This window comes from Sus scrofa, chromosome X (genome assembly GCF_054392235.1).
Source record: "Sus scrofa isolate SSC_HxYL_T2T_F1_AM1 chromosome X, Sscrofa_HxYL_maternal_Yorkshire_Landrace_v2.0, whole genome shotgun sequence".
Classification (NCBI taxonomy): domain Eukaryota; kingdom Metazoa; phylum Chordata; class Mammalia; order Artiodactyla; family Suidae; genus Sus; species Sus scrofa.
In genome coordinates, this window is record NC_139401.1 from 37,037,739 (window position 1) to 37,297,367 (window position 259,629).

General features: G+C 45.4%; 4 protein-coding genes across 6 annotated transcripts; all 4 read left to right on the plus strand.

The window, feature by feature from the left end:
- The first annotated feature begins 4,531 nt into the window (after window positions 1-4,531).
- On the plus strand, window positions 4,532-119,609 carry LANCL3 (LanC like family member 3). Of its 2 annotated transcripts, XM_085007668.1 has the most exons (6): window positions 4,532-5,454; window positions 91,634-91,757; window positions 95,436-95,633; window positions 103,500-103,707; window positions 111,407-113,094; window positions 117,054-119,609. In XM_085007668.1, the coding sequence occupies exons 1-5, from the start codon at window positions 4,882-4,884 to the stop codon at window positions 111,564-111,566; spliced, it is 1,263 nt and encodes a 420-aa protein (XP_084863794.1). In that variant the 5' UTR covers window positions 4,532-4,881; the 3' UTR covers window positions 111,567-113,094; window positions 117,054-119,609. The 2 variants fall into 2 exon arrangements, with proteins under 2 accessions (XP_084863794.1, XP_084863795.1); XM_085007669.1 differs by lacking the exons at window positions 111,407-113,094; window positions 117,054-119,609 and adding an exon at window positions 106,755-107,822 and having other exon boundaries at window positions 103,500-104,071.
- Window positions 119,610-122,004: 2,395 nt separating this feature from the next.
- Window positions 122,005-179,959, plus strand: XK (X-linked Kx blood group antigen, Kell and VPS13A binding protein). The gene is made up of 3 exons (XM_003135014.5): window positions 122,005-122,400; window positions 132,046-132,308; window positions 176,162-179,959. The coding sequence occupies exons 1-3, from the start codon at window positions 122,156-122,158 to the stop codon at window positions 176,986-176,988; spliced, it is 1,335 nt and encodes a 444-aa protein (XP_003135062.1). The 5' UTR covers window positions 122,005-122,155; the 3' UTR covers window positions 176,989-179,959.
- On the plus strand, window positions 132,612-138,500 carry LOC146394543 (histone H2A-Bbd type 1-like). Its single transcript, XM_085008465.1, has 2 exons — window positions 132,612-132,710; window positions 138,152-138,500. Exons 1-2 carry the CDS (start codon window positions 132,612-132,614, stop codon window positions 138,446-138,448), a joined length of 396 nt encoding a protein of 131 aa, XP_084864591.1. The 3' UTR covers window positions 138,449-138,500.
- A 39,542-nt stretch (window positions 179,960-219,501) lies between the features above and the next one.
- Window positions 219,502-258,156, plus strand: CYBB (cytochrome b-245 beta chain). Of its 2 annotated transcripts, XM_085006310.1 has the most exons (13): window positions 219,502-219,621; window positions 222,022-222,117; window positions 223,595-223,705; window positions 232,144-232,228; window positions 235,067-235,212; window positions 238,181-238,371; window positions 242,075-242,204; window positions 244,592-244,684; window positions 248,204-248,457; window positions 249,451-249,613; window positions 250,770-250,916; window positions 254,060-254,184; window positions 255,704-258,156. In XM_085006310.1, exons 1-13 carry the CDS (start codon window positions 219,577-219,579, stop codon window positions 255,828-255,830), a joined length of 1,713 nt encoding a protein of 570 aa, XP_084862436.1. In that variant the 5' UTR covers window positions 219,502-219,576; the 3' UTR covers window positions 255,831-258,156.
- Window positions 258,157-259,629: the final 1,473 nt, after the last annotated feature.

Genomic DNA, 259,629 nt, shown 5'->3' on the forward strand with positions numbered 1-259,629 from the left:
CAACATGGATGGACCTAGAGATAACCATGCTAAGTGAAGTGAGACAGAGGAAGACAAATATCATATGGTAACACTCATATGAGGAGTCTAATTTTTAAGATGATACAAATCAGCTTATTTACAAAACGGAAACAGACTCACAGATTTCAAAATCAAACTAGGGTTACCAAAAGGGAAAGGTGGAGGGTGGGGGAGGGAAAAAGGAAGAGTTTAAGACTGACATATACACCCTACTATGTATAAAACAGAAAACCAACAAGGACCTACTGTATCGCACAGAGAACTCCACTCAATATTCTGTCAATAACCTATAAGGGAAAATAATCTGTAAAAGAATAAATTATGTATAACTCAATCACTCTGCCTGCCGTACACCTGAAACTAACAATTTTGTAAAGCAACTATACTCTAATAAAACAGAGCTGCATCTCAAAATGCGCTATAAGGACTAGAGAGTTATCAAACCCACTTCCAGGATACACCCTTTGAGCAAAACTTTGGAAAACTTTCTGAAAGTCTTTTTAAGATGGTTTATCCCCTAAAATGTACTAAACCTTAAGTGCTGAGGTTTGATAGTTATACAATTTTGGATTTTTTTTTTCATATTCACCCTTAGATAGCAATGATTTGCCTAAGAGGAACCCTTTAATTTTAATATGTTTTCCCTGGATAGTTTTGCATAAATGTTCTGATTTCCTTGATGAACCCACTAAAAGTATTTTCCATCCATAGTTTTGCATAATCTGCATAATAAGGAAATTGTGAGGAAGAACTAGGAGCTGGGCAAGTCAGCAAGATCCCAGAAACCATGTGTTGGGAGCTGCCTGTCAGCGAATGCTGCTAGAGATTCTGTAAATAGCAGGAAAAATCTTGCAGGTAAGGGCAAAATAAATGGCTTTGGCAAATTGTGTACAGGCTGCATGTTTCTCGTGGGGTCATTGCTACTTCAAAGAAGTCCAACTAGAATAATTATTTTGCAACCCAGCTCTCCGCGTGTCTGTATACTTGCTGTCTCCCTGCTCAGGTTTCTCCATAATAAGCCTCTTGAGTGCACTTATGGATTACAGGAACTTGATGGCATTGGATGCGCTGTTGAGTGGGCACTATTATTGATTATAGGGGCTTGATGGCATTGGATGATGGGAAGCTAGCAGGATAGTCTAGTTCCCATTGCTGCCTAACAAATCACCCTAAAACTCAGTAGCTTCAAACAATTATTTTATATTGTTCATGCTATTGTGGGTTCAGAATTCTGGAGGGGCTTGGGAGGTCATGGAGCTGCAGTCATCCGAAGGCTTAACTGGGCTCTATATCCCGGGTGGCTTGTTCACCTGTCAGTTGATGCTCAAAGCTGGACTACTGACCCAAGCACCTGTAAGTGGCCTTTTCCTGTTGTCTGCACTTCCTTGCAAAATGGCAGCATCACACAGCGTCTTACAAAAGGGCTCGATGCTCCAAGCATGAGGGCTCCAGCATCGCACATGGAAGCTGCGTCATTTCTTATGACCTACTCTTGCAGGCCATGCAGGGTCATTTTGATCACATTCTATTGGTTACAAGTCAGTCACGAGCCCACTCAGACTCAAGAGGCACATACCTCGCCTCTGGATAAAAGGACCATCGAGGCCACATCGTAGAGGAGCAGGTGGCAGAGCGGATACTGCTGGGGCCATAGTTGGAATATATAATTGGCTACACGGGGTTCGTTATGAAAAATAGAACGTGTGAAGTCACTGAATTCAAGGTAAAGAACAGAGGCCACCAGACTTGGTGCAGAAACAGTCAAAGGAAGGAGGCAACTGCTGCACAATGGGTACATTCTTGCCTTCACAAGAGCCCCAAGGATCCAAGACAATAGCGTGAGTGTCATCAGGTCAGGCTGAAAGTTTCCACAAAGGCTTCCCCCTGCATGCTACACTCCAGGTGACCTTGCTAATGGTGCCTGGATTCATTCATCATTTCACACACGTTTAAGGAGCGCCTCCCACAGCTGCCAGGGACGATGCCAGGCTCTTGGCGCACACGCGGCAATGAACGTAGCCAAAAGCCCTACCCTCATGGAGAGGGCGTTCTAGCGGCGTCAGCGATATTACACTCAACAACACGGCTTGAAAATTAAGTACATGGCAATGGGAGGTGAGGCCTCACGGGGTCTCGATGGCTGGCTCCACCCTGAAGAATGTTCTGCACCAAAGTTGTGCAACGGACAAGGCAGCGAGGTCTTTGGGAAAGAGGTTTATAGGTAAAGGGGTTCACCTGTCCTGAGTTTAAGAGGGCTTTTCTGAGTATGGCTCAGCTCTTGCTTCTCCCAAACCGGGCTGTTTCACATCCATCTTGTGACCATCACCGTCCAAAAGAAACCACTAGGAACTCTGATACCCCACCCTGTATGCACACCCTTCATCATGCAGCTTTGGCATTCCATAAAGGCACCCTGTATTTCCCCAGGTGGCCTGCCAAGAGAACACGGCAGGCAAGAGTGGGTCCGCTCTGAGATCAGGCCTGAAAAAGGCTTGCGTGTTCCCCCTTGTGCTCCTGCCCCCTCTGCCACTGCCACTCAGCCACGCTGGGGCTGAAGCGTTAGAGGCTAAGACCTGCGGCCTAGAGCCCAGGCGACCCAGTCTCTCGGAGCGACAGCCCCATCCCCGGGGCCCAGCCAGGATCCCAGCCGCGTGAGCAATACACTTACTGTTACCTGCTCTAAGATTTGGCTTGTTATGCAACATTTTTTTTGGCAAGAGGGAGGAGGGCACACAACTTGGGCGGGGGGGGGGGGGAATCAGAGCTCTTTCTCTCAGAGACCTGCTTCCAGTTTCATTTGGAAGCCCCTCAGCCTGAGCCCCTGCCAGTGGCTGCTACCACTTTGGGGCCAGGCTGTGTGGAAGGCTAACCAGCAACAGCTGCCTTATACTCATGACAAGGGTGAACTGGGGAGGAATAAAGCAGGATAAGGCTTCCTTTCTGCTTGTGAAGGTTGGCATTTAACGTCTTCTTGCCAAAAGGGGCAAAAATCACTCCTAACCCCTCCTTAGACTGGGGGATGAGCAAGAAGCCCCAATAAGAAACCAAACATGCCAGGTGATCCTTGGATAACTTTTAGGCCATCTCGCTCCCCGCCTAAATGGGGACTTAGCTTTTCATCCTTCGAATGAAAAAGCAGCCTGTTTTGGCACGCTATAGGAGGATGGAGGCCATTCCTATTCGCTCCGTGGATGTGTCACTTCTGGCACTAAGCAATCTTGCCAAACTGAATTCCTCCTCCAGAACACAACGCGCAAGGACAGAGGGGCAGGCTATTTAATCTTGGCTTCCACATCCTTGTGACAATGACCACTTTTGAGGAAAAAAAAAAAAAAGTTACCTCCAAGCAAAACGGGCCTTTCAAGTAAGTGGAGCAGTTGCTCTCCCCACCAAGTGTCAGAAACTTTTCCATGAGTCACTTAGTCTTTTGTGTCTTGTACCAAAGTCCCTATCAAAATGCAAATACCCCTGGGAAAGGTGACCTCTTTGGCCTTCCCTGGTCAACACTTTGGGAAAGGAAAAATTCTTTCAAAACGGCTGAGCAAAAAAAGAAAGGCAATCTGTTTGTGTAATAGTTGGTTTTCTGTCTCTCCCACTGGGCTGTAACCTCTAAGAGGTCTAGGACCAGGTCAATTTTGTTTATCCATCTATCTTCAGGGTCCAGGGCGTTTAGAAGACATTCAATACGCCTGCCTGCGGGGGTGGGGGTGGGGGTGGGGGTGGGGGAGCAGAAGGGAAGAAACAGGGGAAGGTAGGAGAAAAGAAGGAGGGAAGTAACTCAGGACACACAGAAAAGGGTCAAAACGCCTAATTAAAATTCTCAGCAGCGTTTACCCTATTAACTAGTTAATGATCTCAAGATATTTATGGGGGCCTCCCTATGCAAGAATGGGGTCGGGGCCGGCTGGAGGGTAGGCGAAAAACAGAACCCCGATTCCTTACCTTGTCCTGGTGTGGTTCTTTGAACTTTTGCTTCCGTTCGCTTCAAGAAAAGCAACACGACAGCCAGGTCCCGGGGTGGGGGGCGGGGGGAGAAGCTTCCCTATGGGGCATTTCAGCGTTTTACTGCATGAAACGTGGTGTATTCAAATCTCTCAGCCTTTGGGAGGAAACACTCAGAACGCGAACTCCGAACTGGCCAAGATGAAAGACAAGTTTCAGGAGCACGCTGAGCTTTTTCCCAGCACCCTCCCCTGGTTCAGCGGCTTCTCAACCTTTAAGGTGCATGCGAATCACCTGGGGATCTCGCTACTTAAGCTGATTTGAGGCACTAGGTCTGGGGCGAAGTCTGAGCTGCTGCATTTTCAAGCAAGCTCCCAGGTGATGCTGATGTGCTGGCTCAAGGAGGGCCACGCTAGGAGTACACGAGGGACGCGCCACCGCCAGGTGTGCCTATGCCCAGCCTCAGCGTTCCGGATCGGTGTCCCGCGCGTCCCTGGCCTTCCGCCGGGAGGGGAGGAGCCGGGGGCGGAGCGGGAGGAGTGGCGCGGTCCCCGCGTGGGTCCTGCCGGAGATCACCTCGGCCCCTTGGAGAGGCGGCCGAGCTGCTGCGGCGGCGCAGGAGGGGGCGGGTTCGGCGAGGGCGCGGCCTCTACGAGCGGGGCGCACGACACGCATCCCCGGCGCTCGCTCGGGCCGCTCGGGAGCCTCGCGGCAGTCCGCTGCCCCACTTGGCAATCCGCTCCGTGCTCCTTCCTCGCGCCCGCCTCCTCTTGTCACCTCCCGTCTCAGCCTCCTCACTCCATCCCGGCTGCATCCACCGCCAGCCGAGAGTCTCCAAGAGCGAGAGGTGGTGCGCCGGACTGCAGGGCGCGCCCTCCGGCGGACCCCAGCTCGGCATTGGGGGGCACGGGCAGCGGCATGGACACCAAGCGCTGCTTCGCCAACCGCTTCGATGACTACCAGGGCAGCCTGCTGGCGGGCCAGTGCGAGGAGGCGGTGGCGCCCTTGGTCACGGCCACCATCGAGCGCATCCTCCAGGAGCTGCCCCCGCTCGGGGGCGGTGCCGAAGGCCGGGGGGCGGCGGCCGCGGCCAGCAGCTGCCAGGGGGGACTGTACGGCGGCGTGGCTGGGGTGGCCTACATGCTCTACCACGTCTCGCAGAGCCCGCTCTTCGCCGGGGCCCGGGAGCGCTACCTGCGCTCGGCCAAGCGCCTCATCGACGCGTGCGCCCGCGCCGAGGAGTGGGGCGAACCGGACGCCGACACCCGGGCCGCCTTCCTGCTCGGGGGCGCGGGCGTGTACGCCGTGGCCACGCTCGTGTACCACGCCCTGGGCCGGTCCGACTACGTGCAGCCGCTGGGCAAGTTCCGGGCTCTGTGCGCCGTCTGCGCGCCTGTCTCCTTCCTGGAATGCGGCTCCGACGAGCTGTTCGTGGGCCGCGCGGGCTACCTGTGCGCGGCGCTTGTGCTCAAGCAGAAACTCGCCCAGGAGGTAAGAGGCAGCCCCGGCCGCGAGGGGGCGCTCGCCGCCCGCCTGCCCCGCCACCCTGCCCGGGACTCACGGCTCCGGGAGCAGAGCCCCTGGCTGTTGTCCATCTCTCTCTGTTACTCCTTGTGTGACACTGTTGTTTCTTCAGGTTTATCTCCTGCTTTTGTCCGTATCCCGACCCCCACCCCCCCCCCACCTTTTTCAGTTTCTCAGTTGGGTTTCTGCGCCTTTGTGCTTTGTTCGCGTCTTAAGGCGAACGTGGCATCTCCCCAGACAACTCTTTGCCCGGTAGCTTTCTGGAGGCCCTTTCAAGTGAGGTGTTTTTGTTTTTAAGTCTCAAATGAAAGAGATTTACCTTCCTTTGACCCTCCTGTCAAAAGCAGACTCACCCTTGAATATTAGAATACTATAAAATAACAGAAGTTTGGGAGAGCTGGTGATGCTAGTATTGTTTCCATCATTTAGGTAAAGGTAAGTTGCTTCTGCCACCCCTGGGCCTGTGACCCAGAATAACTGCCCAGCTGTAGGTCTGATGTGCTTACTCTGTTGCTGTCTATTCAGTTCATTTCAAGGCCCTTGTAAAATGCATATCTGATGGTGGTGTCCTCTCTTAAATACATAAATGGAGACAGAATTTTGCCTACAAAATTCTGTAATCAAATGTGATTTTTTTTTTTGAAATGCGTCGTTAGGATCGTTAAGACAACAGCACACTTGACAGGGCAGGTTTGCTTAATGAATTGCTTTCCAGTGGCCCCTTGAAGTGAATTGGATTTTGCAACTATATGTGGTTTGTTTGTTTTTTTTTTTTCTTTTTCTTTTCTGGATTCACTTTGAATACAACATGTGGACCTTAGCAGAGAATGTGCCAGTTCCTGTGGAGTAGGGAAAAAAAAATCCTCCAAAGGATCATAGCAACAAGAACTGAAAGAGAGGCACTTTCATTCATAACCGAGTGGAGCCAAATATTATGCTAGGGAGGAAGTGACACATTTAACTTGGCTCTATTTGGGTGAGAGAGGCGTTTGAAGAAAAAATTAAAGGTACACAGTGTTTTAATAAAAGTGTAATTAACCTCTGCAGAGGCAGGCTTGATTTTTTTTTTTTTATTTATAGCAGGTGAGGCTAAATCAAGTGAGAAAAAAAGATCACTAAAGACTGTGCACTGTACTAGCAGGGCAGCACAGAGCTGTGTGACAAAGTTGTCTTGAAATAGTTCACTCTGCTTCTGAGTCACTGTTACCTGCTAGCAGTTTCCCGAGGGCCCTTTCAGTTGTAGAAAACCTTTTGAGAAGGCCACGGGGCTATTTACATATCATTTGCATGATATTTGCATCTGCTCCCTCAGACCTTGCCCCGTCTGGCTGTAGGCAGTTTTCAAATTCCTGATTCCCCCCCCCCCCACCCCAGCGGTTTTCCTTAAACTTCTTTCTCCGCCTTTCGTAGGATTTTCTCCAGAAGGGAATGGCAGTGTGGGAGGCCCATCAGGCCATGCAGGTGGAAACAGATCCGAAGGACTCCTGGCCCCAAGGCTGGGGGCCTCTGGGCCAGTCTGCAGTGCTGACCCACAATGACATTTATCACGACCTCTCTTGTGCTCTGCTGCCAAACCAGATCTGTCTCTTTATACTAATCAAGTTGAGGTGCTTTGGCCCCTGCTCCCAGGAGACAGAACAAGCTCTGAAGGTTTAAAAAAAAAAAAAAAAAAAAAAAAAAACAACTCTTAACCTGAGCAAAACCAGTCTCAGTGCCTGTCTCCTCTGTGGCAGCTGGAGAAGTTCAGGCTTGAAAGGTGCAGGGTGGAGGCTAAGTATGTCCTGGCCACATGCCCTTTGAGGGGAAAATACACGTCTTGGGCACCATCCCCGCCCCCACATCCCAGCCTGCATGTGGCTTTGCGCTCGATAGATGATCCATAAACCTTGCTTCAATTGAATGCGAACTTCTGTCATTTCTCTATAAATAATCTGTCGTTATGTCCTGCCATTTGTTCCCTCCAATGTCATTTATATTCCCTTTCCTCCGACAGTGCCCTCACTTATCCCCCTAAGTCTAGCTCCTCCCCGCCCTACTTGGCACCTCTTTGCCACCTAACAAATAGCTGAATGAATGCACCACCCTTTACTGGGATTAGTGCAATATACATAGGTGCTCCGAGCTGGCTCCCCTTGCTGGGGCCATTCCACGTGCCTCTTGAGAAACCAGGCTTCTTAAAAGCGCTTGTCATTAGGTCATTACCCTGCTCCACATCCTGCCATGGCTCCCTATTACCTTTTCTTTAGTGGCTTCTCAGAGCTAAGATACTTAAAATGGCTGACAAGACCCCACGTGATCTAGCCCCTGCTTACCTGGTCTCCTTTGTGCTCCCTCTGCTTCAACCACTCCAGCCTTCTTGCTGTCTCAGGCGTTCATGGTCTCCAGGTGTTTGTACTCACTGTTCCCTCTGCTTGCAATACTCTTCCTCTAGCTATTTTTATAGCCAGCTCTCTGACCTTGTACAGGTTACCTGCTCCGTGAGGCCTTCCCTGTCCACCCTGTTTCAAACTGCCACCTGTCTCCTAGGAAGCCCCTTTCTGGCTTCATTTTACTTCTTGTATGTCTTCTTTCATTCGAATGTGAGCTCCGTAAGAGTAGAGAGTTTTTGTTTCATTGCTGTATTTGAGCATTAAGACAGTGCCTGGTACCTGTCTGGATACTCATCTTTGCTCAGTGGTGGTAGTGCAGATACTGCCTGCTCTATGGCTTGCTTTGTCACTCGGGTTTTTTTCCTATTCAGATATCCCGGATTCTGACAAGACGTTCTGGACACAAAACATGTGTTGTTAATCTAATGCCCTATTTCAGAAAAACACAAGCCCAAACTCCGTCCTAACAGTTAACATGTCTGCAAACTCAGTTAGATGAACGGAGAAGTTCCATGGGAAGCTGAGTACATTTTTTAGACAAAAGGAAGAAAGCGAGAGAGAGTGTGTATGTGTGAAAGGTATTCTTACGTCACTCAGTTTTAATAGCGTCCCGTGTATCAATATTTTCCTTTATGGCGGTGCTTTTGATGTTATGTTTTTAAAAAGCCTTTCCCACTGCCAAGGTGTCAGGAAATAGTTGTTGAATGTGTGAACAAATGAATACTCGTTTCTTACAAATCGTACCTCAAATCAAGCTTAACCAGTAAACCCGTGTGGGTTAAACGTTAACGTGATAGGCATCACCGGCAGATCTTGTTAAGCAAATACAGATTCGAATTGAGCAGGCCTGGGATTGGGCCTGAGAGTCTGCATTTCTGACAGATTTCCAGGTGAAGCTGATGCCACTGGTCCAGGGACCATGCTTTGAATAGCAAGGTGATACAGTGCTGCGTAGATTTTGGCGTTAAACCAGCCACGTCTATTAAGACAGTGTTTTGTGAAGCTTGATATATTTATTTATCAGGATGCAGTATAGAATACTGATTGCTCTCTCCAACCATGCTTCCCATACAAGGACCCACAGGAGGCATTTCCCTCAGGGCTCAGAAACAGGAAGAGTTGTGCTTCTCCTGGAAATGGATTGACATTTAAAAATTTTTAGGATAAACTGTGTTTCTCTCTTTGTGTTGGCTGCTGGGAATCACCTGGCTAGCACTATGGTCCACACAGCTTGTGGACAATACCTTATCAGCTGTATTTTTCTATGCCAAAGTCTGCCTGTTTTTATCTAGTTTTTTCCCCTGTTCCTTCATTTATCCTTTTCTGAATTTTCTTCCTTCTATTTGGTTTTAGTATTTGTGTTTATAAGATTTCGAGATGAAAAAAACATGTGCATATGTAGGGAGACAGACAAAGGAAGAACCGTTCTATCTGGTTAGTAGATTTTTGGTTAATTTGGCTCTCCTAGAAATACTCAAGGGAAATAGCTTAGAGAGTTTCTTAGGCAGGTAGCCTTGAGCAGTGGAGCACGAGAGTCTTCTTATCACACTCTCACAAGTTGCGTTGGGTCTCACTTTGCTTTCCAGACTGGTGGAAAAGTAGCAGGGAAAAGGAAGTCAGAATGCTGGAGGGGTTCCTGGGGAAGCCTGAGGACCCACCATTAAAATAATGCCTTTGCCACTCGGTGACCTTGGACAAAGGATTTCACGTCTTGAAGCTTTGATTATCTCCTTTGTCAAATGGGTTAATAATAGCTTCCTCCTTTGCTTCTATTCTGTCCTTTATTCATTCGGTGAATGCCAGCTTCCTACGTGTGCCAGGCACCTTGCTCGATGCCAGGATTGAGCAGTGAACAAAGATCAATAGAGTTATGTTGTCATAAAGGCTCAGAAGGAAGTAAACAGGAAATAAGCACGGGGGGGGGGGCAGGAGAGGGGCGAGGCGCTGCCTGGCATACATTAGCGGACAAGGATTCTCTGTGGATGTGATGCCCTAGCTTATCACTGGAGCATGAGAAGGAAGTGGCTGCTTTAAGAGCAGGCATTCCAGGCCGAGGGGACAGCAAGGACAAAGCCCCCACGAGGTGGGAAACTGCTTGGAGATTTCCAAGCAAAGGAAGGTGGTCGGCCTGGCTGGGGCAGAGTGAGCAGGGGGCCAGAGATGGGGAGGGGGGCATTTGAGGCCAGGTAGGAGCGAGCAGGTTAAAAGCAGATGCCGCCGGGCCAGAGCAAGTCCAAGTTAGGAGTTTGCATTTGTTTCCTGTTGCAAGCGGGGAATGTCGTCATCTTATTTACCTTTTAAAAAAGATGACCCCGGTTGTCTATACAGACAATGGATCGAACTGTATTAAGGATGGTCCCAAGGGGGAACTGGCTGGAGGGGGTCTACACCCCTTTCATGCCAAAGAAGACCCCGTGGTAAATGTCATAAAAACTCCAGTACCTCTTTTTAGAAGAACACTTCGAGCCACTTGGAATAAAACACCTAGGATTACGAAGGGAGCCAATTCTATTAGCATTCGGTTACCAAAACGTTTCAGAAATGGGTGCTGCCGCAGCCACGAGTGCTTCTTTATTAACACATTCGATAAGGTTTTGCAGCGGGCCGAAGGATTTCGGTACATTTGCAACAGAGATGAGGGTCGGTGATATTTCGAGAGATCTTCAACAACTGCAGTGTGACAGGACTATTTCTGGGATTTCTATAGGTGGCAAAGTCACAAGTACTACTGATGGTTCGTGGTCTGCATTCGTAATGAAAGGAAATGCCAAGTTGTTTAAATCGGATTGGAGAAAAGAGAGGTGGGAGTTTCTTTTCCCAGTCAAGGGGGACAGGTCTGGAAGTGGCTGTCATGACTCCCCCTAGATAACGTGCCTAGAATAGTGCCTTGGTACGAAGTCGTTGCTTAATGAAATGTATGGGATTCCCTTTGCGTCTGCGGACAGAAAGTCCAAAGTGATTCTGAACATCACAGAGAAAATAATACCCAATACAGGGAATCTACCTTCCTGCCGGGATTAAAGAGAGAGAGAGAAAAACCTTTTGCTAGACTGTTACCTGGGCCCTTAGCTCATTCCTAAGGCAGCTGGTTGACAGCTGTGTAAGTGGGGATGCTTTTAGCTGCGCTGCACGTAATAGAATGTCCAATGGAAAGTGATCTTGAATAATGGGAACACTTATCACCTCACTTAACAAGGAGTATAGAGCTAGGTCACTCTGGGATTGGCTCGGCAACTCAGGAAAATCATCAGAACCCAAGCCCTTTCAAACCTTTTTCTCTGCTCTTCTGAGGGTGTGAGCTGTCAATCACTCTTCAAAAGTGCAAGATGGCTGCTACCATTCCAAGCATCGTGTTCTCATAAACTGGGTCTGAGGGGTTTTTTTTCCCCCCCTTGAATTCTCTCTAATCACATGGAACATTGTATCCTTGAAGAATTTCCATTCTGCCTCATTGCCCAGCACTGGATCCCCTACGCGGCACAGGCCACTTCCGGTTTCTGGAGCGGCCAGAAAAGCTAGTATCCTTCAAGTGGCACCTGTGTCGGTGAGTGCAGATTCAGACAAGATGAAAGGAGAGGGGAATGGCTCTGGGGCAGGCACCAAAGTGTCTGCCCCTTGGCTCCCTCACCAAGGTCTGTCTCGTGACCCTCCCACTTCCCTGGCTATTGTTAATAACGCTGCAGTGAACATGAGGATGCAGTTATCTCTTCCAGATCCTGTTTTCATTTGTTTGGATAGATACCCAGAAGTGGGAATGCTGGGTCATATGGTAATTCTGTTTTTACTTTTGTGAGGAATGCCCATACTGTTTTCCATAGTTGTTGGATGGATTTACATTCCCACCAAGAGCGCACAAGCATTCTCTTTTCTCTGCATCCTCGCCAACACTTGTTTATCTCTTGCCTTTTTGATGATAGCTCTGGTGACAGGTGTGAGGTGGTACCTTGTGGTGGTTTTATTTTGCATTTCCCTGACCGTTAGTGATACTGAACACCTTTTCATCTAACTGTTGGCTATTCGTATGTCTTCTTTGTGGGGATGTCTATGCAGACCCTCTGCCCATGTTTAAATTGAGTTGTTTTGCTATTGAGCTGTAGTAAGTTCTTCATATATTATGAAATTAACCTCTTACCAGATTTCGGTTCACAAATATTTGCTCCTGTTATATAGATTGCCTTTTCTTTTTGTTAATTGTTTCTTTTGCTGTGCAGAAGCTTTTGAGTTTGACGCAGTTCCATTTACTGTTGCTTTTGCTGCTTTTGCTTCTGCTGTCAAATCCCGAAAACCATTGCCAAGACCAGTGTCCAGGAGCTTTTCCCCTATGTTTTCTTCCAGGAGTTTTGCATTTTCAGGTCTTATGCTTAAAGTCTCTAATCCATTTCAAGCTAATTTTTGTGAGTGCTATAAGATAAGGGTCCAGTTTCATTTTTCTGCATGTGATTATCCCGTTTTGTCAGTACCATTTATTTACGAGACTACCCTTTCCCCGTTGAGTAGTCTTGGCTCCCATGTCAAGTATTAGTTGACATATATGTAGGAGTTTACTTATGGGCTCTCGATTCTGTTCCATTGGTCTCTGTATCTGTTTTTTATGTCAGTACCACACTGTTTTCTCAAGATTACTTTGGCTATTCAGAGTCTTTTCTGGTTCCGTATGAATTTTTGGACTGTATTTCTATTTCTATGAAAATGCCATTAGAATTTTGATAGTGACTATATGAATCTAAAATGGCTTTGGGTAGTGTGGACATCTTAATATCTTTTTTTCTTGTTTTTTTTTTTTTCCCCCCACACTTGTGGCATGCCAGAGTTCCTGGGCCAGGGATCAAACCCACACCACAGCAGTGACAACACTGGATCCTTAAACTCTAGGCCACCAGGGCACTCCCAATAGCAATTTTTCTGATCCAGGAGCTCAAATTGTCTTTCCGTTTATTTGTCTTGAGTCTCTTTCATCAAAGTCTTCAAGATTTCAGTGTACAGATCTTACACTTCCTTGGTTAAATTTATTCTGAAGTATTGTTCTTGATGTTATTATAATGAATTTATCTTTTCAGGTAGTTTGCTAGTTTCATAGCCTATAGAAACACAACTAATTTTGGTATGTTGATATTGTAAACTGCAACTTTTATTAGTTCTAGCAGTTTTTTGGTAGCCTTAGGATTTTCTCTATATAAGATTGTGTCATCCGCAAACAGACAGTTTCGCTTCTTCCTTTCTGATCAGGATACCTTTTCTTTCTTTTTTTTTTCTTTTCTTTTTTTTTTTTTTTTGTCCATACCTCCAGCATATGGAAGATCTCAGGCCAGGGGTCAAATGCAAGTTGCAGCTGCAGCCTATGCCACAGCTGCAGTAATGCCAGGTCCTTAACTCACTGCACCACAACAGGAACTTGCCTTTTATTTCTTTTTATCCCCTTAGCGCTCTGGCTAAAACTTAAGTACTGTGTTGCATAAGAGTGAGAGTGTCTTATTCCTAATCATAGAGGAAAAGCTTTCAACCTTTCACCATTGAGTGCAATCTTAGCTGTGGGCCTGGCATAAGATATTTACTCCGTTAAGGTGTATCCCTTCCAAATCCATTTTGTTCGCTTTTTATTAGGAAAGGATATTGAACTTTGACCAGTTTTTCCTCTCTGTCTATTGAGATGATCATGATTTTTATCTTTCATTATGTTAATGTAATTGATCCCACGTTTAAAGAAAAAAATTACTTTTTAATTTACTCATTCAGTTCCTTACTAAACAGACTGTATGCTAGGCAGTGTCCTTTGTACTATGCATACATTTTTATTTTCTTTTTTTTCGGCTCTATTGAGGTATAATGGACAAAATTGTAAGATGTTTAAAGCATACATTATGGTGATCTGACATATGTATACATTGGGAAAGGATCCCCACCATATGGTTAATTAACATATCCATCAGCTCACATCTTGGCGTGTGTTGCACCACCTTTGTCTCTCAAGGATCACTCCTACTTGATGCTTGTGTATGATCCTGTTACTATGCCCTTGAACTCAGTTTGCTAGTATTTTATTAAGAATTTTTATATCTATATTGATCAGGAGTATTAGCCTGTGGGTTTCTTTTCTTGTACAGTCTGTGTCTGGCTTCGGTATGAGGATAATGCTGGCCTCATGAATCGAGGCTGGAAGTGTTCTCTCCCTCTTCAATTTTTGGGAAGGGTTTTAGAAGGATTGACATTACTTTTTCTTTAAATATTTGGTCATATTCACTAGGGAAACCATCTGGTCCTGGACTTTTCTTTGTTGGGGAGGTTTTGGTTACTTATTCAGTACCCTTACTCAATATTGGTCTGTTTAGACTTGTCCTTTTCAGGATTTGGTCTTGGTAAGTTGTATGTTTCTAGAAATCTATCCATTTATTCTAGGTCATCCGGTTTGTTGGAATATAATTGTTCATAGTAGTCTCTTATGGTATTTTGTATTTCTGTAGTATCAGTTTCAATATTTCCTCTTGAATTTTTGATTTTTGAATCTTCTCTCTTTTTGTCTTAATTTCATTGATTCTTTTCTGCTCCTATTCTCCATTTCATTTATTTTGGCTCCAGTGTTTGTTTATAATTTCTTTACTTCTGCTAACTTGGAGTTTTTTTCTTTTTTCCAGTTCCTGGAGGTGTAAATGTTAGGTTGTTTGAGAGTTTTTTCCCCCTTATTTTTCTTAAAAATTATTTTGTCGTACTCACAAGAGTAAACACAATTAGAGGATACATAAAGATATATAGCCATACTTCAATATGTTCTGCGTTCAGTTCCAAACTACTGCATAAATCAAATATCTCAATAAAGTGAGTCACATGATTTTTTTGGTTTCCCAATGCACGTAAGTTATGTTTATACTTATACTGTAGCCTGTAAAGTGTGTAATAGCATTATGTCTACAAGAATGTACACACTGGAGTTCCCATCATGGCTCAGCAGAAACGAATGTGACTTGCATCCATGAGGACCCAGGTTTGATCCCAGGCCTTGCTCAGTGGGTTAAGGATCCAGCGTTGCTGTGAGCTGTGGTGTAGGTCGCAGATGTGGCTTGGATCCCATGTTGCTGCGGTGTAGGCCAGCAGTTAGAGCTCTGATTTGACCTCTAGCCTGGGAACCTCCATATGCCATGGGTGCGGCCCTAAAGAGAGGAAGAAATAGAAATTAAAAAGAAATATTCTGGTTATATAAAATATCTGTATTTTTATCCATTTACATGTCATTTTAGTGTGTATATATATTCTACAGCTTATTTTCTTATGTGTCTTGTGCATCTTTGCACATTACTGCATGGAGTACTCATTTTTTATACTGGTTTGATTCGATGGGTATACCATAATTTAACCATTACCGATGGACATAAAGTTCATTCAAGTTTTTTTTTTGTTTGTTTTGTTTTATTGATTTTTTTATTACTCAAATGAATGTATCCCATCTGTAGTTGTATAATGATCATCACAATCTGATTTCACAGGATTCCCATCCCATAGCCCAGGCACATCCCCCCACCCCCCTAACTGTCTCCTCCGGAGACCCTAAGTTTTTCAATGTCTGTGAGTCAGCATCTGTGCTGCAAAAAAGTTCCGTCTCTCCTTTTTTCAGATTCCACATGTCAGTGAAAGCATTTGGTGTTGGTGTCTCATTGTATGGCTGACTTCACGATTCAAATTTGGTTTTGCTATCAAAATCAATGCCATTGGAGTTCCCGTCATGGTGCAGTGGTTAATGAATCCAACTAGGAACCATGAGGTTGCGGGTTCGGTCCCTGCCCTTGCTCAGTGGGTTGACGATCCGGCGTTGCCGTGAGCTGTGGTGTAGGTTGCAGACACGGCTCGGATCCCATGTTGCTGTGGCTCTGGTGTAGGCTGGGGGCTACAGCTCCGATTCAACCCCTAGCCTGGGAACCTCCATATGCCGTGGGAGCAGCCCAAAGAAATAGCAAAAAGACAAAAAAAAAAAAATCAATGCCATAAAGCATACACACTAATATATATAACATGCATATATACATACACAACATTTGCATGTAATATGTACATACATACACATCTTTCTGTATGTGTATCTCTGTCTTCTTTTCCAAGTATGTGTGTAGGGCAAAATTTTAAAACCCAATTTCGGAGTCAAGGTTTATAGATATTTTTCACTTGATAAAGAGGATCGAACTGCTTTCTCAAAATGTTCCATCCCTTTCCATTGCCAAGCGTTTGGGTGTGCCTGTATTCCCACATTATTTTCAATACTCGGTTTCAGCAGACTTTTTAATAGATGACAAACTGATGGGTAAAAAATGAGGGTGAAGATGGCTAGGATAGAAAATGCATCCTCTTACTGTTCCATTCAGCCCTCCCTGAACAAAATGCATATGGAAGATTTCACTCCGTCTGAATTTGAGTGGTGCCTGTTTTATAAGCAGCTGTGTGTTGTGCATTGCATAAGTAAACCCTGCAGATGGGCTGGAAATGACAGCAGGTTGGGGAAGTGGGATTTTTGTATGCTGAGTCCAGTTCCTCATTGCCTGATTATAGACCTCTCAGGAATTGGGGCACTTCTATACGCTGCAGCTTAGATCCTTTGTTGCTCGTGACCCAGAACCCTGCGATGGCTAGAAAGACATATGGACTAGTACTGCTTGAACACTTATTGTGACACTGTTGTAAGCACTTGACGTATATGATGTCATTTAATACGTAGGACCTAGGTACTATGATGCCATCCTCCCCAGGGAAGGAACCAAGGCACAGAGAGGGTGTGGAATTTATTCCAGGTTCCACAGCTAGTCTTTGGCAGAGGCGGGTGAGGTCCTTCCGCTATAGGCTGGCCACCAAATCTGGGCTTTTGGCGAGCGCTCTTCACCCTTCAACATGCGTGCAGACCTCCTGCGGAATCTTGTTGATAATCAGGTTTGGATTCAGCAGGTCTGGGGTGAGGCTGAAGGTACTGAACCTCGGGCAGTTTCCCAGGTGATGCTGCTTCTGGTTCGTTGAGCAGATTTGAGTAAAAAGCTCGACATCACTATTTTTTGTTTCAATTTTATGGAAATGGCCTCTCAACACATTTGACTGAGCCCTCCCCCTCCCCAGACTTCATGATTTTCATCACTTGTCCTTTGTCCTGATAGTGATTTCTTCCCCAAGTGCCGGGATATCAACCCCTCAATTCCTAGTTGATGCTGAAGGAGAGGTTCACTGCCTGGCACATCTTCTTTCAGGTTTAAGAACTCTCTTTAACATCTGAGTGAGGAGTTCCTGTCGTGGCGCAGTGGTTAACGAATCTGACTAGGAACCATGAGGTTGCAGGTTCAATCCCTGGCCTTGCTCATCGGGTTAATGATCCGGCGTCCCTGTGAGCTGTGGTGTAGGTCGCAGACGCGGCTCGGATCCCGTGCTGCTGTGGGTCTGGTGTAGGACGGTGACTACAGCTCTGAATTGACCCCTAGTCTGGGGACCTCCATATGCCTCGGGAGCGGCCCAAGAAATGGCAAAAAGACAAACAAAAACCCATCTGAGTGAATGCATGGATGTCTTTTTTCTGATAAATGTAATTTTGCACTATATACACAAGGGCTTTTTTTTTTTTTTAGAATTTCTTTAAAGGCCCAAATAGACCACACATTGCAGCAGTTTTAAATGATTTCATAAAAATAAAACCATTGCCAGGTGAGACTGAAAACATTTTGATGCTTATGGAGCCTTCCCCTATTTAGAATCATTCAATTAAACGTACCTGTGTGAAAAGGTACGTAGAGCTGCCCCAACTCTAACTTGAAGATGCTTAGATGTTTTTTTCTTTGTTTTTTTTTCCTGATATAATGATTTAGCACTGATAACAATCCAGATTTCCTTAGAGAACTTGCGTATACCTTTTAATTAATCTATTAATATATGTTCCACTGAAAGCTAAACTGATTATTCATATTGTAATTATTTGGAGAAATCATGGTTCATAATTTTCTTATTACTGAACAAGTTGTTGGGGGAATATGCATAGCAAAAAACCTTTTAAATGTCCTGAATTATTTGTTTTGCCAGTAACTTGACCTCCCAGTGTTCCGTAAGAAGGTGGTTTTCGTGGTTTTCATGGAATTTCATTATAGTTATTGACTTCTGAATGTGAAAATGATAGATCGTATTAATTTCTTGTTAAATCGGCTAATTTTCTTTTTGCTAGTTAATGAGAAATATTTGTCACTCGACTGGCACCTACACTGTACACAATACACAATGGATTTCCTCCATGTGGCAAGGGGTCCTTTCATATCCCCACGTGGTGATCGGCTCTTGGTAAACCAGCCAACAGTTCATGATGCATCCAAATAGGTGTTTCTCTTCATTATTCACTCATCTGATTGATCTCTGACCTACATTCACTAATTAAGTACAATGCCTTAGATGTAGAATGTTCGGTTTGTCTCAAAGAAAAACAGGTTGTTCTTACGTATTATTTATATATATCTAAATACCTCTTATCTTAATTATTTTCTTTTTGGATTTTGTTACTAAGGAAACTTACCCAGGTTAACAGACTCATTATTCTTGGGGTGCTAGCCACTTGGACAAATGGAAGTTTCAAGAAGTCATTTGATCCATTCTTTCTTTGAGCAAGCTGAACAAAGAAGTGTTTTGTCTAAGATCACATTTCCTTTTCTGAATAGCTTTACCCGTTCAACAACCCAGACAGATGAATGCCTTTGACACATTAACGTGTGAGCGTTGCTACCTGGGCCATGAAGAAGCTGTTTCCCAGATGAGAGGCAGTCTTAGAGACGTCAAGGGTGAGAACATCATCTAAATGAGAGGTGGCAAAGCAAATATTGGTCATAGCATTATGTGCAGTTAGCTGTTACTGTGCCCATCTACCGGTTCCATTGCTTTGCATGGAATGGATTCCCGTGCTCAGTCGTGTATTGAAGTCTGGTGACCATGGCAACCGAAGCATCACCAGTCTCAAAGCAAGTACTATGGGGACCAGCTGAATCTCCACTCATAGAGTGACTTTAGGAGGGAGCCATGTTCCTAACAGACTTGACAGCTCTCTGAGGCTGAAGAGATCCAGTGTTCAACCACAAAGGAAGTATTGCTCTGCTGCACATTTCGGTAACATAATTTTGTTATTTGAAATGTGTTCTTTCCTTGCAAGGCAAAGAGAATCGCACGTGCATCACCAGTTGCCACTGTTGAAATAGAGTCTCAGTGAAGGCATTGAAAGATCATGGTTAAGAACAGGGCTTTCAGAGTCAGATAGCCCTGGGACTGAATCGTGACGCCACCACAGTAGCTGGTTGACCTTAGCCAGGCTATTGAGCGTCTCGGAGGCTTAATTTCGTCATCTGCAAAATGTAACGCAAGCAATACCCGCCTCATGGGTGTGTTAGAAATATCCACTGAGAATGGACATAGAACGTGCTTAGCAGAGGGTCTGCTAGGCACAGAGTAAAGACTCTCTGCATAAGGCAGCCTTTGTCTTATTAGTATTTTGTGTGTTATTGTCATTAATGTGAAATGAGACCCTGTTGACTAAATAATACAGGTGTTTTTTGGTCATTCAGCTAGTCTCATATTCCCCGTGGTGGTGTTCAGAGCTGCTGTGCCCCTCATCACAACAGCAAAGCTTCGAGGTCTTCACACAGGCCAGGAAGGGCTGGAGGGAAATACTCTCTGCTCTGCCAGGCAGGAGATGAAGCTGAGCAGCTCAGAGAGAGTATGTGTCAAAGTAAATTGAATGGCTGGTCATCAGCCCTGAAACACAAACCTGAGCAAGTCCCCCCTCGGCACTTTGCCTCCTCCAGGAAAAGAATGTTCTTTTCTCATTTTCAAGTTTCAGGCTCTCTGCAGACTTAATCTAGGAATTGGCTTTCCTGTGTTTGATTTGTACTCCTCAGAGTAAATCACCTAAGTGGCTTTATCGGCAGTAAATTGCTATGCAGGTGATGTTGGAATGTTTGGGTTTTTTTGTTTTTGTTGTTGCTCTTTTCCCCCAGAATCTGAGTGGTAGATTCAAGGAGCTCTTTCTCACTCTTCAGTCCTCTTCTTTGCTTCTAAAGATCATTTGCTTTGCTTGCATGGCACTGATTCAGAATTCCAGATGAATTTCAGTGGTTATGTCTTTGACTAAGCAACGACCTCAAATGAGTTTTCCTCAGCAAATGTTCCAGCCCAAGGATAGTCAGTAGGAAAGGATTAATACAATTAAAGATTCTGTCAAGGGTTGCTTCAGCTTCTGGGCCCAGAAATTATGTTTTTCTTACATCCATGCACGTTTCTGTTTGCATTTCAAAGCTGTGTCATATAGACTCCCTGTCTCCTTTATAAACTTAAATCTACAGTTTACTCTGTAGCTCCTTTTCATATTCTTTTGTGACATGATGATTTTAATAACTACAGCTCTCTAATAATTAAAGTATCATTATGACTCCTTCTTATCCCTAATCATTGAGTCATTATGTGTATTCATTAGTTCTGCTTAGAATCTTCAATACAACACTAACGGGCTCTAGGTCCGGGCCCTTCATCTCCATCCAGGTCTCTTATATTTTCCTCTGATCTGTGGCCTCAGCTCAGTGCTTGTCACAGTTGAGTGGGTATTAGAATCCCCTGGAGCACTTGTTTCATCCCCAGTTTCTGATGCAGTAGGTCTGGAGTCGGGCCTAAGACTCGGCAGTATTGACAGTTTCCCAGTGAGGCTACTGCTCATCTGGAGATGACATTTTTGGAACCACTGCCTTAGACTATACCCTTGACCTTGACCAAACATCTCTGAAATGTGGAACTTGGGTGAAGGCATAGGGTGGTAGTACCACAAACCTACCACCACCACCAGAAAAGAACTCAAAGGATAGGACTTCCTATATGACAAGCACTGTGACTAACGTATTATATTCATTTCTGGGGAAGAAATTGGGACTTAGGTTTAGTAACTTGCCTGTCATCACACAGCTGGTCAAGTAGTTGAACCCACATTTGTCTGACTGTAGAGCTTCTTACTTTCTCAAGATTTAAGTCAGGTAAGACTTAAAAAGTTTTTCCTACTGAAGTCCACACCGCCAAGAGGAGAGTGGGTTGTACCCCCAACACATGTGAAAGGATAGCTTGAACTCAACTCCTGGAACCTCAGGGGGTTTCTGAACCTGAGCCTAAAATTGAACAAAAATGGCAATACAGGAGTTCCTGTCGTGGCGCAGTGGAAACGAGTCCAACTAGGAACCATGAGGTTGTTCCATCCCTGGCCTCGCTCAACGGGTTAAGGACCTGGTGAGCTGTGGTGTAGGTCGCAGAGGAGGCTCGGATCTGACATTACTGCAGCTGTGGTGTAGGCCAGCCGCCGTAGCTCCGATTAGACCCCTAGCCTGGGAACCTCCCTATGTCGAGGGTGTGGCCCTAAAAAAAAAAAAAAAAAAAAGACAAATAAATATAAAAGATTTTTTTAAACATCGGCAGTGCAGGAGAATGCTCTCCATTGGTTGCACAGTTCCGGAAGCTTGTGAGTTTCAGCTTCAACTTTGTCAGTTACAAGTTTGATCGAGTGGCCAGGCTCCCAGATCCTTTCCCAAGCCCGAGCCACTCGATGATAGTCTCAGGCCGGGTTCTCCCCATGCCGCCTCTGAGATTGGACATGCTTCCTTAAGGAAGAGTTCTCAGGAGAAACCAAGGTGCCAGAGGGGGACACAGTGTAGGGTAGGAAGCCAAGCAAAGGTGTGATTTTAGGCTAAGTCCCAGCTTCCGTCTCATCCTGTAGGGCAGCTCGGGAGTGTAAATTACACCTCTGAGTTTGTCCTCACTGGAGGCAGCTTTCCCTCCAGTGACTCGCCAGAGCTAGGTGGGGCTGTAACCTTCTGGGTAGGTGCAGCCCCGTTGTCCTGCTGCCAGAGTGGCTCCTCACCCCAAGAGCAGGACTCGGAAGAAGGCTGCAGGTGAGAGTGGTCAGAAGCAAAGCACATGGACACTGGAGGGTGGATCCATAGAATCAAAAGGAAGGATCTGAGGGGATCTGATAGGGACACCCACGGTTTCCATACATGGGCCCTCCAGACCTTCGGAGAAGCCTTGAAATGCATTGACTTAATAAACTGAATTAAAGAAGCACTGGGCTTTAAGGCTCAAGACACAGTCAAGAGCAGAGATGAGGTGCTTCACTGAAAACGGCGGTATTACATCCCGAGTGATAAGACGTGCGCCTTACCCCCCACCCCTAGCCCCCACCTCGCCCACACACATCCCTAGCCTCTGCCTCAGCTCCCAAAACACTGGCGGACACACTCATCCATCAAGTGGCAGATCGAAGGAGGGTCTGCGGTTGTCAGCTTCAACAGAAAAGAACCACAGATACTAACTTTTATAGGCGTGTTCCCTCCCAATGCAGTTACACTGCCTCGTTTGTTACCCTACAGCAAATCCCACCAGTTGGCTAACCCTCTTCCACAGCCAGAATTCCCAAGGAGCTTTTGAAGTGGAGACTCTTAAATAGGAACTGTCAGTCAAACGACATTTCAGGAAGGCATCTGACGTGAAAGACAGCGATCATAACAAAATAAATAGGAAAACCCAAATTTGGAGCATATAGTTAATACGGGGAGCAAAAGAAACCGCCCTAAGTGCTTAGGAAGGCAATCACAGTATGAAGTAAAAGCAGGGTGTTATTGAAGCGATATTCAGAAGAAGAAACTCTTAGAAACTAAAAATGATAGAAATAAAAGTAATTCAGGAGGATTGGAATATTAAGTTGAGGAAATGCGCCCGAAAGTTCAACCAAAAGATAATGAGGTTGCTGATGAGAGATAAGACCAATTAGCGAAAGCTGGTCGGTGTGGTGGTCGGTGTGGTGGTCGGTCGCAATGAACGAGGACAAGATAAATGAAAGGGAAACACTGTAAAAAAAAGAACTGGAGTTCCCGTCGTGGCGCAGTGGTTAACGAATCCGACTAGGAACCATGAGGTTGCGGGTTCGGTCCCTGCCCTTGCTCAGTGGGTTAACGATCCGGCGTTGCCGTGAGCTGTGGTGTAGGTTGCAGACGCGGCTCGGATCCCGCGTTGCTGTGGCTCTGGCGTAGGCCGGTGGCTACGGCTCCGATTCAACCCCTAGCCTGGGAACCTCCATATGCCGCGGGAGCGGCCCAAGAAATAGCAACAACAACAACAACAAAAGACAAAAGACAAAAAAAAAAAAAAAAAAAAAAAGAACTATCTTTCACATGTGAAGAAATGAGTTGCTAGATTTAAGGGATCCACCAGCATGTTGGATGGAGAAAGACTAAAGAAGAGATTCTGAAGGCTTCTAAGAAGAAAACACTGGTTCCATAAAAGGATTTACACTGGACTTTGAATGGCAACTTAAGAAGCTGCAAACAGGAGTTCCCTTCAGCCGATTAAGAATTGGCCAATACCTATGGTTCAATCCCTGGCCCAGCTCAGTAGGCTCAGGATATGGCATTGCCACAAGCTGTGGCATAGGTGGCAGACACGGCTCGAATCTGGCGTGTCTGTTGCTCTGGTGTAGGCAGCAGCTGCAGCTCCGATTTGACCTCTGGCCTGGGAATCTACATATGCCACAGGACCTAAAAAGGAAAAAAAAAAAAAAAAGCAAAATAATGGAGCAAGCCCTCCAAAATCCAGACAGAAAATTATTAACTAGACTTCCATAGCAGCCAAAATTATCAAATGTGGGAGTGTGGGAGTGGAAGGAAAATCTTTGCAAGTCCTCAAATTTTTTTAAATAGTTTTTTCTTGCAAAAGCGTAAGACAGGAGTTCCCTTGGTGGCTCAGTGGTTAACAGACCCAACTAGGATCCATGAGGATGCAAGTTCCATCCCTGGCCTCAATGAGTGGGGTTAAGGATCCGGCGTTGCCGTGAGCTGTGGTGTCAGTTGAAGACGTGGCTCGGATCCTGCATTGCTGCAGTGGTGGCCTAGGCCAGCAGCTGCAGCTCCAATCGGATCCCTGGCCTGGGAACTTAAATATGCCATGAGTGCGGCCCTTAAAAAAAAAAAAAAAAAAAAAAAAAAAGCATAAGATAGAGGTGATCTAGCCTCACAGAACATGTTAAAAAACACCTAGGGTCCAGATGCTCCAAATGAACCAGCCACCATCTGCAACATTGCAACAGCTGGTAAAACATTTTTGAGGGAAGTCCACTGCAATGGGAGAATGAACCAAGAAATAGGAAAATATGCGCTCTCCAAACCTGGAGCTCCAGTGCATGTGGAATCAGAAAACTTGCAGGGTGACAGTAAAGGGTAGCCCAGGATGACAGTGGGTATCAGGCCTCCAAGGTCTCTGGTAAGTACTCAAGCAGAGCTCCAGCTGGGCTGTGGCTAAGAGGGGAAAAAAAAAGTGAAAGCCTTACCTGATGGGTTTGGCTGTACCTAGGGGAGTTTTTTTGCAAGTCTGTCCAAAAGTTTGGGCATGAATTTGGCAGAGACAAATAGAAAATCACACAATATAAAAAGAAAAGGAGGCGTTCCCATCGTGGCTCAATGATTAACGAATCCGACTAGAAACCATGAGGTTGCAGGTTCGATCCCTGGCCTCACTCAGTGGGTTAAGGATCCGGCACTGTCGTGGGCTGTGGGGTAGGTCAAAGAGGCGGCTCGGATCCTGTGTTGCTGTGGCTGGGGTGTAGGCCCACAGCAACAGCTCCGATTCGACCCCTAGCCTGGGAACCTCCATAAGCCACGGGAGCAGCCCTAGAAAAGGCAAAAAGACCAAAAAAAAGGAAAAAGAAAAAAATGATTAACTTGTTGGGTGAGTAGAGGGAGAGAGGGAATGGTAATCATTGCACATGGTTTTGCTGAATGAATATTGATTTAACCTAATATTTTCATAAAAAAAAGTGATACAACTATTTGGGGTGTTGGGGAAAGGATATGTATGTGTGGAGAGATTATAAGAGAGCTAAATCTTCATCCTCTAATTCAGACATTAATAGATAACACCTAAAATGGAAAAGTCAAGCAATAGATGTACCACCAGCATGCCCTTTTGAAATATGCAGATAAGTAGGAAAAAAATGCGGCAAAAATGTTTTCAGTTTTTGCCTTAGAGTCAGAATGGATGGAGTGAGGTGGGCCAAGAGCCTAATATTATTTTAAGAAACTCTTCACTTTTAATATTATTTTAAGGAACTCTTCACTTTTTAACTTATGCACATGGATTTCGTTGAGAAGTAGAAATATCAAGAAAATAACTTTTCTTCATGGCACCTGTGTTTTTTAGCTGTGATTTCTCCATATTCAGTTCTCCACATGTATCTTATTCCTGTGCAATGGTTTTAAAAATGTTCTTAGAGAACATCTGTGGAATGTTAGCTAGTACGAAATTTCATCAACAATTATTTCCTCATCAAAAACATGGCTTGATGGAGTTCCTGTTGTGGCTCAGCGGGTTGAGGACCTGATATTGTCTCTGTGAGGATGCAGATTCCATCCCTGGCCTCACTCAGTGGGTTAAGGATCCAACATTGCCACAAGCTTCAGTGTAGGTCATAGATATGGCTTGGATCTCGTGTGGCTGTGGCTGTGGCATAGGCCCCAGCTGCAGCTCTGATTTGACCCCTGGCCCAGGGAACTTCATATGCTACAGGTACAGCCATAAAATATATATATATATATATATGTATGACTTGATAGGAGTTCACTTGTGGCACAATGAGTTAAGGACCTGGTATTGTCGCTGTAGTGGCTTGGGTTGCTGCTGTGGCAGCGGTTCAGTTCCTAGCCCAGGAACTTGCTCACGCCGCAAGCATGGCTGAAAAAAAAATATGGCTTGGAGTTCCCAGTGTGGCTCAGCGGTAACAAACCCGACTACTATCCATGAGGACGTGGGTGCAGTCCCTGCCCTCGCTCAGTGGGTTAAGGATCCGGCATTGCCATGAGCTGCGGTGTAGGTTGCAAATGTGTCTCAGATCCTGCATTGCTGTTGCTGTGGCTTAGACTGAAAGTGGAAGCTCCAATTGGACCCCTAGCCTGGGAACTTCCATATACTGCTGGCGCAGCCCTAAAAAGACAAAAAAAAAAAAAAAAAAAAAAAAAAAAGCTTGATATATTCCCTATATCCTTATAAGTAATACTAAATTAGGATTTAATGATGACATTTTATTTGAATGGTTGAATAGCTCTGTGTCAATTAAAATCTTCCTATGGTTTAATTTAAATAGTTGTGCCTTCCTTAATGAAGTAGTGAGTAAAATACCAGGGATCAGAGCTATATTAAGCTTCTACCCGGGAAGGAGGAGGAGAGAGCCCAGTTAAAATAAGTAAAAGTGGAAAGATAGATGGTTGGAATACAATGAAGTCTGGTTGAACCACTTATGGAAAGCAGAATAAGAATTTTTTTTTTCGTGGTAATGGCTCTAAGCTTCTCCAAGTTTCTAAAATGCTTCCAAGTCATTGCAACCAGTGGTAACTAATAATTATATGGAACATTAAGTTGGCTAAGTACTTTTTACATAAACTATCCCATTTAATTCTCACAATATCTCTTCAAGTTAGACATTCTTATTACTACCATTTTCAGATTAGAAAATAGAAAACATTGCAGAGAGTGACTTTCCCTAGGATGTAGGCTTGATAAGTAGGATCATGACAGCCTTTTTTGCTCAAACAGCATACTTTTGGTAGGAACCAACCAGCTCAGAATCTTAAGACGAGAGAGAACCAGGACTTCACCTGTGGGACTTGCGGTCCACACTTGATAAGAGATGGAATCTAGTCTAGAACTCAAGTTCTTCAGCAAACTTGTGATCTTTCTGCTGCCTTGGGCTGGTGGTACCATCAGTGTTAAAATCCCCCATCCCCTAAGTATGTATACCGGTGGATGGCCACGGGAGAACTCTCAGAGGGGTAGGTGGAGCTTCTGAATGGGTTCTGGGGCTTCAGGGCTCACTCTCACTCCAGCGTCCACACGGTAGCTTGACAACTCAGAAAGGAGGTGTCTGGAAGGCTTTCGGGTACAGGTGACAAGTTCCCAAATGGAACAATGGTAAAAGAACTGTGGTGTGATATTGGAGACAAGCCTGGATGATTAAGTGTGAGGTAGACGGCAAACTCTGCGAGGAAGAACCTTTAGCAGGAAGTTTCTAACACAGCACCTTTGTTCCCTGAGGTTCTTTTGTTATTTTTTCTCACACCCTTTTTTCTTGATCCATCCCTTTCCCGGGGCACCTCGGGCTGCCCTTTGGGGTGTACCTGTTAACTGCACTTAATTGTGTTTGTTTCCATCCTACACGTTTCCAAGGGAACCTTTCCTGCCGTGTGACTGGGGCTGCTCTGAGCTCTTCGTCTCCACTCCCTTTTTACGACTGAGCTGAATCATAGGCACACTCCTGGCAAATAGCAGATTCTTCATACAGATTTAGCGAAGAAAGTAATGCCAATGAAAGGTTTTTAATGTCCCAAAGCTCAATAACTCCCTTTATTTGAGACTCAAGAAGGGACACGTTTGTAAAGGCGCTCCTATCGAAATGTGTTTTGGCTTTTATGGGTCTGACAGCAGAGCCACTTAGGATTAAATATTTGATGGACGGGGATACTTGGTTGGTCATGAATACTGTCACATTTTCATTTGCCGTCAGCCTTGTGACCGCCCAAGGATGGCAAAATTCTACTGCTACCGCTTTTACGTTACATGATGAGAAATGTGCCCAGCTTGTGACAGGTCAGAATGATCCACTTATGCCTTTCTTTGCTGACACACACAACTCTCTGATCGTTAACATTAAGGATCCCCTTTAAGAAGTTCTAAGATGGGGCTTGTACAATACCTGACGTCTAAAAAGGTTTTCCTTTGGATTTTTAAAATAATCCGTTCCTGGAGTTCCCATCGTGGCGCAGTGGTTAACGAATCCGACTAGGAACCATGAGGTTGCGGGTTCGGTCCCTGCCCTTGCTCAGTGGGTTAACGATCCGGCGTTGCCGTGAGCTGTGGTGTAGGTTGCAGACGCGGCTTGGATCCCACGTTGCTGTGGCTCTGGCGTAGGCCAGTAGCTACAGCTCCGATTAGACCCCTAGCCTGGGAAACTCCATATGCCGCGGGAGCGGCCCAAGAAATAGCAAAAAGACCAAAAAAAAAAAAAAAAAAAAAAATCTTTTCCTTTTATATTCATGCAGGTGATAAAATCTTGTGTGTGTGTTGCAGCCTCTATGGTCCTCTGTTTAAAACTCACATTTACTCTTAATAAATGAACCCTTGACAGATGTAGACACTTCATCAACTATTATCATTTCTGTTTGTTTGGAAGGACAGGCTTTTCCTATGAAGGACAACTGTTTTGGTTTTTTTTTTTTTTTGGTTGCGCCCATGGCATGTGGAAATTCCCCTGGCCGGGAATCGAACCCAAGCCACAGCCGTGACAATGCTGAATCCTTAACCACCAGGCCACCAGGGAATTCCCTGTAAAGGAGAACTTAATATAGAAAACTGTTCCTTTGATTGCATATTAAAATACTGTTCCTCAAACATTTGTCAAGGTAAATATTTATGAATAACAATATGTACAGTAGAAGAATTAAAGCCAGTTTTCAGTACAGTATACTTTTACTGCTGCCAAGAAATGACGACCTCACCGTGTCCTTCCCATAGTGAATAAACAGATACCTGAAGGGATAATTAAATCAGAAACTTGAAGGAAGAATGTGCCCTCAGAATTTTTTACAACATACAATCACTTAATTTAATATTTCTCCATCTTAGATAGCATGAGCTGCCAATTAGCAAGGTGGTACCCTGTGTGGCACAGCTGTTGCTGATTTACGCTGCTGACTATTGACCCACATGTACTGTAACGACCTCTCCATCAGTATTTTTAGCAGTCAGAGAAAATCCCCAGTTCTTCTTGATGCAGATGACTTCTTAGAGATTCTGGATAAAAGTCCTGTGTAAAATGGCTTTTAACATTTAGCTTTCAGGCTTGAAGCACTCTGTTTTCCATCAGGCAAGCTGTGTTCCCATCCAAATGTGAATCCAAGTCAGAACAATACCGTTTTGATTTCTGTTACCGTCTAGTGTTTTGTGTTTTCTAGAGATGGCAGGCCAAAGTGGTACCTTCTGAGTAGACTGTTGTCCTAAGGTTCTGGCACTTAAGATGCTATGATGACTCAAAATGGCTTAAAGACTTAAATACAAGACACGACACCATAAAACTCCTAGAAGAGAACGTGGGCAAAACATTCTCTGACATAAACCATACCAGTGTTTTCGTAGGTCAGTCTCCCAAGGCAATAGAAATAAAAACAAAAATAAACACATGGGATCTCATCAAACTTACAAGCTTTTGCACAGCAAAGGAAACCGTAAACAAAATGAAAAAATAACCCACAGAATAGAAGAAAATATTTGCAAAGGTGACTGACAGGGGCTTAATATCCAGAATATACAAACAGCTCATACAGCTCAATAACATAAACAACAAAAAACCAGTCAAAAAACAAGCAGGAGTCCCTGTTGTGGCTCAATGATTAATGAACCGGATTAGTATCCACGATGACTCGGGTTTGATCCCTGGCCTCACTCAGTGGGTTAAGGATCTGGCGTTGCCGTGAGCGATGGTGTAGGTCACAGATGCAGCTCATCCTATGTTGCTGTGGCTGTAGTGAAGGCCAGCAGCGTTAGCTCTGATTTGATGCCTAACCTGGGAACCTCCAAATGCCATGAGTGTGGCCCTAAAAAGACAAAAACAAATAAACAAAAGCAACTAGAAGACCTAAATAGACAGTTCTCCAAAGAAGTCAGGCAGATGGCCAACAGGCACATGAAAAGATGCTCAACATTGCCAATTATTAGAGAAGGGCAAATCAAAACTACAAGGCAGTACCACCTCAAAGTGGTTAGGATGGCCATCCTTAAGAAGTCTACAAATGACAAGGGTAGAGAGGATGTGGAGAAAATGGAACCCTCCTACCCTGTCGGTGGGAATGTAAATCGGTACAACCACTATAGAGAACAATATGGAGATTCCCCTCGAAACAAAAAATAGAGTTGGCATATAGTCCAGTAATTCCACTCCTGAGCCTATATTCAGAGAAAACACTAATTTAAAAAGATACATGCACCTCAGTGCTCATAGAAGTGCTGTTTACAATAGCTAAGGTATGGAAGCAACCCAGGTCTCCATCAACAGATGAATGGATAAAGAAGATGTGGTACATATACACAGTGGAATACTACTCAGCCATAAAAAAGAAGGAAATAACGCCATTTGCAGCAACATGGATGGACCTAGAGCTTATCATACTTAGTCAGAAAGAGAAAGACAAATACCATATGATATCACTTATAAGTGGAATCTAAAATATGATACAAATGAACTTATCTATGAAACAAAAACAGACTTATAGAAAACAAATTTATGGTTACCAGAGTTGAAAGGGGGTGAGGGAGAGATAAATTAGGAGTTTGGGATTGGCAGACACAGACTACTACATATAAAATAAATAACCAACAAAGACCTACTGTTTAGCACAGGGAGCTATATTCAAGATTCTATAATAAACCACAGTGGAAAAGAAAAAATATATATATATATCTGAATCACTTTGCTGTACACCTGAAACAACATTGTAAATCAACTATAATTAAGTAAAAAGATGCTACAGTGCTTTCAGTATGTTCTCTGTGCCCTCTAAATTTTGATTGCCAGAGATTTCCTTGCTTTTGGCTATCTGCACTTTCACCACAATGTGAAAATTTGATAGTAGATTTCATATTAATAATCCTGCTTGTTTTATGTAGTGCTTATATTTGTGCATTTGTGTCTTTAATCATTTCTGGAAATTTTTCAGTCACTATCCCTTCAAATACTGCTTTTTCATTTTTTAACAATTTTGTTGAGATATAATTCACATACAATTCACACATCTGAAGTATACAATTCAGTGGTTTTACGGTGTTCAAAGGGTTGTGCAACCGTCAGCACAATCAGCCTTAGAAGATTTTCATCACCCCAAAGTAATTCCTGGAGCCATTAGCAGTCATTTCTCTATTCCACCACTGCTCTAGGCAACCATTAGTCTATTTTTTTGTCTTAATGGAGTTGCCCTATTCTGGGAAATAATAAATATACTCTGTGTCTTTTGTGATTCACTTCTTTCACTTAGTAAAATGTTTTAAAGATCCCTCCATGTTATAGCATGATGTGTCAGTACTTGATTCCTTCTTATTGTCAAATAACATTTCACTGTATGGATGCATCATATTTTTTTCTCTTAACATCTGTTTATTATCTTTCTCAGACTGGCTCTTTAGCTTCTTTTTTAAAAAATTTTATTGACATGTAGTAAATGGATGCATCACATTTTATTACTCCTATCATCTATTGAGTGACTTTGGGTTGTTAAAAATAACTGGCTACAATGAAAAATGCTTCTGTGAACATTCTTATATAGGTTTTGTTGTGGACAATTGTTTTCATTGTCTTCATTTCTCTTGGGTATATACCTAGGATCGGGATTGCTGGGTCATATGGTAATTTTATGTTGAACATTTGAGAAACTCTCAGACTGTTATCCAAATCAGGTGCACCATTTTCCTTCAGTACCAACAACATACAAGGATTATAGATTCTCCACACCCTCACCAACACTTAGCAGATTTTTGATTATAGCCAAGTTAAGTGACTGTGAAGTGGTATATAATTGTGGCTTTGATATGCACTTTCTTTGTGACTAATGATCTTGAGCATCTTTTCACGTGCTTGTTTGGCCACTTGCGCATCTTCAGAAAAATGACCTTTTCAGATCTTTTGCCAATTTTTAATTGCTATTTGTTTTTTATTATTGCACTGTAAAACTTCTTTATATATTCTGGATACAGGCCCCTTATCCTCTCTTTTATGCTTTCACTTTGCTTATTTGTCTCTGCTGCACTCTAGATAACTTCCTCAGAGCCATCTTCCAGTTCACCAATTCTCCCTTGAACAGTGTTTCACCTGCCATTTAACCCATCTCTTGAGTTTTTTATCTATCAATCTTATTTTTCTTTTCAGTAAGTTTCAGCTGAGCTTGTTAAATTTGGGATTTTTACCTTTTCTGGAGAAATTTAATGCATTTTAGGGGGTGATCCATATCTGATAAATGTTGAAAGTCTTTGATGGTGGAATTTCCTTGTTTGTTATTTCTGCATACTGTCACTTAACAAGGGCTTGTTTCCTTGGGTCTTTGATCTTCCACCATGCACACACATTTGGTTGATTTTACTATGTCATGTCTAAACCGAGTATGCTTTCTTACAGAGATTTGTCTTTGCTGCTTCTGGGATTCAGGGAAATTGCCAGCCTAGAACCATTTTAGCCTTTTTCCTGGATTTCCCCAGCTTGATGCAGGAGACACCAGCATTGGCCCTCAGGGCAACCTTGCCTTGCTTATCACATTTGCTTCAGCTCAAGATTTTTTTTTTTTTCCATTTCGCTTTTTTAGGGGGACTCGAGGCTTCCCCTTGTTGTATTTGAGCCTACCTGTATCTTGGTAAATAAGTCTTATAAAGACTGTGCGGTATTTAATCCATTATAGATTCTGCCAATTAAGATGCGTTTTTTTTGTGTGTGTGTGTTCCAGTAAGAAAGAGAAAAAACAGTCCATTAAATTGACATAATACTCTTATCGCTAGTGTTTTACACTCACTGCAAGCGCTCTGCAAGAGTTATTTAGGCAGTGATTTTTAGCATATACCACTCTGGTGTAGACCTCAACGAAAACTACAAGCAAAATAAAGTGGTTATGATATTCATATCACTCTCTCATATTCACACTCCAACAGGTTATCATTTAATTACTTTCTCCTTAGCGTCACTAATACCTGTTGGAGTGTGAATATGAGAGAGTGATATGAATATCATAACCACTTTATTTTGCTTGTAGTTTTCGTTGAGATCTACACCAGAGTGGTATATGCTAAAAATCACTGCCTAAATAACTCTTGCAGAGCTCTTGCGGTGAGTGTAAAACACTAGCGATAGGAGTCGCTAATCCCGTCCTAGTAACAGTCCATTAGTGCATTGGTGATGCAGCACTTCTTTAAAAAGTGTCTCGCTTTGTCTCTGGCATTGCTTGACAGCTGTTTTGGAGGTTTTGATGCACCGTGCACAGACCCGGGGAGCTAAGTCCTCTTGCCTCCAGGTGGATAGTGATTTGGAGATATATATATATATATATATATTTTTTTTTTGACCTGTGGTTGATTTACACTGTTGTGTTAATTTCTGCTGTATGGCACCGTGACTCCGTGATACATACATATACACACAGCACACAGTCTTTTTAAAATATTCTTTTCCATTATGCTTTCTCAGAGAGCGTTGACTATAGTTCCCTGTGCTCTGCCGTAGGACCTTGTTGATCCCCTCCCTGTATCCTAGCTCACGTCTGCTAACCACAGCCCCCCACTCCATCCCTCTCCCATTCCCCCTCCCCCTCGGCAACCACGAGTCTGTTCTTGTCCGTCTGAGACACAGTCTAATTACAGAGGTGTTAAAATGTAAAAAAAAAAAAAAAAAAAAAAAAAAAAAGTGCATCTTAGAATCAATAAAATCATGCCGTTCCTTGGTTATAAAGGGAAAGGCCTTTCTGGCCATCTAGGTGAGCGCTACTCAGAGTGTGGCCTGCAGGCCAGTGGCCTTCTGCAAATCAGTGCCTGGTCTAAAAGGGTGTCAGTACAGAAATGAAGGGTTAAGCATTTAGGAACTTCTTACGTAATTACACCAAGTAATTTTTGGTCAGTTGGCTCTAATAATAAAATTTGAATTTATATTTCATATGTCTTATTCAGTTCATTTTCTGGCCATGTATCCATATGGTATTTTACCAAAGCATTAATCAGTCCATGGTGGATTAGAAATAAACACAACAGGAGTTCCTGCTGTGGAGCAATGAGATCAACGATGTCTCTGGAGCACTGGGGTGCAACTTAGATCCCCGGCTGGCATGGTGGGTTAAGGATCCCTGGCTGGCATGGTGGGTTAAGGATCTGGCATTGCCACAGCTGCAGCATAGGTCGCAACTGCAGCTTAGATCTGATCCCTGGCCTGGGAACACCACATGCTGGGGGGCAGCCAAAACATAGAAGTTCTTTAAAAAACAAAACAAAACAATGTTTATCCTTTTACCAACGAGAGTTCAAGTAGCCTTGTTCTTCAAGGGTCTCAGAGTTTAGCTTCTGGCAGAATCACCTGGAGGGCTGATCACAACACAGGTCACTGTGCTTTAGGTGGGTCTGGGGGTAGAGTGTGAGAATTTGTATTTCTAACAAGGTCTCAGATGATGCTGATGCTGCTCTTCTAAGGAACCGCACTTCCAGAACCACTGCCCAGACCACCATACTGCTGGAAGCAGAAATCTTATTGCCCAGGATTGCCAGCTTGGTTTGTAGGACAAGAAATCCCGATGCCCTCTTGAGAAAGTTCCTGCTTCCAGGGGTCACACTTTCTTTTAATGAGTTTAGAATAACTTTTCTAAACTTTAGTTTGTTGACTCTCCATTCCTTGGGACCCTGTTCAGAACACCACTGACTTTCAGGGCTAACACAGTCCACGTAGGTGGCAGGATCTATGTGATCACCTTTGATGAGCTGTTCACACACTCCTTGGAAGAGCAAAATGTGCGCTTTATTTTTTAAGTGGATTGGTACTGTGATTTGGTGTAAATAAGCTCCCAGTGTTTTGTTTTTTAATTAAAAATTTTGGGGGGGGGGAGTTCCTGTCGTGGCGCAGTGGTTAACGAATCTGACTGGGAACCATGAGGTTGCAGGTTTGATCCCTGCCCTTGCTCAGTGGGTTAAGGATCTGGCGTTGCCGTGAGCTGTGGTGTAGGTTGCAAATGCGGCTCGGACCCAGCGTTGCTGTGGCTGTGGTGTAGGCCGGCGGCTACAGCTCCAATTCGACCCCTAGCCTTCGAACTTCCATGTGCCATGCGAGCGGCCCAAGAAATGGCAAAAAGACAAAAAAAAAAATTTTTTTTTTTGTTAAAGTGTAATTGATTTACAATGTCATACCAATTTCTGGGGTACAGCAATGTGACCCACTCATATATGTGTATGTATATATATACATACACATTCTTTTTTCTCATACTATCTTCCATCATGTTCTATCCCAAGAAATTGGATAGAGGGAGTTCCCGTCGTGGCGCAGTGGTTAACGAATCCGACTAGGAGGTTGCGGGTTCGATCCCTGCCCTTGCTCAGTGGGTTAACGATCCGGCGTTGCTGTGAGCTATGGTGTAGGTTGCAGACGTGGCTCAGATCCAGCGCTGCTGTGGCCCTGTTGTAGACCAGCGGCTTCAGCTCCCATTAGACCCCTAGCCTGGGAACTTCCATATGCCGCGGGAGCGGCCCAAGAAATGGCAAAAAGACAAAAAAAAAAATTTTTTTTTTGTTAAAGTGTAATTGATTTACAATGTTGTGACAATTTCTGCTGTACATCAAAGCGACCCAGTCATACATAGATATACATTCCCTTTCTTATATTGTCTTCCATCCTGGTCTCTCCCAAGAGACCACATATAGTTCCCTGTGTTGTACAGCAGGACCTCATTCCTTATTCATTCTAAATGTAATAGTTTGCATCTACTAAGCCCAAACTCCCCGTCCATCCCACTCCTTCCCCCTCCCCCTCCCCCTTTGACATCCACAAGTCTGTCCTCCATGTCTGTGAGTCTGTCTCTGTAGTTGATACGATCATCTGTGACGTATTTTAGATTCCGCTCTCAGCTCTCTTGATGATACCAGGGACAAGCTGCTGACAGCCTTGTAGGGTCTGATCCCATAACACCCGTGCCCAAGATAACCCTTCGCAGGGGGGTAAAGTGGACCACACACCAGACTTCTGAGATATCTGCGTTGCCTTGTTGAGGTGACAGGAGGAAGCGTCTTTATGAAAAATTGGTACCGCACCTCCACAGCATAATTCCCAGCAACAGCTGTCGTGATCAGTGTCATTTTGAAGAATATATATTAACCTCAGAGACCTTGATAAATGACCCTTTAGGGAAAAATAAATATCTTGAGGTGAGTCCAATATATTAATCATTGGTGCCACCGGCAGCATAAATATTCTCCTTACTGCCCGTGACAAATGCTCTAACTCCTTGCCGGGTCCACAGGCAATATTTACGGCCCTCTGAATATTAGGCAGTGCCTCCAGATTTCAGGTGCTGTAATATGTTGGGAACATAGCCTAAGTGTTTTTGAACCAGTGCTTCTCAAAGTTTAATGCATCTGAATCACCCGGAGCCTGTTAAAGATCTGGGGTGGAGCCTGAGTTTCTACATTTCTTAGAAGCTCCTAGGGGACACCAGCATTCCTGGGGTCCTCTGCTGAACACTTGTGAACAGCCTGCTTTCATAGAGGACTCCTTCTTGCAAACTCTCAAGTAGGGTACTGGCAGAGCTCATCACCCAGGACTGTAGCCCAGTCACCTAAAATCATTGCATGCCTTTTTTTTTTTTTTTTTTTCCTTTTCAGGGCTGCACTCGTGGCATATGGAAATTCCCAGGCTAGAGGTCCAATCGGAGCTTCAGCTGCCAGCCCCAGCCCCAGCCACATCAGATCTAAGCTGCATTAGCTACCGACGCCGCAGCTTGTAGCAACACCGGATCCTTAACCCACTGAGCGAGGCCAGGGATCAAACCCGCATCCTCACAGATAGTGGTAGCATTCTTAACCCACTAAGCCACAACAGGAACTCCCATTGTCTGCTTATGTTCATTCGGTGAAAACATTCTGCTGACTCTGTGGACAGTATTCATATTGGAAAACACTCCTTTTATGTCTGTGTCCTTGAACTTTTTCCCTTGGTCATTAAAAAGGTCAACTGTATTTTTTGTCAGAAAATGCTATTGGGGGAGGCGCTGTCACTAATGTCATATTGAAGGTAATGCTATAGCGTCATATCAGAGGAGAAAACCCAAATCCCAAGGAGAGGCATGCAAAGCCAACTCTGCTCTGTGCCTGCTGCTTAATGATGTCATCAGAAGGCCAGAGCTTTCGATTGTACACTTCAACTTGACCAGCGGTGCGAGAGGCTGAGGACTGCTTTAATGAAATGGTTTCATTGCTTGCTTTGGTCTTAGGTGAAACAGGAGTGATGAGAGAGATTATTAGAGCCTGTGTGTGGCCATCACTCACTGTGAAGCCCTCATATGCTTCTACTCCCAAGGAGCAGAGCAATTACTGCAACCTAACAGGGATTACTTTAAACAACAACATCTACTCGGATCTGGGCGGTGAAAGCTGGACTCCTTTCCTGGCTGAGCGGATCAGTCACCAAAGCTTTTAGCTGTGAAGACGTGACTTAGGGTGGCTTCAACAGCCTGGGGGGGATTCGAACATGTGGAGAAGTCTGGCATTAGATGGTTGCTGGTACTTGTTCAATGAGTAGGTGAGGTCAAGGTCTTTCTCAAGGTCATGGTTGCAGAAGCCATGTGGAAGCTCCAGATACCATGTCTGTGCTCCAGGCAGGAAGCAGAGGGCAGGCTGTGCTAAGTATGTCTCAACTGACCGGGGAAACCCAAGCTGTCCAAGACATTTCCAAATTTCTCCTTGTACCTGTTGACCAGGACTATTGCATGGTCACCCAAGGGGGACTAGGAAAGCTTGCAGTTAGTTATCTGGGCCGCCTTGAAAACCCCTGGGGTTCTGTTAGGAAGAAAGAAGGGATGAATGGATATTGGGTAGACGGCCAACTGTATGCCACACCGGAATTATTAACTCAAAGTAAAATTTCCCTGCCTGTGTGATTAAGCATTGTTCTTTTCTTAGCAGAACCCGATATTCACTACTAGGAAGTAGAGTGAGCACGTGCTGAGCGTGGGAGTGGGTTTGGCAGAGGGAAGAAACAGAGGTCAAACAGCCTTTCATCATCCGAACTCCATTTCCTCGGAGTGAGATACATGCACATCCTGGGTTTTAAAGGCACAAATTACACCTAAAATCGAAAGGTAAATGGACATCACATTTTGCACACAAAGTAGTCTGGACGTTCAACAATGGAATTTTCAAAGCCGTAAACATGGTGGTAGCAATTTCATTAGAAAGTTCAAGCATTAAACGGCTTGTGTTTTCAGCTTAATGAATCCCTAATGATTTTCAAAGAAAATCTGGTACTATTAATTATAATTAGAATGCCTCTTGGGACGCCTCAAGATTCAGTTCTTGAAAAGGAGCAATCAATAAGGTCTTTTGATAAAGAATGAAACAGCATGGAACATGAAAATCTTGGGGCTATTATAGTCCCTGTAAAATTGTTCCTTGGGCATTGATTCTTAAATAATGAATATCTTTCCAATGAAGCTACTCTGTACTTCCTGTTGATTTTTAGACAGCCTTTTGCATCAATTAGAGTTAATTAGACCTGCATTAAGATGAGGGTTTTGTCCACTGTTGAGCTAGGTAACCACTTTTTTTTTTTTCTTTTTCTTCTTCATTTAACCTTATTCATTTAGTTGCTAGGAGTTAACGCTTATTTTGAAGATGAAGGAAAATACAGTTTGGTGGGGGGTGGGGGAGGGGGGTGTATGTCTTTTGCTTGATGAAAAGCATCGAGTTGTATGGTCAAGAGCAGGCTTTGCAGCTTGGCTTTGTAACATTTTTGAAGGTGATTGCCTTGTTTAATCCTCTTTCTCTGTGCTTTCTGGCTCTGAATCAGCTCGTACATTTTTATCTGTTGCCTCGTCACTGGATGAAAGGCAATGACGATGTCTGCGTTGGAGGAGAAAAGCGAGATAAAAGACCACTCTTCTCTTTGTTTCATTCATCTCAAGGATATAGACGTGTTTCGCAGATTCCCATAGCAAGTCTGGCAGAAGATGGAGATTGGGAAGAGAGACGGGTGGGCTTCTTTTGATCTACCTTGAATCAGGAGATTAGTGCTTTCAGAGAATTCCCTTTCCCGCTGCTTTCCGAAGGGAGCGTGAAATAGTTTGTGGCAGGGTCTAAAGGACAGGCGGGGTCCTAGCAGGATCACGTGGCAGAGAGAAGACAAAGTCGCATTTCGGGCTTTTAGGTGTCTACCTCCAAGTGAGCCACCCGACCTCACACACCCTGAGAGGCGAACCACGGAGCATGCGCTCTAACTCCACATCAGTGCCTCCGCCCTGACTGACAGACTTGTGAGCACGACTCCCTCGTTGCACTGGCCTAGAACTCGGAACGCACATCCATCATAGCACATTGGCACTTTGTGTCCCCAGCTCCGCCAGGGCTGAGGGCTCTTCGAGGGCAGACCCGAGACCTCAGGCTCCAGAGGGCAAGGGATGTGTCCTGTGTTGCCCCTCGCCGTGCTCGCGGTGCTTGGTACCAAGCATCATGGATGCAGGATCGAAGCAGCCCGCTGAGGTGGAACCTCAGTTTGGCTCTCATTTTAGGGGCCCCATTTTCAAGGGGACCTGCCTTCACTGTACTCCTTCGACTTGTGTCGAGAGAGTTCTCGGTATGACTCTGAAAGGTACTTGAAATATCTTGACCTTTCCTTTTCAAAGCACAGTGATTAGAGGGGATGCCTTGTGGGGCAGAGCCAAAAAAAAGAAAAGAAAGAAAGAAAGAAAGAGAAGAGAGAGTTGAGGAGGATGAAAAAAAAAGTGTGGAGCTTGACAGGCACCGCTCCACTCGGGTTTTAAATTAGGTTTACACGTTGCTGTCTGAGAAGCATACGAGGAAATGGGCAGCTCTGTTGTTCTTGGGAGCTGAAAATATTCTCTCAGCCCTACCAAATGAGGCTGCGATATTGAAACGATGCCAGCCTCCCCGCTGGGCAGCCTGCCTGCCTTTCACCCAGTCGCTCTCTTTCTCTCTCAGCTGCCTGGGCATCTGTGCCCTTCCTGCTGTTTCCCGATTTGCCAAAGGCCAGCCTCCCAGAGCCCTGGGAGAATCTGCCCTTTGTTGTACTTGAGCAGAGAATGTTTCCAACATTTCAATTGCTCTTCTCCTGGGGAACGGGAGGGAGAGACAGAGAGAGAGAAGCCGTGTGACAAGTGTTGGGCTCTCGAGCCCAAACGTCCGGGTTTTCTGCAGTTAAACATCCCATCTTGGAAGGGAGTGGCCTCCCTCCAGGTCCTTCCGGCTTTGAAATGGTCATCAGACCTGCCTGGGCCCCCAGGGGTCCCGAGAGAGATTCTGCAGTGGCTTTAACTTGAGAGCCCCCATTAGGAGGCAGCTGGAGAACTTTTTCAGACACCCTCAAGCTTGGGCACGTGTGGCAGTTATCTGTTGCTGCCAAACAAACTGCCTTAAAATCTCCGGGCTCACGTTTTGGTTATGATTATTGCTCCCTGAGTCCATCTAGTGGTTCGGTTGAACTGGGCTGGGCTGGACCGACCTTGGCTGGGCTTGCTCATGTGTCTGCACGTAGCCGAAAGGTCCCCAGAACAGCCTGGTCTGGGGGTGGCCTCTGTTGGTCAGCTGTTGGCAGGGGCGATGGGGTGACCGAGTTCCAAGAGTGGGAACAGAAGCCGGCTGCCTCACCGTTTCTGCGGCACCGTGACTGAAGCAAAGCCACGTGGGTGGTGCAAGGGGTTGACAGCTGGATTCCACCTCTGGAGTTTACTCCCGAGTAAAATCTCACGGGCCTGGATGCTGAGCGGGAAAGCCTTTGTGGCCGGCTCTGCAGTCTTTCACGGCGGGTGATGGCAGAGGCCACTCAAAGTCGAGTGTCGGGTGTGACTGTGTGTTCTCAGGGTTCTAGGCTTTGGGGAGGGGTGGGAAGATGCTGAGACGATTTCCACACCTCCTCTCCATTCAGCCTCTCTCATCAGGCCTGCAGTAAATAATCGCAAATAGCATCCTTCTCCTCACAGCTATAACAGACCATTTATGCCCCCTGCCCTTCCGCAAGGTCGATGCTAGGTAGTAAATGCGTGTAACTACGGAGCGAGGCCAGAACTGTGTGGCGTGGGTCAGTAATGAGCTTTTGCTATTTGCTATTCACATGAAAAGGCAAAAACGGATAGTGATCATGTAACCTGATGTATTTACTTAATTTTTTTTTTTTTTTTTTTTTGCCACGCATGCAGCATATGCAAGTTTCTGGGCCAGGAGTAAAATCCAAGCTGCAGCAGGGACCTGCACCACAGCTCCGGCAATGCCGCGAGCGTTAACCCACTGTGCCAGGCTGGGGATCGAACCTGCTTCGTCCACAGCGACCTGAGCGGCTGCAGAGACAACACCGGATCCTTAACGCACTGCACTTGGGCGGGAACCCAGTTATTACACACTTACACTTGACCCTTGAACATGGTAGGGGTTGCCTCCGCACCGCCAGAGCTCTGCCTACAACTTGACAGCTAGTCCCCCATATTCATAGTTGCACAACCAGCTGCAGGTCCTGTCCTGTGGTTTATAATTATTGAACCAAATCTGTGTCTAAGTGGACCTGCCCAGCTCGGCCTCCGGTTGTTCAAGGGTCAACCGTATATTGGTTGCTTTCAACATAGGTCTTGCCTAAACATTGAAATGGCGGGGACTCAACACCTGAGATTTCTCCCTTTAGACCAAGGCAGATAGACTGCCTCCTTACCAACTGCAGAGGCCCACAGTGCACGTATTTTTGTGTATTTACTCCTCGACTGCATCTTAGTTGTCCTACTCATTTTTTTGTCTTTTTGCCTTTTCAGGGCCGCACCCATGGCATATGGAGGTTCCCAGGCTAGGGGTCTAATCAGAGCTCTAGCCGCCGGCCTACACCACAGCCACAGCAACACCAGATCCAAGCCTCGTCTGCGACCAACACCACAGCTCATGGGCAACACCAGATCCTTAACCCACGGAGCAAGGCCAGGGATCGAACCCGCAACCTCATGGTTCCTAGTTGGATTCGTTAACCACTGAGCCATGACGGGAGCTCCCATCCTACTCATTTTTATGTCTCGTTATCTTCATGGTGGCCTACAAGGCCTTATATGATGAGCATCCGCCCTTCCTGGCCTCACCTCTGCGCCCGCACCTCCCGTCTGTGTCCCCCTGGCTCTCACTGCTCCAGACACACTGGCCTCCTTACTCTCCTTAAACACTCGGGTACCGTCCCACGTTAGGGCCTTTGCATAAGTCGTGCCTTCTGCCTAGAAGGCTCTTCCCTCATGCATCACCTTGTCTTGATATTCTTACCTCCTTCGGGTCTTGGGTCGGATGGCACCTTTTCTACAGGACCTGCCCTGACCGTCCTATTTCATACAGAACACTGCACCCCTGCCCCGCAGCCTCCACCCCACCTTCCCTGCTCTGCATGTTCTCCATTCCTTAATGCTGATCTCCTTTCCCTGTACTAGATAATGGACTCATTTATAAGATTAATTGCCTATTGTCTGAACCTCTGCCTCCTGCATTGGGGGTCCCCACGACTGCCCCAAGATCGATGATGGACTCAGAGACCTCACAGGACTCAGCACAGAGTCATAACCATGGCTATGACTTATCATAGGGAAAGGACACAAAATCAGCAAAGGGCAAAGGCGCCTGGAGTGAAATCTGGGGGAAAACCAGGCACTGGCATCCAAGAGTCCTCTCCTCACAGAGTCCAAAAGGATGCGCTTGATTCCTCTGGCATCGTGTCTTGACAACACATGTGAGATGTTGTCTGCCAGGGAACCCATTAGAGACTCAGCATGCAGGGTGTTTACTGGGCTCTGGTCACACAGACACCCACAGCCCAGCACGTATCCAAAGTCCAGACTCCCAGAAGGGCAACAGCTCTTCAGAATAAACCATATTGTTTGCACAGTCAAGGCACACCCTGACTACTCCGGACATCCAGAAATGCAGGTTCTCAGATGCCAGCCGAGGCCAACCTTGCAAACGGGCCCCGCTAGGAATGGCAGCCTTGGATTATAACTCTTTGCTCCAAGCTTTGCAAGAATCTAAGCTCCTTGAGGCCAAAGATCTTTGTTTTGTTCTATGATGCACCCCCTGGAACAGTGTCTGTCTGACCCATGGTAAATGCTCAACAAATATTTGTCTTTTTCTTTTCTTTTTATGGCCCCATCCACAGCACATGGAGGTTCCCAGGCTAGGGGCCAAGTCGGAGCTGCCGCTGGGGCCTATGCCACAGCCACAGCATCACTAGATCCGAGCCGCATCCGCGACCTATTCCACAGCTCACAGTAATGCTGGATCCTTAACCCACTGAGTGGGGCCAGGGATCAGACCCACATCCTCATGGATACTAGTCGGGTTCTTAACCCGCTGAGCCACAATAGGAACTCCAACAAATATTTATTGAATGAAGAAGAGAAGCAACACAGACCCTTGGGTACCCATTTCTCTAGAGCAGAAATAGTACACAAAGGGAGTTCCTGCTGTGGCACAGCAGGTTAAGGATCCAGCGTTGTCTCTGCAGTGCCAGGGGTTCGATCCCTGGCCTGGCCCAGCGGGTTAAGAGCCACAGCATTGCTGCAGCTGTGGCAAAGGTTGCAGCTGCAGCTTGGATTTGATTCCTGGCCTGGGAACTTCCATGTGCTGCTGTGAGTGCAGCCAAAAAAAAAAAAAAAAAAAAAAAAACACACACACACACACACACAAAACACTATACAAAGGAGGAGCAGTCTTCTGATTTACCTTTACCAGGCTTTACCTGAAGCAGCAGACCCATATGCGACTTCCATCCAGACAAATGCCTGTCTAAGAGACTTGAAACAAGCCTGACTTCCGCACCCTCACAAGTTCATTTGTCCAGGACTCAGGTGTCCAGAGTAACCCGGTTGGTTGCTTGGTGAGGATCCGGCTCTCTCTCTTTTTAAGTTATAGTTGGCTTCCAGTGTTGTGAGCATTTCTGCTGGAGGATCCAGGTCTTTTGATCCTGGTTTTCCTCTACTGCGTTTGTTTTTCTCCATCCCACAGTGCCTCGTGTGGCGCTAAGTACACATCATGTCTTCAAACATTATTAACTGGGTTGGACTCAACACTAGCCTAGGCGGACCATTTGACTTTACCTGCATCTGGTCGTGGTCTTTAAGCAAGCGGTGTCTTAGCTTCTTCTTCCGGTGTTTATTTTGAAAGGCAAGGAGTTCCCGTCGTGGCGCAGTGGTTAACGAATCCGACTAGGAACCATGAGGTTGCGGGTTCGGTCCCTGCCCTTGCTCAGTGGGTTAACGATCCGGCGTTGCCGTGAGCTGTGGTGTAGGTTGCAGACGCGGCTCGGATCCCATGTTGCTGTGGCTCTGGCGTAGGCCGGTGGCTGCAGCTCCGATTCAACCCCTTGCCTGGGAACCTCCATATGCCGCGGGAGAGGCCCAAGAAATAGCAAAAAAGACAAAAAAAAAAAAAAAAAGGCAAAAATGCCGTGCGAGAGGACTTTGCCCTCGCACGAAATACATTTCCTTCTCTGTTTCTGGATCCGGAACCATTTTTCACCGTGACTCTGTAAGCGCTTTCGTTGCAGTGACTCTTCAGGTTAAAAACCTCATTTTTTTCATTCCCCACTCCCTCAGCAATAGAGAGACTAAGCTAATTTCAAAACTACTTGTGTCAGGATCTGGAAGGTCTGTCTGTTTCATCAGAGGCTTGCCTGTCACATTCTGAAGTTTGACAAATTGACGGGATGAATCATTTGTTGAAATTCAACAAAGAGCACCCAGCCCTTATTCTGTGTCTCCGCCGAAGATTGGTCTCAGCTCACAAATGCTAAATTGGATTTATCCGCAGGGGGAAAAAAAAAAATGAAAGGATTTAAAACGAATATCATAGTACCATCGGAGAATATAAATCTCATGTAACATTTGTCATCAAAATTAAGGGTTTTTTTTTTTTTTTTTTTTGGTCTTTTTGTCTTTTTAGGGCCACATCTGCAGCATATGGAGGTTCCCAGGCTAGAGGTCTGATCGGAGCTGTAGCCACCGGCCTACACCACAGCCACAGAAACACAGGATCCGAGCCGTGTCTGCGACCTATTCCACAGCTCACGGCAACCCCAGATCCTTAACCCCCTGAGTGAGGCCAGGGATCGAACCTGCAACCTCATGGTTCCTAGTCGGACTCGTTTCTGCTACGCCACGACGGGAACGCCTCAAAATTAAGTTGGAATGTTATGGCACGAATGTGTTAACCCATCCCTCCTACCAACGGAAGACACTAGGTTGGCATATTAATAACAATTCTAACTAATCCTGAGTCACTTTTGTACAGGGAGACTGTTCTTCTCAATGGAAGGGGAATTATGAATCTATTCTTAGTGCAAATAAAAAATAATTGCCCATCAAGATCCCTGGACTGATCAGATGAATTAACATTTCTGGCCGAGAAGTGATAAATTCTGAGGGAGAAAACTGTCAGGGAGCATTCAGCAGCAACTTCACCAAACGACTTGGTCTTGACAGAAGCGTTTTCAGTACAGCTTCTAGATGTTTAAAGTATTTAGTCATCTTGACAAGATTGGGTTAGCCTCTCCTGAAACGTAAAAATAAAAAAAAATGACATGTTAAAAAAAGCTGGAGGCGGGGCGCGGCAATCACACGGCAAGATATTACAGCCCTCGGCCAGTGCTCTTGAGGGCAGTGACTTTGCTACTTTCTAGAGCTGGTGAGGACCTAAAGAAATTTCTGGCCCACGTCCTTCATTTTATAGAGGACAAACCGAGGTCCAGCAGCTTGACAAAGGCCACACAGTCACGTAATAGCAACGCACAGGACAGGACTCGGGTTCTCTCTCTTGCAGGTCACTGTGCCCTGCTGATCCAGGGACATGGTGTGAGGCACTGGTTCCAGCAACCTAACAGGTGGTCGGGATCTCCTGGAGAGCTTGTTCATACCCAGCTTGCTGGGCCCGATTTCCGAGTTTGTCTCCATAGGTCTGGGATGGGAACAAGGAATTTGCATATCTGTCAGGTGCCCCGGGGATGCTCTTGGTCCTGGTTCAGGGGCCACACTTGGAAAACCACGGGGCTAAGGGTTGGAGGAGAGAGTAAAGTATATGAGTATGTGTAGAATTTTCTGCAGGGGAAGAGAGAATGACCGGCTGATTGACTTGAGGTAGTCCTGAGTATCTTTGTACTCCTAGAACCGAAGGTCTGGTAGTAATTTTACTTTTCTATTGTACTTGTCTTTTTTTAGGGCCACACCCACAGCACATGGCGGTTCCCAGGCTAGGGGTTGAATCAGATCCACAGCTGCTGGCCTCCACTACAGCCACAGCAATGCAGGATCTGAGCCACTTCTGCGACTGACACCACAGCTCACAGCAACGCCAGATCGTTAACCCACTGAGCGAGGCCAGGAATCGAACCCGAAACCTCATGGTTCCTAGTTGGATTCGTTTCCACTGCATCACGACGGGAACTCCTCCTTACTGTTAAATAAGGTTTCTACTGTTAGCCCAAGTACCTGGTAAATTTCTTTCCTGGCTCAGAATTATGACCCATCAGGGGCCTGGATAGTGGGTGAAGGGGATCATGGCCAATGAATGCCAAGGAAAGGAAAAATCCCTAAGAGCTATTTTAAAACATAGAATAATGGTTGATGGTAAATACTTCTGCAGAATCCAAGTCATTACTGGGAAATCATCGCCTTGGCTTTACTCATCTTAAATATTCCCATTCACAGAGGAAAAAAGAGAGCCAGCAATGGCAAGTATGAACAAGCGAATAAAAATTGCTTAATCGAGTTGACAGAGAATTGAACTTAAAGCAGGAATTGAATCCCACCCTCACCCCCAAATTTTATTTTTCTAGGCCAGTTAGCAAATTTGTTGCCAGAAACATGCTTTGCATTTTCCTTGGTGATACCAAATGACAAGCCTTCCTGGTGATCAGATTAAATCTCCAAACTAAGTTCTCGTGGTAGATTCCAGGTACATCTTGCATTAACATAAAGTGGATCACACATTTCTTATTTTCACCTTTTTGTCAGTATCCATTAGCTGGTTAGATTAAAGCAGATGCTTTTTTTTTTTTTCTTTGTCTTTTGTTATTTTTAGGGCCACACCCACGGCATGTGTAGGTTCCCAGGCCAGGGGTTGTATCAGAGCTACAGCCTCTGGCCTACACCACAGCCACAGCAACGCGGATCCTTAACCCACTGAGTGAGGCCAGGGATCGAACCCGCCACCTCATGGTTCCTAGTCAGATTCGTTTCTGCTGCGGCACGAAGGGAACTCCAAGGCAGATGCTTTATAATAGCCTGAGGACATAATTAAAACTGGTGGTCGCACCTTTCCCTCCCACCTCTTATCAGAAACCTCCTGCCTGCTAAAAAGAAACCTGCATTTACCGGCTCAGAATCCCTCTTAACTCTCCCTTTCACTTTCCTGGAGGAGGTCAAATGATTCCTTGCTGACCTAGAGACGAAATCAGGGTTTGGGGAGAAGGGGAGAGGAAAGAGAAAGTGGAGAAGAAGACCCCAGATGGATTCCAGGGCTCGAGAAATCGTTTGTTTCTTCTGAAGCAGCTGTGAGGGACCCAGGAACTGGTGCAGGGCGAAGGGGTCAAGGCAGTGTTGGGTGGGTTGCGGATGGACTGCCGTTGCCGCATTTGGAAAGACAAGGATGAGAGCTGTGGTTTTGATGGGCTGTGGCTGCTAAAAGAGACACTGCTCCAAGGTTGGACCACATGGGTCCTTGGATTTATTAAGTTTACTCAAAGTACCTACAATTCAATCTCTGCTCTAATAAAATTTGTTTGCAAGAGGGAATCAAGGGAATCCATGGAAAATTGGGTTTCCAAGGAAACCAGCCTGGATGGGATAAGAGGGACATTATGCCTGTCTATCCATTAACAAATATTTACAGTCACATGACGGCTCTTGCTGGGGGTGAGTAGGGAAGCATCCTGTACCACTCCCGCCCAAGTGGTGAAAGAGAGAGGGGCGTGGGGGTCCTGGGGAGAGCTTGAGACTACAGGCCTCAAAGGGGGAAACATATACTGGTGACCAAAAAAAAAGGTTCTGGTAAAAACTCCGAGTCAGCTTTCCATTCTGGAGAAACTGAATGTATCAGTTGCCTCTTGCTGCACAACAGACTGCCTCAAAACTCGGGAGTTCAGACTAACCACAGTCTTTTGTTTGGCCCCCCAAAATCTGCAATCTGGATAGGGTTCTCCAGAGACGGCTTGTTTTGTTTTTGTTTTTTCCCCTCCTTCTTTTCATTTGCTGGGAGGCCTCAACTTGGGGTTAGAGGGACTGTTTTCAAGATGGCTCACTCACGGAGTTCCCACTGTGGCTCGGTAGCTTAAGAACCCGATTAGTATCCATGAATGCGGGTTCGATCCCGGGCCTTGCTCAGTGGGTTAAGAATCTGGTGTTGCCCCTGAGCTGTGGTGTAGGTCGCAGATGCAGCTCAGATCCCACGTGGCTGGGGCTGTGGCGTAGGCCGGCAGCTGTAGCTCCGATTGCACCCCTAGCCTGGGAACCTCCATGTGCCTCCAGTGGGACACTAAAAAGAAAAAAGGCAGGAAAAGAAAGATGGCTCACTCCCACGGGTGGCAGGTTGGTGCCGGCGTTCTGCTGAGAGCTCATCTGGGGTTGGGAGCCTTGGTGTCTCTCTCCGCTGGTGACCTCCAGAAGCACAGCGAGGAAACAGAACGCGGGGGCGAGGAAGGGCGGAAAGCCAATAAAGGGTATGATAAGGAGCAGCGCCCCCCTGTGGGCATCTTGGGTAGCGTCCCATGACTTCCTGGTAGATGGTAGAGAACACAGCCCAGAGCTGTCCCGCAGGAGCAGTGAGGACAGTGTTGACCCACCAGGTCCTGTCTCTTGCTAGTTAACGCTGACACTTCTTGCCTGCCCTGTGCCCAGAGCGAGCACATTCACACAGCAGAACACCGAGTCGCTTTCTCTCTTCCCGTTTCCCCATAACACCCCTGCATCCCTTGTCCGGCTCCTCTGCTCCGTGGTTCTGGCAGTTTCTCTCTCTCTCTCTCTCTTTTTTTTTTTTTTTTTTTTTTTTTTTTGTCTCTCATCCCAAACCACAGTTAGACGTGTACCTTTGCTTACCTGTCTTACCACGATCGGTGTCATAGTCCATCCCGCCCGTGGAGGTAAGGCCTAGCCTTCCTCTCATTTAAAACAAGGAGGATCGGGCCTGTGGTCCCCTTCCGATGGGGGCAACGGAAGGGTTCCTTGAGTGGCCAGGATCAAGGTCATGGTAATCACAGATAGAGGATGCAGGAGGTGAAAGAAAAGACTGATAGAGGCCCACGCTTTTACTTTAATTTTTGTTATTAAAGTGTAGTTGATTTAGGGAGTTCCCATTGTGGCTCAGTGGAAATGAACCCAACGAGTGCCCATGAGGACGCAGGTTTGATCCCTGGCCTCGCTGAGCAGGTTAAGGATCCAGTGTTGCCATGAGCTGTGGTGTAGGTCACAGATGCAGCTTGGATCCCGTGTTGCTGTGGCTCTGGCATAGGCCTCAGTTTGACCCCTCCTAGCCTGGGAACGTCCATGTGCTATACCTGCAGCCCCCCCACCACCACCAAAAAAAATTTTTTTTATGTATAGTTGATTTACAATGTTGTGCCCATTCCTGCTGTACAGGCCTGTGTTTTTCAAGTGAAGCTTCTCGACCACCAACCTAACTGGCCCGCTTGATGTAAATATGGGTGGCAGGAGAAGGGGGCGCTTCAGAGCTTTGGGTCCGGCTGCCCGAGTTTGCATCCCAGAGCTACTCACGAGTCATCTGCCCCCCTGGGCAAGGGACCCGAGCCTTCTGTGCCTCATTTTCCTCATCTGTAAAGTGTGTCATGTGGCTCTTTTGCAGATTAGACAGGAGAAAACATGAAATGCAGAGAGAATGATGCCTGGCACTTACCGAGTGTCCGGTCATGTTTGCTGTTGTTTTTATCATCCTTTCTGTCCACGCCCCAGACCTAGCGAATCCCAGTCTCTGACGATGGAGCCTGAAACCCTTCCTTTCTAACCAGCCCCTCATGTGTGATTCATATGCATGCTGCAGTTTGAACACAACTGCTCTAGGCTGAGAGGCGAGAGTGAGCGAGACGAAGTAATGTCAAGACAAGATTGATTCGCTCAGGAGCGTCTCATTTCCCAGCAACTTTGGGAAGTGAGGAGTTTCCTATAAGTGAGCTCTCCAGATGGCTGACATTTTCGTCTTGTGTTAAACACCCAGTCATAAACGTTAGAACTCGATGCATTATTCATTCTGAAGTCGAAATTCTCGTACATGCTTGCTTGCACAGAGAATTCTGGAAACAGTCATGTGGCGATGTTTGCGGAGGTGACTCAAGGTCATCAAGACAGGCGGATAGGAAATATTTATTGACTGCCTCCATGTGTCCCCTTTTCGTGGTAACTGCTGAGGATACAATGACACACAGGACCAAAGCCTTGCCTTCACGATGCTCCCTGTCTAGTGAAGGAAAGGCCAGGAAATGGCGTGAAGAGGAGCGATGGGACAGAAGCCTGTTCTGAGCTTGTCCTGGGGATGTCCTAAAGGCCGAGGAAGTGGGGAGGTCTGTGGCCCTCCTGCTGAGCCCTCGGAGTGCTTGGGCCTGTTAGCTGATAGCTCCTGCCCCCCCCCACCCCCGCCCCGCTGACAATTGACATGCTTTGCTTCTGTCAATTTGCCTGCCTTCAGATGCCATTTCTTGTCCTCCTCTAATGCACTGCTTCTCATCTGCTGCGGGCTGGAAACCGGATACCCTGAACTTGCTGGAATGATGCCCTCTCCGAAAGGCCTCCTCTGACCTTGCCATCTAGAATAGCATGCCCTGGAGTGGCTATTGTGGCTCTGCAGTAAGGCACCTGACTAGGATCCATGAGGATGCGGGTTGGATCCCTGGGCCCGCTCAGTGGGTTAAGGATCTGGCGTGGCTGTGGCTGTGGCGTGGGCCGGTGGCTGCAGCTCCGATTCCATCCCTAGCCTGCGAACTTCCATATACCACGGGTGTGGCTGTAAAAAGAATAAATAAATTAAATAAATGAATAAAATAGCATGCCCCATTTCCCACACACACACACCCCCACCCCCGCCAGTCTGCAGCCGCTTACCTGCTTGATTTTTCTTCCAGGCACTTGTCACCAGCTGATGACATGTTACATGTGTGTATTTATGTTCAGTGATCTGCCTTCTTCACTAGAGTGTAAGTAGCAAGAGGCTCTGTGAACTTACTACCCCTCTGTAGAAGGCACCTGGAATGAGAAGAGGGTTGGTTGGTTGGTTCGTTTGTTTTAGCCTTCAGTGATTTATTTATTTGGCCTCACCTGCAGCACACAGGAGTTCCCAGGCCAGGAATCCAACCCGAGCCACAGCAGTGACCTCGCTGAATGCTCAAACTCGAGGCCATCAGGGAATTCCCAGAATAGATTTTTAATAAATATTGCGTGAGCAGTAATAATAGCAAATCAATTTCTTTATTTTTTTTTCACTGCGGTGCAACTTGCATGCAGTGAAATGCACCCATCTTATGTTTTCACCTCGAGACACGTGTACGTACGTGTGCCCACACAGTAACCCCACCCAGAGCAAGGTACAGAGCATTTTGGGCACCCACCCAGCAGGCTCCCTCAGACCCCGCCCAGGTGTGCCCCCTCCAGAAGGGTCCCGCTCTTCTGCCTTCTACCGCCATTGATTAGTCTGGCTCATTCTCGAATCTTGTTTCCATGTAATCCTGTAGTCTGTGCCCTTAGGTGTCAGCCTTCTGAACGTTATGCCCGGGGGCTTCATCTGTACTGTTGAGTGAAGCGGCAGTTCCTGCTTTAGTTCATCGTTTGTAATGTTCTGGGTGAATTTACTGTGATGTATTTAACCCGTTCTCCTCCCACACGGTGTGTTGCCAGGTTTGGCTGAAAAGGAAAATGAGTTTTGAGAATGGCCTGGCAAGTGTCTCCGGGGGCTGGTGCCCTTTCCAGATGATTCGAATGGGCAGGCAAGTTTAAGAACCATTGCCGGACACCCTCATGTCCTAACAAATGATGCAGATGTACAAAATCAACTCAGCCCCTTTCCCCGCATCAGGCAGAATCATCAGGGTCTGGAAGTTAGAGGGTATGACTGGTACGGCCGCTCTTGGGGATGGTTTACTCGTTACCCCATTGTCTCAATCCTACCTTTCTGGAACTCTCCTCCCCTTCCTGCTCCTTCCGGGTTCTGATTTCTGTCTGGACCTGCGAGGTCTGTCAGGAACGAGGTGAAATTTACAAAACCCCTAGGTGGCCTGGCGGAGCGCAGCCACTTTGCCGGTGGTTTGTTCCCAAGGCATAGAAGCAACATGTGATTATCGCTGCCTTCTGATTGCCTTCCCTTCTGTTCCTCTCTTGTCCTTGACTCTTGTTCACATTCTCTTAGTTCCCTCCACTAACGGGGGAGGGGGCACCCTTGCGCCTCCCATGTGTTACAGCAGGGCTTCTCCGCCACAGCTGCGCTTTACAGTCGCTTGGGGACCTTTGGTTGCCATCTAGCCCGAGCCCCGCTCCAAAACAAGTAGAGCAGAGTCTCTGGGGGCTGGTGCCCAGGGGTCAGTGTTATTGAAATCCTTTCGAGATGATTCTACTAGGCAGCCAAGTTTGAAAACCATCACAGGATGCTTTTTATCCTTGGAAATGGTGCCGATGTGTAGAATCAACTCAGCCCCCTTCCCCCCCCCCCCCCCCCCGCAATCTGGCGGAATCAGCTTGTTTTCACACGACTGACTGGCTAGGGCTCTTTCGTGTGCTGTCAACTTTATAAATTGCAGAGAGCTATTTGTATTAGCACTGCTTGAAAACGAGGAAGTCGAGGAATGTGGCTTTTTCTTTCACCATATTAGTCACTCTGTGGGTCTAGAGCAGCACTAATTCAAGTTTGGCTCATGTATTACAGTTGAGGTCCACGATTTAAACTCCAGGCTGTGGCAGAGACGTCTTGACTACCACTGGATGGGTGCTTCTGAAAGACTCTTAATTGTGATTCTTTATTTCTCAAGTGGGCACCCTGTAAAACAGAATGAGTACCAGCAGGTTACAGGTGTGTGTCATGAGGTCAGGGTCTATTTTTAAATCATTTCTTTCCTGACAATACCCAGCAGTATTTTGACCACTGCTGCTAGTATTTTTTTTTTTTTTCCCTTTCAGGATTGTATCTGTAACATATGGAAGTTCCCAGGCTAGGGGTCCAATCTGAGCTACAGCTGCCGGCCTCCACCGCAGCCACAGCAACACCAGATCCGAGCTGCGTCTGCAACCTACACCATAGTTCACGGCAATGCCGGATCCCCGACGCCCTAAGCAAGGCCAGGGATCGAATCCACGTCCTCATGGATACGAGTCGGATTTGTTTCCGCTGCGCTACAGTGGGAACTGCCACTGCTGCTAATATTTCTCCCGTTCTTTCTACTTGTTATGTACTGCACTTGGCGTTTGAAATTCAAGTAATCCTCACCCTAACTACCCATAACGCATAACCTTATCGAACGCTATGTACCATCCCCTTTGCTAAGCTCCTTTCGTGTATTCATCCTTTTACACTTCTCAACAGCCCTGTGAGTTTTTTATTATTTCCATTTTGTGGGTTCAGAAACCGACGCACAAATCGGTTCAGTGCTGGAGTAAGGACTCAAGCAGTTTGGGCTTTTGGAGACTGTCTCCTCCTCATCTATCCAGTGCTTCTCAAATGTTACTATGACACAACCCAACTTATGTAGGAAGCAGAGACAGACTCGTGGACATAGAAAACGAACTTCTGGTAACCAAAGGGGAAAGAAAGGGGGCGGGGGAGGGATGAATGAGAGGAGCCACACACACTGCTGTGAATAAAATACCGAGAACAGGGTCCTGCTGTACAGCCCAGGGAACTGTATTCAATATCCTATAATAAGCGGGAATGGAAAAGAATCTGAAAAAGAATAGGTATGTTAGGTATACCTGAATCACTTGGCTGTACACCAGAAACAGATACAATTTTGTAAATCAGTTGTATTTCAGTTTTTTAAAGATGCAGATTCTGGCTCCCTAGACCTGGGGTATGGCCTAAGATTCTGCATTTCTAACAAGCTCCCAGGCTACAGGTTCATGGTCCACATTTTGGGTAGCAAGGACATGCCCTGTGAGATAATATCTGTCACCGTCTCCATTTTCGGGTGAATCCTCTGCGGCTCAGAGAGGACAACAGTTTCACCAGCTTCTTGCAGAAACTATTACAGTGAAGCTGTAATTAGAATTCCTGCAGTGGGGTCTCCAAGGCGAGTGCTTAAGGGCAGTGCTTGAGTGCCTGGTTTGTGGCTATTGACTGACTAAGGAAGCTGAGATCGGGTGCTGAGTCTACCAGATCACCGGGGTGTAGCCAAAGGTTGGAATATAATGAATAGAACCGAGGTGACCATGTAGCTTTCATCAGGGCTTTTTTTCACTTCGGAAATGAATTTGCCATCAGCTTGTATCGTCACCACATTTTCTTCTCGTGGCCGGAACGGGTCACCCCCACCCCCGCTCTTGACAGGGGACATAAAGGAAACATCTCAGCAAGTGTTCCTTGGGGGTGTCCTATCGTGCATCCGTTCACCACTGCCCTTGCTTTGGGAAAAGTGCCACAGACCTGGCTCCCTGCTGACACTGAATATTTCTTATTAAACTGAGCAGCAGTATCAGAAGATGTAGTAGCAACTCTCGCTCAGAAACCATGCAACCGTTTAAGCTTTTGTCAGCAGCCAAGAGATTCTTTCCCACTTTGGGGAAGAAAGAAAATATTTGCGCCAATAGCCTCGCCCCCACAACCCCAACCCCAGGCTCAATACAGCTGTGCGCTGTGCGCTGGATTCCAGCTCTCATCCGCCGCTCTCTCCTGATAACAGATTTCCTCCACGAGGGGCCTCTTGAGAACGAGGCCATCGGAACAAAGTACGAATCAAAGCTCATGTTCCTTGCCACCGTTCAACAATTACAGGTCCCGGGAAGACCTCTTGACACACTGCCACCCCCGGGACCGTGTTTTCCAACTGGGTAATGCCTCCAGTCCGCCTGCATGTCGGCGGGCTCCGTGTCTGCTGATAAAGCGGGCTGACTGTAAGGGGCCTGAGCATCCTCGGATTTGAGGGTCCGTGGGAGGTCCCCGAATCAACGCCCCGTGAATAGCGAGGGATGACTGTCTATGTGACAAAGAGGAGAAAATTTACTGCCTTTATTCGATTATTTTAAGAGGAACTTCTTGGCTCAGAGAACTGGAGGGAACAAACTGTGTAATAGAAAATGTTGTGACTCATAAGAACATGTGACTTCGTGCAACAGAAATCAGGGGCGAAATGCTAGCATCTCTACATCGATGAGGGGGTTCAATGCCGAGCAGAAGACTCTCGGCTGTATTTGATTGACTAGGATTCTTGAGGCTGTTTCTCTCTCTGCAGACATGTCAGTTGCGGTACTAGCGTGTCTCCTATTTATCAAAATGATAAATGAAGAGTTCCCGTCGTGGCTCCGTGGTTAACGAATCTGACTAGGAACCATGAGGTTGCGGGTTCCATCCCTGGCCTTGCTCAGTGGGTTAAGGATCCGGCGTTGCCGTGAGCTGTGGTGTAGGTCGCAGATGCGGCTCAGATCTCGAATTTCTGTGGCTGTGGTGTAGGCCGGCGGCTACAGCTCTGATTCGACCCCTAGCCTGGGAACCTCCATATGCCATGGGAGCAGCCCTAGAAAAGGAAAAAGACAAAATAAATAAATAAATAAATAAAATGAGAAATGAGACCTGAAGATTAGCGGCTGGATTAGTTTCACGCATTCATTCATTTCATTCGGTTACTCAGTAGAAGCTGAGTGCCACCGTGTTAGGTACTCTGCAGGTACCAAGGAGCAGGAAGCAGGGTGCCTGCCCTCTAAGGAGTTCACAAAATCGCTGAGGATACGATACAAAAAGAAATGACGTTAACAATAAGAGCTGGCGTGTGACAAGGATGATACAAAAGCTGCGCGGTTTTATTGCGAAGTGTTTCCTCAGAGAGTGGCCCTGGGCTGTAGGGCAGCAGCAGCTGGGAGCTTGTTGGAGATGCAGGTTCTTGGGCCCTGACCCCACGGAATCAGAAGGTCAGCCTTCCGGTGATTTGCATGCACATGAAAACTTTAGAAGCCCTGTTTTAAAAGATCACTTCCCTGAGAGCAAGAACACGTTAAGGTCTGGCCCTCAAGGACCCGTCATTTCAAAGACAAGGTGAAATTTGAATATAATCAGGTGTGATAAGGAACATTAAGAGACATGACTGGGAGGACACAGAAGGAAGGGAGGTAGAGAAATTTTGCTGGACGGCAGGAATCTTTCTTTCCTGGGGGGGGGGGGCGGTTGGGGGGCTCAGAGGGTAGTGAATGCGTCGGTTAGGCATGCCCTCAGCTGTGAGTAACAAAACCCGTCTGAAAGAGATGTAAGGAAGAGGGGTGGGTCCTTCTTACATAAGAAGTAGCCCAGGGAGTTCCCATCGTGGCGCAGTGGTTAACGAACCCGACTAGGAACCATGAGGTTGCCGGTTCGGTCCCTGCCCTTGCTCAGTGGGTTAACGATCCGGCGTTGCTGTGAGCTGTGGTGTAATTTGCAGACATGGCTCGGACCTGGTGTTGCTGTGGCTCTGGTGTAGGCTGGTGGCTGCAGCTCCAATTCAACCCCTAGCCTGGGAATCTCCATATGCCGTGGGAGCGGCCCAAGAAATAGCAAAAAAAAAAAAAAAAAAAAAAAAAAAAAAGACAAAAAATAAAAAAATTAAAAAAATAAATAAATAAAAAATAGAAGTAGCCCGGAAGTAGATAGCCTCCGTTCCAGATTGCCAGCCCTCTTTCTTTTTTTACCCCTTAGCATCCTAAGAGGGCTGCGATCCTCTGAGAATCCCATCCTCTCCCCCAGAGGGGCCTGGGACAGAGAATTCTCCTTCTGCTCCATTAAGGAAGCAACTGTTTCCTAGAGGCCTCCTAGCAACCTGTGCCCCTTGCCTCATTGACTAGGCCTGGGGCCTCTGACCACTGGGACATCAGAGGGGAGGTGACCCTCCATGGCTACGAGGAATCCAAGGCCGATGGGTTTGTTTGTTTGTTTGTTGGGGGCTTTTTTAGTTAACTCATTTTTCATTTTGTGATTTACAAAATTTTATTCAAATATGGTTGGTTTAAAAAAAAATTATCGGAGTGTAGTTGACCTACAAAGCTATGTTAATTTCAGGTATATAGCAGAGTAAATCAGTAATACATATATCTGCTCCTTTTCAGATTCTTTCCTCATATAGGTTATTGCAGTAGATACAGTATTGAGTGGATTTCCCTGTGCCACATAGGAGGTCCTTATTATTTATCTATTTTATATATAGTAGTGTATATATGTTTTTGTTTGTTTGTTTGTTTGTTTTTGTCTTTTTGCTATTTCTTTCAGCTGCTCCCGCGGCATATGGAGATAGCTGCCAGCCTATGCCAGAGCCACAGCAATGGGGGATTCGAGCCGCGTCTGCGACCTACACCACAGCTCACGGCAACGCTGGATCCTTAACCCACTGAGCAAGGCTGGGGATCGAACCCGCAACCTCATGGTTCCTAGTCGGATTGGTTAACCACTGCGCCACGACGGGAACTCCTAATGTTTTTATTATAGTTGATTTACAGTGTTGTGTCCATTTCTGCTGCACAGCAAAGTGACCTAGTTATACATATATATATATGTATATATATATATTCTTTTTCTCACATTATGCTCCGTCGTGTGCCATCACAAGTGATAAGCTATAGTTGCATGAGCCCCCCCACCCTACCCTGGTAATGACCTCAGCGTAATCATCACTTGCTGAGGAAGGTCACGTCCACAGGTATGGGGCGTTAGGACCTCAGCCCCTCCTCTGGGAGCACTCTTATTTAATCCATAGCACATGCCAGATGTCAGACCTTCGCTTCTCTTTTTGACGGCCTTTCCCTCCCACTCTTGAGCCCCGTGGCCACAGGCTCGTCACTGAACTCTCACAGCCGTAGAGTTTATTGGGGAAGGTGGGTTATTTCAAGGAATGGTCCCCCCCCTCTGTTCTGTTTGAAGAGATAATGGTGTCAAATGCTGATGTGCAAAGAAACTCTAGCCCTAAATTATATACCTCTATTCTGTCTTGTGCATGAGACCCTACATTGGAGTAAAAAAGTGGAATGAAGAGACTGAGTAATAATTATTATAATTTTACCACTGTGATCAGGTGTACAGCACTTTCACACGGATTCTCATTTGGAAGCACATCCCTTTTCTGCCACGGATCAAGATCCCTTGTTCCCGTCCCCTTTTACCTCATAATAAATTCTCCTCGAGGATGCTTTCTGACAGGATGGTCTGCAGAAAACCCTTTACTTAGAGACGTAACCGGATCTTCCTAAAAGTAGCAGAGGTCACACAACACCGAGCCGAAACCCAAGCAAGGGAGGATGGAGGGAGAAGGGAAATGCAACGGAGGGGACCTGCAAAGGCATTTACAGGAAAACATCACTTTCTTTTTGGTCAGGGCACCGCCAAAGGTGCGCTCAAAAGGGGGTGGAGCCAAGTTATTTTTAGATTATCTGGTCCTCATCTGGTAACATGCTTTATTTTTTTAAACGTGTAAACTAGCTAATTAAGTACTAGTTATGAGGGGCAAAATCTGCCCTTGGTCGAGGAAGCAAAAGCAAAAAGAAAAAAAAAAAGAACTTGCTGCACTGGCTGCAGTCGCTCCACGTTGTTGTATTCAACCGTGTTATGAGACGGCACAATCATTTCTTCTTAACTCGGTGGAAATTCCTCTTTATCCCATTTTCCCCGGAAACGGAAAACGGCTGCCCAGACCCTCCACTCAGCCGTCCCTGTACTCAGAGATTCTTAGAAGCATCATCACGTTGTCTCCCTCCTTGATGCCCGTCCATCAGCAAGCGCGTGTCTCTGCTGCGCAGCCCTTGGAGCGCGCCCCCAAGTCGTGGCTTACGCTGCCACGCCTGCCTCGCAGGCTTTTCCCCTCTTAATTTTCTGCCGGAATATATCCCTTTCTTCTTGGAATACTTGGCTGAGGAGAGCGTCCTGGGGCCCATCGAGGAAGGCCTAAAACGAGGAAGCCCCCAGAGAGGCAGGTTGAACACATCCCGAGGGGACCCAGCCTGGCTTCCTCGTCTGTCCCTGCAGCCTCCTCATCAGCCACACTTCCTGCGCAGCGTTATTGACCAGCTGGGGTTGGCGGACCTCTCCTTTCCGAAGATGGGCCAGCTCACTTCCAGGATGAAATACAGAGTGGCGGGAGAGGGGGGGACGGGGGGTGTCTCCAGAGAAAGAAGACCCAAGGCACTAGAGCAGATGACTCTTGGGGGGTCTCAGACATGGGGAGACAACTACAAGCCACAGGGCACACAGGGAGCTTCGGGTACCACTTTGGCTGCTGAAGGATGAAACCCCTCCTAAAGAAGAAAAGAAGCCAGACCCTCAGACTTGTTACGGAGTCAGTGAACTCCATCTACCCGGTTCCCATCAGGTCTGGGGAGTCCAGGACCAGCTCCAGAGCCTATGTGGTCTGATAGAAGCTGGGGCAGGTTGCAGGCACGCTCCAAGGCTTTATGTCCAGTGTAGCCTGAATTGAGGGTACCGCTCCAACACAAACGCTTCCCTGCCCATGCAGTTCTTAATTGCCGGTGGCTCCACTTCCAGAACCAGAGATCCCAGCTTTCCTATGGCCATTTTGTCTCCCAGGGCCGCCGGGCACTTGCACGTGGGGCCGAGACCATGGCACTAACCGTGAGACCGTGGCCGAGACAGGGGTTCAGCCGTATTCCTCAACACGCTCAGGCCCTTGATAACGACTGTTGAGAGCTGATAATTGAGATTTCCTCTCCAGCACAATTGGATCCTCGGCTCTTCTTCAACACTGAGCCCCACGTGTCTGACTTAAACACGTGTCTTTGCCAAAGATGCTTGTGATGTCCTCGCCGTCGCATGGATTGTTCTAGTGCACTCCAGGAGTAACCTAGAGGGCTGGTGAAGTGGCACCAGACTCTTAGCGTATGACGTCTCGACATTGATCCCCGCAGACGACATCCTAGTTTCTGTCACATCTGTGGCTCCCCTGTCTCACTAAAGTCCAAATAAAGACAATCTTGATAAATAGATTATGTCATTTCCAGATCAGACCAGGCTGGCCTTGGATAACGCAGTAACAAGCACCTTTTTGTCCTTTTCAGGCCATTATTCTGCTGCTGAGGCCATTTCTGCAGCTTGGGCAGTTCGTGCAGTATGTGTGTACTTTGCCTTTCTGGTCCAGTGAGAGGTACTTTGAGGTCGTGCACCGTGTCTTTTAGTAGTTTTTCAGCTTCTACACAGAGCCTGACATAGCATCTGCAGAACTCAGAGATACTATTGCTTGACACGTAAATTCAAGGTGCATGGTTGATTCTGAAGATCGGTTGTGTAGTCTTTCTCTAGCTGTAGGTGGTAAGTTCCAGGACACTCAGAGGCTAAAGGAAATCCTAGTCGAAGGTCCCCTTTATGGCGGAGGTAGGTGACGGTGACGGTGGGTGGATCAATGGCAACCCATTACAGTTACTTTCACAGTCACTGAAATAAAACATTAAAAGCGACGTTCTAAGTAGAATACCACTACCATTTTATCACCTTAATATGTGGTAATTTTTTTAATTTTTTTATTTATATAATGATGTTTATTTTTTTCCATTAGAGCTGGTTTACAGTGTTCTGTCAATTTCCTACGGTACAGCATGGTGACCCAGTCACACATACAGGTATAGATTCTTCATATGTGGCGATTCTTTTTTCCTGTTTTCTTCAGCTCGCATGAGAAGTATGTCTTCTCTCCAATTTCAAGAAAATATGATTTGCTTTGTTTCAGAAAATAGTCACGTGTGCATCGCCCGTTTGGGCCTGCGTCTGGCCCTGTGTCCAGCGTGTCAGGCTTTCTGACTTTAGGACTTAAAATGGCTGACCTTGAACATCTGGGGGTCCACCTTCGTGAACCACCGCATCCCAGGGATGTGGAGGCACTCGGAGGTTGGATGCAGATAAAAACTCTGTTGGGGTGGATCCCCCTCGGCGCCTGCCCCCAACCCCCCCTTAGCTGGCGGGATCCCCTTGGCCCTGCCCTCGCAGGTCAAGCCAGGGCCCCTGCTGTCAGCTCCTCTGCTCCACAGGCATCTCCCAGGTGCCGCTGGGAAGAGCGTTCAGTTCCAAGGCCAAGGCCGATCACATCTTCCTTCATCTTCCCCAAGCCTTCATTGCCAGAGCCTCTGCTGCTCTTCAGCATCTGTTTTACCTCCTAATTCTCAGCTCCCTCTTTCTTCTAAGAGCCCCACCCCCACCCCCACCCCCACCGGATGGCCCTCTCCCCACTTCTTAGCGTGGGTGCAAACGTGTCAGGATCATGCAGATGCCAGAGGGGAACTCAAGTCGGAGAGAACTCAAGTTGCCGTGTTTCCACATCCGAGCTTTAACTCATCTCACAAGCCACGGTTCAGAGACCTTGTCCTCGTGCCCGTCTCGCTTCCTTTCTCGACAAGGGCTTCCCTGTGGCCTCCCTGGTTTTCTCCACAGCTGGGATCTCCTTGGAGGTGGTGCAGAAAGGGGCACTTAAGCCAAAGATTTTTCCTCGCAAACCCTAACGCTCTCTTGGAGACTCGTACTACACTGAGAAAGGCTATGTTGGGGAAAAAAAAACAAACTTTTTTTACACTTCCACTTCTTTTTTTTTTTTTGTCTTTTTGCTATTTTTTGGGCCGCTCCCGCGGCATATGGAGATTCCCAGGCTAGGGGTCTAATCGGAGCCGTAGCCACCAGCCTACACCAGAGCCACAGCAACGAGGGATCCGAGCCGAGTCTGCAACCTGCACCACAGCTCATGGCACTGCCGGATCGTTAACCCACTGAGCAAGGGCAGGGACCGAACCGGCAACCTCATGGTTCCTAGTCGGATTCGTTAACCACTGCGCCACGACGGGAACTCCTACACTTCCCACTTCTTAAATGTTTAACCAGAAGGACCAGGAATCCTCCCTTCCCCATCATTGTTATCCTCCGGTCGGGCAGAATTTTGTAAACACTTGGGTAGCATAGGAGGTGCGTGCTTCTGCGTGGTTCCCAAGCCTGCGGCGCACTGGACTGAGCTGCTCTGCTCAGCCGGAACGTTGTCTGTCTCTCTACCACCCGATGTGCGATTCCACTGGGGTCTTTTTCTCTCTTGGCTGGAGGTCTACCTTCTAGGCTGTCGCTCGTGCCTTTTACCCACCTGGATACTCACCTTGAGGCACAGCCTATGTTCCAAATCCCACAGGAAACCCCCTCCAGCTTCTCCACCTGCCCATCCGCCTTGTCTCCAGCACTGCATCAATTAGAACCTGATTCCATCCCTGCTGTACCTTCCCCTTAGGCATGAGCCCGTCACCTCCAGCTGCACTATTTCTCCTTAGCTGCTGCTTTTTTTTTTTTTTTTTGTCTTTTTAGGGCTGCACCCATGGCATCTGGAAATTCCCAGGCTAGGGGTCTGATTGGAGCTACAGCTGCCAGCCTGCGCCAGAGCCACAGCAACCCTAGATCCAAGCCACATCTTCGACCTACACCACAGCTCACAGCGACACCGGATCCTTAACCCGCTGAGTGAGGCCAGGGATCCAACCCGCATCCTCATGGATACAAGTTGGGTTCGTTAACCTATGAGCCCTGACCGGAACTCCATATGTCTCCTTAGCTTCTTTTGAGGATGTGACCAATGCACTGGCCTCCTCCTCATTGATCGATGGATAACAAAGCTGGTCATTCCATCATAGGAGCAGCACCTTTGAATTGGCAGTCGTTTGGGCCTTGGCTGTGGTTTCCTTAACCGGGGACAATTCAGTTCTTCCTAAGAACGCAGCCAGCTTGCATTTACCCCCATGAAAGCCCAGCACACTTACGTCTACTTTAAGGAGAGAATGAATGTTGTGGGTTTCGCGCCCCCCCCCCACCCAATCTAATAGAAAATATGCCATAGAAATTTCGTCATGGCTCCGTTGCCTCCCAACCACTTCATTTTCCCAGGCCAGGCTTTCCCTAGTGGTAGCTTGAGAGTCTGGTCCCTTCCGCCTCTCTGCAGTAGAAGATGAGCCGTGAAGATAATGCAGACATTATCTTTCCTGTGTCCTCAGAGTTATGTCAATAACGCTACCTTCCTTACTGACTGAAGAACTGTCATTCGTTTGCTTTTCAGGTCATTCTCTGTCTACTGGATGAAATTCAATAGTCCTTGGAAGTTCAACCTTCCGCAGTCTAATCGCTAGATCATGGGTTTAAAAAAACAACTTATCCTTTGAAATGCATCCATTTTTCTAGAGGAACAGAAAGGTAGTTAGGTTTTGGTTTTGTTTTTCCTGTACATCTTTAGGGACTGTTCAGTGTTTGTTCTGATTAACTAGATTTTTGTTTTAAAAAGTATTGCACGTACTTCGTAACACACACACATCCGAATGTGCTAAGGGTATATACATTCGGCCCTCCGTATCCACAGGTTTCACATCCATGGATTTGCAGGTCAGCGAGTTGTATCAGGGGATGGGAAACCCAGGGATACAGGGGGCCGGAGGTACTCAGTGTACTACACCGTTTTGTTAGGGGACCATTGACTGAAATCGCCCACCTGGGCCAGGCGGGACACTAGCCACCTGCAGGAGTTGTCTCACAGCAGGGGGCCCTGATAAGGAATACGCTGCTGCCCTGAAGACTCACTGGGAGCATTTGGGAGGGCCCAATAGGAGGGAGGAGACGACCAGCCTCCCCGGATCCTTCTTGGCCGAGAGCCGCAGGTGCCACCGGGAAGGACCCGGAGCCAGACCAAGGACAGGCCGAGCAAGACGATGGGCCAGAGACAACCTGGGAACTCACCCCACACCCATAAAACCGGAGACTGCGATCCACGGGGCAGAGCAGTTCTCCGGGGCTCCCTCACCCTGCTGCTCTCCGCCCGGGCGCCCCTGCCCAATAGAGTCTCTTGCTTTGTCAGCACCTATATACTGAGACAATTCATTTCCAAGTGTTCGACAAGAGCCCATCCTTGGGCCTTGGAAGGGGGCCCCTTCCTGCAATGGAGTCTTGAGCATCCAAGGATGTTGGTATCTGCAGGGACTCCTGCAACCAAGCCCCTGCGGGTACCAGGGGAGGACCACATCAAATGAAAAGTCAGTCTTCGTCTCGCCTCAGATGCCCAGTCTCTAGTCAGCCCCACCTCATTTCTTGTATGTCTTCCCAGGAATATTTTCACATATCCACCACACACATGCATGTGTGGGTGGAACGTGCTACGAACATTGTTACGCACTCAGTTTTCTAAAAATCCAAACAGATATGTTGGAGAACTGCCCACAACAGCCCACGTCGATCTACTTTATACCCTTCATTCCTGAACAATATTTCATCGTATGGATGATACACTTCATTTCACTAGTTCCCTGGTAACAGGCATTTGGGCTCTTCTAGTCTCTGGTCATTGCATATAACATTGCAGCGCACTATACATCTGTCTTTGTACACCTGGGAACAAATATTTCTTGAAATCACAAAGACAGTTTTTGATCGGTGTCGCAAAGTTCCTTCCCAAGAGGCAGCACCTGTTTACCTTCCCCCTTAAGAGTGTATGAGCGTGTTTCCCCGTAAGGTGCCTGTACAACAGATTTTATTTTACCCATTTCTGCTCTGATGCTAGATTAAACACGATATTTACTGTTTTTCTTTTTATGACCGCACCTGCGGCATATGGAAGTTCCCGTGCCAGGGGTCGAATGAGAGCCACAGCTGGGGCCTACACCACAGCTGCCAACAACTCCGGATCTGAGCTGAACCTGCGACCTATGTCACAACTCGTGGTAACGCGGGATCCTTAACCCACTGAGCGAGGCCAGGGATCAAACCTGCATACTCAGATTATGTTGGGTCCTTAACCTACTGAGCCAAAATGGGAACTCCTAATCTTATTACATTATTATTACTAGGCTGCCCTGGTGACGTGGAAGTTCCTGGGCCAAGGACTGAGCCCGAGTTGCAGCTGCAGCAACGCCAGATCCTTAGCCTGCTGCCCCACACGGGAACTTCCAAATAGTATCTAATTTTTTTTGTTTGTTGGTTTTTTAGGGCTGCACCTGCAGTATATGGAAGTTCCCAAACTAGGGATCCAGTCGGAGCTGCAGCTACTGGCTACAGCTACAGTCACAGCAACGCCAGATCTGAGCTGTGTCTGTGACCTTCACTTCAGCTCATGGCCACACCGAATCCTTAACCCACTAAGCCAGGGCAGATTGAACCCGCATCCTCATGGATACTAGTCAGGTTCATTAATGCTGAGCCACAGCAGGAACTCCTAGTATCTAGTTTTATTATTTTAAATTTTTATTTATTTGTATTTCTTTCCCAACACTCGCCTAAAGATTTCCCAGATTCAGAGGTTTTCAGATTCTCCGCAGACACCATGAGAGCTACGGTGAAGTCCTAGCATTTTTTGTTGACTTCCTGGAGTTGTACAACGCCAAGTTCCCTCTGAAGGGAGCTCTGCCTGGGATCGTCAGGACTCCCCCTTTTCACAGGGCTCTGGGAGGGGAGGGAAGGGCAGTGGTCGGGGTGGGGGATCCGGAAACCTCAGAGCTATGGCACAGCCCCGCCTCTGCCAGAGCTGTGACACAGTCCCCTCCACGTTCCCTAGTGATGGGGCCAGGGACTTCTGTCCCTTTTCTGGGTGCCTCTTCCCTCACCAGCCTTCCCCAGACCAAAAATACACCCCAGACAAGGAAAGGGGTAGGGATGTTTTTCTAATGGTGGGGTCAGGGGCAGTGCCCGGGGTTGGGGGGGAGCGTTTCACCCACTTCTGTGTCCCCTCTAGGGAGGACATCTCAGAGATGCAGGTCTGTAGGACAGTGTCCTGTGTGGACACTTCCTCTCTCCCAACCTCTACTGTGTCACTCTACTTAAAGGGTCTCCTGCCACACCCCTGCAGCCTGGTGTCCTAGCCCCTTCTCCTTTGTAGGGAGTGAACCCTCCGACCGCCACTAGCACCCCCATTCTCCATCCCCCAGCCCCAGAAGGTGTCCCATTTTGAGCCTACGCCTCTGGCAAAATCTAGCACCTCAGGCGTTGCTCACATGATCCTATGCACACAGAGCCTCTCCTCTGCCCAACCACGGCGATGCAGGAATGGTGAAAACGAAAAGCAAAAAGGAAGATTGCAAACTCAGGGCTCCAGGCCTGGCACCGGGGCAGTCAGCCTTAGGCACATCTTAGGACCAGGAACCCAAGGCTTCAGGACACGCCCTGCCTTCACTCTGTGTCTTTGTGGGTCTGCTGCTTCCTCTCCAAGGAAGCTGGGCTCTAGTGCAGGACCTATGGGGGGGAGGCGTGTTTTGCTCCAGTTCAGACTCCACAGCCATGAGGGCTGCCGCAGACGTTATTATCTAGGCAGTCACCCGGTCTAGTCTGACATGAAGAAAACACTTTCTTCCAGTTAACGTGGCTTTGTTCCTGGACATTGCAAAACAGTAATGCGGGCATCTTGGCCCTCGTTGTCCTTACCAACCTCGTGACCTGCCTTAGCAGCTGTTGCCAGTTAAACCGTATTTCCCCCCCCCCCCCCCCCCGCCACCTTCCACCAAAAAGATAGGTCCCGGTCCGTGGTGTCTAATTTTAATTTGCATTTCTCTAATAATGTATGAAGATGATCTTTGCATAAGTTTGAAGTCTTCTGCATATCATTATATGCAAATTCCTTGTTCGGGTCCTTTTCCTTTTTCCTCTGGAGTGTTACTCTTTCTCTGATTGGTTTTTAGGACGTTAAATGTTAATGTCGCCTTGTCATATGTTTTGCCAACACATGTAAAATCATTCCTATGTGTTTTCATCGAAAGTTTTTATGATTAAGTTTTAAATTCTATTTACATATGTTATCCATCTGGAAATTATTGTATTATACTCAATGATTTGTTGGACGTTCCATGGGAATAGAGGCTGGGTCTTTGATGAACTATTGTATACCTGCTATCCGACATATGTAGTACCAATTGCGGCCAAAAGATAATGGGCAGCACATTTCTGTCATTTTCTTTGCTCTTTCAATCCACTTTCTCTCAAAAGATTCTCTGACCTGATGTCTGGGAGGAGTAAGCCATAGCATACTTTACTGAAAGATCAGCAGTTAGGCAGCAGTGGTTAAGGAGTCAACCTCCACCCTGGCCTCTATCGCTTCCTCCTCATGAAGGGCCTCAGAGACCCCCCCCCAGTTGTGTCTCCCCACATTCAGCACTTTCCTGGCACTCCCAGGTGAGATTTAGTCACCTTTCAACTGCCTCTGAATGGAAGAAAACCCACAGTACTGTATACCAGCCAAACTAGGGCAGTGGGGAGAAGAGGATGCCTTAGAAGATGCTTTGGAATGCTCTTCGTCTACGGTAGCTACATGCAGACACCCCTGGGTGGTTATCAATCGAAGCTCACTTCTGCCATTAGTTTGGAGTCTAGAGTCAATAGCCAGGTGGGGCTAAGTGAACTTCAAAACACTTATCATTTTTAACTTTCTTATAGACACCCGTAAATCTCAGTGGGTTTAGAGCAACAGACGTTTCTATTTCCTCACCCCTGGGGCATCTCTGTATAGGTTCAGACTGGCTCTGTGCATGCCCTCATTCACCTTGGACCATCAGTTCCCTGGAGGATGTTCTTCTCAAGGCAAGTGTGGAAGTGCGAAAGGGCAGGCCAGTTCCCGTTTCCATGTTGAGTTCACCAAGATCGAGTTGAAGGGACTTTCAAGTGGCTGCTGCCTACCTCTGATAGAACGTAATATAGGGAACTAGTAAAGATAATGGACCCTGGAGCCTGACCAACCCTGGGGTGGCAGACACGGTTGCATGCTTACTCAAAACCCATTCATCTTCTCTTCCTTCCAAGATGGTGGACACCAGTCCCCCAGTGGGGGCTTGTAAGGCCAGATACTCTTCCAGCGTTTCTTGCAGCTATAGGTAACCATGTTACACAGTTCTGGCCAGCGAGACATCAGGAGAAGCCTGCTGGGTGCCCATGGGAAATTATTTTCCTATTTGAGCGATCCACTTCATTTCTCAACTCCTCAGAATTCTCACCTGCAAGTCGAAGCGAGATATATTTCACAGAGTTGTCATGTAAGTCAAGTGTACCTTGTAACAAACAATCGCCAATCTCAGTAACTTTTAATGAATGACATATATTGATTTTGCTTGCTAATGGTCTGCAGGTTATCTGGAGGGGGTGAGGTGGCTCTGCTTCAGGCTGTGGATAGGGTTTAGCACAGCCTTCGTGTGTTTCAGGACAAAACAAACTACGCGAGCATATTTAAAGCTTCTAGTTATGTCAGTGACATTTCTTGGACCAAAGCAGTTCACACGGCCAAGACCATCAATAAGTGAGGCAGCAAAATATGCTCTGCCCACAATGAGAAGTACTGCAGTTCCATGGCAAAGGTGTGGATATACAACCCTGGAAGAGTAGAAGGAAGATTTAGAGTAAGAATCCAGCCTTTCACATGTCCTAGATGCTTCCTAGAAACGAATCACTAGCTTCTTAGAACCGTAGTTTCCTCACCTTCCAGATGGCACTGGGCTCTTCTCTCTGGACTGCTGTGAAGATCGAACATAAACTATGTACCGTAGGTGGTCCTTAACCAAAGTTAGGCCTCCGTCCCCAAGCAAATTCTGATCATTTACTAATGAGTAAACAATTGTTTACTAATTGTGTCCTCCCCAAGGTCAGGTGTGGTGTGTGGTGTGTTGGCTTTCCATGAGGTTGATGAGTGGATAAGTTGCCAATTCCAAGGCTCCCTAAGGGAGAAGGCAAACCAATTATCCACTAAATAAGCATTCATTGAACACCTGAAATCATTATTTCAAGGTCAATGTCATGCTTTCCTGCTTCAATAAACTATAACCATCTCTCCCCCCGCCCCCCGCGCCCCTTTGGCAAATGACCCTTAATTCACTCTGCCAAGATCATACAAACACTGGTGTTTTAGGGTCGATTTTTTTGGCTGTTTCATAGGCTCCCTCTGCTGGAGTAAAATGGCATGTTTTGTCCTCAAGACTTGAAGATCCGTTCCCTTTAATTGAAAGCAAACGCAATCTACAATTTGCTGCATTGCTAGACTTGCTTTTCATATGGTGTTTCTGCGGCCGTGTCCTAAATTAACCTGTCACAGAGCTGTAATACCAACGGGTGCTTCTTGGCTTTTCAAAACAGAGCCTTACAAAAGAGGCTGGTTTTAAAGAATTGGCCAGAAATGTGAATTCTTAATAATAAGCAGGTTCTTGTTTCCCGTGAGAAATGCCCTTGCTACTTCCAATTCTAACCTTCTCAGTTTTAGAACATCTGGGAGTATTATGGGAAGGCTGTGACAGGCCTCTTTAGAGGTGCTTGCTAAAAGGAAATTAGCCTCAGTCACCAGGTTTGTGATGTTGTGGAGGTAGACTATCATTTTCTACAGAAAAAATGAGGGAAAAAAGCCAAGATGTCCCGTGCCAGGGGGAGCCACCCTTTCTCAGGACACACATGTTTTGAGGGCCATCAAAACAAGATTGTATGTGAATTTATTTCTTATAAAGCCATTGGTTCACTGCTTAATGTTTATGGAGCTTCATTTTATTTTAGGCTTGGCAGTGTGCCCAACATGTTGGCTTCTCCTTTGTTCACCCCTTCATCTTTTTGGAGTCCCTTTTGGGAACTAAATGTCATGGTCATGTCTTGAGTGAATTCTGAATCGATAGACTCAAAGACACTTCTAGGTGATGGTATTTAGAGGAGAGAGGACTCTCGTAGGAATGCCGCCTCCAAAGTACGTGTGGTTGTGTTGGCACTTCCCTTTCTGCCACAGCCAAAACCAGTGTTCTCCCCCAGCACCACCAGTGTCTACCGTTTGTGTTAGAAATGCACAAATTCAGGCCTCACTCCAGACCTATTGAATCTGACTCTGCCCGTTCCTAAGATCTGCAGGGAATTCAGACGCGTGTTAAAATTTGAGAAGCGTTGGTCTAGAGTCAGGGGAAATGGCACGGTGATGGCAAGGCCGAGTTATGTGAGAGAGTGCTGGCATCTCAGAATCTGCCCTAGCCAGGAACAGCTTACTCCTGCCCTCCACTGAGGTCTGTGACTAATACCCATGGGCCCCAGGCCAGCTCCACCCATCAGCGCTATAATGCCAGGCACTGAGCCTATAACCCCTGCCCTGCCACCAGTGTTTACTATTCTCGTTGACTGGTGCGTGTTGACTTTGACCTCGTGGACTCTGACTTCCTGGACTCACTTGTCTACTCTTCACTAACTTAACTGACTCAGCCGACTCCCACAGTCTAATGAACAGGTGTTCTTCTTTGGCCCAAACTACTAAGTTCTGGTCCTTTCTAGCTGGGATGTAACCAGTCTTAAGTGATGACACACCTTACTGTTGAGACTGTATTAGAAGAGCCTGTGGGTATTCAGCACCTAAAGCCTTAAATTAGTCATAACTTAAAAAAAAAAATCTCATGATATTCTTGCCTCCTTTGTTGTAGATTAATTGACCATATGTGTGTGAGTTTATTTCTGGGCTTTCTGTTCTGTTCCATTGATCTCTATGTTGTCTGTTTTTATGCCCGTAGCATACTCTTTTGATGATTGTAGCTTTGTAATAGTCTTAAGTCAGGGAATGTGATTCATCCAACTCTTTTTTCTCAAGATTGTTTTGGCTAAAGGGGGTCTTTTGTGTTTCCACACAAATTTTAAAATTTATTTTTCTAGATCTGTGAAAAATGTCATTGATTTGATAGGGATTGCATTGATTCTGTAGAGTTGTAGTATAGTCATTTTGACAATGTTGAGTCTTCCAATTCAAGAACATGGGATACTGTTCCATTTGTTTGTGGCATCTTCAATTTCTTTCATCAGCATCTTAGAGTTTTTGGAGTACAGGTCTTTTGCCTCCTTAGGTAAGTTTATTCCTAGGTATTTTATTCTTTTTGAAGCAGTGGTAAATGGAACTGTTTCCTTAATTTCTCTTTCTGAGCTTTTCTGGTTAGTGTATATAAATATAATAGATTTATGTGTATTAATTTTGTATCCTACAACTCTGCTGAATTCATTACTGAGCTCTATAGTTTTCTGGTGGCATCTTTAGGTTTTCTATGTATAGTATCATGTCATCTGCAAACAATGACAGTTTTATTTCTTTACCAATTTGGATTCCTTTTTTTTTTTTTTTATTCTTTTTAGGGCCACACTCACAGCATATGGAGGTTCCTAGACTAGGGGTCTAATCGGAGCTACAGCTGCTGGCCTATGCCACAGCCGCAGCAGCACAGGATCTAAGCCATGTCTGAGACCTACACCACAGCTCAGGGCAATGCTGGATCCTCAACCCACTGAGCGAGGCCAGGGATGGAACCGGCAACCTCATGGTTCTGAATCGGATTCGTATCCACTGCACCACACTGGGAACTCCTGGATTCCTTTTATGTCTTTTTCCTGTCTGATTGCCATGGCTAGGACTTCCAAAACTATGCTGAATAAAAGTGGTGAGAGTGGACCTCCTTGTCATGTTCCTGATCTTAGCAGAAATGCTTTACACTTTTCAACATTGACAGTCATGTTAGCTGTGGGTTTGTCATACATGGCCTTTACTATGTTGAGGTAGGTTCATTCTGTGTCCACTTTCTGAAGACACTTTCATAAATGGATATTGAATTTTATCAAAAGATTTTTTTGCATCTATTGAGATGTTAAAAATGGTTTTTATTATTCAGTTTGTTAATGTGGTGTATCAGACTGATTGATTTGCAGATATTGAAAAATCTTTGTATACCTGGGATAAGTCCCACTTAATCATGGAATGTAATCCTTTTAATATTTTGTTGGAGTCAGTTTGTTAATATTTTGTGGAGGATTTTTCCCTCTGTGTTCATCAGTGATATTGGCCTGTAATTTTCCTTTGTTTTGGGGGGGTATCTTTGTCTGGTTTTGGTATCATTCAGAATGAATTTGGAAGTATTCCTTTCTCTGTAATTTCTTTTGGAATAGTTTCAGAAGGATAGGTGTTGGTTCTTCTCTAAATGGTTGATAGAATTCATCTGTGAAGCCATCTGGTCCTGGACTTTTGTTTGTTGGGAGTTTGTAAATCACAGATTCAATTTCGGTACTTGTAATCGATCTGTTCATATTTTCTATTTCTTCTTGGCTCAATCTTGGGAGAAAAGACCGTCTCTTCAATGAGTTGTGCTGGGGAAAATGGACAGCTACAGATAAAAGAATGAAATGAGAATGCTCTCTAACACAGTACACAAAAATAAACTCAAAATGAATTAAAGACCTAAATGTAAGACCGGATACTATCAAACTGCTAGAGGAAAACATAGGCAGAACATTCTCTGACATAAATTGCAGCAATATCCTTTTGGATCTGTCTCCGAGAGTAATGGAAATAAGAACAAAAATTTAAAAAACGGAACCTCATTAAACGTAAAAGCTTTGGCACAGCAAAGGAAACCATAAACAAAAACCCAAAAGCAACCTCCAGAATGGGAGAAAATACTTGCAAATGATGTGGCAGACAAGAGATTGCTCGCTAAAATATACAAACAGCTCAGACAGCTTAATATCAAAAAAATAAACAACAAAATAAAAAAATAAATGACCCAATCAAAAGACAGCCAGAAGCTCTAAAAAGCCATTTCTCCAAAGAAGACAAACAGATGGCCAAAAGGCAAATGAAAAGATGCCCAGCATCAATAATTACTAGAGACTTGTAAATCGAAACCACAATGGGGTTTTGCCTCACATCTGTCAGAATGGCCATCATCAAAATGTCTGCAAACGACAAAGGCTGGAGAGGGTGTGGAAAAAAGGGCGCCCTCCTCCACTGGTGGTGGGAATGTAACTTGGTGCAGCCACTATGGAGAAGAGTATGGAGGTTCCCTCAAAAACTAAAAAATGGAGCTAACATGTGGTCCTGCAGTTCCACCCCTAGGCAGATATCCAGAGAAAACATAATTTGAAAAAAATACAGGCACCCCATTGGTCATAGCAGCACTGTTTACAATAGCCAAGACATGGAAGCAACCTACATGTCCACTGAAGAGGAATAGGTACAGAAGATGTGGTACATATATGCAATAGAAAAGTACTCAACCCTAAAAAAATGATGAAATAAGGAGTTCTCATTGTGGCTCAGCAGGTTAAGAACCTAGCATCCATGAGGATGCCGGTTTGATCCCTGGCCTCGCTCAGTGGGTTAAGGATCTAGTGTGGCTGTGAGCTGTGGTGTAGGTTGCAGACGAGGCTCAGATCCAGTGTTACTGTGGCTGTGGTGTAGGCCGGCAGCTGCAGCTCCGATTTAACCCCTAGCCTGGGAACTGGCACCATATGCCACAGGCGTGGCCCTAAAAAGACAAAAATAAATAAATAATAATGAAATAGTGCCATTTGCAGCAACATGGATGGATAGACCTAGAGATTATCATACTAAGTGAGGTAAGCCAGACAGAGAGAGACAAATAGTATGTTGCTTATATATGGAGTCTAAAAAATGATAAAAGTAAACTTATTTACAAAGCAGAAATAGACTCACAGACCTAGAAAACAAACTTACAGTTGTGAAAGGGGATAGCATGGGGTGGGGAGAGATAAATTAGGAGTTTGGGATTAATATATACACACTACTGTATATAAAATAGATAAACAACAAGGACCTACTGTGTAGCATAAGGAACTCTACTCAATATCTTGTAATAACCTATAATGGAAGAGAATATTTTAAAAAGAAAAGAATAGGGGTTCCCATAGCAGCTCAGCGATAACAAACCTGACTGGAATCCATGAGGGACACGGGTTTGATCCCTGGCCTCGCTCAGTGGGTTAAAGGATCCAGTGTTGCCATGAGCTGTGGTGTAGGTTGCAGATGTGGTTCAAATCTGGCATTTCTGTCGCTGTGGCGCAGGCCGGTAGCTGCAGCTCCAATTCAGCCCCTAGCCTGGGAACCTCCATATGCCATGGGGGCAGCCCTAAAAAGACACACACACACACACACACGCAAGAAAAGAATATATGTGTAATTGAATCACTTTGCTATATACCTGAAACTAATACAACATTGTAAATCAACTATATTTCAATAAAAACATTTTAAAGTCTCAGACTATAGAAATTCAACTTGAAGTAACTTGATTTTTAAGAGGGGGAAGGTGGAAATTCTCTTGTGGCACAGCAGGTTAAGGATCCAGTGTTGCCACTGCAGTGGCTTGGGTCGCTGCTTTGGCGCCAGGTCGATGCCTGGTCTGGGAACTTCCGCCTGCCATGGGTGTGGCCAAAAATAAAAAATAAATACATTAAAGGAGGAAGGTGGACACCATTGGTTCAGATATCATGATGTCACTTCCGGGCTCTTTCTGCCCCCAAATGCATGATTTGAATTGACCACGAGGAACACTGCACACATCCAAACGGAGGGGCATCCTATAAAATAAATTGCCCGTACTCTTTTTAAAACGTCAAAGGCAAGAACGACAAAGAAAGGCTGAGGATCTGTTCCGGATTAATGATGTCTAAAGGGCATGACAACTACATGCCATGTGTTATTCCGGATGGAATCCTGTAACAGAAAACACACCCACACATTGCTAAGGGGCATCATTGGAATTATTGGAGAAAATGTAAATATGGACTATAGGAGTTCCCATCAGGGCTCAGCGGTGAACTAACCTGACTAGGCTCCATGAGGATGCGGGTTGAATCCCTGGCCTCGCTCAGTGGGTTCAGGATCCGGCGTTGCCGTGAGCTGAGGTGTAGGTGGCAGACGCTTCGGATTCTGCGTTGCTGCGGCTCTGGTGTTGGCCGGCGACTGTAACTGCTCCCACCTGGGAACCTCCCTCTGCTGCAGGTCTGGCCCTAAAAAGCAAATAAATAAATAAGGGCTATAGGTTACATAATCATAGGGGATCGATGTGAAATGTCCTGGGTTTTGATAATTACACTTAGGTAAGGAAGTGTCCTTGTTGATAAGTAACAGGCACTGACGTGTTTCGAGGTAAAGAGGCATCATGTCTGCAACTCACTCTAAAAATTCCTCCTCCCAAAATAAGCCATGACAAAGCAAATGTGACACATTGTTAACTAAAGGCGACTACAGTAAATGATACAGGGGACATTTTGTAGCATTCTCATGACCCTTTGGAAATCTATGCTACGCATTTACAAAAATAAAATGAAGAGAGGGGCTTATTCACAGAATACGGGGGCACCTCCGAAGTAAATGAAGAGATGTAAGACTCAGGGCAGTGTGGGGACCACGGGAGCTCCAAGTGAAGACTTGTAGCCAACAGAGCAACCTCTGACCTTGGTAATAGACATCTGGAAAGCTGGAGCAAGCAAGGGTTTTTAAGGTCCTTTATTTTTTAGATTTTTTTAAAATTAAAGTTTAGTTGATTTACAACGTTGTGCTAATTTCTGCTATACAGCGCAGTCATTCAGCCACACACATATATATACACACATATATACATATATATACACACTAGTTGTGTTCGTTAACTGCTGAGCCATGAAGGGAGCTCCTATACACATTTTTTTGTTTTGTTTTGTTTTTTGTCTTTTTAGGGCTGCGCCCATGGCATGTGGAGGTTCCCAGGCTAGGGGTCGAATCAGAGCTGTAGCCGCCGGCCTACACCACAGCTCACTGCAAGATCCTTAACCCACTGAGCGAGGCCAGGGATTGAACCCGCATCCTCATGGATGCTAGTTGGGTTTGTTAACCACTGAGCCATGACAGGAACTCCCCTATATACATTTTTAATATTCTTTTCCATCATGGTCTGTCCTAGGAGATTGGATATAGTCCCTGGTGCTATACTTAAGGTCCTTTAATATCTCCATTTCTTGGATGAAAACACTGAGATCCAGACAGCAAAATGACTTGTCCAGGGCATCACAGATGATTCACTCAGTTTCCAACTATAGACTTTTAGAATTCCTTTTCAAGAGTTCCCGTTGTGGCTCAGCAGGTAAAGAACCCAACATAGTGTCCGGGAGGATGCGGGTTCCGGGTTCCATGAATGGCCTCGATCAGTGGGTTAAGGATCCTGCATTGCCGTGAGCTGCAGTGTAGGTCGCAGACTCGGCTCGGATCCGGTGTGGCTGTGGCTGTGGTGTAGGCCAGCGGCTACAGCTCTGATTTGACCCTTAGCCTGGGAACCTCCATATCCTGGGGGTGTGGCCCAAACAAACAAACAAACAAGCCTTCCTTTTCATATTGGTTTATAAATGGATCCCCAGAGTTTGTTCTTTTGCTGACGCTTTGAAGTTAGGATATGAGTTGAAGTAAGAAGATTAACATAAGCATATGCAGTCACAGGAATCTGTGTTCTATGAACAATTATCTAAACAAGATCCCCCCATGATTAACATGGTTCTTCCCCAATCTCGTCATTAAATGTATACATGATCGACTATTTCCACATAAAAAGCAGTGTAGATGGTCTTTGAATGCAATTTTATTTATATGTGAAAATCAACCAGAAGATTTTAATTTACCTCGTGGGTAGGTACATCCTGTCCATTACGGTGGCCTTTTTATCACCTCATGGAATACCTCGCCTGTCAGTCGAAAGGTAACGCTAATCTACACGTGATGCTGAGCAATACCGCTCGTGATTGGGAGAGACGGATTGCTGACCATTTAGAAAACATAGGAGTTCCCGTCGTGGCGCAGTGGTTAACGAATCCGACTAGGAACCATGAGGTGGCGGGTTCGGTCCCTGCGCTTGCTCAGTGGGTTAAGGATCCGGCGTTGCCGTGAGCTGTGGTGTAGGTTGCAGATGCGGCTCGGATCCCGCGTTGCTGTGGCTCTGGCTTAGGCTGGTGGCTACAGCTCCGATTCGACCCCTAGCCTGGGAACCTCCATATGCCGCAGGTGCAGCCCAAGAAATAGCAACAACAACAACAACAAAAAAAGACAAAAAAAAAAAAATAGAAAACATAATATGAGGCACGTAGGGATGCTGAGGAACCGTCTAGTCCTGCCCATTCCTTTGAAATGTGAGCCTGCCTGCAATTGGCTCCTCACTCTCCCCTCCACTCCTGCACCTGTTTCACACTAAGGAACAGATTTAAAATGGAGCCGTATCTATTTGCGTATATTGAAATAAGTATCTTTGCGATCACTTCTGAAATGGAAGTATAATTAGGGAAAGTGGAGGTCCTTTAATCATGCTTCCTGTAATCCTCTGTGGTCTGTTGGTGTGGAAGGACATTTGTGTAGCGCTTGAACTGGGAGCCAACAAACCCGCCTTGACCAGTTACCTCCAAGACAGCCTTGGAGAGAGCATGCAAATCCTAGCCAAAGGCTCCTGGGTGGTGGAGTGCAGAATTGAATCTATAATGGCTTAGAGTGTGGGGAGAAGCAAGGGATTAAAAAAGAAGAATGAAGTGTTCAGATATGATCCTGAATGGCTAACCTAAGTTTTTCAGAGAATGTGGATTCCCGTAGTTCTTGCAGTGCCAGACACGTGTCTGTTGCCCACCAGATGGCCATTTTCCACGTTGTCCTTACGAACAGAAGCCTAATCTTGTTTGGCATAACAGTGTTCTCGGATAATTACTGGGTGTTCTAACCTCTCTGTCAGGGTGGCTGTGTCAAACAGCCCCAGCTAATGACATGTCACTAGACGTCTGCTTGGGAGCTTGGGGAAACCTTTCGCTTTCCTGATAAAAGAAAGAAAACGGACAAGACTGGTGCTGCCCTTCCCGTTTCTTCCTGCCTTGAATATAAATATGGCCCTTGGCAATACAGCAGCCATTTTGTGCCACCATGAGGGAGGGAAAGGAGCGAGAATCGTGACATCCTGGCTCTGACATCATAAGCCAGTAAGCAGTATGGACAGTCAGCCACTTCTCGACTTTTTGTTAGGTGAGGAAAAAAAAACCTTTTATTTGATTAAGCCACTGGAAGTCAGACTTTCTAGTAGTTTGCAGGTGCAGTAGACCCTTTGGGGGAAGTCTGCCTAGCTCAGAGTAGCCCTGGTTCTTTGTAAACACCATCCCGCTCGCTCTCTTGGTGGATTTTTGCACACTGATTGATGCATTGGGGGTAAATGCACCTGCCTTATGATGAGCCTCTCAGATTCTCTCTCAGGAATTCAAAATTAGGCTTCACTGGTTTCAGTTGATCTTGAAGTGTGACTAAACCTGAGGGACCTTATGAAACTTGAGAGCTGGTGTGTATTATGGTGTGACACAGGTCACCTTCAGTCATAGAGAAGCAGAGAAAATGGGTCTATAGAAAGTGAATGAGAGAGGCAGGGACCAGGGTCACCAGGCGAGAGAACACTGCCTGTGGTCTGGCAGCTCACCGGGTTCAAGTGTGAGTCCCTTCTCAGGCCTGGCTGCCCTCAGATCCCAGGAGCTGCTCTTAGCTTCCTTCCACAGAACCAGGCAGCCCCGCGTGATGAGCAGGGTTGTGCCCTGCACAAGGACACCTGGCCGAAAGGGCAAGGGACGTGAAGGCAGCCTCGGCATTTTGATCGCTAGGCCTTGGCCTGGGGCTGCAGCAGCCCGGAGATGACGTGCAGGTGTATGCAGTTCATCTTCTCAGAAAGGGGCCCACCTTTTTTATTGTTATTATTATTATTATTATTATTATTTCACACAAGACTTGGGAAGGCCCTTCTGCAAGAAACCTAGTAAAGTTGGTCTCTTCCAACCAAAGGACCTTGACATTCAAACAAAATTTATTAATGAGCAGCTAGACCATTGTCCTTTCATTTGAGAGAGACGCTGTTGAATAACTTGACTTATTTTGCTACTGAAAACTGAAGTGTAGTTTACTGATAGCAAAATGTACGGACTTTAAGTGCATAGTTCAATGATGTCACTGTGTGACTCATATATTCATTACCCAGATTAAGAAAAAGAACACTTCCATCATCCCACGCAGTCCCTTTGTCCCAGTTAGTACCACCTGCTACACACACACACACACACACACACACACGCGCGCGCACGCGCGCACAGGATACAGGAGGTAACCACTCATGTGACCTCTGTCGCTGTAGTTCGATTTTGCCTCTTCTTGAACTTCATCTAAATGGGATCATATAACAAGCAGTGTTTTGTGGCCAGGTCCTTAGCTTGACGTGTTCGTGAGATCCATCCCTGTTGTCGTATGTATCAGTGATTTGTTCTCCATATGGTCCATTGTGTGAATATTCCAGATTTATTCATCCATTCTCCTGTCATTGAACATTTAAGATGTTTCCAGGTTATATATATAAAAAAAAGCTTATGAATAAACTCTGAGGATTGAAGCTGCTGTGGATATTCTTATACAAGTGGACCCTAGGCACTTCTCTGCCTTGGACGCCGATATTCTGTCATACAAATCCAAATGATTCGCCTTTCACAGTAGATCTCTCTTATCTCACAGGCATTTATCACTTGGGTAAATTTTGTCTGGAGTTGTTCCCTCATCATGTAATTAGGAGACCTTATTTTGTAAGTACCTCTTCATAACTAATGATATATTTATTTTTATAGTCGATTATAAAAAATTATATATCTAGGAGTTCCCGTCGTGGCGCAGTGGTTAACGAATCCGACTAGGAACCACGAGGTTGTGGGTTCGATCCCTGGCCTTGCTCCGTGGGTTAAGGATCCGGCGTTGCTGTGGCTGTGGTGTAGGCCAGCAGCTGCAGCTCCGATTCGACCCCTAGCCTCGGAACCTCCATATACTGCGGAAACGGCCCAAGAAATGGCAAAAAGACAAAAAAAATTTATATATATATATATTTATTTATATTGATTTACAGTGTTCTGTCATTTTCTGCTGTATAGCATAGTGACCCTGCCATACACATATATACATTCTTTGTCTCACCTTATCCTCCATCCTGTGCCATCACAAGTGACTAGATATAGTTCCCTGGGCTGTCCAGCAGGATCTCATTGCTTCTCCACCCCAAATGCAATAGTTTGCATCGACTCACCCCAAACCCCCAGTCCATCCCCCTCCCCCCCTCCTTGGCCACCACCAGTCTGTTCTCTATGTTCATGAGTTTGTTTCTTTTCTGTGGAAAGGTTCATTTGTGCCATATATTAGTTTCCAGATATAAGTGATATCATATGGTATTTGTCTTTCTCTTTCTGACTTACTAATTATGTATTTAATGTATCTCCGCCTTTACATATTAAACACGGGGCTACTCTCTCAGTATCACAGGGATACACACTTTTGAAAAACTGGTAAATGGTCAGTAGTATTTTGTGTCACAGCCAATGAAGCATATTTACAGAGGCAGTACCCGGCACTAAGTTATAATTAAGAGTTGACTCTGTGACCAGCAATAAAAACAGCAAAACTTACGTGAACCGCATAAGAATAAGCTGAGTTCCTTGTTCCAACCACCTGTGCTATTTGCAATACTAAATTGTGCTGGATTTGCAATGCAAAGCCCTATACAGCAAGGTCTGTGTCCCAGTATCATGAGTGGAGCTTTTTTAAAAAGACGAATGCCCAGGCGTGCCCCCTCTAAAATCTTGGTCTAGAGTGGGACCTCTGTTTTTAAACCTTTCCAGGTAATTATCCGCTGTGGCAACTGGCCAGTCGGCCATTTCCTTCCTATGTCCATCCTAATAATTCTGGTGATGACCCCCAGTTGAGCACTGGCGCCTGTGAATGGATTTCATCTCCTGCTAAAATTTCCCCAGGCAACATGAGACGAGGCACACAATTTACTTAACATTGATTTCTTTGGGAAGACAGCGCCATTAAAATAATAACGAATTATGGACGGTGGCTGAAATAGACATATTGGGCATCATAAAATATGGAGCACAGCAGGCATCGATTCAGGCCAGCGTGTCATCCCCACAGTGGCAGGGATCTTCCTCTCTTTTGTGGACCGACGTTCTCCTGGTGAGCATAGTAGGGCTCGAGATTTACAGATAAGCCTGGTATAAGACAAGGACCTTCGTTACTCACTTACGGGCTATGAATCCTGCTTCGTGTAGCACTGGTTGTATATCCCCGTGGCTCAGCCCAGGCTTTGTAAGGACCAGGACGAAGCCTCCCCAGCCGCGCTCATTCCACGGCAACCACTTGGAACTTGCAGAAGCTGGAACCTAAGGAAGCGGCTTTGGGGAGCTTCTGGTGTTCAACGGAGTAAAGGTGTCCCCTCACTGTGCGCTTCTCTTCCTCTGCAGCCACAGACGAACCGGCTCCTCCTGAGATTCTCTGCTCCTCCTCCTCCTTCCCCTAGGCTGGAAATGAACATTGAAAGCCGCCACAGTGATGCTTTTGTTCATCGCGGCTGCCTGGTCCCCAGTCAAGGGGGCGGGCTGGCAATGCCCTTCAGCCCTCCCGCATGCCCAGGTCACCCCAAATCTCCTTTTTTGATGTGTTGGTTAGATAGAAAGTGATTCCCTCAGAATCGCATAACCTAGCTCTCCTAAAGATCGCTGGCTCGGACTGTTCCCAAAAGACACCAGAAAACCACAAACCAGAATCCTTATGAGTACCTGAAAGCCCAGCGTCATCCTACCAAAGCGACTTTGGACACGATCACACAGTGGATTCCCTACAGTACCCCAGGGATTCCAAGGGGAGGAAGGAAAGTTAGAGACATGTATTTATTTATTTCATTTCATTTTTCGTGGCCACGCCCACAGCCTGTGGAAGTTGCCCAGCCAGGAATCGAACCCAGGCCACAGCCATGACAACGCCAGATCCTTAACTGCAAGGCCACCAGGGAACTCCCTAGACACATATTTATAAACCATCATGAACCAGAAAGGTCTTGGGAAGTCATGTGGTCAGCTACCAATTTTTTTTTTTTTTTTTTTTTTTTTGTCTTTTTGCCATTTCTTGGGCCGCTCTCATGGCATATGGAAGTTCCCAGGCTAGGGGTCAAATAGGAACTGTAGCCGCCAGCCTACACCAGAGCCACAGCAACACGAGATCCGAGCCACATCTGCGACCTACACCACAGCTCACGGCAATGCTGGATCCTTAACCCACTGAGCAAGGCCAGGGATTGAACCCACAACCTCATGGTTCCTAGTCGGATTCGTTAACCACTGCGCCACGATGGGAACTCCGAGCTACCTCATTTTATAGAAGACTGTGAAGGCAGAGAGGTTGAATCACTTGCTCAGGGTCGTATAATGACACAGCCAGAAATTCCAAATTTCCCAACCGTGGTCACCCAACCCGCCCCGTCCCCCTGCCCCAGCTTTAGGTTTTCTTTTGCAGGCAGCAAAGGTACTGTTCGTGGCTTTAGCATCCCTTGGGCCCAAGGAACACATTTATTCCAATGCATTTTAAGGTATTGGAGAAGAGAAGAAGACAAAAACATCTATGCCGTTGGAAAGAATCTCTGCCTTCTTGCCCCCATTTCTGACCTTCAGGGCACCCATCGTCCCCAGAGGCGCTTGGGAAAGCACATGGCAAAGAAACCTTTTCAGCTTACTCTGTCAAAACGATCTAGGTGAAAGAGGTATTGAGCCTTAAAATGTCACAGATGGCTCGGATATTGTTCTTCTAAGACCATTTTCGTGAATAGCTCTCTCAAGTGACAGGGTAGATAGTACATAATACAGTCACTTAAGGTGAGGTGACAGCGGTTCCTGGTAAAGAAGGTGATTGCTTCACAGCACTTGTTGCTGAGGCTCCCACAAGTCTCCTCTCTGTCTTCGCAAATCGACCTGGAGGATCTGAGGATCTGTTCTTCTGATGGCAGATTGGAGCATGTCCCTTGTCCCTGCCCTGGAATAGGGTAAGTGGAAGGAGTAGGGAGGTCACTCAGGACAGTGGCAGCTAGGTGATAGTGGGGTTGCCAGGCTTTGTCTCTGGGCTCTAGGATAGCACTTAACAAGAAAAATGAATCACAGCCTTGTGAGTACAGCCGGAACTGCAAATTGCATTTGAATTCGTCCACGCAGGCAGACAGCCTCACTTTAAAGAGCTCCGGAGCTAGAGGTTTCTGTGGAAACAGAGGAAGATGTGGGCAAAAATTGCTTTCCCCGGAAACGAATGCTTACAGTGCTATTAGGTTGGCACTTTATGGCTGCCCAGTTGGTGTGAATTTGTAACTTAATGAACAGTGACTTTAAAAAAGGAAATAACTGGAGTTCCCGTCGTGGCGCAGTGGTTAACGAATCCGACTAGGAACCATGCATGAGGTTGCGGGTTCCATCCCTGGTCTTGCTCAGTGGGTTAAGGATCTGGCGTTGCCGTGAGCTGTGGTGTAGGTTGCAGACGCGGCTCAGATCCCACATTGCTGTGGCTGTGGTGTAGGCCATCAGCTACGGCTCTGATTCGACCCCTAGCCTGGGAACCTCCATATGCCGCAGGAGCGGCCCGAGAAAAGGCAAAAAAAAAAGACAAATAAATAAATAAGGAAATAACTTATCTCTTTATAACAAGAGTCTAGAGATAGGTGGTCCTGGTGGTGGTACAGATGCCCAATGATATCCACAAGGATATTTCTCTTCTGTCATTCTTTGCATGTTAACGTTTTCATCCCTCATACTCATTGCCTCAGGATGCAAAATGGCTGCTGCAGCTCCCGGCCTCACATAAACACGCAAGGTGCCAAAAAGAGGAAAGGCAGGTAACAGCCAAGTCTGTCCATTTTATTTCCATTTATCATGAAACCAAAAGCTTTCCGAGAAGCTCTCGCCTCGGCAGGTTCCCTATTGATCAAAATGAGGTCACATAGCCAACTCTAGCTGCCAGGAAGGCTGAGAATGGAGTATCTGGCCAGAAACAATAGATTAACATGATGGGCCGAGGCTGATAATCACTCTCACCTAGCGCTAACCACAATTGTCAGCCTAATACAATTGAGATCCAGTTAGCAAGGACTAAGGGGAGAATGGATGCTGACTGGCTAACTCATAGCGTAAGCCATAGATGTGTAATCAGAATTGACCTTTCCACATCGGAAAGGTGTTTACAGCTGATTCTACTCGACGGCTCATCTCTACATTCCTATGATTCCTAGCAGTGCCTTGCACCCAGAAAGCACTTGAAAAATGTCTGTTGAACCGTGGCTTGAGAAGACTGCAATGACCTGGTCCCTCAACAGGGGCCTAGGAGAGGGTCTGAGGTGAAACGGTCAGTTACGCATTGGGCCTTAATAACGCAGTCATTCACTCTGGAAGCCTCAGGAGCCAGAGATGGTGGAGAGTCAAATGCCAAGAGGCTAAGAGAACTTCGGGTTCCCTAAGCTTCCTACTAGGAAGAAGGTACACAAGGGAATACGCATCTGGATAAAATAAAATGCCTAGAATAGAGGACAAGTTAAACAGGCACTATAATCTCATTGCGAAGGACTTTTTGCCAGGCCTGTAAGAAACGAAACCACCCAAACATACCACCCCGTCCAGATCCCAGAATCAGTGCCTAGATAAATATATATAGATTTGCAAAGGGTGGCCATAAAGTGCTTTTTTTTTTTTTTTTTTTTGTCTTTTGTTGTTGTTGTTGTTGCTATTTCTTGGGCCACTCCCGCGGCATATGGAGGTTCCCAGGCTAGGGGTTGAATCGGAGCTGTAGCCACCGGCCTACGCCAGAGCCACAGCAACGCGGGATCCGAGCCGCGTCTGCAACCTACACCACAGCTCACGGCAACGCCGGATCCTTAACCCACTGAGCAAGACCAGGGACCGAACCCGCAACCTCATGGTTCCTAGTCGGATTCGTTAACCACTGCGCCACAACAGGAACTCCCATAAAGTGTTGAATCACAAAATGGCAAAATCCTATGGCTGAAAGGCCCAATAAAGACCCCCTCCAGGGGATGTGCTTGGGCTGTGGGATGGAAATCCTGTGAAATCAGATTGTTATGATCATTATACAACTACAGATGTGATAAATTCATTTGAGTAATAAAAAAAAATTAAAAAAAAAAAAGACCCCCTCCACCTAATTCCTTGTTTTTTTTTTTTCAGGTGAGGGCCAGAGAGGTTACATGATAGTTACATAGCTAGTGACAGAGACTTGTCTAGAAACCACATAAACTTGAGAGGTATTTTTGAAAGACCAAAGCAATGCGATGTAGGGCTAGTCAGACAGTGCAAGGTCCAAAGTGGAGTGATGAGCAAAGAACAGTAAATAAGCAGACAGGAAGAGCCATCCGTTACTAGTTTATGAATCCTGAGTTACTGCAACTTAGGGATGCAAGCTGGTCCTTGGGTCGAGGATGGGGGCGGGAGGTGAGCAACAGCAGGGTTATTTTATGAGCAAGATTCGGAGCACAGACCTGCAAGGCCTGTGGTGCTGAAGGGAGGGACTGAGTCACCACTGGACTTGGGATGTCTATTTCAACCGTGGCTTACATGCTGGGCGCCTGTGCCTTACAGCAGGAATTGTGCTCCGTGTCTTACATGGAATCCTCGCAGCATGGGGTAAAACCAGTGAGGTAGGCAGGTTTATAATTGATACTTTTTACAAATGAGTTAACTGAGGCTTAGAGAGGAACAGTAACTCACCCAAGTCCACACTGCTAGAAAGTGGGGAAGCGAATTCTCAAACTGGACCACACTCTGGAATCACCTGGAGCGTATGCATAAATACTGACGCCTGGGTCGCACCCCCAGCGAGGCTGATATCATTGATTTGGGGTGTGGTCAGGGCACTGGGAATTTTGAAATCTCCCTAGGTGATGGCAGTGTGCAAGTGGGCAGCCAGACGTTGGAAACTGCTTTTTTTTTTTTTTTTTTTTTAAATGTCTCATCATCACCTGAGGAGGTAGGTGGGGCCAATTACTGTGATCCCCATTTTGTAAGAAAGCAAGCTCCGGCTCTGAGACATTCATTGTCTTGCAGGAAACAGAATGAAATCATCTAGTGACACTTGGTGCAGCCCGGGTTACCAGCTACTTGTAGTAAATCCTGAAAGCCAACAGTCAGTCTGCAAGAATGGGGTAAAACCTGTTTTCCTTTTCTGGTTTCTAGCGTTTTCTTGGCTTGGGTTTCTGGACACGAGATGGGAAAAGAAGCAAGTTCTCTCAAAGTGCCTGGGACCACATGTTTTATAACTGAAATTCCCTGCTGAATCCCTTTAATGATTGGAAGATAATCATGAACTAGAGCAACGCGCCTGCCATTCCTCCAGCATAATCATGGTTCAGGGGCATCAGGAAATCCCGATGGAAGGGACTTGCTCATTCTGTACCAGCCCTCGTGCCACTTTTGGAGCCTAATTAAGAAAATAACCAACCTGGCCACACTGGCTACGAGAGCTCCCTACGGGGGTTTGCACATGTGGCCACGTTCTTCCTACACACAGCAAACACACTGGAAGAGAATTTCCCATTGTCGCCACTTCTCTTTTCTTGGTAACCTGGTCATTGAAATTACGGTGTACAGTATTCCTGCCAGGTGCTCCCTCTTGCTGCCTTGCACACCTACAGTTCCTTGAGTCTAAGATCTCACCCTTCCCAGGAGAAACTCTCTGCAGCAACCAGCCTCTCTGCCCCCGGAATCCTTTGCCATTTCAGGTGTGGTCCAGGGACCAGCAGCAGCAGCAGCAGCAGCAGCAGCACCTGGGGGGAGCTTGTTAGACGTGTAGAATCCTGGTCCCATCAAAGCTCTACTGAATCAGAATCTGTATTTTTAACAAGAGCACCAGGTGACTTGTGTGCACATGGCAGTTGGAGGAGCATTGTCTTAATACCCAGGGTTTCTGTCACCATCCCACCGTTAAAATGCCCTCTCGTCCCCCCCACACACCACTACTTTCCTTTATCCACTTTCAAATTGTCCTTTTTTTTTTTTCCCAAATTATCCTTCAAAGCTTAGCTTGGAGTTCTGACATAGTTGGGACTATCCTGACGTAGTCTCTGTGAGGACACGGGTTCGATGCCTGGCCTCGCTCAGTGGGTAAAGGATCCAGTGTTGCCACAAGCTATGGTGTGGGTTGTAGATGCGGCTCAGATCTGGCCTTGCTGTGGCTGTGGCGTAGGCTCCGATTCGACCCCTAGCCCAGGAACTTCCTTCTATATGTCGCAAGGGAGGCTGCTAAAAGGAAAGAAAAAAAAAAAAAGCTTAGCTCCTGTCCCTCTCCCTCTGCGAAGCCCTTAATATCTACTCCCTCCACCTGACCCCTATAAGTCATGACTTAGAATTTAAACAAATGCTAAACAGTTCATTATTTAAATGATTCAGATGTTAACTTAAGTCTGTTTATTAAGATTATAGCTTCTCTCAAAGTGCCTGGCACAGGCTCTGCCCATAATATGACTTGACTGATTCATCAAGGTCTGTCTCCTATTTGAAAACGTTCCCTTAGCAAAGCAGCTCCCATGAGTTTTTGCCTTCGCAGCACCTGAAGAACATCTCCACAGCTCCAGAGATGTCCCGGAGGCCTGGCTCTTGCCTGTAACCTAGGGGGTTCCCACCGAATCAAAGCCCCCCAAGAGGCAGCAAAAGTAAAAATTGAAAATATTTGTTTCGATTGACTTTGTACCCCCAAATGTTCCTCAATTTAAATTTGGACTGGGAATTCAGTAGAAAAATTTACTTTGGGGTGTGGGATGCTCATCTGCTCCACCGTGGTGCCCCCAGGAAACTTGGGATTGTCTCTGGCTGTCTTGATGTCAACAGCATCTCTTACTGGCCCCGGATCCTAAGGCAAGAGCTGCCTCTTTGAGGCTACCATCTCCCCAAATTCCAGGTGGGAGGGGGGCACACATCCTAACTATCTATATAGGTCCCCAAAGCTTTCCACGGCATTACAGGATCTCCCCAAATGCTTAGCGCAAGGGGGTGTAGCTAGGAAAGCAGGAACTCCACCCTGACCTTCAACTTCCTGGTGTCCGTTCCATGTCACCTCTTTCCACCTTCAGCAGCTCTGTCTCCCTTCTGACTCCACCTCTCCTCCAAGTCTGTTGTTTAGATTATCAACTTTAGGTGCTAAATACTCAGGTTCTAACAATCCCAAAGCCTTTTTTCCTCAAAGCTGTTATCCCCATGGTCATCAGAAGTCATTTTGATGGGCGTTGGTCATCAAATGGCTTCTTTCTTTCTCCCAGCAGAAGCTTCTGCTACCCCTGGAATGGTGGGGCAGAGGAGAGGGGTGAAATAAATTGCTGGAGGAAAACACCTAAGTTCATGTCAGATTCTGGCTCTGTTGCATGTATGTCTGGCACAATCTTGGAGCTGCATTCTTTCTAGATAGGCAGTCACATACGCAGGGCTTTTTTTGGATTCTCACTTGCTACTGTTGGCTGGCCTTGATATTAAGCTAGCAAAGACCGTCACTTCAGAGGGCCTGTGGGCGGAAGGCTAACCCTGGAGAGGGGTCGGTGAAGGAGGCGAGCTTTCTGCAGCCTGGCCCATTTTACTCATTTCTGTAACAAAGGTCACCTCTCCTTGGCAGGGAGGTGGTTCCATCAGAGCGTGACCTTTAGGTGGGGCCAAGAGACAAAGCGCGGGCTTTATTGCTTTTTCATCTCTTCACAGTCAGAGCCCAGCCCCATGGGAACGTTTCACAACAAACACTTCAGTTCGAGGAGCAGCAAAGGGAATCAGTTAAACTAATGAAACTCTTTACACCAAACCACCATCGATGGGCTGGGTTTGTATTTCTGAGATATCTGTTTACTTCAATTCAGTGTCAAAAAAAAAAAAAAAGGCAAAGAACCAAATCCATCCATGATACCCCCACATGCATAACTTTATGTGTTACAACTACAGGAGAGGGGAATTTTTTTTTTTTTTTTTTTACTTTTTATTGAAGTATAGTTGATTTACAATGTTCTGTTAATTTCTACTGTTCAGCAAAGTGACTCAGTTATACACGTATACATTCTTTTTCTTGTTCTTTTTCCATCACGGTCTATTACCGGATATTGACTGTAGTTCCCTGTGCTCTGCCGTCGGACCTTGCTGTTTATCTGGGTTTCTTTTGATCAAGGCCGAGTGGGCAGGAAGCCCCTCCCTCCCATCCCCCAGCCACTCTCCGCCCCCCAGTGGAAATGCCATTTTCTCATTCACCAGGCCTCACTCAGAGTGTTTCAGAAGCACGGAGGCCAGCCTCCTGGAGGTGCTTGTGCGCATGCGCCGGTTCCCCGGGTACCCGGAGCCATCAGCCAAATGACAGCGCGTGCAGCAGCCCTTCCCCCACGCCTCCTCGCCTTTCTTCCTCTCCTCCTGTTTGTTGGTGGGGGCGGTGAGACCAGCACCCTCTCCCTCGGTGCCCCCCTCCACACCCTTTAAGTGGGCACTGTTTTCGCTTTTTCTTCGCCGATCAATAAGCCAAGGGTAGGTCTTGTCTGTTCCCAGAGATAAAGAACTGCACGCATAACTGGTCTTTATCCAGCCCAGCAAGCGCCGTTTCTCTTTGTTTTTCACAGTGTTGCTGCTTGATAAGAGGAACCCACCCAGACATGATGCATGGCTGGGGAGGTTTTGAAATAGTTTATAAACTCATTCTGTATTCTGAGCTGTGGCCTAGGGATGGAAAGAGAGCGAGGACACGAATAAATGGGCCCCCGAGGAAAGAATAATCCAGTTTTCAAGTATGGGGCACACAAGGCGAATAGGGAGAATTTTAGTTAATGGAAATGATGAGTACGTACCCTGAAAATTCAATCGCCTTTTCCTGGCACAAAAACTGCCTCTGTCATATGGGTTCAAGACCAGTAGCGGCAGACAGGACCTCTCAGGGAATTATGAGATGGGAGGAGGTGAGATCTCTGTTAAGTTCATGCCATTTGAGGCTCTTGGCAGGTTTCTGAGAACGGGCCAGGGGGGAGGAGGGGTTGAAACGACACTGATGATGCGAGGTATGAAGTACAGTAAGGCTAAATGTACGATTTCGTTGGTACTGATAAAGGCACAGAGACAGTAAGGTGTTTTTAAGAGCAACTGAAATTTGGGTAGCAATTTGAATGCTCACAGAGGAGGACGTCCTTTAGGAGAATAGTGCTGCTCAGCTAAGGAGCGACCCAAGGCTGAGCCCTGCAATGACAGTGACAGCGGGCAGGCGTGGAAAGACGGGGTCTTCAGGAATTTGAAGCCGAAAGGAGGAGGCAACCCAAGAGGCAAAGACAGGTGGCTAGTAAAAGGGACATTTAAGTTGAAAGCCAGGACATAATTGTTGCTGAGCAACCAGACAGAAAACGAGGAGATGGTGGTGAAGCTGATGTGTTGCATACTCTGCGTTACTGTATCTTTCCACCCCCTGGGCTCATGAACGTCAGTTCCTCTATTGTAGACTTTTGTCCATGTCTGTCTCCAGCACTGGGCAGTAAGTTTCCTGCAGGGAGAAAATGTGTTCCGGGCTTTCTAGAATTTTCCCTACAATGCCTAATGCAGGGCCTCCCTGGAATACCAGCTCAGTAATGTTAATGGGCAGAATTAGTTAACGACTTCCTTTTCCTCTTCACGTAATTATTTTTCCAAATCCAATGCTGGATTTGAAGAGGCCAAACCCTGGACTATATCTTGTCATTCTAATGTTGGGGAAATCAGAGGGGCGAGTTCTGACTTAAGAAGTCATCAGTTATTTCAAAAGGAATTGGCGAGTCTAATAACAGATATCAGGTAGGAACATTTGATGTATGAGTCTTCAAAGAAAGGCCAACCCCCCAGAGATTGTTCCTTGATCCCAGATTCATTCAGTCAGGCCAAGGCTGAACTTTAGGTGAGGTTTTGTTTGTTGGTTGGTTGGTTGGTTTTTTTGTTTTGTTTTGTTTTTTTGGTTACTCTGACTAGTACTTGTCTTATGGAGATCTGCCATTTTGGAAAGTTGGCTTCATGAGAATAGAGGTCTTGTCATCTTGTTCACTGTCACATCTCCAGCGTCTAGAACAGGCTTTCCTGGTGTATAGGAAGGGCTTCAGAAATAATTGCAGAAGGAAGGAGAAGAGGGAGGGAGGGGTGAGGAAGGGAAAGGTGGGGGGGGGCTCTGCTTTTCACGCCAGTCAGTACACCTGGCATTTACTCTTCAGTTCCCGAAGGCGCCCTCAGGCTCGGTGTTAGGAACCAAGGATCCCAAAATGATGAAATGCCACCGTCTTTCCATCTTATTAGGTAGCAGAGAGAGAGAACACACTAGGTGGCACATACTGTGCCAGTCACGGTTATTTGAGGAGCGTGTCAAAGGCAGCATGTAATCTGCCTTGAGGAAGAGCGGGAAGCAGAGAACGTGGCAGACCTGAACCGAATTCGCATAAATGCAATGATGCTTTTGTAGGCTTGAGACCATTTTCATCTCTGGGGTCCTAAAACTGCCTGTGGGTTGATTGAATAAAATATGGGAGACGGCAAGTCATTGCCATTGCGCCATTCTCTATTCAGGGTCATTTTGATGGTGAGAGTTATTTGGCCCTGGAACTTACTGGACTTTGGTTTCCTTCAGGGACTGCAGAAGGCTCCGGCTAGTCTGTCATGCAGCTGCTTGTCACAGAATTGTGGCTTTATAGGCACAGTCTAAATGACACAAATTAAAGACCCATTGTCTGGGCGAGACCCGTGCCTTACAGCAGGACTAACAGCTCTGTTAAGCACGATCATTGCTTAGGAGCAGCCTTTGTTCTTTTCTGAGCCATTTCTTGTTCCTGTGACAAGGGTGAAAAACAGCTGTAAGGTGGTCTTTGCCTGGTATAAAAGCCTGTATCGATAAAGATGTGTATTTCCCATCAAAACAGCACGTTTTCTGAAGAGGGGAGAAAAACTTGACAACAAAGAATCAGTGGTTTTAAAAAAAAAAAAAGATATTGAGAGGCTCCAGCACCACCCCAGGTTGGGGATGGAAGGGGGGAGGGGGCGGAGGAGGGGACATTTTTAAAAACGAAGGGAAACAAGTTACGGCGGGCTAAGGTTATTTACAAATCGGAAAGGGGTTTGGGAGAATATGCTGATGGACTTTTTCAGCAAGAAAATCCAGTGTCTGAGGAATAATGAGGATCCTGGCTTGACTTGTGCTTCTTGACTTCCTCACTCAGGTGTTGACGCCAGCACAGATCAAATCAATTTGCCAGGCGATTCTGGACTCCGGGAAGCAGTATGCCATGAAAAAGAGGAAACCATTCCCTCTGATGTATTCTTACTATGGAACCGAATACTTGGGTGAGTGAACGCCTTGGCAGAGGCCTGGGGGATGAAGGGAGTCTCTGGTATCAGTGGCGGCTAAAGATTGGGAGATTTTGCTTTTGACGTCAGTCGTCACTATTGCTTTCTCTGGGAGCACTTTAAAAGGCCATTTAAAACCAAATGTTGATAGATACTACAAATCACAATTCCATATGTCTTCAGAGTCTCCCTTTCAGAAATGGAGCTATTTTAACAATGAGTTTCACTAAAGACTAAAATCCGTATTCTAAGAGTTCCCACTGTGGCACAGTGGGTTAAGAATCCAATTGCAGCAGCTTGGGTCACTGCCGAGGTGCGGGTTCGGTCCCCAGCACAGTGGGTTAAAGGATCAGGCATTGCCGCAGCTGTGACCTATGCCACAGCTGTGGCTTGGATTCAACCCCTGGTCCGAGAATTTACATACGCCACGGGTGTGGCCATAAAAAAATAAATAAAAAATAAAATCCTTATTCTAGATTGTGAATTCATTGGCTTCATTTTGCTGAAAGTTTGTGAGCTGCTTCTGCACTCACTGCCAGTATAACTCTCCTTATAACTCTGCACAGGGAAACGGGGAAACAGGCTTCAGCCAGCGACATTTTCAGATTTTGAATATCAGTGGCTTAATAACAGAATCTAAATCACAATGGCTACTTTTCTTTTTTTTTTCTTTTTTTTTTTGGCCATGCCCAAGGCATGCAGAAGTTCCCAGGCCAGTGATCAAACCTGCACCACAGCCGTGACCCGAGCCATAGTAGTACCTGTGCCAGATCCTTAACCACTAGGCCACCAGGGAACTCCCACAAGGGCTACTTTTGAGACACAAGGCATGTGACGGGAAAGTTAGTTACTCCCCTTTGGAATCCCTCCATGGCGCCCCATCACTCCGTGCAAGCATGACTTGCAAGGCCCTTTGTTGCTCGCCTGCCTCCTTCTCCAAACTCAGGCTTTCTCTCTACCTTCCCTGGTTCTGTCCGGCTTAGTGCCCAGCAAGCAAAGTGTTCTCATGCTTTTGCAACCTTTGTGCCTGTTCCTTTTGCCTAGCTTGCCTGGCTTCCCCCCACCCCTTCATCAATTGGGAATACTTACAGCCAGTCTTCGAGGCTGCTCAAATATCATTAGATCTGTTTAAGAAACTTTGTGTTTAGGGAGAAACGATTTCTTGAACTCTCTGGAAAACATTCAGGTTTCCCCGGAAGCAAAACAGATGAGGGTCAGGTGACCCCGCCACACTTCTACTGGAACCCTTATCACCTCACACTGTAATGAGTGGCTTACCTGTCCAATCACCTTAGCAGGCCCCATGCACCTTCAGGATAAGGAGTTTCTCTCATCTATTTTTATGATCCCTGGACCTTTACCAAGAGCCTGTACATAATGAGGGTACCCGAGTGAATGAATGAATGAATGGCTGATGAACAAGTTCAGCAATGAGCTTATAGACTAGCAGTTCTCCGAGAGTTTTCTCCAAGAACCTTTAAGCTCCTGTCCACGTGTCCCTAGAGTCAGGTCTCATGACAAGGGTTTACGTGTAAGTGGTTTATTTGGGAGGTGATCCCAGAAAGTGCTGAGAGAGGAATGAGGACGGGAGACAGGATAGAGAAAGAAGTTAATAGAGAGTTAATAAAGAGCAGCTGTAGATAACTGAGGCTCAGGTCCACCCGGGACTCTTCAAGTCTGTATAGGACATGCTTCAGAACTGTCCCGCCCAAGGGAGGAGAAAGTGGGATCATTCATCCACCAGCTCCCTGCTTCATGGATTGAAGGCTCCTCCCAGAGCTGGTACTTGCCTAGGATTTCAGCCCGGCCCTTGTGGGCTGAGCACACACACCCCTGTGGCCAGAGAAAGCTTCAGGATGACGGTGTCTGCTGGAGTTCCCTAATAGACCGTCTTCCTTTCATTTTCTCATTTTTCTTAGAGAAATGAACATTCTAGCCATTTACGTACACCTATAGCATCAACCAGATTTCTATCTCCCATCTAAATATTTTTCTGGAAAGCAAAACATTTTTCGGAGTGCCCGTCGTGGCTCAGTGGTTAACGAAACCAACTAGTATCCATGAGGATGTGGGTTCTATCCCTGGCCGCGCTCCGTGAGTGAAGGATCCGGCGTTGCCGTGAGCTGGGGTGTAGGTCACAGACGTGGTTCAGATCCCGAGTTGCTGTGGCTGTGGTGTAAGCTGGCAGCTACAGCTCCGATTTGGCCCCTAGCCTGGGAACCTCCATGTGCCACGGGCCCAGCCCTAAAAAAGACAAAAGTTTTTTTTTTTAATTTTTTTTCTAATAATTTAAAATCCAGCAGAAGAAAGGTACCTACAAGTTTCCTGGGCAAATTTCAGGAATAGAATTTTTGACTAGATACAACTAGAAGGCTAGTTCCGTGGAGTCAAGAGTTCCGAATGCAAGGAGAAGGCTTCACAATTACAGAAATCGAGTTTAAAAGGAAGCCCTCAGAATATCTGGACCCCAGCACCACCCACCAATCAGCATTCTACTCATAGAGAGGAACGAAGATTAAGGAGCCAAGACTCCTCCAGGGGCCAAGCTGGTCTTTAACTTTGTGGAGCTAACGCCTTCTCCAAAGGCAGGCAAGGCCTTTGCTAGTGCAGTAGCCCTTGCCAGAACTCCTAGGAATTCTCCAAGACTTTCTTCAGATGATTCTACCTGTGTGGAACCTTGGGCGCCCCTCCGCCCTGAGGCCCTCTTGAGCTCACCTTCCTGAGTTTTCTTTTACCTTCCAGTATGTATCTCTGATACAGCGTTTTTCACTTCATGTTCGAATTATTTATGAACAAGCCTGGCTTTCTCACTGGACCGGATGGGGAGGTCCTCCAAGGTATGGACCAAGCCATAGTCACCTCTGTATCTACAAAGCTTGGAGAATGTTCACTACACAGCGCTACATGTGAAGGCGTATGTAAATTAATGCCATTGACCAGCGTTTAGCTTTAGAGGAGAAGGCATTTAATCTATTTGGCTCACTCACCTGTCTTCAGTACCCCAACCAGTTATCTGGGACAAGGCAGGTGCTAACTCTCAAATGTTAATGAATGAATGTGTAGGATACTAAAAAAAATTATTTTCAAGCACTTTAGGAACATGTTCATAAAAGCTACTGATTTTTTTTTTTTGCCCCCAAAGTTTAAAAAATATATGTGTATATATATATTTTTTTCTCTAAAATGGCAATCAGATATGTAACTGGGTCACCATGCTGTACAGTAGAAAAAAAAATTGTATTGGGGAAAGAATTAAAAAAATAAATAAAATAAAATAGCGGTCAGTCACTCAACTCTCTAATTTAAAAGGATAAGTAGTCCATATTTTAGGCTTTGTGGGCCACCTGTCACAAATACAACTCTGCCATTGTAGCACAAAAGCAGTCCTTAGACAATACACAAGCACATGAGCATGCTTGTGTTTCAATAAAACTTTATTTACCAAAACAGGCAGTGGGCAGGATTTGGCCTGCAGGCTGTAGTTTGCCGACCCCTGCTCTGAGGTATGTTCCCCAGAAGCCTAGTTCCTAGGCAACTCAATTATCCTATTACTATGCGTACTTTCAGGTAATATTGCCATTCTTTTTTTTTTTAAACTGTGATTGTCTTTTCACTAAATTAAACTGGTTCTCCTTCCAATTGTGTGAATTAATGATGCTTTGCTTGTCTCTACAGGAGCAGCTCATGGCCTGTCGTCCATTCTCCAGATGCTTCTTTCTTACCATGAGCACCTCAAGCCCTCAGATCAGGAGCTGGTGTGGCAGAGTGTGGACTACCTGATGGAGCAGGAACAGAACTGCAACTGGCCGCCTGAGCTCGGCGAGGCCATCGAGAGGGAGAACGAGCTGGTACACTGGTGCCACGGCGCCCCAGGTCTCACTCACATTATTATCTGAAGCCATTGCCTTTCATCGGCCTTAGCCAAAGACAGGTGCCCTTTCCGAGCAGTGCCGGTATTTCCCACCTTATGCCATTACCAGGGGAGATAAGGTCAAGATGAAACTTTTTGAAGCCCCCGAAGTCTCCATCTGTAAAGCATCCCTAACAATGATCCTGTGTTATGACAAAATATGTATATCCACAGTGTGTTAAGCATCTGACTGCAATGGCTCAGGTTGCTGCAGAGGCACAGGTTCGATCCCGGCTTGGCTTAGTGGGTTAAAGGATCCAGCATTGCTGCAGCCATATATATATATATATGTATATATATATATGTATGTATATATGAGATCTGCATCTATTTAGATACAAATTAAATTGACACTGTCCCATAAAATATATGAGCCACATAGGAAATTAAATTTTTAGTAGCCCTCTTCAAAACATAGAAAGAAACAGAGGAAGGTAATTGCCATAACAGATCTAACCCAATCTATCCCAAATATTATTTCAACATGCATCCAATTTAAAAATTGAGTGATTTCACATGTTTTCAATATTAAGTCTCTGAACCCCCTTGTATGTGTTACACCTGCGTCCCATCTCAGTGCAGACTAGCCACTTTGCAGGTGCTCGGTAGCTGCACTGGACAGTGCAGCTCTGGAGGCTGGCAGTTCCGAATGTGGTCCCTGGACCAGTGGTAGGGGCAGCCTGGGAACGTGTTAGAAATGCAGACGCTCGGGCCCCACCCCGCCCCACTGAATAAATCTGCCTTGTGACCCCTATGTGATTCGTATGCACATCAAGGTTGAAGTTGGACTGTTGTATAATTCTTCTTCAAATGAGGGTTTCCATCACTAGCTCATAAAAAGTCTAAAGAAATGAGAAGCCATCTGTAGTGAACTCTCTGGAATTGAGCCTAGAAGCTTATCAGACCCCATCTTTTCCTTAAAAAAAAAATCCCATTATATTTCTAATTAGGCCTTAGAGAAGGGGCAATTCAAAAGAAGTTAAACTCAAACAATTGACGTTGGTCGATGGGGCAAGTGAGAGACTTTAAATACCAAAATAGCATGCGAATTTTTGATTAGGAGTGTGTTTAATTTTCAAAGCTGTGCTTCAATGCTGTGAGTACAGCTCTACAATATATTTGATCTCCCTTTGGTTTGTTACCTGATTTTTATTACTTCCTTTTCCCTCCGTGCCTAATTAATGTTCTTTAATCCACCTGTAATTTGATTTTTTTTTTCTTAGTACAGTTTGAGGTGATGCATAATATAAGTCTTAGTCCACTGGCCATTTCTGCTCTGCCTGCTACCTTTACTTAAGAAAGGACATCAAAGGCTCCTGTGTGTACTTGTACCAGCTCCAGACATTGTGCATTATATCCAGGCTAATTCCCGCCAGCAATCATTTCAGCCCTTTTTTTTTTTTTCTTGCTTTGAACTTTTTGAAGAAAAACAACAGTTATTTACCTTCTGGAAATGCTCTGTCTTCATGTTATGCCCCACCCTCTCATTTCCCACTCCCTTTAATCATTTTCAGTGATGGTCTTTGCATATCTTCCAAACACCCCAGGATCCTTGAATTTTGGAGATGTCCCAACTTAAATACAGAACATTTTAAGAGGATTTAATGTACAGTAAAAGCCCTGTAAAGAATGGGAAGATAATCCACTCAAACGAATGGCTGGGTCAGTTAATTGATGTGGGTGTCTTGAAGAGCAGTTTTTCCATTCTTTTTGTATATCACATCCCTATATCTGTCTTTGTAAATCAGGTACCATAATAGTACAGCGTTGGATACATCGCCTTGGGGGCTTTATTTATCCTCATATTTCATGCGTGTTTGGTATCTTGGTAAGATGAAACATATGGCGCAAAGCAAAATCATTCAACTCACGTATTCACTGGCCTACCAAAAATAAACCAATTCACAAATGGATGCAGAACCAAATGGAGCCCATTATGTCTGCCAACCTGCACTTCCATCTCAAGGGTATTGGTCTTCCTTTTAAGAGAAAGGCTAAAAATAGCATCGAGAGGGATTATAAATCTGATAAGTGCAGGTCAAAGACCATCCAGATTCCTCTGAGGTTGGCAACAGGCAGCTCTCCCCAAATTCTAAAATGGGAGTTGACCTAGAAAAATAATTTTCCCTGGTTTAAGGAAAATGGTTTTTGTTTTTTGGTTTTTTGTTTTGTTTTGTTTTGAGAGTAGATTTATGAACAGTGCAGATGGTTTGGGAAAGCAGACCGATTCCGTGATTAAAAACCTGCCAGAGATAATCCACAATGTGGAACTTCATCAATGATGCCTTTCCTCCCTCTGTAATTGTTTCCTATTGACTTTCCTTCAGCCCACCTCTCCAGGTGACAGGCTTCGTTATCACTTATACAGTGTGGACATGCTTCTGGACTCGAATAGCTCCGGGTTCTAATTGTAGTTCCAACACTAACCAGCGAAGTGACCTTGAGAAAGCCACTGTTCTCATGTGCCTTTGTTTCTTCACCTGTGAAGTGAGACACTGAGATGGAGCAGTGAACCTCCGTCGTTTTATCACCACAGACCCCTTTTAACTCGGGAGCCCTTGCCCTTCCTAAGGGATGTGTTCCAAAAGATGTGCAGACACCTGCATGTATAAATACCCAGTGCGGCCTGGAGTTTTCCTCACTAGATGCAAGGAGGTGGAGCAGGCAGAGTCACCTGATCCGTCCCTAGCCTTAATGATTCTGAAATACCGGATGAAAGTCATTTACAAAATCATTCAAACAAGTGCGGTGGCTAAAATAAACTCTAGGTCGCCTTATGTTACATCATTACTGCGGTCACACTGACAGTACATTTCCTTTACTCGGTGTGAAACACAGGTGCGGCTGTGTTTGTTTTGTTTTGTTTTTTTAAAATCATTTCCCAAGGGCTCCTGGGTAGGTGATTTTGAATAGAGAACAGCAAGGGCTCATGCAGCGCAGGTGTCCTCGGTCGCTAAGGCTTGTAGCACACACCCTAGAGCGCGTGCTTCGGTGAAATCACCCAGAATGGACCTGCATGCAGATTGTCCGGGTGTTGAAACCATACGTGCCGGGTCTGGCTGTCACGAGGCTCAGCTGCGTGGCATGCTTTCAAAGATTTAGCCTCCCGAACCATGTTTAAGGAATCATTTCTTTTCCCAGTTGTTTTTGGCAAAGGCATATATCGTTGCTGCCTCGGCATTTCCTATCAGTGCACAAGAATCAGTGTTTCCATGACGAAATGACACCATTCCTATCAAAAAGCAAAGAAATCCAGCATTCTTTCCTTTTCGATTAAGCTGCCTTGCTGTAGATTTCATTAGGTCGGGCGAGGAGACCAAAGGTTTAGGAGTTTTTCAGGGTCCCTTCCGTGTATCCTTCTGTGACCCACCCAGGCTGCAGGAAGAGGCACTTTCTCTCTGGCCGGAACCAGAGAATCAATACCTATTGAGCCGCCTGAGGCTAATGGCCTCATTTAGCAGTTGGACCATATCAGCCCGTCTTCCTTCCACGTCTCTCATCTCTGCCTCAGCATCAGCCTGTGCCAGGGTGAGAAATGGGACATAGAGGGTCAGCAGACATTTGTGGAGGCCTCGCCATGTGTCACATGCCGTGCCATAGATAGGGGAGAAAAAATGAACAAGACGGTACCTCCCTTGGGTAGTTGGCACTGTGCAAGGTGCAGCAGACATGGCAACAGGTAATCTTAACAGCCTCACAGATTTAGAGAACAAACTAGTGGTTGCCAGTGGGGAGACGGAAGGGAGAAAGGACAACCGACGGGCATGGGGTTAAGAGATGCAAACTAGTATGTGTAAGGTGGGTAGACCGTAAGGATATATTGTACAGCACAGGAAATTATAGTCATTATAATAATGTTGAATGGAGTTGAGTCTGTACAAATCCTAAATCACTATGCCATGCCCTTGAACATAATATCGTAAATCAAATATACTTGAGTTAAACATTATTTATATCCCAAAATGGATCATTTTAATACGATACTGTTTAAGTGCTAAGGTTTGTATAAGGAATCATGGGAGGTCAGAGGAGGGATTTCTGGTCCTCCTCCGGGTTCCGGGAAGGCCCCCTGGAGGAGGTGATGCCTTCTAAGTTGTTGGCCAGACTAAGAAGGGTGGCAGGTTTGTTCCAAGGCAAGTCAGAGGCACGGAACCACATGGGGACGGAGGGCGAAGCACAGGGTGGTTTGGTTTTACTGAAGCGGGAAGCTTCACGTAGGGAATGGGGGAGAAGTGGCACTTGGACAGCGTAGGAGCTGGGTTGCAAAGGGCTCTCTGTCTCTCCTGGAGGCTCGTCTCACCCAGATTCCGGAGGTGAAGGGACGGGGAGGGAGGCTAAGAAGCACAGCTGACACCCCCGAGTTGGTCTGTCTTGAGGCAGAGGGCGCTGACCCTTCGTACGTCTGTGTTAGTCCGTCATTGGCTGAAATCTGCTGGGGGGGGGGTGGGGGGGCGGGTGCTGAGCCTCCCCTTTGGTTGAGGGCAAAGCTCCCAAGAAGAGGGCAGCTGTGAACTTTGTGAGCATCCAACTCACAGCACCTGGGAAGTGGGGCGCCTGCCTGTAAAGTCAAAGGGATCCAGCAGAACACCCCGCACTTCGGGTTCACCTGGCCCCTTCCTCCTCCTCCTTGTCGGTACCCAGGTTGGATGGTGTCACTCCCCTCGTAGGCCTTTCCTACTTCCAGGCGTGGGTTGGAACCTTCCTGTGTGCTTCCAAAAACTCTCTCTTTCCCCTCACGTAACCTAATGAATGCCCCAGGTTAGATTGTACATGCTGTGAAGTCAGGGGCCTTTTAAAACCTTAGCATGTATTACTGTTCTAGCATATAGTAGGTGCTCAGTTAATATCTCAACAGCCACTAATCCTGGGAGCTATCTCTTTCATCTGCTTCTTTACCAGCCTTCTGCCAACAGGATCAGCTAATGGCTACCCCATTGCTCTTCTTTAGGTCTTGGTTGACCCCACAGTGGGACATATTGCCTATGATACTAACTGCATCATTAAAATGAAAACCAGGAGTTCCCTGGTGGCTCCATGGGTTAAGGATCCAGTGTTGTCACTCCTGTGGCTCTGGTTACTGCTATGGCACAGGTTCGATCCCGGGCCTGAGAATATCTGTAGGCCTCAGGCATGGCCAAACCCCCCGCCCCCGAATAAATAAATGAATAACAATTCACAATAAAACACTCCCACTGGTTCCCTGCCGTCCACGAATACAGTCCAAGTTGCCCAACTGCCCTTGTAAAACTATCCAAGCCATCCGAAATGTGAACCCATCCAGCCCATCGTCCTGTTGGTTAGAACCCTGCCCCACTGGTCTTCACAAGGCTTGATTGTCATGGCTTAGAATCTTTGCCCTGCTGATTCTGATTTCTGGAATTCCCTCTCCGTCTCTCCTTGGGCCTGAGTTTCCTAGGCATCCTACACAGTCCTGAAGAAAGCCCTCTTTCGCCCAAGGCTCCCCCTCATGGATCTCCCTCAGGGATCTTCCACTTTTCTGATTCCCCTGGTATTACTGACAGTACCCTTCGTTTTATGCCCCCACAGCATCACGAACTACATGTCCTGTTGTGTGTCGGTCACATGGACATAGTTTGCTCTCCCTTTCTAGACAGTGCCTTCCTGAAGGGCAGGAAGCGTGTTTAGCATTTGTCTTATTTCACCCAGAGCCAGAACTGGCTACATAATTTAGGGGACCTCGTACAAATGAAAAATGCAGACCCCTCGTTAAAAAATGATTGAGAATTTCAAGAGGGAGTTCCCATCGTGCCTCAGCAGAAAGGAATCCGACTAGTATCCATGAGGATTCAGGTTCAATCCCTGGCCTCGCTCAGTTTGGGTCAGGGATCCGGCTTTGCTGTGAGCTGTGCTGTAGGTTGCAGATGCAGCTTAGGTCTGGTGTTGCTGTGGCTCTGACCTAGGCCGGCACCTGTAGTTCTAATTCGGCCTCTAACTTGGGAACTTCCATATGCTGTGGGTGCAGCCCTAAAAAAAGGCAAAAAAAAAAAAAAAATTTCAAGAGGGAAGGAGCAAAGCGTTCAAATCCAGCGTGGGAGCCTTCTAGAGACCCTTGTGAGACCACACAGTTCATATGCCCGTGAAGCTGGTCCTGCCTAGTGCTTTGCATATAGTAGATCATTAGCGAATGCATTCAAGTACATGGATACAATGAATGAACAAATGTATAATTAAATTAAATAAGTCCAGTCCTTTTAAAATCATTCATTAGTTTGCGGGACAAACTTTGTTCCTAAAACTACAGGAGGGCAGTACCATAGTGTCCAGGTCAGTGGTACCAGCTGAGGAGAGCCCGTTGTTATGTGTTCATGGGGGGGGAGGTTAAAGGATAAATTTTAAAAGAGAATCAAATCATGACTCTCATACAAATCCAAAGCAAACCTATGTCAGCTATTTCATTTAGCTCATAAATGAATGAGGGAACCAGAAATGTATCACAACTGGTTCAAAGGAAAATCCAAAGAGCAGACATATTTATAGACCATGAAGAACACTGACATGGGAGTTCCCATCGTGGCGCAGTGGTTAACGAGTCCGACTAGGAACCATGAGGTTGTGGGTTCGATCTCTGGCCTCGCTCAGTGGATTAAGGATCGGGCGTTGCCGTGAGCTGTGGGGTAGGTCGCAGATGAGGCTTGCATCTGGCATTGCTGTGGCTCTGGTGCAGGCCGGCAGCTACAGCTCCGATTCAACCCCTAGCCTGGGAACCTCCATGTGCCACGGGTGTGGCCCTAAGAAAAAAAGACAAAAGACAAAAGACAAAAAAAAAAAAAAAAAAAAAAACTAACATGACTTGCTTAATAGATGCAAAACTAGCTCCTTCCACGAAGGCTGAGGGAAGTCAATTCAGCGTCTGCCAGACAGTGTGTGAGTGTCCAGAGACAGGGGTTATTGACATTACTGTCACTTTTCTACCCGGTAATTTCTGTCTCTGCAGAGCTGTAAAACAGCCTCGGCAAAGGCAAATGCAGAGATAACCCTCCTGAATGAGCTAGTCCGAATATCTCCTCCATTCCAGTCTCGCCCACTTTCGGTCGGAGAAGCGTAGGCCATGCGAGGAGCGAGACGGACCGGGTTGTTGCTAACCTCCTTTCGGAACAGGAGCACCTGGAGCTTGGGGACATCGTTTCTATTAATAGCTGTCACTTCTCTTGTTTTGGTTCCTGCCTGTGTAATTGCGACTGCCTCTGTTGCGGGGTTTTGAAGGAACTGTTCTTTCCTTGGAACAGTCGAGGTGGGAAGGACTCCCTTGACAGCTGAAGCAGGAGTCCTGAAGCGGGTGGTTTAGGATCATTGTTGTTTCTGGAAGGACTCCCGGTTTAGCTCCTAAGAAAAGGTGTAGCGTTATAAGCACTTCGACGTTGCAAATTCTGCACACCTGTGGGGGGAATGGGCCAACTGGATAAACATTCAGCCATTCCAAATAGCCAGATATGCATAATGTCTAACAGGGTCTGTACCATTAAATATTAACCAATTTGTGAATTATGGATCTCATCAAGCTATTTCCTTAGGGCTCTTTGTCTCAGGGCCCATATCACGATACAGTTCAAACAACTGAAACTAAGTCTCACAGGTAACATAAGACTCCCTTGGAGAAGGTTCTATAGCCTTGCTACTCAGAATGTGGTCCCCGGAAGGGCAGTTGTTAGACACGCAGTATTTCTGGCCCTCCCTCAGACCCATTAGCTTAGAAAGGATCTTTGATCAATAAACTGGTGATTTGTGAGCCTTTTCCAGTTTGAGAAGGTGTTCTGTTCTGTGGTATGAAGACCTGAAAATCACCTGTAATATCTTTGATGTTTTCACAGGAATTGCCTACCTGTTTGCCAAAGCTTATCTGGTTTCCAAGAAACCGCAGTACCTGGACACATGTATCCGGTGTGGGGAACTCACGTGGCAGAAGGGCCTGCTAAAGAAGGGGCCAGGGATTTGCCATGGGGTAGCTGGCAGTGCCTACGTCTTCCTGCTGCTGTACCGGCTCACAGGAAACTCTAAATACATCTACCGAGCCCAAAGGTCAGCCCTTCTTTATATGTTGTTGTTGTTTTTTTCCCCTAAATGTTACTCTGATTAATGTTCTGAATAGGTAATAGACTCACAAAGTTTAAAAAGTGTCAAAATAAGTATATCCATGGTACAGTGTAGCAATATAGTTCACCTCCCGGGAGACAACCAGTGTGACCAGTTTCTTAGTTATCTTCTCAGATATACATGTATATCAGAATATATGTATATATATAATTTTGCCCCTCTTTTTATACAAATGGTAGCACTTTGCTATCTTAGGGATCACGCTAAATCAGTACACTAAAATGAAAATGTTTTCATTGTTGTCTAATATTCATTTTTTTAACCCTTTTTTTTTATGGCCACACCCATGGCATATGGATGTTCCCAGGCCAGGGACTGAATCTGAGCTACGGCTGCAACCTACGCCACAACTGCAGCAATGCTGGATCCTTTAACCCACTGCTCTGGGCTGGGGAATCCCCTGAGCCGCTGCAGTCGGATTCTTAACCCACTGTGCCACAGTGGGACCTCTGTAATAGTCATTTTTCTTGCTGCACAGTATTACATCTTATGAATGAGCCATAATTTCTTGAACCAGCCCCATATGGAGGGCCATTTGGATTCTTTCCAATATTTTGCATCACCAGCGGTGCTATGGTGAATAACCTTGTACATATATCATTCTGCACATGGACGGGTATGTCTGAAAGGAAATCCCTAGACGTGGAATTGCTGGGCCAACGGGTATGTATTTTTGTGATTTTTTTTTTTTTAATCGTGGTAAGAACATAATATGAGATCTTTGGCCATATTTTAAAGTGTACAGTAACATATTGTTAGCTCTAGGCACAGTGTTGTACAGCAGATCTGGAGAACGTATTCACCTCGCATAGCAGAAACTTTACACCCATCAGCAAAGACTCCCCATCCCCTGCCCCCCACTAACCCCTGGCAACCGTCATTCTGTTCTCTGCTTCTTTGAGTCTGACTGTTGTCGATTCCTCATGTAAGGGTTATCATGGAGTATTTGTCTTTTTGTGACTGGCTTATTTCACTTAGCATAACGTTCTCGTTTATCATTTAGAAGAGTGCCTGGCACACAGTAACTGTAACGGAAGGGTTCGTTTTTATTATTACTAAAAATTTGCGTTATATCATTCCAGACATTTCTCTTTGCATAAATGTATGTTCATATATCTATGTGTGTATATATGTATCGTATGTATACATTAATAAGATCCTCCGATTGCATATCTATAACAGTACTTTACATACTGTTTGCAGCTTTTAATTTTTAATGAACAATTGTTAAGGGACATCGTTTCGGTTTGTGTAGATCTAGTTCATTGTTTTAATGACTATATAGTTATTTACTATGGTTGTGCTTAACCAGCCTTTAAGTGATGGACTCTTGGTACATGTGTGGTCTTTACTAATACAAAGAGAATTTTTCCACATATCCAACACATAGCTTTCTTTGCACTGATAAATTGAAGTCTTTAAATCCAGAAGTGGAGTTCCCATAGTGGCTCAGTGGTTAACGAATCCGACTAGGAACCATGAGGTTGCGGGTTCGCTCCCTGGGTTAAGGATCCGGCGTTGCCGTGAGCTGTGGTGTAGGTTGCAGACACGGCTCGGATCCCGTGTTGCTGTGGCTCTGGTGTAGGCTTGGCAGCCACAGGTCCAATTAGACCCCTAGCCTGGGAACCTCCATATGCCGCAGGTGCGGCCCTAGGAAAAGGCAAAAAGACAAAAAAACAAAACAAAACAAAACAAAAACCCAGAGGGATTTCTAAACTATCTTTATCTTTCACCCATTTATTCCTATTGTGATGCTCATTTTGAGGACTGTAGTGTTTGGCAATATATACTGTAAATATTTTCCTACTTTGCCATTTCTCTTTCACCTTAGTTCATGGTCTCTTGCCAGACCAAAATGTTAAGTATTTGTCTTGACGAAGTTGGCAAACTTCCAAGATTTACAGATTTTTGTGTTATACTTTCGAAGACCTTTCCTACTCTGAGATTATAAAAATATTAACTTACCTTGTTTTTTAGTATTTTATGATTTTTTTAAGTTTTAAAATAAATATATCCCCTTTTGCCCAATGCTCCCACCCATGTAAAAGTTATCTTAACTTTTATTTATGTATTTATTTATTTAATTTAGTTTTTTGTCTTTTTAAGCCCACACTGGTGGCATATGAAGGTTCCCAGGCTAGGGGTCAAATCGGAGCTGTAGCTGCCAGCCTGTGCCACAGCCACAGCAATGCGGGATCCGAGCCGCGTCTGTAGCCGTCACCACAGCTCACAGCACCGCTGGATCCTTAACCCACTGATCGAGGCCAGGGATGGAATCTACATCCTCATAGATATTAATCGGATTTGTTTCCACTGTGCCACGACAGGAACTCCTATCTTTGTGCTTTTTAACGAAAAAATATTACTTTACCATAACGTCTGTTGACCATTTACCCCCAATGATTTGAAATTCCAATTTTATCACAAACTGAATTTATATAAATGTATGGGTTTGTTTCTGGTCTGTCTATATCTCATCATTCATTTATTTCTAATTTTTCTTAGCTGGTCTCTTTCATTTATTCTTCCAGTTGTATTTTAGAAGCAATTTTTCAAAAATTAAAAAAGAATTTTATGGAGGAGTTCCCCGGTGGCCTAGTGGTTAAGGATTTGGCATTGTCGCTGCTGTTGTGCAGGTTCTATCCCTGGCCCAGGAACTTCTGCATGCCACGGGCATGGCCAAAAAAACAAATTCTATAGCCATTTGACTGGAATTTCCATGAATTTATATGTTACTTAGTGACAATTAACATTTTTAGGATATTAAGTTTTTCCATCCAAGCATGGTATGTTTTCCGTTTATTTAAGTTTTTATTTATTTTTTATTTTTTATTTTTGTTGTCTTTTTAAGGACACACCCATGGCATATGGAGGTTCCTCAGGTTAGGGGTCTAATCAGAGCTATAGCTGCCGGCCTACGCCACAGCCACAGCAACGCGGGATCCGAGCTGCATCTGCGACCTACACCACAGCTCATGGCAACGCCAGATCCTCAACCCACTGAGCAAGGCCAGGGATCGAACCCACAACCTCATGATTCCTAGTTGGATTTGTTTCCACTGCGCCAGGACAGGAACTTCAAGTTTTTAGAAATGTCATCAGGTAAATTTTGATCTTGTGAAGAAGGACTTGTATGTTCCTTGTTAATTTTTTCCCTGTGTATTTTACATTTCCAGGTTCGTTAGTGGAATCTTTTCCTCCATACAGTTTCAGGTCATTTATCACTGGCACCTAGGAAGGCTTTTAAAAACATACATATTGTTGCAGTTTAGCAAAATCTAGACACACTTCTCTCATATAGAATTATAATTTCGGTACTTCCTTTCTCAACTATATACTCTTGTTTTTGCTTGTTTCCTTATTGCATGGGTCAGAATCCCCATAACAATGTTCCGTAATAAGGGTGCCAGCAGTCATCCTCGCCTTTATGGTGATTTTATTGAGGAATGCTTCTATGATTCACCGTGATCTTTTAAATCTGCTTCTTATAATATGTATCATGTCAGATTATGACACTCCTCTGCCCAGAATAATCTGATGACTTCCTATATGACTCAGGGTAAAAGCCAAAGCCTGTTCTCCAAACAAAAGGCACAACAGGCTCTTCCCTGTCTGACATCTTGCCCTACTTGTCTTCCTCCTGGTTCTTTGCACCACAGTGGCTTCTTTGTGATTGGGTTAAGGTGCCGGGGTACGATCTACCTCAAGGCCAATGATGTCCACTTTCTCCCAACTCTCTCACTTCATTCATTCCGTCCAGCACTCAAATGTCATTTTCTCAAGAGTTGTGGCACAGTCAAGAATCTGACTGCAGCAGCTCAGAGGTACAGGTTCGATCCCCAACTAGCACAGTGAGTTAAAGGATCCAGCGTTGCCGCAGCTGCAGCATAGGTCGCAGCTGCAGCTTGGATTCTGTCCCTGGCCCAAGAACTTCCATATGCTGTAGGTCAGGTCATTTAGGAAAAAAAAAGTCACTTTCTCAGAGAGGCCTTCCCAAGCCAATGTATCTAATCTTCAATCTTTAAAAAAAAAAAAAAAAACTGTAAAATACCCTTTATGATCATTGCATGCATGCACTGAAGGAAAAATACTGAGTCCCGTATTTGTTGCTCTATTGTTTAGGGATTCTGAAAACATATTTTGATTCATGGTTCCCTAATCTATTTAGGTTGCAGCCTGACACTTTATTTCCCAAATATAGAAAAGAAAGTCATTTTGGATCTTATTTAGGCTTATGGGATATCACCTTTGGGATAAATTTTATCAGAGGTTGTCATGCTCTAGAAAGCCTATTAAAAAGAATCAGAGCAACCTCTCTATTTTTCTGGCAGACCAGTCCTAGTTTGCAGAGTCTTAGTTTTAAGGTCTGGGATTACCAGGCCCTTCAGACTAATTTCTCACTTACAGGTAAAGACAGCAAATGTTCGGGTAACATCTGAACATTGTTTGGGCATTGCGCTAAAGTGTTGACTGTGCTGAAATTTCCGTTTCATCATAACTCAGAGTTAAATATGGTGTGGCCCAGATTAGGGAGACTTCCCTAATTTTGACAGTTCCTAGAAGAGTAAAGTCAAACAATATGTACCTTCCTGGAATTACTTGGTCCTGGTCTATTGCTCTTTTAACATAGAGATGGAATTTATGGTTCCAGAACAATATTTGACAACCTTTTCAGTTCCTTCTATGATTCTTTCATTCCAGTTTTCTATCTCTTTTTGGATTAATTTTGGTAGTTAATGTAATTCATCTGAAAGCATCTAGTTCATAGGGATTTTCGAATGTTTGATGTAAAGATGTAACAGAATAGTTCTATAATATTTGAAATTTCCCATGTCCGCGATTACACGCCCTCCTTTCACATTCCTAATGCTTTTCCTTTTTGGCCAGACACACCAGCATCTTGTCTATGTAGTCTCTCCTTTTGAGGAGCTGGCTTTCGGGGGAAGGGGGGTTGTCTTTTATCTTTTTAGGGCCGCACTCACAGCATATGGAGGTTCCCAGGCTAGGGGTCGAATCGGAGCTGTAGCCACTGGCCTACACCACAGCCACAGCAACACCGGATCCGAGCTGCATCTGCGACCTATGCCACAGCTCATGGCAACACCAGATCCTTCACCCACTGAGCGAGGCCAGGGATCGAACCCACAACCTCATGGTTCCTAGTTGGGTTCGTTAACCACTGAGCCACGACGGAACTCCGTTGTTGTTGTTGTTGTGGTTTATTCTTTTGTTTTCCTCTTTTGCTTCCTAATTTATGATTTTCTGCCTTTATTTTGATTTCACGGTGTTCCTTTCCCTTATTTTGTTCTTTTCTACAGTTTTTAGAAGTGCGTAATTAAAATACCTTTCATCTTAATAATCATAACAACTCAGATCAATGAATTTTCCTCTGAGTTCAGAGTAGGTCGTAATTAATAGGTTTTGATACGTAATGTTCTCGGGGTCTGTAATTCTTTTTAGTTCCATAATTGCCATTCTGACTTCTGTTTGACAGAGTTTTTTAGAAAAACGAATTTGCTACTTTTGATTTTGCCCTACTGGGTAGATTTTGGAAGCAATTATTTTCACTTTAATGTGATAACACACTCCATAGGTCACAATACAATGAAACTGTTGCCCTCACACATTGCTAGTACTCTTGTAAATTGCTATATGTCATTTAGAGGTTATTTTGAAAAGCACAATAATGTTTATCATATTTATTTTTAAGTAAATAAAATGTAAGGTACTAAATATTATACAGACCATCATTTCAATAGTATAACAAACAAATCAAGCTCTAGGAGGAAAAAAAGGTCAGAAGAGGGAGCAGAGTTAACTGCGGATTTCTCTGAAAGTGTGGGGAAACGGTTGTCTCTTGGACAAATATTCTGCTGTACTGCATCTGTGTGACAAAATTATATTTACCATGTATCAAATGCTTGCTATTTGCTCAGAGCCTACCATATGGTATCTTTACAGATCTTTAATCTTTTGATCTTTACAGATAATCTTATGCAATTCTGCAACTTCACCATTTTAAAGTCCGGTTAAGAAATTTTCCAAAGGTCATCTAACATGAAATTATCAGAGCCGGGTATAGCAACCCCAAAGCCCTTCCTCTTTTTACTGTACCAGGGCTTCTTCATCTAGGGTTTGTGAACCTACTTGAGAAAAGCATTACATTTCAAGCTGAAATGTACCATTTCTTCCGATTCTGAATTAGCAGTAGCTGTGACTCTGTCACCAGTAGAAGTCATAGCTTTTCTCATGTCGTATTACTCTTGTTGCAGGTGAAATGTTTGACTCCCATCACTAATTAGAAATGTCGGCGGTTATCAGACGCACTACTAGATCTTGTTATTTAATGTGTTAATAAAGGATCCATGTATCATTGTATCGCAAATTTAGTGTAAAAAGGTTGCTACCCATGCTTTAATAGAATTAATTTCCTTGGGAAGCCTGTGTGTTTTACTTTATGTATTATGTATTTGTATGTATTTTTCCTGAGGAATCCAGACTGCCAAATGATCCATAGCACTAAAAAGGTTGACTCCTTGAGGCTATACCAAGAAGTTTCAGTGTGTAATTACAAATTTCGAATGAACTCTTAAGATGCGTCATTAGTCTCCTGCTTACATTTTTAATTTCCATTTAAAAATGGTTGCGTATTCAGGAGAACAGTTGATAAAAAAAAACTGTCCCAAACAGAATGGCAATATGTTTCCTGCTGATTTAAGTTGGTAATAATTCCAAGAGCCCTGAAAAGATCAAATACGTAATTACTCTTCATAGCACCGCCTATGTAGTAGCAGTAATCTAAATTTATGGTAGAACCAGCTGTCAGGCCTTTTCAACCTGTGAGCTCTAGCCTCTGAATTGGTGATTATTTCTGTTGTTTGTTGTTGATGGGGACGAGTAGCGCAAGTCAGTAAAGAGACGACACGGTTGACAGCACTTTAAAAGCTGTAACCTACTAAAAGTGTTACCCATTGTAAATAATTTGAATAGCATTTGAGGCAAATACAGGTAAAAGAAAAAAGATCTTTCATAGAGAATTCAGATGGCGGTGATTTATTTTTAAGGCAGACGTCCTGAAAATACTCTATTTTGTAGCTGAGTTTGCCATTTGATGTCATGATTATAAAATGTTGCTTGCCTTTTCCCATTCATCTTATCCTTTTGTTTGCCCAGAGCACAGATTGTATAAACGCTTGCCCATTTATTTTCACAGTCTCTGCTCTCTGCCACATAGAAACACAGCATATTTATTCTTTTAAAGGAACAGGCATGTATATCGGCTCGCTTCTCTTCGAGACAAATACAAGTATGGCTATTTCTGTATTTATTTTTTTACCTTTAATTATCGAATGGCACAAGGAATGAAATCCTCAGAAATGGCTTTGCTTTGTGAACGCTGAAACTAGTTGAATTTGCTTGCTCACGTGATTTGTCGTGAGACAGGCACAATGACATAAGAACTTGCTTCTCCCTTTTTTAACAAAGAAAAAGGCTTTCCTGAAATGTTAGAGATTCTGGAAAAGGAATGATGCGAACACTTGAACTTGAGAGGAGAAGAAGCCACCCAAGGCCAAAAATATGGAACTGCTCATGTTAAAACTGTATTTTCTTCTTTTTCTCTTAGGTTTGCTGAATTTTTATTTACCGAGGAATTCAAGGCTGGTTCCCGGGTCCTTGAAAGCATATACAGCTTGTACGAAGGCTTCTCCGGGACCGTGTGCTTCCTGATCGATCTGCTGCAGCCCAACCAGGCTGAGTTCCCGCTCTTCAGCGTCTTTGTTTAGAAGGCTCCGTGTCCCCCCCACCCCTCCCGTGGCTCCGCAGAAGGTCCCTGAGATTTCCTGAGCCTACTACCCAAGGCAGTTTGCACATAAGCCACATTCAATGGTATCACAGCCAGGAGCCTTAACATTGCCGTCGGAAGGAAGGAAAGGAGCAGGCAGGTGAAAGCAACATGATGCCAGATTCCATAGAGATGGAGTGTTTCAGGGGATAGGTGTGAGGCCAGAGAGCAGAGGGAAAAGGGAAAGAGAAAGCACCTGTCTTTCACTTATGGCGTGGAAAACCAAGTTGAAATGCGGGCTCTGGCAATGAAAGGCCCCAAATACCTTTGCCCTTGGAGGGAGAATGTGGCCATTTGTGGGTGCCCCGCACCCCCAAATTCAGAAGCAAAGACAATCAGAAACCGAAAGTAATTGCCCAGCTGAAAATTGCTAGGAGGGCTAAGGGTCAGGTTGCCCAAGGACAAAAAGGGAAACGCTTGGTTGTCCTTTGCCTTTGCGTATTGAAATTCGTGATTTTTAATGAGTGGAGAAATTTGCATATGAATCTCTATTTTTTACCATTACCCTGGGCACGTTAAGGAAGCATCTCATAACTTAGTTGAAACCCTCAGTTTCCAGCTTTCCTTAGGCATTAGAGCATCTCTTCTCCTGGTTCCTTTTTCTTTCCGAAACCTCAATTAGAATCGTAAAATTCCTAGGCTAACAAATACTGCAGCAAGTGTTGCTGTCGACTTTTTTCTCAATCTGAAGCTTCAGCTGTGTATTGTCGATTGTTAGTAATTTTTAAAATGCTTATGTAATCCCTACGAGGCTATTAGCTGAACTGTACAATATACTTGTGGTAAAAATCACTCGTCTCAAAGATCAGGGTAACTACTACGAAGGTGGGTCGTTTCTGCCTTTGATGGAACACTGTGTCCCCTGGAACAGGCACATACTGGCCTAGAAAAGGACCCATGATGGTGAAAAAAAGAACCTCGCTCAGTTTTATTCTCTGAGATTAAGAGATCCGTGAACTCCCTGGCTGATCCCTTACCTTCTAAGACACAGGCTCCACTAGAATTTGTCTGTAATACTCGCTGAGCCAGGTTGCCATATTAAATTCAGCCCTGCTGTAAACACACAGAAGTTGTAAAACTGCTTCGAGTACGTAGTGATTTGCAGAATACGGTAGAAACATCTGTCACTTCAATACTCAGAAGACGAATTTACCCGTTTCCTAGAATTGGGTCACCGGCCATTTCACATATCAGAGTGAAGAGGAAATTGCATACTGTATTAATTTAACAGTTATTTAAATAGTCATTAAGTATTTGGATATATTTGATAGATGTAGAATATATACGTATACAATCAGTGCTTAAGTTTACATGGGGAGAGAGAGATATATATATTCATTCTGCATCTATCTCCATGTAAACCTAAGCCCTTATCTAGTTCAGAAGTTCCCGACTTCTCAATTCATAGATGAACTTTGGGAGGAGTTGGGGGATACCCTGTTGCCTACAAATGGCGTGTGTTTGTGTGTGTGTGTGTTTGTGTGTGTGTGTGTGTGCACGCGCGCGTGCGTGCTTTTTTCTGGCAGCAGGATCTCTGGCATTCATTAAGATTCTCAAAGAACCTGTGGCTAAAGAAAGGTAGGAAGCGTCTTTGTGTATGTTGTGACTCTGTTTACATGTGCACTCATCAGAACCGACGAGGACAAAATGCTTCTGAAAAGCACGTACCCTTTGAGCTCCTTGTTTCATCTTCACATGCTCGGACAATTGGCCTCCATTGTTCATCTTTGAACACGCTCAGGTTGGGGCAGAACCACATAAAGAGCAGCTTTCAGGTGACTCCCAGAGTTGGGTTCTGGAAGTTCTTTCATGAATGGACCTCTCGGAAAGCCTTAAGACAAAATGCCTTCTACAAAGCAGCCTCCTTTTGAGATGATGGTGTGTGTACCTGGTCTTCACCATTGGGTTTCAGATTCATTTCATCTGACTCCTCTAGGCTGAAGGTCATAAGCATTCAATAGACAGGGCCTCATAGAACGCGCGCGCCTTTCTCTTCGTCCAGCAACACTTCAAGGTCATTTACGTGATTGATCCAAAGTCTCACAGTTAGGAAGGGGAAGAATGAGGATTCGGACCCAGGGTGTCCCTTCCCAAGTGCATTTGTTCAGAAGTCTAGACTAGAACCTGGGGATAGAGCAGTAACCAGAATACACCTAGAAGTTAGCTTAGCCGCTGTTCCTGTCTGCTGACCCTTCCACCGTTCACCGCTAAGACCTAACACCTAATCCTAGAGCCCTCTGAAGTGATCCTCTGGCTCACCATACCAGGTGCACGTCTAGGAACGTCAGAAAAACTGGCCTCCTTCCTGCTCGCCCGCACTTTTAAGGTCCGGTAGGGCAATTGTGGTGCCGTTGTGCTGACCCTTGTGAAGAGGCCAGCGTTTTCATGTGTCAGCTCCAAGAAAAGACCGTGTTTGTGTCTTTAGGAACTGACATCTCCGTAAACGAGAAACCAGGGTACGCTCGTTTAGCACTTAGACGTGTTGAAAGTGTTCATTTTCCTGAGAGGCGAATTAAAGGGAAGGTCCTTATCGATCTTATTTCCCAAGAAGGAAGAAAGAGACCCTTGAGGGTTGCTGTTGAAAAGCGTCGCCTGTCGCTTCTTATTGAATTAACCAGCTCGTTCCCTTCTGTGTATCAACAACGTTCTTTTGTGAATAGCGCTGAAGCGTGTTGCCTCTGGGAGGCTGTGAGAATATTTTCACCACCGCTAGTATGACTTTAATATTATGTATGGTATGTGACAGGAACAATTAAAATCCCTGAAGGTGGCCGTGGAAAAATTTGATGGGAGATCGAAAGACTCAGCAATGGGGGACACTGCCTCATGCCTAGAGAACGGGACGTTTTGGCAAATCTTACAACCCTGTGTATTTTGTTTCATTAACACAATTATGTATCTTCTCTTTCACACACACACACACACACACACCCTCCAAATATTATATATCTTTATTTCGCCTAATCCCGTTTTAGTCATCAGATTTTACTTCTTTCATTTCTTCCTTTTTTTTTTTTTTTTTTTTTAAGTCTTTTTGCCTTTTCTAGGGCCGCTCCCACGGCACATGGAGGGTCCCAGGCTAGGGGTCGAATCGGAGCTGTAGCCACCGGCCTACGCCACAGCCATAGCGACGCGGGATCCGAGCCACATCTGCAGCCTACACCACAGTTCATGACGACGCCGGATCCTTAACCCACTGAGCGAGGCCAGGGATCGAACCTGCAACTTCATGGTTCCTAGTCGGATTCGTTAACCACTGCGCCACGACGGGAACTCCTCTTTCGTTTCCTTTGTGACTGAGAACAGAGGTTTGACCACATACATTCCCCTGTGCTTCTTCAGGGAATGGGCTACATTATGAAGATAATATTCACTTTCCGATACCTCGAGAAACAGAGTCATTTTCTGGGTCTGTGCTAAATGGGAGCTCTTCCCTGACAATTCGTTCCCTTAACTTTCTTTGACACACTCGAGATTTTCATCAAGGCAGTGCTCAAATGGTTTCCATTTCTGCAGAGAGCAAATCTCAGTAATTTCCATGCAGCGACTGGAAGTGTGTGACTTATAACCATGTTCAGGGAACACAATTAAAAGAAAAAAACCTTCGTAACGCAAAGAGCCTCGTTTTGGAAATCTCAAAGCCTTGCTCGTCCTCCACGGCCCACTGCAATTGCCATCACCATCACCTTCCCCACCCCACAGGGTGGTCACTGATAAAATGGATAGAAAAGAGTTTTGTAATATGCAGGTCCTTTATGTGTCTAAAAGGGAAAGCTATATTTTAAGTCCCTACTACACACAGAAAATCGTGCTCACTTATGACCTCGAATAAGCATTTCAGCCAAATGCAGGGCTTGGAGTCTGGATCACTTGATGGGTAAAAACAAAGTAGGGTTTTTTTTGTTTTGTTTTGTTTTGTTTTTTTTTTAATATTCTAGAACCAAATTTGACTGTACCTTTGTGCCTGAGAAAGTTCTGACTCACCGGGGCTGAATACATAGAAATAGGCTGGTTTACTCGGAGCGCCTTTTAATGCAAATATTTATTTGGCTCGCTGGAAACAGGATTACAATACCAGTCACTGGAGAAAAGGAGCTGTGCGGGCTGGGTGGGCAGAGCAAAAAATGAACTGGGCAATACCGTCACTTGGGGTGGAGTTTGGCCTGCCTGACCTATGGCGACAGAAACAATACTCTCAATTGCATTATAAGGCCTTCCTTTGGGGACCTGGGTTATTTATTCAACACGGTGCCAAATTAATAGCAAAATGACTAAGCCTCATATTCACCAAGGCCGGGTGATTGGGGCATAAACCTGGCAAGGAAAGCAGATGAGAAGGCAGGCAAAGGGGTGGGTGGGGAAAGCTGGCTGCCTCGCAGCTCAGCATCTCAGCCTGAGTTGTGGAGGCACGTTGAAGGCTGCTCAAGACCAGTCATCTTCTTCATGGGTTGTATTGCTTCCTGGGACCACTAATCCCAAACCACCCCTGATTCAGCAACTTCTTGTCCTCCTCCTCTTTAAAGAGTACTTTCTGACTGGTCCCCATCCCACCCCCCCCCATCCCTGCCCCGCGTCTGCTTAATCATGTGACCCCCTTTCCGCCCGGGAGGGCAGGCTCTCTCCTTATCTCGGCCATCCATGTCAGTTGGTGGCTAAGAGCTCCAGGCTCAGGAAGGCTGGACTCCCCTCCGGATGGAAAGGGCGACCTCAAGGTCAGCAGCAGAAGGAGTGGGGCCCATTCTGCCGTCAGCCCACTCCAGGGTGCAGCTGTTCACGAGAGGAGAGCAGCAGCTGCATGCAACCCGCTTTTCCTCTACAAAGAACCCTGGTCATTTTATGTGTACTGTTGGGGGAGGGAAAAAAAAAAAACCAAGCCCCAAACCCAAGTTCATGCTACATGAACTATCTGGGCCTCCTGCATTATCATAAATCTCACAGAGGGGGTGCCCTCTCTCTCCTTGGGTCGTTCGTTCATTGAAAGTGCTAAGGAATTGAGGCCTGCCGGATGATGCCTCTGGGGGTGCAAATATATTTGTTTTTGTTTGCTCAAAGGACTGAACCTTGTCATTTCCGGGTGGACGTTTCCACAAACAGCCAAGTCCCCTCTCTGCAGAATTTCCTGCAGCTGCTTTTGCTTTGTGTACCTGTTAAACGCCTCTGAACTGAATTTGAAGCAATTCTTTAAAATGAAAACCAGATCATCCATATTTTGATGCTCGGGTAGTGGGGAGAGGGCTGGGGAGGAGCATGGTTCAAAGAGCAGGTGACCTTTTCTTTGTCTTCTTGCCTTTCTCCTCCGCACGACATCCAGGAAGGAGAGGGAGGGAGGGAGAAAAGATAGAGGAGGCTTGACTGTTGCAGACGGTGAAAACAAGGTTTGCAAGGACTTCCTGTTTGCTTCCTGTTTGGTTTTTGTTAGTCCCTGTAGGAAACTGTGTGTGTGTGTGTGTGTGTGTGTGTGTGTAAGAGAGACGGAGTTAAAGTCAGCATCACAGATGAAACGAAACCCAGCATTTAACTCTTAAATATATCTGAGTGAACAGGTATATGCAGGCCTAAAGTGATGAATGAAGGGCTCTTCATTGTGTGTTAACTGCTCTCTAATAAACTAGCACATCATTACTGAGGGTCCTAAGTTACACTTCTAGTTGTCTGTCTGAAGCATTCATTTTCATTAAAACTTCTTCTCCCAGGTTAAAGCCATTAATAGCCATCTGTAGACAATAATAAGAGATGTGAGTTTCACAAATAGAGTCGCACATGTGAGCCGCATATGTCACTTGAAAATTTTCTAGTAACCACATTGCAGAAGTTTCCAAAACGTGAAAATCATTTTAATAATGTCGTGGAGTTACCTCAGTCTAGCCAAAATATCATTTCAGCCTGTCATCGCGAGACAGTTATTGAGATACTGGACATTTGGGGGGACCGACTCTTCCCACTCTGGTGTGTCTTTTGCACGTCCTGCACATCTCAGATCACACTAGCCACACTGCACGTGCCCAAGAGCCACCCGTGGGGTGGCTACCGCACTGGACAGCAGGGCTGGCATCCCTCTGCTGTCCCACAGTATCGGAAGGTTCGCCTTCAGCACATGCATGTTTGCGTGGTTGCATGAGATGATGGAAACCAAACATCGCTTGCTGTTTGAGTCCTGCAGGGTTTCCCCAAATGCAGAACACCGGGACCCAAAGAGCTGCCTTGTGGAGAAACAGATGCAGTGAGAAATAAGTTAGGAAGGCTCTATTCCTGTACCCCCTTTTGGAGGGGTCCATGGCGCGCTGATGTATCACACACCCTGAGCAAATCCTTCTGGGTCAAGGAACCTGCTTGACGTTGTTGAGCTCTGTGTCTCTAAGACTCAACTCCCAATCCTGGCTGTTACCTGGATACCACTATAAACCCACGCTTGGTCCGGCATGGTACATTTATGGTATGCTTAGAATAGTATTTTTTTTTTTTTCCTACAGAGGTGTTTTAACACCCCTTGCCCCCGCCCCAGGCCCGTGAAAGATACCAGAACAATGGTTCTGTTCCCAAGTATCAAGTCCTATGAATGATCGTGGCCTCACAAAGACCCCAGGTCATGTTTTAGGACACTCTGGGGGACAAGACGTCTGGAAATTGCCACAAGTATCTCTCCCTAAGAGAAACTTTGTATCTTCGCCCTCCTTCTCCACTCTTGTTGGAGCTTCTCTCTTCTCATTCTTTGTATCCAGAATCCCCTGAGAGCCAAGATAATGTGTTCTTGTTCTCCAACCAGTGCTAAACTGAAACCAGCAGATAGATGGCTGTGATATCTTGCAAGCGGGCCCAGAGCCACACACCTTCCTCTCATTGTCTCAGTAATGGTGAGCACCCTACCAACAGCAGGGGAGAAACGTCTGAATGTGGATATGTGTGAACACAGAATCCAGTTTCCTGAGTAGAGTAAATACCGTTCCTGCTAATGCTCTTTAAAAAAAAAAAAAAAATCTTGTGCGTGGTGTTCATTTCCATGCTTTAATGTGTCCTCTGATTGTAAACCGCGTAAAGTAGCTATCTATGACTTAGCAATCAGCTTAGAGAAGATACACACTCTGCTTACTGACTCTTGATCTTCAGCGAATGATCTTTTTGCCTTTGTTTTCGTGAGACCTCTGATGCTGCCCCATAAGTTTTGTCTTACGATCTGCGCTTAAGTGGCAATTACCAATTAAATACCTGCTGTCGCTGAACTTGGTCCCCGTTAACCCTCCTATGTGGATGTGTTCAAATAAGAAGAGTGATTTAAATGATCAGTTCTGTCTGTTTTTTAGGACTTTCGTATTTCAATATTAGAGATGTCTTCTGAAAACTATAGCAGCGGTAGAATCCCTTAGCTCTTGAAAATGCAAAGTATGCCATGAGTTTTATGTAGACTTTCCAGAAGTAGGAGCCGAACAGTCTAAGTGCAAAAGTTAGGGTGTAGAATCTATCTGATTAGGAAGGGCAGTCCGTTCTCTAAAAAGGTTACAGCCTTCCCGACTTTGAACATCTGGGGGAGCTCTACTAAGAAAGAAAGTCTGAATTTGAATCTTACGGAGTCAATGGCGCTAAATTAACACAAAATTTTTAAATGGATTTAGTAGAATCCCATTATTAGGGGAAATCACTTTGCAGAGCCATATACTGGGGAATAGTCAAGCACCACATGTTGGTTTTGGAATGTGCATTTCGCAAGGGTAATAGAATTTACTTCATCAAAAAAGATTTTTTTGCACAATTCACAATACTTACAGAAATATGACTGTATCATTGGAGGGAAAAAACTCACCTCCCTAATGATACATTTCACATACACTGGTAAACTAGTGCAATTCCTTATTTATTTGGGGTGGATACAAAACAATAATCTGTCCATAGACTATAACTGCTTATTCCTAACTGTATTTAGAAATGAATACATACTATGAATGTACTATTGAATGTTGAAGAACTGCTCAATAAATTAGTATTAATAAAATTGTACTCTTGGCAATTCATTCGCCTCAGCACAAATGCAGAGTTAAAAACCTGTTTATTATAAAAGACTCCAAATCATAGATTACTATGACTTTAAAATTCTAATTTCCAATAGCACTGAATCCAACCCAAGTTATGTGTTGTATATAACTAAAATTTTGAAAGTCTTGCACCCAAGAGGCTTCTTCAGAAATGCCCCCCCCTTTTGCCCACAACAGATTCTATGACATACTGCTAATTATTATATTTCTTTAGGGGTACTTTGAGGCACTTTCAAAGACACATCTGTAGCAGTTAGGTCTAAATTTAGGGCAGAACATTCTGTCAGATATTTTACTATATCACAAAATGTTAAGACTACTGTATTTTATAATAAAACCAAATTCTCAAATACTCTGGTAATATGACATATTATTATACCAAAAAAACCACTTTCTAGAAGCCTATTATCGTGTCCTTAATCTTTTAAGAAAATAATGGGTATTTCAGTCCTAGCAAGAAAGTCAAATGCAGTACATGTCATTAAATCGATCTTTAGTCAAAATCCATCTAGGCATTTGACAGGGAAACTAGCAAACATAAGCTCGAATGTATCCATTGTTCTCAAGGACACAATGGCAAACGATAATACACAAAGACATGGTCACTGAGGCAAGTCAGGCGGTGTGCAGACCGAGAAGGATCAACTTGCCAATGCTCATCAGATTGTAGCTTTTGCTTTTGGTGGTTCCTGGCAGGGGAAGTGCTACAGACCGTGGGTGTTGTCTTCCCTTCATGTGGGAAATTTCTTTGCTCACAGCCAGTGCAGGGTATAATGAAATCTCTTTGGAAGCAGGGTTGAGTCAGAAGCTTAGAGATGCACCTTACTGTCTTTAAAACGGCTGTTCCAATGTTCAAAACACTGTGATCCTTCCAAATGTGTTTTCTGTATTCGTTTTGTACTGCAGGAAATAAACTGGACTCTATAGCGTTTGAAGCAATGTTATTTATTGGCTTATCACCCCCCCCCCGCATATTTATGTACAATCTCCTCAATAAGATAAAACCTGTGCTACTCCTTTGCCTTAAAAATGAAATCCAATGCTAAATAGTGTGTGCTCCAATTAATAATTTTTAAGCTACAAGTTCTTTTTCCTCTAAAGCGTAAGACAGTGTCAAATAAAATATTACACAAATACTCTGTGGAGTGTTGCTGCCTATTCTGTGCTTGTGACTGTGTGTATCTTGATCCAGGACATGTGACCTGCCGGGTTCTATAAATAGATATTAGTAATCCTTTTAGAGAATGGGCCTGGCACTTCTCAGCTGTGGGCTGAATCCTCCCCTTAACCCTCATAAATAGATTTTCGCATGCCACACAAGAATGAAAAAAAACAGCCCTTCATGTCCTCTCGCTGTGCAGCGTTCGTCTTGATCCCTCACTGAATCGTCACATTCTACTCGTGTTGCCATCGTATTCCGAAATAGAAAAATGCCAGGGATGTCTGGGGATGGACGAAATCATCTCATTTCCGCAGGGCAAAGGATCTTGCAATTACTGAAGTCCAATCTCTTACTGGAACAGGTTAGAACCCGAGCTGTAGAGAGACTGAGTGCCTTGCTTGAGCTCTGAGAGACAAGAGTGGGCTGAGCCCATCCTGCCGTCCAGAAGGTCGTCGCAGGTCCGATGGGTGAACCATCAATTGTCTTAGTCTTGAGGCTGGCACACACACAGCAGCAAGGAGAGGGAGGTACGGCGGTGGCGTGGGCTGGAAAACAGTTTCCTTATTAGGTCCTGGTCTTCGTTCAGCCCCGTCTGAGTGAGTTAGAGAGCAGCACATTTTGATGGCAGTTCTTCTGGGAAAGGAAGCGTTGATTCTTAAGGATTATCAATGATGCTCTGTCACCTTGAAAGCAAAGCTTCAGACTTTCAGTGAAATGGTACACTCTGGGTGCGTGAAATACACTTGTACTTTGCAAAGCGTCTGTGTGGCCTGGTTATTTTTAGGTAACCGAAGACGCTGGCCCTTTGAGGAATGGGGCGTTCTCTAGGCCCGGGAAATAGACACTGGGCTGGAAAGGCATCCTGACCCCAACTCCGACCCCCGTGGGCGGCGGGTTTTCCAAGGGATGTGACGGTTTCGAACGCGAGCGCCGGCCAATGGGCTCTAGGACCCAGCGGCCGCGCGCGGGGCCGGCGAGGCCGGCGGGGCCGGCGGGGCCTGCCGCCTGCCGTGGGGCTCGGCGCGGGCTGTCGCCGGGCGCGGGTTCGCGGCCCGCCCGCGGATCGTCGCCGCACAGACGCGACGGGCCGTGAGGCGCGCGGGCGGCGCACGGTGCGCGTGGGCGTGTCCCGCCTGGGCCGCGCGCCCCGCCCCAGCCCCGCCGGGTCGCTCGCCCCCAGGCCCAGCTCCAGCGGCCGGGCCCCGCGCCCTCGGCGGGCAGCGCAGAGCGCGGGAGCAGTTGGGGCCGGGCATGCCGGGAGCCCCTGGGGCAGCCGCTGCCGCCACCGCCGCCGCCACCGCCGCCACCGCGTCCGCCGCCGGTGCGCGCCGCTGACGCGCGGAGATGAAATTCCCGGGCTCCGTGCTGGCGTCCGTGTTCCTGTTCGTGGCCGAGACGACGACGGCGCTGTACCTGAGCAGCACCTACCGCTCGCGCGGGGACGGCATGTGGCAGGCACTGACGCTGCTCTTCTCGCTGCTGCCCTGCGCACTTGTGCAGCTCACGCTCCTCTTCGTGCACCGTGACTTCAGCCGCGACCGGCCGCTCGTGCTGCTGCTGCACCTGCTGCAGCTCGGGCCCCTCTTCAGGTGCGTGTGGGACCCCCGGCGCCGCGGGGGGCGGCCCTCCGGAGCGAGGGGACGGATGGCTGGAGCCGGGGACCAGGCCCAGGCCGGCCCGGCCGGCTGCTCAGTCCCACCGTCCCTGTCACAGGAATGCGACAGGATCCTGGGAGAGTGGGAATCAGGCCCGGGCGTACCGCCTTCCTGTTAGGGTCTAACGTCAGAAATGGCCAATAGTTAACTGAATTTAACCAACAGAAAGGTCAGTTTCACGCGCTTCGACCTCGTCAAAGACAGGCTTTCCCTGTGATCAGGTGGTCTGTCTCTGGCAGGATGGGCTGGTGTCGTGACGGACCCTTAGGAAGTGCGTTCCAAATGGCTGTCAGAGCAGAAGCGTGTACAGATGACTGAATTTAATTTAAATTGATCAAACACGTGGAGATGTCTGCGTGCCTGGCCGTGTTCAGAGCGCGTTCGTTAAATATTAACTTATTTAATTTTAATACACGACTCTAGAAATCCACACATCAGTCTTTTTCTCTCAGATGCAGAAACGTAGGGGTTTGTAGAAATGTTCGGGGCCCTGCGTAGCTGCTAAACACAGTGAAGCTGGAACACGGAGCCATGAGGGCCAACACTTGTTGGGTGTTAAGAGGAAAAACTAGTAGTGACATCTCTGGAAATTAAACTTTATTACTACCAAGCAAGTGGAAAGAGAAACTCCTGGTAACGAAGGAGAGTTTGGCATATCTAAGGACCAGGAAGAGTGTTTAAAATGTGTTTTGGTACCTCATCTCCGTAGTAAAAGCAAAATAAAGGGTGTCTGTCCTGATTAGAAACAAATGTATAATACTGAACTTTAGACATAGGCGATAAGAGGAATGCAAAGAGATAGAAAGGCCAGCACTCAGCTGCCAGAAAATTCAGCTAGCTAGGAACCTTTCCGATCAGGAAACACACCGCACAGACACGCACACAGTCGAGGAGCGAGATGTATTTTACAGAGCCCTATTAGAAAACTTCGCATTTTTTTATGAAAGGCGTTTGTCCCAGCTGATCATCAGAATACTGACTTGTAATTTACACATAGTCAGGACAAGCTTGGTGAACCAGATTCCCCGTCTCCAAAAGCAGCAGAATCTTAAAAAGGAAGAGAAACAGGTGCGCTGGCAGGAGTACGAAGTTGCTCCTGACATCCTGAGAGCGAGGGAGGAGTTAGGGGGAGAAAGAAAGAGAGAGGGAGAGGAATTTTAAAAGTCTCTCCACCTGGGCCCATGGAGTGAGGAGAGAGTTAGTCCTTCCTGGCCAAGTAGGCCACGGCATCCTGATTGTATTCCGGCTCAGTGAAATCGATGTGCTCTGACTTTGGACCAGGCACTCATCCTTTCACAAGTTCATGTCATGAAAAGAAAACCTCATTGCCCAGGATGTTTGAGTCAAGTGACAGAGAAAGAGGAACTGACATTTCTCAAGTGCTTCTTGTGCTGGATGGTTTGATAGGTAGCTGCTTATATCCTTCAGTTCATTGAATCCTAATCATGTAGTTGATATAATTGTCCCCATTTTATTGATGAGGACGATGAGGCTCTAGAGCACATTCACAAGGCTTCTTAGAAATGGGATGGGCTTAATTGGGTGAAAGAAGGCAGGGGAGTGTGGGATATGTTTTATCAATCGTTCCATCTTAAATGAAGAAAATTTGGTCATCTGGGCAAAACTAAAAAAAAAACCCAAGACAAACAAACAAACAAAAAAACCCACCAAAAAACAGAGCCTAAATAAGCCATCTAGATAAATGAGAATACCCTATCAGTAGGGCCATTTAAAGTGTGGCTAAATACTAAGAGTGACCCAAGACAAAGCTAATGACACAATAGTATGTATAAAAACAACATGACACACCTAAACCTCAGCTCAAGGAGAGAGTGGTAATTTCTAGATGATGGAGTTATGGGTGATTTTCATTTTCTCCTGAAAATTATAGTAAAGTGCCATCATTTCTCCTTTATATTACAAATATTTTAACTTTATTAAAGAAAGAGAAAGTTTGGTGCTTTGGAGACACCTCAGGTATATATAAGGTGTCAACACCATAAAGAGACCTAGTCCCAGAAAATTCTGCATGGGTCATTGTCCTTTAGTGGAAAAAAACCCCGAAATAAAACATAAGAAACAAAGGAACAAACAACCCACTTCCGGCAACAAGGGCGCTCTCATTCTAATGCAGCTGATTTATTTCAAGATGATGTTGGACCCATGCTGAGAAACACAAAAGGTGGTTCCAAGCCCCTTAGCTTCCAGATGAAAAGAAAAGCAATTTGAGGTTGTGTTGTATTAGCATGACTTACTGTCTTCTTGGAAATTCTTCCTGCTGACTCTTTGATTCGATTTTAACTCTTAAGACATCAGCTTTACCTAAAGATCAAAATTATTTCTCCTGAACAAGGAGAGTCTCTTTTCCCTTCTTATCGATTGAACTTAACATAAGGTCCCTCAGTTCAGCTGTAGCGATTATGGCCTAAACACTACAAACTAGGCCTCATTCCCTTTTTTTCTTTTAGGGAAGCATTGGGAGAGCACCATATTTCATATAGATCAGTCTCATATTTAAAACTTGTAGTTGCACCCTGAAGGGTTGTTTCCCCATTAAGGCTAGGTTGGAATAATGCGAACATCGAGTAATGAAATTTTTTTTTTTTTTTTCTATTTTAAGGACTTTATTGTGAATGACAGTAGATATTCTAGAAAACCAGAGGGGGGAAAAGCATCTCTGAATGACAACAAAAGTTGTTTATCATTCTTTTACATTATGTTAATTTATAGATTAATTGGGAGAAGGAGTAAATATAAATGAGTTACAGGTTCAAGGAATTTTCCTCCACTCTTATTCACTGGTATAATGAGGGAAAAATGGTACATAAAAATCTGGCTTTATAAAATAAAAGCCAAGACGTTCTAGTAATTTTTTTTTTTTATTGAAGTACAGTTGATGTACAGTATCACATAGGTTACAGGTGTAAAATAGAGTAATTCGTGATTTTTTAAAGTTACACTCCATTTGTAGTTATTATAAAATATTGGCTATATTCCCTGTGTTGTACAATGCATCCTTTCAGCTTATTTTATCCCTCATATTTGTACCTCTTAATTCCCTCCCCCTGTATAGCCCCTCCCCCTTCCCTCTCCCCACCTCTGACCCCTAGTTGGTCTTCTCTATCTGTGAGTCTAGTCTCTTTTTTATAGAACACTGCAAAGTGATTCACCATAGTATTTCTTTTCTTTTTTGTTTTGATTTTTAAAGTCAAAATGAAAAGTAGAGTTGACTTCCAATGTTGTGTTAGTGTCAGGTGTACAGCAAAGTGAATCCGTTATACATACATTCATTCCTTTTCAAATTCTTTTCCCATATGAGATCACAGAATATTGAGTAATTTCCCTGTGCCAAACAGCAGGTCCTTGTTAGTTATCTGTTTTATATATGGTAGTGTGTACATGTTAATTGCAAACGCCTATCCATAGTGTTTCTTTCTATGGGACACTTTCAAAAGACTTTAAAAACGGCAGCCTGAATTTGAAGAGCTTTTCTGTTGTTGCTTGCAAAGTGCTTTTACAGACCGTATTTAATTCTGTCCACTGTAAAACCTTGTGAGCTAACTGTCATTATCTTTTTTTTACAGTTGAAAATTGAGGCTCAGGGAGATTATGCAAGTGGCTTTTCAGAGGTCACGTGGCGCTTTCTATTTAACCAGTTTGGTTCTTGTGTCGCTTCGCAGAGCATGTGTGTCATATGAAGATAACGTGGCGTATAGGAAATCATACTCAGTATTTCTTTTGAAAACGTGTTTTTATTAACTACCTCAGAGGGTCTCTGGTACCACAGATGGTTTGTGCTGACGCCAACACACATGGTTTCAGCTGAGGCGTAAACTCCTTCCACTGTGGTGCTCGACCATGGGATAAAAGGAAAAAAAAGGATCAGCCTGCCGATTACCTACCTTAGGGAGCAGCAAACCATGCCCCACAGGTGAAATCCCCCCACTGCCTGTTTTTGTAAATAAAGTTTTATTGGAATACAGCCGGGCACATTCTTTCCCATAGTGTCCGCAGTTGCTTTTGCGTTACAGTGGCAGAGCTGAGTAGTTACAGTAAAGACCTGCAAAGCCTAAAATATTTACTCTCTTTATAAACCCGTTACAGAAAATGTTTGCAAACCCTTGAGCTACACAGTACTGAAAAACTACCTTGAATGAGTTTGATGAAAATACTTAATTTATGGCTGTATGTAGCAACTTCTCAAGTACAAAAATAAACCAAAAAAAAAAAAAACCAAAAAAAATGTCTGGAGTAATTGGGTGAATCTTGCAGAATTCGAAGAAGACTAGTAGAGTGTGCTTCTTTTCAAAATTTTGGAGTTCCCGTCGTGGCGCAGTGGTTAACGAATCCGACTAGGAACCATGAGGTCGAGGGTTTGGTCCCTGCCCTTGCTCAGTGGGTTAACGATCCAGCGGTGCCGTGAGCTGTGGTGTAGGTCGCAGACGCGGCTCGGATCCCGCGTTGCTGTGGCTCTGGCGTAGGCCGGTGGCTACAGCTCCGATTCAACCCCTAGCCTGGGAACCTCCATATGCCGCGGGAGCGGCCCAAGAGATAGCAACAACAACAACAACAACAACAAAAGACAAAAGACAAAAAGACAAAAAAGAAAAAAAAAAATTAAAAAAAAAAAAATTTTTAAAAAATAAATTGTATTGGAGCATAGTTGACTTAGGAAGTTGTGTTAGTTTCAGGTGTACAGCACAATAAATCGGTTTATATATATATGTATATATACACACACACATATCCATTTCTTTTCAGATTCTTTTCCCATATAGGTTATTACATAGTAGTGTGTAGATGACCCTGTGCTATACAGTAGGTCCTTGTTGCCTGTTTTCTGTATAGTAGTGTGTATATGTCAATCTCAGCCCCCTAATTTATCCCTCCCCCCACATTTCCCCTTTGGTAACCATGAATTTGGTTTCAGAATCTTTTGAGTCTGTTTCTGTTTTGTAAGTTTTTTTGTATCATTTTTTTTGCTAGATTCCACATATTAGTAATCATGTATGATATTGGTCTTTCTCCATCTGACTTATCCATGATGCTCTAAATGGCATTGTTTCTTTTTCTTTCTTTTTTTTTTTTTTTACAGCTGAGTACTATTCCTTTGTATATGTGTACCACATCTTCTTTATCCAATCCTCTGTCAATGGACATTTAGGTTGCTTCCATGTCTTGGCTATTTGTAAATAGTGCCACAGTGAACTTTGGGGTGCGTGAATCTTTTTGAATTATGGTTTTGTCTGGATAGATGCCGGGGAGTGGGATTGCTGGATCATATGGCAGTTCTATTTTTGGTTTTTGAAGGCACCCCCATACTGTTCTCCATAGTGGTTTCACCAGCTTACATTCCCACAGACTCGCCAGCATTTATTGTTTGTAGATTTTTTTCTTGTCTTTTGTCTTTTTAGGGCCGCACCCACAGCATATGGAGGTTCCCAGGTGAGAGGTTGAATCCGAGCTGTGGCTGCCGGCCTACACCACAGCAATGCCAGATCTGACCCCCATCTGTAACCTACACCACAGCTCACGGCAACACCATATCCTTAACCCACTGAGCAGGGCCAGGGATCAAACCCGCATCCTCCTGGGTACTAGTCGAGTTCCTTAACCACTGAGCCACAGCGGGAACTCTGTATTGTTTGTAGATTTTTTTTTGATGATGGCCATTCTGACTGTGTGAGGTGATACCTCATTGCAGTTTTGATTTGCATTTCTCTAATAATTAGCAACGTTGAAAAAAGAGGAGGGGGTTTCTTAGTTTTCTTAACCAGTAGTGGCAAATGGCAGAAGTCTCAGGGGCTTTCACAAATTTATTAAATATCTACTATGTGTGAAATTCTGTGCTAAGATTTTTATCAGTTGGGAAAAACAGTGAATTTCAAGGGCGTCCACCGGGGTTTCAGGGCCACCTCTGTGGTTACCTCATTAGGGGACCTTTTTTTGTTTCCATTGATAGACAGTAAGGGCTCATTTTGTCTGCAGTCATGCGCATGCTTTTCATGTAACACAGGCCCCTCTTCAGCGTCAAGAGAATTGCTTTCTCCTCTGAACTTTCATTTTGTTTCAGCTCTTAACATGCGCTGGCGTCTTGTTTGTTTGAGTGTGTAAGAATTCTCAGCTTGATTTTATTCTTCAAGTAAAACATATTTGTTGTTGAAACGACAGGAGGGCGGAAAGCAGATAAGCACAACTAAAAAAATGTTAATGTTCTACTTTGACTAACTAAAGAGAACAATTCTTAATGTTTTGTTGTATGCCCTCACAAATATTTTTACAGCGATAAGCTGGTAAACTGTAAACTGCCTCTGGGGCAGGGGGACCTCTGATTAGTAGTGTTTGCTGAGTTCTATGATTTAAATATTTCTATCATGGCCCATTTCAAGCTCCTAAATTGTCTAACAACAGGCTTGCAAAATCCCTGTTTCTTGAGTCAGTCTGAGTCCGTGTAAGCACTCAACTATTTATATGTATATATATATATATATATATATGTATGTGTGTATATATAATTCTCTTTTTATAAAATATGGAACTTCCTGCATGCTATATACTATTGTAATTTACTCTTTTTGCTTACCAAATACAGTAAACATTTTTATATATCAGCACACGTATGTGTATACTGTCTTTTTGTTTTTTGGGTTTTTTTTTTGGCCATGCCCACAGCATACAGAAGTTCCTGGGCCAGGGTTCAAATATGTGCAACAGCAGTGACAAAGCTGGATCTTTAACCACCAGACCACCAGGGAACTCCCCAGATGTATGTGCATACTGTCAGTTCTAAGAACTGGATGCTCTTTCATTGAATTCCTATATTCGGGTTTATTTAATCATCATTTTATTTTGTGACCTTTAGAGTATTCCTAGAATTTTGCTATTACAAATAATGCTATGATTCAAATGTTTGCAGTAGGCTTTTTTTTTTTTTTTTTTTTTTTTTTGGTCTTTCCTAGGGCCGCTCTTGTGGCACATGGAGGTTCCCAGGCTAGGGGTCTAATTGGAGCTGTAGCTGCCGGCCTACACCAGAGCCACAGCAACACGGGATCCAAGCCGCGTCTGCGACCTACACCACAGCTCACAGCCATGCCGGATCCTTAACCCACTGAGCGAGGCCAGGGATTGAACCCACAACCTCATGGTTCCTAGTGGGATTCATTAACCCCTGAGCCACGACGGGAACTCCTGCAGTAGGCTTTCTAAGTGAGTTAATACATAGGAAATATGGACTGAAGGTGCTATGTAAATATTAGTTGTATTAATTATTTATTATCCTTATTATGTATAGGTCCCATTTTCTCACTTAGATCGTGGGCACCTCTGAATGAACCAGGGGTATCCAGCTATCTTCGCATTACCCACAGCACTTAGTTAGCAAAGCAAGTCTGCATTCATTACATATTTGAAAATAAAGGTGATGGTCCCTTGAGTTTGTCCTCTAGCCTTTGTTTTGATCTGTAGTCCAACCGGGTAAAGTTGTTAGGCCTCTAACAGTCCTCAGTCATAGACTTGCATTTTCCCTCAGAGCAAATTCAGTTGGATCAGCTGACTTGAACTTAAAACCTTGAATGTCATTGTTTTCCTCTAAACAAGTTGGTCTGTGCTGTTTTACATATTTTCATGCAATAAATTAAAGTATCCACAACCCCCGGGAGTTCCCGTCATGGCTCAGTGGTTAACGAATCCGACTAAGAACCATGAGGTTGCAGGTTCGATCCCTGCCCTTGCTCAGTGGGTTAAGGATCCGGCATTGCTGTGAGCTGTGGTGTGGGTCACAGATGCAGCTCAGCTCCCTTGTTGCTGTGGCTGTGGTGTAGGCCGTTGGCTACAGCTCCGATTCGACCCCTAGCCTGGGAACCTCCATATGCTGTGGGTGTGGCCCTAAAAAGACAAAAAAAAAGTATCCATGACCCCTGTGGACAAATTGTAGCCGACAACTGCCTCTCCCTCTCCCTCCCTCCCACCTCACACAGACACACAGACACACGCACACACACTGCTGTGTACCTTGTTTCTCCCAGGGATAGATGAACAAAGATAATAATCACAAAATATGTCAACTTTGTACTCGCCAACCAAGGTCCTGCATTTCCGTTCTTACATCAGCTTTTATTTTATTATTTCAAATTATGCATGTATTCTTGTTGCCATAGTTTCCTCAAGGTGAGAGTACAAAGTTAACACTCAATAAAATAAATGAAGCCATAAAATCTTCTGGCAGCATTACAAGGTTGTTATGAAAATGCATGTTTGGGGGGAAAAAATGTCCTTTAACAATTTTAAACCTTAGGCTATGAGCATTTTTTGTATTTTTTAGGAAAAACCCATTTTCCCCAGCATTGTGTTATGAAAAATCTTCCAACACACAGAAGACACCTTGAATTATACGGGGAACACCCAAGTATCCACCACCTAGATGCTACAATTGACGTTTTATTTCACACATCCATCCATCCCTCAACCCATTTGCGTGTGCGTGTGCGCATGCGCCTGCGTGCTTTAAAGTAAATCATATGCATTAGTACGCGCCCTTTCTTGGGTATCTCTATCCTTACCTAGAGAGGAAAATCCAGTTTTAAAAGCCAGGTACTCTATCAGTCTAGAAAGATGACGGATTAAGACTCCAACCCTGGGGCAGGCTTGAAATTCCATCGCTGAGACAGAGCTGGCAGGCATGACTGACTTTCCTCATGTCCCCAAAAGCCTTAAGAGAGCAGAGACCGGTAGAGTGGTCTTCTGGGGGAGCAATACATGAGAAGGGGCTCTGTGCTAGGGGCTCTCACAACCATCGCTGCTCTTTAACTGAGGTGATTTGGAGCATCTATTGGATGTGGGGGAAAAAAGCAGATGTTCATATATGTGTGTATATATGTGTGTGTATATACATACGTACACATGCACACCCATATATTGTTTCCATCACAATGTGGCAAAGTAAGTTCTGTTGCTGCCTTTTTTTTTTGGTCTTTTTAGGGCCACACCCTCAGCACATGGAAGTTCCCAGGCTAGGGGTCGAATCAGAGCTGTAGCCTCCGGCCTATGCCACAGCCATGCCCGATCTGAGCCGCATCTGTGACGGACACCACAGCTCACGGCAGTGCTGGATCCTTAACCCACTCAGTGAGGCCAGGGGTCGAACCTGCGTCCTCATGGTGACGAGAGAGAATTGTTTCCACGGAGCTACAACAGGAACTCCTACCTCTATAATTGAAGGAAAGGGCTTGGGTTAATTGACTTCTCCAGGGCTGCACAGCTAATAAGTGTCAGGAAGGGAAATGGAACGTTTTGGAGCTTGAACCCGTTCCTGCCCATTCCAGTCTCTACTCGGTTTCTTGCCCTCAGTGGCCTCCAGTGTCATTCCTCAGTTTGGCTCACACTCAGTTCCAGCTGGCCTGCTGGAGGGCCTTAGGAGAATCGTGTGCTCAGAAACGTTCCTCCGGGTGGATGATTTTAGAGGAGGGGCCACAGTCCAGAGTAACCAAGTCAGGTTGTGAGAATAAGACCATGGGTAAGCAGGATCCCGTAAGCAGAATCCCGTTTGCCTCCGATCATCAGGACTTTATGATTTGTTTCCAGGTGTTTCGAAGTCTTTTGCATCTATTGTCAGTCAGGCCGCATTGAAGAGCCTTATGTCAGCATCACCAGGAAGCGACAGATGCCAAAAAATGGCCTCTCAGAGGAGATCGAAAAGGAAGTGGGCCAGGCAGAGGGCAAGCTCTTCACCCACCGATCTGCGTTCAGCCGCGCGTCGGTGATCCAGGCTTTCCTAGGCTCAGCCCCCCAGCTGACCCTGCAGCTGTACATAAGCACCCTGCAGCAGCATGTCACTGTCTCAAGAGGTATGTCTATGTTTTTATTTCCATGTGCATTTGGGACTCCAAACGGAGAGCAGAACATAAGGTTTATTTTGTTTCCAGGGAAATTCGTTTCTATGGGCATTTACTCCTGGGTCTGTGTTCCAGTTACTAAGTCCAAAACTTAATGAGTTAAAATAATAGTGATGTTTATGTTGCTTATGAATCTGCAGTTTAGGCTGGGCTCAGAAGGGCTCACCTACGTTCCACTGTGCATGAGCCAGGGCGGCTCAGAGATGAGGGGCTAAAAACCATTGAGGGCTCATTTAGGTGCATTTCTTATGGCGGATGCGGGCTCTTGCTGGGGGCCTCAGATCTTCGTCTCTCTATAGGCGAGCTGGGGCTTCCGCACAGCGTGGTGGCTGCTTTCAAGGGCAAGTCCTAAGCGTGAGAGAGGGCCAGGTGGAAGAGTGTCCCTTTCGTGGTCCAGCTTTGGAAGCATGCAACATCACTTCTACTGCATTTTCTTTTCTGAAGCAGTCAGGAGTCCTGCAGAGGTTCAAGGGAAGGGAGAGAGAGGAAAGGAAACTCTGTAACTTTCGTTGGAGGATGGTGGGGTTCTGCAAGTTCACTGCTGTGATCATTTTGGAAAATACACCTTGGTGCACATACAGCTGCCAACAGCTGGGCCTTCTTGGATTTAGCCTCTGTGGTTCAGGGATAGTTCTAAGCCGGCTAAGACAGTTGGTTGTTAACAGCTTCTTTGTAATGAGCGAGGGAATCAAGAGCCCTCTCTCCTGGAGTTCCCTTGTGGCACAGCTGGTTAGGGATTAGGCCTTGTCACTGCAGCAGCTCATTGCCGTGACATGGGTTTGATTCCTGGCCTGGGAACTTCTGCATGCCTCAGGCATGGACAAAAAAAAAAAAAAAACAAAAACAACAAAAAAAAAAAAAACAAAAAAAAGAAAGAAAAAGCACTCTATCTTCTTGAAATTGTAATAGGTATCTCAGCTATAAAATGAATGTAATTCTCTAACCTTTGGGCTATTTTCACATTATGAAAGTGAAAGCAGGTTTTGATTAAGCCAGATATCCCCCCCCCAAAAAAAATTTGTACATGCATTGGATAGAAGTGAAAAACCTTCACATGAGAAGAGGAAATAATCTCACACAAATATTAATAAAATTATAAGTAAATGAAAACCAGTTATTCCGGTAAGTTTGCCATATAGATAAGCAACTTAAAGCCTTAAGTTGAAAAAATACATATTTAAGATAACACTGAAATTGGAATCTGTTAAAATAAATCACTCTTATGAATTTCACTTCCCTCAATTTTATCCTCTTTCTGCCTATAATCAAGGCTGGATGGTACAGTTATCTTAATATATGGCTGAGTCATAGGGTATTTGCATGTCACAACTGTCTCCTTTATCCAGGTTACCTCCGAGTGACTCTGATTCTTAAAATATATCAGGACTTTAAGTTGAGAATTTTGAACCTTGTTGGATTAACATTTGTGCAAAAATGCCTCCCACAGCCCAGGTAGACAATAGGTGCCCAGTAAATATGGCAGCATCCTTGTACCCTAAGGACTTAGAACTAGAATGAGCATTGGCCAAGGCATGTCCTCTGCATGCACTGTACCCTCTTCCCAGTTCATTGTTTTTCTATGTGGCAGGGACACAGCGAGAGACCAGATGTTATGACAGCCTTTTTGGGTTTCACGAGTAGATTCATTTTTTTTCTCAAGTTATTGAAAATTAAGATTGTCGTTTAGTTCAGAGGTTGGCAAATAGCAGTCCATGGGCCCAAACAAGCGTGTTTGTTTTTGCAAATAAAATTTTACTGGGATGCAGCCACATCCTTTCATTTAGCTGTTGTCTATGTCTGCTGCTTTTTTTTTTTTTTTTTTTTTTTCCTAGCAGTGTTGAGTATTTGCTTAGTTGCAACAGAGAACATGTGGTCCACAATATCTAAAGTATTTACCCTCTGGAGTTCCCATTGTGGCTCAGTGGCTAACGAATCTGACTAGGAACCATGAGGTTGCAGGTTCAATCCCTGGCCTCGCTCAGTGGGTTGAAGATCTGGCATTGCCATGAGCTGTGGTGTAGGTTGAAGATGTGGCTCGGATCTGACATTGCTGTGGCTCTGGCGAAGGCCGGTGGCTACAGCTCCAATTAGACCCCTAGCCTGGGAACCTCCATATGCCGTGGGTGCGGCCCTAGAAATGGCAAAAAGCCAAAAAAAAAATAATAATAATAATAAATAAAAAATAAAGTATTTATCCTCTGGTTCTTTACAGAAAGTTTGCCAACCCTTGTTTTAGTTTTCAGACAGAATTCTATTCAGGAAAATGAAACCTATTTTGTGAAATTTCAGTGTCACAAAGAGTATCTGTGACCTGCCCCCCCCCCCCGCCGCCAAGGAATAATGTAATGCTTCATTGGATTAAACAGTGAATCAAATTAGGTATAGAAAAAGGAAGTGGGTACAATCCTCTTAAAAATACAGATGGCTGCCACTTATATAGGTTTGACTAGTCCTAAGTCCTGCCTTAACATATCGGAGGAAGGAACCCCTCACCCAGGAGGGGCGAGGCGGTTATAATTGGAGCACAGGTTGAGGTGTATCACAGAGGCGAACATTGGTAGTATCAGTCATATGATTAGGAATGCATTTGGTGCAAGGGACACACATTTGACTACAATGTAAACAACCTTGTTTGTTCCCCTAACAAGAAATTGGAGTCAGGCAGTTGTTCGCATTCTATCAGCTGCTCACAGTGGTCCCGTCGATGTCTCTGTATTTCCATTGGCCTTTTTCTTGGGTTGCTGCTACGTAGCATCCATCATAGCCACATTCAAGGTAGGAGGAAGGCGTGAAGGCAGAGGGCTGGTATCTTTTTTCTTTTAGTAGTAAGTGAGAGCTTTCCCAGAAACCTCCCTAAAAGGCTTTGTTTAGGTCTCATCGACCAGAACTGGTTACAGGGTCAGTTTGGTACAAGAAGTGCTAGGAAAGCCAGGCGTAGGAATGATTATTGCCACCAGTGGGCTTAGAACCGCATCCCTTCAACGCCTCCGATGATGATGAGAGTCACAGGAGGTAGGACCAGGGGAGCTTGTTAAAACTCTACAGATCATCAGGCTTCATTCCTGGAAATTGTGATTTGCTGGGTATGGGATAGGAGCCTAAGATATGTCTCTTGATTTTCTTTCTTTCTCTCTCTCTCTCTCTCTCTTTAGCAAATGCTTCTGGCAATTTTTATTTTCAGCAAAGTTTGGGAACCCTGGGATAGCCTAGTCCCAGCCTGCCTAGGGTTGGGTCCATTGCCACGCACAACAAAAGATCCTTAACCCACTGATCGAGGCCAAGGATCGAACTTGCATCCTCATGGATGCTAATCCGATTCGTTTCCACTGAGCCATGACTGGCGCTCCGAAATGTCCATCCTTGACAGGAGAGGGACATGAAGTCCATCAGAACCTGACCCCATTTAACATTCAAAGTCTGTAACCTCTTCTTTCTGATCCTGTGCCCGGTGAGCAAATATCGAGGAATTTGGCCCTGGCAGAATTTGGAGGGGAAATGGAGCCGGCCCCATGGTCCACTGGAAAGGTTTTTTTAAATTGCAATATAATTCATAAAATGTGAACTTCACAAGAAACCCCCTACGTATTAGCAGTCACTCCTCATTTCCCTTCTCCCCAGGCCCTGCCAATCACTGACAGACTTTGTGTCTCTGTGGATCTGCCTCTCGTACATGTTTCATATAAATGGAATCGTACCTTATTGGAGAGGAATGTCCCCGTAGTCTGTGGATAATAGACCCTGCCTGTGAGCTTCAGTCGTTGAGTGCGACCAGTCAGCTCTCAGGGGCTTGATCAAGTCTCTGGACCCTGGAGGACGGTTGGTCTGAGGCCCGGGTGGGCACACCAAGGTTACCGTGTTCTCCGAAGGCTCCCGCAGCCTGCCATCTGGCCTGCCTGGATCTCAGAGTGCCCTTCTCTCTTGCTCACCCAAACTGGTAGTGTTGGGAGTAACGATCACTGTTTTCAGATCCTTGTTTTGTGCCAGGCACTGAGACTGGCATGATGGTGGTTCGTGGTCACAGCATCCCTGTAAGATAGACGTGATGACCTCCCTCTTATTATTCAAGTTGGAAAGTGGATTGTCTGCCAGAGGAGGCAGGAATTGGGGGTAGATTTATGTGAATTCATTCACGAGTTCAGTGACTATGTATTGAATATGTGTCGTGTTCCGACACTGCGCTGGGCTCTGAGGATACAGTGGCGAATGAGGTGGACAGGCTCGGATCCTTTTGGCGTGAAACAACTCATTAGTCCCATGTTTATTCTCTGTGAGATAAATCCTGCCAAGTGAAAGTCCTGCGTGAGGGTCTATTAGGGGACATCTAACCAAGTCTGGGAGATGAGGGGAAAATTCCCAGAGGCACTTAAGCTGAAACCAACATCTGATAGCTGAGGAGGAGTCAAGTAAAGGAAACGCAGAAAAGGGCATCCCAGGATTTCAGACTTTATCCCAGAGGCGGTAGGAACTCATCGATGTGGTTTAAACAACACAGCGTCAAGATCAGGTGGACTTTTAGAAGCTGATGACCCTGGAAAATGGATTGGAAGGAAGGTAGGGGAGAAACACGGAGGCCAGGAAGTGGCTGCTACAGCTGTCAAGTGGAGAATGGTGATGGCTTTGGGCTGGAATAGTAGAAATGGGTTATTGGAGTATCAATATTAATGATACGGAAGTGGAACAAGGTGATAATTGACTGACTGGGAAAGTGAGGCAGAGGGAGATGTCAAAAACAGTTCCCCCCGGGGAGTTCCTGTGGTGGCTCAGTGGTGAACGAATCTGACTAGGAACCACGAGGTTGCGGGTTCCATCCTTGGCCTTGCTCAGTGGGTTAAGGATCTGGCATTGCCGTGAGCTGTGGTGTAGGTTGCAGACTCGGCTCGGATCCCACGTTGCTGTGGCTTTGGTGTAGGCCGGCAGCTGCAGCTCCGATTCGACCCCTAGCCTGGGAATCTTCATATGCCACGGGAGCGGCCCAAGAAATGGCAAAAAGACAAAAACAAACAAACAAAACGGTTCCCCAGTTCCTGCCATGGGCAGTTGTAGCCATGGATCCCCATTTATGTTTGTAGAGCAGCCAGGAGAAGAGCAGGTTGGTGGGGTGTGGTTTTGCTTTCAGTTTCAGACTTTTTTTTTTTTTTTAATGAACACATTTAAAAAATTTAACTCATAAGAGGACTGGCAGATGTTAGAAGCAGCTTAAAAGAGAATCCAAAGTATGTACACAGGGATATTGACTAGGGATATTGAAATGAGTGTGTAAATGGAGGTAAAACTGGTTTTTATCGCAACGTAAGAAAGAGGCAGTTGAACCCCTGCTCTGCAAGGCTTTATGCATGTCAGTCAGTGACCTGCAGCTTACACAGGGATGTAGATGAGCTCAAAGGCAATGCAAGGCTGGAATCAGACAACCTGGAGTGGTGTCCTAAAGACAAGGCTGTATTTCCACCAAAACATTCATATTTCTAGCTACGCTTTCAGAATCTAGTAGGAGGTTAAGAGTTTCCTGAAAAAGAGGATCCAGTCAACAGAGACCGGGTTCCTGGCATAGGCATTTTTAGGCCAGTCCTGATCAGGGCCCAGAGGACACCAGTGGCGCCACAGAATCTAAGTTGTCACAAAGGCAGCTCCCTGACCAATGAGAGGCAGGAGCACAAAGAAACAGCGGGCAGAAAGATGCACCAGAATCTCAAGAGGCCCAGGCCAGTGGGACAGTCAAGCTGGATCAAGCTGAGCAAAAGCAATCAAGACCATATCAACCTTAAGAAGTAGGTCGATTTTCTCCTGCTCTGTAAAAGCCGAGCTGCGGAGTTCCTTGCCTCCTGGGAGAGGGTCGCTATGCGCAGCGCTTGAGCTCGCACACCCCTGTGTTCCTGGCCGGCGTCCTCGGGTACCTGACGGCCAACATTCTGGAGCTGGCGGCCGGAGAGGCCCACAGCAGCCGCAAGATGCGCATCGCCCCCGAGCACGTGCAGAGGGCCAGGAGCCACAACGAGACCCTCAGCAGCCTCTTCCAGGCCAGCAGCGTCTCCCGGGGGGCTGAGGGGGGGGCTGAGGAGGGGGCCGAGGAGCCCCTGCCCGAGGCCGGGCGGTGAGACCTGGGTCCCGCCCGACACTGCGTGTGGCTGAGGAAGGTCTGGTCCCCTTTAAGGTCTCGCAGCCATTAAAGTCCACGGCGGTACCTCGGACGCCTGTCCATTTCTGTCACGTGTCGTTGTCCGCGGGACCCCCAGGAGGGGCTCGGGGTGCGGGTGGGGGGCCGGGAGGTGTGGTGAGTGCGGGATGCCGGGATCCGCGATCTCGGGGAGCCGTTTCCCAGGGCGACGGGGCGGGGCGTGGTCCTGGTGGGCGGGGCTGGCCGAGGCTGTGGGGGGCGAGGCCCTCCTTCCTCCGTGGCTCTGAGGGCGCCCGGGCCTGTGAGGCCGGGGTGGGCAGGGCCCCCGGGGATGCTGAGTTCCCAGAATGGCGGTGGTGACGGGGGAGGGGCTGCAAAGCAGGACTGAGGACCTGAAAACTTCATTCCTGCTGGAGCAGGTCTACAAGTAGGAGGCGATGGCAGTGGGCTGGGTGGAGAGGGTGGCAGAGTGCGTGGCGTGGACTTAATGGGACAGGGCCTTTCCATGGAAATTGTGAAGATGGAGAATCCATAAGGAAATACACATAAAAGGAATTTCGGCCATGCTGATTTCATGTTATTGATTTTACCCTGCTTCATTCCAAAATAGGACTTGAGACAGGTAATATTAATGCTGTATTTTCTGCAGAATTTATCCTGTCTTGTGGGCACTAGTAAGTTAGACTGGTCCTTCTTCTCACGTGACTGCTAGATGCTTGGGCCTCTGGCTGTGAAATCCACGTCCCGCTGAGCCTTGTGGGGAGACAGAGAGTGTCCTGCAGAGGAGGAAGCCACGGCTACACCCGCGAACCACACAGTCCTCATCGGAGCTGGCTTACCCTTTGCCAACTTCTCAGATGTATCCTCAGAGTAACAGTGTTGGTTGTGCTTAGAGCTCATTGAAGCAGATGCTTGTGTGAATCCAAGAAACCTTTCTTGACACCTGGTGCTCATTCAGCCACATGTTCGCAGAATCCTCATTGTCAAGATGTCCAGCCCACAACTTAGTGATGAGTCATCAGAGCCACGAAGCCCCCAAGCCTTAGCCACGTTCCGCTCTTACTCGTCTCTTCATTTGAGCAGCAAGCAGGCCTCTCCTGCAGAAGGTCACCTCAGCTGGTCACGTGATGACACCAGTCGTGCCACCCCACCCCTCAGGTGGAGCATCTTTGCGTTTCCAGTGTCCTTCAGCCACCAGGGAGTGTGCCCAGGGTGGGTAGTGCCAGGCCATCCGTCATTGTTCTCAAATCTTGCCCCGTTTGTTCAATAGCGGTCTGTTACTAAAAGCAGCTTATGTGGCTTAGGGCTGTGGCTTGGTTGAACACAAAGCACAGTGTCCTGGGTTCCTCAGCAGACGTCACAGCAGGGGAGGTCATTCAGGGCCAGAGGAGTCGTGGGAGGTGGACAAACCGTGTCGGGTAGCAGGGCCGCGTGCTCAGGTGGTCTCCTCACAGTCCAGGCCGTAGTCAGCAGAGTGTCCCGGTGACACCTGCAGGGAGCCAGGCTTCCTGGGCTCCTTCAGCCTCTCTGTCTGGTGTCCGAGTTTGGAGGTTGAACTTTCCTGACCTCTGCAGAGTCACCTGGACGTCGTGCGTGGATCAGGCAGAGCGGTGCCGCCGTCCCTGTAGGAATCGTGCTGCAGCCGTGCCTGTGGGTTCACAGGAGACGTGGGGGCCACGGCCCTCATGTTACCACCCTGAATGCGGCACCCCGCCAAGTGCCCTCTTGCGTGTGACTAGGCATCATCCCCTCGGAGGAGGGAGGCTAAGAATCACTGCCCTTGGGAAGGCAAGTGCATGTTGAAAAGGCGGGAAGGGGCGGTGAGGAAGGATTCATTCTAACTCGAGCCCTGCAGAGGGAGCACCAGTGTCCTGTTGGGAGGGGCAGGTGAAACCCGAGGGAGCAGGGACAGGGGCCGGCGAGGGCGCGGCTGCCAAACCAGGTCTCTGATCAGAAGCAGTGTCACGGCCGTCCAGGGTCAAACACCCGACACAGGGCAAGACAGGTGAAAACATCACGTGTGAGGTGACATGAGCCCAAGGGTCCAGCCTGAGGGGAACTTCCGGGGTAGTGGTGGTTTGCTGTCGCATGAACACAAGGCCTGGGCACTAGGCTGGCCTCCCACGGAGGACGGGCTCTGAGCAGAAAGGTGTTCTGAAGGCTCAGGCTCCTCTGGTCCCTGAGTCTAACAGGTTCTGCGGTCACGTGGCCAGGACTCTTTACAAAGGGGCCTTTGGGGCCCTAAATTGGTATTTTAAAATGAGGGACCTTCTAGGAACCGCTAATACGTTATTTCCCAAAGCCTACATTGTAAGTGGCAGCTTCCACACCTAATCTGGGTAGCACATGGGTGTGTTAGTCCTACACAGACGTCTTAAAAGAACATAGTAAGCTGCTGATATTTTAAAGAGAATTTTATTGGAGTATAGTTGACTTACAGTTTATTAGCTTCAGGTGTTCAGCTAAGTGAATCAGTTCTACCTATACGTGTCTCTATTCTTTTTCAGATTCTTTTCCCATAGAGGCCATCACAGAGTAGTGGATAGATTTCCCTGTGCTATACAGTAGGTCCTGGTTCCGTAGCAGTTTTGTATATAGCAATGTGCATTGCCCATCTCAACCTCCAAATTTATCCCTCTCCCCAGCCTTTCTCCTGTGGTAACCATAACCTTGGTTTCAAAATCTTTGAGTCTGTTTCTGTCTTGGGATTAAATTCTTTTGTATCATTTTTACATTAGATTCCACATACTGGGGATCTCATATGATATTTGTTTTTCTCTGATGTACTTAGTATGATAATCTCTAGGTCCATCCATGTTGCTGCACATGGCATTATTTCATTGTCTTTTAATAGCCCAGTAGTATTCCATTGTGTATATGTACCATATCTTCTTTTTTTTTTTTTTTGGTCTTTTTGCCTTTTCTAGGGCTGCTCTTGTGGCATATGGAGGTTCCCAGGCTCAGGGTCTAATCGGAGCTGTTGCTGCCGGCCTACGCCGGAGCTACAGCAATGCGGGATCTGAGCCGTGTCTGTAACCTACACCCCAGCTCATGGCAATGCCGGATCCTTAACCTACTGAGCAAGGCCAGGGATCGAACCTGCAACCTCATGGTTCCTAGTCAGATTCGTTAACCACTGCGCCATGACGGGAACTCCTTTTTTTTTTTTTTTTTTTCATATCTTCCTTATACAAGCCTCTGTCGATGGACATTTCCATTGTTTCCATGTCTTGGCTATTGTGAATAGTGCTGCTGTGAACATAAGAGTGAATATCTTTTGGAATTACAGTTTTGTCCAGATATGTGCCCAGGAGTGGGATTGCTGGATCATATGATGGTTCTATATTCAGTTTTCAGAGGAACCTCCAAGCTGTTCTCCATAGTAGTTGTACCAATTTACACTCACACCAACAGTAGGGGGTGAGTTCCCTTTTGTCCACATCCTCTCCAGCATTTGTTATTTGTAGACTTTTTTTTTTTTTTTTTTTGGTCTTTTTGTCTTTTTAGGGCCACGTCCTCAGCATATGGAGGTTCCCAGGCTAGGGGTCAAGTCGGAGCCATAGCCGCCGGCCTACACCACAGCCACAGCCACGCCAGATCTGAGCCGAATCTGCAACCTACGCCACAGCTCACAGCAATGCCGGATCCTTAAGCCACTGAGCGAGACCAGGGATGGAACCCGCAACCTCATGGTTCCTAGCTGGATTAGTTTCCACTGCACTAGGATGAAAACTCCTGTTATTTGTAGACTTTTTAATGATGGCCATTCTGACTGTGTGAGGTAGTATCTCATTGTAGTTTTGATTTGCATTTCTCTAATAATTAGTGATGCTGAGCATCTTTTCATGTGCCTTTTGGCTATCTTTCTTTGGAGAAATATCTATTTAAATTTCCCCCCCACTTTTTTTGATTGGGTTGTTTGGATTTTTTTTATATAAAGCTGTATGAGATTTTTGTATATTTTGGAAATTAATCCCATGTTGGTTGCTTAGTTTGCAAAGATTTTCTCCCATTCCTTGGGTTGTCTTTTAGTTTTTATTTTTTAATTTTTTTATTTTTCCCTGTGCAAAAGCTTTTAAGTTTAATTAGATCTCACTTATTTATTTTTGTTTTTATTTTCATTACTCTAGGAGGTGGATCCAAACCAATATTGCTGCAATTTATGTTAGCGTTCTGCCTGTATTTTCCTATATCTGGCCTTATATTTAGGTCTTTAATCCAATTTGCAGAATTATTTTTGTGCATAGTGTAAGAAAATGTCCAATTTTATTCTCTTTTTTAATGGCTGCACCAAAAGTGTATGGAAGTTCCTGGGCCAGGGATTGAATCCAAGCTACAGCTGTGGCCTATGCTGCAGCTAAGGTAACACCAGATCCTTAACCCACTGCACCAGACCAGGGACTGAACCTGGGTTCCTGCTGCTGCAGAGATACCATCGGTCCTGTTTCGCCACAGCAGGAACGCCTGCAGTTGGATTGTAACCCACTGAACCACAGCAAGACGTCCCTAATTTCATTCTTTTACATGCAGCTATCTGGTTTTCCCAGCACCAGTTCTTGAAGAGACTCTCTGTTCTCCATTGAATACCCTTGCCTCCTTTGTTGTAGATTAATTGACCACACATGCGTGGGTTTATTTCTAGGCTTTCTATGCTGTTCCACTGACCTGTATTTTTCTTATTGTACTGGCACCATACTGTTTTGGCTTCTGTAGCTTTGCAGTGTATTCTGAAATTGGGGATCCTGATTTTTCCAGCTCCATTTTTCTTTCTCAGTATTGCTTCGGCTATTCAGGGTCTTTTGTGTTTCCATACAAATTTCAAAATTTTTTGTTCTAGTTCTGTGAAAAATGCCATTGGTAATTTGATAGGGATTGCATTGAATCTGTAGATTGTCTTGGGTGGTATAGTCATTTTGACATTATTGATTCTTCCAATCCAAGAATGTGGTTTATCTTTCCGTTTGTTTGTGTCATCTTTGATTTCCTTCATCAGTGTCTTAGAGTTTTCAGAGTACAGGTCTTTTGCCTCTTTAGTTAGGTTTATTCCTAGATATTTTATTCTCTTTGATGTGATGGTAAGTGGGATTGTTTCCTTAATTTTTTTTTTCTTTTTGCCAATTCCTGGGCTGCTTCCATGGCATATGGAGGTTCCCAGGCTAGGGGTCTAATCAGAGCTGTAACCGTCGGCCTACACCAGAGCCACAGCAACTCGGGATCCGAGCCGCGCCTGCAACCTACACCACAGCTCATGGCAACGCCGGATCCTTAACCCACTGAGCAAGGCCAGGGATCGAACCCGCAACCTCATGGTTCCTAGTCAGATTCGTTAACCACTGAGCCGTGACGGGAGCTCCCTTAATTTCTCTTTCTGATCTTTCATCATTAGTATATAGGAATGCAAGAGATTTCTGTGTATTAATTTTGTATCCTGCAACTTTACCAAATTCATTGATGAACTCTAGTGGTTTTCTGGTAGCTGCTAGATTTTCTAGGTATGGTATCATTTTATCTGAAAATAGTGACAATCTTACTTCTTATTTTCCAATTTGGATTCCTTTTATTTCTTTTTCTTCTCTGATTTTCATGTCTAGGATTCCAAGACTATGTTGAATAAAAGTGGTGAGAGTGGACATCCTTGTGATGTTCCTGATCTTAGCAGAAATGCTTTCAGCTTTTCGCCATTGAGAATGAGGTTAGCTGTGGATTTGTCATATATGAGGCTGGTTGAGGTTGATTCCTTTCATGTCTACATTCTGGAGAATTTTTATCATAAATGGATGTTGAAATTTTTTGTTGTTGTTGTCTTTTTGCCATTTCTTGGGCCACTCCCATGGCATATAGAGGTTCCTAGACTAGGGGTCCAATCGGAGCTGTAGCCACCGGCCTACACCACAGCCACAGCAACGTGGGGATCCGAGCCCCATCTGCAGCCTACACCACGGATCATGGCAACACCAGATCCCTAACCCACTGAGCAAGGCTAGGGATCGAACCCACAACCTCATGGTTCCTAATCAGATTCGTTAACCACTGAGCCACGACAGGAACTCCTGGATGTTGAATTTTATCAAAAGCTTTTTCTGCATCTATTGAGACGATCAAATGGTTTTTATTCTTCAGTTTGTTAATGTGGTGTATCACGTTAATTCATTTGTGGATATTGAAGAATCCTTGCATTCCTGGAATTAAATCCCACTTGATCATGTTGTATGATCCTTTTAATGTATTGTTGGATTTGGTTTGCTAACATTTTTGGAGGATTTTTGTGTCCATATTCATCAAAGATATTGATTTGTAGTTTCCTTTTTTTGTGGTGTCTTTTTCTGGTTTTGGTATCAGGGTGATGGTGGCTTCCTAGAATGAGCTTGGGAGTGTTCCTTCCTTTGCAGTTTTTTGGAAGAGTTTCAGAAGGATAGGTGTTAGTTGTTCTCCAAATGTTTGATAGAATTCACCTGTGAAGCCTTTTGATCTTGGATTTTTATTTTTGGAAGTTTTCTTTCTTTTTTAAAATTTATTTATTTTTATTATAGTTGCTTTACAGTGTTCTGTCAATTTCTGCTGTACAGCAAAGTGACCCAGTTATACATATATATGATAACAATATGGGAGAAAATCTCTGTGAGCTTGAGTTAGACAAGGCTTTCTTTATTTTATTTTATTTTATTTTTTTAATTTTTTAAGATTTTTATGTTTTTTTAAAATGATTTTTATTTTTTCCATTATAGTCGGTTTATGGTGTTCTGTCAATTTCTACTGTACAGCAAAGTGACCCAGTTACACATATATATGCATTTTTCTCACATTATCCTCCATCATGTTCCATCATAAGTGACTAGATATAGTTCCCTGTGCTGTACAGCAGGATCTCATTGTTTATCTACTCCAAATGCAGTAGTTTGCATCTACTAACCCCAGACTCCCAGTCCATCCCCCTCCCTCCCATTGACAACCACAAATCTGTTCTCCATGTCCATGAGTTTGTTTCTATTCTGTAGAGAGGTTCATTTGTGCCATACATTAGATTGCAGATATAAGTAATATGGTATTTGTCTTTCTCTTTCTAACTTACTTCACTTAGTATGAGCATCTCTAGTTCCATCCATGTTCCTTCAAATGACATTGTTTTGTTCTTTTTTATGGCTGAGTAGTATTCCATTGTGTATATGTACTACATCTTCTTAATCCATTCTCTGTTGATGGACATTTAGGTTGTTTCCATGTCTTGGCTATTGTGAATAGTGCTGCAGTGAACATAGAGGTGCGTGTATCTTTTTTTTTTTAATGATTTTTTTTCCATCATAGCTGGTTTACAACATGTATCTTTTTGAATGAAAGTTTTGTTTTGATATATGCCCAGGAGTGGGATTGCTGGATCATATGGTAGTTCTATATTGAGCTTTCTGAGGTACCTCCATACTGTTTTCACAGTGATTGTACCAATTTACATTCCCACCAGCAGTGTAGGAGGGTCCCTTTTCTCCACAACCTCTCCAGCTTTTATTTGTAGACTTAGTAATGATAGCCATTGTGACTGGTGTGTGTTTCAAAAGTTTTCAAATCACAGATTCAACTTCAGTACTTGTGCTTGGTCTGTTCTTATTTTCTATTTTTTCCTGGTTTAGTCTTGGAAGATTGTACCTTTCTAAGAATTTGCCCATTTCTTCTAGGTTGTCCATTTTATTGGCATATAGTTGCTTATAGTAGTCTCTTATTATCCTCGTATTTCTGTAGTGTCGGTTGTAAATTTTGCTTTTTCACTTCTAATTTTATTGATTTGAGCCATGTCCCCTTTTTTCCTAAGGAGTCAGGCTAAAGGCCTATCACTTTTGCTATCTTTTCCAAGAACCAGCTTTGAGTTTCATTGATCTTTTCTATTGTTTTCTTTGTCTCTATCTCATTTATTTCTACTGTAATCTGTGTGATTTCTTTCCTTCTACTAACTTCAGGTTTTGTTTGTTCTTCTTTCTCTGGTTGCTTTAGGTATAAGGTTAGGTTGTTGATTTGGGCTGCTGACATTTAAAATCAGTAACTTTCTGGAATATCTATATTTCTGGCTTCTCTCATGAAATCGGAATGTCTGGGTGTCCATGTGGTTGCAGTCAGCTGGAGATACAAGGTGCCATCCCATTAAGGTTGGACCTCTGGCTTGCCACTTCTCTCTTAGATTTCGTGTCTAACTCCCTTTGTTTACTTAGAGTAAATGAATGGCCACCATAGACTAGAACTTGGTTACTCATACCGCAAGTTAATTCTAAGTTTACAGTGTTCAAGGGATCACCTTTCTCATTTGATGATGAATTTTAGTGTAATGCTTCTTAAACTCTTTGCTGTAGTGCCAGTATTATCTGTTCTTCTTGTTCTGATTCCTTATGAACTGAGAAGAGGTCCTGTCATGCATAACGAATGTACTGCTCACATTTGACTCAACACTGGAGTACTGCTCCACCAGGACTGGTGTAGACCCTGTGCACTGGATGATCCGACTGACTTAAATTTGGGAGCAAAGCCAGATTGCAGAGTTCTTAAATGCTGACTCTTAACTTCCATTCTTGGAGCTGACCAGTTACAAACGTTCCTTGACCAGTACCAGCCCACACACCACAGTTCAAATAGATTGGGGGTAGTGAATGTATTTTATTATATTCTTTTAAGATTATGATTCTAAATCTAAGGATTTGCATTTGGTATCATTTCAGTGTTTGTCCTTTACAGTTCATCACAAGCACAGACTATTGGTCTTTTACATTTTGGGTTCTCGAATCACCGAGGGCAAAATATCTCTAAACTTCTGTTAATGCAACATCTACTAAAGGAAACGAGTTTGCAGCAGGGAAGCAGATTAGATACTGTGGTTTGAGATATTTCGGTTCTGAGATGTAGAATGAGAATAACTTGCCAACTTGACCATGAGAGAGAGAGTCTTCACGACACAAAGGAGCAAAACAGCGAAAGAAGAGGGAGGGAGACTGGGTTCTGGTATCCTGTAAGTGTCGTTTACTTGGGACACGTCAGCTTCCATGGCTAGAAAATGACGCTGTTGGACTAAATTACTGCAAAGTTCTGTTCGAGGTGTACAGTTACCAGTCTATGACTTTTCCCTAAGAACAATTTTCTATTAAAATGGGGTGAGTGGGGCACAGAGGCCAGGGATTCTTGTCTAGGGTCTCCATTTTGTAGCAGAGGCCACTTGGGCCCAGAGATGCCAGTCCACTCTCCCAGGGTCCCATGGCAAGTGGGTGGCACGGTAGGGAGGCGGGCCCAGCCCTGCACCCTGTTGTCGAGGCTCCTCCTCTGCTCTGACCAGAGAATTGTGTGGTCTCAAGACAGACAGGGATTGCTGGTCCTGTCTGGGAAAAAGACAACCTCTTCAGTATAGAGATGTCAGGGTCTCTTGGATTTCTAGGAAAGCATTCTCAACAACTTACTCTCAGAATTCCTGCTGTGCCACAGTGGGTTAAGAACCTGACTGCAGCAGCTCAGGTAACTGTGGAGGTTCGGGTTCAATTACAGCCTGGCACAGTGGGTTAAAGGGTCCAGCATTGCCACAGCTGCAGCATAGCCACAGCTGCAGCTGGGATTCCTCCCTGGCCTGGGAACTTCCATATGCCACGGGTGCAGCCCTAAAAAGACAAAAGACAAAAAAAAAAAAAAAAAAAAAAAAAGCAGTGGTCTAGAACTTGCTAGTAAAATTTAAAAAGAAAGGTGTGCCAAACTATTTTTTTTTTAATTTGCTGAAATATATCTGAAAACACTGTAGTTTTGTTACTGTCATCCAGGAGAGCACCAGCAGGACTCTGATAGTTAGAAACACATAATGAACAGTAACAGTGCTGACGAATATCCAAGAACTTCACATATAACATATGACTTCTGAAATAGTGATATTAATAATATTTTCCTATTCATAGTTGAGAAGGCTAATAACTTCTTTTGATTTGACCTTTTCTCATGCAACTAATGAATAATAACATAGCAAATAGAGTGAGGTTTTTTTTCCTAACCCTTCCCTTTTTATAAGGTTAAAACAAATCTTTTTTACTTCCTAGGGGCCTCTGGGGAATCTCAAACAGTTTCAAGTACAAAGACTATTGGGAGGTTTTATGCCATTTTGCATTTTGAATTCAACATTGGAAGGCAAAATTGAAAATTTTCCAGGAGATTTGAGAATTAGGAGTAAGATCGTGGGTGTCTGAGAACGTGAATGATCATAGCTTGGTTATTTGTTAAATAAGATGACAGTACACTATTTAAGTAATCAGAAAAACCGTTAACAGAATTATCGATGCAGAACTTCTGTTGTTTCTTTGACTTTAAAGAGAATAATCAAGGGCACAATAAAGTCATAGCAAAGCATTCTTGTGGTGAGATAAGGCATCTTTGCTGTTTGGACAATTACCCAGAAGGTGAGGTGGGAGGCTGAATAATGACCTCAAAGATACTCAGTTTCTAATCCCTAGAACCTGTGAACTTTATGTGGCAAAAGGATTTTGCAGATGAAGAGACTGGGATGGGAGAGGCCTGTGGACCAGCCAGGTGGGCCCCGAATGTAATTACAAGGGTCCTTATGAGAGAGAGGCAGGAGAAGATCTGATTACAGAGCGAGATGGTAGGTGAGGACTAAAGCAAGATGCTACCCTGCAGGGCTTTGAAGATGGAGGAGGGGGCCACCAGCCAAGGGGTGCAAGGTATCCAGCTCTAGAAGCTGGAAAGTCAAGGAAATGAATTCTTGCCGAAGGCCTCTGGAGGGAGCATGGCCCTGTGGACACCCCGATTTTAACCCAGAGAACCTAGTTTGCGACCTCGCACCTCCAGAACTTTACGAGAATGAACATGTGTTGTTTGAAGCCACCAAGTTTGTGGTACTTGGTGACCGCAGCCGTAGCACATTAAGACAGGTGCAGAGTAACCTTTGGCACCGCCTTACTGGGAAGAGAGCAATACTCCAAGCAAAGGTTTTCATTTTCACAGAGAGCAAATCCACTCTAGGTTTACTTCAATGTAATATCTGATTCTACAGTTCGCACCACCTCTTGAGGACAGTCTTACAAGTAAACTCATCCAAATGGAGCCAGATTTGGCCAAGTTTTAGCACAGATTTGTGTTTCTTTTCAGCTTCTCTTTCCACAAACTTACAGCTTTCTATATCCATTCAGGTTTTTTCCTTTGTCATTTTACTTCAGGACAAAAATAGTCCCTTTTTTTTTTGCCCTTAATTTAAAAAAATATATCTCATTATCTTCAGACTCCTGGCAGAGACTCATTCATGTAGTCTCATTTACATCCATTAATTATAACTTTTAAGCACTCACTTATATTTCAAGGAGAAAACTAGGGGGTGGCTGATTGTAAATTTCTGTCCTTTTAGCAGAGCTCATGAATCACTCAGCCCAGTGTTATTCAGCCACTCCGTTCCTTTAGATTGTTTCACAACATGGAAGGAGTGAATATACTCAGTTACCAACGCAGAGATAGAGCCTCTTTGTAGCATATGCGAGTAAGAGACAAAAGTATATAGACTCAGATGTTATGCTTAGTAGTCAATGTTTTAGTCGCCTATCTTAGAAATTTTCTAGGCCTCCGATGATTGTATGTTCATTATCTCATAGTATCAGTCCAAAGTCTTCAGTTATCTACAGATTTTGGAAATGCTCTTCAGGGTGACATACTATAAAACCGCATTATTTGAAAAGTACAAGTGTGTCAGGACAGTGACTCTATTTGCTTAAACATAAATTGATTTTTTTCATCTTTTTTTTTTGTTTTTTTTTGCTTTTTAGGGCCACACTCAAGGCATATGGAGGTTCCCAGGCTAGGGGTCTAATCGGAGCTGTAGCCTCCGGCCTACAGGGCAGCCATAGCAACGCTAGATCTGAGCCGCGTCTGCAACCAACTCACGGCAACGCCAGATCCTCAACCCACTGAGCGAGGCCAGGGATCGAACCCGCAACCTCATGGTTCCTAGTCAGATTGTTTCTGCCGTGCCAAGATGGGAACTCTGATTTCTTTCATAATCTTAAATCTTCAATAGGAGTAATCCTAGCTCATTTGATCATAAGCCTGTATAAATTTAGAAAAAATATACCTAAGAGGCATTAAAATGTATGCTTAACACTGATAAATCAAAGAAGACCTAGTTGTCATTAAACCTAAAATATTATACTAGTTATCATTGTCAAAGATTTATATAATTATGTAAAATTGAATTATTAAATTTTTTTTGGCCACCCCTGTCACACACGGAAGTTCCCTGGTCAGGGATTGAATCTGAGCCATAGCTGCTACCTATACTGCACGCAGCTGCAGCAATGCCAGATCCTTTAACCCACTATGCTGGCCAGGGATCGAACCTGAGCCTCTACAGTGACCCAAGATACTGCAGTTGGATTCTTAACCCTCTGCACCACAGCAGGAACTTCCTGTTAAAATATTTTCGGTTTCCGACATGGCGCAGTGGAAACGAATCCGACTAAGAACCATAAGGTTGCAGGTTCAATCCCTGGCCTCGCTCAGGGGTTAAGGATCTGGCGTTGCCATGAGCTATGGTGTAGGTCACAGATGCACCACGGATCGTGCGTTGCTGTGCCCGTGGCATAGGCCACCAGCTACAATTCCGATTAGACCCCTAGCCTGGGAACCTCCATATGCCACGGGTGCAGCACTAAAAAAAAATTTCAAATCTAGCCTATTTAAAGTATTAGTAGTTCAATTTTTATATTTTTGGAAATTTTACTTATGTTCAGGTTATCGAAGCAATTATTTATTTAGGTATGCCAATCCCAACAGAGGTCCTTTAAGTTAAGAGACTTAATAACCTAATATATTAATACCATTCAAAGGTAGGAAAATGTTACACACTCACACAGAGATGAAGGCATTTCTGAATTTCAGACACAGAGACATACAGCCACAGAGAAATAGCTTCACTTCTACAATTTCAGCTATAGATCAAGTGTAAACACAAACAGAAGTTCTCCCCAATCCAGATTTCAAATAGCTGTTTTCTTCCCCAAGGGCATGAAATTTCAAATCGATTTGAGCTAAAAAATGGACTAACAAATAAAAAGACTGACAAACCAGATTCTCTGTTGCCTCACTCCCAGCAGGGATCTAAATCCTGTAGACCTGAATATCCAGAAACCATGAACCCATTTAGAGAGCTCTCCAGATGGTCAGCGCCTCCCAACAAAATCCCCATCCATTCCTGCCAACATTGGGGAATAACTTAATGGCCATAGATGAACCAAAACAAAACAGAAACACAACCATAGTAGAAACGCAATTTAAAGTTAGAAAAAGTCAATAGTTCTGTTGACACTCTGGCTTCACCCAGGAGAGCCGAGAAAAGACACACCTGGGCTTTAACTGCCCACAAGGGGCACTTCTCTGTGTACAGTGTTTACCTGGCTCTGACAGGTGGATCTCAAGCATCTCCTTGTGAGTTCCAAAGTGGTTGAAAGATATTTTTCTTTTCTTCTTCTTTTTTTTTTTTTTTTTTTTTTTTTTTGTCTTTTTAGGGCCGCTCTGGCAGCATATAGAGGTCAAATTGGGGCTAAAGCTGCCAGCCTACGCCACAGCAACGCAATATCCAGGCCACTTCTGTGACCTATACCACAGCAATGCCAGATCCTTAACCCACGGAGCAAGGCCAGGGATCGAACCTGCATCCTCATGGATACTAGTCAGAATCATTTCTGCTGAGCCACGATGGGAACTCCTGAAGGATATTTTTCAGAAAGGATGAAATCTTGTCAGTCATACAGATATGGATGCATTAAAAGATTTTGATTACTCGCGAGGGAATGGACAGATGTTAAAACCAGTTCAAAAGACAACAAAGGAATATTGGGAAAAGTATATAATTGGAAACAAAACTGATTTTATTAGGTTGTAGGAGGGAAGGCAGTTGAACCTCTACTGGACAATGCATTTTGCATGTGTGTCTGTGACCTGACAGTCAGGATTTTGGAACTGGCAAGCGACAAGGCCCCCAACCACCACAGGAGGTACATTGCTCCACAGCGTGTAGGGAGTGCCCAACCCTGAGTACCACCTCTTTTTTAGGGATGGGACAGTCTGTCTAATTGATGACATGTCCCAATTCAGGAAGAATTGCTAATGTGATTCCTGGTTTTCAGAGCCTGGCCGGGGCCTTCATAGTCTCATGCACTAGCACACCCACTCATAGCTGAGGGAGCCCCATGCTGCTGCCACCAGCAGTTGCTTTTAAAGAGTTTGGGGAGTTGCCTTGCAGCACAGTGGAAATGAATCCGACTAGGAGTCACGAGGTTGCAGGTTCAATCCCTGGCCTCGCTCAGTGGGTTAAGGATCCAGCGTTGCGGTGAGCTATGGTTGTAGGTCACAGACACGGCTCAGATCTGGCGTTGCTGTGGCTGTGGTGTAGGCCGGAGGCTACAGCTCCAATTAGACCCCTAGCCTGGGAACCTCCATATGCCATGGGTGAGGCCCTAAAAAGCAAAATAATAATAATGAAAAAGAGTTTGGATCCATGGGTATGCTTCTTACTCCTCTCAGTTCCTGTCATTTTAAGTTGGAAATATCTTTGGGATATCTAAAAGGAGAGAGCCCATAGAGTTTGAGGATTTAATCCAGAGACAAGTATGTTTGTTTTTGTTTGTTTGTTTTCTGTTTTTTAAGGTCACACCTGTGGCATATGGAGGTTCCCAGGCTAGGGGTCAAATTGGAGCTGTAGCTGCCGGCCTACACCACAGCCACAGCAATGAGGGATCTGACCTACACCACAGCTCACGGCCACGTGGGATCCTTAACCCCCTGAGTGAGGCCAGGGATTGAACCTGCGTCCTCATGGGTGCTAGTCAGATTCATTTCCGCTGAGTCATGCTGGGAATTTCCCGAGACAAGTACGGACGTATAGCTTGAAGAGCAAAATTTGGGGCCCATAGCAGGCTCGTGGATATTCTGAGCCACTGGTCCTTGGCCCTTTTGATTCAAGTGCAGCTGTGGCGGAAAGTTCTGTCTGACTGGCTAGCATCCTACATTAAGCACGTGTCCCAGCACACCCTGTGCCGTTTTCTTCTCTGCCTCAGGGTTTTCTCCTGTGCCAGGGAACACAGCGCAGGCACAGATGAGAAGTGTGGGCAAGGTAACGTCCATAGGGCCCCATGGATAAAGCCTCAGCCACTGTCCTTAAGATGGATATTTTGGGTCCAGTGTATACAGTCCTTTGTGGATTCCCAGTGGGAATGAGCCCCATCCGCCACAGTGGTCAGCAGCTTAGTAGTGCGTGCGAGTTTGATCCCTGGCCTTACTCAGTGGGTTAAGGATCCATTGTTGCCCTAAACTGCGGTGTGGGTCGCAGATGTACTTCTGATTAGACCCCTAGCCTGGGAACCTCCATATGCCGCGGGCGCAGCCCTAAAAGGACAAACGACAAAAAAAAAAAAAAAAAAAAAAAAAAAAAAAAGAAGAAGAAAGTGGTGGTCAGCACAGGGTGTTTCAATTCGAGATTTCAGTGGTGTCTCATGTGTCTAGGATTTCTAGGAAAGCACTCTTAACAACGCACCCTGTTTCATCTCTGCTGTGTTTGGGGGAAGGCTGAATAGGCTAGGACTCAGGTCTAAATTTATAATACAGCTCTTTGAACGTTGGTAACCTGACACAGTTGCCTTCTTTTACTCTGTTTATTGCCCAGAGATGTACCTTGGCCAGGCACATTCTTTAGCTTCAGAACAAAACTTACCGGTGTTGCCTGTTTCTAGGACTGGTTGTGATTTATGCACTAATCTAAGGATAATAGCTTTAATTCATACATTCTTAGAGGCACATTGAGGGAGACGTCGTAGTGGGTGTGTAGTGCTTTACGTGATCTAAGCTTATGAATTTCTGCCATGACATCTGTTTTTTGCATGTGTGTGTACATACACACGTACATGCTCATATGTGCAAAGACATAGACAAAATATAAAACTTCAAAAAGAGCCTGAAATGCAGTTTGCTAGAATGTCAGTTAGTTGTTGTCTTGGGATCGTGAGGTTATGAGTTATTTTTTTCTGTAATCCATTTGTCTGTGTTTTTCATGTCTCCACAACAAATGTTTCTTAGTTTTTGTTGGGGCCGGGGAGAGTGGTCAAGCAATGAGCTATGGGGCTCGCCATGGGTCTTTGTCTTACTCTTTTGCACATGCTCAGTTTGGCACATATGGGTTGTCAATATATGGTCAGCGAATGGTAAAAAATAAAAAAAAGCAGGGCAGTTATGTCCTTTTCCTTTTTAAAGATGAAAAAAACAGAGTATCATTTAAGATATTACAGTTGCCAGTGATAGAAGAGCCAACTAAAAGTAATTTAAATTTTTTTATCACCTCAGATAATAAATTCAGAGGCAGAGCGAACCCATGATTGGCTAATGTATCAGCACAACAGCATCAGGGATCTAGCCATTTTCTGCCTTTGTGTCTTTCTTCCCTCGTGATTGCAAGGAGACTGCGTATCCGTTACATATTGCTGCATAACAGACCACAAACCTTGGTGCTTTAAAATAAAAACAGTCCTTTCTGTTGCCCACAGATTTGTAATTTGGGCAAGTCTTAGCAGGGCCAGCTTATCCCTGCTCCATGGGCATCAGCTAGAGTGAAGGTTGACTCGGGGCTGGAGAATTGACCTCCGAGATGGCTTATTCCTGTGGCTGACACGTTGGCACTGTGTTTCCTAGAGGTTGCTTAGCTGGCGCTGAGGGCTGCAAGCCTTGGTTCTTTTCTATGCAGACCTCATAGCGTGGCAGCTAGGTCTTAAGAGCTATGTTCCAAGAGATATGCAGTGGAAGTTTTCTGTTTCTTAACTCTTCGTCCAAGAAACTGGCAGTCATTTTTGCCATATTTTATTATGCAAGCAGCCAGTAGATCTCAGATTCAAGAAGAGGAGACATAACTTGACTTCTCGGTGGGAGGAATAGTAAAGAATCTGGGGGGGGGGCATATTTTAAAATACCTACGGGTTTTTATAACTCTAAATATCATAGGCAGGCATGACTAATTCAGGAAGAAGGAACGTTTCTTCCTGTATGCTTCTTTTGATTGGGAAGGGATGCCTTTTCCTGCAGCATAATTCTACTCCGGTTCATCCAGTGAACCCAGTGAATATACCATGCAAACATCATCGTTTATATTTGTGACTCAAGAAGAATTGGGAGACAGATCTTACACAAATCTTGATTTGCTCCAGAGTCCGAACCTGGTGTCGTCTTTCTTGAACAGGTGGGCAGTTAGCGTGTCCTCACGATTAGAGTTCTGCCTTCAAGGAAGAATGGAAGGATACCAGTTAAGTGGAAGGCCCGTAGTATCTGCAGTATCAAGGTTCCGGAAGTTTAAGGACCCAACTTAAAACCAAGACCAAAGCCCAGCCCCAAATCCAGGTTTTTAGATGCTTGACTCATATCTAGCCCACAGAGCTTCTCAGAGAGTTGTAGAATGTGAAGAGGTGGGAGGGATCTAAGGTGATCACGTCTCACTTTGCAGTCGGTGTAGAAATCCCCTCTTTGGTGTCCCTCAAAGTTGGACCAGCAGCCTCCGCTTGATTATGTTCAGCAGCGGAGCTCCCAGTACTCAGAAGGCACTGTTCCATTGGTAAAACACTGTAGTTAAAATGTTCTTCCTTCTACTGTAGTTAAGTGAGACTTTTCCTTTTCCACCGGAAATGATATCCGTCCCAAGTACTAGATATACCACGTTCAGAAAAAAAAAAAGCTACTAAGAATCAGCCAAATTCCTTTTTTTCAGGATTTTCCATGAGTGACAAACTAGCCCTACCATGGTCAACCCCCCATGTCCCCATCTTCAGATTCTATAAGGAGGTACCTGGGGAGAAAGGACAAGAGTAAGAGTGGCTTCTGTAATATCCTGTTTATGGTAGAGGCCACTCACCTCCCCTTCCAGAAGCCACTTCCAGTGGGATTTCAAAGAGGAAGGATGCTCACAACACGGAGGGCCAAGCTCCTGACTGCCTGCCTTCTAAGCTGGGAGCCCTCAGGCCCACCCCCCTGCCTGTTCCCTCAGATATCTGGCTGCGTGTGCCCTGGAGTTTAGGGGCATTCGTGAGCATGGAGACTGAGGCCAGCTTCTCATTTGTAGGTTCCCGAAGGAGGGACCCTGAAGGAATAGCCTGGGGTGAGGAGAGACCACCCCATGGGCTTGGAAAGGGGATAAAATGTCCCCTCTGTATCAGCTAGCTATTGTAAGTGGTCAACTACCCAAGACTTAATGTTCAAACCATAAGTATTTATTGTTGCTCTGCAGTCTGACGCGCTCACCTGGGCAGTTCTGATCTGGGCCTGGCTCGGCTACTCTGGGCCCAGCTTGCTCGTGAGTACACAGCCTGTGGGTTATTTGGGAATAACGCGACTAGGATGGCTGCAGGAGGAATGGCTCTCTTCCATGTGGCCTCTACTTCCTGAGCAGGCTGGCCCGGTGCGGGCAGGACTCTGAGAGCCGAAGCGTCCAGAGCTGCAGAGCCTCTGGCGGTCTAGGCTCAGAACTGGAACGCTGTCACTTCTTCCATATTCTGTTTCCACAAAGCACAGTTGAGAGGAGGTCGGGGGAGCAAATTAAATCCCTTTCATGATAATAGTCCAGCAAGTTGACACCACTAAGTAGAGCATTTTTACTTGTATAGTATGGACATTAGCCTCCTTTAGTCTTCAGCCTGATGGTTAGACCTGATTTTTTCCCCATAAAGTCACACTAACACAACTCCTTCCCCTTGCCACCTGGCAGATCTCCAAATAGTCACATATTCACAACTATCCTGTCTCCTTTTTCTTTTCCACGCTCCAGCCCCTCCCGTTGTTTCTCTAATGGCCTGCTAGGTAGTTCACTGTACTTGAGATACAATCTGAGATACACTTTTTTCTTAAAACATGGCATTTCATAATTGCAGGTGATATTTCAGACTTACTTTGATGAGCCGAGAGCAGTGGGACTATGTTTTCTTTTATTATATTATATTTTTGCTTTAATCGGAACTTGGTGATTTTATTTATGTGCCCACATGTAGCTTTAGGAAGAACTGAATCACACAGTGGGTTTATATTGATGGGTGATTTGGTAAATTCTCTCAGTTCTTTTTTTCATACTGAGATCAAGATTTACCCATCCTGAACCTGCACAGTATATTTTTAAATATATAAAGGTAGGGCTTGATATTTCTTCTAGTTATATTTCCTTTTCTTGGATTCAGGCCCAGGATATCAGCCTGTTGAGATAATTTCGAGTCATGATTCTCTTGTCTTCCCAGTTGTATCCCCGCTATAAATTTATGTCTTCATGCAATAGTTGACAAGAAAGTGTGGCTAGGACAGACCCAAAGCCACAGCCCTGCGCCCTTCTTAGCAGTTGCCCTTTAGCCTGAAAGGAGGTAGTGACAGCCAAAAAAAGAACAAAATCATGCCATTTGCAGCAACATGGATGGAACTAGAGACTCATACTGAGTGAAATAAGTCAGGAAGAGAAAGACAAATACCATATGATGTCACTTAGATCTGGAATCTAATATACGGCACAAATGAACCTTTCCACAGAAAAGAAACTCATGGACTTGGAGAGCAGACTTGTGGTTGCCAAGGGGGAGGGAGGGGGTGGATTGGGGGCTTGGGGTTAATAGATGCAGACTCTTGCCTTTGGAATGGATAGGCAATGCGATCCTGCTGTGTAGCACTGGGAACTATATCTAGTCACTTGTGATGGAGCATGGTAATGTGAGAAAAAAGAATGTATGTATGTATGTGTGACTAGGTCACCTTGCTGTACAGTAGAAAATTGACAGGACACTGTAAACCATCTATGATGGAAAAAATAAAAATCATTTTTAAAAAACGAAAGTCGTGAAGCATATGAGTCCAGATCACATATCCAGTTGCACATCCATCTGCACTGCACTCACATCAGCATATGCATTTTCTCTGACGTGTCCACAAGGGCATCGCGAGAAGGCTGGTTTTGTTTTGGGGAGGGGGTTTCTAGAGCTGAAAAACCACACACGATATCTACAATGTCCCCTCAGTTATTAACGACAGATGTGTTTCCTTGTACATCAATGAAATATTAAAGCATATAGACAAGAATAAAGAATAATAGAACAAGCACCCATGTACCTCCTTGCCTGCTTTATCAAATAGTCACATGACATGTTCGCTTCAGAATTATTTTTTTTTCTCTTTAAGAAATACAGCATAACTAGTACAGCTGGAGCACCCTGTCACCCTTCCCTGTCATGATTTCAGAGTTATCATTCTCATGCCTGATACATAACTTAACTACATATGAAACATCTCTGTGAGTATTCTGTATTGGTTTTGTAGGTCTTTAAATGTTGTAATACTGCAAATGCCATTGTGTGATTTGCATTTTTTGCTCCACATAATGTCTCGAGCGCTATACCTGCCGATGAATGGAGTGCTGGCTCATTCTTTTCTGTGGCTAAGTGTTCTCTTGCCGGCAACAGCTTTCTCAAAGGGACGGATAGTAAATGATTTTGATTTTGCAGGCCTTCTGTGGTCTGTGTCGCATATTCTTCTTCGTTTTTATAACCCGCTACCGATGTACAAAAACCCTGTTACTCTTGAGCTGTACAAAGGACTTGGTTTGCCAACCTCTGTTCTACTCTATGACTCTGACACTATTTTTCAATCCTCCTTTTGGCTGATATGGCTTCTTGAGCCTCCAGGTCTCCTTTTATAAAGCAGAAGTGATGGTGATTGTTTGGCCTACCTTCTTGGGAGGGTAGGAGGATAAGGCAGGTGGTGGATATGGAAGTGCTTTGAATTTTTTTTTTTTTTTTTTTTTTTTTTTTTAGGCCTGCACCTGTGGCATATGGAGGTTCCCAGGCTAGGGGTCTAATCGGAGCTGTAGCTGCCAGCCTACACCACAGCCATAGCCATGCCAGATCCGAGCCGTGTCCAGGGCGGACACCACAGCTCACAGCCACGCCAGATCCTTGACCCACTGAGCAAGGCCAGGGATTGAACTCACAACCTCGTGGTTCCTAGTTGGATTCGTTTCTGCTGCAGCACAATGGGAATTCCTGAAAACAAATTTTTTTAAGGCTGTTTTTTTTTTTTTTTTTCCTTCCCTCTCTGCTCAATTCCCTTTTCTTTCTTTTTCCTCCCTCCTCCTTCCTTTTTGCCGGCCTAAGTGGACGGGCTCTGCTATTTCCATGAGGAAATATAGGTGCTCATTGAGAACTCTAGGTGGCCGAGACACACAGGAAGACACTGTTGGGCAACTGGGGATTGGGGAGGCCTGAGCCCAAAGAGTGTAATACTGTATTCTTGCTGGAGGTTTCTCTGCAGTTCTGGGGCATGGTAGGCTGGGAAATTCAGGAGGCATTCTCATTCCAGACAGCCTGTTAGCTGGAACACAGCTGTTACTTTGTCTGAATGTTCTGGAACTGAGGTCTAGGCTGATGGCCTGTTCTGCCACCACATAGCTGTGTGACTAGTCTCACCTCACATACCTTTTGCCTCTTTATCTAAACGACATCTGTCAACATAGGTGTCACAGGATCTTTATGAAAATTAAACGAGATAATCTAAAAACGTTGGTATATAGTGCAGGCCCTTGGCGAAATGCTCCTTAGAGGTTAATTTACTATATTATGACTGCTGGAGGTAATGACTGTAATTTATTATTTACTTACGGAGGGTCCCTTTTAGGATCACTGCACTAGATAGCAAGTCCACAAGGGGTATATACCTACTTTTCTCTTTTTTTTTAATATAGTATTGGTAACTTTAACAGATTTTAATGCAATTTGTGATCTTACAAAAGGTGAGTAAGGTCAGTTTGGATTAGATGTTTCAGCTCCTTCTCTGGTCTTGATGCAAAGCAGTGATTAAATTAATTTTTCTTTGTGGGAAGATTTTGCTAATAATTTCTTTTTTTTTTTTTTTTTTTGCTATTTCTTTGGCCGCTCCTGCGGCATATGGAGGTTCCCAGGCTAGGGGTCGAATCGGAGCTGTGGCCACCAGCCTACGCCAGAGCCACAGCAATGTAGGATCCGAGCCGCGTCTGCAATCTACACCACAGCTCACAGCAACGCCGGATCGTTAACCCACTGAGCAAGGGCAGGGATCGAACCCGCAACCTCATGGTTCCTAGTCGGATTCGTTAACCACTGCGCCATGACGGGAACTCCTTTTATTTATTTATTTATTTATTTTATTTTTTTTTTAATAATTTCTTTATTTCTTTCTTTCTTTATTTTTTTTTTTGTCTTTTTGTCTTTTTAGGGCTGCACCTGCGGCATCTGGAGGTTCCCAGGCTAGGGGTCTAATCGGAGCTGTAGCCGCTGGCCTACACTACAGCCACAGCAATGCCAGATCTGAGCCACGTCTTCGACCTACACCACAGCTCACGGCAATGCCAGACCCTTAACCCACTGAGCGAGGCCAGGGATTGAACCTGCAACCTCATGGTTCCTAGTCAGATTCATTTCCGTTGCGCCACGACGGGAACTCTGCTAATAATTTAATTTCTTTAATGGCTAGATGGTATTCAGATTTAGTCTGTTTTTGTGTCACTTTTAGTAAGCTGTATTTTTCTAGCAATGTGTCCATTTCACCTAAGTTACTGAATATATTGGCAACTGTTAGTAACAATATTCCCTTGCGCAACTTAATGTTTGTAGGACTATAACGATATTCCCTCATTTCTGATACTGGTAATTCATTTTCTGTCTTTTGTTTCTTGATCGGTTCTGCTAGGAGTTTATTAATTTGTTGATCTTTTCAAGGAACCAACTTTTGTATGTCTACTTTTTTTTTTTTTTTTTGGCATTTTTTTAGGCCTGCACCTGCAGCATATGGAGGTTCCCAGGCTAGGGGTCTAATCAGAGCTGTAGCCGCCGGCCTACACCACAGCCACAACAACGCCAGATTCGAGCTGCACCTGCGACCTACACCATAGCTCATGGCAACGCTGGATCCTTAACCCACTGAGCGAGGCCAGGGATTGAACCTGCAACCTCATGGATCCTAGCTGGGTTTAGTAACCGCTGAGCCATGACGAGAACTCCCTTGTATGTCTACTTCGAAAACTAACCCAGAATAGGAACTTTAGCTTGAGAAAAATATGCATAAATACTAGCATCCCTCATCATTGCTACACACACCTTCTTTTAATGCCATAACCACATGGCTAATAGTTACCTAGCCTGGTGACAGGCACATGGACATACTAAAGAGTTTTTAAAAAACTTGAACTGAGAGTTCCTATCATGGCGCAATGGAAACGAATCTGACTAGGAACCCTGAGGTTGTGGGTTCGATCCCTGGCCGCGCTCAGTAGGTTAAGGATCTGGCGTTTCTGTGAGCCGTGGTGGAGGTCGCAGATGCAGCTCGGATCCCGTGTTGCTGTGGCTCTGGCATAGACCGGCAGCTACAGCTCCGATTCGACCTCTAGCCGGGGAACCTCCCTATGCCTTGGATGCGGCCCTAAAAAGCAAAAAAGAAAAAATTAAAATTAAAAAAAAATAAAAAGTCGAACTGAATTCACTTTTGTCTTTCTGGTGTGTGACATATTCAATCCTTCCACTTCCTCGGCACTGAAAGTTCACCTTACCCTGGGGCTGGCTAAGGGCTGGAAATTTGCAGAGAGGAGAAGGGAACATGTGGAAAGGCTGGAACTGGCTCTCAGAGCTTTATTATGATATGGATAATAGTCATTAGTGTTCTTGGCCTTTCCTTATTAAGGCTGATTCTGCACTTTTTCTGCATGTAGGAGACTGAGAAAGAAGATTTAGTTAGCCAACCTTTATATTTCCAGAGATAAGTAGTTTTTAATGCTTGCCTCAGATTGGAAGCTATTTCTGGTATTGCTAATTGTGCCCCAAGAGACCAAAAAGTAATTTGGACTCAGTGGATAGAATAAAATTGAGTTTTCTCTAGGGAAGATAGTATTAAACATAAATTCGAAGCATCTCATAACAAGGTTATTACAATGGCATATGTTCACTATGTTCAGGAAAAAGTAAGATGATCCATTACTTTAGAACTTCTGAGATTTGTCCACCCAAGGATACGCAGTTGTTATCGTCTGCTTCTGGAAACATTTTCTGATTTCTCCTTTTGTATGAGGACCAGGATCCAAATGCCAAGGTTAATTCAAGGGGGGGGGGTGCGTGTGTGAAGTGAATAGAAGGAATCTAGAAAGCAAGCTTGCTGATTCGTCTTTGATGTCAGCGTTTTCTTATTCATTTTTGAACCTTTTAGAAGTATATTTGAATTACTTTAGTTAACACTAGTGACAAAGGACACTAAAAAAATAGGTCGAGCAGAGAGTCGGCTAACCAAGTTCTTCTCTTTCAAAGTAAAAGTGACTGGCAGAACAAACGCGTCAAATGTTCCATGATACTTAGTTAAACAGTCCAAAGAGAATAGAGATTTGTGGGCATTTGATTTTCTGGTAGACATGGGCCATCCAGAAATATATTTTGCTTGTGTATCTTTTAGCCTTGCATTTGTTATCTTTATGCTGTTCTTTGGAGAAGAGCCCAAAACCATTAGAAACATTCTTCAAGGATGAAGGTGTACCCTTTGGAACATGTTTGTAGCATATGTTTTGGTAAATGAAGAAGTCATATAACACTGGCCTGAATACAGTGGTTTTTAAAAATTTAGTAATAAATCCTTGTTGTCAATTAACTTATTCAACAATTATCTATTAAACACCTACTCTGTGCCGGGTACTATACTTGAAGCCAGGCATCAGTAAATAAAACAAAATCTCTGTTTTTATTGAGCTTGTATTCTATTAGGGACATGAATTTGACATATTTGTCAATTACATGTACACTTTGTGTGTAAATTATGGCTTAATACAGCAGTAACAGATTTTATTTTAATGTAGCTTGTGATCTTCTTCCCCTAAGGTTGATTTGAGATGTATTATGTTGACTGCTCCACCATGGAAGTTTCTCAAATTTCTGCTCCATGTTAGATGTCTGTGATTTGGAGCCCACACTGCTCTGATCTGCCTTTACCCAGATGAATTTATTTAATTATTGCAAATCTAAGATATATGTGTATTTATTCAATATTCAATATGAATTTAATATTTTATTTAATTAAATATGAATTTAATATTTAATTAAATATGAATTTAATATTTAATTAAATATGAATTTAATATTTTATTTAATAAAACCTTAAATGTTTATTTAATATTTTGCTGCACCAAAGAGCATTTTCAGCCATACTCAGTATGATCGTGTAATGGTATGTCAAAATAGAAGACAGTATGAAGTGTGTAAGCCTTGAAAGTGAGTTCATATCCATTTCTCCAAAATGGAACTCATCCCCAAATGCACTGGGGGAAAATGCTTCTCTGTACCACCAAGGCTTTTCATTCAGACTTGGCTTTTGCCTGAGTATAGGCTCTGATTTTCTTCTCTGGAGTCTGTGATCACAGGCCAGGAGAAATTACTTAATGCTACTCAGTGGGAAGACACGCACTCCTCCCGAGCCCCATATAAGCACATTGTCAAGGCTGTGCTCTGGTTCACTGGAGCCTGGCAGTGAAAGCTCCTTATGTAGCTTCTCATGTTTCCTTCTAGAGCCTATGTTTGAAGAATCTGGAAAAGGGCCTTCTGATTCCTCACACATATCTCTGTTAAAGCCAGTGGGTCTTGGTGGTGCAGCTTAGAGTCAGGCATGTTGGAGGTCTCTGGTAGCTTAGTGGTTAAGGATCCGTCATTGTCATTGCTGTGGCACAGGTTCAGTCCCTAGCCTGGGAACTTCTGCATGCCATGGGTGCAGCCAAAAAAAAAAAAAAAAAAAAAAGCAATTGGGGAATTAGGCATGTTGAACAGGTACAATCATATACAGGAAAACTGAGGTCTTTTTTGCAAGGCCCAGGTTGTTTATCTATTTTTAAAGTTATTGGAGTTCCTATTGTGGCTCAGTGGGTTAAGAACCTGACCTAGTGTGCGTGAGGATGCGAGTTCAATCCCTGGCCTCGATCAGTGGGCTGAGGACCTGGCATTGCCACAAGCTGCAGCATAGGTCGCAGATGTGGCTCAGATCCAGGGTTGCTTGCTGCGACGTAGGCAGGCAACTGCAGCTCTGCTTCGACCCCTACCTAGCCTGGGAACTTCCACATGCCACAGGTAGAGCCTTAAAAAGAAAAGAAAGAAATTCTTTCCTACACTACGTATTTCTAAAAGCTTTTCATGTTGTTTGTAGCCATAAACACGTATCAAACAAGACCATTACATAAGAAGAACAGAATAAAGCATTTGAAAAGAGGGAAGGGAGGATGGATTTGGGGGAAAATGATGCCGAGAATTATTACGAAGAGTTGAAAAGACTAGTGGAGAGAAGGATGTGTGTGCAGTTCATCGCGAGTGTCTACAAGTGTCGGCGAAGGCAGAAAACGTAAGAGAGTATTTCAGGTGCGGAGGGTCAAGTGGCCGTGCCTGACCGTTGACAAAGCTCGCTGGACGTGAGTAACGGTGTGGGACGCAGGTTCGCCGTGCCTGGCCGTAGGCGAGACTCTGCAGCCGAACGTGGAGCTTTGGTCTCGCAGTTCTGCTTCGCGGTTAGCACACCTGGTGGACGGCCCCACACGTGGGTCAGGTACTGACTTCCTTTGTCTGGCTGTGGAGGGCAAGGCTCTTCCCTTCAGTAGCTCAGCTCACTGATGCCTCTTCTCCGTGCCTGAGGCAGGATGATAAGAAAGTTGGCAGGGCAGATAGAGGAGCCTGCCCCTCTGCTTTCTGATCATTGGTTGTGCCTTGGGAGGCGATTCCCAGAAACCAGCGGAGTGCAGTGAGGCTCACCCACTCTTAGATGCCTAGACAGCATGACTTCAGAAAGTCTTTATAGAGCGAATACGCATGTGATAGAAAAGAAATACGACATTCGGGCCCAGTAGAAGTGTAGAAGAATTGGACAGCTCCCCCAGAATACTCCTGGTGGGTGGCGGGGTGGGGTGGGGGTCTGGGGCTGGGCAGAGGAGTCTCTAGACGCCTTGAGGCCCTGGACAATTTCAAGGGTAGCAGACTTCTGCTTCTTGCCTCGCATTGATAAAACAGATAAAAAGTAGAGCTAAGACCACTGCGAGGGAAAGAGACATCCTAATATTTAATATTTCTTTAGGCAGAATTGCCTGCTGGTTAAGACCAGGACTCTAGAGCAAGACTGCTTAGGTGTGAATTCTAGCTCTGCTCGCTGAGTGATTTCTGGAAGGTTATTTAGCATCTTTGCGTCTCTCTCTACGCCTCTGTATCATGAGGATAATAACAGTATCTACTCTATAGAATTGTTATGAAGATTAAGTGATCAGTACCTGCAAAGTGCTTGCACCAGTCCCCCGCATGAGTGAAGAGTGCAGGAAACTTTTTGAGCCGAACAGAGATGAGCCGGAAGAAATGTTATCATCTAGGTTCCCTAGGTAAGAAATCGAAACACGTCTGGGAGAAAAACAGCCCAATCATCCAGGATCTCTGGAGATGGTAGATAATAATCACATCCCATGTGGTGTGAATGATGTGCCATAATATCTGTTCTGACACTTCTGAGTACTAAACAGGATGTAAATATGTATTAAAAGGAAAGTCCTCAGTTTCTAACTAAACATCTGGTACCCTGGCAGATGTTCAAGAGACATTTTGGTAACAGTAAGAGTTGAGCCACTAGACCTTTCAGGTGCATTTTACAGTTAGGATGTCACTCTGGTGCCATCTGGGGAAGCCGTTTTGCTGCAGTGAGTCACGGAGGGCTTTATACTATGTTTCCTCCTTGGCACTTTGCCAGAGTAGGGAAGGCAACTGTTCCTGAAATAACTTCATTGCAGTAATGAAAGAGCAGTGTTTTGCCTGTAAACAATGCAGTTTAGTAAACATTTATTGAGTTGCCTATTAAGTGTAACAGTAACGCATCTAGACGTTTTTAAAATAAACGTTTTTATTCAGGCATAAAACGTAGACAGAAAATTACACTCATCACATGGGTGCAGTTTGATGAATTATCACAGAGTAAACACACCCATGTAGCCTAGCCTTCTTTTTTTTTTTTTTTTTTTTTGCCTTTTTTTGTCTTTTCAGAGCCACACCTGTGAAACATGGAAGTTTCCGGGCTAGGGGTCGAATTGGAGCTGGAGCTGCTGGCTTATACCACAGCCACAGCAACATGAGACCTGAGCTGCTGACCTACACCTCCGCTCACAGCAACGCCGGATCCTTAACCCACTGAGCGAGGCCAGGGATCGAACCCGTGTCCTCATGGATACTAGTCGGGTTTGTTAACTGCTAAGCCTCAGCAGGAACTCCCATGTAGCCTTCTATGCAGGTCAAGACACAGGGGAGCTCTTGCATGCCCAGAAGCCTCCCTTGTGCCCCTTCTCAATCACTTCCCCAACCCTTCTTCCCAAAGGGTAACCACTAAGCAGACAGCAGGCTTCTCACATCACAGATACATTTTTCCTATTTTTTTTTTAATTTTATATAAACGGAATCAGTTCTAGCTTATTTCATTCAACATTATGTTTATGCGTTATCCATGGTGTGGCCTATAGCAGAAGTTTTCTCTTTAGCATTGCTGTGTATGAATGTACCACAATAAATTGGAACATTCTTCTCTAGATTCACATTTCACTTATTTCCAGGTTGGAATTATTAAAAAATAATGCTGCTGAAGATATCCTCATACATGCCTTTTCGTGTACACATCTTTGCAGGTCTGTTTCATCTATACTCAGGGCTAGAATTGCTGAGCCACAGGAAACGCCTATGTTAAGCTTTGATAGAAACTGCAAAAGTGGTTATGCCACCTTACACTCCCACAGGCAGTGTATTGCAGTTCCAGTTGCCCCCACATCCTTACCGACACTTGCTTTTACTTTCAGTAACGCAGTGAGTGTGTCATAGTGTCTTGTTTTAATTTGAATTTGCATTTCCTGATGACTAATGAGCTTGACTTCCTTTTCATGTCTTTAGTGACCATTTGGAGCATATGTGTGGTGTGTGTGTGTGTGTGTGAAATAACTGTTCAAGTCTTTTTTTTTTTTCAAGTCTTTTTGCTCATTATAAAAAAGTTGTATTTATCCTTTTGTTCCCTGTTCATATCTGTCTGTATCTCCATGCTTCCCTGTGGGATCGTTTTCACTGGTTCTGAAATACTACCTTGAGTATTTTCTTTAGAACAGATTTACTAGTGGAGTTCCCCTCGTGGCTCAGAGTGGTTAACGAATCCGACTGGGAACCATGAGGTTGCAGGTTCGATCCCTGGCCTCGCTCAGTGGGTTAAGGATCCGGCGTGGCCGTGAGCTGTGGTGTAGGTCTGTAGGTCGCAGACGTGGCTCGGATCTGGCGTTGCTGTGGCTCTGGCGTAGGCCGGCAGCCGTAGCTTGGATTGGACCCCTAGCCTGGAAACCTCCATATGCCACGGGTGTGGCTCTAGAAAAGACAAAAAGACCCCCCCCCAAAAAAAAAGGAAGAAAGAAAGAAAGAACAGGTTTACTAGTAACACATACTCTCATCTTTGTTTTGTTATAGTTTTTCTTTTACCTTTTTTGTGTATGAAAGTCTAGGTTAGTGGTGATTTTCTTCCCACTTTGAGGTCATCATTCCTTTGTCCATCCTTCCATTATTTCTGTTGAGGTGCCAGCTGTCCCTGTTGTTGCTCCTTTGAAGTTCATCTGATTTTTGTTTGTTTGTTTCTAATTGCTTTTAAAGGTTTTCACTTTGACGTTTCAGCATTTATGACATACTTAGTTGTGGTTTTCTTTGTTTTACTTGGGGTTTAGTTTGATATTTTAGCAGTTTGGGAAAATTCTTAGACTTTAAATATTGCTTCTGACCCATTCTTTTTCTTCTCTCTCTCTCTTTTTTAAAATCTCTTGCCAACATTTTCACTTTCCTGTGAGTTATTCATGCTTTCTGTTTCTCTCCATTTTCTTCTGACTGCCTTCTACTTAGTACCATTTTTTTTCTTTTGTTTTTTTACAGCCACACCTGTGGCATATGCAAGTTCCCAGGCTAGGGGTAGAATTGGAGCTACAGCTGCCAGCCTACACCACAGCCACAGCAATGCCATGTCCAAGCCACATCGGTGGCCTACACTGCAGCTCAGGGTAATACCACATCCTTAACTCACTGAGCGAGGCCAGGGATCAAACATGCATCTTCACGGAGACTAGTCAGGTTCTTAACCCACTGAGCCACATGGGAACTCCAGTACTAACTGTCTTTCTAGGTATTTTTAATCTGTTAAACCCTTCTGTTGATTTCGTAATTACATTTATTGAATTTTTCAGTTCTAGAACTTTCATTTGTGTTTTCAGACTAGTTTCCAGTCTCTGAAAAATTCTTTATCTTGTCAGAACTTCTTGACATAATTAATTGAATTGAATATCAATTATGGATATTTTAAATCCATGTCACATAATTTCAATGTGTGTATTTCCTATGGGTATATTTTAATTCCTGGATTTTGATCATTTTTGGGTTTTGTTCTTGGCATGCCATGGTATTTTTCAGTAAATGTCAGATATTTGTACCTTATAAAGAGAGATAATTTGAGGCTCTGGATGTATTCTCTTTCTCCAGGATGATTTTGCTTTTGTTTATGGCGGGTAATTGGACCAGATACAGATCCAGTTGATTCAGTCCTGACTTGAGTTGGTTAAAATCTGTACCTCACCTTTATGAGGGCTTATCTAGTTCTTACTCTTAGCATCTAGTCTTCGGGGTTCTCTCCAGAGAGCTTTGGGTGAATCCGGGACCATTATATCAACGGCAGAATGTCCACATTTACTCCCACACCCTCCAGCTTTGAGAGACTGCTAAAAGCTGTGTTCAGATTCCGTGATAGTATCTCTCATATGCGCAACAATCTCCAGAGGAAAAGCAGCTTCCGAATTGCCTCGTAGGACTTTTCTTCTCTTTAAGATATTGGCCCCAAAGTACCAACTGCTTTGGCAGCTCTCTGATGCCTTTGAACAGATGTTTGTCCAGTTGTTCTTGGCAGAAATATTGCACCAAAACAAGTTAATCTGCCATTTCCAGCGTGGAAATCCTCTTTTTGCTTTTTAATGCCTTTTTAAAGAGAATTTTAAAAGCATGAAAAGATAGAACTGTACTTTTATGTTTTCATTTAAATGCTCATTGATGGCTGTGGGTAAAGCTCGTGTACCTTTATGAAACTAGTCTATGCACATCTGGCCTTCGAATTCTGGCAAAGTTTCGGGATACCTATGGGACACTGTGAAATCTATTATGAGGTTGTTCCATAGTTAAGAACCAGCGCAACGAAGGAAGATGTATGCATTGCCAATAAGCGCATAAAAAGATGCTCTACGTCATTAGTCATCAGGAAAATGCAAATCAAAATCTCAGTGGGATACCTCTTCACACCCACTGAGATGGCTAGAACCAACAAGTTCATAATAATAAAAATCCAAGTTAATAATAAGAACAAACCCTGGTGAGAGTGTGGAGAAATCAGAACCCCGCCGTCGGGAATGTAAAATGGTGCAAATGCTTTGGCACGCAGTCTGGCGAACAATCAAACATAAACTTATCATATGACCCAGCAATTCTACTGCTATAGATCCAGGAGAACAACATTCTTATACACGGATGTTTGTAGCTGCCACAGCCACAGTAGCCAGAAGGCGGAAACATCCCAAATTTTCATCAGCTGCTGAGTGGAGAAACAAAATGTGTCACAGTGGAATGTTCTTTGACCATGAAATGGAATGAAGAACTGATTCACGCTGCAGGGTAGATGAGTGTTGAAAACTGTTGCTCTGAGTGGAAGAAACAAGTCACAAAAGACCACACATTCTATGATTTCCTTCATATGGAAGTCCAGGATCGGGACATCTAGAGACAGCAAGTAATGAGCAGTTGCTTAGGGCTGGGGTGGGAGGGGCTGGAGGAATGCGGGTTAAAGAGCACGGCATTTCTTTTTAAAGTGATGAAAATGTACTAAAACTGACTCTAGTGATGATTGCCCTTATCCGTGAATCTGCTTTTAAAGAACAATGGAATTGTACCCTTTAAATTGTGAAGTGTATGGTATGTGAATTCTGGCTCAATAAAGCTGTTACCATAAAGGACCAAAGCAGTTCTTTCTGATAGAATCTGGGGAAGGGAGGCAGCAGAGGCGGGTCCCAGCTCATGGCGATGACGAGCTCTCTCATCTTCAATGTGTTCATTAACAGGTTGCTGACCAGTCGTCAGGGCCTGGGGTGGCATTAAAGCAGAACACTCTGTCCCGTCGTAATAAGTGGTCAGGGATGACTTAAGTAACGGTAAGCCATGGAATCCAGCAGGAATAGTGATCTGGATAACTGACCAGGAAGACAACACTGCAGGGCTCATCCACACTTGTCTTAACCCTGGTTGGGGCCCCACATCCTGAAGCAGTACTTGGCTTCCTTAGTTACTTCTGGGGTCAGAAAGTATCGCACTGTTCCTCCGTCTCCCCGTTTGGCAAGCCTCTCGTGTACCTAAAGGAGGTTTTTTAGACCGTAAACTTAAATCTGAAAAATCTTCTCCAATTTGGACCCTACTTCTCTGGCAGTGTTGCAAACAGGTGCAACCTCTTGATTGCAGAAGTCACATAAAGCAGATGTATTTGCGTAGGAAGCCCATAACCCCAAAATCACCCTCTGGTAAGGGGCTTCGAGAGTTCTCATTGCTCACTTCAGTTATGTCCGTGAGAGATTTGGAGCTTCACTTCCTCACTCAGTGGTGAAAACAGGGCAGTTCACAGATTGTGCAGTTTTTAATTCATGTATTCCTTCATTTATTCAACATTTACGTATCAGTTGCCCATTTTGTGCCAGTCACTGTGCTGGGTGCTAATAGAAATCTATAGGAAACAGTAGCTACGTCTAGGAGATTGCACCAAACCACAGGTACCAAGTGATGTGATAAAGGTATGTGTAGGTGGCTGTGAGTTCCCAGCAGAGTGGCAGTTAACTGAGCTTCGAAGAGTCCTGGAAGCATTTAGCACAACTGAATAAATGCAGTTGCATAAACAAAGGCTGGGGAAAGGCATCCTTGATGAGGTAACATTTTAACTGAGCCTCGAAGAACAAGTAGGGTTTATCCAGGCCAACAGAGAGAGGAGGAAGGCTGGTGGCAGAAAAACAGATGACTTAGGACCTTAAGGCAAGAGCCGTATGAGAGTTAATAAGAGGCAGAGCCAGAAAGGGAGGAAGAGAAGAGCTTAGAGCAGTACTTTATTTATTTATTTTTATTTTTGTCTTTTCTAGGGCCGCTCCCGCGGCATATGGAGGTTCCCAGGCTAGGGGTCTAATCGGAGCTGTAGCCGCCAGCCTACGCCAGAGCCACAGCAACGCGGGATCCGAGCCGCGCCTGCAACCTACACCACAGCTCACGGCAACGCCGGATCGTTAACCCACTGAGCAAGGCCAGGGATCGAACCCACACCCTCATGGTTCCTAGTCGGATTGGTTAACCACTGAGCCACGACGGGAACTCCCTAGAGCAGTACTTTAAAGGCGAGACTTTAAAAGTCACACAAAGGATGTGGAAACTCATGTTAAAATGCAGATTCTGACTCGGTGGGACTAAGGTGCGACACTTCTAACAAACTCCCAGTCGGTGTCAGTGCTTCTGGTCGGTGAGCCACACTGAATAGCAAGAACTGAGAGATCTCTTTGACCGTGATGGGAGAGGAGGGTCCAAAGTCCTAGTTTACATGTGAACTTCTGGATAGGATGGTTTGGGGTGACGGTGTCATGCGATGCTAGAGGAAATGTAAGTGATTTTTCAAGGAAATCTACGTTTTGTTCTGTCTGCATTTTGTTTCGTTTCGAGGCACCTAGAAGATGTCTAGGAAGAGAAATCTGATAGACCCTTGGACAGAAGGAGAAACTAAAGCCCTGGCTCCTGAGTGGACCAGAAGGGTGTGCCTGTGCATGACATTGAGAAGGGGCTGTGAGGAAAGTGAGAGGATGATTAGGGGAAATGATGTGCTCACTTGAACAGAAAAATGTCAAGAAGGTGGGACTGAATGACGTCAAATGTTCCAGAGAGGTCAGGAAGGAGCAACACCCGAATCCAGAGAGCAAGGAATGGAGGATTGGAAAACGAGTGCTTTGTGAGTGTGTGTGTGCGCGCGCGCGCGCGCGTGTGTCTTTTTTGTCTTTTTTTCTGCGACCTACACCACAGCTCACGGCCATGCCGGATCCTTAACCCACTGAGCGAGGCCAGGGATCGAACCTGCAACCTCATGGTTCCTAGTCAGATTCGTTAACCACTGTGCCACGACGGGAACTCCCACTCATTTTTTCTTTATTTTTTTGAAAACTCTATTCCACCGAAATGTTTCATGAGTTCAGTTATTTTATTGAAGATCCGGTGTCCGCGGGGCATAGTCACGTTACAGAGAACAAGCACTGACCATTCTGCAGCGTGGAAGCAGCCTCTGTTCTCTTTCCAAAGCCACAGAGAAACAGCTCCCTTTGTCCTGCAAAGAGAATTCCATTCCTAACGAGGATCCTGAGGAATAAAATGTTCTCCATCACTTAAGAGCGAGCTTAAAGTTTTGGAGTTAAGTCAGGAAATGAGCAAATACATTCCTAATAGTTGTTCTGTGAAAGAGGAAGAGCGTTCATTTGGAAGGAGGTCACTTGGCTGGAATTGAGTGGGGAGAAGCTTTGTAAGTGGGGCAAGGCTTTGGAATATTGCCACAGCTTTCCTTTTATCTTTACCTAGTGTGATATCTTGCCTCTAGTGAACGATAAAAACAGCAAAATGCACCCCCACCCCCTCCACCACCACACACACTCATAGGAAATGAGAATAGGATTCTTAGGGACGTTTGTTAGACTTAATGAAGTGCCACTGAAATGGGCGGGGCTGCCGACTGATCCCCTTTTGTGTCAACTGTGGGAAGAGGAGTTTGGGAAATGATGTCAGGAACATGTCTCCATTTAAATCTGAATAAGGAGGTATTTGCATGAGCCTCCTCCTAGCCGTTCATTGGATAACAGCTTAATTCTAGAGGTGGAAATGTACATCCAAGCATATTTTGTACAAGCTGCTTCTCTCCCAGGTATACCTGGCAACATTTGGCAGAGAGCACCCCACAGTGGGCATGAGGCTTGAAGTCAGTGATTTTAAGATAATTTCTTTGCATTCTCAGAAGGACAGCTTCAGCCGTTGGTTGCTACTAAGCACCAATTGGGTCATCATTGGCTAACTCTCTTGATAGAGAAAAAGATGTAAATTGACCTAACAAGAGAAAAATGGATAGATGCTTTAAAAATTGGTGGGGTCATGGGAGTTCCCATCGTGGTGCAGCGCAAACGAATCCGACTAGGAACCATGAGGTTGCGGGTTCCATCCCTGGCCTTGCTCAGTGGGTTAAGGATCCGGCGTTGCCGTGAGCTGTGGTATAGGTCGCAGATGTGGCTCGGATCCCGAGTTGCTATGGCTCTGGTGTGGTCTAGCAGCTGTAGCTCCGATTTGACCCCTAGCCTGGGAACCTCCATATGCCACAGGAGTGGCCCTAAAAAAAAAAAATCGTTTGGGTCATTGCATTGTTAAACATAATAATAAGCAATTTGGAGTTCAAGTACCGGAAATGTAACAATGTGAATGCTGTATGTGTATGAATGCATAATTCACATGATGCATAATTTATACTTGGCTCCTCTTCTGCATTTGAAGTTATTTTTCTTAGAGTGGACAAAACATAAGGACTGAAAAAAAAGGATCCCATGCTAGATTTTCAAGGTCTATAGAAATTTCCAACCACATGTATAAAAGTATATCCAGTAGTATGTACTGCTTTATCACACTCCATTGCATTAGCCTCTCAGGAAAAATAACTCAGTCCAATTACTTCCCAGTCTACTCCTGTAGTGATATTTCTGTCTTTTAAATTTGATTAGTCGATGACAGTCTTTCCAGTGAATGATATCGATGCATTAAATCAGTGCCAAAAGACCATGAGAAAAGTTGATACTCTGAGTAAAATTGAGCTTCTCCCAGGCAAATAACTACCAAAGCTTTGGAGTTGTTATGCCCATCAAATATGGATGTTTTCCATTGACTCAGAACTTAAATAAGAAAAACAGCCCTTTATTCCCATGCATTTTAAATTATAAATTTAAGTAAAGACAACTGTCATATGGACATTGCATTTTAAGAGGCAGGAATTGGAAGCTCAATTTTATGGGCGAGAAAACAGAACCCAGAGAAATTGCCATTTCCCTAGCGTAGCCTGGAGCGACAAGAGTAAAACCAGAGCCAGACTTCTCAGCTCCTGACTCCCAGCCCCACCTCTCCTCCCTCTCTGCTGCAATATTTGGAGGTGCTGGCAGCCTGTAGTAAGTGACTGTGTTTCAGTTTTGAGCATACAGTCTGTGCTCATGGCTTGGCAGTACATCTTTTAAATGACAGACCTCACAGCCAGCAGTGTGGTGCTCTCAAACGCGGTGCCACGCTTCATTCAAATGCACCACATCTTGTCCCCCTACACTGCTGCTTTGTATCAACTGGGTAAACCCATTAGCCATATGCCATTTTAAGAAATAAACAGCTAGATAAGTTCCCATCGCGGTGCAGCGGAAACGAATCCGACTAGGAGCCATGAGGTTTCAGGTTCGATCCCTGGCCTTGCTCAGTGGGTTAAGGATCCGGCGTTGCCATGAGCTGGGGTGTAAGTCGCAGATGTGGTTTGGATCTGGCATTGCTCTGGCTCTGGCATAAGCTCGTGGCTACAGCTCTTGATTCGACCCCTAGCCTGGGAACCTCCATATGCCAGGAGGACAAAAAACAAAAAAAAAAACAAAAAAAAAAAAAAAAAGAAAGAAAGAAACAGCTGGAGTTGAGACTTCTTGAAACATGAAGGCCTTTTAGCCCAAGACAGATTGGTTCTCAGTAACAGTGAGGTTCTCATTTCTTCGGCAAGGTACAGAATTTAAGAAAACAGCTGAAGAGCAAAGAAAAGTGAGCAATCTCTAGTCAATATATAAAGTTCAGAGGTCCTGCAGCTAGCGAGGAACTCACGAGCAATTTCTTACAGAGTGCTCTCTAAGTTTCCACCACAGCTATATTGAAGAAGAAGAAATAGCAGGGGCAGAGACGCTAATTGAGAAAATGAAACACACCATGTAAGGGACGCTGCATCTTCTGACAGAGCCCGTTGGGGTCACAAAGGTGTTTTTAGTGTGAGTTGACCCCGAAACAGACCCTGAGACCAGGACCTGGGTGCACGTGCTTCGGCAGGAGGGTGGAAGAAGCGCAGGAGAAGGGAACTGAGACAGGGAAGGGAAAGCGGCCAATAAAGGGAGCATTCTCCGACCGCAGTCCCTGTGGGCGACTAGAAAGTAACCCTCGGAGGAAGCCCTGGTAAAGAGTATGGGGAACACGCCTCCGAGTCATTCAACCCAAAGCGCAGGGGCGGCCAGGTCCTTCCAGACCAGCTCTTGGCAGGGCTAGAATTGGGGTGTCGAAGGGCTCTCCCGGGAGGATTATTCCCCGGGGGGCCTGAGCACAGCAGGCTTGTGCAGCCCTGCAACCAGCCCTGGGGTGCAGGGAGCAGACACCGACCGCTAGACGTCAGCCTGTGCGCCGGACACAGAGGAGTCCAAGGCATGTGGGTAGGGCCCGCCAGCAGCTGCCCACCGTAGGATTCTTGCCCGAGGTGACACTTGAGAGCGCTCTTTCTCTTTTCTCCCCAGGTGTCTTCATGGGCCTCTCCCTGTTGTCCATTGTGTACGGAGCCCTGCGCTGCAATATCCTGGCCATCAAGATCAAATACGATGAATACGAGGTCAAAGTGAAGCCGCTGGCCTACGTGTGCATCTTCCTCTGGAGGAGCTTTGAGATCGCCACTCGCGTCATTGTCCTGGTCCTCTTCACCTCCGTCCTGAAGGCCTGGGTGGTGATAGACATCCTCATCAACTTCCTCAGCTTCTTCTTCTACCCCTGGATCCTCTTCTGGTGCAGCGGCTCCCCTTTCCCCGAGAACATCGAGAAGGCCCTCAGTCGGGTGGGCACCACCATCGTGCTGGGCTTCCTCACCTTACTCTACGCCGGCATCAACATGTTCTGCTGGTCAGCCGTGCAGCTGAAAATCAACAGCCCCGACCTCATCAGCAAGTCCCAGAACTGGTACCGGCTCCTGGTGTACTACATGCTGAGGTTCATTGAGAACGCCTTCCTCCTCCTCCTGTGGTATCTTTACAAGACAGACATCTACATGTACGTGTGCGCGCCTCTGCTGATCCTGCAGCTGCTCGTCGGCTACTGCACAGCCATCCTGTTCATGGTCGTGTTCTACCAGTTCTTCCACCCTTGCAAAAAGCTCTTTTCCTCTAGCGTTTCTGAAAGCGTTCAGAAGTGGTTCGAGTGCGCTTGCTCCGACTGCCGGCCGCAGCGGTCCTGCGAGTCTGCAGAAAAGTCCGATCTGAGGTCCCCCGCGGACAGAGAGGAGACACCTTCCAGCAGTAAAATAAGTTCAGTGCCCAGCCAGATCTTGAACGCCGATGAGTTCAGTTCTGCTTAAGAGGACCTGAGTCTCTTGGGGGCACAGACGCATGGTTGGTCTAGGTTGGTCCCTGTCCTTCATTCAGGCGATGGGCCCTGCGCAGTGAACAAAGCAGGACGTTAGCTCTCAACTCCCTGTGAGTCACTCCCCTTTCGAGAGCTCTTGGGCGGGCATGTGGGAGCCGTGGAGAGGAGCCAGGGAAGCCCCCGAGTGTGGAAGGGGCGGCCTAAGGCACCACCATTCGTAGCTGACCATGTGCTCCCAGCAGTTCCTGGCCTTTTCATTGACAAAGTACCCGTGGCAGCTGAGTTGGCTGCTTAGATCCATCAGGTAGAATGAGGGCAGGGGCTTCTTGTCTTCTAGTTTTCCGGACTGCTGGTCCAGGTAGCCTACTGTTTTATTAGCTTAGTTTTCACCTAGGAGCTGTCTGATGATCAGAGATGGGCACTGGGGTTTTGCCGTCAGTCCCATCACTCCTGTCAAGAGTTTTCAGAGAGGGCTGTTGAAGTTTGGTTTTGGCACCGACAGATGTTCCATTTTCATCTCCCTCGGGCTCTTTGTACATAACCAGCTGTCGCAGCCTTGTTACCTCTAATGGACTCAAAAGTCTGGATTGGGAGAGTTTATTCTCAAGGATCCGTGGATGTAAAATTGATTTCTCCATGTGATTAGGAAAGCCCTAGAGTTTGGGGGAGATTGTGTTCCTTCGGTATGTTGAAGAAACGCTTGATCAGGAGGGCCGTTAAAGCATCAAAGTGATTTAGGCTTTGCTAAGCAGAATTCTTACCTTCTTGTGGTGGTTGAAGGTGTGAATCTGCTAGAAGGTAGGCTTAAGTATCAGTTCAGGGAAATTTTCAGTAGATTTTATTAGGATTTGCCTTCTTAAGAAAGAAGAAAATCAAACTCATAGTCTTTACTCCACTTCTTCCTTGCCTGCGGGAGAGTTTTAGACAAGAGTTACCTTGGTTAACTTTGTTTGTTTGTCTAAGAAAACTCCACACCTGGCCCAGGTTACACAGAGATTTTAATTTTCATAATTTGAAGGGAACAGGTTCCACCTGTCAGACACTGACTCAGAAACTTTGAAATTTTAGAAAGAGATGACATGACCAGAAGCTTTTTATCTTTAACTACATGCACTTTGATTTAGCAGGATTATGAGTTAACTTGAACAAGAACTCCAGTTTCATCTTCCTCCACTCTCCTGTCTTCAGTAGAAGTTCTCCTCTAATCTGGAACCCTGTTTCTTTCATAAGATTATGTGACATGTCCTCAGTTGTCCTGGGAAAATGCCTGGATCTAGTGCCATTATTTCTACCAAGAAAAACCTTGATCATGAAATACCTGGGAGCAGGTGACTTGTCACTGGTCTGGCTGGACATTGCAGCTCGATTAGGGTTGACAGTCTTAAGACCCCTAATGGCTGAACTTTCTGCCCCATCCAGTTTCTGACAGCTGGTCTAGGAGGGGACAGGTTAAGATGGTGAGTTTGAGCAGGAGTTGTAGTCAGAATTAGACAAGGATGGAGAGACTGGTATTTCCCCAGCCTGAGTTTTAGAAGCCTTTTCAAGAACCACTGTAAAATCTGAGCCTTCAAATACATTTAAAGTCATTTTAATAGAGGATATAGGTAAGCATCTTGAGTGACCCCAAACCAAACTAACAGCGATGGTCTTTCAGACTCCCAAAGCCCTGTTCTAAACCAAGTTCATAGGGATAAAGAGGTTTAGTAACAGAAACGGCTGTTTTTCCCTCTTTAACTCTTGATATGCAGATAGCCCAGCTTTGGGGCCATACATGTCTAATCACTTTGAGGAAGAAAAACCACTGGTTTTTTTTTTCCTTCATGGTGAAAGTTTAAGACATTTTGAGACACGAACTGAGAAATTTTGTTTTAAAATTACCCCCCGAAATGGTAAGAACTTGGTTACCCTAAAGACAGACCAACCAGCAAATTTCCTCACCTCTTGAGAGTTAAAAATGTATTTTTCAGTCATAATTCCAACTTTCAGAACTCACTGCTTTGTCTAATTAATTCCACGCCGTAGCATGCCAGATGCTCCACCCGAGTCCGTGTCCCTTGGCCGGGCGGAGGTGACGCATTCCCTCCCAGTGTATGGACACGAGATCAGCAAACACATTGAGCCTTTGTTCATTACTGGAGACAGTGCAGCACAGAGGTGGGCATCTCCCTGTCCGACCCGACAAGTTACATCATTGCTCTCTGTATGCCTCAGTTTCCTCACCCACCAAATTTGCATGATATACTTGCCCAGCCTACCTCACAAGCTTGTCAGGAAGAACAAATTAAATAATAGGTGTGAAAATGCTTTGAAAATATTTTTGAAGTGCCATACATGCTTAAAGAAGATGTTATTATAGTCATTCAAATCCATAGACAGGTTATTGTTATTTTTTTACTGTTAGAAAAGAAGCAAGTAGGATCATTCACGTGAGCGGAGGGACCCCCGTCGGCCTTTGGCCTCATGGAAGGGCGAGTTGAAATGGTCTTTATTTTCGGAGAGAACTCAGCAGTCGCCCTTTCCCTTACCATCAGTTGCTGACAAAAATTAGCGCCCCAGCATATGGTCCTGGGAAGGAAGAGACCCACTGAAATCTGAGAAATTGCTTTTGATAGCAAACGAGCTTCTCATTTTGGTAGCCGTCACCTTTCGCGAAGGACATAGCAGCATCTTTTGTTAATTACGCTTTACAATTGGAATGCCTGATCCGGAAGACTTTAATTGAATGTGGGCATAATCTTTTCAGCCTTGTAAATGGGGAAATGAAAATCACAATTGATTGTCAAATACAGCATTTCCTTGGAAACCACCTTAGAACATGAGTGCCATGGTTATGAGTGTACGTGTCAGTACTTCTCAGCCAGTACATTGCGGATGTGTGCGATTGCAGGCTGCTTCTCTGCAGCCACTCACTCTAAGGAATATTGCTTCTGTTTCTTCATATAATAAATTAATTTTTCAATTTCTCCTTGCTTTTCAGTCCTTTCATGTGGCTTTGACTTCAGGGACTATTTTGGACACAAATTCGAAAATTGTTTTGTTGTGGTTCATTATGATTGCGTAACCTCACCTGGAAATTTTGTCTGTGGGCTGAGAAATTTGAAAGTGCTAGGACTCTGCTTCGCTAGACACCAACCTCCTCTGATTGTTTTGTAAGCATTTACTCCATTTGTTAAAGCTCCACTGCTCGACACTAAGATCCTGCTGAAACATAAGTGTTATACTGATCCAGAAATAGAAAATACCAGCAGTTCCTGCTGTGGCGCAGTGGGATCGCAGAGTCTCTGGAGCTCTGGGATGCAGGTTTGATCCCCAGCCTAGCACAGTGGGTTAAGTAAGGATCCAGCATTGCCGAAGCTGCAACATGTTAAGTCACAACCGTGACTCGGATCTGATCCCTGGCCTGAGAATTCCTTATGCTATGGGGCGGCTGGAAAAACCAAAAAAAAAAAAAAAAAAAAAAAGGAGCTACTTGAAATTAACATAGGCAAGTAGTCAAATATAAATGACAATCCATGGTTGGAAAAAAGTATGGAAATTTTTTTTGCCTGTCCAAATGCGTTATTTTATTTGGTTTTTTAAATTGAAGAGTCATCGACACATTAGTTTTAGGTGTACAGCAGGATTCAGTATTTGCGAACACTGCAAAATGATAACTGCAATAATTCTAATCACCATCCATCACCATACAAAGTTTCAAAAAATGTTCTTCTTATGATGAGAAGTTTCAAGACTACTCTCTTGGCGGCTTTGAAATATATAACACAGTATTATTGACTGTAGTCACCATGCCGTATATTACATCCCATGACTTATTTATTTTTTAACTGGAAGTTTGTGCCTCTTGATTCCCTCCACCGGTTTCACCCACTCCCTTCCCTCTAGCAACCACCAATTTGTTCTCTGTATCTATGAGGGTTTGGGAGTTGGGGTTTGGGTTTTGGTTTTGGTTTTTTGGTTGTTTTTTTTTTTTTTTTTTTTTGTCTTTTTAGGGCCACACCTGCGACATATGGAAATTCCCAGGCTAGGGGTCCAATCGGAGCTGTAGCTGCTGGCCACAGCCACAGCCACACCAGATCCTTAACCCACTGAGCAAGGCCGAGGATCGAACCTGCGTCCTCATGGATATTAGTCGGGTTCATTACTGCTGAGCCACATCAGGAACTCTTTAAGAAAGATAAATACCATGTTATTTCACTTACAGTGGAATAAAAAAACAGTTATTAAAGGGGTCATTTCAAAGCACAAGATAGACATGGATGGTTGCAATAATTCCTTTTCTAACGAAGGTGGCCTTACAATTTGGAAAGACTTAGTGTAGCTCTACGATGAGTCTTTTGAAAGCGATCTCTTGGTGTTAAATCAACCCCTGGAGAAAACTGAATGTCAACAAGTGTAGTGTTTAAGTAGGTCAGTCTAAAATTACTTCACTTGGTGTTTATAAATGTTTTATTTTCAAATAATTTCAAGCTACAAGAAGCGCCTTAAGAATAGTGCAAGGAGGAGTTCCTATTGTGGCTCAACGAGTGGAGAAGCCAACTAGTATCCATGAGGAGGCAGGTTCAATCCCTGGCCCCACTCCGTGGGTCAAGGATCCAGCGTTGCCGTGAGCTGTGGTGTAGGTCGCAGATGTGGTTCAGATCCCGTGTGGCTGTGGCTGTGGCGTAGGCTGGCAGCTACAGCTCTGATTTGACTCCTAGCCTGGAAACCTCCATATGCCACGGGTGCAGCCCTAAATTAAAAAAAAAAAAATAGCGCAAGGAATTCCTTTATCTTTCACCCAGTTTCACCTATTAATATTTTGTCGTGTTGGCTTCATAATTCTTACTTTGTCTCTTTTGCCCCTTTATTCCTAGAAACTTCAGTGTGTATTCTCTTATGCACTGAACAAAGGCATTCTCTTACATAGCCACAGAATGATGAGCAAATTCTGGAAATTAAACACCGATCCAATACTAGTGTCTCGTCTGGAGTTCACATTCCATTTAACAGTTGTACCAGTTACTTCACTGGTTTTTACAAAGCCTCCTTACCAATGTGGCTCTACTCAGTTCTCGTCTGTGGGTTCTCTTTATTTAAGGTTATGAGTCAATTTTAACTTTCCTGTGCCTGCCGGGAAAACGGCAGCAGACTCTGAAAGTCTCTTTGAAGAAAACATGCATATTACCAGTACTAATAACTGAAAAGCATAAATTTGGGATGTTTACTGGCAAACTGGGGGTAATTCTTTTTCGTAGGTATCCATTTCCACCATCAAACGTTTGCTGCTTAATATGTGAACCTGGGAAGTTCCCGTCGTGGCGCAGTGGTTAATGAATCCGACTAGGAACCATGAGGTTGCGGGTTCGATCCCTGGCCTTGCTCCGTGGGTTAAGGATCCAGCGTTGCCGTGAGCTGTGGTGTAGGTGGCAGACGCGGCTCGGATCCCACGTTGCTGTGGCTCTGGCGTAGGTCAGTGGCTACAGCTCCGATTCAACCCCTAGCCTGGGAATCTCCATATGCCTCGGGAGCGGCCCTAGAAAAGGCTAAAAGACAACAACAACAAAATACATGCGAACCTGTCGTTCATGCCCCCACTGTGGTAGTTCACTTTACAACGTTTAGGCCCAAGATTCTAAAGATTTGAAGAGGGTGTGGGAAGTACAGTGTGTGTCAATCTGCCATGACCCTCTGTCCCAGGTGCCCCCTTCCAGGAGACTCATTCACTGTGACCCTCTTTCCAACTGGCCAAGAGCTCAGAAAAACCTCCTATACACTGTAAGGGGTGATGCTTTCAGCCTTCTCTCTTTTTCTCTGTCATAGCAGCAGAGATGTGTACAGAGCTGGGAATTCAGAAACATCCCCGATCCCGTCTTTCCCAGCTCACAAGAAAACCTATCAGACTAGGCCCCCAACCTGCCAAGAAGGTGTGTCCATGGCAGAAGCCTGCCCGAGGAGATGCCTCCCTCCTCCCTGTCACCCCCTCTGTGTGGTTGTTTCTCTGGGAATTATCGGGCCAAGGGCGTCTCAAACGGCACTGCTTTAAGCAGGGTTTGGTCCCCAGAGCATCTTTGAGGAGGGTCCAGCAGGATGCAGCAGCAGCGGCATCTCTTTGCAGCAGGTCAGCCAAAACCTCGCCACCTAGACTCCACTGTGTGAGGTCGCAGCATTTGCCTCCCCCCAAGGTGGGATTTATCCAGAGAGATTGGAGATTCTGCCTGTGTGTCTGCTCCCTCCCTGCCTCCCATTCTGAATTCATTCTCTCTCTCCGAATGATGAGTTCCTGATTGAAGCCTGATTAGCCTGCTTCCTAGAGCCCTGGGAATATCATCCTTCGTCGACATCTGCATTATGCATACTGGTTTAATTTCTTATCAGTCGGCTTCCTATTTTAATTACCTAAACTCGACAGTTAATGAGTCGGGTTCTCAGGAGCGATCACACTCCAGAAACAAAACAGGATGTTAGAAATTCTATTTTGGAGTGGTGCTGCAGGACCATCCCTACCGCCACCCAAGTGGAACAGAGGCCGCAGCTCTGGTGTCGCCCACAAGGTGACCTTCTTCCGTGGCGTGCTAGGAGTTTCTAGAACAACGGTGCCCAGCTGCAGAGCTCCAGACTTTCAAGAATGGCAGAGGCGGTGTGCTCCTCTCCACGGGCTGGAGATGTTTGACCCTATCCAGAGATGTCTGGCACACGTTTGTACAATTGTTTTTCACACCCATGGGGATGCTGTTGAGAGTGGTAGAACAAGACTGATGCAAAGTGTCACTGTATTTAAAGTAACTTCATCATTCACCGCACCCCCCCCCCCCCGACCCTGTTCCTACCACGAACGGGTGGTAAAAATTCAACCATTATCACGTGGGAGGTGACCTCAAAAGACCTCTGTTGTAACTGAAAACCTTAGGAACTATGACCCTCAAAGGTTTTTTGTTTTTTGTTTTTTTCACTGATGGAATACTTTCTCGTGTGCTTGCAGTATACTCTTTTCCTTTGAAAAGGAGGTTTTGGAGTTCCCGTTGTCGCTCAGCAGGCTGAGAATCCGACAGAGTGTCTGTGTGGATGCGAGTTCAATCTCTGGCCTTGCTCAGTGGGTTAAGGATCCGGCATCGCCACAAGCTGCTGTGTGCTCCCATCCCGCGTGGCTGTGGCTGTGGTGTCGGCCGGCAGCTGCAGCTCCAACTCGACCCCTAGCCTGGGAACCTCCATGTGCCGCAGGTGCAGCCCTAAAAAGCCAAAAATAAAATAAAATGAACGTTGTTCACACGCAAATCACTTGGCTCCTCTCATTTCCAGCTTGATTCAAGAGATGGAAACATATTTTTAATTTTGAAAGTGCCATGTGAAGGTGCTACCTTCAAAAAGTAAAGTATCTCCATAAAGTGTGTCGAGGGGAAGTGCTTTTACACTTTCAAAGTACTAATAAATGTCTGTTACTATTGTAATAACCGTCAAAATAATGAAATGATTTCTACACATTCTTCAATTCACCTCCCTGGCCTTATCAGAAATTCTCTCAAGTTGCTTCCAGCAACGATTTGCAGAACATCTGATTAGAGAGGGCTTACACAAACGGATTTTGTTATCTGACCCACAAGAAGTTATGTTGCTTCATCTTCGCGTTTGTTGCTTCATGACTGCAAGATGACAGCCTAGGCCCCGGGCATCACATTTACACAACTGAATCCAAAGTGAGAGGAAGGGATTTCCCTTCGGGTACCTCTCTTCTTCCAGGAGGAAAATCTTTCCTAGGAGCCACCAATACCTGCAGCAGAATTCTCCTTTTTTTTTTTTTTTTTTCTTTTGCTTTTGCTTTTTAGGGCTGCTCCCGCAGCATATGGAGGTTCCCAGGCTAGGGGTCGAATCGGAGCTGTAGCCACCAGCCTACACCATAGCCACAGCAACACGAGATCTGAGGTGCGTCTGCGACCTACAGCTCAGCTCATGGCAACACCGGATCCTTAACCCACTGAGTGAGGCCAGGGATGGAACCCGAATCCTCATGGATCCTAGTCGAGTTCGTTTGCTCTGCACCACAATGGGAACTCCTTTTTTTTTTTTTTTTTTCTTCAAATTTTTTATTGGCTGCAGTTGAGTCACATCCCCATCTCTAAAGCTGTCTCTGGCAAGGAGAGTGACATTACATGGTTTCCTTTGACTACACAGCATTCACCCCTTGAGCCTGGCAAAGGGGCCACCATCCTGTAGCTTATAGGTGGAAGAATACCCACAAAAATAGGGTTCTGCAAACAATAACGAGTTGGAGAAATAGCCATTTGCTGGGCAAGCTGACATTTCAATGTCATTTTTTTTTTAATTGCAATGATTTTTAATCAATTAATTAATTTTGCTTTTTAGGGCCACGTCCTCGGCATATGGAGGTTCCCAGGCTAGGGGTTCAATCAGAGCTACAGCCGCCGGCCTACACCACAGCCACAGCAATGCAGGATCCAAGCCACGTCTGCGACCTACACCACAGCTCACAGCAATGCCAGATCCTTAACCCACTGAGCAAGGCCAGGGATCGAACCCACAACCTAATGGTTCCTAGTTGGATTCATTTACGCTGCTCCACGACAGGAACTCCCAATGTCATTTTTTTAAAAATAAAGATTCAGGAGTCCCTGGTGGCTCAGCAGGTTCAGGATCTGTTGTCAGTACTGTGGCTCCACTTACTGCAGTCCCTAGGTTCAGTCCCTGGCCCATGAACTTCCACACACCGTGGGCACAGCCAAAATAATTAATTAAAAAAAAAAAGATTCAGAAGTTTCCATCATGGCTCAGGGGAAACGAATCTGACTAGTATCCATGAGGACGCAGGTTTGATCCCTGGCCTCGCTCGGTGGGTTAAAGGATCTGGCATTGCTGTAGCTGTGGCGTAGGCCGGGGCCACAGCTCCAATTGGACCCCTAGCCTGGGAACCTCCATATGCCACGGGTACGGCCCTAAAAAAAGACAAAAAAAAAAAAAAAAAAAAAAAAAAGATTCAGCTATGGTGATGGATTGGGGAAGAATATGAAAGCTTCCTATCCCCTCTTCCCAAAAGATTAAAATCCTATACGTACCTCTTCTCCTCTTGTGTTATATATATGTCCCTGGTTAAGAGGCTCTCAGGAAGAAGTCATATATTGAATAAATAGTGGCAATCACATCCAATCATCTTGTGAGAACACCCACTAGTGGGATTGTCTTTGTGTCACTGGAGTGAAATTGTGGGTCTGTGGGCATCGAAGAGGAGCAGGGAGGTGAATTCTCAGCTCTGGTGAATCAGGAACCCTAGAGGTTGGAGGGGGAAACCAGATATTCATTCATTAGTTCAACAGACACTTCAAGAGTGCCCCCATGTGCTGGCTGCTAGACTAGGCCCTGAGAATAAACTGGCAAGTAAGATACCAGCCCTGGCTTCCAGAACGCACAGGCCTCTTGAAGAGTCAGATACTCCACTGGTGATGTCAGGGCGCTGAGGTTAGAGCTGTGATGGGCCTATAACGCAAGAGTTCCCAGGGACAGAGATAAGGAACCCAGATCTGGTCTTGGAGATCCAGAGAGTATTCACAGAGAAAGTGACAGAAAATCCAAAACCAGAGATGAATTTACCCTCAACTTTATAAAGCTTAAGCCCCAGGCCCCCCAGTGAATGCTGGGAGTTGTAGCACATTCAAGCAAGAAGGAGAAATCAGGATGCAATTAGAAAGCACATTTACTGAGCATTTCTGCCGCACTGTCCAGAGATCATGGAAAGAAGGGAGTGGAATCGCTAAGGCACCAGAAATTTATTGTGATTTCCTTTCCATTCTGAATATTCTTTCCTTGGGCACCTAATTTGGAATTCATATTTTTCATCTTTTTTTTTTTCAAAGCTCCTCCCCAGACCTAGATTATAAGTTTCAGGCCCCATAATACTTAGATCTGCCCCTGCTTGAGATCTGAAGCTTGATTAAGTGTCTGCCTGTTGAAGGCAGTGGAAAGAATATTCCTGGAGAAGGGGACACCATGTGCAAAAGCCTGCAGTAAGTTCCGAGGACACGTATAATCAGGGAACTGCTCGGAGATCAGTGTTGCTGAAACACGGGAGAGAGGTGAGGTTGGATCAGGGGCCACGTCGTGAGAGAAAGAACAAATGATAATGCTGACACAGGCCAGGTACTCCGCTAAGCGTTGTATACACCTGATCACTTTCATTCCTCGAAACGATCTACGTGGCCATCGCTGCCGTTATTTCCATTTTACAGAAAGGAAAGCTGAGACTGGTGAGATAAAGGAACTTTCCTGTGGTTGCACAGTAAGTGGTAGGCTTGGGATTTAAGCCCGATACTGGCTGGTGCCCAAGCTCAAGCATTTCATCTCTAGGCTCTCCCAACTCCTAAACGTTGCTCAAATCGCAGACGTGATTAAGCCCGGCTGATGCCAGAGACTGAGGGAAGAAGCAAGTCTGGTGGCATTTCCCCACGTGCCCGGGGCTGAAGGGGCAGGAGCACATACAGGGGGCCTCCCTTCCTTGGGAGGGAGGGGTTTTTTTCAGCTGGGGCCCCAGGCAGGGTGCCCGCCACAGAGGTCAGCCCCGCAGCCCTGCTCTGAAGGGCCATACGGGGGCCACTGGGCTAAAACCATGAGGGTCCCAGAGGAGAGCCCTCTGGGTTGAAGTCTTATTCTTTTCCAACAGTATTTCTGCTCAGGGCCACGCTCCTCTTTTCCTGGAAAAACTGATAGGACTTATCAAGGCCACCTAGTGCGAGAGAGAGAGCACATGCGAACCTAGAACCTGGTTTATCAAGTCTTAATTTTTGCTCTTTGGAACCGAAACTATTCCCACTGCTAAGTAGATAAATCAGAAGAAAAAAAAAAAACACTTTTTTTTTCAAACTGATTTTTAGGAGGGAGACTATTGAGTGCCCACATTGTGGAGGAAAATAATTTGGTTAAGGGGTCAGAGTGGCGTGACCTTTGCTGGTGTCAGGCCAGGGCCCAAGGAAGACTCTCGTCCCCACCCAGACCATCTCCCTCTTTCTTTGAAGTCCCCAAGGACCGCGCTTCTGGAGAGAAAGAAGCAAGATATTTGACTGTCTCCCGCAACCCAGAGGCAGAACTCTAGTTAGCTGGTCTGACATCTGAAGGAACCCTCTTCTCCACGTTAGAAAGGTTTGAGTAACATATGTTTTACCAGCAGACTGTTGAGACCTGCCCTGTGTATTTTGTGCTCCTGCCAATACTCAAGGCCTGGAATTCCCGGACCCACGGGAGGCGAATCTCCACCATCTGCTCCAGCGGGCACATCTTTCACCTGTAAAGGACTTCATCGAGTGGACCAATCCCAGCCCCGAAATCTGCCCCATTGGCTCCGGACATCCTGAAATCTAAAGAGGGTCCCGAGAGTAGGAGAGGAGGCAGAGGGCTCTTCCTCAGCCGCCAGGGTCCTACATCCCTCCCAGGACCGTGGCTTACAGAAAAAGAGAGAAAGACCCCCCTGCCTGAATGTCAACCACCCATTTTGCATCTTAGGCCTTCTTGGAATTGCTTTACGTTCCCCTCCTCGGCTGAATTCATTCTCTCCTTTCTCTGCAGAACCGATGATGAAGGAAGGAGATGGGCAAAGTTTCTGTCACGTCCCAAAGAACTGCTCAGGTAAGGCAGGACGCCTTGTTACCTGACAGGGCTACCGGGGATGCTAGGAAGAAACAAATAGTACATTTTTAGGGCCCTGATGTCATCAGTATATTTCCAAAGGGAAATAAACGTTTGGCTAAGAGGTCATCTCCTTAGCCAGCCCTCTGATTCAGCCTCTAATGCTATCGACGGCCGTGACGTCTGGACCTGCACTGTCCAGTGTGGCAGCCATTTGTCACATGTGATTACCAAGCACTTGAAATTCTGCCAGTCTGAGTTGAGAGGTGTCGCAAATATAAAACACACGTCAGATTTCCAAGATATAGTACCCCTCCCCCCCAAAAAAGAATAGAAAATATTAATAATGTTTGTGTTTGGTGACATGTGGCAATGATATTTTGTCTATATTGGGATTTGGGCTAAATGTGAGACGTATTCAAATTAATTTCACCCCATCTAGTTACTTTTTAGGTGTCGCTATTAGGAAATTTAACATATCATGTGTGGCTGGCATTTGTGGTTTGTCTTATACTGGCCACCCGGGGCTGCTCTAGATATTTAGAGAGCTGGCTACTTGGAAGGTCTGCTTTTCTATGATGTGCGCTGCAAAAATGTCATCAGCTGGGTCTCATTCTTGGATATCATTTTCCTCCCCTCGTGTCAAAAAAATCGTATTTGCAGTAAGAACAGGTAGTCCTCACTCTGTTATTTCGGCATTCCAAGAGAGCGTCCTGAGCCAGAGGACAATGTTTTCCTATAGAGGGGTTCTTAACCTTGGCTGCCCATTAGAACCACCTACGGGCTTTAGAAAATTCTGAAGCCAACAATTATCACTTCCCTCCCACCCCCCAACCTGTCTCCTTTGGAAACCATACGTTTTTCAAAGTCTGTGAATCAGGATCTGTTCTGCAAAGAAGTTCATGCTATCCTCTTTTCAGATTCCACATATCAGTGATAGCATTCGAGGTTGGTGTCTCATTGTCTGGCTGACTTCACTTAGCATGATCATTTCTAGGTCCCTCCATGTTGCTGCAAATGCCGGTATTTCTTTCCTTTTAATGGCTGAGTAATATTCCATTGTGTGTATGTACCACATCTTCTTTAGCCACTCCTCTATCGATGGACATTTAGGTTGTTTCCATGTTTTGGCTATTGTATAGAATGCTGCAATGAACATTGGAGAACGTGTGTCTTTGTGCGTCATGATTTTCTCTGGATAGATGCCCAGGAGTGGGATTGCTGGATCAATGTAGTTCTATGTTTAGTTTCGTTTTTTTTTGTTTTTGTTTTTGTTTTTTTGTCTTTTCTAGGGCCGCACCTGCAGCATATGGAGGTTCCCAGGCTAGGGGTCGAATCGGAGCTGTAGCCACCGGCCTATGCCAGAGCCACAGCAACGCGGGATCCGAGCCGCGTCTGCAACCTACACCACAGCTCACGGCAACACCGGATCCTTAACCCACTGAGCAAGGGCAGGGACCGAACCCGCAACCTCATGGTTCCTAGTCGGATTCATTTCTGCTGCACCATGATGGGAACTCCTTCTTTTTCATATTCTTTTCCGTCATCGTTTATCACAGAGGGCTGAATATCAGAATATAGTTCCCTGTGCTATACAGTAAGACCTTGTTATTAGCCATTCTATATGTAATAGTTGGCCTTTGCTAACCCCAAACTCCCGGCACATCCCTCCCCCACCTGCCTTCCCCTTAGCAACCATAAGTCTGTTCTCCACTGTCTATGAGTCTGTTTCTAGGTGCATCTGTGCCATAGTTTAAATTCCACATGTAAGTGTTATCCTGTGATGCTTGTCTTTCTCTTTCTGACTGACTTAATATGGTAATTTCTAGGTCCATCCATCCATGTTGCTTTCATTATTTTTATGGCTGAGTAATATTCCATCGCGTGTGTGTGTCTGTATATGTATCTCATATCTTCGTTATTCATGAAATGCTCTGTCTTTCGGGATGCCTTCCCTCCCCTTCTTCTTTACCAACGCGGCAGCATGCCCATATGTGAGAGACACACTGTGTGTGACCTCATGGCAGAGGGGGGCAGCCAGACCTTCTGGTGTGAGGCCGGTCCTAGGGTCAGGTCAGACCAGTCTTAGCTCAAGGCTGGACCCTCCACCTTCTGCTGGAGTCTGCTGCTGTCGCTGGTGGGTCCCACCCTCTGCTTCCTTCCTCAGCCTTCCTCCACGAGCTACGAGCTACAGACCCTGGAGCTCACACCTTTCCCTCCTCCTGGGCCTGCAACTTGGCTGCGCCACAGAGGGCACGTTGAAGGCTTTCAGCCTCAGCCTCACGTCCCCCCTCCCCAGGCAAGGCCGGGCCTCTGGGTGGCCACACAGAGGGCTAGACCCTGCCCTCTCTCTGTCTGACCCCTCCTCCTCCTTGGGAACTCGTGATTAAGTTGCGCTAGGGACAAGTATCCCTCAGAGAGTCACCGATGAGAATAGAAGCACCAGCCCCTAAACTTTTGCTCTCCTTTCAACTGATTCCCTCTGTCCCTTCCCAGACTGAGGTCTGAGGGAGGGCCTTGAGCATGCAGGCGACTCTCTCTTCCCACCACCTCCCCCCAGGGCCCATCGCCCACTTCCGCTCCCTCACAGCCCACCTTTCTCTGGGGCCGCAGGTGTGGTCCGGTCGGCCCGGGCTGAAAGAGTGTCCTCCCCGCTTTGCCAGAGCAGTGTGGCCTCAGCCCTCTAGGATCTGCTTTTGACACGCTCAGTGAGAAGAACCAAAGAACTTAGAGAATGGTTCTCTCTCCCGGCCAAGCCTGGCTCTCAAGATCATGGCTTCAACGCAAAAAAAATCTTCTTTCTGCCGACCTCAAACGGTGGGAACACGCCCTTCCTCTCTTAGATGCTAGCCTCAATCACATCCCTCCGCTCCCCCATCCCAGGCCCATGCTGCCTTGGGGGGACTCGTGGAAATGCACAAGAGAAAAGCCCACTAATGTGCATTTTAAGATGTGATTATTGAGTGCTGTTATAATCACGTCAGAGCGGTATACAGAGGGCCAGGCCCTGTTCTGTGTGCTTCACACGACTTAAGTCACCTTAATCCCGATCCCAGCCTAATGCGCAAACAGGCAGAGAGAGGTTGAGTAACTTGCCCAAGGCCACCCAGCTGTCAAGACCAACCAGGTATTTGAATCTAGGGGGGCTCCGGAGTCTATGTTCTTAACCTCTTCTCTCCCTCCGTGGGGCCCCTTCCCTTTGGCACGCCCCCCCCCCCAACGTCTCTTCTTGGGAGACACAAAGATGAAGAGCTCCGAGAAAACATTCTTTTGACATGGGAAGCCCGGGATAGCTCACTCCCAAAATGCTTTTTGGAAGGAGTTGGGGTGCGATATGGAGAGAGTAAATGTATGTGCAGGAAGCCGATTCAGGTGGGTTTCTTATCCGTCACTTAAAGCTCCCCCTCCCAACAGTGCCTGATCTGTCTCTGCGGAGTCCAAGTCCTTGCTTCAGGCGCTTTTGAATTCCCAACCCCTCCGTTAACCTAGTTCGGCTTGGTGTAAAATTCTCCCACCCTCACTCCCTAGCCTCGCTCATTCCTGCCTCCTGGCCTTCTGTCCATCACCTACACTAGGCTCTGCACAATTTACAAGACGTTCTGATGCAATTATATAGTGCTTGCTGGTTGCATCCTGCATGTGTATCTTATTTTCCCAACTTGACTGTGAACTCCTGGAGGGCGAGGACCGTATCCCACCTGACTCGCAGCCCCCACAGGGCTAACACTGTAGGGAGCGCAGAGGAGGGGGTCAGTAAATATTTGTGGTTTGATCCACTTGGGACAAAAAACTTAACTATGTTTTCATTATTCATTCAGCTCTGACTTGCTTACTCTTCAAATCGTTGAAACAAATTCAGTTTCTGGCTTCCTTTACATTTCAAATATGTGCATGGAGCTCTGTGCTAAACTGCCCTGCTGGTTCCTTGCTGAGTGGCTTTGGGCTAGGTGCATTCACCCTCCGTGCCTCAGTTTCCACTACTGTAAAATGGGCATTTAATTGAACTATCCCATAAGGTTGGTGTGAGGAGTAAATGAGAGAATACACATTGAACAACCAGACTAGTGCCTGGCACGTGGTAAACATTCAGTAAATGTCAAGAATGGATGCAGGAGTTCCCTGGTGGCTCAGCAGATTAAGGATCCGGCGTTGTCACTGCCGCGGCTGGCCGGAAACATCTGCATCCGGGGACATAGCCAAAAAAAAAAAAAAGGATGCATGTTCCTCAGTTGCCTTATAATCTCATATAATGTCTGCTACCCTTTAGTTTCTATACCCTTACATGCACATGACAAAACATAATATTTTAAGTATTTAAACATGTCTATCCATTCACCCATTTCCTCACGTTTTTCCAATACCCTATGTGATTTTCAAATGAACCCCTTGACGGGGCCACTGTCCTGGCCGCCAGGTGGCGGTGTTCATTCAGTCAGGCGCAGACTCAGCAGCTGCTTTACACTGGGGCTGGCACGCGCTTAGGACGCGATTTCAGAAGTTCCACATATTCTCCCTCCTGTTCATTTTTCTTATCCTGTAACTGGATGTTTCTTCAGCTTTTTTTTTTTCTTTCTACTGCTTGACCCACCTCCATGATACATCCGACTACCTCCTCGAATATGCACCTTGTAGAAAGTGGCCTCGCAAAAATATGGTTAAGGCTTCCTTACCACCCAGCAAGGTGCTGGCTAGAAATAATGTGTTTGTTTTTTTATTTAAGCCACCTTAGGGAGTTCCCCTTGTGGCGCAGGGGAAACGAATCCAACTAGGAACCATGAGGTTGTGGGTTCGATCCCTGGCCTCGCTCCGTGGGTTATGGATCTGGTGTTGCCCGTGAGCTGTGGTGTAGGTCGCAGACGCAGCTCATATCCCTGCGTTGCTGTGGCTGTGGCGCAGGCCGGCAGCTGTAGCTCCGATTCGACCCCTAGCCTGGGAACCGCCATATGCTGCGGGTGCAGCCCTAAAAAAAAAGCAACAAATAAACAAATAAATAAATAAAAGCCATCTTGGAAGTTCCCTGGTGGCTCAGCAGGTTCAGGATTCGGCATTATCACTGCTGTGATGCAGGTTTGATCCATGGCCTGGGAACCACTGTGTCTGTGGTGTAGGTCGGCAGCTGTAGCTCCGATTGGACCCCTAGCCTGGGAGCCTTCATGTGCCACGGATGCGGCCCTAAAACGCAAAAAACAAAAAACAAACAAACAAAAAAAAACCAAAAAAAAACCCCACTTTCAACATCCTGAAACTATTTACATCACTAAATGTCAATCACTAAAGTGGCGGGAAAGGGAAATGCCCCGCTGGCCTCCTCACTCCAATCTCTCTACTCCCCTGCACTCCAAGCCCAGGGCAGAGCCATGGTGACCAATCATGACACGCTGCTGCCACTCTGCCACTCGCCATGGCCTCAGGGGCCTTCCCAGCACAGCTATCCTCGAAGATGAGGGTAACCAACAGGCTTGCAAGCCAAACCCCTGTTTACCTTCCCGGGTAGAGCAAGCTTCTGGGTTCAAATGTAGTTTATGTGCAGTTCCCAGAAACCACACCTGCATTGAGCTGCTTCCCAGAGCCACTGCTGAGGCCTCTGCACCATTTTCTCCTCCCTGGTATGATGACAACAGCAAGGCATGAATGACAGCAGCCATCTCCAGTGAGCCCGCCCTGTGTGCTAACTTTGGGGATTCACAGCCATCATCCTGTGTCCTCTTCGAAACAGGGCTGAGCAGTAGCAGGGTGACACTTGTGGAAGCTGCGGCTGAGGTTAAACAATCAGTCCAAGTCACGCAGCCCGGAGGTGGAAGAGCCGCGGCCCCCTGACTTGAAAACCCTCACTCTTCCCCTCCTACTCCCTCGAGGTCCCCCGGGATATCACATGTTCTTGCCTCAGCAGCTAAAAGTGGAATGAGGCCACCACCCGACACCCACAATCCCCAGATGTCCCTCCCCCTCCCCACCCACCGTTCACAACTCTGCAGGAGAATCAGACTTGGCAACTTGACCTGCTGCTCTGGAAAGGCTGTGGTCCTCCACTCTGGTGTCCCAGGGCCCCTGTATCATCCAGATGGGCAGGGCAACCCCATGGCAACAGTGCTGGGGCACATGGTGAGGGAGTTTCCACCATCTGCAGCGAGGAAGGAAGCTGAGAACTCGGCAATGCGGGGAACGCCAAGGAAAGCCGATGAGGTGGCCTGTCCTCTGATTCAGAGCTCAGGTTTGGCTTCTCCAGGTCATGAGTGATTCCTCCTCACCGTGCAGAGGGGCAGCTCCTAAACTGGGAAATTCTCCTCGGGGGTGAGGGGTCAGGGTCACGGCCTTCATGGCCTGGGTGGATGCATGGACAAACCACTTCTGACCCATGAGACTTCCTCCAAGGACCGGCCTAGATCCCTTCTGACAGGGCTGGGGACAGACCACATTCCTGCTGCTGGGCTGTGCGCCGCGTTCACATCCCCGTCCTGGGGAAGAGAGGAAGGAGCAGGCTGCCGTGATGGTTTTGGTTCACTGCATGGTTGATTTCGTTGGCTTGAAAAATGGGTTGTCATGGAAACCAGGAAAGGCTCGTTCTGGAAGGGCCCTGCTAGCCTCGTGTCCATGTTCTTGTCTTATGTAATGAGGTTTCCAGAATTTTTCCACCTGTGGGTATCAACCATTAATGGATCCCAAGACAAGTTTAGTGGGTCACGACCAGAATTTTAAAAAGAAAGAAATAGGCCAGAATTGAATACAAGGGAATAGATCAGAGTGCCTTGCACATATCCAGTCAATTATTCTCTGAGGGCATTTTGGTTCAGTTCTATTATAAAATGGATCCTTATTAAAGCGGGCATCCAAAGTGTTTGTAAACGGCTGCTAACCTGAGTCTAACCTTGACAGAAGGGAAAAGCCTGCTTTTTTTTCCCCCAGATGAGCAAAAGATTTTTTTCTAGTGGTCACAAACTGGACACAACCCAAATGGTCATCAAAGGTAGAAGAGATAAATAAATGGGTTTTTTTAAATTATTAAAGTATAAATAAATTGTTGTAGAAGAGATCAATAAGTATCCAATGGCAATATTATGTACACAGCAAAGAAAGTGAAATGACTAATAGCCATATGTAGTAACATGGATGAAATGTATGAACACCATGTAGAACGTAAGAAACAAGATGAGGCGCTCCCGTCATGGCTCAGTGGTTAACGAACCCCACTGGTATCCATGAGGACACGAGTTTGATCCCTGGCTTCGCTCAGTGGGTTAAGGATCTGGCGTTGCTGTGGCTGTGGTGTAGGCCAGCGGCTGCAGTTCCGATTCAACCCCTGGCCTGGGAACCTCCATATGTGCAGGTGTTTTTAGGGTGCAGCCCCAAAAAGCAAAAAAAAAAAAAAAAAATCATGATGAACCATGATGGAGGATAATATGAGAAAAAGAATGTATATATGTATGTGTGATTGGGTCACTTTGCTGTACAGTAGAAAATTGACAGAACACTGTAAACCAGCCAAAATGGAAAAAATAAAAATCATTTGAAAAAAGACAAAAAAGAGACAAGATGATAAAGAATACATACTTTATGATTCAGCTTATATAAAATTTTAAAAGCAAAACTAGGAGTTTCCACTGTGGCGCAGGTGGTCGAGAATCTGACTGCAATGGCTCAGGCCACTGTGGAGGTGCAGGTTTGATGGTGGTGCAGTGGGTTAAAGATCCAGTGTTGCTGCAGCTGCAGCTTGGATTCAGTCCCTGGCCTTGGAACTTCCTTCCGTAGGCTGCAGGTGCAGCCATGGGGGAAAAAAAAAAAAAAAAAACTAAACTCTGTGGTTTAGGTGTACATCCATAGCGGGTACAATTAAAAAGGAGAGTGATCATTACATAATATCAGGGAAATGGTTACCCCAGGAGGGAAGGCTGTTGATAATGATCAAGAAGGGACACCAGCTGGGGGAACCAGAGGACTGGCCATGTTCTGTTTCTTAACCCTGCTGGTGCTTACGTGCAAATTCGCTTTAATAGTAGTAGTTAAAGTATATGATTATGTGATATGCACATCTAGGTATTCATCTTTCATAATTTTATTTTATTTTTTTTTCATTTTTTTATTACTCGAATGTATCACATCTGTATTGTATAATGATCATAACAATCTGATTTCACAGGATTTCCATCCCACAGCCCAAGCACATCCCCCCACCCCCCAAACTGTCTCCTCCGGAGACCCTAAGTTTTTCAATGTCTGTGAGTCAGCATCTGTTCTGCAAAGAAGTTCCATCAGTCCTTTTTTCAGATTCCACATGTCAGTGAAAGCATTGGATGTTGGTGTCTCATTGTATGGCTGACTTCACTTAGCATGATAGTTTCTAGGTCCATCCGTGTTGCTAAAAATGCTGGTATTTCGTTCTTTTTAATGGCTGAGTAATATTTCATTGTGTATATGTACCACATCTTCTGGATCCACTCCTCTGTCGATGGACAGTTAGGTTGTTTCCATGTCTGGGCTATTGAAAAGAGTGCTGCAATGAACATTGGAGAACGTGTGTCTGTGCGAGTCGTGGTTTTCTCTGGATGGATGCCCAGGAGTGGGACTGCTGGGTCAAATGTAGTTCTATTTTTAGTTTTCTGAGGAATCTCCATACTGCTTTCCACAGTGGTTGCACCAATTCACAATCCCACCAACAGTGTAACAGGGTTCCTTTTTCTCCACACCCTCTCCAGCACTTCTTGTTTGTAGACTTTTGGATGATGGCCATTCTGGCTGGTGGAAGGTGGTACCTCAGAGTGGTTTTGATTTGCATTTCTCTAATAATGAGTGATGTTGAACATCTTTTCATGTGTTTCTCGGCCATCTGTATGTCTTCTTTGGAGAACTGTCTGTTTAGATCTTCTGCCCATTTTTGGATGGAGTTGTTTGTTTTTTTGGTATGGAGCGGTAGGAGGTGTTTATAAATTTTGGAGATTGATCCCTTGTCAGTTGATTCATTTGCAAATATGTTCTCCTGTTCTGTGGGTTGTCTTTTTGTGTTGTTTAGGGTTTCCTTTGCTGTGCAGAAACTTTTAAGTTTATTAAATCCCATTTGTTTATTTTTGTTTTTAGTGTCATTACTCTGAGGGGTGGATCTGAGAAGATGTTGCTGTCGTTTATGTCAGAGAGTGTTTGGCCTCTGTTCTCCTCTAAGAGTTTGATAGTGTCTGGTCTTATATCTAGGTCTTTAATCCATTTGGAGTTTATTTTTGTGTATGGTGTTAGGGAGTGTTCTCATTTCATTCTTTTCCATGTGGCTGTCCAGTTTTCCCAGCACCACTTATTGAACAAGCTGTCTTTTCTCCATTGTATAGTCTTGCTTCCTTTGTCATAGATTAGTTGGCTGTAAGTGCATGGGTTGAATTCTGGGCTTTCTACCCTGTTCCATGGATCTATAGTTCTGTCTTTGTGCCAGTACCATGTGGTTTAGATGATTGTTGCTTTGTAGTATAGTCTGAAGTCCGGGAGCCTGATTCCTCCAGCTCCATGTTTCTTTTTCAGGATGTCTTTGGCTATTCTGGGTCTGTTGTACTTCCAAACAAACTTGAAAATATTTTGTTTGAGTTCTGTGAAAAATGTCCTTGGTAATTTGATAGGGATTGCATTGAATCTGTAGATTGCCTTGGGTAGTATAGTCATTTTGATAATATTAACTCTTCCAATCCACAAGTATGGTATGTCTTTCCATCTATTTGTGTCATCTTTGATTTCTTTCATCAGTGGCTTGTAGTTTTCAGAGTACAGGTCTTTTGTTTCTTTAGGTAGGTTTACTCCTAGGTATTTTATGCTTTTGGATGCGATGGTAAGTGGGATTGCTTCCCTAATTTCCTTTTCTGCTTTTTCATTGTTAGTATATAGAAACGCTATCGATTTCTGTGTATTGATTTTGTATCCTGCAACTTTGCCATATTCGTGGATAAGCTCTAACAGTTTTCTGGTAGAGTCTTTCAGATTCTCTAGGTATAGCATCATGTCATCTGCAAATAGCGATAGTTTTACTTCTTCCTTTCCAATTTGGATTCCTTTTATGTCTTTTACTTCTCTGATTGCTGTGGCTAGGACTTCCAGAACTATGTTGAAGAGTAGTGGTGAGAGAAGACATCCTTGTCTTGTTCCTGATCTCAGTGGGAATTCTTTCAGCTTTTCACCATTGAGAATGATGTTCGCTGTGGGTTTGTCGTATATGGCCTTTTTCATGTTGAGGTAGGTTCCCTCCGTGCCCACTTTCTGAAGGGTTCTTATCAGAAATGGGTGTTTAATTTTGTCAAAGGCTTTTTCCGTGTCTATGGAGAGGATCGTATGGTTTTTATTCTTCAGTTTGTTAATGTGGTGTATCATACTGATGGATTTGTGGATATTGAAGAACCCTTGCATCCCTGGGATAAATCCCACTTGGTCATGATGTACAATCCTTTTAATGTATTGTTGGATGCGGTTTGCTAGTATTTTGTTGAGGATTTTTGCATCGATGTTCATCAGTGATATTGGCCTATAGTTTTCTTTTTTTGTGGAGTCTTTGTCTGGTTTTGGTACCAGGGTGATGGTGGCCTCATAGAATGAGTTTGGGAGTATCCCTTCTTCTGCAATTTTTTGAAATTGTTTCAGAAGGAGAGGTGTTAGCTCTTCTCTAAATGTTTGATAGACTTCGCCTGGGAAGCCATCTGGTCCTGGACTTTTGTTTGTTGGAAGTTTTTTAATCACAGTTTCAATTTCAGTTCTTGTGATGGGTCCATTCATCTTTTCTATTTCATCTTGGTTTAGTCTTGGAAGATTGTACTTTTCTAAGAATTTGTCCATTTCTTCTAGGTTTTCCATTTTATTGGCATATAGTTGCATATAGTAGTCCCTTATGATCCTTTGTATTTCTGTGGTGTCCGTTGTTACTTCTCCTTTTTCATTTCTCCTTTTTTATTGATTTGAGTCCTCTCTCTTTTTTGCTTGATAAGTCTGGCTAGGGGTTTATCAATTTTGTTGATCTTTTCAAAGAACCAGCTTTTCGTTTCATTGATCTTTTCTATGGTTTTCTTTGTTTCTATTTCATTGATTTCTGCTCTGATCTTTATGATTTCTTTCCTTCTACTAACTTTGGGTCTTGTCTGTTCTTCTCTCTCAAGCTGCTTTAGATGTAAAGTTAGCTTGTTTATTTGGGCTTTTTCTTGTTTCCTGAGGTGGGCTTGTATTGCTATAAACTTTCCTCTTAGAACGGCTTTTGCTGCATCCCATAGGTTTTGGAGTGTCGTATCTTCATTGTCATTTGCTGCTAGGTATTCATCTTTCATAATTTTAAAAAAGATTGTAATGGCCAACAAGCACATGAAACAATGCTCCACATCCCTGATTATTAGAGAAATCCAAATCAAAACTACCATGAGATACCACCTCACACCAGTCAGAATGGCCATCATTCATAAGTCCACAAATAACAAATGCTGGAGGGGGTGTGGAGAAAAGGGAACCCTCTTGCACTGTTGGTGGGAATGTAAGTTGGTACAACCACTATGGAAAACAGTATGGAGGTATCTTAGAAAACTATACATAGAATTATCATATGACCCAGCAATCCCACTCCTGGGGATATATCCAGACAAAACTCTCCTTGAAAAAGACACATGCACCCGCATGTTCATTGCAGCACTATTCACAATAGCCAAGACATGGAAACAACCTAAATATCCATCAAGAGATGAATGAATTAAGAAGATGTGGTGTATATATACACAATGGAATACTACTCAGCCATAAAAAAGAACAAAATAATGCCACCTGCAGCAACATGGATGGAACTAGAGACTCATCCTAAGTGAAGTCAGAAAGAGAAAGACAAATACCATATGATATTACTTAGATCTGGAATCTAATATACACCACAAATGAACCTTTCCACAGAAAAGAAAATCATGGACTTGGAGAATAGACTTGTGGTTGCCAAGGGGGAGGGGGAGGGAGTGGGATAGATTGGGAGCTTGGGGTCAATAGATACAAGCTATTGCCTTTGGAATGGATAGGCAATGAGATCCTGCTGTGTAGCACTGGGAACTGTATCTAGTCACTTATGATGGAGCATGATAATGTGAGAAAATAGAATGTGTACGTGTATGTATAACTGGGTCACCATGCCGTACAGTAGAAAACTGACAGGACACTGTAAACCAGGTATAATGAAAAAATAAAAATCATTATATATATATTAAAAAAGCTCTAACACAGGCCAAAAAAAAAAAAAAAAGATTGTGACGGTACAGTGATCAAGTGTGTACCTTTCAATCTCTATTTTTGTGAGTTGCTGGTTTTATTACTTGCTGTAAAACATCTTGTCAATGAAACATTCACAGAAATAATTATAAATTAAATTATATCAGGGCCAGTTAGTCCTAGCCCCCCACTGGACAATAGAAATTTCTGTGGAAATGGAAATGTACATCTCTCCAGTGTGGAATCTACTAGCTCCATGTGGCTCTTGAGCTCTTGAGTTACAGCTAGTATAACCGAGAAATTAAATTTTAAATTTCATTTAAATGTAATTACTTAGGGAGTTCCCATTGTGGCTCATCAGGTTAAGAACCTGACATAATTTCTGTAAAGATGCAGGTTTGATCCCTGGCCTTGCTCTGTGGATTAAGGATCCAGCATTGCTGCAAGCTACAGGGTAGGTCGTAGATGCAGCTTGGATCTAGTGTGGCTGTGGCTGTGGTGTGGGCCAGCAGCTGCAGCCCCAATTTGACCCCTAGCCTGGGAACTTCCATATGCCACAGGTGTGGCCCTAAAAAGACAAAAAAGTGATTATTTAAATCTAAAATGCCACACATGGCTAGTAGCCACCATATTGGACCATACTGGGCTAGACTCACTTGCCTGATATAACCAAAAGTACTAATGAATGCTTACAGCCTCCAGGACTGCGAGACGATAAATTCCTGTTGTTTAAGCCACCCAATTTGTAGTATTTTGTTATGGGAGCCAGAGCAAATTTATACAACTTCCCTGCCATGAGGCTTCTCAATTCATATACCCCCCACCTCCCACCAGATTTTTTTTTAGCAGCTATCCCGACTCAGTTGCTGCAGCTTATATTAAAATGTTCTGGTGGTTAAAGTTGATTGCACAGTTCTGTGTGAGCCAATAACGTGAGGCAAGTCTTTGAAGGGGTAGCACAATCAGTCTGAGATTTCACCATAGACATGCTATCTCCAAACCACCAGAAGTCAGGGTCCCCCCCCCAACTCTTTTTTTTTTTTTTTTTTTTTTTAGGGCCGCACCTGCAGCATGTGCAAGTTCCCAGGATAGGGGTCAAATCAGAGCTGCAGCTGCCAGGCCTACACCACAGCCACAGCAACATTGGATCCGAGCCATGTCAGTGGCCTACACCACAGCTCATGGCAATGTCGGATCTTTAATCCACTGAGCGAGGCCAGGGATCAAACCTGCGTTCTCATGGGTACTAGTCAGCTTCATTACCACTGAGACACCACGGGAACTTCAGGGTCCCCCTTCACTCCTGACCAGTCCAACTACACCTAGAACATTTTCCTCTTCTTTGTACCACATTTTGAAAGGGGGGTGGAACTCAGGCATCACGCACCTTTCCACACAGTCAGGTGCTGGGCTGTGTGCGTCGTGTACCGTTCATCTTCCCACCAACCCAGTGAGACGGGTATTCATACCTCTCTTCCATTATACAGATAAGGACCCCGAGACTGAGAGAGGTTAAGCAGATTGCCTAAGGTCATGCATCTGGTACGTGGAGGGTCAGGATTCAAACAAATTCTATATAATTTCATGAAACCCCTTTGCAATGAGAGGAGGGCTTTCATTGTGGGTAACATCAGTGGATCCAGAACCTCGCCTCACTCTTCCTTTGCCTGCCCCTTCAGAAATCTCCCCCCCGACCCCACCTCCGTTTCAGCCACCCACCCCCATAGCCACATGCTGGACCCGGTCATCTCTCAGAAGTGCATTGTGTTTAAAATCTCCCTCTCAGATGAGCCCCCTGGGAGCACCACTTCCCCTCTCTCTCCCATTCATTCACACCCAGGGTGACTGCCCTTCAGCCTCATCGAGACCTTTGGTTTCCTTTTGACCCTTTGGTTTTGCTTCCTTCTTGTGTTCACTTCACGGTGGCATGCCCGTCTTAGATGCCACCATCCATCACGTCCACCATTTTCTTGCTCTTGATCTGAACTCCCTCCCGCACTGTCCTTCTGTGGCCCCTGCCAGCAGAACCTAACCTGGATCCCCTCAATTGCCTTCTTCCTCGACACTGGCACATGGGTTGATAAGGAGACTTACGACAGTTACCCACAGATTCATCCTGCTGTTGATGTCTCATCTTGGACTCAGCTGGGTTCTTGACACTCTCTGGAAATACTTTGGGCATCTGCCATCAAGCCCCGCCACTGATCAGCAGACACAGAACCTGAAAACTTTCTTCATTTTCCCCCCACATCCACCTATCACTTGGTTTTCAACATAAGACCTTTCCTGCTCTTTCACAAAGAAAGTGGAAACCACAAAGAGGAAGTCCCTCAGCCTCCGGGCCCCAGCCCTGCAGCCCTCCTGCATCTGCTCTCCGTCCTCCCTTCAACAGAGACGAGCCCCTCCTCCTGTCTGGGGACCCCTTCCATTCATTCCCTTCATTGCACACACTCAAGAGCCTTGCTCTGTCCAGGCCTCCACGCTTAGCTTCTCCCTTTGCCCTCGCTCCTTCTGCACAATATTTACAAGCTGTCATTTAAAAACAACACGCAGCCGAATCCACCTGGTGTCCACGTGTCTTCTCAATTCCAGCGGTTCTCTCTTCCCCATCCCAGGCAGCGTTTGGAGGCAACCCCGCTCCCTCATCCCAACCCTTTAACATCTAGCTCCCCTCCTCTCTGTGCACCGAGACCTCTTACACAGGCCACTCATACCCCCCTTATTGCTGAATCCAGGCTCACTCGTTCGTCTGTGTGGTACTTCAACTCTCGGGGTCTGATGACTGGTACCCGAGACTCCAGTGGCTGCCGAGTCCCGTCGTGGCAGGTGCGGCCTCTCTTCTCTGACTGCCTTTGCTCTTCCCCACTTTAGACTCCTCCTCTCCTGCTGTCCTTCGAACCGGGCTCCCCGAGAGGCATCTGCTGGGGGGCTGCCTCCTTTCTTTCCTCATTATCTTTCGTTGACTTTCTACTTTAACGTCCACCGATGACACCCACGCCAGTGTCTCCGGCCCGACCGAGTCCCCCCTTCTCCTCGGACGTCCTGTCTCCCCTTCGACCCGCCTAAGCTCGGACCCGCGCACAACTGAATTCCTTACCTTCTGCACACAATGATTGCTCTTCCTGTGCCTGGTCCTCCAGGAGATGGTCTTTCCATCATCCCAGCTGCCCAAGCCCGAAACCCGAGGTCACCCTTGACTCCTCCCTGCCTCTCAGTCTCATCCAGCTCATTTCTCAGTCGACACATCCTGGCCGTGACCCCTGAATCCTTCCTGTTTCTCCCCTTGCTGCCCTTAGTCTAGTCTAGTCTAATTCACATCACCGCCGTCTCTCACAGGGGTGGTTATAGGGTATAGTTGCTGTATTGTTGAAGAATATTTAATTCTGCCGGAAAAGACAAGGAAAAACACATAAGAGGCATGGAACTCTTAGGATGTCTTAGGCCTAGAAAAGTAATTGATTGACCTGGAAGACGTGTGAAATAAGCCAAGTCAGAAGAGCACATATGCGTCAGCATGGAAAAGGGTGGAAGGACCAAGGAAGCACTAATAATACTCTTGATATCTGTGATTAAATAAACAGGAGGTCATCTTCTATCAGGATTATGCACTGCTACAAAGTTAGGAAGTCTTAATTCAGTCACCCGTTGGTGACACCCAGCCTGATCCCATAAGTCCTCTTCTAAGCAATACAAATAAACCCTTAGAGTTGTTTGGTGTTCCCATCGTGGCTCAGCGGTTAACGAACCCAACTAGTATCCATAAGGATGCGGGTGCCATCCCTGGCCTTGCTCAGTGGGTTGAGAATCTGGTGTTGCCCTGAGCTGTGGTGTAGGTTGCAGACGTGGCTCGGATCCCACGTTGCTGTGGCTGTGGTGTAGGCTGGTGGCTACAGCTCTGATTGGACCCCTAGCCTGGGAACCTCCACATGCCAAGGGTGCAGCCCTAAAAATACCAAAAACAAACAAACAAACAAACCCTAGTTGTTGAGCAGACTTTTTGACCAGGTACAGCTGTGGCCAGGTATACTTGTCTCTGCCTTTCGCAGCCAGTGTATGTGCCACTGGTCACAGACACCGCCTGTCTGTAGACCCCTGGCTCAAATCTCCACCCTAGTGTGTGTGACCACGTCATCAGTGAAGGCTGATGCGGCAGAGATGGAGAGAGACAAGATATCTGCCCACTACACGTTCCGGGATTCAGGAAGTGTAGTGCTTGTGCTTGTTGGGACCCTGTACCCTTGCCATTTGCTGTGTGTTCTAAGGTTTATTGATAACCCCTGTGATTCAAGCTTATGGTCAGCAGGTCTTTCTTGTCTATGACCTCTTACATAGCTGGCCTGGTAGCAGTCCTTTGGGGCCACCATTGCACCAAATGACAGGTGGGTTGCACTCATGGACTCAATTCTTCACTCCTCCCTATGTGCACACCCTTCGTTATGTAATTTTACAGCTCTTCCCATCCAGAGCAACATGTGTTTTCCTGCCCTTTGAAATTGAGCTCAGCCATGTGGTGTGTTCTGGGCAATGAGATATTAGCAGACATGATGCTGGCAGAGACTTGAAAGAGAGCCTGTCTGTTTAGGCTTGCTCTCTGCAACCCTCCCATCTTGATGAGAAGGATGTGCCCAGGTTTGCCCACTATACCCAGGAGAAGGATTAAAAAAAACCACAGGCTGTAGAGCCAATGGCCAGCCAAACCCAGTCTAGATCAGCAGACTCCTAACTTGCCCAGCCTAGATCAGTCATCTAGCAACTGATCCTTAGACTCGCTGAAACAATATTGGGTGTTCTTTTAAGCCATTAGGTTTGGGGTATTTTCTTAGACGGTAGTAGCCAATTTATATACTCACCTAGACAAATTCTGTAGCCTCCAAACTTTTTTTTGTGTGTGTCTTTTTAGGGCTGCACCCATGGCTTATGGGGGTTCCCAGGCTAGGGGTCAAATCCGATTTACAGCTGCCAGCCTACTCCACTGCCACAGCAATGTGGGATCCGAGCCGCATCTGTGACCTACACCACAGCTCATGGCAATGTCGGATCCTTAACCCACTGAGCGAGGCCAGGGATTGATGCTGCATCCTCATGGATGCTAGTCAGATTCATTTCCACTGAGCCACAAGAGGAACTCCAAGCCTCCTAACTTTTATTCCTGCCTACAGTTTCCCTTCCCTTCCATTTCCTACTGAAGTCATAATAATCTCTCTCTCTTTTTGTCTTTTTGGCCATACCTGTGGCATGCGGATGTTCCTGGGCCAGAGACCGAAGCCACATCACAGCAGTGACAATACTGGATCCTTAACCTACTGCACCACCAGGGAACTCGCGAAGTCATAGTACTCTTATAACACACAAATCTGATCATCTTATCCCCCTTCTCAAACCGTTCAATGAATCTTTTCTTATCTTTCGGGCAAATGACAAACTCCTGCATAATCTGTTCCCAGATTGTTTATCCAGCCAGCTTCATTTCTTGGCATTACCCTCCTCTCTCTCTCCAAAGTTTAAATACACTGAACTATTTGCAGATCCCTGACCGAGTCATTCTCTCTCTTGCCTCCAAGCCTTGGAACACGTTGTTTTCACTACAGGGGGCATGTGTTAGTTTGCTAGGACTGCCTTAACAAAGTGGCAACACAGGCTGAGCAACTTAAAACAACAAAAATGTATTTTCTCACAGTTCTGATGGCCAGAATTCCTAAATTAAGTTATCAGCAGGACTCAGGCTCCCTCTGAGGTCAGGAAGGGAGACTCCTTCCTTGCCTCCTCCTAGTTTTGGGTAGTTGCCAATCATTCTTGGCCTCCCTTGGCTGGCAGCTGCTACACTTGCATCTCTGCCTCTATCATCATGTGATCTTCTCCCCTTTCGTCTTCACATCCTTTTTTCTCTTATTTCTTTTTGGCCGCACCTGAGGCATTCGAAAATTCCCAGGGTCAGGGATCAAAGCTGCGTCACAGCAGCAACCCGAGCCACAGCAGTGACAACACCAGATCCTTAACCCACTGAGCCGCCAGGGAACTCCTCACATCCTTTTCTTACAAAGACACCAGCCATGTTGGATTAAGGGCCCATTCTACCCCAGGATGACTGTATCTTTTTATCACCTGAGGTTTATTGGGATTTAACTGACAGATAATGTTGTGTGCGGTTAAGGTGTACGACACGATGATTTGACAATAAGATGAGTTATCACCTCCATCACCAGACATTATTAACGTTTCTTTTTTGTGTCGAGAACATTTAAGATCTACTCTGTTAGCAACTTTGAAGCGCATGCGCTAGCATTATTGACTCTAGTCCCCATGCTGTACGTTAGCTCCTCAGAACTGAGTCATCTTAGAGCTGAAAGTTTGTTCCTTTACCCACCATCTCATATACGTAGCTCACATTTTCTTTATCCAGTCCTCTGAGCCGCACTTTCTTATTTCTTTGCCTGCCTTGTATTATTTTGTTGAAAACTGGACATTTTGGATATTATTATATAGTAACTTAGAGTCTCTGCCCCACTTCCAGGATTTGGTGGTGTTTGCCTTGGGTTGTAGTCATTTGTTCAGTGACTTTCCTTTCTTTCTTTCTTCCTTTTTTTTTTTTTTTTGTCTTTTTGTCTTTTTGCCATTTCTTGGGCCACTCCTGTGGCATATGGAGGTTCCCAGGCTAGGGGTCTAATTGGAGCTGTAGCCACTGGCCTACGCCAGAGCCACAGCAACGTGGGATCCGAGCCGTGTCTTCGACCTGCACCACAGCTCACGGGCAACACCAGATCCTTAACCCACTGAGCAAGGCCAGGGATCGAACCCGCAACCTCATGGTTCCTAGTGGGATTCGTTAACCACTGCACCACGACGGGAACTCCTCCCTGGTTTTTTGAGATGCCTCCTGCCCTGGACATGTGTGTGGCTTTCTGGTTTCCCTGGTCTACAAGGCAGCTTGTCAAAACCTTTAAGTCCCCCAAAGCATCCCACCCCGGCTTGTCCTGCCAGGCTGACAGGTGTTTCTATTGTTTGCCCCAATTGTTACGTTTTGCCCCAGGCAGTAGTGGCTTTCCTTCTCAAGTTTTTGAGGAAGGAACTTTGCACGGCCCCTTCTCTCCCCTGAGAGAGCTCTGATTTAGGGGAAACAAAGTCAAACACCTTGTGTCAGTTCTTCAGGGAACCCCCAGACTAGTCAAAACAAACACGGTTCCTTGAGATTCAAGTCTGTTCTGGTCCTTCTACAACCAGGTACTCACAGTGGGAATGTAGACTGCTGTCTTCAAAATCACTGCCACGCCCGGAGTTCCCGCTGTGGTACAGTGGGTTAAGAAGCCAGCTGGAGTGGTTCAGGTCATTGCAGAGGTGCGGGTTTGATCCCCGGCCTAGTGCAGTGGGTTAAGTATCTCACTCAGAGAACTTCCATATGCCACGAGTGTGGCCATAAAAAAAAAAAAAAATCACTGCCACCCTGCAGAGGGGGATGGGATTAGGGTGGGTTAAAATGGCACAAAGCCCTCCAGCTGGGTTCTCGTGGTCTTTCTCTTAGTGAAGCACTTGCTTGGTTGCTGTAAACCTTTCATTATCATCCAGCGTTCTGATAAGGATTCTCCTGACAGTTTTCCCCAGGTTTTTCAATGATTCTGGGGATGGACAGCAACCCCCCACGCCGACCCCACCCCACCCTACCGGGAAAAGTGTTTTTCCGCAGTTTGGGAGCCTAGACGCCTAAGGTCAGGGCACCATCAGCGCTGGTTTCTGGTGCAGCCCCGCTTCCTGCTTTCTCACTTCTCACGGGGCCTCCTCTGTGCCCACATGGAGAGAGAGCTCCCTGGTGTCTCTTCCTCTTCTTACGAAGACACCAGCCCCGTCAGATTAGGAGCCCACTTCTTATAACCTCATTAAACTTATCTACCTCCTAGCTCTGTGTCCAAATAAAGGTCACATTTGGGCATCAACAAATGGATTTTAGAGGGACGCAGTCCAGTCCATAACACGGCCATTTTCGGTGACATCATCCCAGACTTGATTTTTATGATGATTCTTTTTCACTAAAAGAAAAGGCTTTCCCTGTAATGCTTTCTCTTCCATCCTCCTGGAGGATTTTCCGAAAAAGGCTACTTGCAAAGAAGTTTGGGACGTTTGGGAGACCGAGTATTTGTTTTTTCATTTTCTCTTTGGAGTAAGGAAAAACGGTGCCTGCCCTGCTGGTATTCATCAGGCTGAACTATCCTGCGGAGTGTGGCGTGGGTAGAGCTAGAGAACACCTCATTTTGACTCCGGGCTTGCATTGTTCATGGTGCCTCTGATTTCAAGCTGTTTCATTAGTCACAGCAATTTTATTTTTATTTATTTATTTTTTTTACAAAGAAGGAAACCTGGTTTTATTTATTTATTTATTTTTTATTTTCCCACTGTACAGCAAGGGGGTCAGGTTATCCTTACATGTATACATTACAATTACATTTTTTCCCCCACCCTTTGTTCTGTTGCAACATGAGTATCTAGACAAAGTTCTCAATGCTATTCAGCAGGATCTCCTTGTAAATCTATTCTAAGTTGTGTCTGATGAGCCCAAGCTCCCGATCCCTCCCACTCCCTCCCCCTCCCATCAGGCAGCCACAAGTCTTTTCTCCAAGTCCATGATTTTCTTTTCTGAGGAGATGTTCATTTGTGCTGGATATTAGATTCCAGTTATATCATATGGTATTTGTCTTTGTCTTTCTGGCTCATTTCACTCAGTATGCGATTCTCTAGTTCCATCCATGTTGCTGCAAATGGCATTATGTCATTCTTTTTTATGGCTGAGTAGTATTCCATTGTAATCACAGCAATTTCATACAGTCACCTAAGACCCCAGCATTATTCATCATTGAACCATATTGCTAGATATTTTATGAGAATTTCAGCATTTATAGTCACATGTTTCCATGGTCACTATCAGTGTTGATGGTTTTTTTTTTTTTTGTCTTTTTGCCTTTTTTCTAGGGCCACTCCCATGGCATATGGAGTTCCCAGGCTAGGGATCTAATCGGAGCTATTGCCGCTGCCCTACGCCAGAGGCACAGCAACGTGGGATCCAAGCCACGTCTGTGACCTACACCACAGCTCACGGCAACGCCGGATCCTTAACCCACTGAGCAAGGCCAGGGATCAAACCCCCAACCTCATGGTTCCTAGTCGGATTCGTTAACCACTGAGCCACGATGAGAACTCCGGGCATGTTTTATTTTTAAGTCCAATCAGTACTTTTAAAACTGAACCACACTGACAGGACTGATATTTATCCATTAAATGGGTATAGATATTTAAATTTCCAAGGCAACTGAATACATTTTCAATGTCATGCATAGTCATCAAATCTTTTTTTTTTTAATTGTGGTTTCATTTCCACCAACATGTGTGCCTTTGTTCACAATCGTGAATACTTTGAGTCCAGGAAAGTTTAGCAAGGGATGCATATGTGGTCTCTGAATTATATAACAGTTCAGTTTGAGCCCGAATATTTTCACTTCCTCAAACTGACAGCAGTATTCACAGGCTTAGCCTGTAGTTTCAAGTTCAGTGTGTGCAGATGTCTTCTCACATTAGTGAGAAAACAAAACCTTCTGATGCATTTGAACTCTTCTTGGTTGAGATTCTTAGCCTTTTTAAATGCCTGAGATCTCAGTCTCGAGAAAGCAGTTCAGTAAATCTCACAAATGGCCACAAATTAATCATCTCACTGCATTAAAATAAAATAAATACTTATTATCTGCCTCCTTTTTTTTGGGCACATGGTCCACACGTAGGAAAAGTTTCATTTTTTTTTTCTTTTTTTCTTTTTAGGGCCGCACCTGCAGCGTATGGAAGTTCCCAGGTTAAATCAGAGCTGCAGCTGCCGGCCTACGCTACAGCCACACCAGATCCAAGCTGCACCTGCTACCTATGCCACAGCTCATGGCAACGCCAGATCCTTAACGCACTGAGTGAGGCCAGGAAGTGAACCCACATCTTCATGGATACTATGACAGGTTCTTAACCCACTGAGCCACAACAGGACCTCCAGAAAATTCTCATTCTTGATCCACCTCGTCTGCAATGGATAACTTTGCCTAACAAAATCATTCTCCTGATGATAGCTGCAGTGGAAAGTAGGCACACCAGCCTTCTCCTCTGCACTGAAATAAACCATTGAAACATATTTTTAAACCATTTATTGTATGTGACCCTTACATAGCAAATGAACTCTGGTTTCCTAGATATGATCAAGTTCTCTAGAGTTCTACAGTCTTCATTCCTTTAATATCCAAATCACTGTAATTCAAACACCTGAAACGCCCAAGTCTAAAGTATTTTCCGAAATACTTCCAGGGGCTTTCAGATTGTTAATATCCTCCTGGGGGGGGGGCGGAGAAAGAAAGAAAGAAGAAAAGGAAAAAGAAAAAAGGGAGTTCCTGTCGTGGCTCAGCAGTTAACGAATCTAACTGGCATCCATGAGGACGCAGGTTTGATCCCTGGCCTTGCTCCGTGGGTTAAGGATCCGGCGGTTGCTGTGAGCTGTGCTATAGATCGAAGATGCAACTCAGATCCTGCGTTGCTGTGGCTGTGATGCAGGCCAGCAGCTACAGCTCCGATTCGACTCCCAGTCTGGGAGTCTCCATATGCTGTGGATGCGGCCCTAAAAAGCAAAAAAAAAAAAAAAAAAAAAAGAAAGAAAAAGTTCTTCCTGATTGTCTCTGCCTGTTCCCCTGGGTCAGCTCTGATCATCTCATCATTTTCCCTCCTTGCTGCTTGAGCCCCTCTAGTCTATTTTACCCCATGACCAGCTTCCACCTTATCCCCAAGATGACCATGAAGTCAAAGCTTATGCTGGGCTGGGCCGGCTACTCAATTTTAGTGAAGACATGGAAACACAAAGGAATTAGAGCAAAGAGCACACCACCAGTCAGGACTGTCTGCCCCTGTTCTCTCAGCTCATCCCCATGAACAGCAAGATCCCTGCTAGCCACGTCCTCTCTTGGGCCAGACATTCTGTCCCCTTCTGGGGCCTGTTTCTCATCGCTGGAAGAACCGTTTCTATCTATCATGACACTTTCTTTCCCAGCCTCCAGCACAAGCCTCCTCTCAGGTAAAACCGTCCGTTTCTCCAGCCAAGGCCATCGCCCTTTGATTTTATTGTTCTGGGCAGGTTAGCTTTTCGCCGACTTGACCTCTAACCCCTAGACCAGGCAGTGCCTTTGAATCGCCAAAAAAAAAAAACAACCCACACCCCGTCACAGTGCTTTCCCTAACCAAGGAGGAGCATCACCCAAAAGCTAACTCTGTCCCCAGCTGCCAAAGCAATCTGTACACACTGAAGACAGCTTCTAATATGTGAGATTTGTTTAAAAACAATGTGAAGCATGCACGAGAGTTATCAGGATAGGACAAAGAAATCCAGTGTGCTCTAGACCCAGATCTATCAACCGTTTCCACTTTGTCAGATCTATCGGATCATTCTCTCTCCGTATTATTTTTTGAACCCCTTCAGAACAAGCTGCCTGCATTTACTCTCAAACATTTCTGTGTGTATTTCCTAAGAGCAAGGTCACCGCCAGCCATGTGACCAGCTGACATCATGTGCTTCCTAATGTGATGTCCTGAGGACACACACCACTTCTAGCATGTTCCCACCCAAAAGGCACAACCCGAATCTAGTCACGAACAAAGACAACACACGCGGCTGTCCAGGTTTCCCAGCAATGCTTGCTGAATAGACTGTCTTTTTCCCGTTTTATGTACTTGCGTCGTTTGTCAAAGATGAATTGACCCTAGGTGTCAGGGTTTATTTCTGGGTTCTCTATTCTGTTCCATTGGTCTGTCTGTCTGTTTTGGTACCAGTACCGCACTGTCTTGATGACTGTGGCTTTGAGCTTGGAGTTAACGGATGCAAACTGTCGCCTTTGGAATGGATTAACAATGAGATCCTGCTGTGTAGCCCTGAGAATTATGTCTAGATACTTACAACGGAGCAGGACAATGGGAGAAAAAAGTATGTAGACATGTATGCGTAACTGGGTCCCCAGGCTGTACAGTGGGAAAACAAAAATTGTGTCGGGGAAATAACAACAACAACAACAAAGACAACACACACTTCAAATGAGGGGCATCCTATAAAATAACCAGTCTCTATTCTTCAGACATGCCACAATCAGGAAAGAAAATAAGGGCTGAGGAACTGGTCCAGGTTAAAGGAACCCCAGATACATGGCCATTGGATTCCATACATGACCTTCGATGCGATTCTAGGGCAGAAGAAACAAGCCCCCAAATCACCAAAAGAGCATTATTAGGATTGTTGGTAAACTCTGAATATGAACTGTAGATTAAACAATAATATTGTATTCATGTTAAAGCTCCTAATCTTGAGTATCGTACTGTGGTTATACACGTTACCAGATTTTTGCGTGTGACTGCACGTGAAATATCTTCAAGTTCTCCTTAGCAAGCAGTCAGACCCTGTTAGTTAGAACAGACATTATTTGCTGAAAATATCAAGGGGGCTAGACCACAGGGTCATGTGAAATGGATTTGCCATTCCTCTTGGACAGAATCCCATGACAATGCCGGCGATGCCAGAAGAGCCAACACTTGTCTCTCTCATCTGGCTGACCCTTCAGTCACAGGTTAAGAGCTTGACCAGAGTGAGCCCTTGTAAGGGCCCAAGGCGGGGCCGTGAGAACTCAGACACATCCCGGGGCAAGGAAAGATGATAGTGAAGACACAGCTTTCCTCCCTCGGGTCAAGGTGAAATATGCAGAAACTGGGGGTAAGAATTTAACACCTGTGGCTCAACAAACTTCTTCAGGCTTCTTGGGCTGAGCTGGTTCTGCACGCATGTGGTTATTGCAGGAAACTGTCAGTGACATCCGGGCTGTCAGAGGGAGACTGGAAATCAAGGGCTAGTCCGATCAGTCCTGCGGGGAAGATTTATAGTATGTGTTGCAAACTGACAACAGGATAGCCGAGTTCAATCCAGGGGTCTTGGGACAGCAGCTGAGGCTTGTAAAAGGGTTGTATTATTTACAGTGAAGCCCTAGCCATGCACGATGATTCTGGTGGCTCAAATAAGCAGTGATACATCAGACTGCCCAGATCCACATCTCAGCTCTGGCATCAAGCAGCCATGTGATCCTGGGCAAGCTACTTTATCTCCTTGGGCTCGTATCTCTTGTCTGTAAAGTGGTGTATGAGCTTTCTTTTGCTGCTGTGACAAATCACCACGATCGACTGGCTTAACACAGCACAGACTTTCTCGCAGTTCTGGAGGTCGGAGGTCTGGAATGCCTTTGACCGGGCTAACATCAAGATGTTGGCAGGTCTGTGTTCCTTCTAGAGGCTGCAGAAGAGAATCCATTTCTGTGCTTCTTACAGATTCTAGGGCTTCCTTCCTTGCATTCCTTGGCTCGCGGCCCCTTCCCCCATCTTCCAAGCCAGCAGCATAGCGTCTTCTCTCCTTTCTGAACTCTGCTTCATGCCTCACATCCTCTCTCGATGGCTCTGAGCTTCCCGCCTCCCTCTAATAAGGACCCTGGCGATTACATTGGCCCATCGGGAATAATCCATGGTAATCTCCCTACCTCGAAATCTTTGACTTAATCATGTCTGCAGAGAGCTTTTTTAATCATGTAAAGTCACACATTTTCCGGTTCTGGGAATACACACCTAAACATCTGGGGGTGGGGCGGGGGGAGGGCATAGCCATCCTACTACGAATGGGTATGATAATTTTGCATACCTTATAGGGTGATGGTGAAAAGTAAATGAGATAAAGCATCTAAGGCACTTGGCATGTGTAATAATGCTGCCCGAATGTTAGCTGTTGTTAAGGCCAAGATACATCTAAAAATCAAATTTTTTTCACAAAAGAAAATAATTTACACTAGAAGCATGCTGCAAGGTTTTAAATTCAAGTCAGTGATCAGAGAGAGGAAATATGTAAGCTTTCCTTGTGTTCTTCTTTATTCAGCTGAATAGATGTGTGTAAATCGCTTTTCCCCTAAAGAGCTAAATTTTAAATCCTCATCACCATTTTCACTTTCTATTAAATAAAATACCAGCTAAGACCCTGTCCTGAAAGACGTTACTCACCTCCATCGGTAAATGGCCCTTCCTCCTTTGGCTTTGTTATTTTTATCCTTCAAACAGGAACTAGAACGTCTGGATCCCATTCCAGCCACTTTATTTAACTTTCACTCACCTTTGAGACCGTGGTTATGCACTAAAAGTGGGTTTCGTTACACCACGCTTTAGTAGGAACCCTTTTAGGTATAAGTGGGAGAAAGCCGACTCAAACTGGTTTTTCAAAAAGCAGGAAGCGGTAGTGGTGGGAACGTAGGGCTGGTATGACTGAGCTGGATGCTCTAATGTGGCAACTTCAAGAGTCGCCACAGGACTCTTACTTACTCCCTGTAAGTAAGGACTTAACTCCCCCGCTGTCAGCACCGACCGGGATTGTCTCGGTGATGAGAGCCGCCTTGCCCTGGATCATCCAGTCATCCCAGCCTCAGATCGCCTCACAGGATGGCTGACGCCTTCTTGTGACCATATGACAACTCAACTTCTCCTTCCGCCCACTCCTGTTTCCTTATGTTTCTTTCCTCTCCAGGGGTGGGGACCTCCAAGGGCGCGCTCAGATGAAACCCTGAATGCTAATCTCCATGGCAGGGTCTCAGGTAGATCAGACCCAACGAATGCAAACATCGGCATCATATCTGTCTCTCTCCATCCTTCCCCAGCTACTGATTTGATTTTGTGTTGGCATGGTTCTTATGCAGCCTCTTAGCACGGGGTAGTAGGGACGATCTATGCTGGTGGCAGGCGTCCATCATTCACGAAGAGAAATCGGCCTTGCCCTCCTTCATAGCCCCTAGCAACGCCTTCCTGGTGCAAATAACTCTCAGGGACATCGTTTGGGTCAAGTGCCCACTCCTTGGACCACCACTATATGTGGGCAAACGTAATCTTCTCATTGGTCATTCTTAAGCAAGGAAAGTGGGGCCACATGATGCATGGACACCTGCAGAGTGGAAGCATGGCGGTTCTGAAAAGAAGAGCACACCCAGTCGAGATAACAGGAACAGAAATCCGTTTTTTCATCATCACCGGGAACAAAATCCTTTAGGAATCTTGGTGCGGCAACATACCTCCCTTTCTTCAGCATTTCATACATCCTTCTTGGAATACATTAAGAGTCTCTTTTTTTTTTTTTTTTTTTGTCTTTTGTCTTTTTGTCTTTTGTTGTTGTTGTCGTTGCTATTTCTTGGGCCGCTCCCGCGGCATATGGAGGTTCCCAGGCTAGGGGTTGAATCGGAGCTGTAGCCACCGGCCTACGCCAGAGCCACAGCAACGTGGGATCCGAGCCGCGTCTGCAACCTACACCACAGCTCACGGCAACGCCAGATCGTTAACCCACTGAGCAAGGGCAGGGACCGAACCCGCAACCTCATGGTTCCTAGTCGGATTCGTTAACCACTGCGCCACGACGGGAACTCCAGAGTCTCATTGTTTAATTTGACAAATCAAGAAGGAATTATACTCGGGATGCAAAATCAGGGTATTTCTAGAGACTGGGCGTCTGCTTCTCTCCTCTTTGCTTCAGCAAGAGGTGTCTAGGGTTCCAATCACCAGCCTGTTGGTAGTGGTGATCACTGCCCACTGGAAGCGGTGAGGGCTTCCTTACATTCATCCCTAACGTGAGACTAACAGCTTAGGAGTCACTAGAAGGCGAAGTAACTGGGAGACATAAACTGCTAGCTAATGCGTAGAGGTTCAAAGTCCAGTCAATACCAGTCAACCAATACCTGTTGCTCTTTTATCAAACTCTCCACCCGTCTTCTCAAGAGCAGAGCACATTGAAATTCTCCAAAGGGAAGTTACTTTCCATAAAAGATTTTACTCTTCATTCCAGCTGTGAAACTGATTGAGGTTCTTAAGGCTCTCAAGACATCTCTGCTCACAGCCCTGTGATTACTTTTATAAAGGAGAAAACTAGCCCCAGGAAGGAATGGTTGATTACTCAGGAAAACACTCTTTCTTTTTTGCCTTCTCGTCTCAGACCGTAGAGGGAGGGGAAAGGAGTTGGGGAATGTTCAAGGAACATTATTTCCTAGTATGTGAGCGTTCGAGGTCCCCTCCCCATTGCTTCCCCAGCAGGGCGTGGGCGTCAGGAGGCAGATGAAAAAATAAGGAAGGGACTTGAAGATTAAGATAGGGTAAGGGAGGGAGTTCCCTGATGGCTCCAAGGGTTAAGGATCTGGTGGTGTCGCTGCTGTGGCACAGATTTGATCCCTGGCTTGGGAACTTGTGAATGCCACAGGCACAGCAAACACACACACACACACACACACACACACACACACACACACACACACACACATATAGGGTAATGGAAGATCAACCATTAAGCTGGGAAAGAGGAAAGAGGGGAGAGATAGTAAGGGGAAGATTTGGGGAAATTTCAAAGAGCCACCCCTGTGGACGAATTTGAGAGTGGCAGAAGAGGGAGAGCAGATTTTAAGGTGTTTTATTCCTCATGAGGCATGTATGTGTCTCTTCTTTAGTTCCATGAGAAAATGAGTACTGGTCTGAATTCCTTTCTGTATCAGGCCAAGTCCAGTCGGAAAAACAGAAACCCCTCTGTGTCAACAGAGGGAATTGCACACCAGGAATGTGTTACACGGATGATGAGAGAGTGGAGCATCCCAGCGTGGGTGCAGAGACAACGTAAAGATGAGCAACTACGGGAAGCGATGGGCACCCTCGGGGGTCGGAGAGAACCCGAGAGGAGATGGTGTAACTCAACCCCAGAAGCGAGGGTCCTCTGGCGGGAGCTGGAACCGCAGGGGTGATGGCGGGCAGGAGCTCGGGCCCCAGAGGGCAAGGCTGGCTGATGGGAGCTGGAGCCTCCGTTGGAAATGCAGCCACTTCCGGGGTGCCCCTTGGAGCAGAAAGCGGGGGGAAGAGACACTCTGGCTTCTCTCCTGCTCCTCATCCTTCATGTTGGCTGAACGTCCCAGAAGCCAGAGGGCCAAAGAGCCCGGAGAACACAATTCTCTCTGAAACAGAGCAGAGCAAGGAGAGCGTGGGGAATAGATCCCAGAGCAGAGAGGCAAATAGCTGGCATGTAACTCGATTGTCTGTGTTTCTTTGAGTTCATCTCCGTGTGTAACTGAACCACGAAGCCGACTCTCCTTTATGGGGGTTACACATGGTTCAAGAGCCATGCAGAAAGTCACAGCTGAGTACCTTTCCTTTAATATATAAAAAATGAAAAATTACATTACTTTACTCATGGTCAGCATTCTGCTGGTTGTCTCAAGTGGTTCATAGACAACAACCCAAAGCCTGCGGGTCTTTCTGTCTTTTTTCCTTCTCTTGGTCCCATGTGCTCCTCCAGTTTTTTCTCTTACCTCTCGATTCACTTCAGCTGTTGTATGACCATCCTGATGCAATTTGTCTGCTTTGATCTCAGAGCAGGGCTACCATCCTACCCTGCTGTCTCTTTCAAGGTCCTGAAGACTGGGCGGGAGGCAGGGAAAAATACTAAACCTGGCTTTTGGCACCTACCTCCTCTGACAAACCTTCGTTCTGACCCTGTTCGCCTGCCTTTTCTAAAAAGATGTCATGTCTGCCTGGGAATACTAGTCAGGCAAACATGTTGGTATATTGGTCGTGTTCTCATTTCCCGTGGTTGTGTTGGGTGTGATTTTGAATGGCGCTGGCACTGTCAGGCTGTTTTTCTGATCTCATGGTTAAGAGTACAGCCAAGCTGCTTGGATTTCAAATCGCAGCTCCCCAGTTTCCTAATTGCCTGACCATGACCTTGTAACTTAACTTCTCTGGGTCTCAGTTTCTTCATCTGTAAATATAATCATAATAATAGAAACAACTTCAGAGGGTTGAATTGTTAGAATGAAATTTATTTAGTTGCTGCATTTAAATGTTTGTGTATGTGTATCTCTGTGTGTACACGCAAACATATGCATCAAGTATACATATATTTAAGCCATACATACATACCTCTGTGTGTATCTGTACAAACACATGTATACACATGTACATATGAGAAAATTGACGTAATGTAAGCCTTCTAAATATCAACCATCACTCTTGTTATTATTTTTCTCAACAAGACCGTAAATGCCACTCCAGCCTGTCAAAAGATATCACATCTATTTAATGTTTTTTGCCCAGCACGAAGTCATGGCTAGTTGAGTGGCTTTTTAAAAATTGCCCCTTGGAGTTCCTGTTGTGGCGCAGCAGAAACGAATCCGACTAGGAACCATGAGGTTTCGGGTTCAATCCCTGGCCTCAATCAGTGGGTTAAGGATCTGACGTTGCTGTGAGCTGTGGTGTAGGCCAGCAGCTACAGCTCCGATTCGACCTCTAGCCTGGGAACCTCCATATGCCTGGGGTGTGGCCCTAAAATAAATAAATAAAAATAAAATAAAATAAAAATTGCCACTTGATAACCAATCGGTCAAAAAGTTAATTCACTGGGTAAAATACCATGAATTGCACTGTTATTTGTCTCTCAGTTGTAGAAAGTAGTTTCATTTCCCCCTGTGTTTAGTTGTGATTGGATCACTGTAGACTTTTTTTTTGTGTCATTTTTTGTGTGTGTGGTTTAAAGATTTAAATTTGTTATGGAAACAAGCTTTGCAGTTGACCAATGATTTGCTAATTTCTGATAATAGAAAAGGAAACAGATTGCCCCAAGGCTGCTGTTTTCATTTCCTCGTGGAAAGAAGAAGCATAGCAGAGAAGAAAGGCAGACTCAAGGCATTCAACCTCTGCCACCATGGGGAACTGGGCTGTGAATGAGGGCCTCTCCATCTTTGTCATCGTAAGTACCAAGGAGAAAGACATGACAAATTCTCTGACTTGTCTGGGTTCTCTGGGAAACAAGAAGAGAGCCAAGCTTTTTTGTTTGTTTGAGAAATTGTGTTGAAACTGATTTACTGTGGGAGCCTGCATCCATCTGTAAGCTGACTGAGTCCACCCTTCCAAACTTATTCGTGGAAAGAATGCATCTGGGGACTCGCTTCACCTAGTTGATTTCTGGAGTTTGTACTGAATTAGCTAGTTACTTATGACGGAGCATGATAATGGGAGAGAAAAGAATGTATACATGTATGTGCACCTGGGTCACCGTGCTGCACAGTGGGAAAAAAAAAATGTGTTGGGGAAATAACAATTAAAAAAAAATTAGCCAGCATTTCACTGAGGGAATAGAAGACATTTCATGGTAATGATCCCCGAGTCTCAGTTGCTTTTTAATGTTTACTCGGAGGCAGATTTCTCTGCTTTCTCTGTATCTATACCATCTAAAAACTGGGCAATTGAAATTTTATACCGTTTTCCAAATAACGAATACAAGACCGGCTCATATATGGGAAATTGGCCTTTATTTCATTCATTACACCAAAAATAGTTGAAGTTCTTAACTTTCTTTTTTTAAAAAAAGATCCCCTTTCTTCTGAGGTAAACTTTAGTTATTAGTGAGGTTTTTAAAAATTCAAGGGAAGGAAATTGAAATAAGCTATCTAGACACATATGTATAGATATGATATATATACAGATATAAATCAATATAATCTAGCTTGAGAAACAATTTTTGTAAGTAAAGATATGGCTGATTTTCGAATAGACGTGTTGATTCCTTTAGTTTTTAACATGGCAAAGATCAACTATTATTTTAAGATAGTGGTCTCACCAAAGCAGTGATGGATGATTGGGAAGGTATAAATGTGATTTATAAAGAGATTTTCCAAACAGCCAATTAAAGTAGCATACAGATGTTAGAAAGAACACTTGTGGGAGTTCCCATTGCGGTGAAGTGAAAACGAATCTGACTAGGAACCATGAGGTTGCAGGTTTGATCCCTGGCCTCACTCAGTGGGTTTAGGATCCAGGGATGCTGCGAGCTGTGGTGTAGGTGGTAGGCATGGCTTGGATCCTGTGTTGCTGTGGCTGTGGCGTGGGCCGGCAGCTGTAGCTCTGATTTGGCCCCTAACCTGGGAACTTCCATATGCCGTGGGTGCAGCCTTTAAAAGAAAAAGAATAAATAAAGAACACTTATGAATGAAATTTTTGAAGGAATTTTTCACAAAGTAAATATGAATCTTTGAGCTTAGAGAGAAACTAGTGGCACAAATAATAAAAACATGTAATGACAAATATTGTGTCATTAAAAAATTAAGCCAAATCAACATTCTAATGCAATATAGACTTGTTTTGAGGACTCAGAGCTGTTAACCTGATTTCTTATCCCCATTTTAAAAACAGAGGACTCCCATAGAAAATAAGTTCAGAAGTTCCCACCGTGGCGCAGTGGTTAACGAATACGACTAGGAACCATGAGGTTGCGGGTTCGATCCCTGCCCTTGCTCAGTGGGTTAACGATCCGGCATTGCCGTGAGCTGTGGTGTAGGTTGCAGATGCGGCTCGGATCCCACGTTGCTATGGCCCTGGTGTAGGCCAGCGGCTTCAGCTCCAATTAGACCCCTAGGCTGGGAACTTCCATATGCCGCGGGAGCGGCCCTAGAAATGGCAAAAAGACCAAAAAAAAAAAAAAAAAAAAAAAAAAGAAAAGAAGTTCAAATTATACTTTGAGCTCCCATCGCAGGTGTCCTGTGACCTCCATCTCAATCATACACTCATACCCTTGAAAGTGAAGACACAGCTGGGAAAACGAGCGAAAATGACAAGGTTAGGGAATAGAGAAGTTGTTCGGGTACCTTCTTTAAAAGAGAGACTCTTCTCAAGCGTCAAAGGGCATTTAATAGCTTCAAAGTACAGCTAAGAAAAGATGACTACTCTGGAGCCATGTGGCGGAGGAGGTGATCACACCTATGAGAAGCCACCCCAAAGCCCTGCTGGGGCAGGGACAGCATGGGGACAGATTCCTTTCCCTTCTCTTTTTGAGAAGCATCACCTGTTATCATCTGTCTTTCCAAGAGGAGGAGAAAGACAGGAGGGGAGAGGGACTGATAATAACTTGGCACACTGGCCAAATAGTAAAACAATCATGGGGGACCCCACAGGGTGAAAGGGGACACTGTGGAGTCACGTAGTGACTTGTTGCAGGAAAAATCTGGCTCGAAGCTGGTTCCACCTAGCACTGTAACCTGTCTTTGTCAAAGGCCATGCTTGGGGAAGTCTTGACCCTGGGCTGACTCCAAACTAGTGTGAAATCTATCTGTTGAAACCTGCAAACTTGACACAACCATTTCTGTTTGTGCAGCTGGTATGGCTGGGGTTGAACGTCTTCCTCTTTGTCCACTATTACCTGCTATATGATACGTCAAAAGAGTACATTTACACTCGAAAACTTCTTGGGGTAAGTACTGGCCAGCTCACATGTCTAATCAGTGGTTCTTGTTCCTATTCCTTTTAACATTGTAAATAAATAATTCTGACCAACCCAGACAGCCCCAGCATCCTCACCCCCTCCACTGCAACCCACCCCCCGAGCGAGAGTCTTTAGGGCTTCCAGTGTGGGGGAAAAAAAAATGGGGCTGAGCATCCCAAGCAGCTTCCCTCCCCTCCCGAGACAAAGGACTCTGGAAGGGATGGCCTGGTTGGCGAGCCTGATCTAGGGGTGACACAAGTGGACCAAATGGGCGTTTCTATATTCTCTAAATCATCTGACTACTTTTGTGCATGGACAGCTCTACTCCTAGTGACCTGTTTTGAAATAATCTTCAGGAAATAAGCCTCTCCCTACAGAGGGAGCCTTTGAGGAACTTGCCCAAAGGTCACATTTGTTGGCTGGGCCAGCAGAGCGAAGCCCCCCCCCACCCCCCCCCACCCCCCGCCACCAACTTTTCTTGGCTCCATTAGCATTCTCAGTTTCCTTGAACTGCCAGAGCTCTTCTTCATCATAAAGGAAAATAATTATACTTACGGCTGCCCCCAGAGGATAGCATTTATGACCTCATGCAGAAACCGTGTCGTCATTACTTCATAGTATTCATTATGTGTCATACATCATATGCATAAATAATTATCACATGATTATACCACATTATTAGTATTATTTGTAATTTCTTATTTTCATTTAATGATTTTAATTTTTTCCATCAGAGCTAGTTTACAGTGTTCTGTCAATTTTCTACATTACAGCAAAGTAAAAAAAAAAAAAAAGAATGTATATATACCACATTATTATAATTGTTAGCTTATTCAGGTAGATGCTGAAAAGGATGATTCCCTGCCCCCCCCACCACACATTTCCCCCTTTTAAAATATGCAACTTCCTCAGGCATTATAAAGAACAATGCCAAAGTGTTACACCATAGCAGCCTAAGTTAATGTTGAGGTTAGTCTAAGGGGTAAGAAAATCTTTACAAAGCCCCAGTTTCTATACCGAACTCTAGTTAATCATGTGCTTGCTTAAGTGTGGAGGAGGAAGCAAACTGATGTCTGCAACTAACTTTGAAATGCATGAAAAATACTGTGTGTTGGTGGATGGATAGATGGATGGATGAATGAATGAACAGACAGGCGCTAAAGCAACAGAGTAAAATGTCAAAGGTAGAGATGAGTAAACAGGTATTCACGGTGAAATTATTTCACATTCTCTTTATGTTTAAAAAGGTTCACAGTACAAGGTTGGGTGGGGGGGGGGGCAAGGGCCAGAGTACAAAGGATCTCAGCAGGCCCTAAAAATAAACCCTTGTTTCTGAAGGACCTTCCGTCTCAGATAACTCGATGAGTCTGGAGTGTGGGCCTCATGCTGAGAACCCTGGGGAGTGGAGAGGGGGGGTGTTCTGGGCTCACAGGAGTCATCCAGCTTCTTCTCCTGCCTCTTCCAGTCTGCGCTGGCACTGGCCAGGGCCCCTGCCGCCTGCCTGAATTTCAACTGCATGCTGATTCTGCTGCCGGTCTGTCGAAACCTGCTCTCCTTCCTTAGGGGTTCCAGTGCGGTAAGAGCCGACGCTTACAAAATTTGAGTTCCTCAAAGTTGCAAAGGCCATCAAGAGAAATGCCCTTTTTTAGGAAAAGCAAACCAATGGTTTGGGAGGATTCCAACCTCGGTACAATATTCATGAGCCAAGCCAGGCTGTATTCTCTGGTTTTCTTTTTATATTATTTATTGCTGGGACAAACATCTAACCTGGAAAACAGGCATTAAAAACAAAGCAAAACAAAAACAACAATCAATCAACCTGTATCTCACCAACAGCCATAAAGCACATGTGCACACACACACACACACACACACACAGATATACATGATATGACATGTATATTAACAGGGATATATGAAACTGACATGAAATTTGGGAATGCATCTTACAGCGCCATGTTTTTTCAGAATTTTTAAGGCAGAGCAAATCTCTTTTGTTGATAACATCCCAAGAAAATGGAATCAATGAGCTCTGAGTTACTCTATAATAAATGTGACAGGTGTTAGGCCCATGGGATGGAGGAGTTGAGAGCTTTCTAAATGCCCCGGGCTCTTTCACCCTCACTTCAACAATTTAGTGAGCCCCTAACCCATTGCTAGAAGCAAAAAAAAAAAAAGATTATGTAGGAAGAGCTTTTGTAATCTATAAAATGGTATACAAATTTTTATTGATATTATTATAGAATGCTGCGAAATGGGGAACTTAAAATCTATACAGGTACTCAAATTAATGATACAAACCAAACCAAAATATGATGGGTCCCACAAAACATTACAAATTAGGAGCCACAGGGAATCTGAACAAGGATGGGGAAATTATATCAGGTGCCTTAGGGGAGGAAGAAAGGCTTCTTAGAGAAGGTGGCATCAGATATGGGCCTAGAACGATAAATAAGCCTCTAAGAGGTATAAATGAAAGAGAAAGACATTCTGCATGGAGAAGACAGTGTGGACATAAGCACAGGAAATGGCGAGGAAATCATATCCTTTAAAGCCCCATGTGAGCACGACCTGCAGATTCTCTTTGGATGTGTTTGCTATTCCTGACCCCTTCCCAAAGTTAGGGATGGATGACCTGGTGGGACCTACTACTCCTTAGTGACTAGTAGCCTCTGTTTTTCCTGTCGTCTGTGTGTGTTTTGTTTTTCCTCTTAATAAAATGTATGTTTTATAGTAACTAGCTTTTTAAAAAAATGACCTATTAATTAGAGGTCATTTACAGTGGAGAGCCATGAGCCATCTACTTTGCTGGTAGTGTCGGGACTGTAAAGGGCAGGTGTCTGAGGTCAGGCTGGAAAGGAGAGCTGGAGCTTGGCTGGCGAACTAAGACCTTAAGTGTATAATAGCTGAGGTGTTAATACTTGATTGCCAATACTTTGATTGGCAAGCAAAGACTTCATGGGGGAAGGAAAGTGATCTAACCTGTCAATGACCCTTAGAACTTGCCTTGATCTCTGCTTTGTGTTCCTTAGTCTCACTGAATTCATATTGACCCTAAGAGGTGTTTTTCTTTAAGAACTCTACAGCATTCACTTTGCTAATATAGGCTTCGTAGGCTACAACCAACGGTAGACGTTGATGACAAGGATTTCCAAATCCTCTTCTCCACCTAAGAAACCAGAGAGGTAAAAGTCCACTGGACCTTGTCAAAAGTTTTCTTGACAAGCCACCTATAAACTCTAACGCAAGTGCCTAATGAACATTTGCAAAATGAAGTTCGTGGACGGTAGACTTTTTATCCACCCCGCCCCCCCCCCCATTCGAAGACTTTCTATGTAAAGGAAGTAAACCCTGAGGAACAGGCAGTGTTTTCACCAGCACAACCTGTTAAGACATCCTCGTTGCCCCACAAGCCCACATTGCACCGCCATTGCGTCGCCATCCCCATGAATGGCTAATGTTGTAATGGTCACTTTGAGGCTTCCTGGGGCCTCAAAGGAAGATCCTTGTGAGGGTCTCTAAAGACAGGGGTGAGATGGGCTGCTCTTCAAACTGTAGAGACGCTCGGCTCTCTCACCAGAGAGATCTGCAAGGATATAGTTTTAAAAATAAGCTGCAAGTTGGGAGTTCCTGCGTGGGTTAAGGCCCTGGCATTGTCTCTCTGGTGGCACAGGTCACAGCTGCAGCTCCAATTCAATCGCTGGCCCAGGAACTTCCATATGCCTCAAGTGTAGCCAAAAAAAAAAAGCAGCAAGTAACGTTCTTTTACAGATGGGATGTGTCCCTCCTTCCAGATTTCCCAACCTGAAATGTAAATTTAGCAAAGAATCTTCTTTTCTGATGGGGATTAAAATGCATGCACATGCCGCGACTCATGTTGGAAATGATAATAGCTGCCGTTTACTGAGGCTTCGTAGACCTCACCTTGTGAAATCTTCATGTCAGGCCTGTGAAGTGGGGGTGAAATTTAAATGAGAGTGCAGGGATTCCAGCGCAGGTCCTTGTGCCCCCAGAGCCTGTTCACTTTCCTATGTGCCACCTAAACTCAAAACTCCCTCGTTGTGATGTTATGGTCTTAGAAAGCCCATCATCTATGTGAATGTTGGGGCCGGCTGAATAACCAAGGCTAGAAGTGGCAAGGCTGTTTGTTTTTGTTTTTGTCTTTTGCCATTTCTAGGGCTGCTCCCGCAGCATCTGGAGGTTCCCAGGCTAGGGGTCAAATCGGAGCTGGAGCCACTGGCCTATGTTAGAGCCACAGCAACGCAGGATCCGAGCTGCATCTGCAACCTACACCCCAGCTCACGGCAACGCCGGATCGTCAACCCACTGAGCAAGGGCAGGGACCGAACCCTCAACCTCATGGTTCCTAGTTGGATTCGTTAACCACTGAGCCACAATGGGAACTCCGGCAAGGGTGTTGTAATTCAAGGCTTTGTTAGTAGGCCTTTATGCAAATTCAACAGTCACAGAACTTCAGTTTGTAGTCGTCTTAATCATTTAGACTTGGCTTTGTAATCCCTCTGGTTAGCTGGAGAAAGAAAACCCCAGGGTTGGCTCACCTCAGGAAAGACAGTGGGAAAGACTCCGAGTCTGCTCTGTTCTTGATGGGGAATGGGGAGCTCAGCATGCAGAAGTCCCCAAAGAAGCCTTCATAATTTCAAGTTGCCATGCAGAATCCAGTCCAGTTCTAACTGGATGGAAGTTCTGGCCTGAAGATCAGAAAGAAAAGGGAGCAGGAGTTCCTGCAGTGGCTCAGCCGTAACAAACCCGACGAGTATCCATGAGGTCGCGGGTTTGATCCCTGGCCTCACTCAGTGGGTTCAGGATCCGGCATTGCCGTGAGCTGTGGTGTGGGTCGCAGATGCAGCTCGGATCCTGTGTTGCTGTGGCTGTGGTGTAGCTGGCAGCTGTGGCCCCCATTTGACCCCTAGCCTGGAACTTTCTATATGCCAATGCTGCAGCCCTAAAAGCGGAAGAAAGAAAGAGAGAGAGAGAGAGAGAGAGAGAGAGAGAGAGAGAGAGGAAGGTGAGGGAGTGCACTCTTTTCCATAACCTTATATAGTCTGAAAGTCAGAAGCCCTCAGCGATGCTCTATATCAAAGCATGTGGTCCAAGGCTCTTGGACTTCCTGTCTCATAGTGTTGTTTTTAGCTAAAAAGCAGGTGAGATAATGCAAATGCAAGAATGAGTATGAATGACGTTCTAAAAGTGTATTAATTGACTATGCCTGTCAACTAGTGAGTCATCACTTAACACATTTGTTGAGGGCCAGCTCTCTATGCAGCACTGCGGACAGAGGGAGTAGAGCGTAAGGCATCAAGGAGCCCCGAGCTCAGGGAGCTGAGAATTTTATGGAAGAGACCGAAAATAAGCATGTAATTTCGAAATTACAGACAGCGCTATACACATCAAGCGGTGGTCTTGGCATTTTTCTGAGATTCTACACTGCCACCTGGTTTCAACATCACCGATGCCTTCTCTGCCTGAGTGCTGTAGATTCAAGGCTGGCTTTACGATTTCTCCCAAATTGCATATAAGTATCTAAATCAGATTCATTTGTGGCACTTGTGGTGAGACCAGGTGTACATAAAACAGAAATGGCAGTTTCCCTAACACTCATGTTACAGAAGCTAATGTTATGCTCCATTAAATATGCACTTCTTTTTTGTTCCATTGCTCACTTTTTCGAATTTTGTGCTCTCGCAGTTTGAATGAAGCATAGAAATCTGCTGAGATGACTCAGGACTCGCCCTGGCACCCGAATGATAGCTTATTGAGATTGGGCAAGGTTCTAGGTGACAGTAACAGAGGAACTTCCCTTTAGAGGGCAATGGCAGGAGTTTCCTTGTGGCTCAGTGGGTTAAGGGTCCAGTGTTGCCACTGCAGCGGCTCAGGTCACTGCTGCGGTGCAGGTTCCATCCCTGACCTGGAAACTTCCACATGTTTCGGGTGCAGCCAAAAAAAAATCAATCAAGAAAATACATTTGAAAGAAAGAGTCATTGGCAGAACGGAGAGAAGTGGTTCATTGAGGAAGCTGTGGGGCAGGATGGCAGCTGGGGTCATTAGTAAGTGGCTGGTGATAATTTTCAGAAATGATTCAAAAGCGTAAAAACAGTATCTATCTGCCTGGTCGGGACGAAGAAAAAAGATCTGAGCAGTCACAGGCAGCAAAGCCCTGCCTTCACTCTAGCAACCCACCATCTCGCCCCCTTTGTCAGGAAATGATGAAGAATTTGTAGCTGGAAGCCCCCTGTAAGCATGGCTTATGGCTTCTCTTGGGATGTATTTGCCATTCCTGACCACCCTATGGAGGATGGCTAGGAAAAATTAGGGATTGGGGCCCTAGTAGGACCCGTTCTACTAGCTCATTAGTGACCAAGAGCCTCTGCTTTGCCCTTCGATAAAATGTATGTGTTTCATATTAAATAGCATTTAAAAAAAAAAAAACTCCCCAGTAACAGTAGAGTACTGCTGGGTGGACCTTGTATTTCACAAGCATCTCTGTCCATTTTTCTGGCACCCGGTTAATTTTTCTCTAACAGTTTGCTGCTCAAGCTGATAAGGGGCATTGAAACCTATTATTTCATATTTTTGATGATCCGTGTTGATAGTGATAAGGGTAGAACTATGGAGACAGTGTAGAGACCAGGACAAAACCACAATCCTTTTCTTCAAATTCAGCATCCAGGAGGCAGTACATTTTTCCCCCCAAGCTTTCAGAATGATTTGTCCGGAAGTAGGAAAGGAAACAGCGTGGCAAGTATAGCTCTGTGGGTAAATACATCTCTATAGGTTTATTCTTTTATTATTTATTTATTTATTTGCTTTCTAGGGCTGCACCTGCGGCATATTGGAGGTTCCCAGGCTAGGGGTCGAATCGGAGCTGCAGCTGGAAGCCACAGCCACAGCAACGCGGGATCCAAGCCTCGTCTGGGACCCACAACACAGCTCACAGCAACGCCGGGTCCTTAACCCACTGAGCGAGGCCAGGGCTGGAACCTGGGTCCTCATGGATACCAGTCAGATTCATTTCCGTTGAGCCATGATGGGAACTCCCAGTAGGCTTAGAATAATGACCTCAGGTTCTCAATCAGTGAAAATGTCATTTACCCAGATTATTATGAAAGGATTGTTAAAAGTCCATGTTGATATTGCTCTGCATACAAGAAGCTTACCCTCTAGCTGGGGAGCCATGCCACGCCAGCCAAAGACTTAAATAATGATACCCAAACAACCGAGGGTCTCTTAAACAGCTCTCAATGAATCTATGAAACAGACCTATGAGGGACGAACTATGATAAATATATAGGTGAGAAAGCTGGGGCGTGAGCAATGTCGCAGAGCTAGGTGGGAGGGCTGGGATCCCAGCACAGATAGATCCGATGGCACATGGCTTTCTGGCTCTGTGGATTCCCATTCTCTCATTCTCAGGACTCCAATCGCATCTGTCATTCCAATGAAGACCCTATAAATGATCCATTTCTGTGTAATCAAGTTCCCCAAACGCAGAGGCTTAAAACAACCCCCATTTCCTAGCTGGCCGCTGTGGGGGTCAGAAGTCCAGCATCCCGTGGTTGAGTGCTAGGCTCAGGGTGTCACAATGCTGACATCCAGGTGTCAACTGGATGGACTTCCCATCTGGACACTCTGGGTAAAATCATCTTCCGAGCTCATTCTTGTTGGTAAAATTCAGTCCCTGGCAGCTGCAGGAATGAGGTCTCTGTCTTCTTGCTGGAAGTTATTCTGAGGCCACTCTCAGATCTGTGATTTCCTTGTATTCCTTGCTAGGTGGCCCCTTCCATTTTCAAGCCAGCCACAGCATATCAAATACGTCTCATGCCTCGCATCTCTGACTTTGAGACCCGGATTTAAAGCACTCCCGTGACTGGGTCAGGTCCACCCAGATAATCTCTCTCTTAAGGTCGATTTGGGACTTTCATTGCCTCTCAGAGTCCCTTTTACCATATAATGCAACAAAATCACAGGGGTGTCATCCCATCATCTTCAGAGGTCAGGCCCCATCCACATTCAAGGGGAGGAGATTACATAAGGTCATTGGGGATCAGCTTAGAATCCTGCCTGCCACAAGAACTCTGCACAGCCGTGGAGGAACCTAGCAAACAGGACAAAAAGATTTCCTTAAAATTGTAATTTAAAAAAATGCAAAGAGGTAGAACAATGTACAGCCCTTGAAATCAACAGAAAAGACAATGAGGCTATGTAAGAAAACAAGGACCATTTTTCAGCAACAAAAATGTAAAATAAGTGATTTCACCCAGGAAGCCCTTACTATGAGAGCCTGAGTCACTGCTTCGAGCCATCAATGGACACTTAGTTGTAGCCGCTGCTGTTGGTGGTGCGCCCGTATTCCCTCTGCACTGACCGTTCAAATACATGGGGCAGCTACCTCCTGCCAGCCCAAGTCATTCTCTGCCTGAGGATTTTCATTCATCCCTTTCCTGGGACAAGCTTGAACTGCCAGGGAGTTGATGCCCTGGGAAGAGCCCTCGGCCAATGATGGATAGGAGTTGGTGGATGACTACCCAGCTTCCTAACCCCCCAGGTAGCAGACCAAGCAGCCTCTGGGGGCGTGTCCTACGCCGTCCCCCAGGGTCTCCTGATGGGAGATCCCGCTGATAAGATATGCAAGTGGTAGCTGATGTGAGAATACACCCTGTACTGGTTGCCTTCCCTTTCCAGTCTTACCTGCCCTAACCTCACTTAAATGCTTGTCTTGGGAGTTCCCGTCACGGCTCAGGGGTTAACGAACCCAACTAGGATCCATGAGGATGTGGGTTCGATCCCTGGCCTCGCTCAGTGGGTTAAGATTCTGGCGTTGCCGTGAGCTGTGGTGTAGGTCGCAGACGAAGCTCGGATCCCGCATGGCTTTGACTGTGGCTGTGGCGTAGGCCGGCAGCTGCAGCTCTGGTTCGAGCCCTAGCCAGGGAACCTCCATATGCCATGGGTGTGGCCCTAGCAAAAAAGACCCAAAAAATTCTTGTCTTGATTTTTAGACATGTTGAACAAAGTGACCCTATCTTTCCGCTAGGTTTGATGGGAAAGGGCATGACTAAAAACAAATAGACTTGAATCCCAGGCAATGCGACAGTTAGCTTTAGTCTTGGTGTCAAGGAGGGTGATACTTACCTTGTTACATTAAACGAGGTAATGATTATGCGTAAACTGCCTGGCTCCCAGAAGACACTCCATAAAACCTAATTGTTTTTTCCTCTTTCTGGAATCCTCAGTGTCTCCGTTACTAGTAAATCTGCAGTTCCAGGAATCTGCTTTCCTGATCCAAACAGTCTGCCCTCCCTAAGTGGAACTAACCCAGACGTAGTGGAGAAAGCACAGTTTTCCGTGCGATTCTATTTTTCCGTAAAACCAGAACATTTTTGGGAAGCCAAATATTTAACACCCCTACCTTTAAACTGAATATGTATAGAAGAAGATGACTGGGATTCCATGAGAAGCTTTTCGTGTCACTGATATGAGAACCTAAAACTTTGGTTAAGGAGTTCCCGTCGGGGCTCAGCGGAAACGAATCTGACCAGGATCCATGAGGACTCAGGTTCAATCCCTGGCCTCACTCAGTGGGTTAAGGATCCGGAGTTGCCCTGAGCCATGGTGTAGGTCGCAGATGCGGCTCGGATCTGGCGTTGCTGTGGCTGTGGTGTAGGCCGGCAGCTGTAGCTCCGATTCGACCCCTAGCCTGGGAACCACCATATGCTGCGGTTGCGGCCCTAAAAAGATAAATAAATACATACGTACATCCGTAAACAAACAAACAAGCAAACATTGGTTAAACCAGCCATGCCACTTATTAGCTGTTCCACCTTGGGAAGATGATTACATCTACTTGAGCCTCAGTTTTCTCATCAATCGAATGGGTAGAATGACGCGTTTTTAGGGTGGTTGTAAGAATTAAATGAGACAGTATATGTCTAATGCCCAGCGCAGAGAAAACCTTTTTGTTGACAATTATGCTTTCCTTCTTTTCCCTCTAATCAAAGTGCTGCTCAACAAGAATTCGAAGACAGCTGGACAGGAACCTCACCTTTCATAAAATGGTGGCGTGGATGATTGCACTTCACACTAGTAAGTTCATTAAGATATTTGAGATTGCAAAGAAAACTTGGAACCAGAGTGTTCCCTCTATATTATTAGATACTTTGCAAAAGAAGAGATCAGGGGTTCCCGTTGTGGCTCAGCAGGTTAAGAAACCAACTAATGTCCATGAGAACGTGGGTTCGATCCCTGGCCTCCCTCAGTGGGCTAAGGACCTGGCGTTGCCCTGAGCTGTGGTGTAGGTCACAGACACAGCTCGGATCTGGTGTTGCTGTGGCTCTGGTGCAGGCCAGCGGCTGCCGCTTTGACTCGACCCCTAGCCTGGGCACTTACCTATGCTGCCGGTGTGGCCGTTAAAACTAACAACCATAAATTAAATTAAATAAGAGATGAGCCTTTAACAGGTAGATTTACTAGGGGGTAATTGGATACGTTCTATTTTTTGAATGACCTCTGTTAAAAAATATGCCAGCCCCATGTCAGGAAGTATTCATTCAAGTCTTAAACCCTTTCTTCCTTGGGCGCTTCTGATAAAACTCCAGTGTGTTCACCCTTTTCCACCCTTTTTAATATCAAAATTGTTTGTTAGTCCACATATAATAGCTTTTATTCATTCATTTTTTAAAAAATATTTGATTGAACATGTAGATTCATGGATTTCTTGCAGTAGCCCTACAAGGGACATAGCCTACAAGCTGAGAATCTCTTAAGACAGCCTTATCACCATAACACTTTCTTTCTTATTATAGGTCATATATACATAAATACATATGTATTTATATATACACACATAATTATATGCATATAATAGTATTCATGTATTTATAGGTATTATATATTTTGTGTTATTATTATAATTATTAAGGTGGTGGCGTTGGTGTAACATGGGACCCTTACCCAAATTCCACTAATTCACTTGATAAATAATTGATGTGGAGTGCCCACTGTGGCACAACAGGATCAGTGGCATCTTGGGAACGCTGGGTTGCAGGTTCAATTCCCAGCCTGGCATGGTGGGTTGAGGATCCAGCGCTGCCGCAGCTGCAGCTTGAGTCACAACTGCAGCTAGGATCTGAGCCCTGGCCCAGGAACTCCCTATGCTGCAGGGTGGCCAAAAAAAGAAAAATAAATACATAATTGCTGTGTCAGGACAATAGGCATGCATGCATGCCCAGTGATGAACAGAAAAGACTTTTACTACACCTAAAGGAGTTTGCCCCTAACCTGAGTAAAATTAGCTTAGATGACAGGCATGCAGCTGGGTTTCTCAGCTCTTACTAGTAGATCATGGAGGTTTTCTGAGCTGTGGCAAACGAAATGCTTCAAAAGTGAAACACATGAGGGAGTTCCTGTTGTGGCTCAGTGGACACGAACCCAACTACTAGTATCCATGAGGTTGTGGGTTCAATCCCTGGCCCCGCTCAGCGGGTTAAGGATCCGGCATTGCCATGAGCTACAGTGTAGGTCGCAGAAGTGGCTCTGATCCCACGTTGCTGCGGCTGTGGTATAGGCCGGCAGCTGTGTCTCTGAATCGACCCCTAGCCTGGGAACGTCCATATGCTGCAGGTGTGGCCCTAAAAAGCCAAAAAAAAAAAGGGAAATGTATGATAAACTCTTGTTAGAAAGCAATGTAGTGTACAAGCATAGAGCACAGATTTGTGTGCCCATCTGCTTGGATCTGATTCTGAACTCTGCTCCTTCCTAGCCTGGCGACCTTAGATAAGATTTCGAAGCAAAAGATGCCCCAGGTTCCTCGTCTGTAAGATGAGATCATAATAATAGTACTTATATCATTGGATCAATGTAAGGATTAAGTAATTATAAAACACTTTTAACAGTGCTTGGCGTCTATTAAGTCCTACATGGCTTCTTGTTAAACAAAGAACACAATTTTTAAGAAGAGCTTCATTCTTTTAAGCCCATGATTTGCACCTGTTCAATAAAATCTTGTCATCTCTGGAGTTCCCTTGTGGCTCAGTGGGTTAAGGATCTGGTGTTCTCCACAAGGAGTTCCCTTGTGGCTCAGTGGGTTAAGGAGCTGGTGTTAGTTTGCTACTGTGGTATGGGTTCCATCCCTGACCTTGGAACTTCCACATGCCATGGGTACGGGCAAAAAATAATTTTTTTGCCATGTCTCTCTGCAATAATGCCAGAGCCAGGTGAGTAGGCCAGCCAAAGGAATACATTATTTGAGAATCTCCTTGTTTGAGCACAGATATATCAGTGGGAGACAGAGAAACGAGCATATCTAAATATCCTCAGGGACCAAGGTTATTTTGTAGAATCTTTAGAACTTGGTTAGGTCTTTATTTTATTTATTTATTTATTTATTTGTCTTTTTGCCTTTTCTAGGGCCACTCCCACAGCATAGGGAGGTTCCCAGGCTAGGGGTCGAATCGGAGCTGTAGCCATCGGCCTACGCCACAGCCACAGCCACGCGGGATCCGAGCCGCGTCTGTAACCTACACCACAGCTCACGGCAATGCTGGATCCTTAACCCACTGAGCGAGGGCAGGGATCGAACCTGCACCTCACGGTTCCTGGTCGGATTCATCAACCACTGCGCCACGACGGGACCTCCAGGTCTTTGGAATCCTGTAGTTCCACACCTTCATTTTACCAATGAGGAAATCAAGACCAATGAGGTTAAGTGATTCACCTCGGATCACACCACTAGACAGTAGCTCACCCAGGAGAACTGCCTTGCCTCTGGGATCCTGAAGATTCAGTTCCTATTTATCCGAGTCCTGGGCCATTCTTATGTCTCCGTGTAACTCATCACGGAGTCAGGGGCTGTAGCCAGGAAATTAAAACATTAAATTGTGCGCACCTTTCACCCTCTTTGTTTCTCTTCTCTGCCCTCTTTAGCGATTCACACCATTGCCCATCTGTTTAATGTGGAATGGTGTGTGAACGCCCGAGTCAACAATTCTGACCCGTACTCAATAGCACTCTCTGACATAGGAGATAAGCCTAATGAAACATACCTCAATTTCGTTCGACAGAGAATCAAGGTAAGCCTCTCCTTTCCTGATGCGGATGTTTTCTAGGCCCTTAAAACTGAGGATTCGAGTTCAATGACTGAAGAATTCTCCTCGGTCAGAGCAATAACCATGGCAAAAGTTGACTCTCAGAGGGACGGGTCTGTAGGTTCTGTGGGCACAGAGCATAAATCTCCCACACTCCGGATCCCATACGTGGAGGGTCACGAAATGCTTTCTAGTTTTTTAAACTCTCCTGTAAACTGTGTATACGTGGGGCCTGGAGGACCTCGGGCCTTACGCTGACGATGGCCAACAGTCAAAGAAAGCCAGGAACAGAGTCTGATCAAACCAAGTTGGGTTTATTACTTAGTACAGCAAAGAGACCTCACGCCCAGCGGAAATCTGGGGCATTCCAGGAGGGCGCCGAGAAAGGCTTGTTGTGAGACTTGAGTTCGAGGATTTGGGAGGGGTTTCAGGAAGCAAGCATTTGCTCTGGATCAGGTATGGTCCGGAATTGGAGATCGTTCCAGCCTTGTGTATCTGAATGAGTTTTTTCTACGAGGCGGAAGAATGGCTCAATCTATCATCGGTCAGGAAGCGGCGGGCACACATGTTTTTGTTTTGACTCAGACGAGATTTCGGAGTGGTCTTGATTGTGTCTCACTCCATCCCAGTCACAGAATGACCTTGTCTGAGGTTGGTGTTCCATGAAATTATTTAAGTGAAATAGGGACATCCCCCCCCCAGCCCCCGCAACTGAGTTGTTAGTGCAGACCTATCCCCAGCCAACACCTGTCAGTGCTGCTTTTCCTCTTTCTTGCCTGTGACACGAGGGGTGGCCTAGGTCTGCTCATTGCTCCAGGAGCAACCATGTGGCGTTTCCCCAGGGAAGAGCTTCTTCCCTTCCAGCAGTTGCTGAAGCTTTCCACACTCAGAGGGAGAAGCTCTAAATTATCTTCATGTGCCCAAGGGCTTGGAAGGATCACCGAATCACATCACTATACCCCAAATTCCAAACACATTTCCGTGTCTGTTTAGAAGAGATTATAAGAAAAGTCCTTTAATTTTGCAGAAATAATTATTCTCAGGCAGATATAAAATATTTGCCTGTGAGTTCCCACTGTGGCATAATGGGATGGGTGGAGTCTCTGCAATGTCAGGACAAGGGTTCCATCCCTGACCCGGCGCAATGGGTTAAAGAATCTGGCGTTGCAGCAGCTATGGCCTAAGTTACAACTGCAGCCTGAATCTGATCCCTGGCCCAGGAACTGCATAGGCCGTGGGAAGGTCATAAAAAAAATTTTTTTTTTTTTGCCTGGTCTATTTAGGGACAGAATTAGGCAGCATCAAACAAAATAGAAATTCTTTTGCTGTTTTTTGTTTGTTTGTTTTTTGTCTTTTTGCCTTTTCTAGGGCCGCTCCCGCGGCATGTGGAGGTTCCCAGGCTAGGGGTTGAATCGGAGCTGTAGCCCTGGCCTACTCCAGAGCCAGAGCAACGCGGGATCCGAGCCGCATCTGCGACCTACACCACAGCTCACGGCAACGCCAGCTCCTTAACCCACGGAGCAAGGCCAGGGATCGAACCTCATGGTTCCTAGTCAGATTCATTAACCACTGCGCCACGACGGGAACTCCTCCCCAGCAGCTCTTAACCAATAACTGATGGGTGCTGGCCGCAAAAGCCCAGCTTCCTCGCCTTGAGTCAAGATCAGCTCTTTTTTTTTTTTTTTGATTTTTTTATTATAGTTGATTTACAGTGTTCTGTCAATTTCTCTTGTACAGCAGAGTGACCCAGTCACACATACACATACCTTCTTTGTCTCACCTTATCCTCCATCACGTTCCATCACAAGTGATTAGACATAGTTCCCTGTGCTCTGCAGCAGGATCTCAGTGCTTATCCACCCCAAAGGCAATCGTTAGCATCTACGAACCCCAAACCCCCAGACCATCCCACTCCCTCCCTCTCCACCTCGGCAAGCACAAGTCTGTTCTCTATGTCCATGAATTTGTTTCTTTTCTGTAGAGAGGTTCATTTGTGCCGTATATTAGATTCCACGTAGAAGTGATATCAGAGGGTGTTTGTCTTTCTCTCTCTGACTTACTTCACTTAGTGTGAAAGTCTCTGGTTCCATCCATGTTGCTGCAAATGGCAAGGATCCATTCTTGGGATGTAATTTACTCTTGAAGCATCAGGCTGAAGATTTGGCCTGAGATCATCCTGGGACTTGACTTCTTCCTCTTTCCTGTCCTATTAACCACTCCCTTACCAGTTGCTTCTGGAGTGCATTCTTTCTAAATCACTTACCCATGACACCTCATGGCAGCTTCTGCTCTGGAAGAACTCAGCTTAAAATGTTAGCTTGCCCTTGGGGAAGGGGAGGGAGTGGAATGGACTGGGAGTTTGGGGTTAGTAGATGCAAACTATTACATTTAGGATGGGTAGACAGCAAGGCCCTGCTGTATAGCACAGGGAACTATATTCAGTCTCTTGTGATGGAACATGATGGAAGATAATATGAGAAAAATTAAATATATATACCTGTATAAACCTGGGTCCCTTTGCTATACAGCAGAAACTGGCACATTATAAATCAACCAACCCCACTTTAATGAAAACAAATTTTTAAAAAGATGTTAGCATGCCCCGAATACATTTACAAACTAAGCACTGTGGCATTTTCCAAATCCACGGAAGAAAGAGCCTCAGACCCTTTTAGGATCTAGAGTTGACACATTTTCTTTATTTGATCCTCGCTTGGAGCTCTCTCTGTGCATCAGCTGACATTGCCTAGGATGCCTCAGTCACGTAAGACTTTTTTAAATTTAGAAATATCTATCCCACGTCTGTGTCACTCTGTCGGGGGGTGGTTGGGATGATCTAAAGGGGGAGGGAACATACCTATTGCCCTGGACACCGGCAACTTTATAAATAGGTGGTCCTGCATTTAAGAGCCTACAAATAATGTGTGTGTGTGTGCGCGTGTGTATTTCACAGAATCCTGAAGGAGGCCTCTACGTGGCTGTGACTCGGCTGGCAGGCATCACAGGCGTCGTCATCACGCTGTGTCTCATATTAATTATCACCTCCTCCACCAAGACCATCCGGAGGTCTTACTTCGAGGTGTTCTGGTACACACACCATCTCTTTGTGATCTTCTTCATTGGCCTTGCCATCCATGGAGCCGAGTGAGTATTTAAACTCCAAGGCCAAGTGCTTTGTGTCCCTCAGTTTCCAGGGGTGATGCTCTGTTCGAGGCCCAGGGACCTCCTTGTCTTGGCATGCTCGGCCTGTCTGCTGAGGGCATGGGAGGGGAAAAGAGAAGGTACTTGGCTAGAAACCACTCAGCACCACTTTATTTTCTGGTACCCGACTGATAGCTGCTATTCACATAGTGCCGTCGTTTGTAGCCAGCTTAAAAAATACAGCGAAGTATTGAAGAGCTTTGCAAGAATATATAAAACATGCGGAGAGTGCTGGTAGGGCCTCTGTTGTCTGCAGCGATGTTTCCTGTGGCTTAATCCCTAGTAAATGAGACAAACTCCCAAACCAGAGAGTTAATGATCAGCTGGGGGGAAGGGTTAACTGTCATTCAGTGAGTTTTGATTCAAGCCACCCATTCATTGATTGCCTCCTGTGTATGAGGGCCGAGCTCGGGCACTGTGGGGAATGCTAGAAAGAGAGATGCAGGTTTATTGCCTTTCAGCATCCTAATATCCTAAAAGGAAGAGCTGGCTTCTGCTGAGCATTTGTTACAGACCTGAAAAGTTTCTTTTAAGCTCCAAAAGATAGAGATGCTCCTATGACCCCCATCTCTTAGGGGAAATTGTTGACAAGGAAACAGACTGAAAAAAGGTCGAGTATGTAGCCAAACCACCCATGCATCGGTGACTTGGCTGGGATTGGAGCCCAGAGGGGCTAAGGCAAGCTCTGATACATGCTGTCATAGAGACGCACGGTGCCTGGATGTGTGGTTGAGGGAGTTTGCCTTATTGGGCCTCCCCTTTAATACCAGGCTTCCTTTTTCTACTGTTTCACACGAGCTGATTCTCCCACGTACAGGCTAAAGCGGGCCTGGGAAGTTCCCCGGTGGGTATGGGGCCCCAAATAACTAAGGGTGGAGGAAGTAGGTGTTCAGGGTTCAGTGACTCTGCTCTGAGTCAAGTCCGCCTGCAGGTGGCCAAGACCTAACTGCAAAAAGGGGAAGGGTGGGGAGAGGCAGCCTGTGGCAAGTCCCCCTGGGCATTCTTGATCAACTTGCTGACCCAGAGCCCCAGTCCTCTCTTTCTAAGTGCAGAAAAGTCTGTGTCAACAAAGCCTGTCTTAACTCTCTGAAGGCATTTGAGTGTCTTTCAATGGCACTTGGTCATCATCCAACGGTTTCGGAGGATCCTAGAGGGAAAAAAATATGTGGTGTTTGTCTTTCTCTTTCTCTTTCTCCACTTAGTATGATCATCTCTGGTTGCGTCCATGTTGCTGCAAATGACATTATTTCATTCTTTTTTATGGCTGAGTAGTATTCCACTGTGTCTATGTACCACATCTTCTTAGTGCATTCATCTATTGATGGATATTTAGGTTGTTTCCCTGTCTTAACTATTGTGGATTGGCACAACATTGTACTTTACAACTCGACTTTAATTTTCAAAAAAAAAAATGGAATCTCTTCCCCTCTCTAGCTTAGTAATTCCACCTATTTACATTTGTATAGTTTCCTAGATGAGTGTCTTTTCCTCTGGAGCAGGCAGTGGAGATAGATGTACCCTGTTCTCCATCTGAGGAGAACCTGCTGCTTACATTGGTTGGCTGATCGCTCCTAGCCTGATGGCTAGGGAGCAGCTGAACTGGGATTAAAACCCAAGTTTTTTTGACTTCTGGTCCTGGCATTGAGAAGAGAAGGAGAAAATCTGATTTTTTTTTTTAAAATCACTTATTCCCCATTTCAACCTGAGCAGTGAGAACTTAAACAGTTGCTGCAAGTGCAGCCCTAAGCCGGGGGCGGGGAGGTGGGGGGAAGAACTTTAATAGTTATCATTTGTTGAACCATTACTTTGAATCTGGCGGTTTATATACATCATGCCAATTGATTGCTAAAATAAACTTTTAAGGAGGTACTTAGACCTCATCTATAGCTGAAGAAAGTAAGGCTCCAAAAAAGTTAAATAACTTGCCCAAGGCCACCAAATTGGCAAGAGGTCGACTTGGGATGTGAAAGCAAGGCTGTCTGGCTTTTGCGTCCAGAATCGTTTTTGCCAAATCATTCTGCTTCTAGTTACCCAGTCTCTCTAAGCCTCAGTGTCCTCATATGTAAATTGAGAGCACGAAAACTCACACTGCAGTCTCCTTATGAGAATTCACTGAGCTGATTCGTGCACAGTGCCTTTCCCCACAGGCAACTTGATCCATGAAAATTCTCTTCCCCACGACCTAGGGGGAGAAAGTGATGATTAATGGCCTTGAATTAAATAGTCTCCGAACATACCAATTGGCACAATGAATTTTAGGTTCCCCCAAACAAACTTCTACAAAGGGCCTTCTGTGTCTCTTCTTATATATTCTAAAGACTTTGCCAGTTATGTTCCTTGAGATCAGGGACGTGACTCTCTCATCTCTGTGCCTCCCTCCTTCTGTTCCCACTCAATCTGCGTGGTCTTTTTTTCTTTTCTTTTCTTTTCTTTCTTTTTTCTTTTTTTCTAGATGCAGGAATTTCTATTTTAAAAGAGAGCCTGGTCTATGGTCAGCAGCACAGCTGCCTCTCTGCAATACGGCGTTTTCCTGGGTCACTGTTTTCCCCTCAATCTGCACGGTCTTATGTTTTAGTGGCAGCTCAATTAATTTTTATTGAATTGAAGCGAAGGGGCTCTGAGCACTGCAAGGGACACACCGTGAGTGTTGGTGTCTATGAGAATGGCATAATCTCCACAAAGTCAAAGTCATCTCAAGTGGATCTCAACCTTTTGGGTTAATGTAGACAATTTCGAAGAACAGATAAAGGATTTGGGCTAAGCCTCAGGGTACTGTGTATGGTTGGATACTAGTCAACCATATATGTTGTGTACTAGTCAAGGTTGCTTGGCCAAGGGGAGTGAAACTGGCCCACACTCTGCTGGGCAAGCTCTTTGCCTGTAGGACTGTCCTCAAACAGCGGGCATTTTGTTCTAAGTTGCATGAAGACACTGTATGGGCTGAGCAGTCTATTAGATTTGCAGTTTTTCTGTTTTTGTTTATTTGCTTATAAATGAAAGTAATACTTGAAACAGAAGCACAAACGTTCCCTTTAAAGAAAACATGTATTGATGCTCCAACACTTACCCTGTGTAATGGGACACATAAATGTCCTTTGTGCCACTGTACATTTTTTTGTTTTCTGTTGCTGAAGATCATGCATTTTCTTTACCTGCTCTAATCAATTCGGAGGGGGCAATAAGATAGTCCTTTTTTTTTTTTTTCTTTTTACAGACACACCCGAGGCATAAGGAGGTTCCCAGGCTAGGGGTCAAATCCGAGCTGCAGCTGCCACCCTGCACCACAACCACAGCCACGCTAGATCCAAGTTGCATCTGTGACCTACGCTGCAGCCCACGGCAACACCGGATCCTCAACCCACTGAGCAGGGCCGGGGATCAAACCTGCAACCTCATAGAGACAATGTCGGGTCCTTAACCTGCTGAGCCACAACAGGAACTCCAATAATATATTACTTTTTTTCTTTTTTTAAAAAGAAATGTATTATAACTGATTTACAATGTTCTTTCAACTTTGGGTGTACATTAGTTTTAAGTGAAAAGTACGGGACCTATATTAGAACACTAAAAACATGTCCAGAAGCTCAAAAACCTAAGCACTTAATCTCTTGTTTCTAAATAGTCTGAACTTCTATTTCTTCCTCAGGCGAATTGTACGTAGGCAGACCCCAAAGAGTTTGTTGGTCCACGATCCAAAGGCATGTGCTCAAAACATCTCACAATGGGGAAAAATAAAGGACTGCCCGATCCCGGAGTTCGCAGGGAACCCTCCTATGGTATGTACGATGCATTGTTGCTGCTATAGTTTCGTTACCAATCATCTTCCAACTGCGTCTAAGAAATACATACAGATGTTGCAGAGGTGTCTATTATGAATGCCACGGAACCGCAGGATGTTCTGGGTATCCAGTGTTTTTCTGCTCTGCTTATTGCATAGAATTGCTTCTGGAAAAGTAAGCTTTACATTAGTCTGTTATGAACATCCTGATGGAAACTTGGAGAAGTATTGTTTTGGGTTTTTTTCCAATGCTTTGGGGTTTAAGACGTTCCATCTCTTCGCTTCTGGATGCGAGGACCACAGGGATGCCAGTTAATGATTTTCTGAGGGACTCCAGCCTGAGCTGAGCTGGAGAGCTTGCAAAGCTCAGGTAATGCTTTACAAGGAGCCAGCGAGCCTCTTCAGATACCAGGAAGTCAGACTTTCTATTCAGCTTTCAGAGCCAGGAAGGACATTTGTGAGGTGGCATGTGAGGTTGCCGCTAGGTGTCAGGCGGTCCTGTCGACGAGGCATAAAGGAGGCTGGAGAGCCAAGTTCATGCCAACACTCTGGCTTCTGCATGGCAGAGCCGGAGTGTGGCAAGGATGACCGAGGGAAACGATGCTGAAATATTTACCTTTCGTCGAGAGCTCTGAAGAGCTCCGTTTCGTTTCTTCTCAGCATCTCTTTTCCATTGGCAAAGATAGACTTTGTCGGTGGTCATGCTAGCCAGTGGTATAAAGCTAAGCACAAATCACCATTTGTTCGGGGCTTCTGAACAGGATTCTTCTTTTCCCCTTCAACACAGTCTACTATAAAAGCAAATGTCCCAGCTCGTTTTCTCCTTCCCTTTTTTTTCCTACCCTCCCAATATAGAAGTACTTTTCCTCTAGAAACAGCACACTGTCTGGGTACTTAGCATCTTGAAGCATCCTTGCTCACTAATGAAAGCAGCCAGACACATGCGTGAACTGCCCCCGCTACCTGCAGACACCCCAAAGAAGGAGTCAAAGGAACTGTATTGCAGGTCCTCTTATGAGTGAGGAAGGCACAGTTCCTTGCAGACAGCTGCAGTCACAGTGCTACTGCCTTCATAGGCCCTACCTCAGGGGAGCTCCTGGGTTTCTGGACATATCAGAGGCAGTGTCCGAAACCTGGCTCCCTTCGATGGGTGGCACCCAGGAAATAGATGGATATGCTAGACTATTTTAAAAACCTGGCCCGTGAAAATGAAGGCCAGTAGCAAAGCATCTATGACTTCTGGGCAGATATCTTTTTTTTTGGGGGGGGGGGGTCTATAAAACCTCCCAGGCCAGGAATTGAACCCACACCACAGCAACGATCTGAGCCACTACAGTGACAACACCAGATCCTTAACCCGCTGAGTCTCAAGGAACTCCTGGGCAGATATTCTTCAACTTTGGCTTGAGATAGGGATATTGGGTGCTCTCAACGTCCAACGAGTTTCTTAAAAATGTAATAAAGGAGTTCCCTGGTGGTGCAGCGGGTTAAGGAGTCAGTATTGTCACTGCTGTGGCTCCAGTTGCTGCTGTAGTGTGGGTTCGATCCCTGGCCATGGAACTTTTGTATGCCTTGGGTGCAGCCAACAAAAAAGTAATTGAAAGATCATATGTGAGACTATGTGCAGTACTCTGTGATTTTTTTTTTCCCTTCTTGGAATCCATTCTGGAATGTCATATTTTAGAGGCTATTGCCTTCTACAATTCTTTGCTCCTTCACATATTCAACTAGGAACCCAACTGACTATTTGGTCCAAATGTTATTGCATAGCCAGTAATGCCACAGGGTAATTCCAGTGTTTGGAAACACTGCAGATTCTGACAGGAGGGGACTCTAGAGAGATCTGAAAATCTCTGGCTCTGTCCCTGTGCAGCAAGTGCATTGCGTAGCTCCTCAAACTTGCCAGGATATTAGAGAAACAGCTACATTCTTGCATGAAATTTCTCAGCTTGCAAAAAATTGAGCTTTGACTACGTGACTGAGCGAAAGGAATGGCACCGTTGCATTAAAACTATGATGTTGTTGAAATGCTCTCCTTTAGAGAAATGATAATTCCGAAACCAACCTTACTCTGCTATAGGGTTATTGCAACTCCTGTTGCAACAATAGAAGGAAATCCCATTCTCGTGGGCAGTTCCTCTTGGGAAAGTTTCATACTGGAGATACAGTTCCCCAATGTGGCCAAGGAGAATGTTCATTTTTGCTGGCTCCAAAATTTGTTTTCACTTTAGATATTCTCATGCATTCCTTTATAGAAGAAATTTGCTAATGTACTCTCACATATTCAAACCAACCAACAACAGTTAACTTGACTTCTAAAGTGTTTTGTTCCCATGAATCGTTGACTCACTACCACCCCTTACACATCCTTGCTTCTGATTACAGACTTGGAAATGGATCGTGGGTCCCATGTTCCTGTATCTGTGTGAGAGGCTGGTGCGGTTTTGGCGATCTCAGCAGAAGGTGGTCATTACCAAGGTATTGGCTGGTTTAGGAATTGCTAATACTATCTGACCATATCATGGACAAGTCTTCGCAAGTTCTCTATATCATTGTCAGAGTTCTCTTTTACTCGGTTTCTTTTGATTAATCTTAGGGCAGAGAGATGACCTATGGTTTGTTTCCAGGTACGTAGCTTGATATTCTAATGGTTGGGCCTTTTAATTGGGGAAACTAGAAGTTAACTTTTTCTGTTGAAAAGTGAACCCAAGTGTTTTGTGTAATTGCATCTGTGTGTGTGTGTGTGTGTGTGTGTGTGTGTGTGTGTGTGCGCGCGCGCAGAGGGGAGGGGCATAGCGTGATGATGTGATTACTTAAGAGTGGAGAGGCAAAAGAAGTGAGTTCCAAAGGGCATGCATTCAGCTTTAAAATATTTAGATGCCAAAAGAACCAGGGGACTAAGGAGTGCCCTGGTGGCCTAGTAGGTTAAGGATCTGGCATTGTCACTGCTGTGACCCAGGTCACGGCTGTGGCCTGGGTTTCATCCCTGGCCCAGGAACTTCCATATGCCATGGGTGCAGGCAAAAAAGAAAAAGAAAAAAACCAGGAAACCAAGGGCAGGTTGATGGAGATGGTTTCCCAGGTTCTCTTTGTCGCCTTTGCTGTGCTTTGTGTGTAATCACAGAATGTCAGAGCTAATGTACCCAAAGTTTCAAGCAAGCTAATAACTAAACTGCATTTAGAATTGAGTCTACTTGGAGTTCCTATCGTGGCTCAGCGGAAACGGAACCATGAGGTTGGGGGTTCAATTCCTGGCCTTGCTTGGTGGGTTAGGATCCGGTGTTGCCGTGAGCTGGGGTGTAGGTCACAGATGTGGCTCAGATCTGGCGTTGCTGTGGCTGTGGCTGTGGCTGTGGCCAGCAGCTACAGCTCCGATTCAACCTCTGGCCTAAGAACCTCCATATGCTGCGGGTGCGGCCCTAGAAAAAGACCAAAAAAAAAAAAAAAAAAAAGAATTGAGTCTACTAATTTAAAATATATAGTGATTTTTCCCTCTCACATCTATGCTGCTTCTTATCACTAAATAAATACATATCTAACGAAATAAATCGAAATGGAATCGCCTTGTTGTAGTTTCAGGAAACACCTGACAAGACTATTTTTAATCAAATAAAATTGAATTCCATTCAATTCAGTTCAAAAAAACATTGACCAAAACTTTCCACAGGTTGTTTTTGCAAAACACACAAATTCTCCTTATGGACCCCCCCTAGCTCTTCTTTCTTGGTCTCATGTAAGTTAGTCCAGCTGGCGTTGGGAATCTTGAAATTTAGGAAACCACGACAGTTCTCCTTTTATGATATTTACACTGTACTGTGCGAAAAAGCCCACAGATCAGCAAAAAGAGCCACCACAAAATTTCCCTTACTAGTCCAGAACTAACTAACCAGACACGTATATTTCCAGCACTAACTAACCAGACAGGTCTATTTCTTAAGCATATTTCTAAGGCAAACTTGTTTTCCTATGAAGAAAATTGATATTCATTTTCTTCTCATGTAAACACCCATAAGAACCAAGGTACCACCCAGGAGTGTTCCAGGGACAGCACTGCCCGCTAGAGCATTTTATTCCCTTCTATCGCATTTTTGCCTGTGGTAACAAAATCGCGGCATGGTAAAAAGCCATTTTCACCACACAAAACTGCAGCAAGATCGACATAGTTTTCATTTCCAAAAACTTTTATTTTCTGTTTTCAAAATGAAGTTTTGCAACGCCTCATTTCAGGCGTGAACGGCTGTTTCTTATAGCCTTGTCGTATAAGTTATATTGAAATCACAAGTTTTGAAAAGAAACTCATGCACTTGGAGAACAGACTAGTGGTTGCCAAGGGGGAGGGAGGGGGAGGGACTGGGAGCTTGGGGTGAGTCGATGCAAACTATTGCATTTGGGGTGGAGAAGCAATGAGATCCTGCTGGATAGCCCAGGGAACTATATCTAGTCACTTGTGATGCAACAGGATGGAGGATAAGGTGAGCCAAAGAATGTCTGTGTGTGTGTGTGTGTGTGTGTGTGTGTGTGACTGGGTCACTTTGCAGTACAGTAGAAATTGACAGCACTATAAACCAGCTATCATGGAAAAAATAAAAATCCTTAAAAGTAATAAAAATACATTAATTTAAAAAAATACATCACAAGCTTTGGAACTGTTAGGTCATTTTTATTAAAAGTAGACCCCACTCTCTTACTCCCCCTCCTCAGGAAAGGAAGAGCCCAGCAGGAGCTCAATATTAGGAAGCTGCTCTTTCATTTCTAGGGATTTTCTTTCTTTGCATTGATGTCCCTTCATGGGTCCTCAGCTGTACTTATAAAGTCCTCCTAGGATCTCAGGAATCATCAGAGACGGTGTATCGCTTTCCGTATTAGAATGAAAGCATTTTGTTGTGTTCTGTCTTTTAAAACATGATGTATCAGGTCACCACCAGTTAATGGACATTGAGATGGTTTCCTTTTTTTTTTTTTTTTTTTTTTTTTTGCTATTGTGAGCAAAGCTGTTCTGAGCATTCCTGTCTGTGGAGAATGAGGATGACAAGGGGTGGGTGGGGCCTGGCTTTGCGAGAGATGGCTGGGGTCTTCCCCAGGTTGGAAGAAATGTAGGAACAAGGCATGGAATCAGGCAGGTTCCAGATATGACTCGGGAAGGACAGGCCAGCATTTTAGGCTTAGATTGGGGGTCTTCTGCCCAACTCTTTTTTTGGTTTTTGGTGTTTTGTTTTTTTGTCTTTTCAGGGCCACACCCACGGCATATGGAGGTTCCCAGGCTAGGGGTCGAATCAGAGCTTCAGCTGCCGGCCTACACCACAGCCCCAGCCACTCGGGATCCGAGCCGCATCTGTGACCTACACTGCAGCTCATGGCAATGCCGGATCCTTAACCTGCTGAGCGGGGACAGGGATCGAACCTGCAACTTCGTGGATGCTAGGAACTCCTGCTTCTGTCCAACTCTTAAGGATCTAGGTCATCTTCTGAGGAGACAGGCAGGCTGAGCAGGAAACCATCTCTTCTTCCAGTTTCTAGCAACTGCCTTCACTTCTCAGAGAAAGCAATCACAATAGGTTGGATTCCCTGGCAAAGACTCTGAGACAGAGACCTGCCTGCAGAGGGTTTGTCGGGGCATGTTCTCAGGAGATGAGCATGTAAAAGAAAAGAAAGGCAGGAGTGGGGGAAGGGAATGGCTGACCGGGGACGTGGTTGCACCTGCAGCCTCGGCTGACCCTACAGGAAGTGCCGGAGCTGGGTTGGCCCTGGGAGTTGTCCCAAGGTAAGGAGACGGGCTGGGCCTTTGTATCCCCACATCATTCATTGTCACCCATGGGATTGTCACCCACAACTAAGGGCACTTCCCAGTGAGAGACATTTGCCGCAGGAGCTGCAGTGTTGGCCCTGAAGAAGGGGCCTGGGTTGGAGCATCTTAGCTCAGCCTTTTATCCATATGGACGCTGAAAAGACAAGTATTGGGGGGAAATGTCGTTTCCAGAGACATGTTTTGTTCCGTAGGTGGTCACTCATCCTTTCAAAACCATCGAGCTACAGATGAAGAAGAAGGGATTCAGGATGGAGGTGGGACAATACATTTTCGTCAAGTGTCCCGCAGTGTCCAAGCTGGAGTGGCACCCTTTCACCCTGACCTCTGCCCCTGAGGAAGACTTCTTTAGCATCCATATCCGCATTGTTGGCGACTGGACAGAGGGACTGTTCAAAGCCTGTGGCTGTGATAAGCAGGAGTTTCAAGATGCCTGGAAACTACCTAAGTGAGTACGGAGCACCCGTTACAAAGGGCATGCGTTCAGGAAGAGTGTCACTACGTAGCTTCGCTTCTCACGTCTCTCACTCGGTATCATCTCCTGAGTCTGACAAAACCCACAGGGTTGGGAGGTCCCTGGTGGCTCAGCAGGTTGGGGATCTGGCCTTGTCACTACAGCTGCTTGGGTCGCTGCTGGGACACAGGTTTGATCCCTGGCCCAGGAGCTTTTGTATGCCTTGGGCGCAGCCAAAAATCAAAATCAAAATCAAGCCGACACACGGTTGACAAATATAGGTGGCTATGTTGGTGTTCCCCATTTTCTAAATCTTAGGTGATATATAAAATATTTGAATCAAATATTAATAATGGATGTTCCCCAATCCCTTTAAAGCTGTAAGGGGCTAAGCCAAGGGTATATTCCCTTTCAGTCAAAGGTATACTTCAAATGTAATTGGTGTATGTTATTTGAGGGTGAATTGCCATGTATTACGCACTTGGCTTTTTCCCACATACCTAACATGGTATCAGGCACTTTTAGTAGGTGCAGAAGAAAAGCTTGTGGAAAAACTCACTGCATAGACAAATGCAAAGTGGAGATAGTCAATGTATAAGATATTGGGATGTAGAAAATTCTCCCTTTAATGTGCAATGTAAGCAGGCATTTCAAGTGTGAGCTGCCCTGGCAAGAGACACAGACGGGTGTGTGTGTGTGTGTGTGTGTAGTGCATGAACTGGGGTGGGGATGTGAAGAAAGAAAAAAAAAACAAAAAACCCTGAGCTTCACCAAGTGTTTTCAAGTAGTTGCAAATTCCCATTCTTTCTTCCAACCCTGAGAGTCACACTGACTTGGTTACTGGAAAGCTGTTTCACAGCAGACAGTGCCTCATACATTGTCCCAGTGTGAAGTGACACATGGCACGCCCCCGGGGATCCGGTGTGCCCCATCCTACCCTGAGGAGCCAGAGACTCCTGTAACCATCTCCTCCCCGCTTCCCTCCAGGATCGCTGTGGACGGGCCCTTCGGCACCGCCAGTGAAGACGTGTTCAGTTACGAGGTGGTCATGTTAGTGGGAGCAGGGATTGGGGTCACGCCCTTCGCCTCCATTCTCAAGTCGGTCTGGTACAAGTATTGCAATAATGCCACCAATCTGAGGCTCAAAAAGGTAGGTTCTTTCATTTTTTTGTCACCTGTGAGTTTGGTTTCCTATAAAGGACGTCTTTAATAAAGCTCAAGCCATTCTAATAACTCCAGAGGCAACCTCGCGTCGGTACCTCGAGCTTCCCCTGACTTCTCATGCTCCCCTTCTGCTCCTTTCGATGTGGAGAAGGTGTGGGGAGAAGGACGTTTTCCCCCTCGGAGCTCAGGAAGGTCCAGCAGCAGCGGGCAGAAGTCGCCCTGTGGCAGCTGTGGCCCTTCTAGATCCCCTGGGTCTTGCTGGAAGGAGGGCCAGCAGCAGCCAGGGATTCTGGAAGAACAGAACAGACCCAGAGGGAACGGGGTGGGCTCATGTCTCCTCCTTCAGCTCTGGCTTCGGAGAGCAAGGTGGTCATTTACTGCCCTGCTGTGCCAAGGCCAGAGCAGGTCCCTGAGGGTCGTTTGGCCCATGTCCAGAGCTTTCGGGAAACCTGTGTTTCTAGGCATTCTCCGAAGGAGGGAGACGTGGGCGGCAGAGGGGATAGAAATCCGTATGTCAGCACGGATGGGTCTTTATTTAAATATAATCTGCCTGACGTGTAGAGCTAGAGCAGGAACGCGCAGCTCCCAGCGGGGAGAGGCAGGACAGGGTAGGGCGTTCAGAGACACAAACGACCGTGTATTAAATAGATCAACTACAGGGATATAATGTATCACATGGGGAATATAGGCAATATTTTATAATAACGTTACATGGAATATAACTTTTAAAATTCCAAATCCCTATATTATACACCTATAACATATCATACACCGACTATACTTTAATTAAAGATAAAAATTGGACTTCCTGTCATGGCTCAGTAGGATAAGAATCCGGCTAGTATCATGAGGTTGCGGGTTCAATCCCTGGCCTCGCTCAGTGGGTTAGAGATCCAGCATTGCTGTGAGCTGTGGTGTGGGTCACAGATGCGGCTTGGATCCCGAGTTGCTGTGGCTGTGGTGTAGGCTGGCGGCTCCAGCTCTGATTGGACCCCTAGCCTGGGAACCTCCATATGCCACAGGTATAGCCCTAAGAAGACTAAATATATAAATACACACACACACACACACACACACACACACACATATATATACATTTAAAAAATAAACATAATGGGCTGCATGGTCTATCCATCTCTCAGATCTACTTCTACTGGCTGTGCCGGGACACACATGCCTTCGAGTGGTTTGCCGACCTGCTGCAGCTGCTGGAGACCCAGATGCAGGAGAGGAACAACGCCGGCTTCCTCAGCTACAACATCTACCTCACTGGCTGGGATGAGTCACAGGTGAGGACACGATCCCAAACCCCAGGTCCCTCCCATGGTGCCCAGGGCGGACCACCTTCCCCTTGGTTGTGGAGTTGATGGATTCGGGTGATGCAGCCCATTCGCTCTCACTCGATATCCCCATGTGTTCAGATTCTTGAGACCAGATTCAGAGTTGGGGTCTGTAGGACCAATCAAAGCTAAGGAGCCTACAAGGACATAAAAGTCATGCCTTTGACCTTGTTAGAGCAATGCCCCCACCGGGGGTCTCGAATCTGGTGGACAAGATGATCCGCAGGGTTATGGGAAGAAAATAAATGTAACATTAGCTTTCTCTCGCTCTCTCACTCTCTCTCTATATATGTATATATATATTCCTTTATATGTTCATGCATGTTTATAATATACATAATACATTTAAGGAGTCATAGTTATTAAGCACACGTTTGTGAAAGTTGTATTCTTAGTGTTTATACCGATTATCTAGTTAAATCCTCACAACCACCTGATCAAGTAGCTATTATTATTATTATTATCCACATTTTACAGATGGGGAAGCCAAGGCCCAGAACAGGTTGCGTCATTTGTCCAAAGACCTCTGAGTTCTAAATAATCCAGAACCTGCCCTCTTAGCCACTCCCAGTAGTTCGTGATTACCATTTGTAAACACATCAATGGATATCTAATAGAGTGATACAGGCGTGTAGCTATGTATGCGTGTCTATGTGTGTGGCATATATATGTATGTGTGTATATATGGGTACACGTATATGTTCATATACTCTCTCCCTCCTGAGACATTTACCAATGAAAATATCCTACCACTCACAAGACAGCCCCCCACAACAAAGACTTCTCTGGCCCCAAATGTCAAAAGTGATGAGACTGAGGAACTCGGAAACAAGCTAGCCATTCCTAGGGGGTAACATCTTTCTAAATAAGCAAACATTAAGGACTTGGCCTGGAAACAGCATAAGCTGCCCCCCTGAGTGAGGAGCTGAGGCAGGCATCTCTGCCTTCTTATGGCCATTGTCTCGGGCTGGCCATCCAGACATTGGCTCCTCACCTGAGACATTGTTCACATGGACCTTGGACCTATGCCAAGTGACTTCTTCTCATTTGCGTTTTGGCATATTGTTTATCATAGATTCTCCAAGTCTTAGGAAAGTCTTGTTGCAAACGTAGATCCAGGAACCCATGACCATGAAAATTGCTGCTCTAGAAAAAGTGGTTTGAAGATGCCACTTCTGCTATTTAAAAACAAAACAATGCCACTTCTGCTATTTAAAAACAAAAGACTGCAATAGCTAAGACATGGAAGCCACCTAAATGTCCATCGACAGAGGAGTGGATAAAGAAGATGCTATACGTATATACTGGAATATTACTCACCATAGAAAGGAATTAAATTATACCATTTGCAGCAACATGGATGGACCTAGAGATTATCATACCCACAGACTCACAGATTTCAAAATCAAACTGCGGGAAGGGGAACTTAAGAAAGTGGAAAGCTAGCAGGGAGGGATACATAAGGACTTTGGAATTAACATATACACACAACTATATATAAAATAGATAAACTGGAGTTCCCTTTGTGGTGCAGCGGAAACGAATCCGCCTAGTGACCATGAGGGTGTGGGTTCAATCCCTGGCCTCACTCAGGGAGTTAAGGATCTGGCGTTGCTGTGAGCTGTCGTGTAGACAGGTGGCTACAGCTCCGATTCGATCCCTAGCCTGGGAACCTCCTCATGCCACGGGTGTGGCCCTAAAAAGCGGGAAAAGAAAAAGATAAACTGCAAGGACCTACTATACAGCACAGGGAACTCTACCCAATGTTCTGTAATAACCTGTGTGGGAAAGGAATCTGAGAAAGAATGAATATATATATGCGTGTGTGTGTGTGTGTGTGTGTGTGTGTGTGTGTGTGTGTGTATAACTGATTCACTTTGCTGTACATCTGAAACTAATACAACATTGTAAGTCAACTATAGACCGATAACATTTTTAAATAAATAAATAAAAACAACAGTAAAATGCGATAAAAATGAAACCCAGGGAAATGTGTAATATATAAGTTACATTGCAGTTTTGTATTTTCAAAAGCGAAAGGCAGTTTTTCCCATGGGAAATTTCTTTGCCCTGACAAATACTTCTTTTGCTTTGCGAAACTTTGTCCCCACAAGATGATTAAACCAGGGTAACCACCCTTCTTCATCTCCTCCATCCCCCTCATCCATCCCCTGTCCAGTAAATTGAAAACCTGATCTATGGACTTGCCGCTGTGGTGCAGTGGGTTAAGGATCTGGCATTGTCTCTGCAGCAGCTCGGGCTGGTGCCGAGGCACAGATTCACAGGTTTGATCCCCAGCCCAGTGCAGGGGGTTAAGGATCTGGTGTTGCTGCAGCTGTGGTGTAGGTTGCAGCTGCAGCTCGGATTTGATGCCTGGCCTGGGAATTTCCCTATACCATGGGCATGCCCCCCAAAATATTTTTAATTTTTAAGTAAATTGACTTAACCATTTTTATTAAAAAATACTTGTTCAAACTGAGGCCCCCTAGAACGGTAACAGAAAACAACATGTGACTCTGTATATACACGCGGACACACACACACACACACACGCGCGCGCGCAAGAGCTCTAGGCTTGGTTTGATGGTTCATTCCATTACCAAAATATGAATGCATTTTAGTCTATGATTGTTTTAATTCTTAGCCATTCTCCCAGAGGAGCAGGAGTGTATTAGTGTGAGGACAGAATGTCAGATGTACCACAGAGACAAAAACAGTGAGGTGGAGAATTTAAATCCTACCCATACTTCAGATGCTGCCACCCTGAAACCCTCCCATGTCCTCCTCCCCCGCCCCCTCCTTTGTTCTCAGGGAGATGTTTGCACCTCCTCCCTGGCACTGATGGCATCCTGATCTACAAATAGAATTGCCCACATTTCTGCTTTGAGGTCTCCCCTTCTGGACTGTAAATTGCTTGAGAACCAGTTTATTCAGCGTTGTGGACCTTCTGGCTTCCAGCTCGGTGCCTTGCCCCAAATGTAGACAGTTAGAATGGGTAGTCGGCTCTTGGCTTGTGAGATACGTAAGGGTGTCTCTGTGTGTTTATATAGCAGGTCTTTTTTTTTTTTCTGAATTCACGTCTTTGCCTGCAGGCCAATCACTTTGCCGTGCACCATGATGAGGAGAAAGATGTGATCACAGGCCTGAAGCAAAAGACCTTGTACGGACGGCCCAACTGGGATAACGAGTTCAAGACCATTGCAAGTCAACACCCCACGTAAGGGGCTCCTCCACCAAGGAGTTCTTGAGGCTCATGGTCTACAGAAAGCAGCACCTCCCAAACATAGCTGGATTTGTATATTCCAGAAACTAAAATACCTAGACTACTATACTCGCGCCCATAGAAAGTTCTAGATATCTCTGACTTTAAGAGGGAGTCTTTAAATTACCTAAAATTGACTAGAGCATTCCAAAGACTCCCAGGCCCCGCCTCACACTTTCTGAACCCTGCTTCTCTCAAGCAGACCCGTAATTCAGTTCTTTTCCTTCCTCTCCTAAATTTCACTCATGTATCTGCTTCTGTGAATTCAATATGCTTTGCATTTATTACTAAGGAGACACTGTCTCCGCTTTCATTTATAGCTTTTGGATCCTAGTCATAAGTTGCCAGATAGCCCAGGTCCTTCCTGCCCTCACAAAGGTTTGGCCATCAGGAAACTTTGAGGGGATCTACTATCTTCCTAAAACACATGATAAACCCAAGAAAACACTGTAAACATATTCTTTAGGCCATTGCTTCTTACACTTTAATGAACATATGAATCACTTCAGGGACTCTCTTAAAAATGCAGATGCTGCGAGTTCCCTGGTGGCTCAGCGGGTTAAGGATCTGGTGTTGTTGCTGCTGTGGCTCAGGTCTCTGCTGTGGCATGGGTTTGATCTCTGGCCCAGGGGCTTCTGCCTGCCATGGGCATGGCCAAGAAAAAATAAAATAAAAACTAAATTTAAACAACTAACTCAATAAATGCAGATGCTGTTTTAGTACATGAGGGTTGGGACCAAGAATCTGCCTTCTTTAAAATCTCATGCCGAGGCTACGGTCTGGTACCGCAGCTAGAGGACCAAGGCTTTCGAGTCTCAAACACTGAGGGATGAAGCCACACCAGGCTGTTGGCTGAGTTGGTGTACCTAACGCAGGCTTGTGCCTGATTTTTTTTTTCTTTTTTTTTTTTTCTTTTCCCAGGCTAGGGGTCAAATCGAAGCTGCAGCTACCTGCCTGCATCACAGCCACAGCAATGCCAGATCTGAGCCACACCTGAGACCTACACCCCAGCTCACGGCAATGCTGGATCTTTGGTCCACTGAGCGAGGCTAAGGATTGAGCCCATGTCCTCAGGGAGCCTAGTCGGGTTTGTTACCACTGAGCCACGACGGGAACTCCCTTGTGCCTGATTTTAAGATGCTGGCGTGTTTGGGGACAGAGCCCTGAAGGGAAGTAGCCCCGGGCTCACAAACTCACCACCATTTTCTCTGTGGTAGAAGTTCCCACACGCCCTGCCCGAATGTCATTTTCTCAAAGAGGTCAGCTGCCTTTTCAAACATCCGGCTGCCCCCATAAACAGGACCTAGCCACCCTCCTGCTGGGTGATCTGAACTCTGTCATTTGTGGGAAGGCCAAGGAGCAGAGGAGACGCTGTCCTGGGACCTAAAATCGATAGGAAATCCTCTCTATGTGCTTTGTAATTGATCCCATCCCAATGTCTGAAAGTTGTCTTTTTTCTTTTTCTTTCCCAAAGTACCAGAATAGGAGTTTTCCTCTGCGGACCGGAAGCCTTGGCTGAAACCCTCAATAAGCAGTGCATCTCCAACTCCGACTCCAGCCCGAGGGGAGTGCATTTCATTTTCAATAAGGAAAACTTCTAACCGGTCTCATCCACGAGGAAATAAATGTGGGTCGTACTGCCAAATGCCCAGATAATGCCAGTTGATAATAGAAGTTCCTTCCTTAAAAAAAAAAAAAAAAGAGAGAGAGAGAGAGAGAGAGAAACTTTCCTGTTTTCCCTGAAATGAATGTCAGATTGTTCAATAGTGGTCCTTTGCATTTGTATGGGGCTTTATGGTTTTCAGAGCAGTTTTATAAACATTTTTTTTTTCCTCACTATAATGCCAGAGAAAGGCAGGGCAGGGATTCTCAGACTCAGTTTTTAGGATAAGAAAAAAAGTGGGGGCTCAAATTGATGATGTAATTTCCCTAAGATTCCCCATACAGCAGCCTAACTGGGTCAGAGACTCCTACGAAAGAATATTCGACTGACTGGCAGGAATGTATGTTCCAGCTTTTGCACTGGTGCTTTGCAGAGTGCATGATCAATGAAAGTTTGCTGAATGAATGAATGAAAAGACATATAGAACCACGCCAAGCCCGTGGGGCATTCACTGAAAGCCTTCAGCAGAATTACCTGAAGGAAATCACTTCTGATGTTCTTTAGACCAAAGGACCCTGATTCTTTTGAGGGTAAAGAAAAGGCTAAGGCTGGTGACCAGTAGGTTGTTGGGGAGGGACCCTCATATTCTTATTTGAAGCAGGCAGGAAAGGGAGATGGAGGCAGAGAACTGAACTCCGGTTGTAACTCTGGCTGACTCCTCTAGCAAACTGATGTATTGTCTGAAAGGGTCTCCTCCAGCCAGCACTTGGGAAATTGAAATTAAGAACTGTGACAAATATGTCTGTTATGCCCATCTGCTTTAAATAGCATTCACCCTTTGTTTTACTTCAATACACATGCAAAATGGACCTTACTGGAGTTCCCTGGTGGATTAAGGTTCAGGTTCAGGTTTAGACGTCGTCACTCTGTGGTGTGGGCTCAATCCCCGGACTGGGACTTCCACCTGCTGTGGGTGCGGACAACACCACCAAAAGATATTATTGGTATAACCAAAGTTTTATTGTTCTAGCATCATCATGATCATGATGAAATTTACATTCCAGAAACTAAAATCCCTAGCTGGCTGTGTAGATATTAAATTCGTACCTGATAGAAGGTTCTGGACATCTGTGAGTTTGAGAGTCACTAAATCATTGTTAGTGTGGCCAGAGTTCTTTTTTTCCCCTCAGAACTGCTCCTATTTCTGGGAACTAAAATCAGCTTTATTTGTTACATCCTCTGGGGGCCACAAATATTTAGAACATTCGCTTTGATATGAGGAAGAAAGAGAAGGGGGCGGGGGAGAGGCAGAAGATGGTGTTGGGAGGAAAGGGGAGGGAAGGGGAAAAGAGAATAGATGGAAAGTGAGAGAAAGCAAAAAAAAAAAAAAAGGCAAAAAGAAACGATAGGTGGCGGGGCGGGGGGGGGGGTGGGGTCTCGCACTGGTCACTTGCTACCCCAGACTTCTTCAAGTCTTGTACGCATGGAATGTAATTCCAAGAGCTATGTACATACTCATTTTATTTTGGTTATTATGGTACGGAATCTGAAATTCTGGCCGCCAACTTAAGGCAGAGTGGGCATATGGAGGAGACTGGGGGCGAACTAGTAAGAACTCAGTTGTTCCTTTGGTTTCCCAGGATGCTCAGGGCACTGAGGGTGGGTCCTGATGACTCGGGCTTCCTTTGGGGCTGTCGCCTCCCCACAATGTTCCAGGACTGTTTCTGCATAGAGAAACTTAGGTCCAACCTGTTCACACTGCACCCCTGGTATCAATTCATTCATTCAACAAAGTTTTATTGTGCTGTTACTATGACTCAGGCTCAGTGTTCCCAGTTTCAGTTCTTTACAGCAACGTGTGAGCCAGAGGGGGAACCAGAGTTACAAGGAGTCGGAGCATCTGGACCCCTGCTAACCAACTCCCTCTGTTGCTCTGACAGTGTTTCTCGAGGGTTTTCTATTTTTGACCCCAGCAGAATTACCAACCTAGAGAGATCTGCCCTGGGTTATCCTGGTTATGAGATGAAAAATGAGTATAAAAGCACTTGGCATTATGTGAGCTTCTTCTCCACTCTCTCCCCAGCCACCAGCCACCCACGCAGCTTTTTTAGCATTTAGTATTTAGTTAACAGGTAGTGAGAGAATGATGAAGCATGGTTTTTAATGTCAAGGCTGGGAAGGCTTTTCTTCGTTCTTTTGCTTTTGCAAGATTGCATTTATGAAATTTGAATACTTGAAGATGTTGTATGTGAATAGTTTGGGGGGACCCTGGGAGATAATTCCTGGGAAGAACTATTAAAATTGCGCTCAGTTATTAAAATGCATGAGTTCTCTCGGTGTCTGTTATTGATCTTCATCTTCAAGGGTGGATTCAGATGGCAAAGATTCTCTCTGCCCCCATGGGACTGACATTCTCTGTGGTTTTGTAGATGACCTACCAAATACCGCACGATTTCTGGATTGAGAAGGGGAAACTGAGTAGAGGTCTGTGCCAATGTCCTGGTGACCCTCGCAGCACCGGTGTAAAGGAATGGGCAAAGGGACTGTCACCTGACCTTGCAGACAGAATTTCAAGGGCAAAGAAGCCCTAATAGCAGACCTCTTTTTTTTTTTTTTCCATTTCCTCACATCTTTTAGGTTCTAACTTTGCAATTAGGTGCCATCAAATCAGGCTTTGAATATATATACACTCCTGGTTCTGTGTTGGTCATTGTTCTGAATGAGTCAACCAATTACGATCTCCCCCATCTGGAAAAGGGATGGAGGTGTGGGTTATGTTCCTGTGGGGGCCAGCAAGTGCTGCCATGGAGGGAAAGGTCATTAACTGAAACAAAGGTCAAGAATAGATCTAACTAGTGTTGAATAAACACCTTTTACTATGCCAAACACTTTATATACACTTGGGCTAACCCTTCAGGAACCTGCAAGGTAGCCATTTTATCACAATTTCGTTAATTAAAAAAATGAAGTTGGAGTTCCCGTCATGGCTTAGTGGTTAACGAATCCGACTAGGAACCATGAGGTTGCAGGTTCGATCCCTGGCCTTGCTCAGTGGGTTAAGGATCTGGCATGGCCGTGAGCTGGGGTGTAGGTTGCAGATGCGGCTCAGATCCCGAGTTGCTGTGGCTCTGGCGTAGGCCAGTGGCTACAACTCCGATTAGACCCCTAGCCTGGGAACCTCCATATGCCGTGGGAGTGGTCCTAGAAAAAGACAAAGAATAAATAAACAAATAAAGAAATAAATAAATGAAGCTGAGAGAAGGTGAATGATAGGCTCAAGCTACCCTACAACTACTGGGTGACTGTGTCAAAATTAAATCCACATTTTTCTAGCTAAAAAGTCCATTTTCTTTTTGCCATGCTAGCAGATTAGACAAGATACAAGTAACCAAGGATGTTTTTAAAGCTATCGTGCCAGGTACAGATAATGCACTAAGAAGAGCTGGGTAACAGTAATGGTATCACCCTCTGGTTTATGCCATCTAAGTATCCTGGTATCTTCATTTAGAAACATTGGTTAGCTGGATTCATGCTAATATTTACTTTTATTTATTTTGATGGTTTTTCAGCTTTATTGAGGTATAGTTGACAAATTAAAGTATAGGATATTTAAAGCATAAAATACAATGATTCACCAAATAATGTCTTTCCAAAGAACTACTTTCACCTATATAACCACAATGCAGTGAACCATAAGAAATTTAACACCAGTGCAAAACTATCATTTACTTTATAGTCGATGTATAGATGACACTGTATCCTTAGTGCATTGCATTAGGAAGTAGGTATTGTCTGTT

Excerpts from the sequence above, each read along its gene's own strand:
- LOC146394543 (XM_085008465.1), top strand. The coding sequence starts at position 132,612 with ATGCGGGCTCTTGCTGGGGGCCTCAGATCTTCGTCTCTCTATAGGCGA. Across the intron at positions 132,711-138,151 it reads TTCAAGGGCAAGTCCTAAGC|CCGAGCTGCGGAGTTCCTTG; the intron begins GTGAGAGAGGGC and ends GCTCTGTAAAAG.
- LANCL3 (XM_085007668.1), top strand. The coding sequence starts at position 4,882 with ATGGACACCAAGCGCTGCTTCGCCAACCGCTTCGATGACTACCAGGGC. Across the intron at positions 5,455-91,633 it reads AGCAGAAACTCGCCCAGGAG|GTGTTGACGCCAGCACAGAT; the intron begins GTAAGAGGCAGC and ends TTCCTCACTCAG. Across the intron at positions 95,634-103,499 it reads CTGGTGCCACGGCGCCCCAG|GAATTGCCTACCTGTTTGCC; the intron begins GTCTCACTCACA and ends ATGTTTTCACAG.
- XK (XM_003135014.5), top strand. The coding sequence starts at position 122,156 with ATGAAATTCCCGGGCTCCGTGCTGGCGTCCGTGTTCCTGTTCGTGGCC. Across the intron at positions 122,401-132,045 it reads CAGCTCGGGCCCCTCTTCAG|GTGTTTCGAAGTCTTTTGCA; the intron begins GTGCGTGTGGGA and ends ATTTGTTTCCAG. Across the intron at positions 132,309-176,161 it reads GCATGTCACTGTCTCAAGAG|GTGTCTTCATGGGCCTCTCC; the intron begins GTATGTCTATGT and ends TTTTCTCCCCAG.
- CYBB (XM_085006310.1), top strand. The coding sequence starts at position 219,577 with ATGGGGAACTGGGCTGTGAATGAGGGCCTCTCCATCTTTGTCATC. Across the intron at positions 244,685-248,203 it reads AGAAGGTGGTCATTACCAAG|GTGGTCACTCATCCTTTCAA; the intron begins GTATTGGCTGGT and ends TTTGTTCCGTAG. Across the intron at positions 254,185-255,703 it reads ATTGCAAGTCAACACCCCAC|TACCAGAATAGGAGTTTTCC; the intron begins GTAAGGGGCTCC and ends TCTTTCCCAAAG.